At 39.4% G+C, this 288358-nt stretch overlaps 2 protein-coding genes, 1 non-coding gene and 2 pseudogenes across 7 annotated transcripts; 2 read left to right on the plus strand and 3 right to left on the minus strand.

The window, feature by feature from the left end:
- Nucleotides 1–84339: 84339 nt before the first annotated feature.
- MBNL3 (muscleblind like splicing regulator 3) lies at nt 84340–201702 on the minus strand. 4 transcript variants are annotated; one of them, XM_043896689.1, is made up of 10 exons: nt 201359–201702; nt 150613–151465; nt 117800–117964; nt 104000–104194; nt 102492–102728; nt 99170–99332; nt 97470–97505; nt 94564–94658; nt 93592–93665; nt 91711–91845 (listed from the first exon to the last, which is right to left on the minus strand). In XM_043896689.1, the coding sequence occupies exons 2-9, from the start codon at nt 150787–150789 to the stop codon at nt 93609–93611; spliced, it is 1125 nt and encodes a 374-aa protein (XP_043752624.1). In that variant the 5' UTR covers nt 150790–151465; nt 201359–201702; the 3' UTR covers nt 91711–91845; nt 93592–93608. The 4 variants fall into 4 exon arrangements, with proteins under 4 accessions (XP_043752627.1, XP_043752628.1, XP_043752624.1 ...); XM_043896691.1 differs by lacking the exon at nt 201359–201702 and adding an exon at nt 200462–200805; XM_043896692.1 differs by lacking the exon at nt 93592–93665 and having other exon boundaries at nt 84340–91845; nt 201359–201700.
- Nucleotides 143754–143856, plus strand: LOC122691032. Its single transcript, XR_006340282.1, has one exon. It is a non-coding gene; the product is annotated as a U6 spliceosomal RNA (small nuclear RNA).
- Nucleotides 201703–212757: 11055 nt separating the features above from the next.
- LOC122690315 (dihydropteridine reductase-like) lies at nt 212758–225215 on the plus strand. The gene is made up of 2 exons (XM_043897374.1): nt 212758–212763; nt 224338–225215. Exons 1-2 carry the CDS (start codon nt 212758–212760, stop codon nt 225100–225102), a joined length of 771 nt encoding a protein of 256 aa, XP_043753309.1. The 3' UTR covers nt 225103–225215.
- Nucleotides 225216–239201: 13986 nt separating this feature from the next.
- Nucleotides 239202–239511, minus strand: LOC122690316 (annotated as a pseudogene).
- Nucleotides 239512–277448: 37937 nt separating this feature from the next.
- On the minus strand, nt 277449–280111 carry LOC122689755 (annotated as a pseudogene). The gene has a single exon (XR_006339913.1). The product of XR_006339913.1 is annotated as an elongation factor 2-like (transcript).
- Between the last annotated feature and the right edge of the window lie 8247 nt (nt 280112–288358).

Raw genomic sequence — 288358 nt, forward strand, 5'->3', positions numbered from 1 at the left:
AAAATGTTACCTATCACGAACCCTTGCTCAGGTGGTGATGCTCATCCAAAATAAAAATGTAAACCAAGAAAGAGATTCACAAAACAGAATGCCATCCAGGGGAGAGGTGAAAGGGATTTATAAGATAACAGCTGTGCAGCAAGTTTAGAAAGAAAAGGGTTTAGATTGGAGCAGGGCAGAGGGCCCCAGGAGGGATATTTCTAGGGAGAAAAAGGCCTCAAAACCCAAACAAAACTAAACAACAATAACAAAACTGAGAGAGAATCTGAAAGCTCTGCTTTCCTAGTTAACTGTCTGGATCACCAGTAAATAACATTTGTGTACTCATGAGGCAAACTTTAAATTGTACTATAACTATCGCAAGAAGAGAGGAGGGGGGATTTGTAAAAAAAAAATGAATCCCCATCTATGACAATATGACTCCAATAGATTAATCTTAATGATTCAAAAGATAACAATGCATGCATGTTATTTAGCAATATGGAAGTAAATGTCAGGAAAGACAGTTAAAACATTGAAAGTGAGGTAGGGCAAGTTGGGAGGAAAGGAAGGAAGACAAAGTGGTGGGGTCTTGCTTTTTTTTTCTTTAGTAGTATAAGCCTTTAGACACAGTAGTATGCTATTGTAAATCAGCATATATTAGATAAAATAATGATTGATTTTAAAAAGAATCAATGGGGGCTAAACATAAGGACATCAGGTTTTTTAAACCTCCAGTCTCCAAATCCTCTTCCCACAGATAACCTGTGGTTTTTGTACTGTTCATTTTCAGAGAGGAAAACTTATAAACTGATAAACAGTCTGATAAACTCTTTCATGCTAACATCCTAGATGCTTAAGGGGCTGTCCTTGAGGGGGAGTGTCCTGGGGAGTGGGGTATATGTTTTTTAAATAGGAGTTTTGAGTAGGGCAATGCTAAGCAAGGAATAATTTCTGAATATGTATGCATGGGCATTAGCACAAGTCCTGACCAGTATGGGATTTGATCCCATGGGTTAGTGAGTGATATACTTTGTAGCGTGGAAGATTTCACTGTGTTCTCAAATAGAGTCATATAATGAAACCAAACATTTGTATTGCACTTATAAAAGGTTTTCACCTAGGTTGTTTTATTTGAGGCCCATAAAGTAGGAGTTTCCCTGGTGGCTCAGTGGGTAAAGAAACTGCCTGCAATGCAGGAGACGCGTGTTCAATTCCTCGGTTGTGAAAATCCCCTGGAGGAGGGCATAGCAACCTACTCCAGTATTCTTGCCTGGAGAATCCCATGGACAGAGGAGCCTGGAGGGCTACAGTCCATGGGGTTGCAGAGAGTCAGACAAGACTGAGCAACTAAGAACACATACATAAGATCAAGATGATCCAGCTAATACATGAATAAAGATGGAGCAGCAGTGAGCCTCGGTATGACTCGACCAAGGTGCTTTCATGTAAATATTCTGTGCCTTCCTCCTTCCTGCCCTTAAAAAACTCCTTGGCATTGAACTAATGCTGCACATGGCCCAGCTCTTCCAGAATGTCTCCACTAATCTGCCCTGGCCCCTTATCCTTTTGTTTCCAAGGTAAGCAAAGGCAAAGTAACAGCATCAGCAAAGAGAAGTCAGGCAGGTGAGGCTGAGTCGAGAAGCGGTTGGGGAGAAACAGGGCCCCAGTGTCCTTTCTGTTTGATGGCTGGAATTATAAACATGGCACCTCTATATACTCAATGCTCATATCATCTCTGTCTTAGTGACCAATCCAGATGGCTGTAGATCACAGATTACCCGCTCTGTCCATCTAGCAAAAACAATGAGATGAACAGACACTCATTCACATACAGATTCACAGACTTTAGCCCTTTCCAGCGCATAGTACTCAAGGCAGAAGATGGGCCTTTAGGGTCCTAGGTACTAAGAGAAAAACATGAACAAAGGCATAATTGATGCCCTTTGATCAGCAAACCTCCCAGAGTGCATGTGTAGCAATCTTCATAGAAAGTTTATCTGTCTTCCCAGCAAGGAACCAAAATGACATGCAAGGTCTGTCCCATCAGGGCTCCTCTGATTGCTCCAACCAGATACCTGGCAAGTTGGAGGCCATCCAGAGCAGTGTCCCAATCGGCACCTCAAGCAAACCTGCCAACCCTAGTCAAAAGCCTGGAGGGTTTCCCACTGTGGGAATATTGGGAGGCGCCAAGCTTGGGAAGTGAAAGAGAGACGCGATGAGAACTTTGCTCCAAAGTTCTTCAAGGTGTGGCCTCTGGGAATGCCCTTGCATCCACTATTTGGTCCAGTTTTGAGAATCTGATTCAGTTATCTGTTGACCCACTGGTGGTTGCATCTCCTCAGGCTGGCCTCCCTATGAAGCTAGGATAGAGGCTGATGGTGCCTGAGCAGTAAAGATGCCTCTGCCCCATTTCTTCCGTTTTCTGCTAGCTCCTTCTTCTCTGTCTTAGTGACCAATCCAGATGGTTATAGATCACAGATTACCCACTCTGTCCATCTAGCAAAAACAATGAGATGAACAGACACACATTCACAAACAGGTATTTGAGACTTCCCCTGGATGCTTTGCATTTTAACAGAGGAGACATGAGAGAGAGCAACTCTTGACATAGCCCTTCAGACATTCAAAAACACATGGAAGTTTACAACTAGCAGAACTCCTGGAAATCACCTGTCCACACCCTCCCTTTATGGAAGGGGAAACTGAAGCCCAGATAGAGGAAGGGACTTACTCATAGTGCTTATGGAGTTAGTGGAAGATAACCCAAGTTCTTCTATTTGTGGTTCCATCATCCCTTGAAATATTTTCCTTCTCTAAATAGTAAAACTGTTTCATCACTGCTATGTCTGTGGTTTTGGCCCTGGGAAGGGAGGAACAAAAAGGAAGTACAGGGTAAGTAATTTCCTCTTTTTTTATTTCTAGGATGGATTTTATTTAATCAAAATTGAAAAATAGTTGTGAACAATGTTGTGAACCATTTCATTTTAAGAAAATAACTCAGACATTGCAGGTATCACTTCCCTGCACATACTTAGTCATATGACCACACATAGCTGCAAGGGAGATTGGGAAATGTAGTCTTTATTCTGAGGAGCCAGGTTCATTGCTAAATCTCAGAGATTTATGTTACTAAAAGAAATAAAACAAGAAAATGGACAGTGGTAGGAACATTGCAGTCTCTAGAATGTGCTTATTTGCTTCCCTTGTATAGGAAAAGGCAATGTCTTTTTAGAGGGAAAGTGATTTGATGGTAGGCAAGGCCAACCAAAGAGTTAATAGTGCTTCAAGGTTGCTGGCTTGGGTAATAGGACAGCAAAAGTATGCTTACACATTTTGGATGGGCTACTCCCCCAAATTTAGCAGGATAAGGTGACACAATCCTGATCAGAATGTCCCCAGTAGAGTCACTGCTACCTTGAAACTGCATCACTCAGCCTTCCTTCTCAGTTTCACTTTGCCTGTTATGAAAATGTCAGGTCGGTCTCCTTGTCCGTTCATATTCCCTGACAAGGGCGTGTTCTCCCGATGGACAGAGAAGTCTGAGTAGGGGGATCCGAATATTTCGGGTCTGGTCCAGATCACTGATATCATTCTTTTAGGTTGCAATGTCAATTGCTGGGAGTCAGTAACATGGGACTGCTGTAGACTCATGGCAAAACAGAGGCAGAGATGGCTACATCAGTCCACTGAAATGAGATGTAAAGCAGGGACAGGCACATATTCAGGCAAACAATCAGCACTAAGAGGTCTGAGATGAAGGGGAAACGTAGCCCAACAGAGGAGTCCATGGAATAGAGTAGTCCGATCAGTGGACTGGAGTAGAGGAGTCCAAGAAACTGACAGCCATCTGTCCATGGGGAGCAAAGCCTCAGCCGCTGACAAGGGCCCTGAGATAGGGCTCTGCCCCCAAGCACTGGGACAGATGTGAGCGCTTCCGAGATTGCAGGAAATGAGTCAGATAGAGACCAAAGCAGATGCAGAGTTTTATGAGCTCTGGTGTTCAGGTAAGGAAGGAGGGATGGTGACTCAAGAAGCAAGTATCCCAGGGCTTAAACTTTGTCATACAGGCAGGAGAGAAAGGAGGTTATGCTTGCTTCTGAGAAGGCAACCCCCTCCCAGTCCATGTTGTCTATTATCCTCTAAGTTCAAATTAGAAAACTGGGTATCATCTTCAACTCTTCCTCATCATCTTAGCCTATCCTATTTATGATTAGCAAATCCTATGTATTCTATCTCCTGATGTTCTCTTGAAGCAATCCAATTATTTCCAGCCCTCTGCCATTGCTTAGTTCAACCTATAACAAAATCTCTCTCCTGAATTAATGCAGCAGCTTTCTCCCTGGCCTCCCTGACTCCCCTTTTGCTCCGCTACAATCCATTTGTTATGTGCTGAATTGTGTCACCCCACTAAAATTTGTATGTAGAGGTCCTAAGCCCCAGTAACTCAGAATGTGACCATATTTGGAAATAGGATCTTTAAAGAGGTCAGTCACTTCAGTCGCTCAGTTGTGTCTGACTCTTTGTGACCCCATGAATTGCAGCATGCCAGGCCTCCCTGTCCATCACCAACTCCTGGAGTTTACTCAAACTCATGCCCATTGAGTCGGTGATGCCATCCAGCCATCTCATCCTCTGTCGTCCCCTTCTCCTCCTGCCCCAACCCCTCCCAGCATCAGGGTCTTTTCCAATGAGTCAACTCTTCACATGAGGTGGCCAAAGTATTGGAGTTTCAGCTTCAGCATCAGTCCTTCCAATGAACAACCAGGACTGATCTCCTTTAGGATGGACTGGTTGGATCTCCTTGCAGTCCAAGGGACTCTCAAGAGTCTTCTCCAACACCACAGTTCAAAAGCATCAATTTTTCTGCGCTCAGCTTTCTTCAGAGTCCAACTCTCACATCCATACATGACTACTGGAAAAACCATAGCCTTGATCAGACGGACCTTTGTTGGCAAAGTAATGTCTCTTCTTTTTAATATGCTATCTAGGTTGGTCATAACTTTCCTTCCAAGGAGTAAGCATCTTTTAATTTCATGGCTGCAGTCACCATCTGCAGTGATTTTGGAGCCCAGAAAATTAAAGTCTGGCACTGTTTCCACTGTCTCCCCATCTATTTCCCATGAGGTGATGGGACCAGATGCCATGATCTTAGTTTTCTGAATGTTAAGCTTTAAGCCAATTTTTCACTCTCCTCTTTCACTTTCATCAAGAGGCTTTTTAGTTCCTCTTCACTTTCTGCCATAAGGGTGGTGTCATCTGCATATCTGAGGTTATTGATATTTGTCCCAGCAATCTTGATTCCAGCTTGTGCTTCCTCCAGCTCAGCGTTTCTCATGATGTACTCTGCATATAAGTTAAATAAGCAGGGTAACAATATACAGCCTTGACGTACTCCTTTTCCTATTTGGAGCCAGTCTGTTGTTCCATGTCCAGTTTTAACTGTTGCTTCCTGACCTGCATACAGATTTCTCAGGAGGCAGGTCAGGTGGTCTGGTATTCCCATCTCTTTCAGAATTTTCCACAGTTTATTGTGATCCACACAGTCAAAGGCTTTGGCACAGTCAATATAGCAGAAATAGATGTAATTAAGTGTAAATAAGGCCATTAGGCTGGGCCCTAATCCAATATTACTGGTGTCCTTATAAGAAGAGATCTAAGAAATAGGTACAGAAGGAAGACGAAGTGAAGGCACAGTGAGAAGATGGTGACCTACAAACTCAAGAGAGAGGTGCCAACACCTTGATCTTGGACTTCTAGCCTTCAGAATTGTGAGAAAATTAATTCTGCTGTTTAAGCCACTCAGTCACTGATCTTTTCTTGTGGCAACCCTGCCCAAACTAGTACACAATCCTCCATACTGCCTCCAGAGTGGCTTTTATTAAATGCAAAGTCCATCATGTTGGTTCTCTGTTTAAATCCCTCGTGCTTTCAGTTGCCAGTAGCAACTAGAGATGAAGCTAAAATTTAAACGTGTGTGCGTAAAGGCATTGGAAACTGGAAGCAATCAACATGGTGGGGGGCAAGATTTCAAAGAGTGTTGTGTGTGTATATACACATATATACACACACAATGAGATATTATTTCACACCTGTTAGAATGACTATTATCAGAAAGAAAAGAGATACCAATGTTAATGAGGATGTGGGGAAATTGGAACCCTCGTACAGCTTCTAAGCTGCCTTAGAAGTAGGGACAAAAGTAAAGTAGATGGGGTTTTCCAACATTGAACCTGGCTTTGATTCAGCTTAGTCATGAATTCAGCAAAGGTAATCTGCCCTTACCTGACCTACTTAACAGAGAAAAGAGTGCATCTTCTCTGAGGGAAATAACATCATCTGGATGATTACTATACACAATTGGTTAACACTCATTCAAAACTTTCTAGGAATTGTAAGAGACAAGGTCATATGACTGAAAACCTAGGAAGAAAATACAGACAGTAGACACAAACCCACAAGTGATCCAGATATTTAGGTTAGCAGATAAAGAATTTCTAATAACTATGTGTTCAAAGAATAGAGGGCATGGTGGAGAAATTATATGAAAAAAAAAAAACAAATTTAATCCAATTGTTGAAATCTATAAAGAATCAAATGGAAATCTGGCCTGCGACTGGCAATAACCAATAGAATGCAACAGAAGTGAAATGCCAGTTCTAGGCATATTCTTTAAGAAGACTGGCAATTTCCACTCCCTCTTTCTTAGAACACTCACTTTGGGGAGCCTTGTAGGAAGCCTGTCTCCTCTGCTGAAGGTACCATGTGGAGAGGAGAATCCTTGAGCTTTAGGAACAGAAGGCCAGACATCTCAGAGATGCAGCTTAGCCTCTGGATGACTCCAGTTGCCATCTGACTACAACTGCAGATTAGATCCTGAGTAATACTGGCAGAAGAACTGCCCAGTGGAGTCCAGTCAACCCACAGAACAGTGGGAGAAAATAGATGGATGATTTAGCCATTATATTTTGGGGGTAGTTTGTCAGGTGACAATAGGTAATAGATATACTGTTTTTCATAACTGCTCCATACCCCATACTATGAGCTAGGGTACTGGGGATCTGATATCTGATGCTTCCTCAGAACACAAGGCCAGTTTTCCTTGCTGGAAAACTGTTCAATTCTCCATGAAAAAGGCTTTGCCCCTAGATCATCCTCACTTCCATCTGAACCAAGCCTCAGTATAATTTCTTCCCAGAAGGTAGAAGGTATTATTCCAAGTCTCCTCTTGAGCTGTGCAAGAAAGACTTCAGTCCCAGACATTGGGATTTCTAGCATCAATCAGCAGGTGAGGAAGCTCACTGAATGATTCCTAATCCATCGCCCAATCGTCTCTTCCCTCTACTTGTTTGCCTGTCCAAAGGCTGATAATTGCCCAATGGTGGCTTCCCTGGTAGCTCAGATGGTAAAGAATCTGCCTGCAATGCAGAAGACCTGGGTTCTTCTGCAGGTCCCTGGGTTGGGAAGATCCCCTGGAGAAGGGTATGGCAACCCATTCCAGTATTCTTGCTTGGAGAATCTCCATGGACAGAGAAGTCTGGTGGGCTACAGTCCATGGAGTCACAAAGAGTTGGACACAACTGAGTGAGTAAGCACACTGCCTTTCTAGGGCACCATATCCATCCATGACCACTGCATACCCTTACAAGTGCTGGTTTCACTCAAAAATTCTCCCATATGAATGCCTGATGTCATCCTGAGTGAGGTTTAAATCAGACTGAGTTCAGAGGCATAATTCTGCTGCTTCTTTAGGAAAGACATATCTGATTTTCATTTCCCTAAGAGTTCTACTTCAACAGGTCCTGTGAAAACATTAATTTGCTACTGTGATAATTTCAGTGTATCTTCTTGAAATACCTGATAGGCGTATAATCCAAGAAGACCACTTGTATAAAGAAATCTTCCTTGCATTGTTTTATTTATTATGCACATCTTTATTTTGTTGATATAGCCAACTCGATTATCTAGGCTATGAAAGGGCTAAGTGGTGTAAATAATCCATAACATTGGAGAAAAGGTCATTTATATCTGCCTTAGGGATGTAATATAGTTCACAACCCTCAGCAGCAGCAGGTGTGCCTAATTGATTTTGCTTAGACTAATACTAGAATTAACTCACACACTCTGAGCACATTTATATAAAAACATTGGTAACTGAGCAGGGAGGGCTGATCCAAGATTCTTATGAAGCTGTTTGATGTACAGTTTCCCTACAAAATCTTGAATCCTCTTTGTAATGAACCTGTCGGATTCCCCATATGAACTGAGAGCTTGTCCTCATTTTGACAGGCTGCATACCAGTCCCAAAGATGCCATCATTTCTCATATTCTCAAAATCTTTCTTCATGATTTGCCTCCAAAACTTGCCCTCCTTTTCCCCTCTCAGTCATGAGATAATCCAGGCTGCTGTATTCCCTCATCCATTTTAATGTCTGTCCCTGATGGACTTTGGGGGCTAGATGAGAGGTTTGATAGGCAGGCAGGGAAGACCACATTGGGATCAACCATAAGCCTACATGGCTTCAGTCACCCTCTTTATCCTGATTACTGCTAAACTCCTGTACCTGGCTCAGACCTCTCTCCCGAAATCTTCTGGTGTGTGGATGTGCCTATTTATCTCCCCTGCATGTCCCACAAGACCTTCACCTGAATTTCTCTTCCTCAGTTCCTTCCAAATCTACTCCTCTGTACTTTTACATCAGTGGCTGGTACTACTGTCCATCTAGTCCTCAAACTAAGAACTTGGGAATCTTCTTGTCTTCTCCTCTTCATCTCTGTCCTTCTCTACCTGCCCCGGTTCTTGGTGATTTACCCCTTGATTATCACTTCTGTCTATCACTCTCTACCCTCTTTTCCCCTCAAACCAAGCCTCTATCACCTCTTGTCTGTTCAAAACAAACATTCCCTTAATTGACTTACTTACATCAAATCTTGCTCCTACCCCAATCCATCTTCCACACAGGAAAGACACAGAAGCACTGTTCTCTATTTTCTTCTTCTTTTTTTAAATGCAGTTAAAAAAAAAAACAAAACTGACCCTCCTTACTCTCCTTCAGCTTCTCAGGAATTCTGCCAGCTAGTGTACACTGTTCTTAGTAACTGAAGGTTTATTTTACTTTATTTATTTTTTAAAATTTTATTTATATAATATATATATATATATATTAACACTGAAAACATTTTGTATTGGTGTATAGCCGATTAGGGCGTCCCTGGGTGGTCAGACAGTAAAAGAAACTGCCTGCAAGGCGGGAGACCCAGGTTTAATCCCTGGGTCAGGAAGATCCCCTGTTAGAGGGCATGGCAACCCACTAAAGTATTCTTGCCTGGAGAATTGCATGGACAGAGGACCCTGGTGGGCTGCAGTCCATAGGGTCACAAAGAGTTGGACACAACTAAGCGACTCACACACACACACACACACACACACACACACAGTCAGTTAACAACGATGTGATAGTTTGAGGTGAACTGCGAAGGGACTTAACCATGTACCCATTGGAAATCATTGTTCTAATATACAATATCTCATCAGATCACTTGATGGCTTCCCATGGCCATCAGGACAAAGTTCAGAATCCTTGCTTCGCCTACAAAGGTCCTGCAAAAAGGTGACTCCTTGCTTCGCCTACAAAGGTCCTGCAAAAAGGTGACTCCTACCTAGCTTTATGTTATGTCTCTCTTCCCTTTGGTTTCTCCACTTCAGCTGTGCTTATTTTTTCTCAACCTCAGGACATGCCAGACTCTCTCATCTCTGAGCCTTTCTTGGAGTCTTTGTCTGGGGTACCTTTCCACTTTGCTCTTCATCTGGCTCTCTTCCTCCTTCGATCTGGATCCAAATGTCACTGACTCAGGACAATTTTCTCTGGTACTCTAGACTTTTAAGTATTCCTGTTTTATGCTCTCATGGCCACCCTGGATGTTTCCTTTGTAGCTCTCCTCATTTTGTGGGGGCCACAAGGTGACGGGACACGTACGTCTGTGTTCCCTGCTCAAGTTGTTAGCACAGTGGTTGGAACAGAAAAGGAGCTCAGTAAATACACTCTGAATGGCAATAGCCGCTTAACTGGTCTCCCTTCCTCCACAGGCTCCCCTTCCAGCCTGTCTTTTCCACTGCCCCCAGGGTGATCTCCTAGGCCTGGAATCTCCACTCAAATCACGTTTGAGGTAAAAAAAGAATTCTCCCCTTCTCCTTGAGAATGAAGTCCAAATGCTTTTGTATGATATGACGTCAAGATCTTCTGTAATCTGGTTTTAAACTTACGTGTTTAGAATAACAAATAACTTTGTCTCAGTTTCTGCTTGGACTAGCCTCCACTCCAGTCAGACGGACCTGTGCTGTTTTCCAGGCCCATGCCTTACTCTTTCTAACCTATGTGCCATTGCTTCTGGTGATACATCCACCTCACAAGCCCTCACCGTGTCCTGCCTGTTAAGTCCCATCTCGCTTTCATGAGCCGACTTAAAAGCCTGCTCTGAAGCTTTGGCAGAGCTCTCCCAGCTGGAAATGACCACTGCTTCCTCCCAACATCCCCAGCCCTTTTCACCTTCCCCTGTGGCACTGATCCCATTACACGCACACAAGGCGAATTCTGCACGAGGCCGTAAGCTATAGGACAGAGGGCCCCGGTCTTTTCTGTGTGGCTGACAAGACTCAGGAAACAGGAGAGGGGCAGGGCCTATTTGCAGGCCTAGCCTTTGCTTCAGAATCTCCCAAGTGTGGCCCAAACGAGAGCTGCTTCAGTATTACCTGGGGGCTCGTTAGTCACTCACCATCTTCGGTCTCCCAGGCTTCCCAAGTCAGAATCTGCATTTTAACAAGATCCTCAAGTGATCTCCATGTGCATTCGTGTTTAAGTAGTGGATTGTTTATTAGACAAGAGAACGTGCCTCCTCCAGATAGGACAAACACCACATCTTACAATTCGTTGCTCTCAGACCTGGGACCGGTTTACAGTTTAGCTGCGCCGTGTGTGTTGCTAGTTTCATTGGGCTTTTAGTTTGGGATCCTCCCCTTCTCCAGTGTCGTGGGAGGAAGCCTATTTTAGGCAAGGGAGACCTTGCTCCTGGTGGAGGGCTGTGGATGCCCAGAGCTGGCTCCAGTCAGCAGGGGAGCTGGGATTCTCCACAGCTTGCCTTAATCAGCGCAGCCTCCGGCCAAGCTGTGCGTCAGGCCTGGGGTCCTCTGTTAATCATCAGTGAAAGGAACGCCACAGAATGATGTCAAGTGAGCTCTGGGGCTAGCCACTCCTAGAAACATCTGGAGCTGGCAGCGGATCGTGACCATGAATACAGATGAGGGGGAACAATTGAGTTTAATCATGGTTGTTAGTGTCTTGTACAAAATGTATTTGGGTTTTGATCTAAAGAGGCAAGCTATTAAGCAATATTTGTGCTTCTTAGGTATTAGAAGAGAGGTCAAGACTCCATCAAAATAACTTTCTTTTCCTGAACTTTCTCCCCAGATGGTTTGAACAAGAACACCCTTGTCGTCTTCTCACTTAATTATCAGCACAGCCCCGGTGTTGTGCTCCCAACCCACGTTGTCTGCAGATGGTGATGGGTCATGCGGAGCAAGATTGTCTCACTTCTTTGCAGTTTTGGAAAGTGGCAAAACCTGCTGTTTTTGCCTCGGGCGTGTATTGGCTGATGAGTTCCTGCCCAAGAAAAACCTCCTCTCTCATTTGAGTTGCTTGGCTTCTCATCAAAACCACACCCAGGCTGAGTCAGGAGTGTCTTCAGACTAGCTTCTGTCTGTCACTGGGAAAGAAGGACAAAAATGTCCTTCTCCCACAGAGATGACAAAAAAATAAAAAATAAAAAGCAAGGCTTGCTGGCAACGGTGCTGTCACAGGCCCCTGAGTGTGTGCATTTAATCAGCACTGTCTGTTGTCACACAGGGTTTTGCCAGGCATAGAAACAACTGGTTTGAATAAGAAACTGGAAGATGAACAACAGACCGCTAAAGGAAGCTGATCTTTCCCCGAGAAAGCTGCTGCTGGACAAAATCGGGAAACAGACACACAGAACACTTTCTCTTCACCTATTTCCCTTTACAAGGTGGATCAGTCAAAGTTCTTGAGAGAAACAGAACCAATAGAAATATATCCATATATTCCTCTTGGTATGTATATGTATCTTTTTTTGAGGGAGAAAGAGAGAGGGAGCAAATAGAAATCTTCAGGAGTTGGCTCATGTGCTTGTGCGGGGCTGGCAAGTTAAAAATCCTTAGGGCAGGCCAGCTGGCTGCAAACTCAGGCAGGATTTCTGGGTTCCAGACTTGAGACAGATTTCCTCCTTCTCCAGTACCGTAAGGCAGTGCTGGCATTTCAACTTCATGTAGTAGAGGAGAGGCCATCTTTTGGTCCATATTTTAGCTAAACAAACTGCTAGACTGGGTGAGTGCCTGCTGCCCTTTCTGGTTATTCAAGGCTGTTGGTGTGCTTCACAGAGGAAATATGGTAAGGTTCCCTGGAGAACTTAGAAAGCCAGGAAGGGTAGACAGGGACATTTGTCTGATGTTCCCAGCATGTATCACAAGAATCTCTGGGGCTGTGTCAAGAGGGCCATACTCATGAGTTGTCACGTCTCTCAGGAGAGGTCCATGGTAGGCAGTGACTGGAGAGCTAGTCTAAGGCCGTCCTTTGCCTTTAAGTCACAATAGTTTAACCCTCCCTGTTCCATCCTGCCCAGTTCCACTAAGCCAGCCAATTCTTTTGAACTGAAAGAGTACTCACCAGTCTCTTCCAGTTCTCAGTGCTCCAAGGAGCCAGAGAGAAGATCTGATTGTGCCCAGCTGCTCCCAGGAGGAAATTGTTGTGACCTTGGGTTGGGTAGAGTTCTCAAATATAATACCCAAAGCACCACCTATAAAGTTACAAAGTGATAAATTGGACTTCATCCAAATAAAAATGTTTATGCTTCAAGAAAGGATGCCCTCAAGAATGTAAAAAAGACAACCCCCAGAGTCAGAGGTAATTTTTAGAAATCATTTATCAGATAAGGGTTTGTCAGAAGAAAGAACTCTTACAATTCAGTACTAAAAAGACAACCCAATGAAAATTTGGGCCAGGCTCTGAATAGAAAATTCTCCCCCCAAAAGATATAAAATGGCTAATAAGTACATGAAAGTATGCTCAACATCATTAGTCATAAGTAAGTGAAGTGAAGTAAAGTCGCTCAGTTGTGTCCGACTCTTTGCGACCCCACGGACTGTAGCCCAGCAGGCTTCTCCCATGGGATATTCCAGGCAAGAGTACTGGAGTGGATTGCCATTTCCTCTCCAGAGGATCTTCCCCACCCAGGGATTGAACCTGGGTCTCCCGCATTGTAGGCAGACGCTTTACTGTCTGAGGTACCAGGGAAGTCATTAGTCATAAGGGAAATGCAAATGAAAATGACGAGATACCGTGTCACACTTACTAGGATAGCTATAATCAAAAAGAAGTAGTATATGTTGGCAAGGATGTGGAGAAATTAGAATCTTCCTATATTGCTGGTGGGAATGTAAAATGACTATATCATTTGTAAAACAGTCTGGAAGCTCCTTAAAAAGTTACCACATCACTCAGAAATCCCACCTGTAGGTACACACCCAAAAGAAATGGAAATAAATATCCAGCGGTCGGTGTTGCTGCCCCTGTCCCGCATCCAGGTCATCATGACGAGCTCCCCCGAGGTGACCAGCATCAACCAGGAGGCGCTGGTGCTCACTGCCAAGGCCACGGAACTCTTTGTTAAATATGTCTGACTCTTTACAACCCCATGGACTGTAGCCCACCAGGCTCCTCTGTCCATGGGATTCTCCAGGCAAGAATGCTGAAGTTGGTTGCCATCCCCTTCTCCAGGGGATCTTCCCAACCTAGGGACCGAACCCGGGTCTTTACCATCTGAGTCAGCAGGGAAGCCCCTTTGTTCAATATGTCACCACCTATTCCTACAGACATGGCAGTGGAAAAGAAAAGGAGGCACTCACCTCCAGTGACTTATCAAATACTGCAGAGGAGTCAGAACTTTTCAGTTCGTTGCAGATATATTACCAAAGAAGATTTTAGCTAGTAAATATCTGAAAATGCTTAAGGAAAAGAGGGAAGAAGAAGAGGAGGAGAATGACAACAATGATGAGAGTGAGGTCGATGAAACGGAATTCTACCCCCCAAAAATCAGCCTGGTGAGGACCCTCCTGGATTAGCACCTTGACTCTGAAGCAGGCCTCAGTCTGCTTCACACCCCCCAGAGACTTCACGTACATTATGTTTTTTCCCGGCTGAGACGGAGCATAATGTACCTCTGCCATAAATAGCCAACAGGAAAGGAACGCAGACAACAGCCTCCCTTCCCCAGGCCCCCACCGCAGCTGGAGTGGTGGGGCCAGGACGGGCTGCCTACCAGCAGGGACAGTCAGTCTGCAGCTCTAAGCTGCAGAGGCAAAAACAACGTCACTTAACTTTCTAGTTTACAGATAGATTTGGAAGAACTTCCAAATACCGCTTGTATAGATTCACATATGTATATTTTGAAATTATTTCTTGTAAAGAGCTAGATCCTGTTTTAGCTAAATATGTAGTCTGTGAGTAGTGTGTTACATTTGAAATTTGGTATTTCAGAACAATCTGGCTTTGTATTAGCCCAAATACTGCATTTTTTAAAACTGTAAAATACATTTTTCTTTTTTATTAAAACAAACTTGCACAAAAAGTTCACAGCAGCATTATTTAGAATACAAGAGTGAAAAAGGATAAACAACCCAAATATCCATCAACCAATGAGCAGATAAATAAAAGGTGATGTATTCATACAATAGAATGTTATTTGGCCACAAAAAGGAATGAAGTAAATATACAAGCTACAACATGGATGAACCTTGAAAACATTATGCTAAGTGAAAGAAACCAGTCACATAAGACCACATATTACAATTCCATTTATATGAAATATCCAGAATAGGCAAACTTATAGATGCAAAAAGTAGATTAATGGTTGCCAGTGGCTAGAAAGTGGAAGGAAAGTGACTCCTCATTAGTTTCTCTGGTGGGTGATGAAAACATTCTGGAATTAGTGGTAATTGCTGCCCAACTTTGTGAATATACTAAAAACCATGAATTGTATACTTAGAGGATATCAATGTGAATGTATGGCACAAGAATTATATTTCAATACAGTTATTGCCAAAGAACTAAAAGGTCCATAGCTCTCTATTGCTGTTAGCATTAAGTCCAAGGTTCATTGCCTGGAACATGAGAGCCTTCACTACTCCATACATGTCTAATCCTTGTCATGCACTGTGCCACATCTAACCATGCTAGATCGCCTTTTCTCCGTTCTCCCAAAAGACTGTGCGTGACTACACAATTGTGCCTTTGCTCCTGTTTTTCCCTCTAATGTCTCCTCTGCCTTCTGTGTTTGGTCAATGGCTACTTATTTTTCAGAAAGCATCTCAAGCCTCTTCTCTCTCCCTGATCCCCACTCTCCCAGGCCAAGAAGGGTTCCCCTTCCCTCTTCTCTGCCACAACTGTTCACAGCACACACCTCCTGTCTCGCTGCTCTTCTTACATTGTGTGGCAGTTGTCTGTATTTACCTGTTTGCCTGTCTGCGTAACTAGATGATAAGTTCATTGTGGGCAGGAACCATGTTGGATTTACCTCTCTATACCCAGCAGCTCGCAGAAGGCCTGATAACACAGTAGGATTTAGGTACACGTTTATTGGTTGAAGGAGTGAATCTAAGTAGATTAGCAGTTACTCATAGCCTGTTGTCACTCCAGTTTATCAGAGGGATATCCAGTGACTTGTGAGCTGGCAATGAGATTTGAACTCATGGAAGAAGAGGGCAGACATATCTGGGGAGCATGGAAGGCAAGCCTGGCCAGAACACTGCAGTGCAGAACCCTGAGCAACCAGGAGGCCAACAAAAGCATGTGACTGGGGGGTAGAGTAAGATTCACCACCACCATAGTGGGCCTAGAAGCAGCCACCAATTCGGAAAGCATTAAAGCTCAGTGTGGAAGGGTCACGGGTGTTGAAAGAAGTAGATAGAAAGGGGAGGGAACATCAGTACTCAGGACTCCTCTTAATCCCACTTGCCTGGAATCATTGACTCACTGGGTAGGGATTGTGTCTGATTCCCTTCTGAAGCCCTATGCCTAGCACAGTGTGAGTCTCTCAGCCGTGTCTGACTCTTTGTGACCCCATGACCGCCAGGCTTCTCTGTCCATGAGATTCTTCCAGGCAAGAATACTGGAGTGGGTAGCCATTCCCTTCTCCAGGGGATCTTCTCAACCCAGGGATTGAACCTGGGTCTCATGTATTGCAGGCAGATTCTTTACCATCTGAACCACCAGGGAGGCCCTGGCATCAAATAGCTGTTTGATGAATGAAGGATCTTTGGTTGCCTCTCCAAGTCATAGCAAGTTTTCTTCTAGAAGTTTTAGAGTTTTAGCTCAGACATTTAGGTCTGTAATCCATTTTTAGTTAACTATTGTGCATGATGAACACTAAGAATCTGAATTCCTCTTTTTGCATGTGCACATCCAGTTGTCCCAGACCATTTTTCGAAAAGATTATCCTTTTCCAATTGACTTGCATTGCCATGTTTGACAAAAATTAATCAACCATAAATGGACTCTCAATTTTCTCCCACTGAATGTTTTTGCCCATCCTTGCCCCAGGATTAAACGTAATTGATTTGTTGCTGCTGTGCTGCGCTCAGTCATGTCTGATGTTTTGCGACCCCATAGACTGTTGCCCACCAGGCTCCTCTGTCCATGGGATTTCCCATGTCATTTCCTATTCCAGGGGAACCTTCCTGACCCAGTGATCAAATCTGCATCTCTTGTGTTTCCTGCATTGGCAGGTGGATTCTTTACCATTCTGCCACTGGGAAGCCCTTAACTGATGATTGTGGCATTATACTCAGCTTTGAAACCAGGTAGTTCTTCATTTTCAAAATTGTTAAAGCTATTCTAGGTCATTTGTATTTCTCTACAAATTTTGGGACCAGCTTGTCAATTTCTACGCAAAGCCCTGCTGTGATTTTGATAGAGTTTGGATTGGCACTGTACATCAATTTAGGGAGAATTGTCATCCTGACAATACCAAGAGTTTCAAATCCATGACCGTGGATTCTATCTGCATTATTAAGATCTTTATTGTTCTGTCACTATAATAATTTATAGTTTTCAGTACACTGATCTTTTTCACATCTTTGGTTACATTTATCCCTAAGTTCATAGTTTTGATGCTCTTGTAAATGATATTTTAAACATTTCACTTCTGATTTCTTATTGCTGAGATATAGAAATAAAATTGAATTTTGTATAATAACCTTTTATTCTCTGCCTTTTCTAAACCTTCTATTAGTTCTATATTTTTATGGATTCCCTGGAATTCCACAAATAGGATCAAGTCACCTGCAAATAAAAACAGTTTTACTTCTTAATTTTCAATCTGGATGCCTTTGATTTCATTTATTTATTTGTTTGTTTATTACAATGTCTAGAACTTCTGATTCAATGTTAAATAAAAGTGACAAAAGCATAGACTCTCACTTTGTTTCCCATCTTATGGAGAAGCATTCAATCTTTCAACATCAACTGTGATGCTAAGATGTGGTTTTGTTTTGTTTTTGAAGATGATACTTACTCATTTTGACCAAATCTTCTATTCCTAGTTTGTAGACAGCTTTTATCATTACAGGGTATTGGATTTTGGAAAATGCTTCTTTTTGCATCTATTGAGATGATTATAAGGCTTTTCCCCATTATTCTATTAATATAATGTATCTCATGAATTAATATTCAAATGTTTAATCAACTTAATGTAGCTGGAAAATTTTTCACTTGGTCATGGGCTATAATACATTTTATATGTTGCTGAATTTGAGTTGCTAATACTTTATTAAAGATTGTGTCTTGATAACGGGTGATGTTGATCTGTACTTTTGGGTTGTTTTGTGTATGATGTGTTTCTCTGGCTTGGAATCAGGGTAATTCTAACCCCATAGATTGAGTTGGGAAGTGTTTCCACCATTATTTCTTGAGTGAGATTATGAATAATAGATATTACTTCTATTTTAAATGTTTAGTATAATTCACCAGTGAATCCATCTGAGTCTGGGCTTTTCTTTGTGAGAAAATATTCAGTTGGTATATCAATTTCTTTACTTGGTATATGTTTCTTCAGACTTTCTATTTCTTCTTTGTCAGTTTTGATAATTCATGTCTTTTTAGAAACTTTTCCATTCTGGCTTTGTTGTCTAATTTTTGGTATGAAGTTTTTCATAGAATTTCATAATCTTTTAAACTTCTGTCATGTTGAAAGTGAAAGCTCTTCTTTAATTCCTAACATTGGCAATTCGTGTCTTCTTTTTTCTTGGTCAGTCTAGCTTATTATTTGTCAATTATGTGGATCTTTTTGAAGAACCAAGTTTTGATTTAATTGTTGTTCTAATTTTTTCCTATTTTACCAATTCAATTTCTACTCTGATTTTAATTATTTCCTTTCTTCATTTTGCTTTGAGCTTAGTTTGCTCTACTTTTATTGGTTTTGTAAAGTGGACACTTATGGATGAGACATTTCTGATAGGCATTGAAAACGAATTCTTTGCTAAGCTCTGTGTTCATTGCAATCCATAAATTTTCATGTGTTACATTTTCAATTTTCAGTTAAATATTTCTCATTTTTCTCATGTATTTCATGCTTTATTCTTTGACCTATGAGCTATTTAGAAGTGTATTATTTAATTTTTTTTAGTATTTGGAAGTTTACCAGATTTCTCTCTGTTGTCAACTTCTCATAACATTTTGTTATTAAACATACTTTGATTAATTTCCATCCTTTAAGATTTACTGAAGCTTTCTTTATTGCCTAGAATATGCTGTATACCAGAGAAATGTCATTGTGTTCTTTGGTTGTTGGGTGGAAGTTCTTGATTTCCAAAGCATTAAACTTATTGATTCTTGTTCAGTTGTATGGTGACTTATGTGGGAAGATTTGCCTGTCTCCTTACTCAGCCATAGGCATGTGGAAGGGCTGGAAACAAAGGAGTGACATGTAATGTTTTGCAAGGTAGAACGATCAGTCTAACCAAAATATGGATGAAAGCCTTTGTAGGACCTGTCTGAAAGCAGAGAGACCAGTTAAAGGCTGTTGAAGTAACACAAGTGAAAAATAATAGGATGCTGAATGGATTGTTGCCAGTAAGATGAAGAAAGGTAAAAGACTTGGACATTTATATTAAATGCTGAAACCATGGGTCGTTTTAGTGGCTCGGTTGAGAGGCTATAAGCCCAGAGCTAGGACAGTGTAAGTAGAAATGGAAAGTAAGAGACACTTCTTTGGAGGAGTTGCAAAGACCTGATGCCTGATGGGAGAATTGAAATGTGTAGAGGGGGAGAGAGGGGAGAGTTTGAGTCTGGATTACTGGTAGGATTAAAACATCAGACACTGAAGGGACAAAAATGGGGACTGGTTGTAGGGAGAAGAAAGGTAATTTTTAAAAAATTACTTTTGAAAAGCCATGAGGACATCTGAACAGAAATGCCTGGTAGGCATAGGAGATTTAGAGCTATAGCTCAGGAGCAAGGTGAGTCTGCAAATGTAACAGCACAGAAATTTTGACATTCATATTTGGGTACAGATGTCTCCAGAAATCAAGACATCTTTGGTGTTCCTGTTTTCAAAAACAAAATTTGGTCCTCCATACAGAATCTCTTTAAAAAAAAATTTTTTAAGACACATTCTATTACATCTAGAAGATAGGTGCCCACTCTTTCCTTTTCAAAGACAAGACAGTGAAGAGAGGTAAAAAGATTCTCCCAAAGTCAGAGCTGAGTATCAGAGCAAGGATTTGAACATTGGTGTTCTCATTCATTTCTATTAACCCAGGTTGCCACACCTTTAAAGTGAGAGTAATGATGATAGCTACCTCACCAGTGCATAATTTATTATAAATTCTTTTAAAGTATCCTCTTCAATGGATTGTTGTTAGAGAAAAGGTTGGAGCAGATCAAACAAAAAACTGCTGAGAAATTCTAGCAGGAAGGCAGTAGGCTTCAGTGATGAAGGTACACAGGTCAAGATTCTTAATTTCAAAGGATTCAAACTGACTCTGGCTGAGTGAATCAACAAGAAATTTGTTGGCTGGGCATTGAGTGGCTCCCAGACTTAGCAGGAAGGCTGGGGAGCCTGGTTTGGGCAATGGGCAGGAGCTAGGGAAGCTGAGTCGCCACGTTCACAGCCACAATCTCAATAATTTCTTATACTTACCTACAACCCCAAGAAGGGTTTTTGTCATTGTTTGGTATTTTTTGTTTTGTTTTTTTGGTTTGTTTGTTTTAAGGAAGTTGTCTAGATAGTGGCCATAGCAGGGAGGAACATATAAAGATTAGGTGAAAGAGTGAGAGAGGGAAGAAAATGAGGTCATATGCGAAAGGACGGACATAAGACATACTAGAAACTTCTGTCATCAATGTCCTAAGATTGTGATGTGAGAACCAGGCCAGAGAGTGACTGTGTTCATTCTCCACATCCCTCACTCCCCAATTTTCAATGAAAAGTTCACCTAGTTTCATGAACATTTGTGTCTATGTCTCACTCGCTTTGGCCTCATCTTTGTCTTTCTCGGTTTTTGTCTTTCTTAGTTTCTTTGTCAGGCTTTCCCTCAGGGGACTTTTTCATGCTTCATCAGCTCAATATTTCATCCTTGGGCTGGCCCATGTTTCTCTGAAAGGCTGGCAGCTCCATCTGAGAATGCAGGGGCCAGTTGACCCCGTGTACCTCTAAGCTCTGATACTTTGGCCGCCTGATACGAAGAGCCAATTCACTAGAAAAGACCTTGATGCTGGGAAGGATTGAGGGCAGGAGGAGAAGGAGGTGGCAGAGGATGAGATGGTTGGATACCATCACTGACTCAATGGACTTGAGTTTGAGCAAACTCTAGGAGATAGTGAAGGACAAGGAAGCCAGGCATTCTGCAGTTCATGAGGTCACAGAGTCTTAACGACCTAACAGCACCACCTCTGAATCACCACTAGATGGCAGCATCTGGGAAGTTTGCTAACCTGGCCTGGATCTTCACAAGTGCCTGACTGCTGAGTGGTGGCGCGTTTTACTCGGTTATTCTGCTTTTACACTCCTACAACCAGTGGCTAACAAAAGGCACCAGATCTAGTAGGATTCCTTTGTCCACACAGAAGAAAATTCATGTTTTTAAGACACTCAGGGCTGGAAAAGCCTGTTCCTTAAGCTGGTGTTTTCCCCCACCTCCATTCCCACACAGTTCCTACTGCAAACCTTCTGTAGATATCCTTTTTTAAAAAAAAAATATTTATTTGTAATTGATTGATGATTGGTTTACAATATTGGTTTGATTTCTGTCACACATCGACATGAATTGACTAAGGATGGTACTGATGAATCTTTTTGCAGAGCAGCGATGGAGACGCAGTCGTAGAAAAGAGGCTTATGGACAAGGGTTGGGGAGGAGAGGAAGGAGAGGGTGAGATGAATGGAGAAAATAGCATGGAAGCATATACACTACCATGTGTAAAATAGAGAGCCAATGGGAATTTGGTGTATGACTCAGGGAACGCAAACAGGACTCTGTAATAACCTAGAGGGGTTGGAATGGGTGGGAGGTGGGAGGGAGATTCAAGAGGGAGGAGGCATATGTACACCTAGATATCCTTTTTTTTTCCATTTATTTTTATTAGTTGGAGCCTAATTACATGTAAATCCATGGCTGATTCATGTCAATGTAGATATCCTTTTATTACCTCTTTAGCTGTTGTTTGCTGTTTGGTTTGGTTTTGTAGGCAGACTTATTTCCCCTTCCCTACCCAGCCTGATCATCAAGTTAGGTTAATCTCCTTTCCTCCCTTTGAGCATGGACTTGAGCATAGAATCTTGTTCTATCAAAGCCTTGAGGGCTCTTATAATTGAGTCTAAACCCACCATTTGAAAACAGGGAACCTGAGGCATATAAAGGAGCAGGAACTTGTTCAAGGTGATATAAAGAATTCAAGCAGTCATATGGGTCAGAGTCTCTTGACATACTTAAAAAAATCAATATAACAAACATAAATTCATTTTGATCCATAAATTGTGCCAGCACAGCTAGATGTCTGGAAAGAGGACAGAGGCAAGAGATGTAAGACGTGACATCTGTCCTCCAGGCACTTAGAATCTAGTCTGGAAGCCACACTGATATACAATAAAAAGGAGATATTGCTTTTGAGATAAGGTGGTATGAGAAAACTGCTAATGTGGGTGACTGGCTCAGGGATTCAGAGAAGAGAGAGCTCTAAGGGGAAACAAAGCCATGGGGGGAGGGGAAGGGGTGGAGAATTAGGTGAAGCTTGGAGATGAGAAATTCAACAACTATAATTATTCAGAAGTCAAGCCCTAGACTGACGTAAGCAGAAGGTGATGCTCAAAGAGAAGTGAGAGATAAGGCTAGTGGTGGGTTGGGATGGTACTGTTCGGACTTTTAAATGTCTAATTTGAAATTAGTAGGTTAATTTCCTACTGGGCTTCCCTGGCGGCTCAGAGGTAAAGATTCCGCCTGCCAGTGGAAGAGATGTGAGTTCGATCCATGGGTTAGGAAGATCCCCTGGAGAAGGAAATGACAACCCACTCCAATATTCTTGCCTTGGAAATCCCATGGGCAGAGGAGCCCGGTGGGCTACAGTCTATGGGGTGGCAAAAGACTCGGACATGACTTAGCAACTAAACAGCAACAATTTCCTGCTAATACTGAACAGGAACTTTGAAAGACTTTGAACCTTCAGATTTTCTAACTTCAGTGGGAACTTTCCCCTAGGTTTGAATCCCCAGAAGTAGCTTCTTCACTTTGCCCTGCTTTCCTGCACTAGTCTCGGTGTCTCAGTGATGAAGTTGAGCTGAAAAATTACTGGTGTTTGTTTCCATTATACCTGTTTCCTAGAGACATAAGCAAGAGTAATGTGGGCATTCTCTGGCTCTCAGCCCCATTTACTTCATTTCCATTCCCTACCCACTCATAGGAGTCTGAGCAACAAGCCTCCGTACAACACAGCTCCCTTTCTCACCAGGGGCCTTCTAGGAGAGCTGGAGAGCTCTTGACAGCTGAGCAACACCTAAAGGAAGTGAGCATGGTTTCATATTAATTCCAAAAGAGGCCTGCAAACAAAAAGGCTCTTTAAAAGCAATCTTAACATAGGAGCAATCAAAGAGCCCTCTGAGATTGTCAAGAATACATCAGGACCCAAGCAGTCTGACCAGCCACGTTTCAAAGCAAAATAAGCTTGCTCTCTCCCCTTCTGAACATTCCCTTCATATCCACAAATGGTTCCGAGTCTGTTTTTCTACCAAGATACAGTAGATATTCCTGTCCCAGCACCCTCCATCTAGTTTTACTCCTGCCATTTGCTGCCTCTCCTTCTCCCTCCCCAGAATGCTATGCCTTCCATCTTGGCTTGTGCTTGGTTCAGGGCCTGGAACATAGTAAGTGCTCAATAAATAGCATTCTCTTTCTTTGGATAGTTCTTACAGATTATCTAGGCACTGGACTCCATGGAGTCACTTCAGGGGTCATTGGGAAAATAGGCCACTTGGGGAACAGGCAGGCTGCAGGCCTCCATGGCTGAATCAACAAAGGGAACTCTATATTTATATGTTAAGTAATAGTTTGGACACTGGATAGGGATTTTGTTTTGGAAGGAAAGAGAATGTTCTCACTAATCTAATGTCTTCAGTTTCTAAATTAGGTCAGTGAGGCTCAGAAACACTTTGAGTAGAATCAGGAAAGCAATCCCACTTATAATTGCAATAAAAAGAATAAAATATTTAGGAATAAACTTAACCAAGGAAGTGAAAGACTGGTACACTATAAATTATAAGACACCAAGGAAGGAAATTAAAGAAGACAGAGAAAAATGAAAAGATATCCAATGTTCATTGATTAGATGACTTAATATTGCTCACACATCTGTACAGTCCTCAGTTATCTAGATTCTATGCAATCCCTAATGAAATCCCAATTGCATTTTTTGCACAAACAGAGAAAGTAAAAAAAAAAAATTTGTATTGAAACAGAGAAGACTCTGAATAGTTGAAGTGTCTTGGAAAAGGAGAATAAAGCTAGGGATATCACATTTCTTGATTTCTAAATATATTACAAAATAGTATGGTACTGTAATCAAAATAGTATGGTACTGGCATCAAAACAGACATATAGATCAAGGGAAGAGAATAGAGAGCCCAGAAATAAATCCCCACATTTATGGTCAACTGGTGTTTGACAAGGTGATGAGAACATACAATGAGGAAAGGAAGGTCTTTCCAATAAATGGTCTTGGGAAAACTGGATAAACACATAAAAAATCAAAATGAATTAAAGATTTAGACAGAAGACCTGAAAATGTAAAACTGCCAAAAGAATAACACAGGGGAAATGCTTCTTGACATTGATATTTGCAATGATTTTTTTAGATATGACACAAAAAGCAAAAGCAGCAAAAGCAAAAATAGACAAGTAGGACTGCATCAAACCTAAAAGCTTCTACACAGCAAAGGAGATAGTCGACAGAGTGAAAAGGCAGCCTATAGAATAAGAGACAGTATTCACTAACCATATATCTAATAAGTAGTTAATATACAAGATATATAAGGAACTACTACACCTCAATAGCAAAAACATAAATAATCCAATTTAAAAATGGATGAAGGAATTGAACAGACAGTTCTGTGATGAAGACATACAAATGGCCAACAGACATAGGAAAAGATTTGCAGCGTTACTTATTTATCAGAGAAATGCAAATCACAATGACAATGGAATATCACCTCACATCTGTTAAAATGAGTATTATCAAAAAGACAGAGAAAAAAAGAAAGAAAAAAAAAGACAGAGGATAGCAAGAGTCAGCAAGGATGTGAAGAAAGGAGAGTCCTTGTACACTTTTGGTGTGAATGTAAATTGGTATTCCCATACAGGAAACAATATGGAGATTACTCGAAAAACTAAAACCAGAGCTACCATATGACCCAGCAATCCCACTTCTGGGTATCAGTTCAGTTCAGTTCAATCGCTTAGTCATGTCCGTCTCCTTGTGACCCCATGGACTGCAGCACGCCAGGCCTCCCTGTCCATCACCAACTCCCAGAGTTTACTCAAACTCATGTCCATTGAGTCGGTGATGCCATCCAACCATCTCATCCTCTGTCGTCCCCTTCTCCTCCTGTCTTCAATCTTTCCCAGCATCAGGGTCTTTTCCAATGAGTCAGTTCTTCACATCAGGTGGCCAGAGTACTGGAGTTTCAGCTTGAGCATCAGTCCTTCCAATGAATATTCAGGACTGATTTCCTTTAGGATGGACTGGTTTGATCTCTTTGCAGTCCTAGGGACTCTCAAGAGTCTTCTCCAACACCACAGTTCAAAAGCATCAATTCTTCGGGACTTAGCTTTCTTTATAGTTCAACTCTCACATCCATACATGACTACTGGAAAAACCGTAGCCTTGACTAGATGGAGCTTTGTTGGCAAAGTAATGTCTCTGCTTTTTAATATGTTGTCTAGGGGGTTTGATTTTGGTCATACTTGAATGGTCTAGTGGTTTTCCCTACTTTCTTCAATTTAAGTCTGAATTTGGCAAAAAGGAGTTCATGGTCTGTACCACAGTCATCTCCCAGTCTTGTTTTTGCTGACTGTATAGAACTTCTCCATCTTTGGCTACAAAGAATATAGTCAATCTGTTTTCGGTATTGACCATCTAGTGATGTCCATGTGTAGAGTCTTCTCTTGTGTTGTTGGAAGAGGGTGTTTGCTATGACCAGCGTGTTCTCTTGGCAAAACTCTATTAGCCTTTATTCTCCTTCATTCTGTACTCCTAGGCCAAATTTGCCTGTTACTCCAGATGTTTCTTGATTCTTAATTTTGCATTCTAGTCCCCTATATGAAAAGGACATCTTTTTTGGGTGTTAGTTCTAGAAGGTCTTATAGGTCTTTGTAGAACCATTCAGCTTCAGCTTCTTCAGCATTACTGGCCGGGGCATAGACTTGGATTACTGTGATATTGAATGATTTGCCTTGGAAACGAATAGAGATCATTCTGTCGTTTTTTAGGTTGCATCCAAGTACTGCATTTCAAACTCTTTTGTTGACTATGATGGCTCCATTTCTTCTAAGGGATTCTTGCCCACAGTAGTAGATATAATGGTCATCTGAGTTAAATTCACCCATTCCAGTCCATTTTCATTCACTGTTTACTGAAATGTCGATGTTCACTCTTGCCATCTCCTGCTTGACCACTTCCAATTTGCCTTGATTCATGGACCTAACTTTCCAGATTCCTATGCAATATTGCTCTTTACAGCATTGGACTTTACTTCCATCACCAGTCACATCCACAACTGGGTATTGTTTTTGCTTTGGCTCCGTCTCTTCATTCTTTCTGGAGTTATTTCTCCACTGACCTCCAGTAGCATATTGGGCACCTACTGACCTGGGGAGTTCATCTTTCAATGTCCTATCTTTTTGCCTTTTCATACATGCAGAGAAATGAAATCTGTATCTCAAAGAGATACCTGCATCCTCATGTTCATTGCAGCATTTTTCACAAGATGTGGGAACAACCCAAATGTCTGTTAATAAGTGAATAAAGAAAATTTGATATAATTATACAATGGAAAATTATTCAGCCATAAAAATAAAGGAAGTTTCTGCTATTTGTGACAATGTGGGTAAAACTAGAGATACAACACTAAGTGAAGTAAGCCAGACACAGAAAGCCCAAAAGTGCATGATTTCATTTATATCTAGAATCTAAAAGAGTCAAACTCTTAGAAGCAGAAAGTAAAATGATAGTTGTCAGAGGCTAGGGGGAGATGAAAATGGTGAGATATTGGTCAAGGAGTACAGTTTCAGTTAGGCAAGATGGATTAGCTCTGGAGATCTTATGTACAGCAATGTGAATAGAGTTAATAATCCTCTATTGCGTACTTGAAATATACTAATTGGGTAGATCTTAAGTGTTCTCACCAAGATAAAAAGGAAGGGGGGAAATGGTAACTATGTGAGGTCATGTGTATGTTAGGTTGATTGTGGTGATCATTTAACAGAGTATACATATATGAAAATGTAAGTTGTACATCTTAAATGTATACAATTCATATTTATCAATTATGCCTCAAAAAAAGATTAAAAAAGAGGAATTCCAGAGAATCTCTATTTTGTTTTACCACTGGCTTTTAAACTAAGAGCCTAAGAGTTCTCTGGTGGCCTAGGGGTTGGGATTCTGGGCTTTCACTGCCAGGGCCAGGTTCAATCCCTGGTTTGGAAACTGAGATCCCAGACAATCCTTGCAGCATGGCCAAATAAATAAGTAAACCAAGTGAGAGACTTATAGTCCCCAGGGCTCAATGGAAATGCCTTAGGCCTCACCAAAAGAATGATTCTGTACTCTTCCTCTCCCTCCCATCCATACAGCTTCACTTTTGCCTGTTTTCTACAGTGTAATTCTGCATAGAGTTAATTTAAACAAAGGCTAAACCTGACTGCTGCTGCTAAGTCACTTCAGTCGTGTCCGACTCTGTGCAACCCCATAGACGGCAGCCCACCAGGCTCCCCCATCCCTGGGATTCTCCAGGCAAGGATACTGGAGTGGGTTGCCATTTCCTTCAATGCATGAAAGTGAAAAGTGAAAGTGAAGTTGCTCAGTCATGTCCGACTCTTAGCAACCCCATGGACTGCAGCCTACCAGGCTCCTCCGTCCATGGGATTTTCCAGGCAAGAGTACTGGAGTGGGGTGCCATTGCCTTCTCTGAAACCTGACTACTCCTGCCCATCAATCAACTTAGACCTAAATACCAAAGAGAGAAATATCTTGACATCAAAATGAAAAGTACATTTCCAAATCAGGGCGCAGACTCCAAGAGACCACCCCAGAGATGATTTCACAGACTGATTAACCAGTCCAATGGATCTGAGATAGGTGGCAGAAAAAAGGTTCAGCAACTAAAAATAAAGAAGTTATACTGGTGCCATGGCTTTATCTGGGAGGCAAATAGGATACAAATCTAAATGAGGAAGCAAGGGAAATGGGTAGAGGGATATTAAGCTAGTCGAGAATGACATTCTTGGGCCTGAGAAACTTGGGATAGCCTCTGTCTGAAAATAAGCCAACCGAGGCTGTCATGGGCAAGGTCACGGGTAGCAAGTTCACGATGCCCTTAATGTTCCTGCTTTGCATGTACTTGCTAGCACTCAACCCTTCCAGTCTTACCTTTCCTCCTCTTCTTTGTCAGTAAAATTCTCTACCCTGTTTGCCTCAGGAGATTGAGGGAGGCTCAGATAAGAGACTGGATATAAAAGAGCTAAGGATATTTTTGAAGGCTCTGCAAATGGTAACTACTATTATGGCTTCCCTCATAGCTCAGTTGGTAAAGAATCTGCCTGAAATGTGGGAGATCTGGGTTTGATCCCTGGGTTGGGAAGATCCACTGGAGAAGGGAAAGGCTGCCCACCGCAGTATTCTGGCCTGGAGAATTCCATGGACTGTATAGTCTATGGGGTCGCAGAGAGTCAGACATGACTGAACAACTTTCATTTTCACTTTCATTATGGTCCAAGTGTTCCGTTCTTCAGCTTGGTTTTTTTTGGGGGGGTGGGGTGGTGAGGATTGTTTGCTTTTTTTTCCCACTTGGTTTTAAAGTTGATGTATGGGTGTAACTTGAATGTCTGAGAAGCGTTGCCTGCTCTAGACCCATCATATCCCCCAGTCTGAAGTCCCTAATTGGGTCATTCATCAGCTGGTGTTAACACCATATTGTGAATGAGCTTAGCACACAGCTGGGTACTGGGAGGTGGCCCGGCTCAGCAGTGGGAGGAGATGCTGCCTAGAGAGATACCCTCTCTGGAGAATGTTTAAGATCTGGCATCAGGGACAGAATCACCAATGTTCTCAAACAAAGATATTTGTTTTATATATATATATATATATGTGTGTGTGTGTGTGTGTGTGTGTATACACACAAACACTTATAACAAAATAAGAAAGACAAAGGGCTTCCCAGATGGCTCAGTGGTAAATAAAGAGCTACCTGATAATGTAGGAGACACAAGAGATGCGGGTTTGATCCCTGGGTTGGGAAGATCCCTTGGAGAAGGAAATGGCCACCCACTCCAGTATTCTTGCCTAGAAAATCCTGTGAACAGAGGAACCTGGCAGGCTATGTCCCTGGGATAAATTGGTCACATGGTCGTAGCTGATATTTATAGCAACCTTCTACTATTCATTCTATATTATTTTTGCCTTCAGCAAGCTCTTCAGCTGGTCATTATCTTTACCTTATGGGGTGATCCAAATTCCTCATTCTTGAAGAGTCTAGGCCGTTATTAGTCCTGTCTGGATTGAGTATTGTAGTTTTGCATTGACTTTAACCACAGGTCACAGTGATATTACCAGAAACTCTAAGGAATCTCATATATTCCAGACACAATCTTCCTTGCCTCCATTGTGGAGGAGTAGTCCAATTTCCCCTGGGTAGTCAGGAACCCCAACGAGTTCAGTAACTCTCTTCTTTGCTTAGGAGTCAGAGGCACAAGGACCCCAGAGTGGCTATAGTGCTCCAGCTGTCCAGCTTGGGAATAGTGGTTGTAGATCATGCAGAACCATTTGTAACCCAGAAGGGCCTTTTATTCCCCTTGTCAACTGATGATAAGGAACTCCAATGAGGCCATAGGTATAGACTGTGAGAAGGAAGGTACTGAAAGCAGGATTGAGGACTGTGGGCATTTGGGCCACTTCTTTATGTAACTTACTTGTGCTTTCAGGGCCTGCTTGGGCCCGGTCATGAAGATGTCACTTCCATTTGATGATAGAGTGCCGTTGTGCATGCCCAACTTTATGGCTTGGTGGACCAGATCGCCTGGTCCATGATGGGCAACTCAGGTCACATGGTAACTTGGTGGCCATAGTTAAGCATTCAGTCTTTCCAAAGGCCCAATAGTGCCAAGAGCTGTTTCTCAGAAGGAGAGTGGTTATCTGCAGAAGACAGCAGGGCTTTGCTCCAGAATACCAAGGGTCTGTGCTGTCATTCACCTATGGTGGTTTGCCAAAGGCTCCAAACATCATCCCTTGTCTGCAGTGATGCTTCCAGCACCTTTGCATAAGCTGGATGCTCTGGCCCACGTGGCAGAGCAACTTGCATAGCAGCCTGGACCCGGTGCAGAGACTTCTCTTGTTCTGCTCTTCATTCAGAGCTAGCCGATTTTCAGGCCACTCAGTAAACAAGTTGCAGTAACACACCCAAATGAGGAATACGTTGCCTCCAAAATCTCAAGAGGCCCACCACCTGTTGGGCCTCTTTTTTGGTTGTGGGAGGGGCCAGATGCAACAGCTTAGCCTTCACTTTAGAAGGGATATCTTGACACCCTCCAAACCCCTGGAACCTTAGATATTTCACTGATATAGAAGACCCCAGAATTTTTGTTGGATTTTTTTTCCCCACTCTGTAACAAGATGTCACTCCACGGTCTTTCCACTCACATAGTGTCCAATCTGCTGCCATCTATTTCTTTGTTCTTCAACATAACATGCCTTTATTCTCTGGCTCCTTTTAAGATTTCCTCTTTATTACTGGTTTCGAGCAATTCAATTATGATGTGCCTCACTCTTGTTTTCTTCATACTTCATGTGCTTGGAGTTCATTGAGCTTCTTGGTTCTATGGGTTTACCATTGTCTTCAAATTTAGAAATGTTTCAACTGTTAGTTTTTGAAATATTTTTCTGCTCCCCACCTCCCCACCAAGGAGGGGAGATTACATTGTATATGAAGGCCACTTGCTGCAACCTCAACGTTGATGCTCTGTTAATAAATTTTTTCCCTCTCTCTGTGTTTCATTTTGAATAGCTTCTACTGTTAGGTATTCATGTTTGCTCATCTCTTCTGCATTGTATGTGCTTTGTACTTAGTTGCCCAGTTGTGTCAGACTCTTTGCAACCCTGTGGGCTGTAGCCCACCAGGCTCCTCTGTCCATACGATTCCCCAGGCAAGAGTACTAGAGTGGGTTGCCATTTCCTCCTCCAGGGGATCTTCCCAACCCAGGGATTGAACCTGTGTTTCTCACATCTCCTACATTGGTAGGCAGGTTCTTTACCACTAGCGTACTCTGCCATTAATCCCAAACCACTGTGTTTTTCATCTTGGACATTGTCATTTCCATTTTTAGAAGTGCAGTTTGGTTCTTTTTATATCTTCCATGTCTCTACTTATGAAACATAGTTATAATAACTATTTTAATGCCCTTTCCTGATAATTCTAACATAGTTATTCTCCTCACCATGGGTCATGTTTTCCTGCCTCTTTACATGTCTGGTAATCTTTGATTGGATGCCAGCCATTATGATTTCTACCTCATTGCATTCAAGGTAATTTTGCATTCTTATAGTATGGACTTTTGTTGTGGGATAAAGTTAAGTTATTTGGAAACAAGTTGCTCCTTTCACGGGCTAGCCTTTACGGTTTGTTAGGAGAGTCTAAAACAGTGTGTAGTCTTAGGGCTAATTGTTCCCCACAGTTGAGGCAAGGCCTTCCTGAGTGCTCTACCCAATGCCCTGGAATTTGGAGATTTTCCAATCTGACCGGTTGGGAACAGGTATTCTGCAGGCCCTGTGGGAGTGCTCAGCACTGTTACTCCGGATCCTTGTGGGGGCACTTTCCCCAGCATCAGCTAGTTGCCTCACATGCACTGTTCAGTATTCTGCTGAACACTGTTGAGAAACCCTTTGTAAATGTTGACCATTCACTCTCTGTGCAACCCTCTCTTCTCTGGTCCTCTGTTCTGAGAACCCTAGCCTCCTTGCTGTCCCCATATTATCAGCTCCATCTTCTTAACTCAGGGAGTCTATCACCCCTTCCTGTTACGTGGCCTGGAAGCTCTAACTAGTAAAATGGGGCAACCTTAGGGTTCACTTCATTTATTTCCGATAGCTCAGGGATTACTCTTCATTTCCTGATGTCCAGTGTCTTGAAGAGTGTTATTTCATATATTTTAATCTAATTGTTTTGGTAATTTAAGGTGAGCGGGTTCCTATTACTCATCATAACCAGAAGCAGAAGTCCATCTTCAAGGAAAAGTCTTTTAACCATCTCACAGCTCTTCATTCATGCTGCCGGTGATCTTCCTCTTGACTTTGTCCCAGATGTTTCATCTGGTTGCAGACCCCTCTGTATCCATGGGCTACATTCAGGACACACACAGAATAGAGGCCCCATGTCTCTTCACAAAAGGACATATTGTGCCTCTTCATCTCCACCCTGATGAAAACTGTCCTTGTCTCTTCAAATTGGTAAACTCACATCTCACTTGGCTATAGACTCTGACAGTTTTCTCAGAATGAAGTTTGGTGCATTCACGCCACTCCCCCTCCACCCCCACCCCACCAATTCCCTTGATTTTCCTAGTTTTCTTCCTTTAGATGTCAGGGGGATTCCATTAGATGCAGTCATGTCAGGGCTCCTAAAACTCTGCTCCAACACCACCCAATCCTGGGTGGGAAGGATGATGAAAGGGAAGTTGGTCTTAACTGACTCAATGTAAACTATTTTACTTTTGCAAATCTTACAGAAATATGACCAGTGCTAAGGCCATTCCCAGGGTCTTGGAAGGAATCTGCACACGAGGGGCCCTGAAGATTTAAGGTTTCTTAACTACATGGTAAATACATCTCTGCATGCATCAGCTTGACATTCTGCCTTAATTCATATGCTGGAATCTTCCTTTTAGGGCCCATCTCTGTCTCTCCACTGACTTCTTGCCAAGCAACTGATCTCTGCATTTGAACTTTGTCTTAGTAATTTATTTTGGCCACTCAACTACCTGCTTTCCAAAATACACAAATAAGGTCATCTGCTCTTGATTAAGTTTTGAAAAATAATATGTACAAATATGAGATGCCCTAAGATAATTTTCAAGGAGAGAGTGATACATGTCTATGAAAACTTTTGTCTCTACCTACCCATCCTCATGGTGGTTATGGTGGGCAAATATGGAACTTGGCTCTTGAGAGGATGATAGGATAAATTCAAGCAAAAAAGTCTTAGAAGTGAATACAAGACTAAAGAACAGAATAGACCAATGTGAATGGCATGACAAGGGTGATAAATGAAGGATAGAGTCCAGATTGAGGGATCAGGAAGAAACTGAATCTCAGTAGACACATATCAGGAGCAAGCACATTTTCTTGGACACCAGTCAGTGTTCATAGTTCATTTTTATGGGCCAATGGCTGTGTGGTAGCCTCTTGGGGTTATTCAGTCCATTAATATCAAGAACTAGTCAATTCATATAAACAAAACCCTACATATCCCAAATCTCCCCCATCCATGAGAAGTGAACATTATTACTCCTTGGCTCTACATTTTAATCACATCTGTAGAATGAACTTTAAGCAAAGTAAAAACAGGAACTCTTATTTCATCAGCAACTAGGAATGACTAGCACAGAGTAAAAGTTTAGTGACTATATGTTACTAAATTTATTACTCTGTATTATTCTGATCAGTACATTCCTATGTCTCCCAACTGACGGGGGCCATTCTTATTTATTTTTCTACCCTTGATGTCTAGCACTATGCCTGGAATTTTGTACATTCTTGATAAATGATTTCTGGATGAATGGGAAACCTTGAAAATGCAGTGCAATGCTTTGTGAATTACATCAGGTGACAACTGGTGAAGTGTTTAACGCTCCTCCAAGAAACTAACCTAAAAACGTCCCCTCTATCTCCTGAGAAGGTAGGCTTGGTTTAAGTAATAGGAGGGAGTATGGGATAAGCTGAACCAGAGTTTCAGGTTTACCTTCCTCACCATAGCTCATGTGCCCAAAGGGAGCGGAGCCTATCCTATAGTTAGCTGTTGTCACCTCCAAGTTCATTAATCTTTTCTTTTGCAGCGTATAGTCAGACATCAGGCCCATTCAGTGAACTTTTCACTTCAGATATTGTATTTTTTTCATTATGGAAATAGTTCTGGTTTTTCTTTATATCTTCCATTTCTCTCCTCTTTGAGTTCATGTTTTCCTTTTATTTTTTACAATGAAATGCATTTATAATGATAACGTTGATATTTATAATATCCTGTAAAAAGCCCTTGTCTCCTGATTCTATCATCCCTGAAAGTGCTGAATCTGTTTATATAGACTGATTTTTCTTCTGGATATGGGTCACATTTTTCTGCATTTTTTATGTTAGTAATTTCTTATTGATTCTTAGACATTGTGAATAATACATTGTTGAGGGTCTGGATTTTGTTGCACTCTTGGAGAGTGTTGAAACTTACCCTGGCAGGAAGTCAAGTTACTTGTGGATCATCTTGATCCTTTCAAGAATTTCTTTTAAGTTTTGTTCAGGTGAGTCTAGCATAACCTCTAAGCTAGAAGTAATTTAGCCCACTACAAAGGCATGGCCCTTCATTCTTTTTTTTTGCAGGGTAGTTAATTTACAATTTTGTGTTAATTTCTGGTATACAGCAAAATAATTCAGTTATATATTCTCTTTCACAGCCTTTTCCGTTATAGGTTATTATCAGATATTGAATATAGTTCCCTGTGCTATACAGTAAATCCTTGTTATTTATTTATTGCATATGTAGTAGTGTGTGTCTGTTAATCCCAAACTCCGATTTATCCCCCTGCCTTCCCCCTTTGGTAAGCATAAGTTTGGTTTCTGTGTCTGAGTCTGTTTCTGTTTTGTAAACAAGTACATTTGTATTATATTTTAGGTTCCACATATAAGTGATATTGTATATTTGTCTTGCTCTGACTTACTTCACTTAGGATGATAATCTCTATATATCACATCTTCTTTATCCAGTCATCTCTTGATGGGCACTTGGGTTGTTTCTATGTTTTGGCTGTTGTAAACAGTGCTGCTATGAACACTGGGGATGCATGTATCTTTTCTAATTAGAGTTTTCTCCAGATATATGCACAGGAGTGAGACTGTTGGGTCACATGGTAGCTCTATTTTTAATTTTTAAAGAAAACTCCATACAGTTCTCCATAGTGGCTATACCAATATTCCCACCAATAGTGTAGGAGGGTTCCTTTTTCTCTACACCCTCTCCAGTATTTATTGTTTGTAGATTTTTTGATGATGGCCATTCTGACTGGTGTGACACCTCATTGTAGTTTTGACTTACATTTCTCTAATAACTGGTGATGTTGAGCATCTTTTCATGTGCTTATTGGCCATCTGTATGTCCTCTTTGGAAAACTGTCTATATAAGTCTTCTGCCCATTTTTTGATTGGATTTTTTTCTTTTTATATATGCTGTATGCGTGTGCATGATCAGTCGCTCAGTCATGTCTGATTCTTTGAGACCCTATGGACTGTAGCCCACCAGGTTCCTCTGTCCATGGGATTTCTCGGGCAAGAATACTGGAGTGAGTTGCCATTCCCTTCCCCAGGCTGTATGAGGTGTTTGTATGTTTTGGAAATTAAGCTCTTGTAGGTCACATTGTTTTCAAATATTTTCTCCCAGTCTATAGATTGTGGTTTTGTTTTGTTGATGGTTTCCTTTGCTGTGCAAAAGCTTCTAAGTTCAATTAAGTACCATTTGTTTATTTGTGCTTTTATTTATGTTGCTTTGGGAGACTGACCTAAGAAAACATTGCTATGATTTATGTCAGAGGATGTTTTGCCAATGTTCTCTTCTAGGAGTTTTATGGTGTCACGTCTTGCATTTAAAGCTTTAAGCCATTTTGAGCTTCTTTTTGTGTGTGGTGTGAGGGACCCTTTCATTCTGCTCTGAGTGTTGAATATGGCTTCTCTACTTTGGTCAGAATTTAAATGTCCCCTAGCCAGTGTTAGTTTTGAGAATTATTCAGATTATAGATCCCCAGTAGTTTTTCTTTGCCTGGCCTTGTGGAATTTTACCATATGCATGTCAGCTTCATATTCGGCAAAAAGACTCAAGGGGATCCCAAGCAGTTTCCTGGGGTGTTTTGTCTGCACAGCTCCCTCTCCCCTGGTTTTCTGTTCCATAAATTCCAACTATTTCATCCTCAGTGAACTCTAATCTTTGTCTTCTTAGCTTAGCAAACAAGATTGCTGTGTTCTGCTTTGAGGTTCCCCTCCCTGAGCTAATCGTCTGGAAAGTACATCTAGTCAGAGGGCTGAGACAATCACCTGGCCTACCTTATTTATTTCTCACGTCTAAGGAATCTAGTTCTGTAATTTTTGTTGCCCAGTGTTGGACAACAGGTGTTTATATATTTTGTCCAGTTTTACAATTATTTATGCTGCTGCTAAGTCGCTTCAGTCGTGTCTGACTCTGTGCGACCCCATAGACAGCAGCCCACCAGGCTCCGCCGTCCCTGGGATTCTCCAGGCAAGAACACTGGAGTGGGTTGCCATTTCCTTCTCCAATGCATGAAAGTGAAAAGTGAAAGTGAAGTTGCTCAGTCGTGTCCGACTCTTCGTGACCCCGTGGGCTGCAGTCCACCAGGCGCCTCCGTCCATGGGATTTTCCAGGCAAGAGTACTGGAGTGGGTTGCCATTGCCTTCTCCGTATATAGTCACTAGCAGTCACAATTATTTATGCAGGTGGTCAAATCTACTGCCATTTACTCTGTCATGGCCAAAAGGATTTCTGTCACCTTCATAATCCATTGATCTACAGATGTATACTCCACATCTTCTGTATTCCAATCCTGTGTAAATTCCAACTTATATATAGAAGAGAAGTAAAACAGCATCCCTGACTTCAAGGAGCTTACAAATCAGCCAAAGGGAAAAGATAAACAGGTATGAAGTCACTGTTCCCTTTACTTGAAATGTCCTTGCGGTCTGCCTTTGTGCCTGGCCAGTTATCTACTCATCTAGCTCAAAGGCGGCTTCCTGAATGAGGCCATTCCTTGGGTAAAAACAACAGTGCTTTCCTTTGAACCTAACACTATCCTACAGGTATTGTATCTTTGCTCTTTAAAAACTTTCTTATATTTCTTTGTTTACATGTTTGTCTTTCTCACTAAACTGTGAACTCCTTTAAAACAAAGGCCATCCTGAGGATTGGGATGGGGAATACATGTAAATCCATGGCTAATTCATGTCAATGTATGACAAAAACCACTACAATATTGTAAAGTAATTAGCCTCCAACTAATAAAAATAAATGAAAAAAAAATAAAATAAGGGAAAACAAAAACAAAAACAAAGGCCATGTATTTTCCCCAGTACCCAGAAGAGGTGGAGCATGGAATAGACATGGAAAAGTGAAAGTTGCTCAGTAGTGTCTGACTGTTTGCAGTCCCATGAACTCTATAGTCCATGGAATTCTCTAGGCCAGAATACTGGAGTGGATAGCTGTTCCCTTCTCCAAGGGTTCTTCCCAACCCAGGGATCAAACCCAGGTCTCCCGCATTGCAGGTGGATTCTTTACCAGCTGAGCTATCAGGGAAGCCTGGAATAGATATGCAAGGCAATTGACGCTAGTTTAACATAGGAATTAGTGAGTGAATATTTGGATGTGATCTAATTAATTAATGCATAATATAATCATATTCTACTGCTAATTTAATTAATCTAATAATATTCTACTGCATAATCAGATGCTAAACAGAGTGGTACTCACTCTTAGGCAATAAAAATTGAACAAAAAGAGACCGCAAGGCATTAGGAAAATCAGGAAAGGCTTTGGAAATAAAATGATCTTGAGTTGGTGTGGTTGGCAGAATGGTGGTCTCTCCCAAAGAGGTCCATGACCTAATCCTCATAATCTGGGCAAAAAGGGCTCTGTGGATATGATTAAGTTAAGCACCTTGACACAATGAGATGATCCTGGATGACTGAAGTAGGTCCAATGCAATTATAAGAGTTCTGAAGAGTCACAGAAGGAGATGTGAAGAGGAAAGAAAACAACAACAGAGTCACACAGTATAACAAAAGACTGGATCTGCCACTGCTGGTGTTGAAGAAAGAGGAATAGAGCCACTAGTCGAGGAATTTCAGAAGGGAAGCTTCTGGAAGCTAGAAAAAACAAGAAGACTTTCTCCCTAGAGCCTCCAAAAGGAACAGTCCTGCTAGCACCTTGATTTTTGCTCAGCGTGACCCATTCGGTACTTCTGACCTCCAGAGCTGTAAGATAATAAATCTGTCTTGTAGAAGCACCAAGTGGTAATTTGTTAGAGAAGCAATAGGAAACTAATAAAATTAGACATACAGGGTTAAAATGAATTTATTTGGGCCTACAAAGGAATCTGGGCTGATGCAAGAATCAGAGACATTTGATGAAGATCCATGAGATTATCAGAGCAGAGGTTAGCAACTTAAACGGAAGGCTTCTGAACAACTGGAAATGAAAACATAGCTAGAACTGCTCTCCAAAAGTCATGCAGAAGTCAGGCATTTCCATCCACGTGCAGAGATTTCACAGATGGCAAGAATAACTATTTTATTTCACTCTCTCTTTGGGGGGAGTTTTCTGAATCCGTTTACAAAGATGGATTTCCTTGCAACCAGTCTTCTCAAAGAAGTGTGCCGATGGAATATTCATACATGGAATTGTTCATTTTCTGCCCAAATATTGATGAGCCACTAAATGGTTTCACTTTGGAGACATGGTCCCTGCCCTTTAGGAAACCATGTGTAGAGGAAAAGATAGTTAAGTTTAACATAAGTACAGTGAGGAAGGATTCTTTTGCTCCTTAGCTCTCATCATTTCTGCTCCTCTGTTCTAGTGGAGAAAGTGCTTTTAGTTATAATTTATAATGATGCATCAAAGTCTTGCCATTAAAGATAGTTCAGCATTGCAAGAAGAAAGATCTTATGGCTGTCATATGCTAAAGGCTTTGAAAGACCAAAGCCTGCCCCCTAAAGAGACTGTAAGGAGCCATTGGATGGAAGGATCCACTATCATGCCACCTCCTCAATTTAGAAAGTCCAGCCTCAACTACACTGGAAGCTTCAGACAGTATGAAAAACCTGCAATATACAGCTGGGAAGAGTTGGGGGGAGAAGAGGGAGATTGGGTCTCTCATCACAAATGGACTTTGACTGGACTGAAAGGAAAGCTCATGGATATCATCCTCTAGAATCAGAGTGTGTTTATGATGGGATACTATTTGGGAATGGGCTCCCCTTGCAAGTCATTCCAAGGTGTTGTTAATACATTAAGCAAAATGTGCCAAGTACTATCAGAGAGACAGTGTGACATGGGGATTTCACATCAATGTAATCAAAGAAGTTTCAACCATGATTTCCAACCCACCAAATGTCTCTCCACTAAGAGCTCAGAACCTGAAGTTCTGCCACTGATCCCTAACACATCTGTCTTGAACATTGCTTTCTTCCCACATTATCTATTGGAAAGAGCAAGTCCCCTCAGTCTTAAAGAGTTGGTGGAATGACAGATGAAACTGGTAGTAGGATGGAAGATGCGCCTCTTTGTTCTCATTTGAAAAGGCTCTGCTTTTCATCATGTGTAGCTAGCTCACTGTTTACTGCTGCTGATGTGGTCTTTGCCCTTTAAAATTCCCTGAATATGAAGTAAAATGCACATTAAAGTGGAATGCAACTGAATTGCTCTGTGCTAGATTCTGGTCAAGGGAGAGACTGCTGCTCAGGTTTTGGTTCCTTTGAAAGTAAATCTCATACCTTGGGTGACAGACCCTACTATTTTTTATCAAATAGTCAATATGCTTATTCCTCATTCTGTGTGTGGGGGGGTGCGTAATCTTTAAAAAATAGTTTTATCGAGGTATAATTTACATACCATAAAATTCACCACTTTTAAGGTTCAACTGTGAAGTCATCATCACAATCCAGTTTTAGATGGTTTCTTCTTTAAAGATTTTATTTTTTTAGACCCTACTTTTACAAATGCTACAAGATTTTCATTTTGTGTGCTTAGAAAACAGGTCACTGAATAAAGTCAGCTACTCAGAAAAAGTGTAGCCATGACAGGCACAAAATTGTTACATTACCAGAGCAGCTTTCATTGTCTACCAGGAATAGTGGTCTAGATGCTGGCAGTGGGGGGCTGCTTTTGATGCTTCTAGACTGAACTTTATTCAGATTTTCCCTTCAGATTCCCCTGTCATGTTAATGCACATCAAGTCCCACTTGCAAATTTCTCTTTCCCTCCTTCTCTTGAGGTGCATATCTTGGGTGGCTTCTCTGGTGGGGTCTATGCCTAAATGCCCCTCTGCACTATTCTTGGGCAGAAGCAGCACAGCAGGGAGTGTAGGAAGCAGCTCACAAGAGACTAGCAAGCGACCCTCAGGTGCCCCTACCCCCCAGGCTTCTTCCCCTTTCCACTCTCAGTCACATCAGTCCCAATAGAAGGGAATCAGGCCTGAATTACATGATTAGAACAGCCTGCCATTGGCCAAAGTTGGCACTATCCCTTAGTAACCAGGCAGAAGACAGCCAACAGCAGAGCAGTGGAACCACAGAGGCAAATTAAAGGTACAAAAGTACCTTCAGAAACCCATTGTTTCAGCCCTACTGACCCCAACTCCTCTGACTCAGAGCTTTCTTTGGGGTTAGAGACTTGAGGAGAGTCTTGAGAACAGTTGACGAGATTGGACGTCTATGATCCCAATGACTTCATTTCCTTCCTTTATGCAGTTCCTCTTTATTCCCAAATAGAACCCAAGAAGTAACATCATAAAGAGAAAAAAGCTTTTGTCTGCGATTCAGAAGACTGGGTTCTAATACCTAGGTGAGCCATTATTTAGTTCTGTGGCCTTGAAAGAATATCTTTCAATTCCTCTGCCTCAGTTTCTCCTGTAAAATGAGAAGTGTAGTCTACATTGCAAAGGACCTTGAAATCTCTGACATTCCCAAGAGTCAAAATAAAGCATAAACACATTCGCTCTACCCTGTGTATCTGATCTTGGGCAAATCATTTACCCTCTTTGTACCTCCTTTCTCCATCAAGAATGTGAAAGGCTGGACACTTAAAGCCCTGCCAATCCTGATATTCTATGCAACATTTCCTGAGGGAAGAGCCAGTGCTGACTATCTATGACAGGGAAGTCCTCATTAGGCATTTTGGGAGGAGAAAATTGTCTTGCATCCCAGTGCATATGCTCACGTGTCTGGCATAACTCACTAGGTGGGTCCAGTTTTACAACAGTTGCCTTTTTGCTGGTTTGATTTCTTGTCAGGACAAGCGGGCAATCCATCTGGGGAATGTAATTAAACAAGCAGCTAGAGATTCTAGAGATTCTGGTTCTCCCTGAAGGAGGAAATACTTTTGCTTTGAGAGCAGGGTCCCACCGAGTGCCTCCCAGGAGCTAGTGTTTGTCAGGCATGAGAATCAGCCTTGTGGGGAGGGGACCACCTACATGGTCGCCTCACTACCTCACTGTGAGGAGTGGGGGTCGGGGGTTTCCACTGCATAATACCATCTCCTTAAGTGCTTGTCATCATGCCTCCAAGGCTCCCATTAAAATCTACCCATTTCAGTATTTGCAGATTTCAGTGGGAGGTTGCATACTGGTGTCCTGGAGGCTAACTAGACCCAGCCAACAGAGCTTACTTGGCCAACACAAATTTAAGGAAGATTTGAATTTGAATACTTTTAGGCAGAGAAATGGTTCACCCATGGGCCATATCTTCACCATTCCTTTTTTTTTTTTACTTTTTATTTTATATTGGAGTAGAGCCAATTAACAATGTTGTGATGGTTTCAGGCGCACAGAGGAGGGACTCAACCACACATACACACACGTGTCCATTTTCCCTCAAACCCCGTCTTCCACTCAGGCGGCCACGTAACGTTGAGCAGAGTTCCCTGTGCAATACAGTAGGACCTTGCTTCACCATTCCTTTTGGTATTACAGAGATCTGATAGGTTCCAATCAATGCCTTCCTTGATTCCAAGGAGGATTTGATGTCCTGGAATAACCTGCTTACCTTGCCTCAGCCCTTCCAGAGCGTTTTCATCTGTACCTCTCAGGGCCTCGATGTGGAGCTCTCTGGCCTGGGAGACTGCTGGCTCCTACACCAAGACTCAAGAGGCCTCGGCCCAGCCCAGTCCTGACTGGAAGGGGAGCAGCTGGCAAAATGGCTCCCGGCCACAGGAGCATGTCCCAGGACTGGCCTTTGACTGGAGAGAGAGAGGAAGATGACAAAAAAACACTGGAGAAACATTCCATATTCTGTAGCATTTAAACATCTATTTAACTTCTCAGAACTTGGAAAGAAGCCTTTGGAAATGGCTTTTGGACATAAAGGTCAGATTTTCCTTGGAGTGAGGAGAACTCTTTCAGGTCACGTGCGAAAAGTTTCCTTTCAGTTTACCAATCACTTAACTGTTGAACTTGTTTTTCCAGCTCTGGACCTCCAAGTTCCCTCCAAGTCATCCTGGAGAGACTTGACAGGAGATAAACAGTATGTTATTTAGGCTTGAATCCCTTCCTAAATAAACCTGTAGCTCACGTCCCACTCTAGAGAGGAAGGTCCATGGGAGTATGCACCGGGGGTGAGACGGGGGCTAGTTGTAGGGAAGTTGCTAATGGAGGAAACATTCTGAGAGCAAAGTAAAATCCTCTCAGCATCAGAAGCTCAACCTCCAGGACCATCAGGGCAGCCCCTGCCCATCTATTTCACTGGCATTTCATCTTTTCCATGGATAAGGCTGAAGAAAACAATGCTATTCCCTAGTAGAGCAGGGCTGTAGAAACACCTGGAAATCTAAAAATGTCTGTCGCCAGGGTTTGGTAGCCATCTCTACCTTCTAGCCCTGCTGCTCTGTCACCAAATTTTCATCTCTAGTTCCCTTTGCTCACCAGAAAAAAATTCAGCGATGTTTAAAGGAGGGAGATAATTGCATAATTCATTGAATAAATTATAATTAAGCTGGTTTCAATTAAAAAGAAAAGTTTGGAGTCTTAAAGTACATCGCTAAACTACCCAGGTAACCTTTCACCGAATCCCTGAATATGTGTTCTCCAGGCTTCCACCTCCAGCCACATTTTCTTAGCACTCTTTGTACCTCAGATACCATATTTCCATAATTTTAAGATGCCATGAAATGTAAGACAACGAGTCAGTAACAGCTTTACAAAACTTCACTGTAAGATTCATGATTATTTCAGAAGTACTAAAAAGAAAAAGGTCTGCCAACAAAGGTCTGTATAGTCAAAGCTATGGTTTTTGCAGTAGTCGTGTACGGTTGTGAGTTGGACCAGAAAGAAGGCTGAGTGCTGAAAAATTGATGCTTTTGAACTGTGGTGTTGGAGAAGACTCTTTAGGGTCCCTTGGTCTGCAAGGACATCAAACCAGTCAATCCTAAAGGAGATCAGTCCTGAATATTCATTGGAAGGACTAATGCTGAAGCTGAAGCTTAAATATTTTGACCACCTGATGCGAAGAGCCAACTCATCAGAAAAGACCCTGATGCTGGGAAAGATTGAGGGCTTGAGGGGAAGGGAATGACAGAGGATGAGATGGTTGGATGGCATCACCGACTCAATGAACATGAGTTTGACCAAACTCTGGGAGATGGTGAGGAACAGGGGAGCCTGGGGTGCTGCAGTCCATGGAATCACAACGAGTTGGACATGATTTAGCAACTGAACAACAAAAAGAAAAAATGTTTTCTTCATATAAAGGACATATAGTATCACCTTTCTGTTGATACTCCTGAACTTTTTTTGTCTTCTTTTTCTTTTTTTTAATTGAAGTATAGTTGATTTACAATGTTGTATTAGTTTCAGATGTACAGCAAAGTGATTTGGTTATATATACATACACGTATATACACACACACACACACACACACACACATATATGTATATATTCTTTTTGTTGTATTTTTTAGATTTAGAGTTATATTTCTTTTAAAATACCTTCCATTTCTACTCTCATGATTTTCATATGTTTTCCTTTGTTTTTTTGATCATGTTTAAAGTAGCTATTTTCAAAGTTATTGTTTACTAATTCCACCAGCTCTGTCATTTTGGGCTTTATTTCCATTGACTGACTTTTCTCCTAGTTATTGGTTATATTTTCCTATCTCTTTGTAAGTTTAATAATTTTTGAGTTGAGAATAGTGTGTTGTTGAGTGTCTGGACCTGTCTTGTTTCAAAGAATGTTGGGCATTGTCTGGGAGGCAGTTATGTAACTGGCAGTTTATTGCCATACTTTTAAGTCTTGTTTTCACACTTTGTCATAGCAGATCTATTGTAGACTTTCCTCAAGGCTTATTTAGCCCTAATACAAAATATTACCCTTCTTGGGCCTCTACTGAATTCCCTGGGTGTTCAACAAGTTGTCCCTACCTGGTTGGAATTCAAATGTCTCCTATCCCTATGTGAACTCTGTGAATTTTTTAACTTACACACTCTGTTAGTTTCCCTTTGGCCTGTGTGATTTTACCATATGTGTGTGTGTGGCTTAGCATTCAACGATAGACTCTGGGGTACTGCTGTGCAGATTTCTGAATGTCTTTTCCTTAATGTCTCCTTCCTCTCCTGTACCTTGTCCAACAAATTCCATTCACTTCCTCTTTCCATAACGATAATCCCTGTCTCCTTGAACTCAATGTTTCTCCTGTATTCTGCTTCAATTCCCTCTCTTTATACTATGGATGAGAAAGTAGGGCTCAGTTTGATTTTTCTATTCTCTTATGGATCACATTCACCTCTTTTGTCCAGTTTTTTAGATGTTTATGGTGGGATAATTGATTTGATACCAGTTATTTCACCACTGCAGAAGCAAAAGTCCTCTTGAAGTACTCTTATTTTTCAGGGTATTAGGGCACATTTCTGACCAGGTTCTTTCTGGTCTCTGTGCCTTTGCTTATGTCCAAATCATATCCATCCTTCAAGACTTGATGTGTGCTATTTCCCTGATGCAGCCTTTCAGTTATCTCTCGGTCAGAAGCAATCTGTCTTTGCTTTATTCACCAAAGAACATCTACACATTCCTTCATTTACTTGGGGAAAAAATAAACAATCATAAAATGACCACTTTATTTATTCCTGGCTCATATTATGATCGTTTACTTTTGATGAACTCTGAGGATATAGAAATACAACTTCCATGCTCTTTAAAAACTTACATTTTACCATACACAAAAATAAACTCAAAATGGATTAAAGATCTAAATGTAAGACCAGAAACTATAAAACTCCTAGAGGAGAACATAGGCAAAACACTCTCCGACATAAATCACAGCAAGATCCTCTATGACCCACCTCCCAGAATATTGGAAATAAAAGCAAAAATAAACAAATGGGACCTAATGAAACTTAAAAGCTTTTGCACGACAAAGGAAACTATAAGTAAGGCGAAAAGACAGCCCTCAGATTGGGAGAAAATAATAGCAAATGAAGAAACAGACAAAGGATTAATCTCAAAAATATACAAGCAACTCCTGCAGCTCAATTCCAGAAAAATAAATGACCCAATCAAAAAATGGGCCAAAGAACTAAGCAGACATTTCTCCAAAGAAGACATACAGATGGCTAACAAACACATGAAAAGATGCTCAACATCACTCATTATTAGAGAAATGCAAATCAAAACCACAATGAGGTACCATTACACGCCAGTCAGGATGGCTGCTATCCAAAAGTCTACAAGCAATAAATGCTGGAGAGGGTGTGGAGAAAAGGGAACCCTCTTACACTGTTGGTGGGAATGCAAACTAGTACAGCCACTATGGAAAACAGTGTGGAGATTTCTTAAAAAACTGGAAATAGAACTGCCATATGACCCAGCAATCCCACTTCTGGGCATACACACTGAGGAAACCAGATCTGAAAGAGACACGTGCACCCCAATGTTCATCGCAGTACTGTTTATAATAGCCAGGACATGGAAGCAACCTAGATGCCCATCAGCAGACGAATGGATAAGGAAGCTGTGGTACATATACACCATGGAATATTACTCAGCCGTTAAAAAGAATTCATTTGAACCAGTTCTAATGAGATGGATGAAACTGGGGCCCATTATACAGAGTGAAGTAAGCCAGAAAGATAAAGAACATTACAGCATACTAACACATATATATGGAATTTAGAAAGATGGTAACGATAACCCTATATGCAAAACAGAAAAAGAGACACAGAAATACAGAACAGACTTTTGGACTCTGTGGGAGAAGGCGAGGGTGGGATGTTCCGAGAGAACAGCATGTATATTATCTATGGTGAAACAGACCACCAGCCCAGGTGGGATGCATGAGACAGATGCTCGGGCCTGGTGCACTGGGAGGACCCAGGGGAATCAGGTGGCGGGGGGAGGTGGGAGGGGGGATCAGGATGGGGAATACATGTAACTCCATGGCTGATTCATGTCAATGTATGACAAAACCCACTGCAATGTTGCGAAGTAATTAGCCTCCAACTAATAAAAATAATTGAAAAAAAAAACCTTACATTTTATTGAAAGTGGAAGACCATGTTGTGGAAATAATATGGCAGAAGGATGCTAACTGGACTGTGTGAGCCTAGTGGAGGGACACCAAGTCCAAAGGGAGAATCAAGATACAATTTCCTCAGAAGACTGGATGAGAGCTGAAAGATCTGGGAGCAAAGAATATTCCAGATAGAAGGCACAGCATATGCTCTTAGTACATTCTGCTTTGTATTCTTAATGTCTGTGCAAGTCTGACCCACACTATTACTTTTCACCTCCCAGTGCCTTTAAAGTTTTGGAGTCCAGGGATTGTGTTCTATTTATCACCTTCCTATCCCCAAAGTGCAAATATTAGTCACTCAGTCATGTCCAACTCATTGTGACCCCATGGACTGTAGCCTGCCAGGCTCCTCTGTCCTTGGAATTCTCCAGGCAAGAATACTAGAGTGGGTAACTATTCCCTTTTCCAGGAGATCTTCCTGACCCAGGGATCGAACCAGGTCTCCTACCATAATGGTTTATCTCTACTCTCTCTTGGCAACCACAAGTCTTCTCTCTATGTCTGTGGGTCTGTTTCTGTTTTGCAGATAGTTTCATTTGAGCCATATTTTAGTTTCTGCATATAAGTGATATTGTATGCTATTTGTCTTTCCTTTCTGACTTATTCACTTAGTATGATAATCTTTACTTGCATCCATGTTACTGCAAATGGCATTACTTTGTTCTTTTTTATGGCTGAGTAATATTCTGTTGTATATATACTACATCTTTATCTGTTCATCTGTCAGTGAACATTGAGGCTGTTTCTATGTGTTGGCTATTGTGAAGAATGCTTCTATGAACGTTGGGATGTATGAATCTATTTGAATTACAGTTTTGTCCAGATATATGAAGAGAGCATATCTTTTAAAATAGAATGTTCTTTTATCTGCTGAGCACCTTGAAGGAATTGACTAAGCAAGTATGAGAGGGGTGGAGCCAGTGTCATTTAAAATAAAATGATAGGAATTTGAGGTCCCCAAGGGGTCTCTGCAGGAGAGGGAAGAAGAAACTGAAAAGGACAGGCGGAAAAGGGAGTTAATTGTAGTTCAGAGTGTAGCTCCATCCCCATGATTACCAAATATACTATTCACAGAGATTTTGTGAAGAGCCCTGGTGGTGAATGTGCATGTGTGTGTGTGTGTGTGTGTGTGTGTGTGCATGTGTATGAACTGAACACAAACTGAATTTCACATGAGGGTTGCAGCTATGAGGACAGAGACCATGTGAGAGGAAGCTACAGGAATCACAAGAAATATGAGTTGAAGTCTTGCCTTCCAATGGTAGTGGATTTTGCAGTTTGAATCTTTTTTTTTTTTTTTTGCAGTTTGAATCTTACAGCCTCACAAGATTATATGAAAATGAGAGAGAATGTAAATAGCAGAGCACCTGAAACCAGGCCTGGCGTACATGCTACATTTTATAAGTGGTAACTATTCTTAAATGGAATAAAAGTGAAGTTTAGTTGGTGAAAATTTAATCAGAAACACTATTTTGTCCCTTTTTCCTCTTTGCAGCTCCCAGATGGCTCAAGTGGTAAAGAATCTGCCTGCCAATGTAGGAGACACAAAAGATGTGGGTTTGAGCCCTGGGTTGAGATGATCCCCTGGAGAAGGGCATGGCAACCCATTCCAGTATTCTTTCCTGGAAAGTCCCATGGACAGAGGAGCCTGGCGGGCTCCATTCCACGAGGTCCTAAAGAGTCAGACATGACTTAGCAACTAGGCCCAGAGCTCAAGTGCTATTCTACCCCACCTATTATATTAAAAATTCTTCCTTTAATTCCCACCTGCACCTGTTGTATTGACAGAAGGTTATCATTCTGTGATGTGACCTTTCAGTACTAAAAGAGTAATCTCAGAGACTCACTTTCTCTCTCCCTGATCTTGTTCCCCTTGCTTACCATGATGGCATTTCTTTGATGTGCACTTCCGGCTGGACATGTAAGAAATTATCCACTGTGTCTCTGCTCCTTCCCCAAGTCCCCAGACATCTGGAAGGATGACTGTTTAACCCATGTGCTCCACCATCAGTTACAGTCAGAAACCTTTGATCTGTCCTGTTCACTAGATCCTATATCATGACATATAAAACTCCTGACAACTACATTTTTATTAAATTTGCTTTCCTGGGTTTTAGTCATAGCACTAAAATTCAATCCCAACATACAATTATTTTTTAACATATTATCAGTGTCATTTTACAGTTACTATAGCAGTAAAATCTGTACTCAACAGCATTATTACAATTTTGCCTTACTTAGAGGATATATTTGGTTCGTGTTTTAAAGCCAAGGAGGGAAAGAAGTAAATTAAATGATTGCCATCAACACTCCTGCAAGCTTTTCTATCCTTAAAAGTCACCACCAATGATACATATAATAACAGATTGCCTGTAAACACGTACAAGCCCTTCTCGAAAAAGTAAGCTTTTGGTTTCCATCATAGTGAAACCCAGGTCCTTTGATATGATGACTGATGACAAAGAAGACAGGGAAGGGTGAGAAGACTACCTCTGTGCACTCCACACCAGCACCCTGTAGACACATGAGCATGAACAGTGGCCTGACCCTCTTAGCTTCCTGAGATCAAGTGACCTGGACTACAATTAGCTATTGATGGATGGAGCAGCCCTGGGCTCTGGCAGGAGCAAGTGGATGGTGGAATCTTGCCCACTCTTAATTAATCTTTCATTTTATAAAATGACCCTCTGGGCTGGAAGTTTAAGGGAATGGTAGATTGGGCCAACAGTTTTTATACCTGTGAGTTTCAGTTCCTATGACTACGGAGAAGCTGGGCATCGACCTCATCTGGTTCTCCTTTCTATCTACCTGCAGAAGAGTAGGGATTATCTGTAGGGAGATGGCTAGTTTAGAGACTGGTTTCTGGGTAATCCATGCTAAAATTGGGATCATCCATCTGAAGCAACATAGGGAGCGTTAGACAATGCAAACACTAATAAAAAAAAGTTCCAGAAGGCCAGTGGTAACATGAAGGCTGAGAGTGACAGCCAGCCAGTGGGTCCTGTTGGGTCTTTGCTCATAGCCTTGCATGTACGTGGATACATGGTGTGTGGGTTAATTGTGTTGGCTTGGCTTACAGCACCTGTGCATCTAAAGTCTTATTACTTCAATTCTGTATATCTGCGCTGTGCTTAGTCACTCAGTCATGTCTGACTCTTTATGACCCCATGGACTGTAGCCCGCCAGGCTCCTCTGTCCATGGGGATTCTCCAGGCAAGAATACTGGAGTGGGTTGCCATGCCCTCCTCCAGGGGATCTTTCCAACCCAGGGATTGAACCCAGGTCTCCCACATTGCAGGTAGATTCTTTACTGTCTGAGCCACACAGGGAAGCCCAAGAATACTGGAGTGGGTAGCCGATCCCTTCTTCAGGGGATCTTCCTGACCCAGGAATTGAACCAGGGAAAATATATCTATTGCCTAGCAAATATCCACTCACCAGACTCAACACTAGGACTCTTGCAGGAAGGCAAATGAGAGGCTCATTTTAATGGAGTCCCTTTTATTGTTTTCTTTCAATAATAAAACCCATGGCTCAATACCTTGGTTCTCAACTTCCCAGTTCCTGCCCCCCCACCCCTCAAACTTGTTTCAATTTCAGTATCCTAAAACAATAACTTTTTGATGAAGTAGTCCCTTATTTCAGAAGCCTCTATTACATTTAAACTCTTAAAATATGTCTTCCTACTAAATAGTCTTCTCAGAGCAAAAGTGAATAAAAAGGTGCTAAGCAGGAAAAATGAAAACTCCATTTCCCTTCTGTGCTGTTGGAGGCCCCTAAAACATGAATTTTAGAAGTCTTGCCACAGAACTTCCATAGAGTTGATTCTAGATAAAGTTTTCATTAAATCAGACTGACAAATACTGAAACCCAAAGCAGAAAATAGTGTTAAAAAATTTCAAATGTTGTATGCCAGAAAAATAATGCATAGATATGTGAATGATGTGACTTTATGTTGTGGAGGTGAACATATAATCTACAAATACAGGCTCATGTAAAGTTAATTAGTATAAGTAAGACATGCTTCTCCATGCAATCTAGACTCAGGAACAGTCAAAGGCTTTAAGACAAGCTCAGTGATATTTGCCTCTGAGCCCCACAACTTTTGGTTAATAAACTACAACCTTCTCCTTTATCTTATGCCTCTCATTTCTGCTTATAACCCAGGGAGCTCTTTCTTGGCATGACCTGGAACTCTGTAGTTGAGCTTTTGCTCTATTGGTCCACACCTCTGAGGTTCCACTTTCAAGGTTCTACTTCACCACTTTCAAAATTGGAGGTCAATCATTACCCTTCATTGATTTCAGATTTCTTGGTCAAATATACATTGTCTAGCATTCAGGAGACTACAGCTTTTAAGCTCCTTCTATCTACCCTCAACCCCCAAGAGTACCTTTCAACTTTATCGTCTTCTTTGAGGAACATCAGACAAGTTCACTTTGGACCATTTGTGGGAACATTTTAGTGATACCTCGTCATGCTGCCCTGGGAATATTCCTGTCACCCTCCCTGACCTGGAACTACAAAGAGGCTGTTTTGACTTTCTCACTCCATGGTGAGTGATCTGACTTCTATGGTTACCATTCCATCCTCCTTCCAGAGGTTTTGTTGAAAAGTCTTTTTGGTGGTTGTTCTTCAGTGCTTAAATCCCCTTCCCTATCTCTGCCAGGGGACCCCCTTGTAAACTGGAGTCCATCTGGTTGTTTCCTAATATTCTCAAGTTTCTAATATGTATTTCAAATTAGGTCCACACACAAGGATCTTGCAGTAGTCTCTTCCACCCAACCCATGACACTTTTACAGTCTCTGTAAAGCTTTAACATTCAGCCAATATCTCCCCTTTTAAATGTTGCCCTTGGAAATGTTTTTTTTTAACTTTAGTATCCACTCTGAACTCAGCACCTTGGCATAGATTAGGTACTCAGATACTTGCTGAATGAGTCAGTGATGAAATGATGGAAGGAAGGAATGATAGAAACAGATTTCCAAATCCCAAACAATATCGAATAGGCACTAGCAGTGAACCAAGACAAACGTTCACTTTGGGGTTCATCTTTCCCTATCTTTGTGGTTTTGTTTTTTAAAACCATGGTAGAGGGAGCACTAAAAGATTCCTAGTTTAGAGGTATTCTGTACCTTGCCAAGGTGGCAGTAGCTGTTTCTAAGTTGACAGTTTTTTTATAAATTAAAAAGTCTTTCTGAGTCAAATTATTAGCCACTCCATCAGTCTTAAATTTGGTCCCATAATCACCAATCCCTAATTTCAAGATATCCACAGACTGAGACCCACATGCTCCACCCCTGGCTTACAGTGCTGAGCCTAAGAGACCAAAATCCTACATTAAAAATATGGCAAAAGACAGTTATGGCAAAGTCAAGTTCACTCTATGTGCTGATCCCATACCCTGGTTCTCTTACCATCTCTTCATCAAAGCTATTGAGCTCAGACTGAAGAGAAACAAAGAGTTATAAATGGTCTCAACCTACTTTCCTGAGGGCCAGGGAGATGTGGACTTCACTCTTTTCTATTTTGACTTCTCCCAAACATACCATACATGCTGACTGATGATGATGCATCCAGCCAATAGGTAACAAGTATTATTATAATAACAACATAGCAGCATATTGTCCTCAGAATTACTTGCACTGTATATTTGGGTAATGCTTTTTCAATATCCATTTGCTCCTTAAAACAAAAAACAGAACTCTTTATTCAAAGGAGCTTGCCTTGCAACTTAGGAATAGCCATATTTCAGAGTTCAGCCAGTTAAGTGTAAACAGAAGTCTAATAGATAAGGCTACCAGGAAAGCTGTTTTCCTTCTAAGAAGATAGAGATTCAGCTATCATCCTTGTCTGGAGCAAGGATGCAGTGCTTGGAGCTACAATAGCTATCTTAAATGCACAGGGAAAAAAGACAAATAGCAAGAAAACAGAAAAGGAAGATTGGATCAGGACTGCTTTTAGGCAATTAAACCAATCCTGGGATGCGAACCACCAAACCCACTGTAAAAGGAGAAGGGGAAACCCCTTATTTGCAGCCAAACACTCCTAAGTGAAATCTCTCTCCAACTCTGAGAGCCAGTGGTCTCTTTCTCAGGGCACCTGTCTAGCATGACAAGTTCTCATCTTCGCTCACCACCAAGAAAGGCCCTGTTGAGAGTTTCTCTGACTGTCTCAGTTACTTTGGGTGTCCCTCTTTTCACCCCTCTTCTTCCATGGGTAGTTTTGTTTTCCATGGAAAGAGATTGAGAGGCACACATTCTCCTTCCACATGGGGAGCAGCTTCCACTGAAGTTGAGGGAACCCAACCTCAGCCGAATACACGGACTACCATTATCTATGGCAAAAGTAGAAAAATAGTGATTGAAGGGGAATATAATGCTGTAGAAATATTTTGTGTTGGCCTGCTCAGTGTTTTAAGGCATTCAAATCCATTGAATGAATCCATTGAATGAATCCATTGAATTGCAAATCAGAGAATTTTTCATAATTTCTGGATTTCCTGCATCTCATGAAAAATCCAAAGAAGTGACAAGACTGGGCCCTCATGGCAACAATCGGCTAAAGTAGCACCTTCTCGATATAGAAGAGAGTAGGCACTTTCCAGACGACCACAGTCCCTGGCCCTCTTCCACATGGCTCCCTCTCTGCAGACTGCAATCCAGACAGCTAGTGGCAGGATGTTGGGTGAGGGGTTGGAACATGACCACATCTCCAATGAGTGTACATATTTGTCAAAACTCATTGAACTATATACTTGAACTGTATGCATTCTACTTTTTTAAAGTTCTTTTTGGAAAAGGAAGGAATGTTGAACAGATTACATGGTAAGCATGTATGTCAACCTAAGTAAACATTTTATGTATAAAATATTAATCATGTTTAATTTATTGGCCTAAAAAGAGGACAAAAATAAAATATTGGACCAAACAGCCTGCTGTAGGCAGGAATGGGGGGAGGGTTGCTTTGAGTTGAAAGGTACTAACATGCATGGTTTTTTGGGGAGGGAGAGTAAGGTATTCTTTGTAACTTTAGACTGTGTCATGAAAGAAAGTGTACTAATAACTACCTAAAGAATATTACTTGAGGGACTTCCCTAGTGTTCCAGTGGTTAAGACTCCATGGTTCTACTGCAGGGGGCATGGTTTGATCCCTGGTCAATGAGTTAAGATCCTATATATCATATAATGTGGCCAAAAAATATATATTACTTGATGCATAAATTCCAAACTGTTACAAAAAGAGTGGAATATGACAAAGAATAAAATACAATAATTTTACCATAAAAATCATGAGATTTTTATCTCATGAGAGAGAAAGAATTAGAAGAATAGAAAAAGAATTTTGAATAGAAATGAAGCAGTAATATGGTGGCCCAGATGGTAAACGAGTCCACCTGCAATGCAGGAGACCCAGGCTTGATCCCTGGGTTGGGAAGATCCCCTGGAGAAGGGAATGGCTACCCACTCCAATATGCTTGCCTGGAGAATTCCATGTACAGAGGAGACTTGTAGGCTACAGTCCATGGGGTCTTAAAGAGTCAGACATGACTGTCAGTCAGTCAGTTCAGTCGCTCAGTCATGTCCAACTCTTTGCGACCCCTAGGACTGCAGCACGCCAGGCCTCCCTGTCCATCACCAACTCCCGGAGTTTACTCAAACTGTCCATTGAGTCAGTGATGCCATCCAACCATCTCATCGTCTCTTGTCCCCTTCTCCTCCCACCTTCAATCTTTCCCAGCATCAGGGTCTTTTCCAATGATCCATCTCTTCACATGAGGTGGCCAAAGTATTGGAGTTTCAGCTTCAACATCAGTCCTTCCAATGAATATTCAGGATTGATTTCCTTTAGGATTGACTGGTTGGATCTCCTTGCAGTCCAAGGGACTCTCAAGAGTCTTTTCCGACACCATAGTTCAAAAGCATCAATTCTTTGGTGCTCAGCTTTCTTTATAGTCCAACTCTCACATCCATACATGACTACTGGAAAAAACATAGCCTTGATTAGATGGACATTTGTTGGCAAAGTAATGTCTCTGTTTTTTAATATGCTGTCTAGGTTGGTCATAACTTTTCTTCCAGGGAGCAAGCACCTTTTAATTTCATGACTGCACTCACCATCTGCAGTGATTTTGGAGCCCAAAAAAATAAAGTTTGCCACTGTTTCCACTGTTTCCCCATCTATTTGCCATGAAGTGATGGGACCAGATGCCATGATCTTAGTTTTCTGAATGTTGAGCTTTAAGCCAACTTTTTCACTCTTCTCTCTCACTTTCATCAAAAGGCTCTTTAGTTCATCTTCACTTTGTGCCATAAGGGTGGTGTCATCTGCATATCTGAGGTTATTGATATTTCTCCCAGCAATCTTGATTTCTGCTTGTGTTTCATCCAGCCCAGCGTTTCTTATGATGTACTCTGCATATAAGTTAAATAAGCAGGGTGACAATATACAGCCTTGACGTACTCCTTTTCCTATTTGGAACCAATCTTTTGTTCCATGTCCAATTCTAACTGTTGCTTCCTGACCTGCATATAGGTTTCTTAAGAGGCAGGTCAGGTGGTCTGGTATTCCCATCTCTTGCAGAATTTTCCACAGTTTATTGTGATAAACTGTGACTGAGTGGCTAACAAATATATATAATCTCAATAAGAAAATATTTCTAGGAAGGGTTAAAATAGTAGATTATCAAAACATATACCAAGGGCAGAAAATACATGTACCAGGCAAAACAACAGAATAAAGAAAGCTATGATAGCACTATTACTAAATATAAAAAAAGACTAAGACAAAAAGCATTATTAAGGCTAGAGGTGGTCACCACAGAACAAAAGGCTGAATTCACCAGAAATTTGTAGTAATTCTAAAATGCAGCACATGTATATAGCTTTGAAAATTCAGCAATGTAGAAAGAGAGAAACAAGCAAAAGAAATGTATAGAAACAAATGGCTTACACAAAGTCCTACCTTATCAGTGATTATATTAATGTAGATAGATTAAACACTCCAAAGAAAAGGTAGAAATTAAAAGAATGGATTTTTAGAAGATGATCCAATTACATGGTCTCAACAAAACACATGGATTGAATTCAAGGGCACAAAGAGTAAAAGGAAAGATCAATGACCTAAATGTAAGATCTACAATTTTGTAAAACCCTTCAATGAAAACATAGGAATAAATCTTTGTGATCATAGGTTAGGCAATAGATTCTTAGAGATAACACCAAAAGTACAATGACAAAAGAAAGAAATAGTGAAATTGGAATTAATCAAATTAAAACCATTTCTGCTTCAAAAGATACTATCAATGAAGTGAAAGTTAACCCACACAGTGAGAGAAAATATTTGCAAAGTATATATTTGATAAGATTTATATCCAGATTATATTAACCATCCTTACAACTCAACATTAAAAGCAAATAAATAAGTGCTAAACTTTTGCTTTCTGGTTTCCCATGTAAGGAAATTAAAAGTCACCACCATATCCTAATAACAAGGAAAAAGCTGAACAGACTGAAAAATCAGCAACTCTTCTTGTACACATAATAGAGAGGCGAGGACTCAGGACAAACCACTGCCGGCAAGATTAGAGAGGCAGACAGGTAAATACGGGGAGTCGTGGCTTCCTAGAGCTGACTCAAAAGTGCAAAGTGGGGCCAAGGTGAAGAAGTGAAGTGAAGCGAAATCGCTCAGTAGTGTCTGACTCTTTGCGACCCCATGGACTGTAATCTACCAGGATCCTCAGTCCATGGGATTCTCCAGGCAAGAATACTGGAGTGGGTTGCCATTTCCTTCTCCAGGGGATCTTCCCGACCCAGGGATCGAACCCGGGTCCCCCACATTGTAGGCAGACACTTTACCGTCTGAGCTACCAGGGAAGCCCATGGTAGGAAAACCCAACCTGTAACTGAGAAATTGCTGGAGATTCAGCGTAGACAAGACTGAGAATTAAAAACTCCATGGGGGCCCAGTCATAGAAGGGACCCTATGCTTTTGTGAGTTTTACATCCAGGAACTCAACCAGGTTCTGACAGTAAATGTTGGACAAAATTTCTGTAAAATAAATAAATAAGAAATAAATAAGAAACCAAAACCTCCGTTAAATAGAGTTGGGAAACCAGAAGGGGGAGCTCTCGTGCCCTGCAAAGATAGCAGAGCTCAACAGGAAGAGCGATTTCTCTTCTTCCCTGGGGAAGACTCAGCCAATGAAAAGCCATAGACTCTTTCTTTATTATCACCCTCCCAACTTCCTTTTCCTCTGTGTAAAACTGTTCTCCTTCCCTTGCTGGGCAGGACTTGGTTTGCCATGATTGAAGACTTCTGAATTGCAATTTTCTGCTGATCTCCAATAAACCCATCTTTACTGGACAAATATCTGGCAATCTATTTGGGTCCAATTCCCTTGTTCTTCTGGCAAGGGGAGAGGAGAAGAAACCATTTTGCAATATGCCATACAGTGGAAATTAGTGAACAAGAGCTTAACCTGCTGGAGTGTTATCAGAGCCTAACTGACCTGAGAGAAGGGACATATTGAGCTACAGCCCCCTCTAGCCAACCTGTCCCACCTTCGTGGGAATAGGCGGGTATGGAGAAGCACTTGTGAAGTTCAGTCTTGAGGTACAGGTTCCCTTAAATAATGAGAACTAATCATAAGATTATAGAATGCTTCCCTTCCCCTCACATCTCACCACAATATTACTAAAGGCCTATTTACCATAGTTCCTCTTACCTGGTTCATCATGTCTGAATATAAATAAAATTACAAAGCCTACTAAAAATAAAAATATGTGATTTGAGGAGACAGAGCAAGCATAAGAACCAGACATGGCAGGGTGCTGAAATTATCAGATGAGGAATTTAAATAACAATAAACAATATGCTAAGGAGTCTAACAAAGTAGGCAGCATGCAAAAACAACTGAGTAATGTAAACAAAGAGATGGAACTCCTAAGAAAGAACCAAAAAGAACTACTAGAGATCTTTAAAAAATGATATAAAAAATGGATGGGCTTATTAGTAGACTGGACATTCCTGAGGAAGGAATCTCTGAGCTTGAGGGTATCTCTTCAGAAGAAACTTCCAAAATGCAAATCTAAGAGAACAAAGTCTGAAAAAAGAAGAGAATATCCAAGGACTGTGGGGCAACTACAATAGCTGTAACATACATGTAATGGGCATACCCTCTCCAGAGGGAGGAGAAAGAGAAAAAAGGATAGAAGAAATATTTGAAAGAATAACAAAAACTTCTCCAAATTAATATCAGATACCAAGCTTCATATCCAGGAAGCTTGGAGAACACTACGCAGGATGAATGCCCTTGAAAGACACCTACGCATATCATTTCAAACTACAGAAAATAAAACACAAACAAAAAATTGTGAAAGAAGCCGAGAGGAGGAACACCTTATAAAAGAGCAAAGATAAGAATTATATCTGATTTCTCTTCAGAAAACATGTAAGAAGAGAGTGATGAGAAATATTTAAAGTGATGACAAAAAAAGCCCCACCAACCTATAATTCTGCACCCTGTGAAATTATACTTCAAAAGTAAGGATAAATAAATACCTCCTCAGACAAAAATTGAGGGAATGTGTTACCAGTAGACCTGCTTTGCAAGAGATTTTTAAAGTTCTTTAAAGAAGGAGAATAATATAATCAATGTAAAATAATAGAAAACCCAGAAACAGAAACATGTATATATAAGATCTTGATATATGACCCCCTGGAGGAGGAAATGGCAACCCATTCCAGTATTCTTTGTCGGGATAATCCCATGGACAGAGGAGCCTGGCAGGCTACAGTCCATGGGGTCACGAAGAGTCGGACACGACTGAATGACTGAGCACCATATGACAAAGGCATTAAACTCACTGGGTAAGAAAGATTTAGTTGTTCAATAAGTGGAACTAGTGCAGTTGGTTATCCACATGGAAAATGAAATAAAACCACCACTTCACACCCTACAGCTAAATAAGTTCCATATGAATTAAGGACTGAAATGTGAAGCAACTCAGAGTGAAAAGGATGAAACAAAACTATTTTTTATTTACAATCCATATGATATTATTTATATAGAAAACCAAAAAGAATCTACGTGCAAGTTTTTACAAATAATACAGTTTCTTACATGGCTTACAGTATGATCAATATATAAATTTAATTGCATTTATATATTATAGCAAGAAAAAGAAAAACATAATTTCTTTAAAAAGCTATCATTTATGGGAGCTAGGAAACTATTAAGGTACTTAGGAATAAATATAATAAAAGATGAACAAGATATCTATGGAGACGTGTCTGAACCTACATTTAATCACATTACAAAAGACCTAAGTAAATGGAGATATATTGCATGTCTGTGAAATTCATGTTCATGTTCTAACACTTTTAGAAGAAACTATGGAAGAATATCTTTATGACCTCGTGGTGGTGGTGGTAAATCACTTCAGTCATGTCCAACTCTGCAACCCTATGGACTGCAGCTCGCCAGGCTTCTCTGTCCATGGGATTCTCCATGAATACTGGAGTGGGTTGCAATTTCCTTCTCCAGGGGGTCTTCCCAACCCAGGGATCGAACCTGAGTCTCTTACATCTCCTGCACTGGCAGGCAGGTTCTTTACCACTAGCGCCACCTTATGACCTCAGGCTAGGTTACACTGAAGACCAAAAAAAAAAAAAAAACCACAAAAACTCTACTATGGAGATTCCTTAAAAAACTGGAAATAGAACTGCCATATGACCCAGCAATCCCACTTCTGGGCATACACACTGAGGAAACCAGATCTGAAAGAGACACGTGCACCCCAATGTTCATCGCAGCACTGTTTATAATAGCCAGGACATGGAAGCAACCTAGATGCCCATCAGCAGATGAATGGATAAGGAAGCTGTGGTACATATACACCATGGAATATTACTCAGCCATTAAAAAGAATTCATTTGAACAAGTCCTAATGAGATGGATGAAGCTGGAGCCCATTATACAGAGTGAAGTAAGCCAGAAAGATAAAGAACATTACAGCATACTAACACATATATATGGAATTTAGAAAGGTGATAACGATAACCCTATATGCAAAACAGAAAAAGAGAAACAGAAATACAGAACAGACTTTTGAACTTTGTGGGAGAATGTGAGGGTGGGATATTTCAAAAGAACAGCATGTATACTATCTATGGTGAAACAGATCACCAGCCCAGGTGGGATGCATGAGACAAGTGCTCGGGCCTGGTGCACTGGGAAGACCCAGAGGAATCGGGTGGAGAGGGAGGTGGGAGGGGGGATCGGGATTGGGAATACATGTAAATCCATGGCTGATTCATATCAATGTATGACAAAACCCACTGGGAAAAAAAAAAAAACAAGTCAAAAAAAAACAAAAACAAAAAACTATAGTCCACCTAGAGGGATGGGATGGGGGAGGGGGAAGCTTCAGAGGCTTGGGATATATGTAGACATGTCTGATATATGTTGTACAGCCGAACTTAACATTGTAAAGCAATTATACTCCAATAAAAAAATACTTAAAAAAATAAATAAAAATACAAAGTTTGATAAATTTGATTACATTAAAATTAAAATATGTCTATGAAAATATACCATAAAGAAAGTGAAAAGATAAACTCTAGGTTGGGAAAGCATACTTGCAACATATATAATAGGCAAGATTTTGGTGTCTTAAATATAGAAAGCATTTCTTACAAATCAATAAAGAAAAACAAAAAATTCAGTGGATAAAAGCAGGGAGGGAGTGAAGAGAAAAAAATAGACATTTCATATTAGCAGAAACATGAATGACAGTATAAAAATAGGAAGTGAATAATCTGAAAAGTGAAAATGAAGACCTCAGTAAGGTACTATTTTACAAGTGATTGACAGTGATTAAATTATCTGACAATCCCAAGTATTAGACTGTAGATCAATGGGAATTCCTATAGAGTACTGCTGTTGGTATAAATTTGTACAATCTCATTGAAAATAATATTATTAAAAAATATTAATAAATTATTGAAAAATAATTTGACTTTATCATTAATGATGAAGAGTCACATAATCTTATTCCCAGAAATTCTGTTCCTAAGTCTTTACCTTATAGTGTACCTGCAAGCTCAGTTGCTCCATCTTGTCAGACTCTTTGTGACCCCATGGACTGTAGCCCACCAGGCTCCTCTGTCCGTGGAATTTTCCAGGCAAGAATACTGGAGCAGGTTGCCATTTCCTATTCCAGGGGATCTTCCCGACTCAGGGATCAAACTTGCGTCTCCTGCATTGGCAGGTGGATTCTTTACCCGTGTGCTACCTGGGAATCCCTTACCCTAGCAGCACATTCTGATAGAAATCTAGTATGATCCACAAATGAAGGCCGAATATGTCATTTTTAATATTCTTGGAGCTAAACAAAAAAGTGAAGAGAAACAGGTGATATTAATTTAACAATATATTTAATTTGAGAAATATATCCAGTATATCACCAATTCAACATGTAACCAAAATAAAACTATAAGTGAAATATTTTATATCTCTTTTTCTCACACTAAGTCTTTGAAATTCAGTGTATATTTTATACTGTTGGCATATTTCAATTCTTACTTGACCATTTTAAATGCTCAGGAGTGAAATGTAACTAGTGCATACCACATTGGACAGTGCAGCCCTAGAGAAAATCTTGTACATGAGCAACAGGAGATATGTACTGTTTATGTTTATAGTAGCATTGATTGTAGTAACAAAGATAAAAAATAATCTATATGCCCATCAGTAGAGAGGTGTCATCAGAAAGGTGTCAGTAGTAGTATCAATAATGAGCAGTCATATAGTGAAATGCATTTTTACAGCAGCAAAGATGAGAGAACTATAGCTATATAACAACATGGTTGAGTATTAGAATGATGAGTGAAAAATGCAATTCCATGAAGAATATATACAGTATGACTGCATTTTTATAAAGCTCAACATAAACAAAACTAAGCCAAGTAAATTTAGGGAAACATACATTATATGATCAAGCTATTTGTTAAAAGCCAGAGAAGCGGATTTAGAGAACAGTGATGGCTGCCTGATTCTAAATGTCCTCCATACCCTTCTCTCAAGAGCCCATAAAATCGACCTATTAAAGCATACATTACCCATACCTTCAGCATTTCTGGAAAATCAAGAACATGGCAACTTTAAAATTACCCCTAAATAGAGAAAATAATAATATGATAAATAACCAAATGGGCAGAGTTCTTGCTGCCTACTTGTTGCTGGAAGCTTGTGCATGCAGAAAATGGGAGAGGGATGGTTTAAGAAGCTTCTTGAAAAACAGTTGATGTAACCAGAGGACTTAGATGAAGCAGTGATAAAATTACCCCAAAATGTGAGCATTCAACATTAAATGACAAACAAATGTTTAGATATAACAGATATGAATCAGTGTTTTTACATATTATATAAAAGATACCCACATCATATATTTTAGCATATATATACACATATATTGAACAAAATATTGAGACAATATTGAACACAGGTTGGGGCTTGGCATTTCACAGTGCTGATTGCAAGCAGGGGCTTGAAAGATTGTGAGACCAGCAAGGCTGCCTCATATGCTTGTGTGGGAAAATCAGATACATAGAGTCGTGTCCGAGCCTACCAGGCTCCTTGTCCATGGGATTTTCCAGGCGAGAATACTGGAGTGGGTTGCTATTTCCTTCTCCAGGGGATCTTCCAAACCCAGGGATCGAACCCGGGTCTCCCACATTGTAGGCAGACGCTTTACCATCTGAGCCACCAGCAAAGCCACAGAGAGGTGTCAGTAAACTAGAAAAATGAGGCTGTGTAAGGAGAGAGGGGAAGATCAGGGTAAAATTAAAGATGTTGCAGAAAAGAAAGGAAAATAAGACAGATCAACCCCTCTCTCTCTCCCTTGCACCAATAGCGCTGTCCATAAAAGAAACTTAAAGGAAGAGGGTAGAATGGGCAACAGCATTCTCTAAGAATTCTGTCCATGAAAATAATAGAAAAAAAGTAGATCATATTCATACAAAGCTACTGTAAAAATAATCAGAACACACGAATCAAAGAATTTTTGGTTGTGAAAGTTATATCCAAAAAAAAAAAAAAGCCATGCAGTTAAGTAAAATTGAAAACAGTATTCCATACTGAATTTTATATATCCCCCAAAATCTTTTAGATATATTTTAAAATACCTTGAATCAGATATAAAAAAAAAACATAGATAGACAAAAAAAAAAACCCAGTAAAATATGAAATAAAAGTTGACTCAACTCAGGAAAAATCGGGGCTTCCCTGGTGGTCCAGTGGCTAAGACTCTGCCTTCCCAAAGCAGGGGCCCGGGTTCATTTCCTGCTCAGGAAACTAGATCCCACATGGCGCGACTAAGACCTGGTGCAGCCAAATAAATGAATAAATATAAATATTTTTTTTTAAACTCAGGAAAAATAGAAAAAAATTAAATTCATATAAAAATAAAGACAAAACAGCCCTTAAGAAAGTCATCAGTGACCTCCATGTCACCAACTCAAATGGACACATTTTCCTAAGGGCTGTTTTGTCAGAATGGTAGAGAACAAATCAGAGTGGGTTGATGAATGAGGAAATTAATAAATATAGAAAACATTTTAGAGAATTGTATTTGTGAATGGGAGGAGAGAGACAAGGAGGCCTCTGGAAAGGGCTGTATGATCTAGGGCAGGATTTTTTAAATTAGAAATGGACTTGACGAGTCATAGCTATTCATGAGGAAGGTCATAGTGAAAGAAAGAAATTGACTTTACAGGAGATAGGATTTGATGATTGCTGATAGTGTAGGTTTCTCTAGAAAGGAGGAAAGGGGAGAATTTAAGGACAGAAATAGATCAAGAGGGTGGAAATATATATATAGTTACGACTGATTCATTTTGTTGTACGGCAGAAACCACCACAACATTGTAAAAGCAACTAACCTCCAATTAAAAAAAAGAAAGAAAGAGGGATTGCCTTATATAGCAACAGGGACATTTTCTTTGTTATATTAAAGGAGGGTAGAGTTGCAAATTAAAAAAAAATCATAGCTTATATGATATTATCCTATGATTACTCCATGAACAAAAGACATGTGTCAATAGTTTAGTGGGCTGAAGTTGGAATCAGAAGATGGGAATAGTGATGACTTGAATATTTTATATTATGAAAGATTTTAACTAACATTGCTTAAGGGCTTATTGTATACCTATATTTACCACACCGTGCTGTATTGTGCTCAGTCACTTCAGCCGTGTCCAACTCTTTGCAACCCTATGAGCTGTAGCCCACCAGTCTCCTCTGTCCATGGGACTCTCCAAGCTGTGGGAGAAGACGAGGGTGGGATGTTCTGAGAGAATAGCATTGAAATAAGTATACTATCAAGGGTGAAACAGATCACCAGCCCAGGTTGGATGCATGAGACAGGGTGCTCAGGGCTGGTGCACTGGGAAGACCCAGAGGGATGGGATGGGGAGGGAGGTGGGAGGGGGGATCGGGATGGGGAACTCATGTAAATCCATGGCTGATTCATGTCAGTGTATGGGGAAAACCACTACAATATTGTAAAGTAATTAGCCTCCAACTAATAAAAATAAATGAAAAAAATTTAAAAAAAAAGAGTACTTGAGTAGATTGCCGTTCTCCTCTCTAAGAGATAATCCTGATCCAGGGATTGAACCCACATCTCTTATGTGTCCTGCATTGGCAGGCGGGTTCTTTACCACTAGCACCACCTGGAAAGCCCCATATTTACTATATGCCTTCCCTCATAGCTCAGTTGGTAAAGAATCCACCTGCAATGCAGGAGACCCCAGTTTGATTCCTGGGTTGGGAAGATCCTTTGGAGAAGGGATAGGCTACCCACTCCAGTATTCTTGGGCTTCTCTTGTGGCTCAGCTGGTAAAGAATCTGCCTGCAATGTGGGAGACTTGGGTTTGATCCCTAGATTAGGAAGATCCCCTGGAGAAGGGAAAGGGTACCCACTCCAGTATTCTGGCCTGGAGAATTCCGTGGACTGTATAGTCCATGGGGTCACAAAGAGTCAGACACGACTGAGTGATTTTCACTTCATTTCACTTTATCATAAGAACACAGGCAATGTTCTCAGCACTTTTGTACATTACCACATTTAATTTTCATAAATAACCCATGAAGTCAGTATTATCATGTTCCCTACTTTGCAGGGGAGGACACTGAAATTTGGAAAAGATCAGTATCTTACCAAGAATCACAAAATTAAAATGTGTTTGAGTAATATTGAAAGCTGAGGTCTATCTGATTTCAGAGACATGCTTTGCACCAAAATGCTACATTGAATTTCTATATATTTGTATCTTTTAAACAATGAACAGTTATTATTTTTGTAAGTAGAAAAATAACACATGTAAGGGTCAAGGTCTATAGTGAACATAATACCTCTTAGATTCAGCCCAACAGTACTTTGTTTTAGGAACTATCCCTCCCTAATTATCTTATGTACGTTGTCTTCACAAATGATACATTTCTCTCATGGACACAGAGATGGGTATGGTATCCAGAGTAGGCCGATCTTCGCACTGAATTCCCATAGACATAGCAATTTGTACAGAGAATACGTCAAGTGAAGCCTGACCTGAGATTTTCTATGAGTATTTTGGGGGAGGAAAGCTCTCTCTACCTTTTGAGTTATAAAAATAAAGCCTCAGAACTGCCACAAAATGCCTTTCATGCCAAATGGAGAGAACCCAGCAAAGAAATAATCAGCATATAGAGAGACACAGAGCTAGGAAATGAAAGGGGTCCCAGACTTCATTGTTGAGCAACTAGATCTAGCTCTGCCAGATCTCTGCTTGGACATGTGAGCCCATACACCTTTTTGTTGCTTAAGCTGTTTTAACATTGATTTCTGTTGCCGGTATCTGAAAGATTCCTGACTAAAGCACTGTTGGAAACAAAACCGATATCTAGAAAGTGACGGACCTCTTAACACGAAATTTGCTTCATTGACACGGAAAGTTGGACAAGAGATCCCTTCATCGCTGACTGGAAAGATGATGATCTTTACTATGAATTTGCACACCATCAAGTTAAGCTGGTTTTATTGATTCTTGCAGATAAGTTCATGTAACTATTGGTCTGAAGTTTGGAAAAGATGAAGATACTGAGGTGGTTGCTACTTTTTGTAGCTTTTTTAAGTGTCTGCATAGAGAGAAGTTTTAGTCCATGCTGGCCCATATGTAAGTGGAAAGGAAAGAGCACAAAATTTTCTTTAATGAGGCCATATCTTCCTACTGCCAAAAATGTTAGATGGCTGAGAGTCATTGTGTATGTTTAAGTATTTCCCATGTTAGAGAAAGAAAAAAGTAGGAAGTCTGGAAATATTGGTAAATCAGACTGGGACCAGGTGAGCCTTAAAATTGAGGGACACTTGATTCATTAGCTCCATCCCCAAAATACTTACATACATTCCCTTCCTGAAACAAGTTAGTAATTATCATCCTTTGGAATACAGCCTAGGAACAAGGAATAAATTATCCCTGTCTCTACTCCAGCTCATTTATCAGAGATGGAGACTGTTTCAAAGAAATCCTCAAGTGGGAGTTGGTCTGGATTTAAGGACCATGATTTAGTACTATCTCTTGCTTGGTTACTAGCCAGTTCATTCAAACTGTACATTCTCCAGCAGCTGTCTAAATACACATGTACTATATTATTAGGTATATTCATATTTAGTTGTACATATAACCACTGTTGAGTTGAGCTTTTTACAATTATAAAATTTTCTTATCTTGCATAATACTTCACTCCTTAAACTATAGTTGGCCTGATGCTAATATAGTCACACTTCTTTTGATTAGTGTTTGCATACTGCATCTTTTTCCTTAATTTTACTTTCAATCTATTTCTATCTTTACATTTAAAGTGTGTTTCCTGGGACTTCCCTGGTGGTCCAAGACTCTGTGCTTCCACTGCAGGGGGCATGAGTTAGATCCCTGGTTGGGGAAGTAAGATCCCACATGCCACACGGTATGGCCCAAAAGAAAAAAGTGCTTTTTGTAAATAGATATAGTTGAGGGCTCTATTTTCTAAAATCCAAGTCTGATAATTTAGTTATTTGCATTGGAGTGTTTTGTCTCTATTTAGTACTCTTGCCTGGAAAATCCCATGGACGGAGGAACCTGGTAGGCTGCAGTCCATGGGGTCGCTAAGAGTCGGACACGACTGAGTGACTTCACTTTTCCTTTTCACTTTCATGCATTGGAGAAGGAAATGACAACCCACTCCAGTGTTCTTGCCTGGAGAATCCCAGGGATGGGGGAGCCTGGTGGGCTGCCGTCTATGGGGTCGCACAGAATCGGACACGACTGAAGTGACTTAGCAGCAGCAGCAGCAGCAGCAGTGTAATTGCTGATAAGCGTGCATGCGTGCTAAGTTGCTTCAGTCATGTCTGACTCTTTGCAACCATATGGACTGTAGCCTGCAAAGCTCCTCTGTCCATGGAACACTCCAGGCAAGAATGCTAGAGTGGGTTGCCATGCTTTCCTTCATGGAATCTTCCCGATCCAGGGATTGAATCTGCATCTCTTATGTCTCCTGTACTGGCAAGTAGATTCAGTTGATCTTAAGTCTACCACCTTGTTCTTTATGTCTCATCTATTTTAATTTCTTTAGTCTTCCTTTTTCTACCTTCTTTATTTTAAAGAAATGTTTTTTATTATTCTATATTTTATCTCCTTTATTAGCCTTTTTCTTATGCCTTTCTGTATCATTCTTTTAGAAGTCACCCTAAAAAATTTTAAAAATCCATGTGTAACTTGTTACGGTCTGTCTTAAATTAGTATTTCTACCACATTCAGAAAAATACAAGAACCTTATAGAGTTTAGCTCTATCTACCCCTCCAATCTTTTAAATTGACACAGTATATTTTACATTTAACCCTACAAAACATTATCATTGTTGTTTTAAATAGTCTTTTATAATTGACAAAATATTTACTCTTTCCATTCCTGTTTATTCTTTCTTAGACTTCCATGCTTATATCTGGGAAAATTTCCTTTCAGTTTACAAGAACTTCCTTTAGTATATTTTCTACTTTAAGGTGGCTGTTAAAAAATCTTTCAGCCTTTCTTGATCTGAGGATGTCTCTTTTTCAGTGACCTTTTAAATATATTTTTATTAGGTATAGAATTCTAAGTTGGTCATATTTTTGTCTTCCCTTTATTCTTTCTGGAACGTTAAAGACGTTGTTTCATTGTCTTTTGCTTTCCATAGTTGCTGTTGATAAGGCAACTATTTCCTTGTATTGTTCTCCTAGGGAAACATGTTTCTTTTCCCTCTAGGCACTTTAAAGATTTTCACTTGAACTTTGGTTTGAGCAGCTTGACTATAATATACGTAATTGTGGAGTTTTTTTCCCCTGACGAATGCTACAGCAAGATGAACCTTGAGGACACTATGCTAAGTGAAATGAGTCAGTCATACTAAGACAAATATTTTATGATTTTACTCATATAAATTATAAAGAGTAGTCAAAGTCATAGAGAAATTTGCATGGTGGTTGTCAGGGGCTGAAGGGAGGGTCAAGTGGAGAATTTTTAAAGTTTTTTAATTGAAATATGGTTGATTTACAATGTTGTGTTAATTTCTGCTGTACAACAAAGTGATTTAGTTATACATATATATTATTTTAAAATATTCTTTTTCAGTATGGTCTATCTTAGAATACTGAATATATTATAGTTCTCTGTGCTATACAGTAGGAACTTGTTGTCTATGCTATATACAATAGCTTATATCTGTTAACCTTAGCTTTCCATCCCATCACTCCCCCAACCCTCTCCTCCTCCGCAACCATAAGTCTATTTTCTATGTCTGTGAGTCCATTTCTGTTTCATAGATAAGTTCATTTGTGTCATATTATAGATTCCACATGTAAGTGATAGCATATGGTATTTTTCTTTCTTTTTCTGAATGACTGCACTTAGTATGATAATCTTTAGGTTCATCCATGATGCTGCAAATGGCATTATTTTATTCTTTTTTATGGCTGAGTAGTATTCCATTGTAGATATGTACCACTTCTTTTTCCATTCATCTGTTGATGGACATTTCCATGTCTTGGCTATTGTGAATAGTGGTGCTATGGACATAGGAGTGCATGTATCTTTTTGAATTGGAGTATTGTCTGAATATATACCCAGGAGTGGGGTTGCTGGATCATATGGTAATTCTATTTTTAGATTTCTGACGAACCTTCATACTGTTTTCTATAGTGACTATAAATTCTCATCAACAGTGTAGGAGGATTCCCTTTTCTCCACATCCTTTCCATCATTTGCTATTTGTAGAGTTTTTAATGATGGTCATTCTAACCAGGGTGAGGTGGCACCTCATTGTCGTTTTGATGGATTGTTTTATTAATTGAAGCATAATTGTTTTACAATATTGTGTTAGTTTCAGTTGTACCAATGGGGAAAGTGGGGAGGAATGAATTTGGAATTTGAGATAAACAGATACACACTACCATATATAAAATAGACAACAAAGATTTACTACATAGCACTGGGAAGTATAATTAATATCATCTAATAACTTATAATGGGAGAGAATTGTTTTTTTAAAGCAAATTGTTTTATTTATTTTTTTAAACTTTTTATTTTGTATTGGAATATAGTTGGTTAACAATGTTGTAATACTTTCAGATATACAGCAAAGTGATTCAGTTATATATATACGTGCATGCTTCTATTCTTTTTCAAATTCTTTTCCCATTTAGATTGTTCCATAGTATTCAGCAGAGTTCCTTTCCCTCTGTTATACAGTAGGTCCTTGTTGGTTATCCACCTTAAAGATAGTAGTGTGTCCACGTCAATCCCAAACTCCCTAACTAGAGAACTGTTTTTTAATGAGTATAGAGTTTCAGTTTTGTAAGATGAAAGAGTTCTATAGATTATTTGCACAACAGTGTGAATATACTTAACACTACTGAGTGTACACTAAACAGTGGTTAAGATGGTAAATTTTATTTATGTTATGTGGGGGCAGATAAGGGGTGTGAGCTCTGCTACAACTCTACTGATTGAGTTAATAGGAGTTGAGATTTCCCCAAGGAAAATCAGGATTTTTTTTACTTAAAGAAGCAAAATAAGATGTTGGGCAGTTATAAACAGCAGTTGTTTATTTATAGTATCTTGGCAAAACACAGTCCTAGATTTGATTAACAAACTCTTTGGGAATAGAAGATTTGTGGAGCAATTTTCTTCTTCGTGCCTTCCTTCCCACCCTGGTCTATCAAAGAGGGATTCTGACCCCTGCATAAATATTAAATAGAGATTATGCTCTCTTTTCCTACCTCTCACTCACTGTTTCTGCCCAAGAGGAATGAGTTATGTGTTTGGTGAAACTGGGAAAAAAGATTATGTGTAGCTCAGACCTGCCTTCCCCCACTATGTGGCCATGTGGTAAATGCACTGAGTCTAGGCTTCTTTGTCTCGATAGCTAGTCAGTCCAGTTTGATTTTGGGAGGGGCAAAGTGACAGGTATTAGAATCCCATTTGTGGCCACAGATGCAGGCCACATTTTCCAATCAAACCTTAGTGGTAGGAAAGCTGATATTTTAGTCTCTGACTCCATATCTATTTTTCAAATGTTTCTAAATGTACATGGTCAAAGGGATATGACCACTTGAATTGGTGTGCAGTGATAGGAAGTATACCAAGTTGGAAATTAGGTGACCTAGGTCTCCAGACCAGCAGGTAGATCACATCTCTTCTCTAGGATTTAGCTTTCTCATTTATGAAACAAGTAAGGGAGCTTTGGAGAGCTCTAAGGGTATCTCCAAATGTATCATGCCATGGCTGTCATCAGGCTATAAAATAAGTCCTGAAGGGAATATATGATTCACATTTTTAAAGAAGGATGTGAAGAGTTGGGGAGAATCTAACAGGGATGAAAGCATCAAAAGAAGAGTTAGCGTGGTAAATATGAAAAATAGAAAGAAGCAGGGCTGATTATCCAGCCCAGGTGTTTGCAGAATGATTCACCTTGACAGCCATTAAAGTTTATGCACATAAAAGGATATAGATAATTTACATATAATCACATGTAGGAGGAGTTTCACTGATGCATGTCTTGAAAAATCTTCTACTCATCTGATGAGCTTTATGATCTGATCTTAATAAAGATTCTAAGCAGGAAGTTGAAAAAAAATCACTACATATACTTTTAAATCTCTATAATTCCTATCTTAAAGAACACAAAAGGATAGAATCATGGGTTAACCACTTGTGATTACTTTTTTTGCCTGGATTCTTTGTCTAATAAACATAGCACATTTTTTCCTTAGGCTCAGTTTCATGAGGTTAACATTCACTGTATCTGTCTTCTCTGATCTTGTCCTGTCTTTGATTTTGATTCTAGATCTAACATGTTACTGTTATCATTGGGCAATGATAAGAAAGAATACTAAAATATAGTATATATAGTTATATATAATATATATATCATATAATATATTAATGATATTCAGTTCAGTTCAGTCGCTCAGTTGTGTCTGACTCTGCGACCCCATGGACTGTAGCAAGCCAGGCTTCCCTGTCCCTCACCAACTCCCGGAGCTTACTCAAACTCATGTCCATTGAGTCAGTGATGGCATCCAACCATCTCATCCACTATTAATGATAGAAATATTAATTTAATAATATAAATGTAATATATTAAAATATGTATATAATATGACCACAGCTTCTTTTTCTTGCTTTGTTACTCAAGTCCTGCATATAATAGCTCTGAGGAGCCCATTAGGGTAGATCATACTCATGCCCCAGAAAAGCTTTGAAATGTGTTGACCATATCTTGTCCTATCTTCATATCTTCAGGCAAAAGCTCTGGCTTCCTAATCGAGAATTCTTCTGGCTGGTACCAGGTTATATTCAGAGACATCTTTTATATTCATCTTTAGTATTTTCGGGGCTTCCCTGATAGTTCAGTTGGTAAAGAATCCGCCTGCAATGCAGGAGACCCTAGTTCAATTCCTGGGTTAGGAAAATCCCCTGGAGAAGGGATAGGCTACCCACTCTAGTATTCTTGGGCTTCCCTTGTGACTCAGCTGGTAAAGAATCCACCTACAATGTGGGAGATCTGGGTTTGATCCCTGGGTTGGAAGATATCCTGGAGAAGGGAAAGGCTACCCAATCCAGTATTCTGGCCTGGAGAATTCCATGGACTGTATAGTCCATGGGGTTGCAAAGAGTCGGACACAACTGAGCGGCTTTCACTTCACTTAGTATTTTCATTGTTGATTTATTAGTTATCAGGAACTCTTATATGAGGCCATAGTCATCACTTGAAGGAAGAAGTGTTGCAAGGAGGCACTTGTTCACCACCAGAAAATATTATTAAGTTGGGAATTCAAAGATCTTGGACTTAACGTTGGGTGCTCTGATCATTGGGATACATGAATTTAGATTGACTCTCTGTTTAGAAGCCATGAGTACATTTTCATTTGTATGTGGAATAGTGGCGTTGTATTAGTTGAACATGTTTTGTGAATGATGTGGGCTATGAAGTTCATATGTAATTTTTGTCTGCTCAATATATATTCCCAATTGTTCTGGTTTTCCTTTAAGAAACCAGCTCTCTCTCTCTCAGTCCATAGGTTTGTGCAGAGATGTCCCATTCCCTGGTTCAAAGAGGAGGTGAATTAGGCCAGTGAACCAGCCCTTGGAATTACAGTGGAACTATTGGGAACAATGGACTGTCTTCTTCTGGATTGATAATCTAGTGAGGTGCAAATGTGGACCTTTCAGTGATAAACACAGTGCTTAAGTTCCAGCAAATAGCTGTGCCTGAAATGAAACCATGCATGGACCTTTCAACAATTTGACCTAGTACAACCTAATTCTTCCTTAAACCAGTTTATTTTTAATTCTGTCACTTATAACCAGAAGAATTCTGACAAATAGATACCTATATCCTATAATGCCCCCCACTGCCCACATTATACTTATGCTAAGAATAGTTTACTGATAGTAGCTTTGGTTTTTTCTCAGATCTATTGATATTTTTCCCTTTTACATTTATTCCTCCTTATCTGGTCTGCTTTTAAGCTACATGTGAGAAGCCAATTCCCACCCTGTTTGTTGATGCAGCTTGTTTTTAAGCATTGCCTTGTGCAAAGAACTATTCTGGATAGTCCTAAAGGGAGACGGAATAGAGGTGAAGGCTTGGAGTTGGAAAATACAGGAGAAGGCTAAATGGGAGAGAAGTTTGGGAAACTCCGTGGGAGACCTAAAAGACCAAATAGAAGGAAGGGCATTCAATTAGAAAGCAATTGCTATTTTGTTGCCCACCCTATATACCCTTTCAGTGCTCCAGGGAATATGGCAGAACCCCAGAAGGAGATGACTGGGTGGTACAATGAAGGAGATATAGTAATGGATAAGACATGTCTCCTGCATTGGCAGGCAGATTCTTTACCACTGAGCCACCTGGGAAGCCATATATACATACATACTTACACACACACATACATACAAACATGGTTTGTGTATGTATGTATGTATATGTATATCACCATGTATATATATATTGGAGTGGGTAGCCATTGCCTTCTCCAGGGGAACTTCCCAACTCAGGGATTGAACCCAGGTCTCCTGCATTGCAGGCAGATTCTTTACCGTCTAAGCCACCAGGGAAGTGCCTATATATATATGTATATACACATATATACACACATATATAACACATATGCACATATACACACACACACATATATACACACACACACACACATTCTACTTGCTATTTTTATGATTGCCTAACCTAGGTACCTCATATAAGCAGAATCGTAGTCTTTGTCCTTTTGTGACTGCCTTACTTTACTTATAATGGCCTCAAAATTCATCCATGTTGTAGCATGTGTCAGTATTTCCTTCCCTCCTAAAGTTGAGTTATATTTTGTTGTATGGATATATCACATTTTGTTTATCCATTCATCCATGATAACGCTATTTTACTTTTTGTCTGTATGTACTTGCCTATTCTAAGGCCGAAGAATTGATGCTTTTGAACTGTGGTGTTGGAGAAGACTTTTTTTTTTTTTGGAGAAGAGTCCTGAGAGTCCCTTGGACAGCAAGGAAATCAAATCAGTCCATCCTAAAGGAAATCAGTCCTGAGTATTCATTGGAAGAACTGATGCTGAAACTGAAACTCCAATACTTTGGCCACCTGATGTGAAGAACTGACCCGTTTGAAAAGACCCTGATGCTGGGAAAGATTGAGGGCAGGAGGAGAAGGGGACAACAGAGGATGAGATGGACATGAGTTTGAGTAAACTCGGGAGTTGGTGATGGACAGGGAGGCCTGGCCTGCTGCAGTCCATGGGGTCACAAAGAGTCGGACACAACTGAGAAACTGAACTGAGATGAAGACCTGATACAAGAGGGATCATCCAATATTTGCCTTTTGTGTCTGGCTTATTTCACTTAGCATAATGTCCTCAAGGTTCATCCATGTTGTAGCATGTGTCAGAATTTTGTTCCTTTTAATGGTGGGGTGTATTCCATTGCACATGTGTATCCCATCTTATTTATCCATTCATTTGTTGATGAATAATTGGATTGTTTTTCCCTTATAGCTATTATGAATAATGCTGCTAGGAACACTGGTGTGCAAGTATCTGAAACCATGTTTTCAATTCTTTGGGGTATAGACCCAGGTGTGGAATTGCTGATTCATATGGTAATTCTATGTTTTAATTTTTGAGAAACTGCCAAACTGTTTTCCAAAAAGGCTATACCATTTTACATGGCTACCAGCAATGCAGAAGTGTTCCAATTTCTCTACATCCTTAACAACACTAGTTATTCTCCATTTTAAAAATTATAGCCATCTTAGTGAATGTGATGGCATCTCATTGTAGTTTTGATTTGCATTTCCCTAAGATGATGGCACCTGGTCCCAATACTTCATGGCAAATAGATGGAGAAACAGTGGAAACAGTGGCTGACTTTATGTTTTGGGGGGCCAAAATCACTGCAGATGGTGATTGAAGCCATGAAATTAAAAGACGCTTACTCCTTGGAAGGAAAGTTATGACCAACCTAGACAGCATATTAAAAAGCAGAGACATTACTTTGTCAACAAAGGTCCATCTAGTCAAAACTATGGTTTTTCCAGTAGTCATGTATCGGATGTGAGAGTTGGACTATAAAGAAAGCTGAGCACCAAAGAATTGATGCTTTTGAACTGTGGTGTTGGAGAAGACTCTTGAGAGTCCCTTGGACTGCAAGGAGATCCAACCAGTCTATCCTAAAGGAAATCAGTCCTGGGTGTTCATTGGAAGGACTGATGTTGAAGCTGAAACTCCAATATTTTGGCCACCTGGTGTGAAGAGCTGACTCATTTGAAAAGACCTTGATGTTGTGATAGATTGAGGGCAGGAGGAGAAGGGGATGACAGAGGATGAGATATTTAGATGGCATCACCGACTCAATGGACATGGGTTTGGGTAAACTCCTAGAGTTGGTGATGGACAGGGAGGCCTGGCGTGCTGCGGTTCACGGGGTCACAAAGAGTCAGACATGACTGAGCTGAACTAACTAAGATGATGTTGAGCATCTATTCATGTGTTTATTGGCCATTTCTTTACCTTCTTTGGAGAAGTACCTGTTCAAGTCCTTCCTTTGTCCATTTTTTACTTATTTGGTTTTTTGTTGTTGAGCTGTATGATTCTACTTTTTAAATCACTATGTTAAATGCTGGAAATATAGTAATGGGTAAGACACAGACCCTGTCCTCAAGAAACTCACAAACTAGTGGGAGAAGCAGACAATATTCTAATGCAGTGTGGTGAACCCAGTGATAATTATATGCTCAAGGTATTATTAGAGTTTCAAAGAGGGGTATACTAGTGGAGGTGCGACACAGACATGGAAGTTTTCCTGGGTGGTATGGTACTTAGAATCTCAAAGGATGCTAGCCAGGCAAAAAAGGGAAAGGGGTTCATATTCCAGGCAGAAAGGAAATGATGAGCAATGGTTTGCAGACATAGAACAGCAGGGCATGTGTTGCAAACTTCAAGCATTTCCCTGCTGAAGGAATGGGAAGTCCAATGAAGGCAGGGACAAGAGATGAGGCTGGAGAGGTAGACAGGAATTGGATCATGTCAGATGTTATAAGCTGTTATAAGGTATATTTATGACTTATCCTGAGAGCTCTGGGGAGTCATTCAAGAATTTTAAGCAGAGGAGTTACATAGTGAAACTTGTGTGTTAGATCAAATCTTCCCAATCCTTTTTCATATTGTATCATGGTATACATAGCATGATGAGTTTTGTATGGCATTCTGAGGTAGGTATCCTTGAAGCTGCATGCTGCTGGAGATGACAGGCCCAGGCTTTAGTTGCCCCAGGTCCAACACAGCTGTCTCGAGAGCTAAGAGACAGCTGGGAAAGTGTTTTAGATAGATCATGGTGAAGATAGATCATGGTCATGTGAAGAACAGGTTGGAGGAAAACAGCACCAGAGGCAAAGTGTCAGCCAGGTATAGAAAGGATAGAGAATATAACTAGGAGATAGAACTGATGGGACTTGATAGATTAAAGATAAAGGATGGGGAAGAGGAGTCAAAAGTGACTCCCAGGTTTCCTCCTTGGACCACTGGATGGAGAAGCAACATATTTAAGAGGGAAGATCATGATTTAGGGCTGGATATAAAGATTTGATTTACTTCGATTTACTTTGATGGGCTGGATATGCCCAATAGATGGTCCTTATGTTCTTACAGGCTCTATTGGCTATGGAGAAAGGAACTGCATAGACCAAGAATCCAGTTCAGTGTGGAAATTTTTATGGGAATGACTCGACCAGAGATCCACCTGTGTTGAAAAGCTTCCCAGTCCACAGCCTCAAAAAAGACAACCTTTTCTGTATACCATGTGACTTCAAACTTTGTCCACAGCTGAATATTATAGGGATAAACATTTGGCCCACTACTGAAATGATCTCTCATGAGAATCAGACATTGGGGCCCCATGACTTTGTTTCATGGGGAACCGAACTTAAAGATCAGATAGATCCATCATTCTCAAATTGCATCCCCAGATAATCAGAATCATTTGAGAACTTGTTAGAAATGTAAAATCTCATACCTCTTCCCCTGGCTACTGAATCAGAGCCTGTTGAATGGGTCTCAGTAATATATGTTTTACAAACTTTCTTTCCGGTACAGGCTATCATTGATAGAGACTCTAAGGATAATACTACCATTCTGGGAGTAACCCTGATCAAGCACCCAAGTGCTGATAAGTAAGCAGAGAAAGCTGGTTTGCAGAGAGAAGCAGGAGGCTGAAGAGAGACAGGCAGGCAGGCAAAGAAACAAACAGAGGAAAAACAAGCTACCTAATAACTTCCCAGTTCCATGAGTCCCAGTTGTTCTTCCTGCAGTTGGAGTTTGTGAAATTTCTCTGCATCATTGCACAAATCCCTTTTGTTTGAATAAGGTTTTCTTCTTTACAATAAGATGCCTGATTTCTTAGTTTTCTATTTTTCCAAAAATCTATTGTGCATTTACTGTATGGCTACTGTACAAGACATTATAAAGGATAAGAAGATCAACTAGACCTACCTAGTTATTGCCCTTGAGAAGCTCCATTTAATGTGGGAGGAATGTTAGAAGCCCTGTAGGGGAAGTGGTTCCTGAACTTTGAGATTATCTGATAAAAACTAAACACAGATCTTCCGTCATTTACAATGGAATTACATCCCCATAAACCCATTGGAAGTTGAAAATGCATTTAAAACATCAAACGCACAGAACATTGAAGCTTAGCCTCAGTTCAGTTCAGTCACTCAGTCACGTCCGACTCTTTGCAACCTCATGGACTGCAGCACGCCAGGCTTCCCTGCCCATCACCAACTCCCAGAGCTCACTCAAACTCATGTCCACTGAGTCGGTGATGCCATCCAACCATCTCATCTTCTGTCGTCCCCTTCTCCTCCTGCCCTCAGTCTTTCCCAGCATCAGAGCCTTTTCAAATGAGTCAGTTCTTCGCATCAGGTGGCCAAAGTATTGGCGCTTCAGCTTCAGCATCAGTCCTTCCAATGAATATTCAGGACTGATTTCCTGTAGGATGGACTGATTGGACCTCTTTGCTATCCAAGGGACTCTCAAGAGTCTTTTCCAACACCACAGTTCAAAAGCATCAATTCTCCAGCCCTCAGCTTTCTTTATAGTCCAACTCTCACATCCATACATGACTACTGGAAAAACCATAGCTTTGACTAGATGGACCTTTGTTGGCAAAGTAATGTTTCTGTTTTTTAATATGCTGTCTGGGTTGGCAAAAAAAAAAAAAAAAAAAACCAAACTAGTGGAGGTGATGGAATTCCAGTTGAGCTATTTCAAATCCTAGAAGATGATGTTGTGAAAGTGCTGCAGTCAATATGCCAGTAAATTTGGAAAACTCAGCAGTGGCCACAGGACTGGAAAAGGTCAGTTTTCATTCCAATCCCTAAGAAAGGCAATCCCAAAGAATGCTCAAACTACTGCACTGTTGCACTCATCTCACACGCTAGTGGACTTCCCTGGTGGCTCAGATGGTAAAGCATCTGCCTACAATGCGGGAGACCTGGGTTAGATCCCTGGGTCACGAAGATCTCCTGGAGAAGGAAATGGCTACCCACTCCAGTATTCTTGCCTGGAAAATCCCATGGACAGAGGAGCCTGGTGGGCTACAGTCCATGGGGTCGCAAAGAGCTGGACATGACTGAGCGACTTCACTTTCACTTTCTTTCACATGCTAGTTAACTAATGCTCAAAATTCTCCAAGCCAGGCTTCAATAGTACGTGAACCATGAACTTCCATATGTTCAAGCTGGATTTAGAAAAGGCAGAGGAACCAGAGATCAAATTGCCAACATTCATTGGGTCATCAAAAAAGCAAGAGAGTTCCAGAAAAACATCTACTTCTGCTTTATTGACTAGGCTGAATCCTTTGACTGTGTGGATCACAACAAACTCTGGAAAATTCTGAAAGAGATGGGAATACCAGACCACCTGACTTGCCTCTTGAGAAGTCTGTATGTAGGTCAAGAAGCAACAGTTAGAACTGGACATGGAACAACAGTCTGGCTCCAAATAGGAAAAGGAGTACGTCAAGGCTGTATATTGTCACCCTGCTTATTTAACTTATATGCAGAGTACATCATGAGAAACGCTGGGCTGGAGGAAGCACAAGCTGGAATCAAGATCGCTGGGAGAAATATCAATAACCTCAGATATGCAGATGACACCACCCTTATGGCAGAAAGTGAAGAGGAACTAAAGAGCCTCTTGATGAAAGTGAAAGAGGAGAGTGAAAAAATTGGCTTAAAGCTCAACATTCAGAAAACTAAGATCATGGCATCTGGTCCCATCACTTCATGGCAAATAAATGGGGAAACAGTGGAAACAGTGGCAGACTTTATTTTTTTGGGCTCCAAAATCACTGCAGATGGTGAGTGCAGCCATGAAATTAAAAGGTGCTTGCTCCCTGGAAGAAAAGTTATGACCAACCTAGATAGCATATTAAAAAGTAGAAACATTACTTTGCCAACAAAGGTCCATCTAGTCAAAGCTATGGTTTTTCCAGTAGTCATGTATGGATGTGAGATTTGGACTATAAAGAAAGCTGAGTGGGAAGAATTGATGCTTTTGAACTGTGGTGTTGGAGAAGACTCTTGAGAGTCCCTTGGACTGCAAGGAGATCCAACCAGTCAACCCTACAGGAAATCAGTCCTGAATATTCATTGGAAGGACTGATGCTGAAGCTGAAGCTTCAATACTTTGGCCACCTGCTGCGAAGAGCTGACTCATTGGAAAAGACCCTGATGCTGGGAAAGATTGAAGGTGGGAAGGGAAGGGGACGACAAAAGATGAGATGGTTGGATGGCATCACCGACTCAATGGACATGAGTCTGAGTAAATTCAGGAGTTGGTGATGGACAGGGAGGCCTGGCATGCTGCAGTCCGTAGGGTTGCAGAGTCCGACATGACTGAGCGACTGAACTGAACTGAAAGGAACCGAGATTGGTAAATGTATTCAGAACAGTTATATTAGCCAGCAGTTGGGCCCATTTATCTAACACAAAACTTATTTTACAATAAAGTGTGAACTGTCTCATGTAATTTCTTGAATCCTGTGCTAAAGCTGAAAAACAGAATGGTCGTGTTTTGGATGTTTACTCTTGTGATCACCCAGCTGACTGGCATTGCAAAATCGAAAAACTGTAAGCCAGGGACCATCTGTAGTAGCATCTCAGTATCTAGCAAGGCCAAAGAAGTCATCAAGGAAGAGGCGATAGTTAATATATACCTTGAATAATGAGTGCAAAGAAGGGGAAGAAGAAGAGGGGAAGGTGTTTCAAATAGAAAAATAGCACAAAGATATGGGAACCGATGGGGTGCCTGTGTGAAACAGTGAGTGGTGTAAGGCAAATGCAGGTTAAAAATGAGACCCTTAATTCTCCTGGTTGAGAATAAGGGAGCAGACTTTCTCCCCACTTCTCCCATTTCTTTCCAAATTTCATTCCCTGTCCCTTTCAAATGAATGCAAATCTTTTAAATGGCTAAAGAAGCCTCTCAAAGGTCTCACAGCTCTGGAATGTTACCTGGAGGACCTGGGAACGATCTCTTTGAAATGCAAACATCAAGGGAAGTAGAGCCCCACCTCTCAGTTGCTCTAGGAGTTTAGGAGTCTAACTTCTCTGGGCATCTTGCTCCAATTTGCAAAACTACTTGCTGTGGTAAAGATATGTTAAATTTGTTTCTCCAACTGATACAGTCAACATAGGTAGTCTCCCCAGTAGATGAGAAAGCTAGGACGGAGTCTGAATGACCACAAGTGCTCTTAATTGAGAACTAGTTATGGTGTATCCTGAAAACACGTACGGAATGGGTTCTATCTGTTTGACCACAAAAGAGGGGCAAGATTCCTTTCTGTCTCTGCAGTCACATAGTGGGTTGCCTCTGATGCTCATTCCATTCTGCTTTAATGTTTATTCAATAATAAACATGTCTTCCTTCACGACTATTTTGGTGGAGAGGATGTGGGGGTTGGAAGATCTCATTTCTTTCAATTTCCCCACCAGGGGTCTGGGGATTCCTTGGTGGCTCAGCTGGTAAGTCTGCCTGCAATGTGGGAGACCTGGGTTTGATCCCTGGGTTGGGAGGATCCCCTGGAGAAGGAAATGGCAACTCACTCCAGTATTCTTGCCTGGAACATCCTATGGATGGAGGAGCCCGGTGGGTGCCATGGGGTCGCAAAGAGTAGGACACAACCAAGCGACTTCACTTTCACTTTTCACCAGGGGTTTGGCTTGTCTGGAGCGTACAGGTTACAGAAGGTGGGTGAGCCAGGAAGTGAGAGGGTGAGCCTAAGGCCAGAGCACAAGCGCGCTATGTGAGCAGATGAGTGTTATTCTACAGGCAGGAAGGAGCTATGGAAGAACTAATCCGGGAAATGGAGTAATGTTCTACCTTAGAAAAATGACTCTGGCAGTAGTGTATGTGGTGGGTTGGAAGGGAGAAGCATCTAGTGACATATCACTGCATGTGGACACAATCTTGGTGTGTATCACTCAAAGAGTATTCTTGGACTGACCTTTCCCTAAACCCCCTACCAATATCCACATTTGTGTATTTTAAGTTTTATCACAGTGACGTTTCTCCAGGATATAGAGTAGTGGACAATAGTGAATGTAGCTGCATGTCTGACGCTCCTTGGCTGTTTTTCCTCTCTGGTTTGGGAGCTCATCTGGCCCCACAGCCTCCACCCAGTGGCTCTTGAGGTCCCCAGTATCTTCAGATTCTAGACTATCTCTGGTGATTTCCATCGGGAGAAGGGACTTGCTTATATTGCAGGGATCTCTACCATTAGCTGGTGCTCAGTTTATGATAAACACTTGCTTGAGATTCAGGGAGGTCCTGTAAACCAGCCAAACTGAGGTGTGCTGGTTAGCTCAGATGCCTCATTTATTGGCAACCCCTACTGGGAAGCCCCTGATTGTGACCATTGATTCCTTGGATTCATGTGAGTTCAGGCTTTCCTATTAAAACAACCCATTAAATGGATTTCTTTCACCTGGGACTTTGTAAACAGAAATTGAGAAGAGTCAAAACACTGTGAATGAACTACATATACATTTATTAAATAGTTAACAAAGGCAAAGCAGTAACCACTTACTATATATATATATATATATATAATTAATACACATCTGATTCTCCCTTAACTACCAATTTCCCCAAGGAATTATTCACCTCTTCAGGTCACGAAGGCTAAAGGCAAAGACTCAATCCCCACCCTCTTCTTGATCCTCCATGGGTTGACCATCATTTCCTGTAGCCATAATGTCTCTAGAAGCATGCTGAATGCAGAGACACCTCAGGTTCCTTCTGCATTCTCGGGTCCAGCTCATGAACAGGCTATCTGCTTTAACAGGTGCTGTTACAACTGCTCACTGCTATGCATCCGGTTAGTCTATGATTTTTCACCAAATTTTCTCTTTGTACTCAGGCATACATGCTGGGCGGTGTGCTAAATCACTTATAGGGTGTTACCTCCCTCTTTCATCAGGAAAATCTTTGATTTTTCTTGCATCTGTTTTGCCCAGATGTCCTGCCTGCCTCTGCACTGCACTGTTAATATGAAAAAACAGAAAAGTGCTGGGCTGACCAGAACTTCCTTCTTATACAGGTTTCAGCATGCACTTTGGAATGGAGCATCTATTTGACAGGACAGAAATCAAATCTGTTCCTCTCACAAACCTCACCCTTTTGTCAGGGTGGCTATCTTTTTGATCAGTGGAGCTGTTGGCTTTTGTTCCCCAGACTCCTACTGTCCTCCTGTTGAAGGGAGAGTCCAGATGCTGAGAGCAAAATCTGGGAGGGCTCAGTTAAACGGACACTTCAGTACAGGAAAGCGTCAAGTAAAAAGGCCGAGTATGTGCATCCATCTGTTGGAGATGAACAAGTACAGGCGTGAGGCTACTCCAGAAATGTCATCACTTGTCAGGCCCATCACTGTTATGCTCTTTATACCAAAGTGGACCATGAGGGTGGATTCAGGTCTGTGGAATTTGGGGATATTCAGTATCAAGTCAGTATTTTAGGTTCATTATTATATCAGAACTTTCCTGACCGTGAGAAAATTACAGGAGTCTGCCTTTTTTGGCCTTCTTGAGGTAGTGAATGGCTGTACCGCCCATCCATAGGAATTTGGTTGCTGGTTAAACGTTGTGATTCAAGTGCCCAGTTTTGCTTCAGTAAAGCGTTTCTCCCTTATCTGTGCATGTGGCCTCTGATACTTGACCAGTGGAGTCATGCCTTTTAAAATATAAACACTCCCAGGAGAGGCCGCACATTAAGCTGCTAACACCTTAGTGTGATTTGTCTCTTAGATCTCAGAGATGAGCTGCTCTCCATAGCCTGAGATAACCAACAGGAAAGTTCTAATGGGAAAAAACCCACTATCTATCTGGGGAAGCAGGCCTGATAAGTTGCTGTCTTGGGGCTTCTGGAAGGCCAGGGGATGAGAATAGGAGGGACTTAACAGGATGTTGGGGAAATGGTTGACAAATGCCAAGGTAAACTCGGTTAACACCTGGTTTTGCCCCTGGGTCAACTTCCCTCTGCCCGGTAGAAACTCCATTTTGATGACGGTCGAGAATGCCTGCCCTGAATTCTTGCTGTTATCATTCAGCAGCTTCAAAGAGAGAGACATTAGCTGAATCACTTAGAGGCCAAAGACCTCTTGTAAATGTCTATATACTGAACTGGTTTTAGTGTAGAATTATCAGAGTCACAGAAACATATCAAACACATCAAAGGGCTCAAAGTCAGCTTATCAAGAAATGCCACAGTGGGAACCACACTTAGAAATAGTCTAGCAGGGCACAAGGGGCCAGGAAGCTAGTAGCTCTGTAGGACTCAGCTGATACTGGACAAGAACTCCACCTCCTTTCTGGCCCTTTTCATTGTCCTAGATATGTGGATAATACTTTGTTCTTCAGTTGTTCAGTTGTGTCTGACTCTTTGTGACCCCATGGACTATAGCATACCAGGCTTCCCTGTTCTCCACTATCTCCCACAGTTTGCTTAAGTTCATGTCCATTGAGTCAGTGATGCTATCTGACCATCTCATCCTCTGCCACCCCTTTCTCCTTTTGCCTTCAATCTTTCCCAGCATCAGGATCTTTTTCACTCTGTCACAACCTCTTATCCAAAGTCTCTTCATCTCAGTTTTCTATAAGCCAACTACTGGACAGTGGAGAAGTTCCTGATTAGTGTTTTAAGTATTTAGAAATCTGACTAAATAAAGTGTTACCAAGTTACATTTTGCTTTCCTTACAGAACAGAATAGATTATCCTTTCATTCCTGTGCCATTGGTTGGAGAAAACCAATTTGAAGTGAGAGAAAACATTTAAAAGGAAAGTCATGCATCCTGGTGTTGTGAAACCAGTGATGCCCATCTTGAAAAGAATAAAATGAATGACACTGGTTTCAAACGTTACACTCAAGATAAAGGATAGAAATCAATAACAGGAAAATACAAACTCTTAATAATAATGTATCTTAGAATATGCCTCAGAATTTCTGAAGCACAATAGAAACCAGTGAGCATTATCTCAAAATGTTTAGCATTCTTTTGCTAAAATATAAGTGTGTCTTTCTTGTGGTGGTGACCTCAATATTATAGGAATAATATATCTAATACACTGGATGTATTAGCTATATAATTCAAAATACTGAAAGTATATATTTAGAAATAAATTTATTCTATGTATGAAATATAGCATTAAACCAAATCAAATTTTATATTAGAATTACTAAATATTAAGATTAATATGCTAGAAGACAAATAGCTTTTAAGTGAACTCCTAATGTGTGAATATGGATTCATAAAAAAAGACAAAACCAGGAAATTTACACATTTTATTAAAAGAAAAAATAAACAACGTGGAAATAGCATAAAATGAATTGCATAATGCACACTTCTAAACACAAACAAGCAGTAGAGCATATAACTTGGAAAAACAAAAACAAAAAAAATCAAAGCATCTGACCTACTGATAGCAGTTGAGGAAATGAGCTGTTGCATTTTGGAGCCAAAATATTATGGGAACAGTTTATATTTATTAAGTATTATGATCATTATTTAAATCTATAATTGTTGCACAGGGCTAGTAATTTTCATATTGTATGTAAATCAGCATTTTTCTATCCAAAATATGTGCTTCCATTTTCTACATTATACCAGACTGTTGTTATATGAATGCACAGAGTTAGCTTCATAAAAAAGAATATATTTAGGAGCATCTTTTAAAAGTCTTATTTAAATTCTTGTAATTTTGGTGCATGTAACGAATGGTTCATTTTCTAATAATTAAAGCAACACCAATAATAAAAGGAAATTGATTTTGACAAGGGCAACCCTCAAATCCAATGATATAATAGTCATAATAATTCTCTCAACTGCTAGACACGAAAGACAGCAACAAAATAATTTGGTTTCCATCATTAACAAATAGCATCTGTATACAGAAATAAAGCTTTGCAATCATGCAGTTCTATGACAGATAAATGCTTAGGCTGTGTGAGGGAAAAGAGGACTGCTTAAAGTTGGGTTACTTTTATAGAGGTTTTTTCTTAAAAATAATTAAAGTAATATGATGTAGCTTGATTTATTTCACAGTGATACATTTCCTAAGTATGCTATAATAGAGGATGGTTAAAGAGAAAGATAAAATGCCTCTGGGATAATCCTGCTTTGGGGTATTGATGGGTAGTTCTCCTCCAGGGAAGAAGTGTAGGGCATGGAAACGGAATTAGTGAAACTAAATCCTTTTCTGGGTTTAATAGAGGTCCTTTCTTCCTCTAATTTTACTTACTTAAAAGACAGCACTGTGTTTAAGCTCTAAAGAGTATGACCCAGTGGCTGTCAGTACGCACAACGTGCCATCAGTGAACTGATTACCTTTTGTGATGCTTCTAGGTTCGTTCTTACTATTTTAGAGTTGATTCTGCCTAACATAAAATCTTACTATATTTCTACTGACCTTATGAAAATATATTTGTGTGGCTTATATTTTCACAAGGAAATATTAACATAAGAACATGGGTTAAGCTGGGAAAATACGTTGGTGGTAAGGTTAAAGTTGGAGTTCCTAACTACAAAATGAATGAATGCTTACATTTTACAACAATGGAAATGCTGATCAGATGGTCAGGCTGTTAGCTGTAAGTGATCATGTATTGAAGGGGGGAAAAAAAACAAATTTCTGACCAACTGGCCCTGAGCTATTGGACAACTGTAAGGCTTGGATTGCTTTCTGGCTTTGGTTTATTTTCATGTTTCTGTAAGTGAGAACTATCAAAATCGGTAACAATACTAACACCAATTCCGTCAACCCCAAGATGGGCTCCTTTTCCAGGGCAAGGACAACAGGTCTCAAGATGGGAAGGCCTCAAAGTCGGTACGGTGATCTATCCTTAAACCTTTCTAACCTTGACCTTTTTCTAAGCCTCATTGCCTGGAGGAAACAAAAAGATAAATGGTGATTTGTAGGTGACGTGGGAGCTGAAATCGACAGAGATGGTCTGACAGACATTCTTCTCTAGCTCCAATGTATTAATATGTAAGATTTTGGCTGGTTCTCTTCTGTTTGGTTAAAAGAGTAGGAGGCTGAAGTGGCACAGTGAAGCACTGTCTAATCTGCTAAAGGTAAGTCAGAAAATAGCTTCCACTGAACAGGCATAAAGTAAATATAAAATTGTGTCAGGACCATTTTTTCCCCTTTGTTGGAGGGGATGAAATGCCCTGTGCTGGCCATATTTAACTGTTAAATTATATCTTTCAATAGCTGCCAATTTGGTTTTGGCTTCTGGATCTTGAAGGGGAAATAGTGGCGAGGGTTAACAATTTGATTGTCACTTAAATATATATTTAAATATATATTTATTTGATATAACTGATATATCTCAATTGATCATTTTCTGTGAAAGATGAAATCTCATTGGATCAGAATGGGAATATCCATCTTGCAGCTTACAAGGTATTTCACTGCTTGTAACCATTGAAAAAAGAAGACCTTAGCACCAAAAACCTGCCTGGGGTTGTGTGTGTGTGTGTGTTTGAGGATTAATTCACAAAACAATCTTTGCTAGTGATCTTGCTAAAAGTTGAAGTACCTGAACTTTTGTTTAGTGCCATTGGCTGAAGCTGACCTGTTGCCTGCCACCAGTCTTGTCTTATGGTGAGCCGTAGCAAACCAGAAAGCCTCCACAACAGGAAAGCAACATCATGCTTTAGTTAAGTCTTGTAGGAAAAAAAAAAACCTTCTTCTCAAAGTCTTAGAAATAACTCTCTCTTACTAACTTTTCCACTATTATCACAGACTTCTTATATTAAAAAAAAAAAACAACTCCAAGGGTCACTTTCATGAACTATGTACATAAGTGCAAAAAAGGTGTGTCTCACACGTTCGCACCCTAACTGAGACCATCAGTTAACTGCAGCATATGTCTCTTCAACACTGTTATGGGCTCATTCCACAGTATCTGTATGAATGAGTTCACCAATGTGAATGAATGTAATCTGTGCTTTTGTCATTCTTAACCCTCCTTTGGATAGATTTGAGTAAGAAAATTTTTGTAGCTACAGCTATGCCACTTGAGTAATTTTGAATAAGTAAGGTTATAAAGAGAGATCAGGACGTATTATGAATACAATTGTGTCTAAATACTGTGGAATAACCCTATCCACACAACAAATTCTATCAGCTCTAAAGTCTGATTCTAGAATCCACATGTTGTAAACTTTTTGCTCAAAAAGTCACAGAAGGACGCAAATTCAGTTTTCAAAGGGAACTTTGGGATTAAAAAGAAAAGTCAATCATATCTATATCTGAGCTTTGAGCTGTATGTGCTACATGCCACACTGTCAAAAAACCACAGTTTTACAAGTAAAATTTTCACACACAAAAAAATGTCTAAAGGTAGCCATGTTGTAGGTTTGTTGCTGAAGCAACAACTAAATATTAGTTAAAAATTATTATTTGTATATAAAGTTAAGTTCTTAAATTGTGAACTGTAAGAAATAGTCATGAACTAGACTCTAAACCTTGCTTCAGTGTCAGTTGAGGATCTATCTAGGCGGGTTGAATACACGTAGTAAAATTTTAAAAAATTTTCTCTAACTCTCCTTCAAAGTTAAATTTGTGAACTACTTAAAGATATGAAAAAGGAACAAAATAAAAACCTTAAAAACAAGAAAAAGGAAAACATGGCACCAATTAGTGAGTTGGTGCTCAGAACCTTATTTGTAATTATATTTACAGTTGGATTAGGTACTATCAGTTAAACTTGCAAAAAAATAAAGTTGTTATACTCTGTTACCTAGTGTTTATTCTATTGCCTTTGCCAGGCACTGATAAAATAAAAAGTGAGGCCACCATCTTCCTAAATCTATTCAACAGAATTGGGAGATAGTATTTCCCTATTTCTATTTAAACATGTGAAATGTAGAAGAGATTCAAAGAAAGAAGATTCCAGTTTCTATTCATTCTATGCATCACAGCCTACCCTACAGACTGAAATAACCTGAAAACCTGTGGCTGCATTTCATCTAAGAGCATCCTCATAAACTCTCTAAAGGAGTAGTGGAAGGCTGAAATAACGTTCCAAGTAGCACATGGGCCTTCCCTATAGATTATTTAATAAAATTTAATGCCAATGTTGTCCTTAATTGGACATCACTGTGCTTCTTGGTCGTGCCATGAAAAAGAGATTCATGTTGTAATGATTCATTTTATTTGGTTCCTGCTGATGGTAGGGAGGAGGTACTTGCTTTGCCCAAATTGGAAAGCTGGTGAGCTGAGGCTGCCCATTAGTGAACACAGCCTAGTGGTGTAGGACAACACTTACGGCAAGATCAAAGTGCTTCAGTGTGTTCAGGAATGGATGGAGAAGATTGATGGGAGTAGGCAGAGGATGGCTTTACACACTGCAACTAACTACAAATTAAAGACTCTAGACAAGTGAAATGAAATGCAACAGCTAGGTGAGGAATCATGCTCCAACTGCAAAAGCAAATACTGTATTTTACATGGTGATTTTATGAATCCATTTAAACTTAATTTTAATCCCTCTTTAAAACATACTTATGTTACGGTCACATAGTGCTTTTAGAAATTTGACATTACTAAAACCCTCTTAAACATTTAGATTGTTTTCTCTGTATACATGATCTGTTTTTATCCAAGTTGCAGCACACTTGTGTATTTTTGAAAGAGACTGAGAAAAGAGGACAAAAACAATAATTTTGGATAAATAAAAAAGAGGCCCTTATAAACTACAAAGCTTATAAAATGTTAACTAAGAATCACAAGTGATTAGAATTTTACATATATACACTTAATCCAGTAAATTGTCGTTTAGAGTCACTGATTAGTTTTGTGACTTCTCTTTTTCACCAGAACTTTATAGTCTATGACTTGTCTTTTCTTGAATAAAGATCATTTGAATAAGTCATTGCACAACTAAAGAGTGCTATCTTAATATTGCATTTTTGTCAAAATTCTTTCACATCAGAACCTTAGTGCTTTGAGTTTTCTTTCTCTAAATTCACTCACAAAGCAACTTTTAAAATGCCAACAATATAAAAAAATTGTGGCACCAAAAATACCACTACCCTGAATATCTCTCACCGAACCTCTTACTCAAAAATACATCACTATCATGTCTTCCAGTGCTTAAGGCAACATGCAAACAGCTGTACTCTAGGCTCACTGTCCATGTACATCTTTGTCAGAAGTTTAAAAAGTAGACAGTATGCTGTATCAAAACGTCAAATGACCCAAAAAACTTCATTTCACACTGAAGATGTCTCTGTCTCTTTTAAGGAATACATCTAGAGGAGCTGAGGTACATCCTTCCTCGATCAAATCTGCCCTTCTGGAGAGGCCCCAGGACAGGTTTTATAAAACTCAGCTCCAAACACAAGTAACATTGCTAGAGTACAGAGTTAAGATTTTTGGAAACAGAAATTAAGTGGTTCAAAGGACCAGTAGGTAAAAGTCAACACGCCTCTTGTTCTCTAACTCCAGACAACGCTGTTAGCAGATGACAATGGTTCAATACAAGCAAGATCACTTAGAAATCACTGATGATCATGATTTGAATTGATAATTAAGATCAACAGGATATCAGCTACTGAAGAGCTATTTTTGCTCTTTTGTATTCTGAGCCAAAATGATCTGCTTTGGGCTGGATTCTCAAATGTTCTGAAGCACAGACAAGGTGAAATGGAGGAACAACCAGGAGTCAGGAGATGTTTCTGGGTCCAACTTCTACCAAGTAGCTAGGCAGTCCTGGACAAGTCACATGCCCTGGCGGTGAAAAGGTTTTTGCCAGTTCCATTGTTCTGTGCTTCAAATACTACTAGTTGGCTTGAGGTATCCAAAACCTGATTTTCCCTTGGCTTGTCATTTTCATGAAGGAGAATAATAAACTTGGGACATACAACAAATTTGATGACTTTATACTTTCCAGTGAGGGAACATATATTTAATGGAAAATACTAAATCTATCTAAACTGATGCAAATTATCACGTGGTTCTACCACTGATTAATAACAGTAACTTTAATAACTGAGTGGGGTGGAGGAGGTATGTGACATACCATAGGAATTAATTACTATTTTACTTGGCTATTCAATTATTTCGAAAGTATTAGTAGTGTGAATTCAGGTCAGTTCTGTGGAGTGCAGCCACTCCATTTCATCTAAAGGGTGTTACAAACTCTCTTACAATTTTCAAAACATATAAAAAAAAAAAAAGAAATCCCAAGAAACAAAAAAGAAGTTTGGTTGTGATACGAGAGATTCTGTTACTAATAAAGTTTGGGAAGGTGAAAATCTATCAGTAACATATATCCCAGGTGCTTGCGCCTTCACTGAAATGTTTTAACAAAATGGAAAACTCAGTTGAACTGAAACTAAAGACAACTGTGGCCATCCTTCCCTAGAAATTTTAAATGAATTGAAGAGTAATTTCAAGTGGCTCCCTCCCTCCTTCCCCAGCCCCGCCATTTCTTCCAACCTATACTCAGTCTCCAACTGTGATCAACAGAAAAGACTGTCCATTTGGGGAGGAAAGGCCTCACTTGGAACCAATTTTTCTTCACCCTGACTGACTGGTCCAGATTGCATCTTCCTTGTTATTCAGAGTAGTGTAAAGAGCATAAGCCATTTCCATTTGGAAAATGGCACTTGTATCAAAGGTTACATTGCAATGGTTTTTACACACTTCCTCCAAAACGTAAAAACTATCTCCATGCCCCTCCTCTCTCTGCTTAATTTATAACCTGTAATTAGAATACCTTTAAGCTCCCAAGAACAAATTTTTCAGCTGAAGATTACAAATCGCTCAGTTTTAGACACTCAACCTAGAAGACAGGATTCTTGAGCCACAAAAACTGTAATGGGCACTTTACACAATTTATAGTCTAAATGCTGAGAAAACCATTTAAAGGTAAATCCAGAATTTACTTTAAGTAGCTTTTGCAAGCTACTTAAGGATACTTAAGGAGTGAAATTCAGGTTAATGTTTTAAGAAATTCCCTGTTATTTTCAGGTAATTTTTCTCTCTCACAAAAAAATCTAGTAACGTTGACTGTACTATACAAGGTCAGATCTACAGGTACAAATTATATACATGCATGTTTATGAACAGGTTTTAGACATACTCAAAAGAGAGGCCTTTTAAATGTCTGCCTCAAGAAACCTACAGAAATATTCTAAAGAGAGAGCATATCAATATTAACCTGTCATCTTTTTCAAGCACATGTGTTTCTGTTTCCCATTGATAACATTTTAGTTAAAATCAAACACCACACATTACAGCAAAACACTATATACTATGTAAAAACCTAACACAATACACAACAATACAATATGATACAATAATGAAGAAAATGGTACTGGGTATATGTGTTACATTCTAAATCAGCCCAATAGACTACTGTGTAAACAAACTGGTACTGTTAACACTTCAAAACAGAGGAACATTTATCCACCAAGAATGCACAATAAGCCAAGAGTCCACTTTAGAGAGTCACTCAGCATAATAGTTACTGGGAAATCACAGAGAAACATGTGATAAATTATGAAACGTTATGCTGTTTTACATAATAATTCAAATAAGACAGATGGTAGTTATTCATTTTCCATTTATGTTTTAACATCTCCTTTGTTTAATGCCTTATTTTTTCTTTGAATTTGTTGGTTGGCATGTTTAATATATTGACTGCACCACGCTTATTGTTGTGTTGGTAGAAGAGGACATACGTGAATGAATATAGAAAGGCCACGTGGAGGTCCTCACAGAGAGATTCTGGTAATCTGTAACTCTGTTGTTCAGAATTTCAACTGAAATGGAAAAAAAAAAGAAAAGAGTGAGAAATAATGGATGATTACAGAGTTGGAGTCAGGATATTTGGTTTTTGTTCTAGTTCTGTGTGAACCATGTGCCAAGATATTCCCCGTCCTGAATTTCATAGTCTACCTCTGTGAAAACTGAACTGTTGGGAATGTTCACTAAGGAGTCACATACCATGACAGTCCATGGTTCTCGCTGAGTGCCAATGTAGACAGTTGCCCTTAAGTTATCAGAGAAGCACTCAACTATTTAAGGTATTATCTGCACAATGCCAAAACTTTTTGATGAACATCCACCTATCCATCCACTTCTTCCAACAAGCATATATTGAGAAAATATACTTGATTCCATTTTGAAATATGCAAGTATTAAACAAACTTTAATTTTTTTTATCTGAATGTTTTGGACCTATGCAGGAATGGCCTAAGTGTGAATTCTGGGTACATTTTTGCATTCTGGAAAAATGATCAACATCTGTTACATGTTGCAATGATTATGGTGTGCCAAATCTAACTTTTCTCATGGAATCAAGCAAAAAGGAATCACTACTCCCAAACATGTTCTGTTGGAATTTTAACTGTATTTGACCACTTTTGTTTACCTTGATGTGAAGCAGTCCATGAAAATCAGGCCAATGTTTATAAAATCTATTATTCTCACGTTTGGTGCTCTTCCCAAGTTGCCACTATAACAAATGATACCTCTGAAAGTGACTACAATATACAGCTACTTCAGTTATTCTGTATATGCAAAGATGTCTTTTTAGAACATTCTTTATGATTAAGGGGGCCTGTTTGTCTAATGTACAGTTGTCTATATGCTCTGTCCAGAACCATTAGTGTTCTGGGCCTGCATGTCCTCAGCAAGAAACAAATGCTAGTTCGCTTCTGGGGAACCAGTCCATCAAGAGAACGGCACTGTTGCCTCCTTCAACCAAGTCAGACACTCCCATGGTGAAAACTTCAAGCTTTCACTGACTAATGGGTGCAATTCAGAACCAGTGTATTTTTTTTTAGTAACTCCCTATAATCAATCAAGATGCCTCAGAGTCTTAAGTGACTTCCAAAGTCACATGTTCCAAGTGAATCACTGCTCAGTTTAAGTGTGTTGCTATTACAGGCTCTGGACCAGGCATAGGAAATCAAAGGTGAAGGGGGGAAACTCTGAAAACAGCAACAAAAATCACAAAGAAAGGTGTCATGATTTGAATGAAAATAATGATTAAATTACTAAATTAAGTCACTGAAAATTGAAAACAGCTGGAGCAAATCTGCTAGACTTACATGGGAAGCAATACAAAGTGGAAGAATGTGAAAGCACTCTTTAATGTCTTAGGAGAAGCATATTGCTTACTATCTTTAAGATAATCATTGTGACAAAATTACCTAGCTTTATTTCAATTAAAAAAAAACAAAGCTAGAAAAATGTTAAAAGATTAAAATTCAGAAGCGATCTGTGTCTTTGGCTAACCAGTCATACCCCTTTAATAATGGGAAAACATTTGGGAATTTATAAGCTCATTGGGAAAATACAATACCTGCTGTCATTTCCATATTAAAAAATCACATATTTGCTCTCTACAATTCGAGGTGGAAAATTTAGAATGCTTAAATTGAGCTCTAAAGTTATAAGCAATGTCTATTAATGAAAATATTAACCAAACTCTTTAGCAAATGCAACTGCGTAGATAAAAGATATAACCTACAAATATTACATTAATACTTAAAGAAACTTACTGTTCTATTGGGAACTTCTACATCTGTGTAACAAACATGCTGTTATTCAGTTCATCTATTGATAATGGGGGTATCTATAGTAGTAAAAAGATTTTAGATTAAAACAGTTTCTTGAGAGAATTCCATTTATTTTGTTCACTGCTTGGACATGGTAATCAAAAACCTTAATCAATTTCATAGAAAAATTTAGACATATTAACCATATGCAGTAATAGTTAATGTTGCAAAGCACAGGTTAGAATGTGGTTTGTTTCCCCCAATGAATTAATGCTCTGTGTCCTATAGGGTTATCCAACTTGTAATTAAAACAGCAGTGGACTTAAAGTCTTAAAGTGTGGTTACCATTTTAATAAGGTGAAATGCCCATCATATTACACAATAATTATTTTAAGTATCTCCTTACAATTTCAAGACTTCCCAAAATTCATAATTTGACTTGTGACTCTGCCTCTAAAAACCTCAAGCAAATGAAAATTAAAACAGCACAAACACATCTAATGTATAAGTAGGAATTTCTGATGTAATCACTGGGTAATGATAAGCGTATCTGTGCCTTGGAAAGAAATGTGTTATCTTTCTTTCCAGTAGACCTGAAGACAACGGTGATGATATTACTAAGCAAAAGTTCAAATGCAATAACTAAAAATGGTGGTAAAGTAAATTCTGTTCTCAACCAATGAGGAAACATTAAAAAAATTAGCATATGTATTTGAGGATTGGTGTAGTAGCAACAACTGTATATATAATCTAGCAAGAGTAACACCTGTAACCAATTAAAAGAGCCTATTCTGCTGATTCATCTCAAGATGAGTAGCAAAGCAGGAACATCTGTCCAGAATATGCAAAAAAATTCTAAATCTAAGAATGGCTTAAGAAAGACTAATAGCTCTCACCAACCTCCAAAGCATACACTGTGCCTTATCAACACACTGTAGTTAGCTAGGTCCAAACAGGTGAAATAAATGGCCAAACCTGATTGCCCGGAGCTGTTGCAACGAAGGGAATGCTGGTAGCAGGTGGTGGCGCTGCGGACATGGTGGTAGGTGTAGCACTGTGCATCATGGGCACTTTCAGCAGGAAATCATGGAAGCAGCGCACGAGAGGGTGGAGCAACCATGATACAAACGATGGAATGGGGCGTGGCAGGTATCGCAGCGACAAGCCATGTGACATCATCACGACGGATACACCAGGGTGCAACATGCAAACAGTCAGTGCAAAGCAACACAGCATGGGAGGGGGGGAAATTTAAAAAGAGAAAAGGGGAAAGCCAATTATAGTTACCATTAAGGAAAATGGAATCATTCTCAACATTTACCAACAGTTAAGTTTTTGAGCAGAATCACACTGTAGTTGACTTCAAGGGCTAAAGTTTCAGAAGGGGTTACAACGGGGGCCTAGGACAAATCTGTTTTTACCAAGGCTATCTCTATGAATGGCTAGGCAAGCAGAAAAGTAACTTGGTTGTGTATTCAAAATGGGAGTAGGGAACTGTAAATTGGTATTTGGGTTCAGTAATTCATGACAGACATGAGTGCTGTCACTAGATTTGTAGGTGCAAATGGACAGTTTTATATATAAATATACTTACCTGATCTGCATACAAAAAGATTAGAGTTTGGTGGAAATATGGTAGAGAGCATATAAAAAGAATACAGTGGACTGTGTGTGCAGGTTTTAAGCACATCTGTGGCAAACCCCTTGGAAACTTGGGCTACTTATGAAATTACTCAGGCTGCTTACTTATTGTTTCATAAATAGCCCAAGTTTCCAAGGGGAACTTCATAGTAAATATCCAATGAAATCTTGCCTTCACTGCAAATACTACAGCGACAGTGACTAGCAGCAGTAACAACTTTTTTCAGGCAGATTTCTCTTTGCCTTTTCTAGTTTCTGTGTCACTTTCAAAGCTTCTTGGATGCTCTTCTTTTTTTCTAACTCATTTTGGAAAGCCAACCAAGGAATTAATGTGTGAATGGCAAGCAGGCATATGTAATACTTTGCATCCACATCGATTGAATTCAGATTTTCTGAAAGTCAACAGAGAAAGTGAATGGCCTAGAGAGAGGAAAATCAACATATGCAATGTCATAGAAACCACAAATGTACCCCACGTGGTGATTAACAGAAACTCAGAAATAATTGCTCACGCCCACCTATCTCTAGTTATCCACTACCTATCGACACCCCTTATTGTGAAAAGTGAAGTGAAAGTGTTAGTCGTTCAGTTGTGTCTGACTCTTTGTGATCCCATGGACTGTAGCCTGCTAGGCTCCTCTGTCATTGGGGATTCTCCAGGCTAGAATACTGGAGTGAGTAGTCATACCCTCCTCCAGGGGATCTTCCCAACCCAGGGATTGAACCCAGGTCTCCTACATTGCAGGCAGATTCTTTACCATCTGAGCCATCAGGGAAGTCCATCCCTTATTGCGGCACATTTGAGTTCTAAAAACTCTTGTTTTCCCTTTAGGAGCACAGCAACTGCATAAGGAACAGTACCAGTTGGAGCATGCATGTGCATTCCTACACAGAATTCTTAGGTAAAAGGACCAGGGAGCGGAGCCACAAAATGGGAAGATGGAGACACATTTCACGAACTTGCAAAAGTCTGTTCTCTTAATCATATGCATATAATGTTTCCGCTAGTATCAGTGGAGATGCTTTTAATTCTGACAGGGCATCACTAATAACAGTGGCCTCACCTGTCAGTGAGTGCTTTATGTGGCTGTCATTTTGAGGTTTTTGCTTTATCGTGATAAACCCCTTAGTCCCTTTTGGACTCTGCAGCAGCTTTGGCTGACCAATGAGATGGAGGTCAAGCTGTTGCAAACTCTCCAAAAGGATAAAAGGAACTGGATTGATATGAGATGGCGGGGTGAGGTGGGGTAATTCTTCCCTGTATGGAACACAGCTATTTTCTCCTGGTCTGTTCCTGGTGCCCATGGAAATGACAGGAGCTGTGAACTCCCCTGGAGTTCTGAGGCAAACGAGTCGCTTTCCTTGTTTTCTTTCTAGGTGGCGCTAGTGGTAAAGAACCTGCCTGCCAAAGCAGGTAAGATGTAAGAGACATAGATTCGATCCCTGGGTGGGAAAGATCCCCTGGAAGAGGGCATGGCAACCCACTCCAGCATTTTTGCCTGGAGAATTCCCATGGACAGAGGAGCCTGGTGGGCGACAGTCTATGGGGTCACAGAGTTGGACATCACTGAAGTGACTTAGCACACATGCATGCACAAAATGGTTTTGAGATGGCTACCATATTGGATGGGTGGCTAATTAAAGGTTCTGTGTGTTACTGGCTATTAAAAATCACATACCCCCAAAGAGTCATTTTGAAATGATCCTGTGGTGCCTGATTTCTGTGCAGATGGCACTTCATCCTAGAACACTATAGAAAGCATTAGAAAACACTACAGAAGGCTCTAGTTTTGCTTTTTTGCAACATCTAAATATTGAATGATTTTGATCTTTTGGGTAACTTTTTTTGGGAGGAATGGTTTTGTTGTACTTTACAAATTCTACATTTGAAGTATTTTAAATATTTTACAATTTCTTAGTAACAGATGTAAACCAGAGAATAAAACTGCCCATTCTAGCTAGATAAGGAAATGTTTCAAAATATTTTAGCTACAATTTGTAGTGTGAAAATACAGAAATGGCAACGTCGGTATTCAACCACAGCAGCAATGAACTAGAACTTGAGAGTGTTGGACTGCTGTGATTTCACAAAAAACATGTAACAGACAGCACCATATTAAAGCTTAAATACTCAGAAAATGTTCAGCTATATCATTCAGTTGCTTGTTTCTTTCATAGTCACAATAAAAAACACTTTTTTTCAGATTAGAAAAAGTTGAGAATTTTTGTACAAAACCTACCAACACTTGAAGCGGGTGCCATGCACAGTATTGGCCCTGGACACCATGCAGAAAAGCGTGAAAAGTAAAGAAAAGAGATATTTCATTATTAAAGCTTTATTGATAGAAATAATTTTTAACTAGAATGATATTCTTAGCAATATTAATGAACCAGCACATGCATATCCAGTAATCTCCCATGCTCACAATTATAGCTTAAGACCCCAAACCCAGGTGATCAGAGTAATTCTTGGATTCTTAGGTATAAAAATGAATGTTAATTTTTTCTTTAAAGGCATTAGCTCAACTTAAATTAGTTATATATTTATTTTGGACGAATACATTCTAAGTGATTTTTATTATGAAAGGGAGAGTTTTAATTTATTACATATATTATTTTCAAAATATGCACCAAGATCTGGCAACTGGTGTCAGCAAGTTCTACTTAGAGCACTAATCTACTATCATGGCCTCCCCCACCTAGTGATCAAGGACTTGACTGTGAACATATGGCAAACATGATTTTCACCAAGGAGGGCTCTCAACCTGACAAGGTTTTATTTTGCCATAAATTAAGGGGAAAGGGATTCTTCTGACAGTTTTGCTTATGAATCTAGATTTTTAAATTAGCCAAATCCAGCTCAAAAAAGTCTAAAAATTGTGTTTTTAAATGGTATCATGAAGAACTATTATGGTTAGTAACCAGACAGAAGTTAAGATTTTTATGGCTTCTTTCAAAATTAATTAACTGATTAATATATCAGTGAATCAATGGGTTTCTTTAAGTCCAGGCATATAATACTATTATGTGCTTAATATGCTTATAATTAACAAGGTTTCTAAATTAATTTTTAAAGCATGCGATTTTCATTTAATAGTTTCCAAACTGGGGCATTTAAGATTCTGACCAAAAAAAGAAAAAAAAAAAGTCTACTGGACTCCCTGTGGTTAGAATTTTCAACTTATTCCTAAGAGATTATATGCTAATTCTTAAAGTACTAAACCACTGGAAGAAAAGTATTTTCCCCTCATATATGATGTTTATTTTAAAAGACTATGGCTTAAATTTTTCTTTTCAACTTTGTACAAAACTGTTATACTAGTAAATATAGTTGAATATAGGAGGTAATAAAATATGCTGCAAAGTGTTAGGAAAATGTGACAAACTTCCATATATTTTATATTAACTGATTTAAGAGTTAGAGGCTAAAACTCCCTGTTTTACATTGTATTATCTAAATACACACTGTATTATACTGTATATAGTATATATATATACTGTATTATTCTGTAATCTAAATTTCAAGGTAGTTTTATTATAACTATCTTTGGCATATCAAAGATATATAGACTACCTATTTTTGCAATGTTGCAGCTCCGAAACTTTTGTGAGAGCAGACCATTGCCTTTGAAAGTGATACCTAAGAGTCAAAGAATTAGTTTAAGACTGAAACAAGTGAATCAAACATGAAAAGCAAAAATTAAGAAATGCTCAAAAGAAAAATGCTGACAGCGTTTCCTAGTTTGATTTCAAAACCATTAATTTTCAGGAATCACAGGAAAACAGTTTGTTCTGTATGCACACAGACACATAATTGCGTTGTTTTATTTCTAATCAAAATACCCATTGACCATCCTCACATAAACGTTCTTTGAAAGCTGGGGTAAACTGTATTCATTGACAACACCACTCAACTTCCAGGGCCCAGCCCCACTCTCACCTGTAGGAATAAACTGCGGCTGCGGCTGCGGCTGCGGGATCGGCATGTTAGGCAGAGCCTGTTGGCAGTGGAACACGCTGGGATTAAAGACTGGGGGGGCACAATTGGCCTTGTCAAGTGCCGATCTCTTTGGTATCAGTTGAAGTGTACCAGGCTGAAGGCCCTGTGAGGGAAGGATAGATTAATAAACAGTACCAAGGAAAGTAAAATATGTACTCAGACCAAGCAAGCAGCAGTTCCATAAGGTCTGGCCTGGGAACCCTTTGCGAGGGTCACCATTGAGCAAGGTAACCAACTAAAAAGATGAAGTCGTTCACTACATGAGTACATACTCAGTCCAAAACAGAAAAGGAACATACCAGGGAGAAAGAAGTTTTTCAGCCTCACTAATTTAGACAAATGAGTGAAGTTGAAAAGGGATTCATCAGGTGGGCAAGATGTGACAGGATGCTGTTGACAGCAAATAATCATTTAAAATGAACATCAAAGGCTTCCCAGGTGGCTCAGTGGTGGAGAATCGTCCTACCAATGCAAGAGACACAGTTCCGATCCCTGATCCAACATGCTGGGGAGCAACAAACCCAAGCATCGCAACTACGAAGCCTGTGCTTTAGAGCCCAGGAACTGCGATCACTGAAGCCCGGGCACCCTAGCGCCTGTGCTCTGCCCCGACAGAAGCCACCGCAATGAGACGTCTGTGCACCACAACTAGAGAAAGCCTGCATGCAGCAACGAAGACCCTGTGCAACCAAAAATAAACAAACAAGTAAAAATGAAAAATAAATCAAATTAACATCTAAGGGATGCTCATCTATCCACCTATTAAAATGAGATTAGCAGAAGCAACTTATTAACAGGAAAGGGATTTTTACCAGTTAAAATTCTGATCTAAATCAAGGAGATAATGGCATTTGGGTGAAAAAAAAAGAAATGTCGGTAGATCTGAGTCTGATTCTGTAGCTCCAAAATCCAAAATTCAATTTATACAAGGATTTGGGGTCCAAACCCTATATTTGTGTATTTCCCAACTAATGTGTAAGGAAAAAGCAAATGAATTAATCGCCTGCACCTAGAAACCATAGTTAGCAAAATGTATGCAATTCTCATTTATTTATAGAGACCCGCTGTGCATTTCGGTTTGTACTGTTTGCTTTGTTAAGACCTTGTAAAGCTGAATTTAAGGTAAGAGGTTTTACTCTTACTGAGTTAAAATCTTCCTTTCATGTCTACAATTCTTTAAAATCCTACTGTGCTTATAATATTCAGTCAAACTTGCCCCTGGATCAGATTCACTGGAGAAATTGGATCTCACATTTTCCCCTCTACTAACCGCAGAGTACTTTAAAAACATGTCCTGGCGACAACTGGGTATGCTCCAAATTCTTAAGGAGATGGGCACATTTATGCTGAGTACCTAGCCTTCCATATGCCAATGAGGGCATGCCATGACCTCCTTATTCCTGTGGATAAAGAAGGCCTAACAGTATCCCTATTTTATTTGGGAACTTTATAGCGTCCCTTCAAGTCTTTTATATGCGTACAAGTTGCTTTAAGTGATTTCAATCTGAGCATGAACAAGAACAGGGTAAAAAAAAATCTCCCTTTCAAAAAGCATTTCAACTGTGAATCCTTACAATACAGAAAGTTTAAACTTCTTCATGCAGCCTCCTTTGTTTAATCTTATCTCACACAATTTCCTATGGGTAAATGCAACTTTTACCTTTAAGACTCTGCTCTGATGACTCAGAAAGGCATTTTATATTGATGTTCAAAAACACCAGTTGAAGGCCTATTATACAGTATACTTAACTCTTTATATGGAAATTTGGGGCTAACATATATATCTTACCAAACACACCAAAATCATCAGAAATAGGCACATACATATGAAAGTCCCATGACTGAGCATGGGACAGGATTACCAAAGCACAGGCAAGCCATTTCTCGTGCATCCCATGCATATGAGAACCTTTATTTTCAGGGGGCCAACTGTACTTCCTCTCTATGCCACCAACAGAAATAACTAACAATTGGAGGCTTAAATTCTGCATTGATATTCTGGATACCTTCCTATTTTCATAGCTAAAAATCCCCTCATTCAAAAGAATTTAAGACAAAAAATGTGATGAAGTCTTTTTTTTAACATTCATTCACAGATTCTGCTGTCCAGATCAAGGGAGAAAATAAGTGTGTTCTATGTTGGTACTCAGCTCTTTCACAAATTAGTGGGTTCAGTTCTGAGACAGCAGGGTTACTGAGGAGGAACAAGTCCAACATTGGTGCTATGGCCACAAAGCTGTCACCTGTGAGAAAAGTTTGGAGAAATTTGGGGTATTTGGCTTAGAGAAAAGACATGAGAATCAGGTTCCTATGAAACAGGGATAGACTTTTTTTGGTAATAAAATAAGTGTATGTTCCAGTTAAAGTGAGGTAGAGTTGAACTTAGTATGAGGAAAACCTTCTCAATAAATAGGGATGCCTGAAAATAAATGTATCTCTCTTATGAAAAGGAAAGATCTCTGTCATGGGCTTCAGCGTCACAGAGGTGATTTTTTCCCACAGTCAGGAAAAATGAGGTTTCCTCAGAATGTTGTCCCTTATTTGGGTTATACCCTATTACATGAGGAAAGGCCCAGGATGTAAAAGAAATGGATAGCTTACAGCCTATCAAAATAATTGACAACTATGACAAACCTAAGTAATCATAATTCCTGTTTTTCAGCCTATCACACAATAGTGTTATGCAAGTATTTTTCCTACCTCCTACCTTACATAGTTAAGTAGAACTAACTTTCTCAAAAATTTACTTACTATGCCAACTCAATAGTCAGGCCTTTTCTCCCAACCATATAGAAATTACCCCTCAAGCCTTGCCTGGCTGCTGCCTTGAAATCATCAACCTTTGGGAAATTAGAACTTAATTACCAACTCATCCTCCAAGTCCTCTGTTTTTAAAAGTTACTAAGGATATTACCAGCAAAGTGCCCATCTAGGTGGCTCACAGGACATTAAGGTTAGTTAGGCTGTAAAAATCACTCAAAAATAATTTACTGCTTAAGTTGTATAATTTACTCCTTCTTAAAAAATGGGAGAAAAAGCACAGTAAGAATCATTAGGAAAGCTTTTAAATAATTACCTTTAGAAACTTTTAGTGAATTAGAATAAATAGGTTCTCTCCTTTCCAGTTTATATCCTGAGAGATTCATTTTAAGGTCCACTCATGACTATCCAAGATTGTGATTCCAGGGTATTAGACAAATTGAGGCATATATGAATCATTTATCCCCAAACAGAGAGTCAACAAATCCTGACCTGTTCTTACCATTGCAGTGGCAGCTGAATGGTTCATCTGGTAATGAGCTGCTTTGAGTTTGGCTTGCAAGTGCGCAGGAGGATGAAAATACCTGCATTTCTCTCGGGAGCATCGACCTTTGATGTAATCCATGCAGATGGTCACAGTATTATCACTTGCCTCAATCATGGACACATCAGTAGGGTGAGCATAGCGGCAATCATTCTCACCACGGGTACAATTACCTCGCTGAAATTCACGGCAAACCTTAAAGAAAAAAAAAAATCACATTGACGCTTGGAAGGTTATTAGTTTTTATTTATTTTGCCAGTGAATGTAAGAGCAACAGTACACATTCTTTTGTCATCTATTTAGGAAAAATTTCAAAAGCTGAAGGATAATGTCAAGCCATAGTCACTATGAGACAGAAACATAAACAAAATTTCTCTTCCAAGAAAGATAACAATCCATTGTCCCCAAAGGAAGTCTGTCAGCTTTCCTTACATTGAAATGAAAGTATTCTTGAAAACTAGGCTTCCCTGGTGGCTCAGCAATAAAGAATCACCTGCCAATGCAGGAGATGCTCATTCAATCCCTGGGTTGGAAAGATCCCCTGGAGTAGGAAATGGCAGCCCACTCCAGTATTCTTGCCTGGAAAATCCCATGGACAGAGGAGCCTAGTGGGCTACAGTGTATGGGGTCATAAAAGAGTTGGATATGATTTAGCGACTAACCAACAACAACCAATTATTGAAAACCAGTTTTTAATCCTCCACTTGATATACAGCCTAAAGTGTAATTAGCTACATTTGCAAGAGGGGATTATGTTGTTAAGGGCCAAGATGTGTCTTTATCACACAACAATGTGGTTTTTACAAGCAGACTTGTGCACCATGACTAAAGGATATGTACAGATTCCAGCCCAATACATGGCCAAGCACTGGAGGAGTTGCCAATGGAGCTGACTTGGTAAGAAATTGACTAGTTAGTTATTTCAACTTATGAAAAAGGACATAGTTTGAAGGACTTCCATAAATCGAAAAGCTGTTTGCAATTTTCTTTTAGTTTCCTTTTCTTAGGCATAAGGATAGTTCTGATCTAGCACATCATTCTTAATATGGAGAAATAGGTTTAGACTCTATGAGACTCATTTACATTCTGCATTCATAGACAGCTAATGGGTCTTTTATTTTCAGTTTGATTATTCTAGCAAGTAGAGATCCACCAGTGAATACAGACTGTAATTCCAGACTGTAAAGCTGGAGCTGCCCACCAGACTTTCTGTGCCATAGCAGAGGAGATGCACAGTCTGCGGCCGGGCAAACCAGGACATTGTTTGACCTACGGTACAACCGTGTACTTCATAACAGGGTAAAATTGCAGTAGTAAAATGTCTAATACTTCTCTGAGGTAATATTCCAGAAGCTTAAAACCCAGATGTACTTATTTAAAGCATTCAAGACACCAGGTTCTGGAAATGTTTATGCATAAGGCTGATATCTACCCTTATAAGTATTCATAGATTTCTACACAAATACCTCCAGTTTATCTGAACGGATCGGTTTTGGACCAACAGCCCCTTGCAGTGGAAGAGGTGGGTTTCCAGAAATCAGAACAGGTCCATTTTGTACCAGTTCGGCGGGGACCAGTCCCATCCCAGGATGAGGAGGTAAGTAAGGATTGTAAGCCATGGCAGGATTAGCTGCAATTGCAGGATTCACAGGAAAAGAATTCTGTGTGTTTAAAAGAGGAAAAAAAAAGGTGTTAGAGGTCAATAGATTATTCCTATTATTACACAAAGAAGCAGTCTTTCAAAAAGCGTAAGCCATATAAAAATTTACCATTGTATCTTCTGATTTATTTTTAGTCTCATATTAATTCCCACACAAGAGTTCCTTTTAAACCAACAAATCTCTTTGAGTAACAAACTCACTGGTAAGCTGATAAACCAAGCCACATAATTTTAACAGTTATGAATTAGGTAAATCAAATCACACTGATGGAGTCTGTTCCAAACATGTTTTCCCTAACACTTCCACTTTTATCTAAAAACCTTGCCACCATCTAAAAACCTTGCCACCATCAATATCATATATGTGGGCAATCTGAAGGTCCCATTCATTTCACTATCCTCCTTTCTCTTCCTGGCAGTACTGGTTTGCTCCAAAGCTTGTGGTCCTACCATGGTTCCCACCTGCCCTACTGAACACTTGCTTTTCTTCCCGGCCCACTATCAATTATGAAGACAGGCAAGGAGGGAGGAAGAGAGGAGTAGATTTTAAAAGGTGAGAGCTTTAACTTCTTGCTGTCTACCTAAAAGCAGATTGCTATGGTCATTTTTTTTAAGAGGTCTTATTTTACAAACGAATCTGACTTGACTAGCCTTGTCTTTATCTAAGGGACCAGATGATATGCACAGTTTAAAAGAGGGCCCTAAATATCCTAAATAGGATTCCTACTAGGCAGGGAGAGTTAACAGGATTATAGGTACATACATACACTAGAGTATAACTGGTAAAAGTCTTGGAAATGCAAAAGGCTATTACTGGGTTTTTAAATTTTTTAACAGTCCTGATCTCAAAGTGTGTAATATATGTATTGCCTTTATTATTATCTGTGATGAAATAACTTATCACTTTACTCTGCTGTTTTCCAGTTTGTTCCACATGGGAGCGTCTTTTCTTCTCAATGTGGTCATCCCCTAGAGCACCCAATATACATAGTGAATGACTGATAAAATCAATGACATAATTTAAAAATAAATGTAAACATTTTAATGAATGAATAACAAATCCTGGTTAAATGTAGTATATTTCTAATAGTGACTTTATAAGGTAGGTGCACTGCTATCCAACTGGTGATGTCTCATGTATTACTAACAGCATGTGTTCTTGCTTTCTTTTTAATTTCTTTCACTAAAAACAAAAATCTGTTGCATTGTCAAGCTGTGCCCACATCTTGTGCTAGATCACAATAACAGGAACAGTTCTAAATGGAGGTAGAATAGGACTCTGTAGAGTATGAAGTGAGGGACAATCTATATTCATGCTGCCACCCTCTAGTTGGAGTTGAAATTTTCACCAGCATAGCCTTCTCCATGTAACCCGTGTTACAAACCACATTCACCTTGGAAGGAAGGGCTTCCCCATTAGCACTCTCCCTTAAGATGAGTTTGTTGTTTAGTCACTAAGTTGTGTCCAACTCTTTTGTAATCACATGGACTGTAGCCCTGCCAGGCTCCTCTGGTCTATGGAATTTTTCCAGGCAAGAATACTGGAGTGGGTTGCCATTTCCTACTCCAGAGGATCTTCCCCACCCAGAGATTGAACCTGTGGCTCCTGTGTCTCCTGAGCTGCAGGCAGACTCTTTACCATTGAGCCACTGGGGAAGCCTTAGATGAGTTTTGTTTGTTCAGTTGCTAAATTGTGTCCAACTCTTTGCAACCCCATGGACTGTAGCCCACTAGGCTCCTCTGTCCATGGGATTTTCCAGGCAAAAATACTGGAGTGGGTTGCTATTTCCTTCTCCATAGGTGAATTTATCATTAGCTAACTGGCAAATTAGGAACAACAGAAAGAGCATGTCCTGCTCCCTTCCAAACTGGTAAGACTCATCACGGTAAGTAGAGAAGGCACGGTGGCCAAGAGCTTTTAAGAGGAAAAAGGGGTGACCCCAGGTGGCAGGAAAGATGATGGGGCAGTCAGAGGAAGTGCTTTAAGGTTTGAGGACAAAAGCCACGGGCTGACCCAGACTAACTAGCACTGTGATATAACAGGTTATAGGAACATATCATGCTTCTCACAGAATGAAATATAAAGCTTCAGAAATTAACTGATGTGATATTATTTTATATAATGAGCTAAGACAGACCTTATTAATTTGATGATTCAGGCTGTCTCAAAATTAGCAAAAATCTCAAATGGTAAAACAGAACCCAGAAGAGCCATTATTATATTTTATTATATTTTCTAAAGCTACTGAATTAAAAGGAAAACTGGCAGATGAGTGAGTTTTCTAGATTACAAAATTATTAATCACTAATAAATACTGATCAATTAATAATATTTAGGAATAACGGACATGTAGCAATGCTTCCTATTATAATAGCTCCGAACTTCTGTATTTTTTTCCTTCCTTTTTGGGGGAAAATTTACTGGTTAACTTGGAATATATTTTAACCTTCTTAGGTTTGTTATATGTTCCAATCTCATGAAAGCAAGCTGTAAATTAATTGGAAGTGTATATAAATAGTGCAAGGGGCTTGCTGAAAAAGTTTAGGGTTTGTAAGATTATACTGTATCATATTTACATTTTAAAGTTAGCGTTGTAGATTTTATAAGCATTTCCTCTTTGGTATAAACTTGATTCTATAATGCTGTTTATTGAGAAGAAGCAGGGTTTTTTTTTCTTTTTAATTTTCAACCCCTTGGGCACAGCTGGAACTCCTGAGTTTCTTATTTATTTTCAAATGGACATTTCTGTTTTTCACCACCACCTCTGCTCCAGGGTAAGTATTCCATTTTCATGAATTTGAACATTCAAGGGCTTAGCTTTATTTAACAGCCACCTGTTATATCAGGCAGCCGCAAGTTCACACATTCAATTTTAATTAGCAAATTTAATCCTTCCTGTACCTGTCTTGCAGCCCTTGATGTAAGTTGAGCTAAACATGAACCAATCTGTGGGGTAGTCTTAATTTAAAAAAAAAAAAAAGGTACCTAACAGGTTGAATCTGATTTCTATATTCAGACCAAACTGACTGGGCACTTAAATATGTTTCAGATATTCACTCAAGCCTACAAATCATTTACTAAATATTTGAAAATATGAGAAAGTTTTTCTCTTAGAACAAAGGGTATGGATTTTCATCGTTCTTGAGTCTTATAAAACCAACAAGAATGATGGCAACAACTGACTATATGAATAAAAAAGATCACCTAGACAATTATTTACTCTCAATGTGTCTTGCAGTATTAGCTGCTAGGGTAGGAATTCCCACAAGTTACTGGTTACTTGCATGTGTGTGCGTGCTAGTCGCTTTAATCATGTCTGACTCTTTGTGACCCCATGGACTAATGTAGCCCACCAGGCTCCTCTGTCCATGGGATTCTCCAGGCAAGAATACTGGAGTGGGTTGCCATGCCCTCCTCCAGGGGATCTTTCCAACCCAGGGATCAAACCCATGTCTCTTCTGTCTCCTGGCATTGCCAGATGGGTTCTTGACCACTAGTGCCACCTGGTACCCCCAAGTACCTAGGAACAATCAGGGCCTTAGGAAATGCATTCTAAAATCTGGTGAATTGTCTCTAGAACAGTGGCACCTAATCTTTTTCAAGCCCTGAACTTCTCTGAGAGTCTGATGAGAGCTGTGGATCCTGCCCATGGAAAAATTAATATGGGTACAAATTGTGATCTCAAGAAGTTCAAGGACCTCATAAAGCTCACTCCTGGGTTATGGAGTACTTACTGTTCAAGAGCTTGTGTTCTAGGGTAATAGTTGGCAAACCATAGCCCCTGAACCAAATCCAGCCTGCCCTGTTTTTGTATGGCCAGAATGGTAAGAGTGGTTTCTCTATTTTTATTTTATTTGTAGTTGATATACAAAATTGCATTAGTTTCTGGTGTACAGCAAAGTGATTCAGTTTTATATATTATATGCATATACTTTTAAATATTATTTTCCATTTTGGTTTATCACAGGATATTTACTATAGTACCCTGTACTATACAGCAGGACCTTATTGTTTATCCATTCTAGATATAAAGCTTGCATATGCTAGTGCCAAACTTTCAACGCAACCCCCTCACCCATCCTCCTGGCAACCACAAGTCTGTTCTCTGTATCTGTGAGTCCGTCTCTGTTTCATAGATAAGTTCATTTGTGTCACATTTTACATTCCACATATAAATGATATCATATGGTATCTGTCTTTCTCTTTCTGACTTCCTTTACTTAGTATGATCATCTATTTGCTATAAATAGCATTTGCTATTTGCTGTAAATGGCATTGAAAAGTTCACTCCTTTTTATGGCTAAGATTACATTATATATATATTCCAATATATATAATTAGCTTATATATGTATATATAGGGTACTATACAATAGCACTGATATGAACATAGGGCTGTGTGTATCTTTTCAAAGTTTTATCTGGATCTGTGCTTAGGGGTGGTATTGATAGATCATATGCTATTGTTGTTGTTTAGTCACCAAGTCATGTCCAACTCTTTTTCGACCCCATGGACTGTAGCCTGCCAGGTTCCTGTGTGCATGGGATTTCCCAGGTAAGAACACTGGAGTGGGTTGCCATTTCCTGCTCCAGGAGATCTTCCAGACCCAAGGTTTGAACCTGCATCTCCTGCACTGGCAGGCAGATTCTTTACCATCTGAGCCACCTGGGAGGCCTGTGATAGATCATATGCCAACTCTACTTTTTAGATTTTTGAGGCACCTCCATACCATTCTCCGTAGTGGCTGCACCAATTTACAATCCCACCAACAGTATAGGAGGGTTCTCTTGTCCCACATCCTCTCCAGCATTTGTTATTCTCTACATTGTAATATCTCATAACACATGAAAATTATATGCAATTCATGTTTCAGTTTCCATAAATAAATTCCACTCTGCTCACTCGTAGACCGACATAATGAAAAGCATGGATATCTGTTTTTTCTCGTTACAGAAGAACCTATGTAATATCCTCAACTCTTGTCTCTTGTCCCACAAAGGCTGAACTATTTGTCAGCCATTTAGAGAAAATTTTGCTGACCCTCATTCTACAGGATTCAAAAATATAAAGCATTCAATTTCTGAAGTAAAGCACTAATTATATAAAAATCTATGGATGTGAATTTAATTACTTGTAGCAAGATTACACAAATTGAAGAAATTAGACTTTAGAAACAAATATTAAAGTGTTCACTAAAATGTTCTTTTACATAGTTACTAAAATTCACATTCTTAACTATTTATTTATAGAATAACTACTTGGTGACTAAGAATGGGGAGATAGATGGAATCCTGTAAAGGAAAAATTTTAGGAGCCACCGCATTTTGATCTTAAAGGATTCTGAAGCATCTTTGAATAATAATACAATTCAGTGAAAAACGATGCCTCAAATAAATATTTCTAGTTTACACAGACATCTTAGGAACACTGATTTATTACTTAAAATGAGTTATTCCTCAAGGTAGTATAAAGAAATAAAACCTAATAACAGCTTAGATCTCTTTGCAGTAACTTGAATAATATCCAGTGTCAGTCACAATTATTGTTGGATGATGCAAGATACTTAACTCACTTAGGCTAATCCTGGCCTGAAGTCAACATCATAATTGAGGCCTTCCCTCTAAGCTCCTGTCTAAAGGTGGACAACTAAACATTTCCTTTTATAGGATGGTAAACATTTGGTAACAATTTGTTGACTTGATTTTAATGCCAGAAATATAGCACTCTTAAATTTTAGCACTCATAATATCTTAATTTTATTACTCATTTACAAGCATTTATATAGTATAAAAAGCAGCCCCTTTCACCATCACCATGCATATTTCTATCCTTGGATAACCCCAAAGCACAATGAAATGTATCATTTTCATTTTCATCAGACTTTATTAGATGTTCACAAGGAGCACAACTGAATCATTTTGTTTCAGTTTTTCCTTGGTCATCTCCACACTCTTTGACTGGTGTTATGGGGGCACTGAAGGAGGCCCACATAATCTCCAGACTAGTTCATTGGTCCCTCAGTAATTGAGAGTGAACTTTATAAACAGATGCAAGCTGATAGTGGTGTTTATGTACTAATCATACTTGTTAATAAATAAGCCACTGTGGCTCAAAAGAGAGTGAAGAAAAATACTTTCAAGAATCAAAAGTGAATAGTTATCCTCAACTAAACCTGGCTTTTCTGACCTTATTAATCATGTCTCCAAATAAGGGGAAGCATTGAAGGGAGGAAGGTAGGTTGAAGGATTGATAGATTATCATGGGTATAATAGGTGTAAAGTCGAGCAAGCAAGAGGGAACAAGTTATGGTTTGGATCTTCCCTGTAGGTGGTAAGAAGCTGTAGAGCAAGCCACAAATTATAACCAACAGCATAATAGCAGGTGATTCCTAGAGAAGGATCTGGTAAAAGGGTAAATGACTTGTTTCTTAGTTGGGGGTGGGGGAGGGTGGATTTTAACTTTGTTCCTGAGACATGAACAAGAACTGCCCTAAAAATTATTTGTTGCTAAATCACTATATAATAACATTGGCAATTCAATTAACTTCAATATAGCACTAGGAAAGAAAAAGTATTTAAAAAATAAATGACTACTTAATTTTAACAACAGGCATGAGAAAAAGGGTTTGGGAGGAGGGGAAAATAACAAGAGCTGAGAAAAGCAAAAAAGCCACAGAAAGCCTGGAGACTAAAGACATCTCAATGCAAATCCATGATAAATGGATGCAAGGGGTTATAATTATCAGCGGTTTAACAGAGCACCACCACCACCAAAACAACGGCACAAAATAAAACCTTTCATGGCTCGTATAAAAAAATCACTCTACAGAGGAAAAAAAAAGCTCAAAGCTATAATAATACAAAGGATCAGGTAGAAATCAGAAACTAAGGGGATCACAAAAAAATTAATCCATCATCTTACTATTGCTAGATCATATATTCCTAGAGGATAGAGAATATTTCTAATTTACCTTTTTATCTGTTTCTTAACTCTTTTAAATGCCAGGCATGAGTAGACACTCAAGAAATATTTAGTGAATTGAGTCAAAATGGATTCCTAAGCCATTGATTACTTTTAGGTTTACCAGTTAGAAAAATCAAGATAAAAAACAAAACAAAACAAACACTCAGGGATCAAAAGCAGTGGTAGAGAATTCCATCTGTTTTGCTCTCTGGTGGGGAAAACTTTAAGCAAAGACCACTCCCAAACTGTCTTTTGATACAGATGTGAAATGCTACATAAACAGTATGAGAACCACGGGGTATTGTACACATACACATGCATGTGTGCGTGCACACACCCACACCCACACGTATGTATGCATGCAGTTTTTAACTGGAGTGGCTAAGTCATCAATATCAAAAGGTATTCAGTGAAGAGTTTTGAAAAAAATGGTTTAGTGATAATATAGACTGAAATATACAACTTATTACAAAAAGTGTGGTTCCAGGGGACAGGTGAATTGCTAATGTGATATTCACAGAATGGCTGAAGAGAGGAGACTAGGGGAAGGAGGGTTTCAAATAATATTTAGTTCATCTATAAAGATTGTTATGGCTTCCCAGGTGGCCCTAGTGGTAAATAATCTGCCTGCCAATGCAGGAGACATAAGACACACAGGTTCAGTCCCTGGTTCGAGAAGATTCCCTGCAAGAGGGCATGGTAGCCCAATCCAGTATTTCTGCTAGGAGAATCCCGTGGACAGAGGAGCCAGGCGGGCTAACGGTCCATAGGGTCACAAAGAGTCGGACATGACTGAAGTGATTTAGCACGTGCATAAAGATTATTATGGCAGATTAGGATTATTAGGGGGAAGGATTACTGGGTGGCGAGCGCAGCCATGTTTTTTCACACTAGGTCTCCTCATGGCCCTGTCACTGACAAACCACTGAATTTTGTTGATCTAGGCAAGAGGATGGTGATAAGAAGAAAAAAAAAAATCATCCTCTCTAGGGGAGGCTGCCAAGCACTGGGTTTGTTCTTGTTGCTGCTGTGATTTTCTTTATCCTCCGCCAGGGAAAATGAGTTTCACAGACCTTCCCAACTTCCTGCCTTCGTCTCAATGGTGATGAACGGCAAGCCATGCTGAGGGAGCTGCTGGAGCTTAGACGGTGACCGTGAGCAGGAAAGCTAATAGGCCCACATGGTCTCATTAGCACCCCGCTCTCACCAACTGAGCTAACCGGCCCCAGAGGAGAAAGACACAAAATGGGCTGAGAGACGATTACATTTTAATTTATCCCCTGGGAATATATGAGGGAGGATAAAGGGAGAGTGTTGAGATCGGTTCCTATCAAAGAAACTACACACTGTGAAAGACAGCATGTACAAATGCCCTCTGTTCGGTGGCAGAAGTGTAGCATTTTTGTTTCACTTTAAAAAAGAGATTTCACCTTGTGTATTAAACCGAGTTGGGGCAAGGCAGCAAAGCTCCCGCTGTTGCGATTTCTTTTGTTTTACTGCTAAAGGAGTTTTAAGCTGTGTGACATACACAGCCTCAGGAAGGGAACTGAATAACTACTCTACCTTGGCCCAGTAATTGCAATCAGGAATGAATCCAGGATCTGAGGGGCCTGCAGTTTAGGTTGTTGGATAGAGAAGGGGAGCCTTAAGAACAAAGAATATACAAATAATTTTGGCAAATTTTATAAACACATTGCTAGGCCTCCTCCTAGGGCCTTGGAAGGAGACCATGCAAATAAGGGGTCCAGAGCCTTCCTTCGCTAACCTCAAGGAAAGCTTGGGAACAATCTATAGAACAAATATGTCTCAGTTGCTATATCTGAAAGTAAAATCTTTTCTAATTTTTTAGAAAACTTAGTATAATCTTGATAAAATTTGGGGCTTGTAGCATGGTACCACTTCAAATACTCCTATGATATGATCTGATTAACCTCAAGTCAACGTGGATATTCACATGATAACAGCCATAAATATATTAAGAGCATATCAATCTTATAACTACATAATGCCTGTCGTCTACTGACTTGAACATTTCACAATAATCACTTTACAAAATACTGAATGTCACTACATTAAGATGAAAGAGATTAAATTTCATCATTTATTATTTCATGAGTAGGTAAACGGAGAAACTCATTGAAGAATCTTCATTAATATTCGCTGTAACTTCTGGACTGACCATGAGACTGGTAATCTAGAAAATTTTAATAATTTTTAACAGAAGAGCCCTGAAAACAGGGAGATAGCATAAATACTTCAGCCAATAGTTTATATGAAATAGAAAATCTATAACTCTGACATGACTATGCAAAATGTATAATGTATCGAGGTGAGGAAAGGATATTATCCTTTCATCTTTAACTATGAAATGATTTATCATTTTCAAAAATTAAAAAGTAAATAAATATTTTTCAATTTTACTTCTATTCATTTAAATCTGTCCTAGTCAGTCCAAAAGTACACAGAGTAACATAATATCTTAGAGCTCCTATTTAATTAAAGAAGAAAAACACTTGATACACTGGAGTCTAAAAATACTGATATTATTAATTAGTATATATCCCTTCCTCCTATCTACTGGAACTTCCTACTTATCCCTGTTTGGTCTTGAAGTGTCACCTCACCTTTATTCTTTACTACATTAATGTCAGATAGACATATAAGCTTGTTTCTTTTTTTTTCCATATAAGCTTGTTTCTGAGAAATGTATGTGGTAAATAGAATTGTAAAAATGATGTAAAAAGGTGGGGAGGGTCTAGACAACATCAGATGATTCTATCTGTGATAAAGAAAAAGGCTGAAGTCCTGTGTTTATAGACTGTGGTTTGGAATACTATGACTTGGCCACAGGAATGCAAGCCATGAAAAGCATACAGCAGACCAGAGGACTTGGCACACTGCTATGGCTGAGCCAATAACCTCTATATAAATCATCAGATGCATACACTCAACTGGGGCAAGTTTACCTTCATGTAAAGAACTGTCTCCATGTGAATCAACCTCATTCAAACAGAGAAAGGAAAGGTATTTACTAGATTATACAAAATGTCTGAGTCAAAATATTTTTATAGCCTATAACATATCCACCACCACACACACACATACATACATTACATCTAGCAGTGAGAATCCTTCCTTGGAAATTTCTTTCTATAATGAATATTCCAAGTTATGAAAAGATCTGAAATTCCAAACATTATCTGTGCTCAGAAGTTGGAACCCAGTGTATCTGCTTGCCCTAAAATTCTTCTCCAGTGCTGTTTGTCTCTTAATTATGCCAAGGGGAGTTCTTATATAATTTTGTATAATTTTTTTTTGCTGTGAACATCAGCAACTCTCTCTTAAACTGCACTGAAAAATACTAGGGAGTTGCACCCTTTGTGTCACTTACTAAACTTCCTCAATAAAGCTACCAAAAGCTTTCTGAGGTGGAATTTTATACTCGCAAATGTCAATTCAGATCTGTTAGATACAGTGAATAAACTTGCCTGCTACAGCAAGCATTCCACCCAAATTGACTAGGTGTGGCTTTTTTTTTTTCATTGTTCAGTCACACTGAACAGAATCTGTTCTCTGGCTACATCTAGGTTGTCATTCCCTTCATCTGCGGGCTTGTAATAAGCAAACTGTACTCAATTTTCCAAAAGCAGACGTGCTCTTCCGGTATCCTAGAAACAGACCAAAGTGTGGTTTGTGGGAAGACATAAGGTTCAAGGCAGTGATACCAATGGGCCTTAATATGCAGCCAGACAAACAATAGGACTGGAAATTTAAACATTAGCTTGAATATTTTAGGGAAAAGAATCAGATGGTCAGAGCAGGAGGGATATATGCAGTTAGAAGGGATAGACAGTTGTTTAGGGAGAGTAGGTACCAAAGAAACGAAGTAAAATTATATGTTACTTCCATAGTAAAATCAAGATGCATAATAAAGAACATTTCTTTCAAGTCAGACTGGTAAATGTCACTTAAAATTGCTCACACTAGCTCAATGACAATATGCCCACAAGGCAGCTTTCTAGACCACAAAAGAGGATCATATCAACCATCTCGAGGTTAGCTTTTTGTACACATAATAACTGCAGAAATTAATCTTTTATCAGGTTATCACATCATAACAGCTATTGTTAAATAATCTACAAGATAGAAAAGCAATTTCCAATTGTTCCCTGGGGTCTTTTAAGTAATGTCTCGTGTCTTGTGCTATGCTACAAAATAAATAGTACTCCTGTGAGTCATAACAGTCATATTCTGCAGCCTGAAATTACCCCCATTGAAGAAAAAAGGGAAATGTATTCTATTATAGAAAGCACGGAGAATCAAATTAGAAAGCACAAAAGGCTGAAAAACTCAATGAATCTCTCACTGGACTCCAAAAAAGTCACTCCCTGATCAATAATGCATGAAGGGTTGAGACTTGGCATGGAGGCACTCGACGGGAGGCTCAACAGAAGATGAATAGTCTGCCTTCTGTCTTTACCCCTATTTTACCCCAGGCCCTTGCTCTCTGATTCCCTGAAATAGGGCAGTTGATTGATGTCCCTTGACCTTTGAAAAAATATAGGCTCCAGCTGCATAGGAAATGCTGGGCTCAGGTGTGTGATAAAATCTGGCTCCTATTCTTTGCTCAGTCTGAAAATGGGACATCCCACAAGAGGCCGAGAGCGGTAACGGTGGGTAAAAGGCTCCCTTGCTTTACTCCCCATCTACTCACATTTTCTGGACTCACCAAGCATATTCATTTCTCTGTGGCTTTATTTATACTATTCTCAGTATCTAGAACACTTTCTCTTCCCTATCCCTTCAAAACCAAGAACAAACTGAAATACTTCAGTGTTTGAAAGCTAAGGATAGAGTTTGGAGGAGTTCAACCATATAAAGTATTACTAAAGGTCAAAGAGGAACTCCAGGGAGCTCACTGGTGACATTCTGGGAACGAATTTATCAACGTAATTAATCAGCACTGAGTTCCAAGGCAAGTATTTTTGGCAAAGGAGTAAACACATGAAATCTATTTATTTTACTTAAAATTTTCTAGACATTCTGGAAAGAGTATCATGGAACAAAATTTTAGTGACTTGTCAATGCCCCTAGGACCCGTTTTTTGCATTATTCATAAAGATGTACCAATTAAGGGGTGCCCTATCTACACAGATGTCCTTGAATTCTGAGAAACAACTTTGTAATGAGATAGGTTTTGCTGAGAGCAGGCTGACCTACTCCCACACTTTGCTTATATCTAAATATTACATACATCTTTCAGTTTTCAGTGTGTTCATTATATAGTAGCCACCAATGAAATGGGTTACAAATAAAGATAAAACAACCCTTTCCAAGTACTAGCCTGATAATGGTTTAAAGGAAGTAGGCCAGCTGGAATTAGAATGAGACACCATGGAACTAAATATGAGACCTGGAAGAACTCAGTAGACAGGGACAGTTTTCAATTCCACCTCAAACAGTCTAAGGCCAAACTGCAACTGTATATTTTAAGGTATTAAGACAAGATGAATTCTCTGTAGGACACTTAAATCACTTTTTAAGTGATCCATTTAAACTCAATGATCCAAACAAATACTAGACGTTGGTCTAGAATGACACCAAAATATTAATTTTACCAAAGGGAAACTTTGTGGCCAGGTTAAGTTAAAACCCCCATCAAACACCTGGCCAGTATCCCTCAAGACTGTTAAGGTCATGGGAAACAGAAAGACTGAAACAATCACAGACCAGAAGAGAGAGCACAGATAGGATTCAAATAAAATACACTGATACCCTGCACTGGCCACTGTAACAGAAAGAGCACACTAGTGAATAATCTGGTGAAGTCTGAAGAAAGTCTGGAGTTTAGTTCACAGTAATGTGTAGATGTCAGTTCCTTAGTTTTGACAAATAAACAATGCATATAAGATATTAAAAGTAGGAAAAACCAGGTGATGGGTAATATGGTAAGTCTCAGCACTATCTTTGCAACTTTCCTTTAAATCTAAAATTATTTTAAAGTGAAAAATCTAAAAGTAACAACAGAACTATCAAAGAGCAAGGAAATTTATCTGAATTAATATCCTAAATTAAAAGGTTTCTATGTCATAATAATCAAACCTCCTCTCTTCTTAAAATGTATATATATTATATATATTAATAATAAATTATTATAAATATATAATATTTATATATAAAAATAAAGATATAAATTAATAATAATAAATAAATTAAAAATAATAATACTTTTATTAGTATTCTTCTATGAATTACATTTTTTTGATTTATTAATTTGCTGCATTGGGTCTTAGTTGTGGCACTCAAGATCTTCAGTTGCAGCATGTAGGATCTAGTTCCCTGAACCAGGGATAGGACCCGGGCCCCCTGAATTGGGAGCGTGAAGTCCTAGCCACTAGAACATGAGGGAAGTCCCTATAAGCTACATTCTTGGTTCCTGCAACCCACTGTTTAAATCTAACACACCTGATTGCTCCCTTCACATGCATAACATCTTTGGAGTGTCAATTAACATATTAGCTCGCATCCTCAATCCTTCGGTGACAACTTCCCAAAGTCCTTGCCAGGTTATTCCAGTGTAGATATGCACCCTTAAAAAAGGACATACATACGCAATTTTGAAAAAGCAGAGCTGTGACTTACAACTGGTGGCATCTGAGCATTCTGGAACATAAACTGCATCTGCTGGGCGAACATAGCGGCGGCACTCTTTTGTTGAATCAGATTGTTCCGTCCATTAATTTCCAGCTGCGTTTTCAAATGTGGAGGAGGGTGAAGGTACTTGCAGTTCTCTCTGGCACACCGGCCCTAAAAATGAAGGATTTTATGAATTGACATTAATATATTAAAAAATCTGGTGTGGCTAAGAAAATAAGAAAAGTTTATTAATCTCTTAGCATGTGGGATGAACTGTTTAAGTACTTTATGTGAATTAACTTATTCAGTCTTGATACATGATACATGCCCCCTAAGACTGATAATCTCATCATTTTTATCTTCCAGATGAGGAGATAAAGAGGAGTTGCACAGCTAACAAGTGACAAAACCAGAACTAAAACCTAGTTAGTCTGACTCCAGAACTCATTCTGGTAGCCACCTTGTTCTGCCCCACTTTGGTATGCATCAACTTACATTTAAAATATAATACATCAGGGATAGTATATAATCATAACATTACAGATGTAAATAAAAATTTCCCAACATGAGACATAAAATCAAATATGATCTAGGATGTGGCTCTACATGTGTAATCAGGAAAAATAAGGGAAAATGTTAAATATATACACATAAAAGTATCTTCTAACTTTTAGATCCATTATTCTGGACAATTTTGGCTCTAAAGTTCTTTTTCCTGAATCCATATGATGTGAGAAACTTCTTGAAATCCACTGATCTTTTGTTAACTGAAGAATAAATCTCTTCTACCTCACAGTTATGCTGCTCTTTAGATCCTAGAGGGAATGGCCCTGAATCATTTGGATAACTGACACCCAAGTATATTTGGGAGTGGCAGGTTATTTGAATGTTTTAGAGATGGTTCAAGCACTTCCAGAAAGGATCATATGGCAGTGCTGTGGAACAAAACATGTTTTCGGTGTTACCTAAATGCTGATATGGCTGCTAATTATGGTGTTTAGTGTGGTAGCAAAGGATGTTAGTGACCAGGTATTTATCACATTGTCAAATGTGTTATGTTCTGTTTGTTTAACTCAAGTACTATACAAAGCAGCTAATAATGATGATCCAATTTGGGTTATTAAGTCTGCCATAATCCCTTTAAGATAAGCACAACTGCAAGCCATTCTTTTTTCCCACAGTTGCTAAGATGCTTTATAGCAGGAGCTTACTTGGAGGGAAGGGTGGAAAAAAAAAAAAGGCAACTTTTTTTGTACCCAAGAGTGCAAGTTGCTAGGTCACCTGAATTCCCAGGAGAAAATCAGTTAGTTCATCAAGTGTTTTCAACACATGCTATGAATTTTCTGTATTTATGATGCTTGAATGGACTATATTAATCAGTCCTTCATATTTAGTTATCTTGTTATTAAAGCACTCTTGTAATTTCACTGGGAACAAGGTGTGGCCCTGAAAATTAGAGAGTTACCTATAATGTTGGGCTTCCCTTGTGGCTCAGCTGGTAAAGAATCTGCCTGCAATGCAGGAGACCTGGGTTTGATCCCTGGGTTCAGAAGATCCCCTGGAGAAGGTAAAGGCCTGGAGAATTCCATGGACTGTATAGTCCACAGGGTCACAAAGAGTCAGATACTGACTGAGCGACTTTCACTTTCTATAATGCAAAACCAGAAGCATTGCAAATGCTCTTTTAAATATCAGGTCAATGGGATGAGGTGGCTCTTTTAGCTCCCCTGGCAGGGAACTGAGTATAAATTAGAACATAGCTTGATAAATCAAGGTAGCCACTATTAGTTTCCGTTAGGCTTCTCATTCTGTTTCTCCAATTTGATCAATTTATTTTTAATCAAATTATTTATAAAATCAAACAATATCTTAGTTTCAATGTACCTTAGAAAAGAAAGCATTTATTGGTAGAGTTGAGGGTGGTATGAACTATTAGTTTCCATTAGGCTTCTCATTCTGTTTCTCCAATTTGATCAATTTATTTTTAATCAAATTATTTATAAAATCAAACAATATCTTAGTTTCAATGTACCTTAGAAAAGAAAGCATTTATCGGTAGAGTTGAGGGTGGTATGAACCCAGTCCTCCTGAACTCATAAAGGTAGGAACAACCACATAATTTCAGCACATATAAGGACTATACGTGAAGTGGAAGTTGCTCAGTTGTGTCCGCCTCTTTGTGACCCCATGGACTACACAATCCAGGGAATTCTCCAGGCCAGAATACTGGAGTGGGTAGTCATTCCCTTCGCCACGGGATCTTCCTAGCCCAGGGATCGAACCCAGGTCTCTCATATTGCAGGCGGATTCTTTACCAGCTGAGCCGCCAGGGGATCCCCAAGGAAATCCTTATATGCACTAAAACTGGCGGTAATGGAAGTCCCCCCTCCTCTATTAACATGTCCCCCTAAGAGAAAATGTTAATTCTCTTTACATCTACTGCAAGGCAAAGACAGTCACAATGATTTCAGTCCCTAGATTCTTTACCCAGCATAACTGGGATTATCTGGGTCAAAATGAACAGCTCAGGAGAACTGGTGGCACTTGGAGCCTTCCACAGCCAAGCATGGCAGTTTTATACTTTCAGGGTTTCTCTTTCTCCTCCTACTTCCCCAAGGTAGAGTCCTAAATCCTCTGCTCCCCTCTTTAATCTCTCTCCCCTGGAGAAATGAAGTTCAGGTAAAGTTTCATCTCTCACTGCAATTGCTCAGATCTTAAATCTCGATCTCTATCTCTGACCTCTCTTCTGAATTTCAGGCCTTTTTTAAAATCACTAACTGCAGTTGCATTTAGAAATCCTGCCCCCTAACCACGTCTAAATAACATACTCCCGACCTTCCTTCTCCTTAGACTACCTTTCGTCTTCCTGCCTACTAGCATTTAGGACTATTGCTCCAGTTCCCAGGCTTTGGGATAGCTGCATAGCAGCGCTGAAAAAAGAAGCCAGGCTCTTGCTGAGCAGGACTGCCTTAGGATCACAAACCCGCCTTGATAGTTTTCCCTGACCAGTGGCAAACACAACCATAACCATTTAAACAGGACACAATCTGTAACCCACCCCCAATTAAATGAGGACTGTCTCTTATACTCAGGAATTCAAAACAATAGATCATTTTTTTTTAAACGAAAAGGAATACATTAAGTTTCTGCCATTTGTTAACAGTTTATAGAGTTTCAACATCAATTACATTGAATGTAATCAGAGGGGAGAGGAGGGCGGGAGAGAACATGCTATATTTGGCCCATTTCCTGCCAATGTACAGATAAAGGATTGCTACCCGCCTCTGTGCTTTTACATTACTGTCCTTTACAAATAATAAGTTTTCTTAAGCTTTTTTTTTCTTGGGAAACTAATGACATTTTTACAAAGCAAACACAGTACACAGAAATAGAAAAAAAAAAGAATTACACTTTAAAAATCACATGAAGCTAGGTTATAAAACTAAAGTATGGAATATGAGGCAGCCTAAGATTTAAAAAAAACTTACTCATCTTAGTTATGAGATTGTACTTGATTTATAAAGCATTCTTTTTTGAATGACAGAATCCATAATTTAATTCTATAACAATGCAAATGCACAACAACACTACCTTACAGAGATTGCTGCTTATGTTAATGCTTATAAAAGAGAAAAAAAAAAAACCCTGCATTTTCAATCAAAACAGTAGATGAGACCAAATAATTTAATATCAACGTTATCTGTGGAATATGATATTTCAAAAGAAAGCCAAGCCCCTTAAATTTTTTCAAAACAACTTTAGGACTCAGGGTAATATATTTATATGCATAACACTTGGTAGCAATAAATCTCCTCTGTAGTCATTCTTCAAGACGCCCAAACTTAATTATAGGGCAAAATACTTTTATTGGAGTTGGGGAGGGGGTGGCAAACTTTGTTCTTGACATTTGCTAACATTTGCTTTTAGTCCCTATAGGGGATTAAGGATTTCATAAGCACGTATGGATGAGATGGGGTGGAGGCAAAGGATGGATTTGCCCACCACAGTATGTAATCACTTATTGTTTTTCTGTCCTTTGGAAAACCAGTGACTATGAAGTTTCCAGAGGCCAGCTAAGCACTGTGAATGGGCCACAATACTTTATCACACCAGGTCTGTAACAGCCCAGAAACTATCTTGGTAGAAAAATATCACCTGTTGGGTTTCCCAAGCCAAGTCAGTGGTGTCCAAGCCCTCCTTCTAGACCCACAGGTTCAAGAGTTGCCATGTGCTCAGTGCAGACTCACAAAATTAAAGAAATTAGAGTGCAAGCTCATTTAGGCTTGCCTCAATTTCACGCCTTTTCCATTTCCTTTGGCCTTAAAAACAAATCATTCTCATCAGATCTTTCACTGTGATACTGAGTCAAGAAAATAGCAAAGTGATTTGATAAGAAAGTGATTCTCTGCTGAAATAAGTGTTACTATATCTATGCATCTCCCTGCTCCCCTATTCCATCTACTCTCTTTGAAAAAAGCACCCAAAAAGCAGCAGGGGGAGAAAATGACCAATGAAATTTCTGAAATACATCAAAAAGTTGATGACAGACAAAGGAAAAAGTTGCAGAGCATTCATAAAACCTCCAAAATTCAATCTATTTCCTTTTTCTTACCTTCAGGCTTTTCACAGTACAAAGCCTTCGACTGAAAGAGAAAAGTAGCATTGTAGAGATTCAAATCCCACCTAAGTCTCGGGAGTTTTGAGAATGAGTCTGTCAGAGACAAGACTTCCCAGGCACTTGGTGGTAGAAAACTCCTGTGAAATGTACTTTTTTATGTTCATGAGACAAAGCTCTACCATCCATCAGAATAAGAAAAGGACCCCAGGAAGCTGAAAATTACCCTTTGTCAGTCACCAGTATCTTAACAGGAACAGCTGTTTGCAGAATGACTTGCTTCTTCAAATACATTAGGAATTATGGGAGGGGGGAACCTCTCAAACACAATAATAACTGGATTACCTTTTCAAAGACATCTCATTGTTCTGCAACACTACCAAGAGTTAAATGTTAAATAAAGCCGACAAATAGGTGATTTGATTTCTATAAGAAAATTATTTCATTTTAATGATCATATATTAAATGAAAAAACCTCTTGATTATACTGCCCCACTAAAACATACTTACATGCATGGACATGGCTTCTCAGAGGAAGTAACAGTGATTTTAGAAAAACACATGATCCGTATTAGGTTGCCTGGTTCCTACAACCATCACGGACCTTTTAAAGGCTAGGAACAATCTGAAACAGCTAAAAGGCAACATCAACATAAACTGAGTATCAGCCAGATATCAACACACTAATGGCAATTTCCTTCTTTCTCTTAAGAGTTGTTTTTATAAAAATGTGTATCCTCCAGAATTGTACCATTTATGAATACTGAGATATAGGCACAAAAAGCATCCTTAAAATCTTGCATACAACTCAATTTAAACTTGGGATACAGACAAAAAAAAAAATCTTTCTTTAAAAAGCCTTTAATAAACCACTTCCTGAGTATACTGAAGGCAAAATTAATGAGGCTGACTGTCCCTCCACCATGGAGAGGGTAGGCAAGCACTCCTCCCACTGAAGTCAGCACTGCATCTCTGCTGAACTCTGCTTTCTTTTTTTTTATGTTATTGAAGTCTAGTTGATTTACAATGTTGTGTTAATTTCTGCCGTACAGCAAAGTGATTCAAGTTATATATATATATGTATGTGTGTGTGTATTCTTTTTCATATTCTTTTCCATGATGGTTTATCACAGGATATTGAATATAGTTCTCTGAGCTATACAGTAGGACCTTGTTGTTTATCCATTCTCTGTATAATATTTTGCATCTGCTCATCCCAAACTCATGAACTCTGCTTTCTTGACATCCCCTATACATATATAGAGGGCAATGACTTTGGTGCAAATGAGAGACCAAGTCCGAATAAGTAAGAAGCTGGGAGGAGAGCAGAAGAATTTTTCTTGCCTATCTGCCTCAAGAAAGCTTTCGAATGGTGACCTCCAAAAGATGAAGGGAGGAGGAGCTCAACAATCACACTGTTGTTCTCTGCAACAGCCCATGAGATAACCTGATTACCAGAACTGAAACATGTAGGGCTGAACCGGATTTTAAGGAACATCTCCTGCACCTTTATCTTACAGAGAAAGTGAAGGCCAAATTGATGATGTGGCTTGTCCTAATTAACAAGCAGCTCAGTAAAGACAGAAGCCAAGTTTCCAGACTCTCACTACCCAATATGGATTTTCAGTTCAAATGACTCTTTCTCTATAAAGATTGTCCTGAAGCCATGTTCCCACCCCCACTCCCCCACTCCCTTTTATCTCTCCCTCGTTTGTGCTTCCAGCTGCATCTTGTACTCGGGTTTATCATAGCACTTATCACTGTGTACATTGATAAATTGTTTGCATGCCTATCTCCCCATTCGACTTTGAGTTTGTTTAAAGGCAAGACTGTATCTTCCTCATCTTTGAACCTCCAGGGCTGTTTCTGTGCCTGGTGAATAGTGACTACTCTATAAAAGTTTGCTGAGTGGATAAACTTGGTGGGAATAATTTTATAGGGTATCACACTAAGTCTGCCTTAGAAGCCTAATTGCTTCTCTTGCTATTTCCTTCCCTAAGTTCCTTCTTCTTCCTCCAAGAAGAGGACAATAGCTGACACATGACTGAGGCTGTTCCTGGTTTTCTGATTCAAATGAACCGTTATTTTGTTCAGGTATAGTAAATAGCTCATTTGTTACTGCTTTTTTTTTTTAAATGAATATATACTCTGACATGTATGTGACCATCATGGCTGAAAATTCCTGGTCATTCAGTATACACTGAATCAGAAATGTTACGAACCTGAGGCACGCAGACACAAACCCTAGTATAATTCCCAGAGGTCTGTGGTCACAAGAACCCCCAGAATATAAAGCCCCTACAAAACTAAATAAAGGAACCTGCAGCAGATTCATATTTAATCAGCACCTGGGCCTGCCCCAAGGGGAGCAACGCTTTTCGAGGGTCAGTTTAGAATAAAGTGCCTCCTCCAACTGCTCCATCCTCACTCTTCATTTCTCTAACCAGCTGCAAGTCAAATTCCCTGAAGCTACTTAGACAAAGGTGGAATATAAGGCTTTAGGATAATCACATCGGGTGAGGCCTTCCTGTGCATCTCTACTGACCTCTTACAACAAAAATGTTTCTGCTGTGCTTAAGACCCATATTCAGCTGTATTCACATTAAACATTGATTCTCAAATAATCATGAGCTTGAACTTTTTCTGAAGAACAAATAACACCAAAAATCATAGTTGCCGTTCATAGTGAAACCAAGCCTGCCTCCCCAATACCCCAGGTCTGCTCCCTGCCCACTTCCCAATTTGCCCCCTCTGTGGTCTAACACCTTCAGTTGCTTGAAAAAATTTGATATCTGTTCAATATGTTCCTCAGGAATGTATCATCTCTGTTTACAAAACAGACAACCAGAATCAAATTAAAACCCCCAAACAACTGAATCACACCGGTACCGAGTTACCAAAAGTTAGAGGCGTTTCTGATGCTAAGTATTCATGGAAGCTGTCTTTAAAGCAGTTGATGGCTGCCAACATAAAATGTCATTAAAACACAGAAAAAGAGGAAAGAATGAAAAGAATGGCATTGAATTTGTTACTCCAAGAAATAAAATACACAGAAAATCATGCAACTTCTAGAAGCTGCTTACTACATAGGCTTCCTTAGGAAGCAACATAAAGGGGTGTCTCCCTCCACCCTTAGGCAGTCAAATCTCTGGCTCTCAGCATTGCCTCGGCTCCCTTTTCTAGACACCCGTCCAGTCACTACAGCGACTCAGAACCAGGACAGAATGGACACTGGCTGCGTGCACTCTTTCTTCCCGGCTAGGGCTTCCATCTGGGCTCACATCTAGGGTTGCCAGATTTATCAAATGAAAACACAGGACTCCCAATTAAATTTCAATTTCCCATAAACAAGGGCTCATTTTTTTTTTTTTTAGGATAAGTATGCCCCATACGAAATATTATCTGGCAACCCTCTCCCTATCTATTCGTCCACTCCAGTGCGTTAAGCTAAATAAAGTCAAATCCTCAAAAACCCATTTACCTCCCTTTACCTTAAGGTCACAAGCAGCCCCCTCCATTGGAAACAGCCCAGGGTCTACTAGGCCTTCAGCTCCCCCAGAGCAAAGCAGAAGGCCCTCTCAGTCCCAGCTTACCTGACCAGCTGCAAGGAATTTAAGGAAGTTGACTGTTGGAGAAAGCAATTTTTTACTCCCTGGCTCCTCCCACCAAAAGCTTCACACGGCTCCCTACCCAGCCAGCCACTCCACTTTCCCAACCACTGTGGCGCAACAACTGTGTATTCAAATGACTTTGATGCCTGCCTGCCAGAGCTCCTCCTTTAGACTAGGATGGGGGGAGGGCGTGGTGAGTGACCACTGTGCCGATCTCCTGACTCTTTATTTAAGTCTATATAAATTTTCTTGAACATGTGAATTATTACAGGAAGACGAGGCTTTTATGTTTTAAAGTTGTTGCTTTTTTTTTTTTTTAAGCAGGGGGAGGGAGAGGAGAGCAGATTAACTTTCATTTCTTCAGTCCTGTCGGTGGCATACTCAAATTCAAGCAAAAGTCATCCAGTGAAGCCCAGGAAAACATCTGCTTAAGCATCATGTTTCTCCAAGCACACATAAGATGGACGCAGATACATATTCACAACATGCAAAAAATGGCATGAATAGCCATTATTTGCATAGATGTCTTTTACAGTCAAGCCTAGATTACTCATATTAAAACAGAGGCTGATACAGAGGAGCATGGTTAATTCTAACGAACAAAATAATATATTCAGGAAAAATGGCGATTCATAACAGCCCCACATGACAGACCAGATATAATACAAAAGTGGCAGTGGTGAACATTCAGGAATCAGTTACAAGACATAGTTCTGAATTTTTTTTATTAAGATTTCAGGCTCTTTTGTTGAGATTATCAAAGAGTCAGAATTAGTAAGATCAGAGAGAAGGAGATTGTACTTCACTGGGGAAGCTTCAATGTTTATAGACAACATGTCGTAAAAACATTAAATGGTAAAGCTGGAAAGGCTCTTAGAAATCAGTCTGTGTAATATTCCTAAGAGAGGAGCCTTAGAAACTGAGCTTCCTGGTGAAATACTTGTAAGGAAAGGCACACTCCGTTCCCCTCTTGGAGATGAACAGTCCACCAGAGCAGAGCAAAGGTTCCCTCTCACATGTCCGAAAGAAAGAAATCGGCCAGTTTTTAACGAAGAAACACAGCTCAGTCGCAGAAACCATTCCCTCATTTGTTTTTTTTCTTTTCTCATAAGATACCCTGTAACAAATCTCATTAGAGAATCCTTATGAAAATACTAATTTAATTCAACTCCCTCCTTTCAAAGCTCAAAGCAAGCCCCATGGCATACGGTGAACTCCAAGGAACTGGATGGCCCGTTAAAATGACATTGAACATTTCTGTCCATGCTTGATCTCCACCCAGCTAACAAGATGGAGATTTTCCTGTGACGGCTACAGAGATCCCACAGCCAGCTTCCCAGCACCCCTGGCCAAAGTTGTAAGTTCTGCCCGAGCTTTCCAAATGGCTGCTGTGCCTTCTTCTTTTGTTTGAATGCTTCACTCAGGCAACTTTGGAAATCACAACTTCAAGCCTTCTCTGTCTAACTGGCTTTCCTTCGCTGTGACTCCTAACCCTTGAAACCATGCCAGTTACCTTAGGTTTTCCATGACTTAAGGGTCTCTAGTGAGTTCTAACGGCACTAAAGCTTGGGAAGTAAGAAGGTATTTGGCAATCCCTTCAATTCCTAAGGGTCTTAGTTGTGCACTAAACTTAAACCTTGCGGTTTCCACTTGGCAAAATTAAATTTCCTGTCTCGAAGTAAAAAGAAAGTTTCAAAGAAGAATTAAATGTAGACAAGTATCTTGCAAACTGAAGGGGAGTAAAAGGTGAGAAAGGTGCCGATTATTGTTTAGATTTAAACAATTTATCTTCGTAGAGCTCAGTATGCTGCTGAGAATAAATTAAATAATTACATCTCTAGAGCCAGCCACCACCCCTCCACCTAGAGGTTATATAAAGGACAAATATAGTTATTGATTTACCTCTGTATTTTTGAAATTAGAGGCACAGAGATGAAAATCAGTCCCCCTCTCTGCTGTTTTGTTTCCCCCTAAACGTAAGTTTTCTTTCAGACAAAGAAATTTAAAAGCATACTAAATGGCTGTTTACAGGGTCTTTCATAAGTAGAAATATTTCAAACAACAAATAGAGCCAAATGTATGCACTTTAAAATAAGCATTTTTCACACGCTCCTACCCAACTACCTAATTAGTACCAAATATGAAGCTTCCAAGCAGAAAGGTTTACTTGGTGACATGGACTGCCATGAGAATACTTTGAGGCTTGGATGAAGCCTACATTTTGTTAATGATAATATATTTTTATCACCAAAAGTCCTGCTGGAATGTCCCTTTACATTAACTTGTTATTAAAACTGTAGGCATTTAAGAGTATCAGACAATCTCCAAAGAAAGCTCCAAATTCCAAATGCAGTGTGTACTTAAATAAAGTGGCTTTTTTTGGGCCAAGTGATTCTTTATTAGGCCAAGTTGCTGTTTTTGTTCTGACATAAAAACAAGCAATTTATTGATATAAATTCCTTCTCTTTAAAAAAAAAAAAGATCTATTCTGCCTGGCCTGAATATCTACCAAATATACTGTTTCATCCAAAATGTATTTCAGAGATGTGAACAGAATTAGAAAAGTTCTCGATGAAACTACTGAAACTACTTTTTTAAAAGAAATGTTTTATAATGATCTTCTCTCAGTTTCACTTCGTAAATATGGCAATCTTGTTAAACTCACCTTCTGCTTTCAGTGAGCAGTTAATATTTGATGATGATGAAACTGTTCCTGGTATTTAAAGAACTAAACAAGGCCATCCGCAAACAATGTAACTAGAAATGGGCTTGTTTAAAGAAGATTAAATGATAAGTGGAAGTTTTATGTTTTAAAATAAATCAATCCCTCAACCATAAAAGTCTCATAGCTTTACAGAGAAGTTGAAATAAGACCTCTGCCAGAGAATGCCTATCTCCACATCTAAAACAAAGTGAAGCAAAGGACAGCGAAAGTTAATTAGTTTTAAAAAATCTATTAATTGTACTCTACAAGTCAGTTTAAGCAGTTAGAACAAGAATTATGGGGAGAACGGAACGCTTCTAAGGATGCAGTGTTTCTTAAAAACATAAACCGTCTAGAGCACAACAAGGTTTCTGAGGTCTAGTCACTGCCTTTTAATTAGCAGAATCCTTATTCTGGTGAGGGAAAAATATAATCTACTCTAGCTTCATTGTGCCTTTCCTGAAAATCAAAATGAAATTAGAAAACGTGTCTTGCCAAAAAAGAAAGAGTCCAGTTTATGTGTCTCTTATACAAGGTAAACCAGATTTCATTCTAGAAGAATATTTGATCAAGTGATACAACGAAATAAACTAGGCCATGTAAAAAAAATATATCAGTGTGCTAATATTTTACACTTATTTTTCTCCTGAAGATAACTGGAGCATTTAACGTTGTTTTATGTTTTACATTCATTTTATATACTAGACTCCAACATATAAGGTCAAATGACCCTTCAGATGTGAACTAATTCTGACCTTTTATGAGTGGGCTACAGAGTAATGGTATCTACAGGTTTAGCTCATGTTCCTTGGCATGTGATGATTATTGACATACATTTAGAGACCAGGTTGGGGCCCTTATAAAATTATGTTTTCTATTAATTTCATGAAAGTAGTCATAATAGCACAACTCATTTGCGGGCTTTATTGAACGCTGTTTGGGTTTGCATCTTTTTCACACCATGTCCACTTGAATAACAGCTGACTTTGTAGTATATTTACCATATATCAGACACTGTTCAAAGTGCTTCATGTGCATTACCTCATGTAATCTTCACAATATAACCCTAGGAAGTCAGTGCTCTACTGAAGAACTGAGGCACAGGGAGGTGGAGGAACACGCACAAGGTAACAGAACTAAGGTAGCAGAGCTGGGAAGACCCAGAGGGATCGGGTGGGGAGGGCGGTGGGAGGGGGGATCGGGATGGGAAATACATGTAAATCCATGGCTGATTCATGTCAGTGTATGGCAAAAACCACTACAATATTGTAAAGTAATTAGCCTCCAACTAATAAAAATAAATGGAAAAAAAAAGAAAAAAAAAAGAGCTGGAATTTGAACAAGTACACTAACGTGTCACATCAGCTAGGTGTGCTAAACTGAAGAATGAGCTTGTTCAAATATTTCCAATGTTTGGGTCACTATTTTCCCCTCTAAGATTATAATAAAGATTACATACCAACTGGCTGTTAGCTATGTCCAGAAACTATTCAATAGGTAAATGTATGCCAACTGGCCTGTTTTGTTAAGTGCCTGGAGATCTTGGATGACTTGAGAATGAATAAGACAAGGTAACTGAATGTCCAGTGTTTTTTTACACCGCATCCACCAGAATAACTTTATTGTGTACTTACCATGTGCTGGGCACTGTTCAAACTGCTTTAAACGCATTATTAAGTCTTTTCTCCTAGCCAAAGCAGAACAATTAGTACAGATATCTCATCTCTTAGCACAGCTTTTTAGTAAATGCACAATAGGAATGTTGCCAGTTGATCTGGAAGAAGCAGTGTCCTGGAATCAGGAGCTGGGTTATGAAAACTTAAGCACAAAATGACCATGGCCTGACAAAAGTAACAGTAACAAAAGTAACCTGAAAACCCTATGGACATAGAGAATGGATAGAAGTGGGGCTCGGTGAAAGATCTGTTTGTGTGCCTTTGGGGACTATTATTACTGCCACCCTAAAAGAAGAATTAAAAACAAAAACACGAGAGAACAGCATTGAAACATGTATATTATCAAGTATGAAACAGATCACCAGCCCAGGTTGGATGCATGAGACAAGTGCTCAGGGCTGGGGCACTGGGAAGACCCAGAGGGATGGGATGCAGAGGGAGGTGGAAGGGAGGATCGGGATGGGGAACACATGTAAATCCATGGCTGATTCATGTCAGTGTATGGCAAAAACCACTACAATACTGTAAAGTAATCAGCCTCCAACTAATAAAAATAAATGAAAAAATAAAAATAAAATAAAAATAAAAACAAAAACACGGCAGAGCCATTTAGAAGCAGGTTTACTCAGACTATACAGGAGTGCTGAGTGCTGTAGGTTCAACACTGTGACAAAGCAGAGAAAATCCCAAACAATGACAGAAGATTCAATTTATTGCAAAGAAGTACGAAGTGTTCTTCTGAAGCATTTCATTCCACAAAGAACACAGACAGATAGGAATTCACACACACCCCACAAAAGACATGCCACCAAAGGCTCAGTTTTAATGGGGACTTGACTTTAATGACCAGAGAAAGTATAAACTTCGAGATGGTGCTACATGGGGTGATGATATGTGAACCTGGGAACTAGGATTTGATGTTTTCAGTACTTCCACTCTGCCTGTTAGCAAGAGTTATGTTCATTTTCTTTTCTATATGGTTAATTTATTTTTGGTTAAGTAAACATTATTCACAAAATAAGACTGAAGACTTCAAATGCAAATTAACATGGGGATGCATCAGGTAAACATATAAATATGATGTGAACATATCAATTCTATTCAATCTAACTTATCATTTAGGTTTTTCCACAGCTTTTTTTTTCATTTATTTTTATTAGTTGGAAGCTAAAGGTTTTTCCACAGCTTTTAAAAGTCAAAATGTTCTAGATATTTGCTGATGATACATATAGTAGGGAATCTAGATCTTATAATAAGTGACTACACAATTGAACATGTAGAGTCCAATAGGGTATTTATACTTTCAAAGACAATTTGACGGGGAAAATAATCATGATAAATAAAACCAATGGTGAAATGAATCTACTGTTTGGAATCAGGTCACCGGCAGTTCACATTCTGACTTCTAATGCATTTATTCCAAGACAAAGCAGGAATAAACCTAAATTTTTAATATGAATGTAGTATTTTACTAAGTATGAATATAGTATTTTATTAGGAAGAGGGCTAAACTGGGATTTAAGTGTCCTGGATTCTAATTACCTTTAGATCACAACTAAATTATTTTCTAAATCTGTTAATTAGTTTTTCTAGGAATAATTTCTGCTCCTACACACTTCATAACTACTTTGAAAGAACAAAGGGAAAAAGTGAAGTTTAGTATGCTTTGGATGTCAAATCAGTAAAAAAAAAAGATTATATTTATTTTCTTCAATAGTTCATTACAACAGAGCTAAAATTGTTGCTGTGAATTTTTTCAAATTTGATAGATTACAAACTGTTTTACCATTTTACTTCCCCACAAAAGATAATGCATCATTATATGATGAATCCTTGATTTTGTAATACAACTTGTCATGTGCCTAGGGAGGGAATTTATATTTAGTGTTAAAAAACCAAGGACATTTCTCCTCTTAGAACTGGAGACTGTTCTGTAGTTGCTGTCCCCCAGCTCACTGGTAATGGTAGGTGAAGAGCAGAGGGTAAAGAAGCAGATCCAGGCTTTAATCTTATCCTTGGAAATAACTGAAAAGAGAAAGGAATTATTGCTCCCTTTACAACTGGCAATAAGCCAGTGCCTACTTAGAAGACAAGTTTATCTAGTCAAGAGGCACTTTTCTACTATTACAAGCTTCTTACTTTGGGATCTCACATAACACAAATTCACTATAGAATTATAGTGAATAAAACATTCAAAGTAATTTCTATCACATGAAAAAGTTTGGAATGTCACTGTTTTTGGTTGGTACTAGGGCTTCCCTTACAGCTCAGTCGGTAAAGAATCTGCCTGCAATGCAGGAGACCCGGGTTTGATTCCTGGGTGGGGAAGATCCCCTGGAGAAGAAAATGGCAACCCACTCCAGTATTCTTGCCTGGAGAATCCCATGGACAGAGGAGCCTGGCCGGCTACAGTCCATGGGGCCTCAAGAGTCGGACACGACTTAGTGACTTAACTTTTATATTTTATTTATGCAATGGCACCCCACTCCAGTACTCTTGACTGGAAAATCCCATGGACAGAGGAGCCTGGTAGGCTGCAGTCCAAGGGGTCGCTAAGAGTCAGACACGACTGAGCGACTTCGTTTTGCTAAGTTGCTTCAGTCGTGTCCGACTCTTGGCGACCCCATGGACTGTCGTCCACAAGGCTCCTCTGTCCATGACGATTCTCCAGGCAAGAATACTGGAGTGGGTTGCCATTTCCTCTTCCAGGGGATCTTCCTGACCCAGGGGTTGAACCCATGTCTTCCGTGGCTCCTGCATTGCAGGCAGATTCTTTGCCACTGAGCCATTGGAGCCATCTATATTTTATTTATAACACATATTAAAATAATAAAAAGAAATCAGGCAAGTCATTTTTTCCTAGAAAGTTAGGAGGATAAAGCAAAACGAATAATAGGCTATAAAAGATATTAATGGTGCTTAAAATACTAACACTTAATTATCACAAAGGGATTTTGAATATGATTCATCTAAGTTGGTAAAATAATAACAATGAATCTCGTTATAAAACTGTTTCTAAATATTTGAACTAGTTTTTCATTTTTCTTGTTTTTCTTCTCAATAGGCCAACTGCTTAGAAGCCAAGAGCAACTCACATAAATGTGAAACACATTTGAACATATTTATTCATTTATTGAATATTCTCATTATACTGAATACTATATTGAATATATTTCTATTATAAAGAACAATAAATATTATATACAAATGCATATTATGTATACCATATACAAATCTAGACCCTTTTTGTCCCCACACTTGCTGCATATAAAATTTTGAAAGTCTACTGTGGCAGCTAGCAACACCTACATTACAGCTTTTGGAGTATAAAAAAGTCACTAATCCTTCCAAAGGGTTACAATAGACAAATGATTAAAAGAATCTTTTTCTTTTCAGTTTCATACATTTACATACCAATGTTATTCTTGCCCAACTACCTGTGATGAGATGTTCCACGGAAAGTTTCCATGTGCTCCACAAAAAGAGGGTTCTGTGGTGAAATATTTTTTGAGAAATGCTGAGTGTAACAGAGTCGGACACAACTGAGCGACTGAACAGCAACAAAAGTAAACTGCTCTTTCGTGCAGTACGTCTCATGCAGTATGTCTTATCTCAGCTAATAAGCATTGTGGTGCTCCCTGGGGAGAATAATATAACTTTCCCAAAGATATATGTCTTCCAAGAACATATGTCATTTTCTTTCCACCAGATCTGAATATAAACAATAAGCCAAGGATGAGGCCATTTGAAAAAAAAGTGGAAAAAAAGAAAAAGCATTGAAGGAATAAGTGCTGAGAATTCTGAAACTGAGATACATTATTCTTAGTTGATACTCTCCTGGATTGTTAGACAGTGAAAGTGAAAGCTAGTCACACAGTCGTGTCCTACTTTTTGCAATCCCATGGGCTGTAGCCTGCCCAGCTCCCCTGTCCATGGAATTCTCCAGGTAAGAATACTGGAGTGGGTTGTCATTTCCTTCTCCAGGGGATCTTCCTGACCCAGGGATCGAACCCAGGTCTATGGCATTACAGGCAGATTCTTTACCAACTGAACCACTGGTTTCTCTAAAACCAATGGTCCTCAAACTTGAGTATCCAGGAGGGCCTTTTAAAACAGACTGTCAGATTCACCTTCAAAGTTTGTGATTCAGCAGTTCTGGGTGGGGCCCAAGAATTTACATTTCTACCAAGCCCACTTTTCACCAAGTTCCCAGGTGAAACTGGTGCTGCCAGTCAGCCAACAACACTCTCCCAACACTGGGAACACAGCTGTCTTATCCAACAATATATTGAGTCATTTACTGAGCATTTTCTTATGTCGCTGATAATTCAGTTTCTAAAAGGTCATTATCAAAGGGCTTTTGATATCTTAATTCCACATCTCTGACCTCAGTAATGATGCTAGCAGTCGCATAAAAGAAGGCCAGTCCAGGTCATGCAAAAACAAGGATTGGATTTCTCAAAATTCTATTGTACTAATAACACATTCATTTTCTGTTTACAAACGTAGTGCAATTAGCTATGGAGATAAGTATATAAGAGCTCTGCACTACATTGCCTACATTAGCTCTACAAATCTCCCCAGGGTGTGCTTTTGAAATGTTTGCTAGGTACCCAAATTTAAGCAGATAGAAGATTTTCTAGTAAATTTTCCTTGGCTCTCCAATAAAATAATACTTTTACTACACTGCAGAAACCATACTCATATGAAAACACTACCTCTTTTCTTCACTCCTAGAAAAAGTATTTGGAAAAAAAAAGATAAGCTCAAGGGAAGGAAATACTTTTCACATCAAACAAGCAAACAACCCAATGTTGACCGCACCATTTCAACATGGATAACCAAAAGGTGAAGTATTGATAGACTCCCAAACCTCAACGCAAGCACCAGAGTTCATCTGTTGTACCCTGCAGTGATTCAGTAAGGAAACGGACATCCCAGAGGACACGCTCTTCTTTTCATTGTGAAGAAAATAAATACCTTGCTAAGGAGTTCCAAGTATTCACTATTCTTTCCCTTCTGATTAAGAGTAGTCTCAGCCTCACGCAGTTTACTTCTGAGTATCACTGGCAGCTTATTTAAACTGAAGCCCCCAGTTTGCAATACCGTAATGCTTGCATCACCTCATGGTAAATAGATGGGGAGACAGTGGAAACAGTGTCAGACTTTATTTTTTGGGGCTCCAAAATCACTGCAGATGGTGACTGCAGCCATGAAATTAAAAGACGCTTACTCCTTGGAAGGAAAGTTATGACCAACCTAGACAGCATATTAAAAAGCAGAGACATTACTTTGCCAACAAAGGTCTGTCTAGTCAAGGCTATGGTTTTCCAGTTGTCATGTATGGATGTGAGAGTTGGACTGTGAAGAAAGCTGAGCACTGAAGAATTGATGCTTTTGAACTGTGGTGTTGGAGAAGACTCTTGAGAGTCCCTTGGACTGCAAGGAGATCCAACCAGTCCATCCTAAAGGAGATCAGTCCTGGGTGTTCATTGGAAGGACTGATGCTGAAACTGAAACTCCAGTACTTTGGCCACCTCATGTGAAGAGTTGATTCATTGGAAAAGACCCTGATGCTTGGAGGGCTTGGGGGCAGGAGGAGAAGGGGACGACAGAGGATGAGATGGCTGGATGGCATCACTGACTCTATGGGCATGAGCTTGAGTAAACTCCGCGAGTTGGTGATGGACAGGGAGGCCTGGCGTGCTGCGATTCATGGGGTCGCAAAGAGTCGGACACAACTGAGCGACTGAACTGAACTGAACTGAACTGAACTGAATGCTTGTAATACATTGACATGTCAAAAATAAAAAAAAAAACACTCAAACAGCTTAATAAGCTACAAACAAGAAATTCGGAAATAGAATTAACCTCTTCCCTTGCCCTCTCACTAGTTACACAACTACATTCTCCCCAAAAGGCTTGGAAATAACTTATAAGAAGGACACATTTCCAAAAACACCATTATCATGGGCCTAAAGAATCAGAGTGATATAATGGGGAAGGTGGTGGCAATTACATCAAAAACTTCAAAAAGCTAGATAAGGTTAATCGCTTCAGCTGGGCCCTAAATGTAGCTCTGAGCTTTCTGATAACTACTGTAAAGAGGAAAATGTATTGAACTGCATTGTTCTTATTGCTCGATAAAAGAAAGTACACTGGTTAATAAGCACCTCTCTGTGAAAAGACTGCTGGATACTATGGAAGACACGAAGAGTAAGGCAGGGAACCTGCCTACAAGGAGTTTATATATCTTATCTCTCCTGCAATTGCAGGGGCCTGGGACTGTTGCTGAGAGGGGCTCTAGCACTTGACAATATGGGATAGAAATCAAAGGTGGCTAAAATAGGGGTCTAGAGACGCTATTGAGGAGGAGGAGAAATCTGATGGGGAGAACGAGATGTCTCTGAGCCGTAATTAATCAGAGTTCTTCATTTTTGCTTCAAGGAAAGCCAAGGAGTTGATAATAGAGTTTATAATCTGTGATAAAAATGGCACAAATAATTCTCTCTCTGGGGAAGTCTCCCTTTCTCTATCACCCCCTCTTTCATTAGCATGTTATTCATTACACTTTCATTCTGGTTTTGTTTCAAATACATTATTATTGGAGCTGAAGTATTTCAGAATGAAAAGCCTCTCTCAATAGATGAAAGTAATGAAAGAAAAGAAGAAAGTAAAGTCGCTCAGTCATGTCCGACTCTTTGTGACCCCCTAGCCTACCAGGCTCCTCAGTCCATGGAAATTTTCCAGGCAAGAGTACTGGAGTGGGTTGCCATTTCCTTCTCCAGGGTATCTTCCTGACCCAGGGATCAAACCCAGGTCTCAAGCATTGCAGGCAGACGCTTTACCATCTGAGCCACCAGGGAAGTGATAGATAGATGTCTCCAAATTTCTTTCTCTCTTTTTTCTCTACAATCTCTGGCTAGGAAGTAATGTTATTTTTTTTTTTTCTTATGTGTTTCTCTAGTGGGAGAATAGGTGATTTGGGGGAGGAACAGTGAAATGTGATGATTAAATTTTATCATGAATATTTCAGAGATAGAGTAAATGTCATGTGCCACCACAGTGACACCTTTAGAAGTTGGGAAGAGTGAAAGAGAGTCTTGGCTTCATCTTAGCTGTCAGCTGCTTATCCAAATATGCGAGTTACAATTATGAACATTATTATAAACTATTAACGACATCAGCTGAATGCTGCTAAATACTTAAAACCATCTTAAGTTTTCTTCTTTGTTGAAACATTTTTCTAATAATGTCCCAGGTACTTTTCTTATTTTTGAACTAGAGTCAGTTGCCTAACTGAATCATGTGTTGATTCACCCAAGGCCTCAGGATGTCTGCCCTGAAACACTGAAATCACTATGTGAAATGGAGATGAAGATGGAGATGGTATAAGAGATTGAACTGACCATACAAATACCAAGGTTCAGTGCACAAGCCTAGAAATCCCTTTTTGAAATTCCATCTCGAAATTACTTTCACATTTCTTATTATTTCCCCATTTCTTTGAAAAAGCAGACTGCTAGGTACATTTATTTTAGAATGTCAGTGCATGGGCTCTCTAAGAATTTTTCTTTGCCTTTCCATGCTCAAACTCTTTGGACTTTTGAAAGATCACTGTACATTCGGAACAGTTGTTATTGATTAAAGTTTAAATATATAGTTTTATTGGAATAGGCAGTTACCTTTTACACAAAACACTTTTCTGCAGATTTTGACCTTGTACTTGACTCAGAATGACCTTATTAGCGCTAATTGTGTTTCCAAGAATGCCTTTACTTGCAAGCTAGTCATTTACTGTGAAATTAAATTTCAAACATTTAAAGGCAAAAAATGATGCTTGAATATTACTAGCTTATCACACTAATTACTTTAAGATATTAATATGTTACAGTGCTTAGTTGCTCAACCGTGTCCAACTCTTTGCAACCCCATGGACTGTAACCCGCCAGGCTCCTCTGCCCATGGGATTCTCCAGGCAAGAATACTGGAGTGTGTTGCCATTTCCTTCTCCAGGGGATCTTCCCGACCCAGGGATCGAACCCAGGTCTCCTGCACTACAGGCAGCTTCTTTACTGTCTAAGCCACCAGGGAAACCCAATATGTTACAGTGGCCACTCAGCAATTTTTTAAAAAAATCCACATAGAGGGTAAAAACACTCAAAATGCAACATTTGGAGAGCATCCAAGGTGCTTGGCCAAGGAACATTTCTATAATGCTAAGGGACAGAAATTCACAAAAATCAGCAATCTGGAGGCCATCAAATCTAGGTTAAAATGTGGCTGAGGGAGCAATGTTGACACATGGGTGTACACAATTTTCATTCATATTCAGGTAAAAACTGAACTGGGAGCAGAAGTATAGACACACGTGGAGAGATGACTTGGCACCTTGCAGGGAAGCCCATATTGCTTCTTCCTCTGTCAAACTGATGCAACAAAGTGGGAATGTTTCATTCAATGAACACTTTTGAAGCTCCTAATATGTATGTACTATGTGTGCTAGGCACAAAAGCGGTGGTGGTAAATGACATCATCTAATGTGAAACCCCCCAAAAAAGTCTGAGACATCTTCATTTCAAATGTGATGAAATTGGACATTGAGGTGAACACAACAGCAGTAGGCAGAAGTAAAATTTCACCCCACTCTTACTTAACCATGTTGATTGAACAACATCTCAAACCCATCAGTGACTTTTCCTTCTCGCTAATTCAAGTTCTTATCATTTCATTTCATCAATATGAAGCTTTCTAAGCTTCAATAGGAGCTTTCTAAGTGGTTCCCCTGTTGCCAGTCTCTTTGGCTCTATCCACTCATCTTACATAGGCTGATGATGCCATTTCTCTACTTAAAAATTGTCAGATTCCTCAGAGCTACAAAATCAAGTTCAAACTCCTCACTTCCTTTTAAGGCTACTCCTCTGCCAACATAAGATCTACACTTCAGAGGTTGACTTAACACTCAACTCCCCAAAGCCATGCTACAGTTTTTCCTCCATCTTTGCTGAGGTTATCCTTTCTGCCTGGAATCTCTTCCTATCCCTCCTTCCAAGAATATCTCACATGGTACCACTTTTATGACTATTTCTTTAACCACCATAGCTGGGTGTAATTCCAGCCCCCCGCCTCCCCCCTTGGATTCTTTTCATGATTAGTTTGTACCTGGCTTATGGCACATAACACAAGCAGCTTCCTACTAGGAAGTCAGGCAGGGACCACATCTTCCACAACTTTGTATTCAGTGCAGTCCTTGCCTAACAAGTAGGTTTTAATAAATATTTGCTGAGTGAATAATTTCTTTGAGGAATTGGGTGTATATAGAACTCTTAATGGATTTAACAGGACTTTCAGCATCAAATGATCCCTAACATTTAAAATCCTTATAGTAAACCATAATCAATAATCCTGCAAATTGAGTGCTACTCCATGCTCTTGGATGAAGAGAAACAGAGGTAGTAGGATTCTCATGACTTGCTCAAGGCCACACAAGGAGTCCTTTTCAGAGCTGTTATTATAAGGCAGCATTTTCTATGTTTATTCCATTGCTGATACCATGCTTCACATAAAAGATTTCCATGGTTACATCTGTGGTTCACTGAAGAAAGAGGTGTTTATGAAGACTACCTCTAAGGCATCTTTGAAAGACAAGACAATATTCCAAACCATATACAATGGAATATTATTCAGCCATGATAAAGAAGGAAATCCTTTTTTGGCAACATGCATGTACCTTGACAACTAGACACAGAAAGACAAATACTGTATAATTTCATTGACATGAGGAATCTGAAAAAAGCCAAACCCATAGAAATAGAGTAGAAGGAAGGTTACCAGGGACAGGGGAGTGGGGAAAATAGGAAGATATGATCTAAGGGTACAAACTTCCAGTTATAAGATGAATATGTTCCGTGGAAATAATGTACAGCATCATGACTATAGTGAACAGAGAGAGTGTTAGTCGCTCAGTCATGTCTGACTCTTTTGTGACCCCATGGACTATAGTCCGCCAGGCTCCTCTGACCATGGGATTCTCCAGGCAAAAATACTGGAGTGAGTTGCCATTTCCTCCTGAGGAGATCTTCCCAACCCAGGGATCAAACCCAGGTCTCCTGAATTGTAGGCAGATTCTTTACCATCTGAGCCACCAGGGAAGCCAATAGTGAACAAAACTGTATTATATACTTGATAGTTGCTGAGAGAGTAAGTCTTGAAATGTTCTACAAATAAAGTAATTATATGAGGTGACAGAGGTGTTAACTAAGCATACTGTGGTAATCATTTCCCAGTATATAGTTGTATCAAATCATCACATTTTATACCTTAAACTTACCCAATGTTATAGGTCAATTATATCTCAATAAAGCTGGAAAAATCCTTTCTTTGTTGAAGTGCTAGCAGAATAAAATTAACAGAAAGGTTTTTTCATTTGCTTGGAAGTTAAAATTGAATTTGCGTCCATATAGAACGCTTTTCTGGCTAAGAGAAAAAGTGAAATAACCAGGAAATTGCCAAAAAAAAAAAAAAACCCTCTAGAGATTATGTTTTTACAAACGGTAAAAGATTTAAGTTCGTTTACCAAAGCATATGATAAGTATTAGGACTTCCCTGGTGGCTCAGACGGTAAAGCGTCTGCTTACAATGCGGGAAACCTGGGTTCGATCCCTGGGTTGGGAAGATCCTCTGGAGAAGGAAATGGCAACCCAGTCCAGTACTCTTGCCTGGCAACTTCCCTGGATGGAGGAGCCTAGTAGGCTTCAGTCCATGGGGTCGCAAAGAGTCAGACACGACTGAGTGACTTCACTTTCACTATGATAAGTATAAACATTAACAACAGAAAAACAACTTCTGGGATAGGTATTTAGCAAATGTTTTCAAATCACATAAGAGTTTTTAAATATTCAAACTTCTCAAATGGTTACTTCAGGGTTACTATTTTTTTTTCATAAATAGGATGAACAAAAATTTTAAGACAGTATGACAGTGTGATCTTAAAACAATGTCATCTTAAAAATATAATCTCCAAAATGTATTTGGAATGGAATAAGAGATGATCGATACTACAATGCTGCCTACACAGTGTACCCAGACACATATAAAAGATGGGTGAAGTTTAAAGTCACAGAGAAAAAAGGTTTTCTGTTTGCATTTCTGCATGCTAAAGACAGAAACCAGAACCTTAGTTTTAACTAGTTAGCAGGCAAATCATGCCTAACACACAGGTTCTGTCTTAGTTAAGGAAATGTGTTATATCACTGTGGACTCTATGTTTTCAAGCCACTGGATGGTTTTCAGTGTGGAAACTGCCTTCACTGTCTACTGTGTACCCACAAGAACATGGGCAGGAGCAAAAGGCTAATATCTATTTTCTACCAATTCCCACTGTGTAAATAAAAATTTGAGTTTCAACTACAATCAAATGTCCACTTACAATAGAAAAAAATCCAACTGAAAGCATATATTGACATGCTTATGAACCAGTAACAGCTGCAAAAATTGACGGATCCTATTGTCACATCTACTTCACTAAACAGAGTAGGCATGACACAGCCCTGGTGGCTCAGACAATAAAGAATCTGCCCGCAAATGCAGGAGACCCGGGTTTGATCCCCGGGTCAGCAAGATTCCCTGGAGAAGGGAACAGCAATCCACTCCAGTATTCTTGCCTGGAGAATTCTACAGACAGAGGAGCCTGGCGAGCTACAGTCTATGGGGTTGCAAAAGAGGTGGACATGACTTAGCAACTAAACAACACTAAGCCATGTTATAGAAACGCATCATGAATAATACTGGAAAAACCATTTACTTGAACTCTAAACAACATGGTTAATCTAAATGGTGGAGATTATTTACAAAATAAAAGGTTGTAGAACAAATGGAACTGTTTACTGACTTTTAAGAAAACAGTATCAAGAAAGATAGGAAAAAGCATGAGTTAAACTTCTCATTACGTCTAGCAGTAAAACTGGACCCTGAGCTGATAACTGAATGCACAGTAATAAAAACACTGAAAACCTACGCAGGGCTGCAAATCTGGATTGGACAGGAACAGGAACAAAAAACATAAATTTAAGAAACCAAAGACTTATTATACAGTGGAGGAAATACAGGAAAAAAAATGAAAAGATTATTTAGAGATAATGAGGAAAGAACAGACAGCTAAAATTCCTCTGGAATATATAACCCTGTAGGTCAACAATCAAGTGGCAGGCTGAGACAGAGGAAAACAAGGCAACCTTGGGGATGTTACAATCAGAAAACTAATCTGTAAGGGCAAAAACAGCAGTGAGTAAATGATGTTATATGAGAAAAGTCATGTTCCTAGAAGAACTAATTGCTATTTCCAGATGCACAAAAGTATCTTGGATTCACATTTCACAAAAACGTGAAGTAGAGAAAAAGTATTTGTAACGATTATACAGCTATGTGACATGAGAGAAGTATTAAATGATAAAGTAAAATCAGACATCTATGTCCCTAACATATAAAGAGCTTCTTCCACACACGAGTTGACATACAGTAGACAGTGCTCAAACTTCAGATCGCTCATACTAAATGGGGTTCCTGTGACAAAAGGTCCATCTTAATGGTATCAAATTGTGGTTGAAAAATACCTCCCCTGGCTATATCACAACTCCTTTCTTACTATGCAGCCAACTGCAGCCTTGGCTGCAAGGGGTAGTGAGAAATGATCTTGAGCTATGCTTCCATAAAACAACATTTTAAATTCATTGGATTAGATTCTGTGTTCCTTTACAAAACTGTATTTGACCCATAACAAGGCTGACCTGCTACTGCAATATTTTCAGCTGATCTGTGACAGGTACCTCCCTAGCTGGCCAGGACTTTGTACTAATGAGTATATCTATAACGGCATCAGACATCAGAGTTTCTTGCAGTGAAGCTATACATGATCCACAGCCCATTACAATCCCCGATTCTGGCTAGCTAACTCAGTGGTGCAGGGTTTGGAGGGAAGGATGGGTGAGGGAGTAGAGACAGCTCAGTGTTCTGACTCTCAGTGATTTAAAAAAGCACAGTATCACTACGTTAGAGAACTTGCTCTAAAAATAAAACACCCTGGCCCCTCTTCCTTCTTGTTTTCAAAATTAACAGCCAAAATGATTGTCAAAGAAATAAATAAAAGAACTTTAAAGTCTTCATCTAAACACAATATTGTGAAACAACAAATGAGGGGGATATTAGGAAAGGGAAAGATGACTTTTCCCCCTTTCTAAAGTAGCAAAAAGTAAAGGAGAACCACACAACGTCGAAAGCAGGGCATCCCAATGTCACATGGGACAGCCTGACCATAAGCGCTGGATGCTTTTGGTTTAGTAAAACAATAGCCCAATGCTTGCTTTGACAGCACATAGTCTAAAATTGGAAAGATACAGAGACGATTACCATGGCTCCCGCACAAGGATGACATGAAAATTTGTGAAGCGTTCCATATTCTTGAGCAGTGTGTTTCTATGTTTCCCCTCAGAATTAAATGAATGCTGCAAAGGTCAAAAACAGAAAAAAAACACAATAATCCCAAATGATGTTTTCTCTTATCACCTTCTTCTCCATGGGAAAAAAGACTGAAATGACTGGAAGAACACTGCAGTTTTCTGGTTCTTTTGATTACTGCTTATGTGACCCTGGGCAAAGGACTCTCCCCCTCACTGGATCTCTAGTTTCCTATCTGTAAATTGTAACAATCTCAACTGAATATTCTGCATTTGCACTTTTTGATTTGCTAGGTTTGTGAAGCGCTGTTATGGGTATGAGAGCTCTCGTTAACTATTTCAGTTATCCGACTCATCTAGCTAGTTGAGGTGAGTTTCAGGATCAGCCATTGCATGGATTTCAGAGCTTTCTCATTACCACACCCAGAGTTTAAAAGAAGAAGAAAGAAAAATGAAAAAAAAACTAATACTCCACTGTATTTCTGAGCACCAAAAGACAGAAGGTGCATGTGCAAGACTAAGAAAATTCTTTTTAAAACATTTAACTTTGAAATAATTTTAGATTTACACAGAAATTGCAAAAATAGTACAGAGTGCCACTGGAGACCCTTAACTCAGATTCCTGTAATGTCAACGACTTATACACCCATCATACATACCATAGTTATCAAAACCAGGAAATTAACTTTACTGTAATTCTATTAAGTATAACTAGAGACCTTATTTGAATTCCACCAATTTTCCCTCGAATGTGCTTTCTCTGCTCCAGGATCCAATCCAGGATCCCATATCGTGTTTATTTGTCTGGTTTATTTAATCTCCAATCTCTGACAGTTTCTCAGTCTTTCCTCGTCTTCCATGAGCTTGACACTTTGCTCACTGGGTGCTTCTTCAAGTTGGCTCCAGTGTCCTGCTATCAGGCCCCTTCCTTTTCCAAGCACTTCCTTACTTTCTGGAAGCACAAGATGTCGCACTCATATTTTTCCTCCCTCAGTCCAGCATCAGTCATTACTCCCAGGATTCCCTGGTTCCTTTAATGGAGAATGGAATTTATTTGGTGAAAAGACATGTCTGGAATGCTTGTGGTGTGCCAGGTTCTATTACAAGTGCCTTACGTGGATCATCATATTTGAATGCTTAGTAACTCAGGTGTTAGTCACACAGCTGTGTCTGACTCTTTGCAATCCCATGGACTGTGGCCCGCCAGGCTCTTCTGTCTATGGGATTCTCCAGGCAATACTGGAGTGGGTAGCCATTCCGTTCTCCAGGGAATCCTCCCCAACCCAGGGATCGAACTGCATGGGCAGGCGAATTCTTTACCGTCTGAGCCACCACCGCATCTGAACGCTCAGGAACTCAGGAGGTGGGTGCTAATAGGAACATTGTTTTCACAGGGGAGGAAATTTAGGAACAGGCAGGGTGGGTACTTATCCAAGACCACACAGCTGGTGAAACCTGACCCATCAGTGGGAAAGCCTACACAGGGTTAAGGAAAAGAGTTGGCACGTGAAGTTTCTGGAACATAGTAGTCAATAGAAGGTAGAGTTTATTACTATTATTATTATTACATGGTTCTCATAAACATTATTTCTGATGGCCTCATAGAATTTGAAAAATAATATATTTTAATTTAAGTGTATTTATAAAATACCATTCCTTCCTAAGTTTTAAAAGCCTTTTGCATTGCATGGAACAAGTGAAACTTTTTTTTTTTTTAAAAAGAAACAGCTCTTATTAAATATTGAAAGGACAGATACCATCTTGGGAAGGGTTTCACTGGGTAATGAAATTACAGGTTAGGTTTCATAAAAATTTTTGTCTCTACATTACAGTTTTCTAGAAAGCATATGCTTTTATTTTCTGATCAGAAAAAAATAACCATGATAATTGGTATATTTTTAAAAAGTCTATGATGGGAGAAGATCAGGCAGTATTTAGATATTTTTTGATACTCTGGGAAAAATCTGGAGCTGACAGGAAAGATAAAGGGAGGGAGAGGTTGACTTTGCAGGATCAGCAAGTGGGAGTGAGAGAGGGAGAGAGGTCTATAAGAAGGCAGAAGGTAAGGCAAGGTTTATGCAGCATACATACAATTCGAGAAAGAGTGAAAGGAAATGCATGATGTTGGCAGTGGTACTGGAGATGACATTTCATTACAGTTTATTACATTTTCTTTTTATCTTCTTGTGTACGATTTTTAAAATTTCTTTTGTATTTTCCCTTCCCTTCATAAAGATGAGTAACTTTCTAAATCGGGGGGAAATGTTATTTATCATGAAAACAAAAGGCAGAAAGTCTGTTTCCTAATGCAGAAGTTAGAGGTGCTGGGGGGGTGGGGGTGGCGCTGACTCCAGCACAGGGGCCACCCCATAGGAGCAGGTGACAAGGACAAGCACATCACAAAATTTCTTGGGCTTTCCATTCTCCAGGGTTCTGTCTTTCTGGTGGCCAGTTGCTGCTGTTTCTCTCTTATGGTCCATTTTCTCCTCCCTATCTTTCTTGATTGACTGTAAGTAGAGACGTCTAAGATGGATACTTTTCCACAGTTTGACAGCTTGGATACTGGGTGACCCTTCAATCAATGGTATGTTGAGGAGATGTTGAATAAATGAAGATATTTATCGATTTTCACAAAAGGAGAACTGATCACTTTACAGCAGAAAAGCCAGCAGACACCATCTTTAGCAGGTGATAAAGGTTACCATGAGAGAGGAGATAGATCTGCTGCTGCTGCTGCTGCTAAGTCACTTCAGTCATGTCCGACTCTGTGTGACCCCATGGACGGTAGCCCACCAGGCTCCCCCATCCCTGGGATTCTCCAGGCAAGAATACTGGAGTGGGTTGCCATTTCCTTCTCCAATGCATGAAAGTGAAAAGTGAAAGTGAAGTCACTCAGTCGTGTCTGACTCTTAGTGACCCCCTGGACTGCAGCCTACCAGGCTCCTCCGTCCATGGGATTTTCCAGGCCAGAGTACTGGAGTGGGGTGCCATTGCCTTCTCCGGGAGATACATCAAGTACAATCAAATATGATATGCACATCATTTCTATGGTTTTCTTGCCAAAAAATGCATGACCTCAATCAAATCATGACACTGCATTCGACAAACCCAAATTGAGAAGCATTCTAGAAGATGAGTGACCAGTATTCAGCCAAAGTGCCAAGGTCATGAAAGATGTGGAAAGACTGAGGAACTGTCACAGATTGGAGACGACTAAGGAGACATGATCACCAAACAGAATGTGGGGTCCTGGATTGAATTCTGGAGCCCAGAAAGGTCATTAGGAGGGAAATTTGTGAAATTCAAATAACGTCTCTAATGTACTTAATAGTATCGAACTAGAGTTATTTCCTGGCTTTGATAACTGTGCTATGTATGGTATGTAAGTTGTTGACATTACAGGAAGCCGGGTGAAGGGTATGCAGGAACTCCTTATACTATTTTTGAAACTTTTCTGTAAGCCTAAAATTACTTCAAAATAAAACCTTTAAAGTGAGGCTGAGCCATCGATCTGTATTTACTTGGATGCTGACTGTAATTCCATTTTTCTTTCAAGAGACATTTTTGAAATGTCCAAAACAGCACTGACTTTTACTGGTCAAAGATACTTCCTTTTTAACGTCAGTAATGTAAGAAGATCCTTAAGTAAAATGTTACTTTCCTTGAGTCTCGGGATGATAGGCGGTATCTATGTGTTCTTTCCAGTGCGGGCAGACCTCTCTGATCAGGCTCATAAATGGTTCTAAAACTTGCATAATCCAGAAACCCTTGGGATTATGTTGCTAGGAGTCTTCTGCTCCTGCTAAGTCTTCCCTGTGCGAACAAGGATGAGGTAAATATTCAGTCAAAAATAATCAAATTTTAAACTGATGGAAACTGCTGTGACTAGTGGTAGTCGCACAGAATATACTGGTAACTCAGGACAAAGTTAACTCAGGACCTACAAGGATATTCACATCCATATACCTATACAACTGGTTTCACTTGCCAAAATATTATTATTATGCTTGTGATCATATGCAATACTTGAAGACAGTGTGGCACTATTTTCTGTTTTTCCTTGCTCAGTTCCCATCTTCTAGGAATGTATATAGGTTGACATGGCTGTCCTGTGACTATACCAGCTGCTAAGGCCCCTGCCAGGAAATTTTTGTTAAAAAACTACACAAGGTGGTAAGTGGGGTGGGCAGATGTGATGGATGTTGACCTTTCATAATTAGATTATGACAGCATTTATATCCTTCCTGGATAACAAGTGGCAGATATCACACTGCTTCAAGTATGGAGGAAGATAACACAGGCTATGAAAACAATTACAGATTTTGGGTTGGTATTTTCAGTGACAATCTTTTGTTAAAGTCAAGGGACAGTCACTAAAAATACTAACCTAGATTAATTGTGAACTGTAATATCAAGAATTTGGCACAGAATGGGTTAAGCAATACTTTCTGAAATCAATTGTGCCAAGCAGACTAGGCAACTGAGTTATAAAAGTTTCATGTCAACATGAAATGAGACTCTTTTATGTAGCTGGAAATTAATCTATGGGCTGTGATGTCTAGATCTCTAACTGAAGATGGTGCAAGCTTCATCACTGAATACTCAACATTCATAGAGTGATAGGCCCAGCACTTCAGCACAATTAGCCATCAAGCTTAACCTCCTTAATTTCCTAATATTCCTTCATTATGAGATGAGTATAGGATATTGTTAACTACTATGCCTATTATGAAGGCAAAGAACCATCATCATCTGGTAGAGTACTTAGTGCTAATAGAATCCTTATAAAAACCAAAAACCAAAAGCAGGCACCCAAAACTCATCAAGTGATTGCTTCAGTTATTTAACCACTCATAGATGAAGAAACAGTACACAGATACATTTCAAAAGGGTTTCAATCACAGAAACTCAAAGTGGGTAGTGAATGCTGCAGTAACCATCGAGGTATGTTATTTGTATATTGTCGATATGGTAGTAGTACAACCGACTTAGGTCAACTGTTTTCATGCATCGTTTTCATGCATACCATGGTATGGTTTTTGTGTATATCATGGATAAGGAATAATATAACAGGGCTACAAAGTTTTTGTGCAGATATGGAACTGTGATGCATGTGCTATCTAAACGGCAAATTAATTTTTTTAAAGGCATTGTATATTTGTACTAGGGACTGAATCTGGGGCCATGACATGAAAGCACCAGGTCCTAACCACTGGACTGTCAGGGAAGTCCTTAGTTCATTTTTATAGTGATACATGGTTTTTCATTTATGTCATCTTATTGGAATCTCAGCAATAATCATGGAAGTTAGGGAGAGAAGAATTATCCATGCATTAGAAATGAAGCAACTCAAGCTTTGTCAGAAACAGTAGTGGGGCTGGAACTTCTGAAACAAGATATGTAAAGTGCCTAGTGCAGTGGTGGACCCTCTATATGGACTGGCTAAAAGACATTTCCTTCCCTCCTACCCCCAAACTAGTCCAGTGCTCTTTTCTATTCAAGGTACTGCCCAGTCCTTGATTTAAATAATACATAAAATAATTATAGATGAAACTTGAATGAAAATGAAATGAAGAAAACAGAATAAGCCCTTTAGTCAGAATATCTGCTACAAAAAAGAGCAGTTCAGACATTTTCAGTGTTAGGAGTTGCCATTATCTTTATAACTAGTGCCCATTCTTGAACTGGAATGGTTTGAAACAAAAACTAGCAACTACAACATAAGCAAAAGTAACTACTTAAATAGGATATCATGATAAAATGTTTTCCGAATAAGTGATCATACAAAAGAATACATCTCTATTAGCCAATGCAGCCATAAATAAAAATGTTAATGAGATAACATTGGTCTTGGTGAAGTAAAACAGCATTAAGAAATTGAAAAGATTCTTATTAATATTAAGCTTAATTCATTTTAACATATTTTGAAAAAATCTCAAATGCATCATAGAAAATCTTATTAGTTAAACCAGGTATCTATTACCATTTTTAACTCCTATGCTTTAATATGTACATGTTTACCCTTAATTTAAGGATAACCATGAATAAAATGGAAATCAGTATATTTTTTGTTCTGCAATCATATATGTTCTATTCTATATAATATCTCATCCTCCCTCACATTTTGTTTGTACTCTACTACATAATATTCAGGTTTGATAACCTTGGCAATAAAACTTTCCTTATAAAATGTGCTCACAAATCTGAAATTGGTCAATCAGCTGTTTAGGAAGAAAATGATATGAGCCTAGTATTGTAGCAGTAAGTTCAAGTTAAAGGTTCAAAATAGACTTTGACTAAGAAAATTCAAAATGCCATCATTTTCCTCCTGGATGATGAGATTTTCACATTTTACTCTCTCCATCTGACTTTATTTACCCTCTGATTGGTCCCTGCCAAGTATCTTTCGGTAACATAGATAATGAGCTATATTTCAGTAAGGACTTCTCTCGTTAATCTGAGGATTATGATCACTGCATTGAAAACCTAAATAACATACACAGAAGTAAAGTAAAGCAAAGCAAGGCTCCTACAAAAATTCTTGAACTTTTTTCTCTGTCTTGGTCAGTGAGCTTTGATGGGTGTGCTTTAGTCTGGCTTAGTTCTACAAATACAAAGTCTCCATCCTGCCTTAAAAAACAAACAAACTTATCACTTTCATACTATTATTAACTTGACTAATTTCAGAGTACAACATATTTCAAAAAGCCCAGCAATCAACAAGTGTCGATTTTAAATGATGTGCATTTAGATGAGACTCACCTTTAGAGAATCAAAACAAGCCACCACACGACCATTTTCCACATGGCAAACTCTTGGTGGATGGGCAAACTTGCAATCTGCATCAGCTCGAGAGCAGGTTCCTCTCTGAAATTCTCTACACACTTCCAAAGTCAGCCACTTGGCATCACGAACCAGGGCAATACTGACGGCTGTCATATTGAAATCAAACTGAAAATCAAGTAGACCCTCTCTAGAGCACTATTAGTGCTGCTGTTGAAAGGCTAAAAATAAATTCCAGCTAAATGTGAAGAGCTAACAGGTTGCTTTGGTGAAATGCTTCTTTGTTAGCACTTAGGGTTGAATTTAAGTCAAATTCGGTCTGAGTGGTCAAACAAAAAGTCCACTGTAAAATAAAAATTGTATCAGAGCAACTAAAAATCAAATTAGAGACCAACTCCTAAGAAGGCAACTGTCAACGTTAAGATATTGAGTGTTTTGTTTTTCCTCTGCCAAAGTTACTTCAAATAACTGGCAGAATTTCAAAAGGATTCTGTGCTCTCCAGTTGATGTTCTCAATTATTCTTACAAAAGAGCAAATGCTGCTGGCTGCCCGTCAATTTGTGGAATGGTCTCAGATCAAGGGGAGAAATGGTTTTCTCCCTATCTCTTGGATTTAAAGATTAGGATTGGTAAGATGTTACAATTGCAAAATTTTTCTTTTGGTTGCAAAATCAGGAGGAGAGAAAATGACTATGAAAATTGAGAAAATTTGAGAGGGGTGCAGAGTGGGGAGAGGTGGCAGTGATGGTGGTAGGGAGAGGGGTTTAGAAAGAGACAGCTCTGAGGTGGAATCCAAGCTGCAGCGTTTTCAGAAAAGGCACTTTCCAGAAACCTGCAAAAATAAAATAAATTCAAATTAGCTAATATAACGCAATGCTTTTGTTTTAAACTCTAGATTTGGAAAAGCAGTAACATAATCTCTTTAAAACAGGAAGCATCTAGATACCGGGGCTTCCCCAGTCACTCAGAAGTAAAGAAACTGCCGGTAATGCAGGAGCCACAGGAGATGCAGGTTCAATCCCTGGGTCAGGAAGATCACCTGGAGGAGGAAATGGTAACCCACTTCAGTATTACTGTCTGGAGAATCCCATGGATAAAGGAGCCTGGTGGGCTACAGTCCATAGGGTCGCAAAGAGTCAGACATGACTGAGCACACACGCATTCATCGACATATTGACGGTGCAACGCAGCACAGTCGGCGTTGTCAATAAGAAGGCCATTTCCCAGTGTAGAATCCTACAGAGTAAAAGAAAGCCACCTCTTCGACTTACTGTTGAAATATAAGACTTGGCAACAGCCCAATTAAAAAGAAAAAAAGACTGTTGCATTTTGATCTGTTTGGGGGCGGAAATTCATTTGGGGTTCCACTGCACAGAAAATGCCAGACCCTGACGTGATCCAGTCATGATCCACCTGTGTGGATCCAGCTTTGAGAGGCTACCAAAGGCCTACCATGAAACTGGCTTTACTATGGTCTGGGTGAAGGCTTGTTCTGCTCTCAGAATCCAGAAAACAGAAAGAGGACACTGTGTACTTGAAATGTAATTGTTGATGATCACATAAAACAGTAATGGTATAACTAGCTGGAGACCCACTGCAAATGAGGCAGGGGAAAGACTGTGAAATCTCAAATGTGCTTCAGTTCAAGAAAGAAACCCTTGAAATGATGCTGGATTTATTTTTTTTCGGTGTATGCTCTATTAGTTCTCAGTCTTTATGAAGGGACATTGAGAAACACTGAAGGAAGTTTCAGCGTGGACTAATAAGTGAGGCAGAATGTACTGTTCATACACTGGTCATACATTAAATACTGTGCAGTTTTAGGGTTTGCACTTCAACCCACTGTCAACCAGCAACAATTTCCAGGAACTCAGCTGAGAAGATAAATGTTAATTTACCAGCATTCTGCCATGAACATGTACCAAAATTAACTGGGATCTTCTAAAGCCAAAGTAAGCTCTGAGTAGCAGATAAATCAAGTAATTGTTTACCCATCAAAAAAGCAGTATTAAAGTTCTTGAAAACATTTCACTTACTCTTTTAAACAGTTTCTTCAGTAATTTTACAGAATCTGAATTTTCGGTTTATCTTTTCTACATTCACCTGATTTTTCAGATACCATTAGGAAATTAAGTATATGGAAAACCCAAGCTTATTCATTTAAGAGCTAAATGTGTTTCGCTAAGTCATTCTTCATGGAAATATTTCCAAAATGTATTATATGTAGCTTTGTCTTTTTAAAAAGTACTGAGCATAATTTGACCTCTGGTTGAAGACTTGGGGTTATAAATGTCCTGGGAAGTATTATAGTTCTCTTTCAGTAGCAGATTATTAATTGTCATTTCTACTGTAATTTCCCTTCTTGCCACAGTATCTGCCGTGGTGGACTGTCCTGCTCCTTTCTGGGCTACATAATCGTGAATGTTAAATAAGAGTTAGTTATTCACTATATGAGATGTCTGGGGACAAAGTACCAGGCTTTCATGCAGAAGGTGTGTGGTGTGTGACTACTCTTACAGATTTGGAAACCCTTTTGCAATATGTTCCATGCAATATGTTCTGCAGGGTTAACGTTGTCAGGCGAATGACCTCTAGAAAAACATTTAAAGTATATTCTTTAATTTAAATAGCCAGATTGGGAAATACAAATGAAAACCACAAAGGGATACCACTTTATATCCATTAGGATGGCTACAATAAAAAGGAGAGAAAAATTGGAGAAACTGGGGCTGTTGAACATTGGTGATGGGAATGTAAAATAGTATAGCTGCTGTGGCAAACGGTCTGATGGTTCCTCAAAATGTTAAACAGTTACCATATGACTGAGCACTTCTATGCCTAGGTATAGACACAAAAGAATTGAAAGCAGGGTCTTGAAGACATATTTGTACACTCATGTTCATAGCAGCACTATTCACAATAGCCAAGAGGTGGATACATTCCAAGTGTCCATCAGCAGATGGGTGGATATACAAAATGTGATATATCCACACAATGAAATATTATTCTATCCTAAAAAGGAACAAAGTATTGACACATGCCACAACATGAATAAACCTTGAAAAAATGATGCTAAGTGGAAGAAGCCAGTCATGATGGCCACATGCTGTATGGTTCCATTTATATTAAATCCTGAGTCAGAAAGCAAATTAATGGTTGTGAGAGCTTGGAGAAGAGAAGAAAGTGGAATGACTATTGAATGTGTATAGGGTCTCCTTTGAGGGCAATGAAAATATTCTGGAATTAGATAGTGATGATGGCTGCACAAATTTCAAATATACTAAAAGCCCACTCACTAAACTGTATACTTTAAATGAGTGAACTGGATAGTATGTGAATTATATATTGATAAAGCTATTTATTAAGTCTAAAGAGACACCACAACAACAGCAAAAATGTCTCATGATGGAACTGGCTACCCCACTCTTTTCTTTCTTAGATTCTACTTAGACACAAATTCTTCGAAGTAGTATTCCTAAGTTGAACTTCAAGAGTAAATTCATTTCCACATTTGTATTATAGAAAGTACTTCTAAAAGAGTATGTTCTGTGAGTTTGTAAGTTTATATTTAAAGACGTAGTCAAATTTAGTCCTATAACTAAATCATATAGGTTACCTAAATATATTTGAAAGAAAAAGTAACAAAAAAGAATATATATCTATATAATATTTTTTTTCTCAGCGCATAAGACAGTGAGTGAGGTTCTGGAGGCAGATTTTTTCTATCGGTCTATCAAGTACAGAAACAATAATAAATAATAAATTTGAACTTTAAACTTTGACAAAGGAAAAATACAAACAGGAATTGAACTCTGGCCATGCATTTTATATAAGACAGAGGGAATGGGAGAAGGAATTTTCTTCATTTTTAAAATTGGCCTGTAACCTCTGATGGGCCCCTGGCCAGTTCCTCAAAACATTTCCAGCCAGAACTTGTCTGCATGTCTTCCTTCAGACTGGAACTATTTTCGGAGCTGGCGCAGAACCAGTTAGGTGCAACAGCTAAAAAGAGCTGGTGTGACAGTGCAGACATTCCCTCACGCAGCTTTGCTCATCTGTGTATAAAAGCTGGGAGTAAGGGGGTCCATTTAAAAAATCAACGTCGTTTGGGAGACAACACAACTTTATCTTCACTACTTTAGACTTGAGTAATAGAAATGCAGGTTTGCTTTTCATGATTCTAAGGAAGAACTTAAAAAGTTACCATTTCTTAGTACCATTTGTACTTGTATAGTATTTGCAGCTCACAAGTGTTTTTATCTCATTGATCTTTGGAGCCCTAAAAAATACTCTACAGCATGGGAGATAACCCAAAAAAGACCAGTGAAAGAAATGAAGTTCAAGGAGGTTAAATTATCTGAAGTTACAAAGCTTCTAGTGGTAGAAGCACAGCTCCTGGCAAGATTCTGACTCTAAATCTCATGCTTAGATCCTGGTAGAGAAACGTAGCAGTTTCCTATTTCTTATCTCTCTTCAGAATCTTAAACAAGGAAAATCAAGCATTTCTGTGTAGTACTTATGATTCCTTCTCAAAGTTATGTTCACATATATTGTAGTGCCATCTTCATAAGATCTCCAAGTTGTGCTATACCAACATTTACCCATGTCTACTATATGCCAAGCACTGTTCTAGATGTGGAACAAGACAGATAAGGGCCCTGCTGTGAATCTTCCTATGTTCATTTAAATAGAGAAGAAACCAAAGGCCTAGTGAAGCAGAATGATTATGAGAGTTTATGAAGGGCTGGAAACAGACTCTAGGTATTCTAACATGGGCCTCTAATTCACCCATGAATGGTACACCAAGCACTGTAACTTAACGACACTCTTAAACACACACTCAAACATTATTGAATAGAAACAAGTCACTAAAAGCAGTATCCCAGAAATTTCCCACACCAAGTTTTACTGCCTTCCAGATTCCTCTTGAAGAGAGTACTACTGTTCCCACTTTATAGATGGGGAAACAGAGGTGGGGAAGGGTTGAGTCTTGCACAACTTCATGCAGCTACCATCAAGACATGGTTCAAACCCACCAGTCTTAGACCAGAGCCCACCTTCTTAATCATGTCACAATATTGTATCTTGCTTATGGTACAGATCACACATTTATTATAGGCTCTTAACTTTTCTCCCTTATTAGATTGTAAATTCCATAAAAATAGAGACCATGTCTTACTTAGTTTTTCTCATTTCAAGTTAGAGCATTTAAGCATTTCTTGGGATTCTTACTGTGAAAGGTCAAAGATTAAATGGTAACGAACCCTTTCAAGCAAGTTTTGTCAGTTGAGCACCTTCTAGGCTGACTGAGTTTTGGCCACCTCTGTCAGTTTCATATCTATCAGACATCTATCTATATCTATCTATCATAAAGTTGAGTATTTTCTCATAATTCTAGCTTTCAAATTGAAGTATTAATATCTGCAATTCTTGATATATATGGCACTCAGTTTCCAAAAGGAATGGTCTATTACTGCTCTTTTGATAGCAACAAGATCTTATCTTGGAGTTTTTTTAAATGTCATGATTATTTTGATAGGGACTGCATTAAATTTTTAGATTTCTTTGGGTAGTATGGCCAATTTTTCCAATACAAGAGCATGGGATATCTTTCTATTTCTTTAAATCATCTTCAATTCCCTTTATCAATGTTTTATAGTTCTCAGAATATAAGTCTTTTATTTCCTTGGTCAGGTTTATTCCTAAGTATTTTTTCATGTGATTTTTAAAGGGGATTTTTTTTTTTTTATAGAACTGGAACAAATAATCCTAAAATTAATATAGAACCAAAAAAGATCCCAAATTGCCAAAGCAATCTTGAAGAAAGAAAAAAGCTGGAGGTATCATGCTCCCTGACTTTAGGCTATACTATAAAGCTACAGTAATCAAAACAGTGTGGTACTGACACAGAAACAGACACATCTATCAATGGAACAGAATAGAGAGAAAGAAAGTAAACTGACACACCTATAGTCAATTAATTTTCAACAAAGGAGGCAAGAAGATATGATGGAAAAGACAGTTTCACTGCAGCACTATTTACAATAGCCAAGATAAGGAAAAAGTCCAAGTGCCCATCAACAGATGACTGGATAAAGAAAATGTGGTGTGTATATATATGTGTGTATGTATGTGTGTGCATGCTTAGTCACTTAGCCACGTCAGACTCTTTGCAACCCCGTGGACTGTAGGCTGCCAGGCTGCTCTGTCCAAGGGGATTCTCCAGGCAAGAATACTGGAGTGGGTTGCCATACCCTCCTCCAGGGGATCTTCCCAACCCAGGGATCGAACCCAGGTCTCCTGCATTGCAGGTGGATTCTTTACCATCTGAGCCACCAGGGAAGCATATATATATGTACATATACATATATATACACACACATGGCATACTACTGAGCCATAAAAAATGAAATATTGCCATTTTCAGCAACATGGATAGACCTAGAGAGTAGCATATTAAGTGAAAAAAATCAGACAGAGAAAGACAAATATCATATATCATTTATATGTGGAATTTAATATATGATATAAATGAACTTATTTATAAAACAGAAACAGACTCACAGACATAGAAAACAAACTTACAGTTACAAAAGGGGAAAGGGACAGGAAGAGAGAAATCAGGAGTTTAGGACTAGCAGATACAAACTCCTATACATAAACAGATAAACAACAAGGTCCTACTGTATAGCATAGGGAATCATATTCAACATCTTATAATAAGCTATAATGGAAAAGAATATGAAAAAAAATATATATATATATATTACATATATTTAAGGGTTCACACATTTTTCTCATGGAATTTTTCTTGATGGTAAAACAAACTAAATATTTTCAACTGATACAATGGAAATAGTACCTTGCTCCAGAGTGGCTTGCAAGGTCACTGCCAGCAGCTACTTTCGCCCTCACTTTTTGCTACATTTTCCTCAACTCCTCCTTTCTTTTGCCTTCCCTTCACAAGTCAGCACATAACACAGAAACATTGCCAATATCTGGTCCAGAAGATCACAAAGATGTTCTCTGGCACCTAAAGCAATATCTCAAGAGGCATTTCTTTAAATGCATTTATCAGCCTCCTGAATAAACAATGAAAACAATGTTTTCTTTCTTTCCATTTTAAGCTTTCCTTACATCTGTATTACCTCGGAATTCCTTGTGGCCATTTATTTTGGCTCTACGAATATACGACATGCCTGCCACACACTGCTTGAATTGGCAGGCTGACAAAGTTTAAAAGCTTTCAAGTTTTAGAATTTGCTTCAAGTTCTATTTCCCTCATGTGTTTTGCTTAGTGGTCCACCAATCTATGTTCTTTAAGCATATGAGAGGTCCTCAGATCTACAGATGGAAACCATGATTTCACAAGCATCCGATGGAAAACTGAGTTTTCTATCTGAACAAAAAAATAAGTCTCTGAAAATAAGGATATTTCACCTATGTGCAGAACTTTTTCATTAAGCCTTCTTTAAAAAAAAAAAAACCCTCATTGGATTTTTTTCACAATATTCTCAGGTTAATGACTTTATCTTTTACAAAAATCAGGTAAGTCAAATTATTCTATTTCATAAAGCAATTAAAAGACCCACCTCAGTTCATACACTGGTCATAAAAGGGAAAAAAAAACAGGTGCTACAGTGTCTCTTTCAAATATACCTCTGGCAACATATGTGATTGGTTTTGTTGGTCAGAGGAGTTCATCTTTTTTTTTTTTTAAAAAAAGATATATCTCTTTAAAAATAATATATTAAATTATGAGAATTTGCTAATAAATGCCATGTAAATATTTAAAACTAATCCAGTTTAACATAAAAACAACTTAAAACTGGATCCTAAACACAGTTGTTATTTAAAAGCACTGGTTAATTGCTTATGTCCATGGGACAGAAATCCCAGAGCCACTAAAAGATAACCAAAAAAATGAATTTAAAATTGAAGACAACAGAAACTTAATATATTTGGCAATTTAAGTCCTATAATGTTCAAGCATTTGAGATGAAAGAAATATAAAATGTCACAAGATTGATTGCATTTAACATGTGCAGGGTGATTTTGCTGAAGATTCATTCAACAAATATTTATTGGGCATCCAATTGACCTAGACACTGATCCAGGTGCTGGGGATGCAAAGGTGAACAAGATTAAATCCTGGTCCTGAGAATTGTACATTCAATTGGTTGGCCACGAATGGGGATGGGAGGGTGGCAAAAATTAAAAATCATACCATCATTCATTTTATCTATTTAAAAAATACCTATTATGATTCCCTAAAGTTCAAACAAATGAGGTCTTTAAAAACGTTCATATGGAATAATAAATGTTGGTGAAGATATGGAGAAAAGGGAACCCTTGTACCTTGTCAGTGGAAGTGAAAATTGGTGCAGCCACTGTGGAGAACAGTATGGAGGTTCCTCAAACTAAAAACAGAACTGCCATGCTGCTGCTGCTAAATCACTTCAGTCGTGTCCGACTCTGTGCGACCCCATAGACGGCAGCCCACCAGGCTCCCCCGTCCCTGGGATTCTCCAGGCAAGAACACTGGAGTGGGTTGCCATTTCCTTCTCCAATGCATGAAAGTGAAAAGTGAAAGTGAAGTCGCTCAGTCGTGTCCGACTCTTAGCAACCCCATGGACCGCAGCCTACCAGGCTTCTCCGTCCATGGGATTTTCCAGGCCAGAGTACTGGAGTGGGGTGCCATTGCCTTCTCAAAGAACTGCCATATGATCCAGCAAATCCTGGGTATATATCCCAAGAAACTGAAAACACTAGTTTGAAAATGTACATGCGCCCCCAGTACTCAAAGGAGTATTATTTACAACAGTCAAGATATGGAAGCAACCTAAGTGTCCATCGACAGATGAATGTATAAAGAAAACATGGAACACATATAAATGGAATACAACTCAGCCATAAAAAGGAATGAAATGTTACCATTTGCAACGACATGGATGGACTTAGAGGGTATTAAGCTTCGTGAAATGAGTTAGAGAAATACTGTATGTTACCACTTGTATATGGAATAAAAACATTAAATCAGTGTATGTATCAAAAAAGCAGACTCACATAGAACAAACGAGTGGTTTCCAGTGGGGAGAGGGAAGGGAAGGGGGCAATTTAGGGGTAGGGGGGTTAAGAGCTACAAACTATTATGCATAAAATAAGCTACAAGAATATATTGTAGAACACAGGGAATATAGGCAATATTTTATAACAGCTATAAACGGAGTACAATCTTGCAAAAATTGTGAATCACTATGTTGTATACCTGAACTTTTATATTAATAATATCATAAATCAACTATATCTCAATAAATAAATTTAAAAAATATTCATGTGGGAAAATATCAGTTAATCAACAAACATTCATTATGTCCACCAACTATAGGCACAGACTTATGTCACACGCATCGGGGGAACCAGATGAGTTTAAAACTGTATTTAAGAAACCTCTATTGAGTTTGGGAGATATGAACAACATGATATGAAATAAAAGCAAACAATGTAGACAACTGGGGCTTCCCAGGTGGCTCAGTGGTAGAGAATCCACCTGCCAAGCAGGAGACCCAGGAAACACTGGGTCAGTCTCTGAGTGGGAAGGATCCCCTGGAGAAGGGAATGGCAAACCACTACAGTATTCTTGCCTGGGACATCCCATGGACAAAGGAGCCTGGTGGGCTATATGGTTCTTGGAGTCACAAAGAGTCGGACACAGCGACTAAACAACAGCAGCAGTAATGTAGACAATTAACGGCAAAATTCAATGACATTAACAACAAATGGGATGAGAGTTCTGAGAAAAGGATATCACTCAGGCCTGAAGTTGTCAAGGGAGTTTTCTAAGAAGAGAAAGTGGAGCTGGACCTTAAAGAATGAGAAGGACCTAGGTGAGGGTAGGACCTAGGTGAGGGTAGAGATCAGAGAGATTTCCTGGAAAGAGGAACAGCACAGATGAGGATGAGATTTTGTAGGATGGTGTGCAGATGTGGGCTGGCTAGGATGACAGGTTCATACTGTGGTAGAGAAATCATGTGTAGGTAGTTTCTGAAGATTCTTAAAAATGGCTACAGGAGTGTGTGCTTACTATAGAAATAGGAGCCTTTCTCAAATATTTTAAGCAGAGTAGAAACTCGGTGGCCATAAACACAGTATGGTTAACAATGATCCGCCCTTGAAAAATTGTTTTATTTAAAGAGCCCACAACACTATCACAGCAAAGCTTACACATCTGACACACTCTGGAAGAAGAAAAGATGAGAGAGAAGTGGGTGGAAGCCAGAGTGTTTCTCACTAGTTCACAGGCTTTGGGAGGATAGCACAGGCAATGATTCGAGTTAGGCTGGCATGAAAAGTAGATAAAGAAACAAATGGAAAGTGCAGCTTCCTGCTTTCATTTTAATTACACATTTATCAATGACCCCCATCATTAAGGTCACATAACTATTCCAATTTTATGAAGTAGCTCAAATGCTTTTCAATCTCAATCTTTTAAATTCCTTTTAAAAACATAGTTGACATTTCAACAAGGACTTTTTTTTCCCAGATTTTGTTACAGAACAAGCTCAAGCCAGGAGTTAAATTTAGATAGCAATTTTTTGGCTGTAATGGCATCCTGTAAATTCTTGCTACAGGACTTTAACCAGCACCTCAGTGACTGGAAAATGTTCACACTCTTCCCAAAGTACATACAGAATTGAACTCAATTGAATTTTCATGGCCAATTTACTCCCTGATAAGATTTGGTCGAACACTGACTATTCACCGGCACACACACACACACACACGCACAAATTGCAAAACAATCATCAGAAGCTATCACAAAATGTTTAATTATCCTTTAAATACTTACAAACAGCTCAAGGAACTCTTTAGTCAAACTTGTGAGTCACATAAGAACGACTATTTGTCAGAGAGGTAAACTAAAGTAGCATCTAAGTGATTTGATCATGTAAAGGGATTCATCACTATCTAGTAGGCATCCTTACCAGTGACTTCATCACTGGTATTGTGTCCAATACATTCAGACTCTCAATCTCAGTACAAAACCTCCAATCGTTATTAGGAGCACTTATAAGACTAGTGAAAGGATAGAGGAAAAAAGCTTTATGGCTAGAAAAGCTAGAAGAGAAGCAAACACACCCTGATTTCAAGGATCAAGTAATTTACTACATCAATGCCCAAAGTTCTAGTAGACTTGAAGGGAGTTTTCTGGGAAAGTAAACTTCCTGAGCAAGAATACACGAGTTCTATCCTCTATCTTTGAAGTTATTGTTGCTAGAGGCATTATTTCACATTCACATTATACACAAGACTGTAATGTATATCTGTAAGCTAACTGCCTAGAGTTAATTGGAAAGCTGGCTACTTTAGTAAAGAGTTATTCAACAAGAAAAAAAAGGGAAAGGACTCAAAATTAGAAATAAAAGGAGATATTACAACTGATATCATAGAAATACAAAGGATTATAAGAGACTACTATGAGGAATTGTACACTAGCAAATTGGACAACCTAGAAATACTGGATAAATTCCTAGAAACACACTACTCACTAAGTCCAAATCATGATGAAACAGAAAACTAGAACAGACCAATAACAAACAAGGTGATTGAATTAGTAATCAAAAACCTCCCAACAAACAAAAGTCCAGGACCAGATGACGTCACTGGTGAATTCTATCAAACATTCAAAGAAAAATTAGTATCAATCCATCTCAAACTCTTCCAAAAAACAGAAGAGAATGGTTCTTTTCCAAACTCATTTTACAAGGCCAGCCTTACCCTGATATCAAAATCAGCCAAAACTGCCACAAGAAAAGAAAATTACAGGTCAATATCCCTGATGCACATAGATACAAAAATCCTCAATAAAATATTAGCAAATTGAATTCAATAATACATTAAAAAGATCATACATAATATACAAATACCAAATCAGTATGCAATATATATAAAAGTAATATAATGCATGTCAATTATACCTCAATAAAATTTATTTTATTTTTAAAATTTTTGTTTATTTTACTTAATTTTTTTTGTTTTGTTTTTACAGAAGCTTTATTCATAATTGCACAAACTTGGAAGATGCCAAAATGTTCCTTTCTTCAGGTGAATGGATAAATAAACTGTAGTATATCCAGAAAATGGAATACTATTCAGCACTAAAATAAATGAGATATCAAGCTTTGAAAAGACATGGAGGAAACTTAAATACATATTACTAAGTGAAAGAAGCCAATCTGAAAGTACTACATACTGTATGATTCTTAATCTATGACATTCTGAAAAAGGTAAGACTGTGGAGATGGTAAAAAAAAATCAGTCAATGGTTGCCAGGGGTTGAGAGATGGGATGAACAGGATTTTAAAAATCCTGGTCAAGTGGGATTTATTCCAGGGACAGAAGGTTGGTTTAACATCTACACAACATTAACAAAATGAAGGATAAAAATCATATAATAATCTCAACAAATGCAGAAAAATCATTTGACAAAATTCAGCACCCATTTATGATAAAAACTCTCAACAAAGGGTATAGAGGAACATAATAAAAGCCATACACAACAAGCCCATAGCTAATATCATACTCAATGATTAAAAGCTTAAAGCTTTTCTGCTAATATCAGGAACCACACAAGTGATATTTTCAGACACCTTTTATTCAATTCATACTGAAAATCCTATCCAGAGCAATTAGGCAAGAAAAAGAAACAAAAAGAAATCCAAGCTGAATGGGAAAAACTAAAACTCTTTGCAGATGATGTGATATTATATATAGAAAACTCTAGAAACTCTATTAGAAAACTTTTGGAACTAGTAAGTGAATTCAAGCAAGTTGTAGGATACAAAATCAATACAAAAAAGCTTGCTGTGTTTCTATACACTAATAATGAACTACTGGAAAGAGAAAGTGAGGAAACAACCCTATTTACAATTGCATCAAAAAGAAGAAAATACATAGGAATAAATTTAACCGAGGAGGTAAAAGACCTATATATTGAAAACTACAAGACATTATGAAAGAAATTTAAAAGACAGAAATAAATGAAAAGATATTCTGTGCACATGCATTGAAATAATTAATATTGTTAAAACATCCATACCACCCAAAGCAATGAAGTGAAGTGAAGTGAAGTCGCCCAGTCGTGTCCAACTCTTTGCGACCCCATGAACTGTAGCCTAACAGGATCCTCCGTCCATGGGATTTTCCAGGCAAGAATACTGGAGTGGGTTGCCATTTCCTTCTCCATATCCAGGTTCAATACAAGCTCCATCAAAATTCCAATGAGACTGTTTACAAAAATAGAGGATCAATCCTAAAATTTGTATGGAACTATAAAAGACCCCAAAGAGCCAAAGCAATCTTGAGAAAGAACAAAGCTGGAGGCATCACTCCATGGTCTTTGATTTCAAACTATATTACAGAGCTATAGTAATTACAGTATTCCATAAAAACAGACACGCAGTTCAATGGAAAAGAATAGAAAGCCCATCAATAAACCCACTCATACATGGTCAATTAATTTATAACAAAAGAAGCCAAGAACGCACAATGAGGAAAGGATAGTGTCTTCAATAAACAGTGTTGGGAGAATTGGATAGCCACATGCAAAAGAATCAAAGTAAACCATTATCTTATACCACACACAAAGATTCACTCAAAATGGATTAAAGATTAAATATAAGACCTGAAACCACTAAACTCCTGGAAGAAAACATAGGTGGTAACCTGCTTGACAAAGGTCTTGGCAATGATTTTTTTAATCTGACACCAAAAATAAAAGCAACAAAATAAAAAATAAGTGGGACCACACTGAAATAAAAAGCTTCTTCACAACAAAGGAAACCAACAGAATAAAAAGGCAACCTACTGAGTAGGAGAAAATATTTGCAAATCATATATCTGATAAAGGGCTAACATCCAAAATACATAAAGAACTCCTATAACTCAACAGCAAAAAAAAAAAAAAAAAAAGCCAAGGAACCTGATTTTAGAGTGTGCAGAAGATGTGAATAGACATTTTTCCAAAGAGGATATACAGGTGGCCAACTCATACCTGAAAAGATGCTCTACACTGTTAATCATCAGAGAAACCACAATGAGCTATCACCTCACACCTGTTAGAAAGGCTATTATCAAAAAGACTGGAAATAACAAATGTTGGTTTGGATGTGAAGAAAAAGGAAAATTAGTGCACTCCTGGCAGGAATGTAAATTGGTACAGACACAATGAAAAGCAGTATGGAGGTTCCTCAAAAAATTAAAAATAGAACTACCATATGATACAGCAATCCCACTTCTGGGTATTTATTTGAAGAAAACAAAAACACTAAATTGAAGATATACATGCACCTCCATGTTCAACGCAGCATTATTTACATTAGCCAAAGTATAGAAACAGCCCAAGGGTACATGAATGGATAAAGAAACGGTGATTTCTATGTATATATGATGGAATATTATTCAGCCATAAAAATGAATGAAATCCTGCCATTTGTGACAACATGAATGGACCGTGAGGGCCTTATGCTAAGTGAAATAAGTCAGAGAAAGACAAATACCATATGATCTCTTACATATGGAAAAAAATACATACACACACATATATGAAACCAAAGTGTTCATACAGAAAACAGATTGGTGGCTTCCAGGGGTGAGGGTGGCAGAAATGGATGAATGTTTTTATTTGTTTGCTTAAATAAACTGAAATTTTTAAAAGAATTAGAAGTGAAGAGTTTGGAGAACAGACAGGACAGAATCTTAAGTTCTCTATTTCCCAAACTTTATACTGTCCTGATAATATCCTTAATGGCCTCTATAATAAGAATTCCATTTCTCTCTTGATATTTCAGAGTGATTTATACTGGATTGGAAATTATGAGTGTTTCTTTATAGAAAAATTTAGAGAAAATGTAAAATAGGCTGTCCTTTTAACGTCTTTTAACCGAATTTTGGACAAGTAGTAAATGGCATTGCTAACACTAAAGAAAGATGTGTAACTATAATACTATCATTATGTAGTTGTCTTCCTGGCCCAGGTAAAATAGTTCTCTTCTATCTTTCAAGGTCAGTGTCAACAAGTCTCAAAGGAAAGATTACAAAACCCCCAAAGTTGAAACAAATTGGAAAAAAGATCACTTTAATTGTACCCTGAGAATGGAAAGCAACACCTAAACCCTGAAATATAATACTCATCTTCTATAAGAACAATTCTGAAATCTATCAACTTCAATTCTAGCTTGCCTCAATAAATGAGAAAATAACTTATGTTTCTACTTCTGTAAGGTGTAGAGTTTAAATCCAGATTTCAGATTTTAAAAAGAAAGGCATAGAAAAATCAAGCCCACATCAAATATGAGAACAACCCCAAATAACTGTAAATGTGTTTACAGCAGAATTATCAAAGCCAGTAAGGAGCAAAGTAAACTATCGATTACTTCAGCCTTGAACAGAGGCCCGGAATGGTTCATCTTCTTGGCTAAAATGTCTGAAATTGTTAGTTTACACATGAAGAGTACATAGTATGATTTCATCATATCTCATATCTTGTGGTCAGATGGGTGGGCAGATTCCAAACATTTAACCCAACTGTCCTGATTCATTTAGTTCCTTTCACTGACATCACGTTTCCATGTTTGAGCTTAATTCCTGGCTATGGGTGAATTTCCCACTTCTGAAAACCAGAAGGGTGCTCTCTGAAGCTTTGAATCCCTGGGGAAAGGTAGTCCCTTGGCACTAATATTATAAGGACATTGACCCTAGTGGGCCTGTGTCTTCCATTAATTTCAATGCGACTGCCTCAACACCCTCTCTCAGTTTCAGAGACCACCACCTTCTTTGCACACATGATTTTGTCTAAACTGCCTCTCTACTGTAGACAAACTTTAGACTCTACTTTTCTACTATGGTCTACCTGGTCTTCTTTAATTTCTATAACCTTTTTAGAATCAGACTGAGCTCACATGCTTATAACCATCTGACCCTCCTGGCCACAGCCTATTGCTAGCCAAAACATACAATCTGGGATATTCCTCCTGCTAACCCAATGTTTGGTTTTGGTTTCTCTTTTCCTACTTCTATGAGTCCATTTCTCCTTCTGTCCTCTGTGGTCAGAATAAATATACCAACTATTCTATTAAAAATATTCTCTATATCAATTTCAAATCAATTGAGATACTGGAAAATTTATTGAGTAAAAAATTCCAAGAGTATGTTTAGGGTTCACAAAATAACCACTAAAACACAATGAGAAGGATAAATGTTTCGCTGAGCACACTTTATGATGTATTCTAAAGTGGTATCTTAGTTATTAAACAACTGGTATTTCTAGATGTTAATAATAGTTAACACTTATGGAGCTTTATTTTGTGCCAGACACTGTGTTAAGAGTTTTATATTCATTATCTCATTCAATCATCCCAATATTCTATGAAGTAGATAATATTAAGGAGCAATGTTAAAGTCTAATTTCAAAACAAAATCTGTCACAAATCTCAGTTCCAGACTTGTCACCAAATAGTGGTGCTGAGTTTTTCAATATTTAAGGTTCTCAGATGTCACAGTAATAGAGTCATGGACGCTAATCTAAAAATCACCAGTTTCTCAATTTTCTTCCCAGCTTCCTGTAATTACAATATGAAAGCTCATTACTGCCTATCCATGGAAGCCAGAGGATCCTGCATTGCTTAAAATTTTTTTAATACATCTTTTCATGCATGTCCGGCAAATAAGTTAGAAAATGCTCAACACATTGGGTTTAAAATCACCCATTCTAATGAACATGTGGTCCAGAAACCTGGCATCCAGCTGGCAGAAGGGAAGCATAAAAGCCTTTGGGCATACCAAATCCCTCCCCTAATAATAAAATTCTCTATAAAAAAATGGCTATCTGAATCAAAGTGAAAACTCTGAACCAAGATGAAGAAATTATGAAAAAACTGTGAAGCTATAATACTACAGCAAAGTAGCCAGCACCTTTTAAATCTCCTCTGTTGATAATTTGTAAATGTGCTATATCAAAACGGGGAGGATGTAAATCAAAAGGAGAATGCAAAATAAAAATGATGTTTTCTCTATGAAGATTTCAGGACATGATTTGAGTAAGAGCCTGAAAAGAAAGCAGGATTTGAAAATAAAACTTAGGAAAATGGTGAAATCAAACCAACTAGGAACTCTGTTCACTAAGGTAAGCACCAACATATATGGAAAATAAGAAACTATTAATACCTATAGATAAGAATCATTCAAAAATCAACTCAGTAAAAAAAAAAAAATCAACTCAGTTTAAATGGCCAAGCAAAAAAGGAGGAGGAGGAAGAGAGGGAGTAATGGCTTAAACATTGAATTAAAGAGAGTATTTACATTTATACTCAAGTGAATGGAACCTCATTAAAACGAATAAAATTCTATACTGCAGTTACCATGTTGTGTTCATCAACTTAAAATCATGTGAGCATACCTTATATGAATGATAAGGAAATTAGGTTAACATGATATCATCTATATCACCAAGTACTGAATGACTAAAATGACTAAATTGAACTGCCATATAATTCAATATATCAATGAAGGAAATCAAAATGCCTCGATTCTATTTTAAATAGCAGTACTTGCCTGTAATGCAGGAGACTGGGGTTCGATCCCTGGGTCAGGAAGATCCCCTGGAGAAGGAAATGGCAACCCACTCCAGTATTCTTGCCTGGATAACTCCACAGACAGACGAGCCTGGCGGGCTATAGTCCATGGGGGTTGCAAAGAGTCAGACACGACTGAGCGACTTACACACATATGTCACAAAAGATCATAAAGGTTCTCAGCATAATAGAAACTTCTTCAATTTACACTGACATAAAACTGAGCTTAAATTCCCAGTGTCCAAATATGGATGATATCATCACTTGTATTTGTTCCACTAAAATCATTCAAGCCTCAAGGAAGAAAACAATTTTCCAATAAGTAATCACCAAAACAATACAACTTGGGTTATTAGTTTTGTCAAAAGTCAAATAAGATTCTTTCACCAAGGGATAAAGACTTTAAGAATTCTGGAGTTGCAAGTAATCTTGAAAGATCAAGTCTAGCTTCAGGCAAGTAAATGAAGGACTCTAAGCCATTGAGGGTAGATGGCTCATGTCCAATTACTGAATACATATTGATTGTAGTTCACCATAATCTCTCTCATAAATACATTCTCCACACATTTATTATTTTATTTTTGGCTGTGCTGGGTCTTTGTTGCTGGGCATGGACTTTCTCTAGTTGTGGTGAGGGGGGCTACTCTTTGTTGCAATATATGGGCTTCTCATTGCAGTGACTTCTCTTGTTGCAGAGCATGGGCTCTAGGCACACGGCCTTCGGTAGTTAAGGCAATTATGAGCTGAGGCTCAAGGGCTCTAGAACACAGACTCAGTAGTTGTGGAGCATGGGCTTAGTTGTTCCTCGGCACGTGTGATCTTCCCAGACCAGGGATTGAACCTGTGTCCCCTGAAAGTGGTGGGGGTCTTCCCATCCATTGTGCCACCAGGGAAATCCCAAACATTTATTAAGGATTAACTTTGGTTATAGATAACTAGATGTCAAGGGTAAGTCACAGCTCCTCATGTTTGCATTTTATTTTCAAATTTAAACAAATTTGGAAAATATAATCTTAATGAATAGATGACATGACTTTAGGAATTCAGATGTTACATACCTTTCTTTGAAAATAACTTATGACTTGTGTTAAGGCCCACAAGGTTACTGACAGGCCAAACTATAATATCCTTAGGAATTCACTCACTCCATGTGTGACCATGTTCCTCAGGCATTTTCCCACAAATATCCATGTGACTTTTCTACAGTTCAGCTCTATGTTTGTCTCAAGAAGACTTCCTAAGCCTTCATTGCTATGATATCTTCCAACTGACACTTCCTCTTCCTCACTCCCAGTCATTCTTGCCCTCACTACAAGATGATTTCCATTTCCACCATTCTATTAAAACTGTTCTAGATTCTATAACTGCACTCAAGAATAAAAGAATAATGCTAACACTGCCAGAAATGTAAGTATGTTTAATGTTACCTCCCCTAGCACAGTACTTGGAGCAACTAGGTTCTCAATAAATGCTAAGTTGAAAACTACATAAATAATAAAGGTGGCAATATGCAAAACATAGTGCTCATTTAAAAAAATCTTTGAATTGTCCATTGTGTGCAAGAATGCATATATTTACAAAAATTATTTTTTCCCTTCATTTATCCTCGAAATATGTTTTAGGTACTATCTACAAGGCATTGGATAGGGTTCCTCTTCTTTTGGGCTTTTTTATGTTTCATTTTAAATTTTTTACTGGAGTGTAATTGCTTCGCAATATTGTGTTAGTTTCTACTGTATAACAAAATGAATTGGCTATATGAATACAAATACCCCCTCTCTCTTAAACCTCCCTCCCCCCCATCCCACCCATCTAGGTTATCACAGAGGGAGGTGAACTCCCTCTCATGGACTTTAATAGTCTAACAAACTACAATTGTGATGTCACACACTTAATAAGCCTGTTTATAGAAAGAAGGGTACAATGTGATTTTATTAATGGATATATTTTAAGGCAGAATAGAATTGTAGAATGTGCTTCCATAGAAATGGAGAAATCTCACTTGTTTCTCAGGGGTCAGCTTCTCACCTACACCAAGCAGAAGGCATCAAACAGTTCTCAAACAGAACTCCTCGTCATGAGCCTATTATATCATAGCTGTGCAACTATTTCTGTGAACCACTTTTGCACAGGACCTAGCCTGGTACAAGGACCTAGATGGAAAAAAAAGTAAAGAGCTCCCCTAGGGGCAGAAAACAGAGCTGATGTAACAGTACCCTTAGAGACTGAAGTAGAACTTAACTAGATATTAGCACATCAGTTAATTAAAAAGGAAAAAGTTTTATATGATCAAAATAAAGGTATAGTGCTTCAAGGTGGCAAAAACGAACAGAATAAATGGAAGCAGAATTTTTCCAGATCTTTAAGCAGTACCTTTTTCAGACCTTATAAAGAAAACGTGAATAAAGTCTCATGAAAAATTGGAAAACTTTAAACAACTAGGTACTTACTTATGAGAACAAAAAAGAGAAAAAAATGAAATGACTCAGCTTAAAAAATTAAAAAATAAAACCTACCACAGCATAGTGGTTGACATAGAATTTTGAAACAAGAATTCCTTGTTCACAGTCTCACCTCTTGCCTCCCAGCTGAAAGACCTTGGGCAACTTATCTAAGTCATCTGTACTTCAGGTTCCCCAACCATAAAATGGTGCTAATGACTATCAATCTCACAGGGTTGGTTTGCAGATTAAAATGTGTTAATATTAATATTTACAAAGCACTCTGGACAGTGCTTGGCACTAAAAAGTGCTTCTGAAATAAATCATCAGACTTGTCTTGTTCAATATGGAAATAGGAATCTGACAAACCTCAACCCATGACTACAACGACTAAAAAAAAACTTTTAGTGTTTTGCTGTGAATTTACTCTGAAGCCATCAACTTCCTTATACAAACACTTACAAAATGAGGAACTCTGCAGATAAACAAGCAAATATAAAGGCAAGAAGCTGACTTGTTTTCTTTTTTCCAGATGGATCTAGAGGTGAAAATAGAGAGTGTGGAGATGCACATGTTAGCTCAACACAGTGAAGAGCCAGCTCAGAGCCTGGGCTGTGCAACAGTGCATTGACCTGCTTCACTAGGTAATGCACTTGCTCCTCTGCGCTGGGTTTCTATCACACTGCATTGGATGTTGCACCAGAAAAATCAAAATCGCTGTCCTAAGCTAAGATGCCATTAAGCAAGTAACTTTTTATCAGATAGGAAGTACATTGCTAACTTGTAGGCTATATGCATAGCACTACATTTGGTCTTTGAGTAACAAAAAATACATTTAAGATAGATTCCCTTCCCTCAAGTAGTTTATAATCTATTTGGGGAGATAACCTTACCTCTCCAAATTATTAGAGGTGGCATACGATTAAGTTCTGAATGTCCTTTGTTTTATAACCACAAACTCCTAGAAATACAGAGACAAGCTGTGTCCTCTTAGAATACTCTCTCTTATCCAAAGGTAATATTTCTTCTAAATCAGAATGACTGTGTCTATGTGAATGAAAGAAATAAGCACTCCAGGGTTCCTGTTTTCCTTTAGTGTGAATATGAAAGTGTTATATCTACCAATATCTCCCAAATGCGAAGCACTGCCTTGATAGCAGCAGGTCCAGGAAATAAAGGAAAGGAAAGGAGAAAGAGTGAACCTATACATCTTCACTATAAAAATGAAGACACATAAAATAAGACACATAAAAATCTCTGCCTTATATTGGTAGTTGAGTTGTTTAGTCATGAACTCAAGCAAATCTGAAGCTAAGTTACATTCCTCACATTTTTGCTTTAATATGAGCACAAGTCACAGACTCACAGTGTGGGCATGATGATCTACAGGCCAATTCCCTCATTTTCCTGATAACAGGACTATAAATGATAAATCACTTGGTGACAGTTACAAGAAAGTTAGTGACACAGCGAGCACAAGAGCTCAGTTCTAACAATCAGAATTGAATACTTTGTTCTACATCTTGGAGAAGTTTTAATATCTTTCTTTCTTTCTCGGTCTCTGTGTCTGTGTGTATGTGTATCTGAGTCTCCCCTCCTTCTCTTCCTCTATCAGTGTCATTTTTTCTGTCCTTTCTCTTCATATTTAAACTCTTGATTTTCATACATATGATACATATGATCAGAAGAACTGAAGCCACTATGTCTCTACTTAATACCATTCTTTTTATTGAAAGGGAAGTTGAAATAAATGCTTTCAAAAGTTCAAAAGAAACAGAGTACTGCCCTCTTTCTACAAAGCAGACTATAAAACTGCCAGGAACCTGCTACGGAAGTTAATAGATAATCTTTACTATTCGATGCAAATTAGCTTTCAAAACAATCCAAGCATCAAAGTCCAAAGGAAAGCAGGAATTAGAATTCATGACAGTGGCTGGCAGTTGGCTGGTGGAAAAGAGACCACCACAGGATTTTCAGAGACCCAAAGAAGATACAGCCACTTATCTACATGTGTATATTATACTGCTGGAAACCAGTGCATGAAGAGAGGGAAAGGTGCACGCACTTGGGCTGTGTGTATGTGTGTGTGTGTTATTGGGGTAAGGCATAGAATGTTATAACTGCTGGCTGTAAAGGAGCTAAACCTAGTGAGTAATTGTACTGAATACATGACATGCTTCTTTTCTATATAAGAAATGCCAAGAAATAATACTTCACGTGACCTAAAGAAACCAGACTTAGTCATTTAGAGTAATTAGAACTAGCAGCAAAAGCAATTAACTAGGTCAGCAGAAGAGACAGCTATAGCAGAAAGCCTACAAGAAGCTGTATAAAGGCGTATAGCCTAAAGCTTCTTAAAACACAAAGTTAAAAAGAAGAGAAAAATTCTCCCTGAAGGAAAAAAAAAGAAAGCATATGGGGTTATTAATAATAAAATCTGATGGGATAAAGGTACTCATAATTATGTACTTTCATTTATTTAAATATTATTTAAAGTGGTGTATCGACCTGTCTATAATTAGTGACTGATTGAATATTTATATTGAACAATTTCATAACTAATTAATTTTCATTGAAAAAATTTATTCCACATGTATACTATAAACTCACGGTTATTGTTATTCATGCACTGGAAGCCTAGAAGATTGAATTTACAAACAGGCACCACCTAGTGGCAGAAAACAGAATTGCAAGCATAGTGGCTTGCCTTCATTATGCTAGCAGTACAAGCATAAATGCCACCAAACAACTTAGGCCATGCCTTTACAATGACTGCTTTTCTCACTTTTGTGGTATTTAAAATATATTCATATTATTGCAGCTGAATTAACTGTACATCAGTTTCTATCAATGGATAAGATTTAGAAAATTAGTAGATTTTTCATTCATAAACAAATATGCTCGGTATAGATAGTAAATTAAACAAAGGCCCAGCTATTACTGTACCTAAAAAGAGGTTGGGTAAAAATTTTTTTTAATGGATAAAAGGAGAATAATGTGGCAGTAGATTATGAACATATGAAATGAATGAATGAGAAGAAATAGCTTATCTTCATCAGTTTTATGAAGAGATAAAGCATGTTATTTTACAAAATCTATAGTTCATATAAAACAGATTCAATTAATAAAAACACTGGGTGACGCTTTTTAAAAGTCATGGTTACTAGTAACCACTTTAGTAAAAATCTTTTCAATATATGTCCTTTTTCTTTCTTTTGGTCTTAATAAACAACATACAGTTCAGTTCAGTCGCTCAGTCATGTCTGACTCTTTGTGACCCCATGAACTGCAGCACGCCAGGCCTCCCTGTCCATCACCAACTCCTGGAGTTTACTCAAACTCATGTCCATCAAGTCGGTGATGCCACCCAACCATCTCATCCTCTGTTGTCCCCTTCTCCTCCTGCCTTCAATATTTCCCAGCATCAGGGTCTTTTCAAATGAGTCAGCTCTTCGCATCAGGTGGTCAGTATTGGAGTTTCAGTTTCAATATCAGTCCTTCCAATGAACACCCAGGAAAGTAAACCTAATTAAATCTTTCTCTTATTACTAGAGATACTATAATGGCTTAAGGGCAGCATTCCTATGCATCAATTTTTATTAAGGATAATAGAAGTTGTTGGGGTTTGGCTTCAATATGAATTGACCTTAGGCTACAACATAGGTAATTTTCCTTATAATCTCTGGTAAATTCGTGTTTTATCTCTCCTAATAACCAAATGCAGATAAAATTCTTATTGATTGTGGGTTTTGGACCATTGGGTTCCATTTAGCAGCTCACTGTATTTGAAAAAAATGTATAAACAACCCTCAGTAAAAGGAAAAATATGATCTCACAATGTAAATTCAAAATTAAATATATCTTGTGTGTGTGTGTGTGTGTGTGTGTGTGTGTGTGTGTGTACTAAGACTTTTCAGTTGCGTCTGACTCTTTGCAACCTTATGGACTGTAGCGTGCTGATTGGGGCTCCTCTGTCCATGGGATTCTCCAGGCAAGAATACTGGAGTGTGTTTCCATGCCCTTCTCCAAGGGATCTTCTTCCTGACCCAGGGATCAAACCTCCATCTTTTACATCTCCTGTACTGGCAGGCGGGTTCTTTACCACTAGTGCCACCTGAGAATTGGTGAGACAAAGAATGCTAGCTAAAAATCAAGAAACTTCACTCTTCACAATTGCAAAGGTTGATATAATAATGTAAAGAATGGAAGAACATTCAATTTTTACATCTAGTAGGAATCAGAAATGAGACTTAAAACCCAAGAAAAACATTCATTCCATATTCCATTCCTTCACCACGTTATTCATACCAACAGAAACGATTAGTAATTAAGTAGAATAGTGCTGTACCTGCTAAAGATGTTTCTGTGTTTGCTATCCAAATACACTGGTTATACTCAGCAGAGGTAAGAAGAGCCTGCTTTTAAAACTACCTGATGCAACAGAAATGCCATTTTGTAAAACCACATGTAAGCTGAAATGATAAAACAGAATTTAAAAGGAAAAGGAAAAGGAGTAATGAAGAAAGGGAGCTAAAACAGACTTTTTAGTGCTGAGTGCATAGTGTGTGTGTGTGTATGCTCTGTCGTGTCCCATTCTTTGAGATGGGACCCCACAGATTGTAGCCCATCAGGCTCCTCTGTTTATGGAATTTCCCAGGCAAGAAAACTGAAATGGGTTGCCATTTCCTTCTCCAGGGGATCTTCCTGACCCAGGGATCGTACCTGCGTCTCTTGTGCCTCCGGCATTGGCAGGCGATTCTTTACCATTGCACCACCTGGAAAGCCCAGGAATGCACAGTAGGTTTTCACAAATACATGTTAGCATAAATATCAATTCTAACATAGAGCCAATCAAAAAACCTCCCTCAAATAAATTGAGTATATATATTCGCACTTAGAAAACTCTATGGTACATCTTGTAAGCTAGTATGTATTTATTTTGTTATGATACCAGGAACTTAGTAAAAATAAATTAGAATAGTTGTTGTTCATTACAGTGTGAATGAAACAAAGCTGAACTTAACTTTCAAGGTTCTGCTTCTGAAGAAAATGCATGTGGTTTTTCTTTAAGCACACACAAGTGACATTTCCATCTGTATGGTACTCTCTTTAGGAGATTACTACCTCCAACACAGGATAGATGAAAATTCCATCCACATGGCATTTGCAGGATAAGCAAAGTGTTACTGTCATTTGAAAAAACTTCCACTGGCAAACTGAAACTCAAAAAATCATTTTAAAGTATTTATTCTATTTTAGCCCACACTTCTATTTCTTAATTAATGAAGAAATATTTTGGGGTATGTTATGATATTAATGAAAGAAATATTTTTTCCTCCAGATACAAATGCATATTTACAAGAAAAAAAGGTGCACATGCAAAAATTCAATAGTGACACCAGTTTTAGCCTTTTTCATCAGGCTCCCTTAAACTATTATTAGTGAGAAAATAATTCTTCAATTATATTTCATTGAAAAAGAGGACACAGAAGATTAATATTCTGTATTCTTTCCCCCCAACAAATAAACTCTATGAATTTGGAAGTGCTTTTAATGAAAGCAGTAACCTCTTTATACTAATGATTCTGGTCCCATATAATTTCTATGACAAATCATTTTTATTAATATTGCTGGCCCATCAGATAATACAAAAGTGCATAAGTTCACATTAAGGTCTTATTCCAGTTACACCTCATTTATTGGAATGCTATCAGGCAAGGAGGTGTTCAACAAAAATTGATATTTCAAAAAAACAAAATTCTAAAACATGAATATTTGTCTTTTATCATTGATCTGGAAACAAATCTTTCTGAAATGCTTTTTTAAAATTTTGTTGCTTCCTTAGACATAGGATAGTAAAAAAAAAAAGTTAGGCTTTTTCTGATAATTCTAGATTATTATTACAAAGAAACACTGGTCATGCCTTGAAGAAAATGTTCTACACTTTCTAAATGTCCCAAACACCTACATGCTTGGAATTCGTGTGCTTATTAGCCATGACTTCAAGAGTACAACTGCCTCTGTCATCTCCCCTACAAATACACTGATTAAATCCTCTGCTTTACAAAACCAGATTCAAACAAAGAAAACATCGCAACAACTGCTCTGTGTAAGGTGTGAACTTAGACACAAATGACGTGGTTTCTGGAATGCTCTCGCGGAGGGCTTGGGGGCTTCTCCATGAGGACAGTTCAAATGCTTTAGGATCTGGCTTTCATAAGATCTCAAGTGTCTGTTTAGAAGCTGAGGTCTGGGAGTAGCACCCCATCTTTTTATGGGACATGACTCTTCTCGCAGAATGCTGGTTAGCATTTACGATGCAACCAGGGAGAAACAGTCCATGAAAAGACTGGAGGTCTCAGAGCTCCAATTGCATGGGTGGTGGAAAGGGGACAGATCTCACAGTTGGCTATGAGCCAGGAATGATATCCGAAATATTAAACATACATCCAAGTCAAGCAGGACTGATCATGGGGGTGACCAGTGGAAAGGGTGCTCTGGTCAGTGTCTACTTACCAACCAATAAGGAATTATTCCAATAAATATTTCAGAAAAATATGGCTATACAGCCATATACTGCTGGACTATCAGATAGTTTGTGCTAGGTGCTTGCTAATGCAGGCCATATACTCAGGTCCCTTGACATTATGTGCACAATATAAAGGGATGCAAAAGAGCTTGCTTGAACTTAAGTTGTTGAGCAAGAGGGAGGCTTAGATTTTCCAGGAAGCCAACTAAGAGAAAGCATAGTTTGGATTCCTAGGGAGAGACAGAGCCTGCCTTAAATCTAAAATATGACCAAAAGGCATGCCAATGATTAGGAAATACAAGGGAACTGGTTATTGCTGCTTCTGTTTATTTACCTTAGTACAAGCTCTAGATTATTAGTCACTGAACAAGTGATGATTTCTAGAGATAATTACAGTACGTTATAAAGATTGTGGGTGTGTGCTCAGTCACTCAGTTGTGTCCAACTCTTTTTGACCCCATGGACTGTAGCCCACCAGGCTCCTCTGTCCATGGGGATTCTCTAGGCAAGAATACTGGAGTGGGTTGCCATTTCCTTCTTTAGGGGATCTTCCCGACCCAGGGATTGAACCCACATCTCCTGCATTGGCAGGCGGATTCTATTTGTTAGTAAATATTTAAGCCCAACTTAACTGTTTACATATTTTATCTAAGGGAACTTCAGAATAAAAGTTGATAATGACCATATATGTGAACGCTATAATGAACTGCTACTGAGAAAGCTTTCTTAGTGGGCACAATATAAATATGTTTGCATTTAATGACAAAGATAAAATTGTAATCTAAGTATATGATGAGGACATTGCAACAACTTGGTCCATAAAGGTTAAAAGAACAAAGTGGATTTCCCCGGGACCCTGGACTGAGCTGCACTTACTTTAGTGTCTAGTTCCTCCAGTCTTCTGTCTTCTGTACCAGACTGGCTCCCTCTCTCCTTCCTGTCGTTCTCAGCATTTTCTCATGTGCTTAAACCTGAAAATGACTATATCATCATTGTACTAGAAATAATGTGACACAATATAGAAAGAAGAAAGGCTAATGATACTGTAAATTAAGGCAAAAACAGTAATCTCAATGTTAATTTATTATTATTCTAAATGACTGTATCTGTCAATTGTTTTAACCAACTAAAAACCTTTACCAGCAGTAGGAGACTGAAAGTCACCACTAAATCATGGCTCCTAGATAGCATACTGGCCAATGATGCTAGTGGCTGACTAAAAAAATGCCCATGTAAACCTGGCCAACAGAATGGCATCAATGCAGTCAAGAAATGTAAATCCAGCTCTGTGGTATGATCTATTTCTTGTAGATTATAAACTACACATCAAACATTCTAAAAGCACTGATCTCTTAGCACGAGATAGTGTGTGAGCTATGGAAATTTTATCAAGATAGCTGATAGACAGCCATGTAATTTACTGTAAAATTCTGTGGCCTTGTGAAAGGAGCAAAAAGGAATGTCAAAGTTGACCTCTCATTTCCAAGTACAGATAATGGAGAATCTACTTGGCTTTTGGGGTGAAAAGAGTCAAAGGACTATAGAGAAAACTTCACATCAACCTCCAATGATTTAAATTTCATTTAAAGGTGAGTGTGTATGATTTATGAAAAACAGAATAATAAAGCATGAAATTTCAGATGAATTGAAAATATAACAACAGGAAATATGCACACTGTGTTCACTAATCTTAGCCTGGCACTAATTTAGCATTTTCATGTACATCAATTCATTTACTGCTCGTAACAATCCTATGAGGTAGATACCAGCATTTTCCCAGTTTTACAAATGGGGGAACTGAGGTACTGAAAGACTAAGTAACTTGCTCCAAGGTCACACAGTGGATTAGTGGAAAAGCCCTGGTCAATTTTGGGCATGCTCTAGAATGCTTGCTGCAATCACTAGTCTGTACTGCCTCCCACGGGCACAAAAGTACACAAACATAACCTAAAATTTATAGGCTTATTCCTAGATATTTGGGCACAGAATGAATCCCAGTACTTTTAAGTTCTACTAGGATATGATTTCTGGAGGTGCCAAGCAACACCAACAACAGTGCTACTTAAGTTTTATTTATAAATGAAGTATGTAATTGCACTGTATTCATAGATTTAATGTCAAAATACATGGCATTTGGTAGATGAGAAAAATGCAGTTAAACTTCACTGTGTTGCTAAAAGGTGAAAGCCTCCTGATTATGTGCATGTGTGCTTAGTCGCTCAGTCGTGTCCGACTCTTTGTGACCCCAAGGACTGCAGCCTGCAAGGCTCCTCTGTCCATGGGGATTCTCTAGGCAAGAACACTGGAGTGGGTTGCCATGCCCTCCTCCAGGGGATCTTCCCGACCCAGGAATTGAACTCGGGTCTCCTGCATCGCAGGCAGATTCTTTAACAGCTGAGCTACCAGGGAAGCCTTCTCACTGGATGTGTTGAAATGTAGAGGAGAATGCCTCTGCTTTCATATGCATATCAGATGAGTGGATGAATGAGATCCAGATACAGAACTATATTCAGGATTTCCGCATCCCCATCAAACATGTCTGCCCATCTCTATCTCAACAGTTGTCATACTATAGTGGAATCCTTGCTTATCTGTCTGCTCAACTGTGAGCTCCTCAAGGGCATGTGTTATTCATCTTCAGTGTTTGGCTCAATACCTCATATGTACTGAGTTACTAACAAAGTTAGTTACTAAGTTCCTAACACTTCCTAAACCAACCTAAGCAATGAGTATCTGCTAAATGGAAAACACTCTGCTGGTGGGGGAAAAAAAGATCTGTTCCACATGCAGGGTAGCATGGCAAAGTGGGACCAATAATGGCAGCACCCCAGATAACAGAAAAGGTCAGCATGAATCTTTCTGTAAGAAATCAACTTTCCCCATAAAGGTTATAGAATGAGTGGGAATCCCAACATGTCCCAATCCACTGCTTCTCTTTAAAAGAAGATCAACGACCCCCTCCATTTAGCTGTTGCTTAACTTTTATAATTCTTAAAATGGGAATAATATAACTGTCATCATACATAAGTCAATATAATTTTTAATAACAGCTTTATTGAGATATAATTCACATACCATGACACTCAGCCTTTAAAATGTACGATTCAGTGGTTTTAGTATATCCACAGATATGAGCAAAATCATCACAATTTTAGAATATTTTGGTCCCCTAGCCAAAGAATTTCTGTACCCCTTAGCTATGCCCCTACCCTTCCATTTCCAAGCAACCACTAATCTACATTCTGTCTCTATGGATTTGCCTATTCTGGACATCTTATATAAAAGGAATCATACAGTATGTAGCCTTTTGTGTCTGGCTTATTTCCCTAAGAATAAAATTTTAAATGTTCGTCCACGTTGTTGAATATACATATTGGTACTCTATTCCTTTTTATTCCTAAATAGCATTCCATTGTGTGAGTATACCACATATGTTTACCTATTCATCAGCTGATGTACATTTGGATTGTTTCCTATTTTGGGCTATTATGAATAAGTCAGTACAATTTTAAAACAACATGATTAGGCTAAAGAAGGAGATCCAAGGCATTATGGATAATGATGCTTTGTGATGCTCAAGTTATTAAAAAAAAAACTATCTTTATCTTAATACTACAAAATAAATAAATAAATTAATTAATTAATTAAAAAGAATACTTTTCTCAGAGTAAAACCTCAGCACCAAGAAATATGGCTGATTCATGGGATGTGTTCAATAAAGATATGCTGAATGAATAACCAACGCAGAAAAAAAAAAGGAAGAAAGAGAGCTGAAAGTGGGATAGAAAGCAGAGTGAAACAGAAAAAGTCCTGGAAGTCAAGTATCAGGGAAAAGTCAACCTGAGATTTAAAATGTGTGTGATAACTACATGCATTCAACACAACTGACATGAAAATCTCCTAAACAAACAATTCCTATAAAAATACCAGGCACTACCACCATTAAATAATAGTGTATGTTATTTACAAAACAGACTCACAGACTTAGGAAACAAACTTATGGTTACCAGAGGGAAAAGGTGGGGAGACAGGTAAATTAGAAGGTTGGGATTAACATATATACTCTATATAAAACCACGAACAAAGTCCTATTGTATAGGACAGGGAACTAAGCTCAACACTGTAATAACCTAATCAGGAATTAATCCAAAAAAGAATAAATGTATACATATGTATAACCAAATCACTTCTCCATACACTGAAACTAACACAACATTGTAAATCAACTATACTCTAATAGAAAATAAAAATAAATAAATAATATTATATCCCACCATAATATGACTTTTGAAAAGTCTGACTGCTGTTACTGACAATATTGTGCCAAGCAGACTTATTCTGCACAAAGGTATTGTTAACTGAGTGAGGCTTTCTCCCTCCCACTTCTAGCAGTTTATAGGTCTATAACTTAGAAGTGTATTGCAAAGTTTACAGCATCTGGTCATGTCATATCTTTACTTCCTTCAAGCAGCACTGCTTTATCCAGTGCTCAATCCCAGATCACATAGTGAAAGCGACAGGCCACCAACTCAGGTTCTCAATGAAACCTTTTTTATATTTACACAATATAAACACAGACTATGGAGTCCCAGTTAACTTCAAGTTTGGACGCTGCCGTTTACTAGTAGCGTGTCTTTGGGCATGCTACCTAATCTCTTTGAGCCTCAGGTTCACCATCTGTAAAGAGGAGATAATAACAGCGACCTCACAAGGTTGCAATGAGGGTTAGATGAGATAATACATGGACAGTGCTTATCACAGGGCCTGGCACAAAGTCAGCAGCTGTTCCATTAGAAAACAGTACAAAATTGCATCACCTCTTCCTATCACTTCTTCATATAGTCTTAATATTAGTTTCATTTTCCTCTTTTCTTCCTAGTAAATTGTTCTAGGGTTAGGCCTTCTCTGATACTAAAAACCTGGTTATCAGTTAATGTTATGTTTAAAGAAAAAAGGATGATTGTTTTATTTTAGGTCAGATATTGCATAGGAAGGTACGCTTGAAAAAGATCCACAGATACTACATATCTATAACATAAGTTAAAACTGTTAAAACTGTTCCTGTGTATGTTTGTGTGAATATGTGTTGTGGAGCGGGGTGCGGGAACGGTGCCCGGGTTGATATGCTGTAGAAAATCAACTGCACAAATCACACATAGCTGGTATACCTAATTTTTCTCCATGTATGTTTTGCAGATTTGCTTTTTTTCCATATGACCTTGTTTAGCTTGTTGACTGCAATCAGATAAATTGCCCCTTCCCCCTTCTCTTTGTCAACTGCTCTGCACATCTAAGACCATGGTTTTCAATTTGAATATTGGAAGAATCAAATTCCTGCCAAGAAAAGAAACTACAGACCGCTGGATGTCAACATGGATATTGAGGAACATTAGTGTTGTTCCAGGAACTGAGGCTAAAGGGCCAAATGCAAGGTCACCTTTGGAGATAAGAGGGAGCTCCAGTGATGAACAGACACAAGAGAAATCGAATAGAAGTGGAATCTGAAGAAAAGAGTAACTACCTCTCAAAGACAGATGGCAAGTCCTTTCAAAAAAAAAGACAGCAATTTTGACAAAACCAGACTTCCTTAGCTTTGAAAAAGACAACTTACTTGGCATTCTAAAGTAAATTAAATGTTTCTTGCAACTTAATGCAGCTGGGCAGAAGTGGACACAAAGACTTTTACTAAAGAGCCATTTTAAGAGAGGTTTGTTTGGAAATACTCTCTCATCACTCACTTTTGTCTTCCTTGCTGGAATTTCTCCACTCAAAGCTCGACAAACAAGTTGTCATTTCTTAGGTATTTATTACAGTATTAATCATACATGTGAACATACATACAAAAATAATGCATTAAAGACTTTGGGAAAAATACATTTTCTATATACATTTCTAATTATTTTAACCACTGATTGTGAAAAATTCAAATGAGTATCAATAATTTTGATTATTTAATTTGACTGTGTAAACATCATTGTTAAAAAATATAGTTTTACCGAGGTTGTTATTATAGATACTATAATCCCCAAAGGGTTCATTTGCAAATTCAATGTCTTTACTGAATCCAATAAATAACTGTAATAGTAATAAACCAGAGAGCAGACTCTGGAGGAGGGGCTCAGATGCCTGTGAGGTGTTGCTAACTGGTAACACGGAACACGGCCTTTAAAGAGATATCAGATTAAATTAACTTGTTAAGAGATGCACAGAGTTCACAACTTGATTATCAAGCTGTCTGATTCCCTCAAAACAATATCCTCAATTTAAACCAACCATATAAACTTGTCTTCATTTGCAGTTCTTCCAATTATCAAGCGAAGAGTTGAAAATTGTTGATCACAGATTTAATCAGCCCATTCAGGCTATTATTTCAAGTTTGGATCTGCTGCCTGTTTTTACCAGAGCAAAGTAAAAAGATACTCTCAGTAACTTAAATGTGAAACCATTTAGTTTGCTTCATTTAGGATAGTATATAAATACTATTTTCTCCAGGATAAAATGGTAAGGAAGAAGCTGAAACTAGAAATCATAAATAAGAAATTAAAGGTAAATTCTTTATAGTCATTTTAGAATTATACTTAACAAACATTTCCCTTGCATTGGGGGGGCATCTTTTAATCTAAGTTACTGCTGACTTTGTAGAGTGTGTCTTCTTGGCAGGAATATATTATTAAACCATTTTGATTTCTGTTGATGGAGTATTCTTAAATTCTTCTCAACAAGTCATGTTTGCACAGCAATTTATAATGTAGCATTAAAAAAAGCTGAAAAAATTATTTACACATACATACCCACTCATATGTATGTATATATGCATCTATACATATATGTGTGTACATACATATGTATGTGCATATACATATATGGGGCTTCCCTGGTGGCTCAGATGGTAAAGAAACTGCCTGCAATGTGGGAGACCTGGGTTCAATCCCTGGGTTGGGAAGATCCCCTGGAGGAGGGCATGGCAACCCACTCCAGTATTCTTGCCTGGAGAATTCCATGGACAAAGGAGTCTAGTGGGATACAGTCCATGGGGTTGCAAAGAGTCAGACATGACGGAGCGACTTAGCATGCATACATACATATATAGTTTGGGCGGGGGGAAAGGGATGGTAGCTTTAGTATAATTTAATCCTCAGAATATGGTATTCATTTTAACCATCAATTCCCAGGCATTCCACTTAAGAAAATATGGCAAAATAAACACAGTTTGGCAAATGCTGATTTAGTTAATCAGTACCTTTACAGTAACTTCAAAGATTTAAGTTTTTCAACATGTCACAAAATTTGCATCATTTTGTCTTCTCTCCAGAGTAAAAAGCATTTTCAGAATCTCAAAGTAACAACCATTTCTTTTTGTCTAGAATCAAACATCACCCTAGACATTAAATATAAGGCTTACATTAGAGATATTTGTACCAATTATCATCAGCTTCTAAGAAAGAAAGAACAAAATGCATCCTAGAAGAGAAAACTGGGAGAGTGATTAAAATGAGGGGAATTGAATCTGGACCCAAAGTTTGTTTTTTTAATTACATGTTAAAATATTAATATAAAATCCACAAAAAACAAAAGTTGCCAGATACAACTTAGGGAAGCTGTTTCCCATGTTAAAATTTCTAACTTGATGAAGGACTGACACTGAATCTGAGTCTAAAGGGAAATCACAGAGTAAAAGTCCATCCTTGGCAGTTATATTGGAATCATTATTTTTTATAGCTTTTACCACCTTCTCTTTCATTTTCATTGAGGCCTGGCCTATACAAAGATGTCAGTCACATTTTCACTAATTCAGTAGCACTGACTTGTCTCTAAAGCTACTTAAAAACAACCCTATCTATTATTTTGGCTGAATTCCACTGTCTTTTTTTTGTCCAAACCTATCCCAGTTCTTTTATGACAGGCTTAATCCTGTACAAAGAGAATAAACACCAGAGCCCTTCATAGATTACTCAATCAGATTGCACATATAATACTGTGCATATTAACCGAGACTCAGGGCAAGTAGGGTAGGCACTCAATATATATTTGGTGACTTACAGACATTTCTTATATTCTACATTTGATGAGTAAAAGTAGGATGAAAGAGCTCTCCACCTCTGCCTCCCTGCAGCCAGTAAGCACATTTAAGCCACTCCTACACTAAAAACAACAAAAACTCTTCCTTCCCTTGATCCTATTTCCTTGTTAAGTTCCAATATTCTTCATTCTTAATCATCAAGTGTCTCAAAAAAGCAATCATTACCACTTTCATTTCCCAAGTTTTCATTAACTCCTCAACACTCTGCAAACTGGTTTCTGGTCTTTAAAAAGTCACCCATAACATTTAAAATACCAAAACCAGTGGCCTCAACTTACATAATTCCTTTGATATTGGTTGATATCCCACTCTCCTAAAAACTTTCTACTTTGCTTCTGTGGCACAAAGCGATTCCTCCTCTGATGCTCTCCTTGGGCTGTGCTGGACCACTCCTAGGGGTAAGAGACTGACTCCCAAGGCCTTACTCTACTATTCTCTGCATTTTAAACAAGTTTAATCCAATTTTGTTCTAGGCTTTTCTATGTAGCTGTTTCAGCAGCACTTTCACTCAACATCATTTCACACTCCTGACTCCTTATGCTTCATCCTCTGTTATTTCCCACCCTACTGTAGAATTTGAAACTCAATATTAAAAAACACTAAGATCATGGTATCCAGTCTCATTCACTTCATGTCAAATAGAAGAGTAAAAAAGTGGAAATAGTGACAGATTTTATTTTCTTGGGCTCTGAAATCACTGTGGACAATGACTGCATCCATGACATTAAAGGACGTTTGCTCCTTGGAAGGAAAACTATGACAAACCTAGACAGTGTATTAAAAAGCAGAGACATCACTTTGCTGACAAAGGTCCATCTAGTCAAAGCTATGGTTTTTCTGTTAGTCATGTATGGATAGGAGAATTGAACCATAAGGAAGGCTGAGTGCCAAAGAACTGATGCTTTTGAATTGTGGTGCTGGAGAAGACTCTTGAAAGTCCCTTGGACAGCAAGGAGATCAAACCAGTCAGTCCCAAAGGATATCAACCCTGAATGGTCATTGGAAGGACTGATGCTAAAGCTGAAGCTCCAATACTTTGGCCACCTGATGTCAAGAGCTGACTCACTGGAAAAGACCCTGATGCTGGGAAAGATTGAGGGCAGGAGGAGAAGGGAATGACAGAGGATGAGATGGTTAGGTAGCATCACTGACTCAATTGACACGAGTTTGAGCAAACTCTGGGAGCTAGTGAAGGGCAGGGGAGCCTGATGTGCTACAGTCCATGGAGTCACAAAGAGACAGACATGACTTAGCAACTCAACAACAACAACATCTGTAGCACCATCCACCAGTCATTTGTTCTATCAAGATGATTGAGAGATTAATGTTGGCTTGACTGAAAAGGAAATAAATTTCTTCCCTGATGGAAGAGGCAGGCCATAGGTCATGAGATGGTCCTCAAATAATGAAGAGAATACGACTGGACAATGAAGAAATTATTTTGTGTTTGTGAGGGTGGTGTGGGGTTGTATTAAAAAGTGAGCAAAGAGCTGAAGGTACAATCTTTAGCCCAATATCTACTGGTGTGAAAGAGCATGCTTGCTTAGCTAGAACCAACTGCATTTCGTAGCTAGAGGAAATGTCATAACAATAATGAAAGTACTAGCAGGGCTCAGAGCATCTGGCTTCAGTAACTGTTCGATAAATGTCAGTTGATGCTAAATAAACACCTATTATAGGACCTTTTTATTGGCTGTGAAAATGGGGGTTCAAATTTTATTCCTATATATAAACTCCTGCCTACAGATATTAAGATAGATTTAAAAGTATAATACATTACTGGAGGTGAAGCTGGTAGTAAGCACTGCCACCCAAGAACTCCAAGAGCCAAGGTCACCCTGTCTGGGCCTGCCGACATAAGGTGTCAAGGGAAGTTGCAGGCCTCTGACATCTCACGTGCTAAAGTTTTATACCCAGCAAATCAGAAAGGGACCCTTCATGACACAAAAGCAATGGCTGTTGATTTAACTTTCTGCCTTCGTACTGCCTCAGTTCTGTTCTGCTCTAGGATGCTGAAAGTTTGACGACTCCAAAATCTGGATGTGTCCTCCGCAACACTGCCTCTACAGGAATTCAAGGAAACCAGCTTATTTTCACTTAAGAACAAACCAACCAATCAACCTCTCATTTCAAGAGGGGTTTGCTTTGTTTTGTTTGAATTATTACCGACATGAAGAACAACAGGAACCAGAGCTCCTCTCCTGAAACTGAGAGGACCAAGCTTTTGTTTTTCCTATGTCCAATTGTTGCAGGCTTCCCAAAAGTACTAATGGTGGCAATTCTTAGAACCAAGGAGCTTTCCTCACTTAGGAAAAATTCTGCCAATAGGAATACCAACATCTTAATTTTTTGGCCGTTTTTCTGATCCCACAGAAATGAGGAATAAGTTATAGGGAATTACAAAAGCAAAAGACTAGTAAATATAGCATCTCTTTCTTTCTTTCAATCTTCCTTCTTCATTCTAGAAGACAGTATGCCCTCACAGTCTCACTGCCTTCTAAGGGAAATAGTCATTCACAATAAACAAACTCACCAATTGAGGGTCTTATGTTCCATGTATACCTTGAGGTTTTAAATGAAATTTGACAGATGTGTTACACAAGAGATCATTATATTTCTCAGACTGAGAAAAGCTAGGATGATGTGTGAAATGAATGACAGCTTGGGGTTTAGGTGGATGTAGCACACCTTCTTCCACAGCTTCTTTTTATTACTATTAATTTGCCAAGTATTCACAAAAAACCCCACGGGGCTAAAGTGAAAGAGGTAGCTAAGTGTCCATCAATATATGAAAAGATAAAGAGGATGTGATACACACACACACATACACACAACGGAATACTATTCAGCCATAAAAAGAATGAAATAATGCCATTTGCAGCAACATGGATGGCCCTAGAGATTATCACACTAAGTCAGACATAGAAAGACAAGTATCATACAATATCACTTAAATGTGGAATCTAAAAATAATGATACAAATATACTTATTTACAAAACACAAACAGACTCACAGACTTCAAAAACAAACTACTGGTTACCAAAGAGGAAAGGTGGGAGTGAGGGATAGATTAGGACTTTGGGATTAATATGTACACACTACTATGTATAGAATGGACCAATATATAGTAGGTATATATATAGATATCATATATAGATCATATATATATATATATATCACTTTGCTGTACACCGAAAACTAACATACTATAAATCAACTATACTTTAATCAAATTTAAAAATAAAAATAAATACATATACTGAAATACTACTCAGCAATGAACAAAGAATGAAATTTTGCCACTTGCAACAACATGAATGGACTTGGAAGGCATTATGCTGGACATCATGCTAAGTGAAACAAATCAGACAGAGAAAAATAAGTTTTGCATAATATCACTTATGTGTGGAAAATAAACTAGTTAATATAACAAAAAAGAGGCAGACTCACAGATAGAAACTAGTCGTTACCAGAGCGGGGAGGAGCAACAGAGGAGTGAGGGAATGGGAGGCACAAAATATCAGGTATAAGAAAGACGAAAGGATGTACCGTACAACATAAGGAATATAGGCAATATTTTATAGTAACTATAAATGGAGTAGAACCTTTAAAATTGTATAAAAAATTTTAAAGTAGCTGACATCCCAAACCAATGGCAAATTTTGTTTGCCCCAAACACACAAAACTATCACATCCTTGTTGCAGCCGAAAATCCTGAATAACTCACATTTAAATGGCCCACATCTTATTTTAACTACTCTAGCTACTAAAATGTTTATGATGAAACAGATCCTATAGGCAAAGTTATCCTGTGGCCTAAAAACATACATATTAGTGCTCTCTAAACAGCTTTAATGAACAGAACAAGAAATAGTTAAAACCTGTCACTCCAAAGATAAGGAAATGTATGCAGATTCATTCATCATTTTTTAGTTTTTATCATCATGAATAGAGTAATCCATGGAACATTTCTGTCAGTGATGGTATAACACTTTATTACGGTGCTTAATTTGTTTTACATCCCATTTAATGAATTGATTGCTAATTACACAACCATTAGATGTGTAAGCCTTTCTCTATTCTTAAGTTTTAAATATGGTATGTCTGAAGAGGGAGATAAAACTCATTTACAGTGACAGAGTTTAGATATCAACTCATTAGAACTGAGATTGTATTTTATTTCCAGAGCAGTAACTTAAATTTAACATTTAAATGTCTGATGAAAAGCCTAGTTTCATTTCATATTGTCAGTGTGGAGAAAACAGCAGGGCTTAACGGCTCTGAAAGATGTCCACAGTAAAAGACCTTTGGGAATGAAGTCAACATGTCCAGTCATAAAAGAGGTTTCATGGCACTGGGAGAGAACTGGGGATGGGGCGGGGCAGATCCTTATGATCCTACTGGAGACACAACAGTACCCTAGAAGGCTATATTGTACTCTCCCTAACAATGATTTAATTCAAAGGAATATGCACAAATTATCCAGATTTTTAAAGCTGTTTCCAACCTCTTAATGGATTATACTCAGTACCTTATGTGAGTAAATCCTTTCTTTCCTAGTTCTGGGCTTAATTCTTTTCTTTGGGGGGGGGGGCTTAATTCTTATCAGTGAAAAGTAAAAGTGAAAGTCGCTCAGTCGTGTCTGACTCTTTGAGACCCCATGGACTATACAGCCCATGGAATTCTCCAGGCTAGAATATTGGAGTGGGTAGCCTTTCCCTGCTCCAGGGGATCTTCCAACCCAGGGATTGAACCCAGGTCTTCCGCATTGCAGGTGGATTCTTTACCAGCTGAGCCACAAGAGAAGCCCAAAAAAGTAATTAGAAAGGCTATGTGACAACTGTCATCTTTATTTGTGTAATCATTCCCATCAACAGGACTTTCCTGGTAGCTCAGTTGGTAAAGAGTCAGACGCGACTGAGCGACTTTCACTTTCACTTTCTCATTAACATCCTAGGTATATTTAACTTTCAGCTTATGCCTCCCATTCACAATTTTACAATTCATTTTAAAGTGTGCCTTTGTTCACTGCAGGAAAAAAATAGCCACCCACAGGTTTTCTTCCAACATATGGTAAATGTGTACATTTACAACTTATTTAAAAATCAGTTTTCTTCTTTCTTAATATGACCATTTTAGATTTGTAAAAGCCAATTTTTAAATTCTTTACACTTACATTAAATTCATCCTATAACAATGTGAGCTTTTTTTCTATACATAAATTTTTTGACCACTCTTTTGCTGCTAGAAGCACCTCACATCCAGCCATCTCAAGATTTTTAGTTATTGTTGTTGTTTTTCTAAGATGTCCTCTTTTGGCTTCTGCTCATAGGTAACCTTGTTTCCTGTGTCTCATGGTCTATCAACACCACTTGGTAAAGACATAATACTTACATAAAGTCCATACCCTCTGGACTGCAACAGTATCATAGATGTTAAATCTTACAGCATTCCTACAGCATTATGTCTCACTTCTTAGTTTGAAAAACAGACACACACCTGTCAGGGTACTTAAACAACATCATTCAATATGTCAGCAACCAAGTCCCCGGTATCTCTTGACTACCTTCCCTTCAAAAAAAGAGGAAAAATCATTTTTGACCTGGTTTGAAATAACATCTACTAAAACACTGACTTTTAAACTTTTCAACAGGAACAAATAATAAGAAACACAGTTTAACATCCTAAGTATATATGTGTATAGATCTGAAATAACAATCTCATCAAAAATATTTAAATGTATTACATGATCTATTTTGATGTTTTCTTGCTATATATTCTATTCAATTTTGTTTAAAAGAAATGCTAGTCATAACTTCCTAGGTGGATTTCATTATGCACTAATGACTTGCTGCCTACTACTTGATGACTGCAGTGATAGAAAAATTAAGACTTACCACATGCCACAAGGTAATGGGATTAGTTCTGCTAATAGTAGGGTAAATCTTCATTAATTATGAGGCCACTAGTACAGACTACAGTAACTGAATCCGAACCAGCATGAAATATATTTGGGGATAACCTACAAAGAAAGGGTTTGCTAAACAAAACATGATGTCAAGAAGATGGAAGGGGTATTTAACCTCTTAGAACAAGATATCTCTAAGGTTTCTGGATCATTATTTAAATGCATCTGTGCTGCTAATTATAAATGCATGTTAATATTCAGGTCAATGGGACATCTACTCAGAAGAACCTTGTTTGTTCTTAATCCAAAACATTTTGTAAATCAGAATATTATATTGAATCTGAGCTTGAAAAATTTGAGTGCATCTTAACATTCAAATGCAAGAATTCTCAACAATAAAATCACTTTGGAACTGTTTTGTTTAGTTCATCCAAGTCACTTTTTTTTATAAATGTGTTTCAGGTATCATCTACTAATAACAACAGTAACTGGTATACAGTTCATGTGTAGAGTGTTTTAAACTTCAGAAAACTCTTTTAATTTTGAAGATGCTGATGACCAGCAATCTTTGGATTACTGAATATTTAACAAGCTTATAATGACATTTTCCAGACCCAAAAATGAAACTTAATATTTGGTGTGCTCTGCCTGTGACAGATGACTCAATCCCATGAAGAAATCCAGGTGCCTGGCCTATTACGATTGCCTGTTTTTCAGAGGTCGGGTCCACCCCTGCCATTCCCCTACCAAATTTGGAAGATATGAAAGAAAACTTCAAGGTAAAAGACTAAGTCAAGTTCTGAAGTGGGGGTGTCCCAGAACCCCCTTATGTGGAGGTATCTATTAAACAACTTAGAGCAGATGTTTATCCTTTATAAACATTTAACATTTTTGCAAATTGAAGGCTTAAGAAGCTAAGGGAGTAAAGGACAGGCCAGGAAGTCAGGGATTCCTGGATGTGAACCTAATCTTGGTCCTATTCTGCTTTTGCTCTAAATCAATGCCAAATGCTTCACACCTCAGCTGCTTTATAGCAGGCAAGAATTATACTGCAGACGAAACCGTTTCCTGAGAATGTCTTAGGTTAAATGGTTAATATTACAGCCCTCAAAGATACTTCCTTTCACAAGAGGTGAAGCATTCTTCATACATATTATTTACCTTCTTTACATTAGGAAATTGAAACAGAATATTGGTGTCCTGCTTAACTGACCTTGAAAAGAGATCATTCTTTCCATCCCTAAATTCTTGTCCACTTCACAATGAATTGGTTATCCAACCAGTTAGGAAATTCAATCCTGTGATCTTAAAGGTTTTTAAGGGCGCTGTAACACCTGTGAGTTGACCATTTAGGCAGCTAATACTGGGCCAGCTCAGGACCATCATCTTTCTCTGTCCTCTCTCCATGGGTCATCAACCTGAAGGAAATGCCCTCCTCATCCACGTCTTGATTGAGTACCCTCTTGGGAAAGTCAGTTGGTCCTGGTCATGAGAAGAAGGTCCATTTTTCACACCACAAAGCAGCACCTCCATATCTGGCCCTGCTTTGGGCTCTTCAAAAGGCAGACTGTGTTTTCACTTTCTCCCCACCACTTCATGATAAAAGCATCCTGGTCCCTTCGTGGCATTTAATGAATGGTCCTCTCTCCCTGGATTTGGACCGTTGGCCTTTCCGACCAGTCATTAACTGGCAGGAAATGCCCTTCTCAGCAATCACTATTGTGTAAATAGAGCTATAAACTTTCGAATGCCCCTGCAACCCCAGACCCTAAAGCTGCACGTGTGTGGGGGGGTGTGTGTGGGCAGATCTTTATTGTAAAAGTACTGCCTTCCAAATTAAACTCAAACCGCATGATACAGTTCATAAAATAAACAAAATATGCAGTCCAGTGACAGATTTACCGTGGCCCTACAGAATAAAGCCAAAAACAAAAATTCATCTCTATACGGAAAACACTGCTACTTTTGACCCAAATAGCCCCCAAACAGGAAGTGAAAAGCAAATAGGCAGCTGTGGCCTCACTAAGTTATGAAGGAGACCAGGGCAAACGGCATTTCCTGTCATTGCTTGTCACCATTTCTCAATGCCTCTGTCGGAACTGTTTTCATAGATGGCTAAAAATATTATGGAAATTTCTTTGGGGATAAGATGGAAGGCAATGAAGGGAGCTGTTAGATGACCTAGACTTGAAAGTGAAACATGCAACTTTTACCAAAAACTTTCCTTAGGACTAGTCACACAACCAGTCACTTGAACTTCTGCATTTTAATGAATACAGGAATAACAGACCATATGAGCAAAAGTAAAAAGTAAAAGTGCTCAGGATCAGACATTAGATAACCTAGAGGTTTCCTGTTAATTTCAGGTCAGTTTTCAGAACAATTTGCATGCACCTGATGAGTAAGGAGAGAACTGCAGACTATAATATCCCAGAGAAGAGGAACTAGCATCTTCAGTTTGGTTTCTCTCTCCCTCTGTCTCTCACCAGCCCACAATATGACCTGTATAACCTCAAAGTATGTGCAGGTATGAGAGGTCTCTAAGGGAATCACATTTTAGATCCTTCACTATTGTCAACACACTCTTCACGCCATATGGAGGGATTCCTGTCTTTTTTCCAGAACTGTGAAATGCCAAGCCCTGTGTCGCATTTCTGTAGTCTCTCAACTTCTCAATCACCAAAGATCCTTGGAGGGGAAGTTTCAGCTGGAAAGTACAAGCGTTTTGCCCTCATGTTATTGCTACACTGAAGCTCTCGGGATGTCCAGATGAATCCCCCAGGAAAACCAGGTTTATCAAAGAAAGAGGATTACTAAACAGTAGCAGGGCAGCTAGTTGGCCAAAGTTCTGCCAAACTTTCTCCGAAAAGAAAGGCCTTCCCTTGGGGAGACTGTGAGTGTGATCCCAGCCCAGACCCTGGCTTCAGAAAGCCGGCAGAACACTTATAGACCAGTCCCTTCCTGTGGCTGTGGCCACTGCTACAGGCATTTATAAAATAGATCAGACTACCCAGCACCTCCTCGACCCGCATGGTTTTCTACATTTTGAAGCTCTTAGACATAAAAAGTGACCCTATAATCTATATATTTTTCACCTCATACTTCTGGACGAGCTAAGAAGGTTTTCTTCATGCTATCCAATCACTCAGGAAAGATGCTGACATCAACAACCTGAGAGTTTAAATTTTGCTCAAAATCACCTCTGAAAAGAATCCACTCTTCTTCTCTAGGAGGTTCACTGATAATAGATAGCAAGGTGGGGTGGGGGGACACATCAATGTGTTCGTTCTTTAACAAAAAAAAAAAATTGGGCCATTTATGGAGTGACTGCATTTCAGTGGACAAGAGCAAACTCCAGTAGGGTGCTGAGAAGGAATGTGATCTCTGCCAGTGTGCCACGCATCTGGTTGAGTGTGTTTCTATATATTTTAAATAGAACTTGGAAAAACCACTACTGAGTACATGGATCCAATCATAATAAAGCAACCACCCTAACATTATGTGACAATCTCATTTTCTCAGTTTGTAAAGCAAAAAAAAAAAAAAAGTGAGAAATTATACTATGAGATATATGTCCAAATTAATATTATACATGGTACTTTTGTTCTGCTTTGTTTTCCTGTGTGAAGACTGAAGACTAAAAACAAAAGTTGAAATGCAAGCTCTCTGGTTCTTCCACTCTCTTGTTCTTTGCTAACAGGCCAATTGCCCCCCGCCAAATAAAAACACAGCCCCTTGTTTGGTTTCTTCACGCTGCTATATAAGGAGAGACTCCAAAAGCTGTACCTAAAGCCTCATGGTCCTCTGGGCACAAAAGATGATTGTGGTGGATCTGAAATGGCAGCTCATCTCTTCCACAGGGTGGACTTTGCTTTCTGGATACAGTAAAAAGAGGCGCTATTCACACCTGTATCTTGGTAAATAAAAACCTATGCAAATTCACCCTCTAAATGGGCAATCAGGTTTTGAGTGAAAATGAGACAGCTCTCAGTGTCCTTTTGGGGTTTTGTCTGACTTCATCACTTTCTAAACTATACATGACACAAGGCATCTGAGTCATGGTATTTCTGATTTTGTTCCTTTTTTTTTTTTTTTTAACCTGGTAAAAAGGTTTGAAGGACTGTTTCTACATAATTTCTGGTTGCGGACTGATTTCTCTGGGATGTGCTCTGGGGATACACTAAATGCAATGACAGGTGACAGGAAAAGAGCATCTGGCTTTCAGGCTACTCCTGGAGGTCTCAGCCCAAAGGCTGCCATTGCCTGCTTTTCCCTGGACTTGGGGCAGAGCTGCTACCATGGCGTCAAGCAGGATATTCTGTTTGTTGTTGTTGATAATTTTTTTTGTCAATAAAAAAATAGATAACGCTACCTGAAATCACAGGAAGGCCGTTCATAAAATACAACAACAAGTTAGAAAGAATATCTTCCCATTTACTTAACCAAGTTTTACTGAGAACCCTCCCTGTAGCTCAAATGATAAAGAATCTGCCTGCAACTCAGGAGACCTGGGTTCGATCCCTGGGTTGGGAAGATCTCCTAGAGAAGGGAATGGCAACCCACTCCAGTATCCTTGCCTGGAGAATCCCATGGACGGGGGAGCCTGGCAAGCTACAGTCTGTGGCCGCAAAGAGTTGGACACGACTGAATGATTAACACTACTACCAACTACTGTGTACCAGGCACTGGGGATATAAAGGAGACCCAGGAACTTGCCTAATAAGGAGTTACTCGTACATTCAAGGAAACCTGAATAAGCCTTAAGAAACTAGTCTCAAATTTCCACGCCAGTTGCAGGCGATGCCAAGGAGCTCGAGATTCAAAAAAACTGGTGGGGACAATTTTAAGTTAATTTGAGTAATCCACATTGGAAAATAAGATCAAGCAAACTGTCGGTCTCTAGGATGCTCCCATGGCCTTAAGGAGATCACACAGCCTGTCAGAAGCCTAGTGCCAATCTCCTGCAATTCTGCCCAGACTGCCTTTCTCAGTTGGAGGCCCTTTCCTTCTGGGCCCTTCAAGGTCATCCACTGTGTGGTCAGAAAACTAACCTCTGCCTAATGTTAGAAACAAATCACTCCTTCTACTCATGAGCCAATGTAATGCTGATAGAAGAAGGCCCTAAGAGTAGACATAATATCTTAAATAGCATGCCTAATTGATTTCTAAATCTCTATTAATCAGTCTCTTTTATTTCACTTAACACTTTGGTCTCCCGGCTATCATGAAGAGTTCTGGGGTTACTATGCTTGAGCTTCTTGAAAAGGATTATACACATATAGAAGGAGAAAAAAATATGTATGTGTGTGGCATGTAGATGAATATATAACATACATGTTATATATACTGTACATGTTATATACATTTACATATATATTCACTTACATGTATACACCTCTACACACACACATACTTAAATCAAGCTTTCTTTCATTTCTGCTTCCTCTTGAGTTCTAATCAACATATTCTAATTAACTTATTGGAGTTCAACATACAGAGCCTCGGAGAGACATAGTGTAATGCAAACATTTACTATAGTTTATTGTGAAGTGTTTTTCTTTCATTCTTAGAATTGGGGGAGTGCTGTAAAAATAGGTATTTTTCTATAATCATCTGGGAATAAATCAATGCAGGGTTGTATAAATTGTCCTAAGATGAAGACTAATTTATATATTGTGCACATGCGTGTGCTTCCATGCACCCAGACAACTTGGGAGTGCCTTTATTTCTCAAATAAAAATAAGGTCCTTCTTCCCAGCTGCATTATTTTACCATCACTCTTTTAAAAACACAGTCGCTCAAAAAATAAAAAATAAAAATAAAAACACAGTCGCTCAACTTAATACCAAGGAGAAGTAAATTATGGTTTTATATTGTGTATTTATTAGAATGATCTGGGAAAAAAAACTTTTCTGACTCCTTTTAGGTCAAACGGACAGCATTAACACCTGATAATGTAATTGATACCTTATTTATCCTAATGCTCAGAGTTGTCTTTCCAACACTGTCATTTGGCTGTCTTGAAGCAATATATAACCATTCAGGAAGAGCAGGATGCTTCAGAACCGGATTCCTTAAGATCTAAAAGCTTACATTAATATGGCTCTATCTGCTTTCTTTTGGGTCATAATTTGTGTTTGTTTTGGGTTGATCAGCAATTAAAGGTACTTCCTCCCAAACAGTTTATTCTCTTAGAGGGAAAGGGCCCACGTCATTTCATCTGAGGACAGGTTTCCTTTTATTTATTTATTTATTTTTTGAATCGAGAGCTCTGGCACATGGAGCAAGGGACAGGACCCCCCTCCCCCAAAGAAACAAAACTTCTGATTTCTACTCTCCTGACATCACATACATTTATAAAAGAGGAAAAATCCATCTGGTGACCCTACCACACTGTCATAAGACAACTTAACTGCATGGAGCACCTTGACGAAGTCAAGGTGTGCACAGCCTGCATGCTTTTTCAGACACTTGATAGCTGTAACATGTCAGTGACCATTATCTAACTTTAATTATGGGATCAAATTACTTGTCAAACATGGACTGTAAATTATTCTTGTCTGCTAGGCCCCAATCTCTGTTTGTAATCCTATCAGACAGTTTGATTTATTTTAAAACAGAACAATTCTGCCACCTTCCTGAAAGGACTGTGCTAATAATAAGCAGGATAAGTTTACAGTTTTGGGAAGGAAAATCTTCATCACATTAGGGGTTTTTTACTCTTTTCTTCCTTTCCCTTCCCTCTCACATATAAAGACATCTGGGGGGAGAACAAAACTGTACTTCCGACTACACTGTGAGCATCCGCACGGCAGCCCAGACACGGCCACTGTTCCAGCACGTGCACCACTGTACCGCCTCCAAAGGCAAGACCTTTCTTCCCCCAGGCTGCTGTGATGACTTTTTCATAGGGCAGAGCTGGGCAGATAATAATACACCTACCGGTCAGAAAGATGAACTACACAAGAGCCTAGCAGTGCAGTGAGAAGCGAGGGAACCCATTTGAGGCAAATACAATGCAGGCAATGAAGGGAAAGAATGTCCTAAATGACTTCAAATGTTGAGGTTCTAGCCAGTGCACAAAAAGCAAACTATCTTCTGTTTAAAAGCTGAGCACAAAATCTGCTCCTCTGTGAGTTTACCAACTACTCATTTTTTTTTTTTTTAACTCAACATGTACTAAGCACCTAATTTGTGCAAAGCATTGCTTAGGTAAAGGGTAGGTGCAGGAGATTACCAAAGAGAATTCGGATACCAGTTCGGAATCATAGGTTTTATCCCCCATAAAAGGCACCTGTTGTGAAATGCCTGGACTGGACAGTTGAGGGGAATCATTAAGGCAGCAAAGGAAATTAGAGAAATGAAGCGCCTCTTAGAAACAGAGTGAAACATGCAGTCACCACCTCTAGCCCAGCACCATATCAATTCTCTCTCAAAATATATTTTTTTTCTGACAAACTCCTTTGCTTATGTTTTCATACAAGGTCTCCAATCTCATCAGTCTAGGAAGCCACTGAATGTTTAACTGGCAAAATGTCTTCATAATGTCTCTGACACGTGTTCAGCTTATCTATTCTGGCCCCAAGGTTTAGCCCCCCCACCCCACTCTTTTAAGGATGCATTTGCCCAAAGTCATTCAGCAACAAGGCAGCACGTGAGGAAGCAAAGCTTCATGAACTGGAGTCTAAGGATGTAATCACTAAAAACTGGAGAAGGTCCTTTGTGACATCCCTGCTCTCTTGCACAAATGCAGCTTATCTATTTCTCTACCTGCAAGAGGAACTCTCCTTTCGGATGTGAAGTAATGAACTTCCCTAAACACTTCTGCCACCAATAATCTGAAAAATGGATTATACAGTAAATTCCACTGCAAACAGTTCAGTTCTTTCTAGGCACACCACAGCACCTGGACAGGAAAACTGCAGCATTCCGAACAGGTGCAAAACAATCTCTTTACCCCCACCACTCCTCGGGAGCTAGTTGATTTTAATAACAGGAGAATCTGCCAGCCAAGTTGCTCCTATTGCTTTGGGAGAAGTCAAAAGTGGACAGAGGTAGAATAATATCACCTGGGTTATGGGTAGAAGCCCTTTTAGGCTATGTTCAGGGAAGTTTCAATAAATATGAAAGCATCTCCCTGAAGTATTACATATTGAGAAACATTTTAAAAACAATGTTTAAAAGTATTTAAACATTAAGGACTAGATTTCTCGTAGGAAAAATGGAAAAATGTGAATATAACTAGAAAAATCCGAGGGCGCTGGTAAGCTCCATGGTCAATATGCCTTTCATCAGAGGGAAAAAAAAAAAACCTCAGGTGAACTGTATTAAACACTGACGTCTAGTCATTAGTACAGCTATTCAACAGTCCACTTTCCAACCATTATACCAGTAACTACCCAAAGACTTATTAAACCAAGGTGTCAACATAGTGAAAAATTAGCAATCATTTCAAAATTAAATCTTGCAAGTTTCGTTTTAATTGGTGCTTTCCCGTCAATTAACCTGTGGCATTATGCTGTGAGGATTCATACCCAATTCAAAAACACCAGCAATTTAGGAACATCTCAAAAAAAGAACTTTTGGAAAACACGCTATCCTAATTACAGCATCAATAAATTCACCCTCACTGTTGTATTAATCTATATAAACTAATGGTCAGCAGACAGAAAAAAACACAGTAGGTCTACTAACGATAAACCTACACAACTGAATCACTGAATGTTAACTTGGGTTGCTGGTCTTGATTTAATTTCATTGTCTAACCATAAAAGCTTATCGTGTGAACGCTAAAAATGAAAGTTCTCTTTTCAAGAGTCTCCTGAAATCTACCTTCAGGCCCTTTCGGATGCCGATAGTAAAAGCAAGCTGCCTAAATGTGTTGCTCCGCAGCGGGAAGTGAGACCAGACCGCGCAGCAGGAAAGCTGGGGCACTGCCCACGTTAGCGCACCGCCCCTGGGACGTGAGCGCCTAGAAGCACTTGCGGATGGTATGCCGTACACGAAGTTCCTTTCAATGACAAAACACGCATCATATATGCCATACAGACATATAAAGGAAGGAGAAAGAGGGAAGCAGAAAAAGAAGAAAGATGAAAGCCCCTAACGTTAACAAAGTTGCAGGATGACTTTTCCTTCTACTTGCCATTTTGAAAAATAAAGTTTAAAAGGCGTTCGATTTCGCTGGCGCCCTAGAAAGGCAGCCACGCTCGGCAGCCCCAACTCCTGGCCGGCCTTACCTTCTGCTGCTAGCGCGAACCCAGGGGCTAAGGGGTCCCGCTCTCAGCGGCGGCGGTGGCGGGGGCAGCGGCACGCGCCATCTGTTAGCAGCAGAAGCAGAAGCCGCGCTGCGCGAGGTGGCCCCGGTGCGGGGAGAGCCTCTAGCACGGGTGACTACCCAATGCCGCCATTTTAAAGCGAGGCTCCCGAAATCATTAGATATAAGCAAATTAAAGCCCGCCCCACCTACAGAACTTCGGGGCTGGGACGAGCAACCCGGCTTCGAGTCGGCCGCGGTGGGGTAGAAAATGTCAAGTGAGAGACGCGTACAGGACAGCCGGCCGCAGGCGACATCCCTCCGACCCCCTCCCCGCCCCCGCCACCCCCCGGGCTCGGGCGAGCCTCTTTGCGGGTCCAGAGACCGGAGGATTTTCTTGTCCTCCACTGTTCCGGGACCCTTCGCTGGGGCCCGCCGGCGGGCTGGGGGACAGTGGGGGACTGGGGCCGGCCCTCCCCGCGCCTCCCTAGCGCTTGGTTCAGTCCACTTGGAGCACACCTCGCGCTCCCCGGCTCCCCGGCGGCGGGCGGGCGGGCGCGGGGCTCCGGGCCCGGCGATCGGCTGCCATGGCAACCCGGGACCAAACCCCGCCCGGCCGCAGCCAAAGGCGTGCCCTCCGCCGGCCGGCCGGCTGTCCGGCCGGTCCTGGGCAGCGCCCGGCCACCCGGCGGCCCTCGCGGGGCCCCGCGCCCGGCACACGCGCGGCGCGCCGAGGGCGCGGCGCCGGCAAGGGGACTCCCGGCGCCCCAGCGGCAACTCCCGCCCAACTCCGGCGGGCTGGGAAGCGGCGCGCGGCCCCGCCCGGCCAGGTAGCGCGGCGCGCCCCGCACCGGCCCCGCACCGGCCTCGCCGACCTCACCTGGCCCGGCGCCCGTGGCTCCCAGCTCCAGACGCGGCGGGAATGCAGCGGCGTGCGGCCCCCCACTTCGCGCCCAGCCCGGGACTCTCTGTCCTCCGCCTCCCTCGCTGCTCCGGGAGAGCGCCAAAAAGTCGCGCTCCAGATCCCGCTCGCTCCGAGGGCTGGCACACTCTTTCTGTAGCACTCTGTATATCGGTGGAGTCTTTCTTCAGCTCACGGGTCTCGTGGAGCCGAGCGCGGGCTTTATTCTCAGGGGGTGTGGCGCCCCTTCCCCCAGCCGGCCGGCCCAGCCCCCACTGCAAGGGCTTTTTGCCATTTCATTATTAAGGGAAGGGGCTGGGGCAGCAAATCATAACGCGCAGGTTTTACAAAAGCGGGAACAAACAGAACTTGCACACTGTCCCAGAGGGGAAGGCGGTGGGGGTGGGGGTGGGGGAGGGGGAGGGGGAGGGAGGCAGCAAAGTTTGTGAGCTGCACGAGCTGAGCTGCCAATGAGCAGTGCAGTGCGGTTCAAAGCTGGACGCTTCCAGACACTCTGGCTATGAGATTAAATAGGTAATTCCAAAAATGACCGCAGTCAATAAATACGTCGGCCCACGGAAGGCAAAATACATATTTATTTATATACTCACCAACACTTATCAGCTGCCTTCCTGAGTCCTCTCTTTTCTGCAAATCCTTTATTTCCCTTTAAAACCTTGATCTCAGAAAGGGCAATGTTGGTCTGTACGAATAGTCCCCCTCTTTAACGGAGTTTGAAGGGTAGGAGGACCCCTAAGGTAGAGTTCCAGGTACTTTTGAATGACAAGTGGACAAAGCAAATGCAATTATATATTTGGATTTTTTCAAAAAATGTACATATGGATAGCTAAATTACAAGTTTCTTTTTAATGCAAGTGTGATAGGAACACCAGCTGTTCCTTAACTGGAGCCCAACGGTAATCAACACATGCTTTTATTTAATCTTAGGAGGACAATTGTAGTCTGAAACATACGTATATGCAGGATCCTCCGTGACAAGCTCATAGCAATTCATGGGCTGCTCTCCTGCCATGAACTGCTTCACCCCAGTAACAGAGTTCCACATGCCCTGCAGAAAGTGCAGAAACGTCACAGGAGGTATTCAAGCAGCAGTTAAATCGAAGAGTGGGGTGAATTCTCAGGCTAATTACATTTTTAAAAATTCTACCGGACTGATCCAAATAGAACTCTCCAGCTAATATTAGGCAAGAAATCAATCTCTGTTAAATGTGAGATAATAGGAGCAGGATCATAATGGTTGGAAGAACACTGGCACAAACTGCCCTTTAAATAATAGAGAAAAACCCTCTGTGGCATTTGACAAGCATTGGGAAAATTATCAGGACAACGTGCAGGGTGGTGTCTGATAGGTTTGTAATACCGAGTAGAATCCTAAGCATGAGTCAAACAAAAGGCAGGAGTTTCTAGTTATTTGAAAGGAAGGGGGGGCGAGAGACTTTAATTCCTAGCCACCTTTCCCCACCTCCCTTCCAACTTACCAAATGACCTGCCCTACTCTAAAAGTCAAATTTGGCTGATGTATAGGAAGTGGCTTTTGCAGTCCAGAGACTAAAAGTAGGAGGTGTTGGCTACCGCAGTAGGCAGGAGAGAAGGGCAAGGCTGAATTATATAACTCTATACCCAATGATCTAACAAATGAGGAACTGTTATCACAGCGAGTCAACAAAGGACTCTTTATACTAAAGGTAACTTGGGTCAATACCAGTTCCCTTACCTCTGCCCACCATTGCAAACCACATCTCCTATGGGACACTTTGGCTTTCCCTAATTCCACACAAGCTGGCTTGATTTTATTGTTACTGCATGGCTGAAATAATTGTTTTATCATAAATTTCAGGTCACATAGGACAGCTTGGTGGTTCTCTGGGTAGCACAGCTTCAACACCGTCTCTTGCTGGACATTTTTGACTGTTGAAAGTTGCAAATGAGACTATTATTCTCTCTTCTCCACACTGAAGGGAAGAAAAACCTTATAAGCAAATTTGAGCCTGGTAAACTGTCCTCCTTGTATCCAGGATGGTGTGACAAATGAAGGTAGGCAAATTTCCATGCTACTGGTTCATTAGGGAGTGTTTTCGAAGGCCGTAGGAAATTGCTGTCCCCTCCCCTCAGCATTTTAAAAGGATCCATTTACTCTCAGGGGTAGACTCACCTTGGAATTACTTTCCAATTTAGTAGAGTGGGTAGAGCTAGACAACCTTTTCTTTTCCTTAGGCATGATTGGGGGCATGACCCAGGAAAAATTAAGTTGTATACTCACTGATCCACTAGATGAGTTCTTAATGTATGTACATTATAGTCTCTGAATACTTAACACTTCTTTTCCCCCTGCATTTTGGGCTAGCCTCAGAACCACTAGTCCTGATGGATCTTCACTTTCCCCCCGTCAGTCAAATAGAGGTGGGTAACCAAACATTTAAACACACTTAGGGAACATACTGTCCGTATTGTCACAATGCCTTAACAGTACACATACAGATGTAAAAGCTAAGACTGGAGGTAAGGATGTAGAAGCCTCTCAAGTGGCATGTTCTTCCAATAAATCTAATTAACTTTGACTGATACAGGAAAGAATTCTAAAAGTTATGTAATGGTTTAGTAACAAAAGGATTATTGTAATCCACCGCTGAACAAATGTTGCTGTATTTTTTTAAAGATGCTGAATAGGTGAAAAGTTAAACTCTCTCATATATCAGTGCACCATGCTTCTGAGGGATTTTTGAACTCTCAATTTATTCTATCAGAATTATGCTTTTACCCCTTTGCTAAGTCACATAACTCATTATTCTTTTTAAAAGATGGTCAGCTGATACTGCTAGACATGCGGGCAGGGTCATGCTATGCACAGAAATGTGAAACATCACCTTCCTCTTTTGAACTTGTGTAATAGTCACCTGTTATTATTAGCAAATAGTACTGTTTGCTGCTGCTGTGTTCCAGCGACAGCTCCACAGCCTACAGCCCACAACACTATTTGCAGTGACTCCATACAGAAGTCTCTGGCTATTTAAGGGTGACTGAAGGGCTACAGGCACTCCTGTCTATCAGATCTAATCCCTTGAATCTGTTTGTTAGATAGACAAAGTGCCTGAAGAACTATGGACAGGAGGTGGTGATCAAAACCATCCCCAAGAAAGAGAAATGCAAAAAGGCATAATGGTTGTCTGAGCAGTCCTTACAAATAGCTGAGAAAAGAAGAGAAGCGAAAGGCAAAGGACAAAAGGAGATATATCTGTCTGAATGCAGAGTTCCAAAGAATAGCAAGGGGAGATAACAAAGCCTTCCTAAGTGACCAATGCAAAAAAAAATAGAGGAAAACGGTAGAATGGGAAAGACTAGAAATCTCTTCAAGAAAATTAGAGATACCAAGGTATCATTTCATGCAAAGATGGGCACAATAAAGGACAGAAACAGTATGGACCTAACACAAGTGGAAGATACTAAGAAGAGGTGGCAAGACTACACAGAAGAATTATACAAAAAAGATCTTCATGGCCCAGATAACCACGAGGTGTGATCACTCACCTAGAGCCAGACATCCTGGAATGTGAAGTCAAGTGGGCTTTAGGAAGCATCACTATGAACAAAGCTAGTGGAGGTGATGGAATTCCAGCTTAGCTATTTCAAATCCTAAAAGATGACACTTTGAAAGTGCTGTCCTCAACGTGCCATCCAATTTGGAAAACTTGGCAGTGGCCACAGGACTGGAAAAAGTCCGTTTTCATTCCAAGCCCAAAGAAAGGCAATGACAAAGAATCTTCAAACTACCACACAATTGCACTCATTTCACATGCTAGCAAAGTAATGCTCAAAATTCTGCAAGCTAGGCTTCAACAGTACATGAACCAAGAACTACCAGATGTTCAAGATGGAGTTAGAAAAGGCAGAGGAACAAGAGATCAAATTGCAAACATCCACTGGATCATAGAAAAAGCAAGAGAGTTCCAGAAAAACATCTACTTCTGCTTTATTGACTATGCCAAAGTCTTTGACTGTGTGGATCACAACAAACTGGAAAAGTCTTAGATGGGAATACCAGACCACCTGACCTGCCTCCTGAGAAATCTGTATGCAGGTCAAGAAGCAACAGTTAGAACTGGACATGAAACAACAGACTGGTTCCAAATAGGAAAAGGGGTATGTCAAAGCTGTATATTGTCACCCTGCTTATTTAACTTATATGCAGAGTACATCATGTGAAATGCTGGTCTGGATGAAGCACAAGCTGGAATCAAGATTGCTGGGAGAAATATCAATAACTTCAGATATGCAGATGACACCACCCTTATGGCAGAAAGCGAAGAGGAACTAAAGAGCCCTTTGATGAAAGTGAAAGAAGAGAGTGAAAAAGCTGACTTAAAACTCAACATTCAAAAAACAAAGATCATGGCATCTGGTCCCATCACTTCATGGCAAATAGATGGGGAAACAATGGAAACAGAGACTTTATTTTTGGGGGCTCCAAAATCATTGCCGATGGTGACTGCAGCCATGAAATTAAAAGACGCTTGTTCCTTGGAAGGAAAGTTATGACCAACTTAGACAGCATATTAAAAAGCAGAGACATTACTTTGCCGACAAAGGTCTGTCTTGTCAAAGCTGTGGTTTTTCCAGTAGTCATGTATGGGTGTGAGGATTGGGCAATAAAGAAAGCTGAGCTCCGAAGAATTGATGCTTTTGAACTGTGGTGTTGGAGAAGACTTGAGAGTCCCTAGGACTGCAAGGAGATCAGGCCAGTCAATCCTAAAGGAAATCAACCCTGAATACTCATTTGAAGGACTGATGCTAAAGCTGATGCTTCAATACTTTGGTCACTTGATGTGAATAACTGACTCATTGAAAAGACTCTGATGCTGGGAAAGATTGAAGGCAGGAGGAGATGGGGACGCCAGAGGATGAGATAGTCAGATGGCATCACCAACTCGATGGACATGAGTTTGAGCAGGCTCTGGGAGTTGGCGATGGACAGGGAAGCCTGGAGTGCTGCAGTCCATGAGATCGCAAAGAGCCAACTGAACTGAACTGAAGGGCTACAGACACTAATTTTTCATCCATTTCTGAAAAGTCTTTTCCATTTTCCATTCGTAGTTAGGAATTGAGAGATTCACACAAAGTTCTGATTAGATAAACAGGAAAATAAAACCCATCAGAGTCTAGTTGTTAAAAAGGTTTAGACAATCAAATAAATGTCAGCTTCCAAGGTAACCCCTTTGTAAAGTGATGAAGACTGTATTTCTTACAGAAGGAGTGATAAGTTGCATTCTGAAATCATTGCAAAGATAGATAAGTAGATCAACAGTTCTCAGGTTGGAAAGAAAATTTCTGAAATTCAGGTTTTTTTCACTTTGACAAGATTGTCAGAATTACCTGAATATATTCTCATAAACAGAGAAGAAACCAGAAAATTTTTTTCCATTTATTTTTATTAGTTGGAGGCTAATTACTTTACATTATTGTAGTGGCTTTTGCCATACATTGACATGAATCAGCCGTGAATTTACATGTATTCCCCATCCCGATCCCCCCTCCCACCTCCCTCTCTACCCGATCCCTCTGGGTCTTCCCAGTGCACCAACCCCGAGCACTTGTCTCATGCATCCAACCTGAGCTGGTGATCTGTTTCACCCTTGATAATATACATGAGAAACCAGAAATTTAATGAATCACTCTCTTTGAAACAAACCCAGGCCAAATGGATTTATAAGGTAATTTCTTCCCCAAGCCTTTGAAAGATAATGTTATACAAATTATCCGTGAGTTTTGAAATGTACAGTATATTTCTTAAAATTATCTTCAGAGGGGAATATAGTAAGAATGATACAGATAAAAATGATGCACAAATATAAGAATAAATTCAAAAGATAAACTGATATGAAAAACATGGGTTATTATCACTTAGGAATATGATCTTTAAAATGAAAGTGAAAGTGTTAGTGGCTCAGTCATGTCTGACTCTTTGCAACCCCATGGACTGTAGCCCGCCAGGCTCCTCTGTCCATGGAATTCTCCAGGCAAGAACACTGGAGTGGGTTGCCATTCTCGTCTCCAGGGGATCTTCCCGACACAGGGATCAAACTCAGGCCTCCTGCATTGCAGATTCTTTACAGTCTGAGCTACCAGGGAAGCCCCAATCTTCATAATAGCAGCCATCTAATATGGAAACACTCCGTGCCAGGCACTGTGCTAAGCATTTTTCACAAGTTAGTTCATTTGATCCTCACAACAATCTCTATAAGGTAAATATTATCACGTCCCCAAGTTAAGAACAGGAAAGTGAGGCTAATCCAAAGTAAGAAACTAGCAAAGCTATTAGGTGGCAGAACCAGGATCTAAAATTAGTTGTCTCAGCCGATAGGGCCCATGCTTTTAATTACAACCCAGTGCTGAATTAAGGAAATGGCAACCCACTCCAGTATTCTTGCCTGGAAAATCCCATGGATGGAAGAACCTGGTAGGTCACAGTCCATGGGGTCGCAAAGAGTCGGACATGACTGAGCGACTTCACTTTCACTGAATTAAGCAGTTGTGGGGTCCAGTTAGATTTGAATTCAGTCACTTGCTATGCCATACTGCCTCTCGCTGATGTGGGCATTATCAAAATGATGCCAGTAAATTATAGAATCGTACTAAAATAATTTTAAGCCTTGGTCACATATTGTTTATCTCAGAAATGTAAAGATTTTAGTAAAAAATATCAATATTATTGACAAATGTGTGGACATCTCAGTAAATGCCAAAAGGGCATTTGGTAAAATCTACAGTCCTGGGTGTTCATTGGTAGGACTGATGCTGAAGCTGAAACTCCAATACTTTGGCCACCTCATGCGAAGAGTTGACTCATTGGATGCATGAGACAAGTACTCGGGCCTGGTGCACTGGGAAGACCCAGAGGAATCGGGCAGAGAGGGAGGTGAGAGGGGGGATGGGGATGGAGAATACATGTAAATCCATGGCTGATTCATGTCAATGTATGGCAAAAACCACTACAATATTGTAAAGTAATTAGCCTCCAACTAATAAAAATAAATGGAAAAAAATTTTAAAAAAAGAGTTGACTCATTGGAAAAGACCCTGATGCTGGGAGGGATTGGGGGCAGGATAAGGGGATGACAGAGGATGAGATGGCTGGATGGCATAACCAACTCGATGGACATGAGTTTGAGTAAATTCCAGGAGGTGGTGATGGACAGGGAGGCCTGGAGTGCTGCGATTCATGGGATCGCAAAGAGTCGGACACGACTGGGCGACTGAACTAAACTGAACTGAACTGAACTCCTTCCTATAGTTAACATCTTTCAAATATAGGAATAGTGAGCTACCTCTTTAATATAATAAAGGATGTGTATTTAAAAAACAAAGAATTAGTCTCCTGCCTATTAGAAAAACAAAGTCATTTCCTAGAAACTGCACCTAAACAAGAGAGCTTTTATTCATGTATAAGTTTGATGTTTCTGGAAATTCTTGTTTGGGTAATAAGGTATGAAAATAAATTAGAAGTACTGGAAAGGAAGAAATTAAAAATAGATAATTTTTAGATAACATTAGTAAATACCTGGAAAAGCCACAGAATTGACTTCAAGTGATTAGACGAAACTAGAGTTCAGCACATCAAAATACCTATCACTAAGTCAGAAAAGTAACACATTTCCAATAAAGCAAAAAAAAAAAAACTAAGGTAATTGGAAATAAGTCAATATATTCAAGAGTGTTAGAAAAAGAAATAATGTGAAATCTTAATGGCAGAGATAAATAAAATATGAATAAATGTAAAGTCATGCTACGTCTCTGAATGGTAAGACCAATGGTGTAAGCTAATACTTCACAAATTGATTTATAGAGGCAGACTATTCAAATGAAGCTCTCTCTTATTCCAAAAAAGATACCACATTCATTTGTAGTATTAACTGTGCATCACCATCCTAGGGAATCAAAAGTCTAAAAGAATTATCAAATATTAGAATGTGTTATAAATTGACACTAGTTGAAACGGCAGAATTCAGATGAAAATCAGAAGTATTGGTCAGTAAACACAAAAGTGAAACCTCGAAAAAGGCTCTAATAAATGTAAGAATAGAATGTGTGATGAATAAAGTGTAACAAAACAATGGGAAAATACCTATTATTAAGTAAATTCACCTGGGGTAACTGGTCATGAGTATGGAGAGGAATCAACAGAAGGCTTTATCTTACCAGATATAGTGATTCTTCCTACATGAAATAAAAAATTAAATAAACTTTCTTTAATTTAAAAAATTTTTCTTTAAAAGAAAATTTAAAAAATAGGAATAAACTAGAGTATTTAACTTAACTATAGGAATTTTTCTTATACTTTTTTTATGACTTCCCTAATAGCTCAGTTGGTAAAGAACCCCCCTGCAATGCAGGAGACCCTGGTTCAATTCCTGGGTCAGGAAGATCCCCTGGAGAAGGGATAGGCTACCCACTCTAGTATTCTTGGGCTTCCCTTGTGGCTCAGCTGGTAAAGAATCTGCCTGCAATGTGGGAGACCTGGGTTTGATCCCTGGGTTAGGAAGATCCCCTGGAGAAGGGAAAGGCTACCGCATCCAGCGTTCTGGCCTGGAGAACTTGGGGTCACAAAGAGACATGTGCAACTTTCACTTTCATAGGAATTTTTAAAGTTTTGAAGTAATAGTGAAAGTAGAAGTCACTCAGTCATGTCCGACTCTTTTCGACCCCATGGACTATACAGTCCATGGAATTCTCCAGGCCAGAATACTGGAGGGGGTAGTCTTTCCCTTCTCCAGGGGTTCTTCCCAAGCCAGGGATCATACCCAGGTCTCCCACATTGCAGGGGGGATTCTTTACCAGCTGAGCCACCAGGGAAGCCCTTGAAGTAATAGAAAACATAGTAAAGGAAAAACTTGTTGGAGAGTACAACATAATAAAACAATGTAAAACCATTTTCAAAACTAAGATTAAATGGTGGAAATGCTAGGAAGAGGGGCTTCCTAGGTGACTCAGTGGTAAAGAATACACCTGCCAATGCAGGAGACATAAGACACTAGGGTTAGATCCCAGGATTGGTAAGATCCCCTGGAGAAGGAAATGGCAACCCATTCCAGTATTCCTGCCTGGAGAATCCCATGGACAGAGGAGCCTGGCGAGCTGCAGTCCACAAGGTCGCAAAGAGTCGGACACTACTGAGCCCAGAGCATGCTAGGAAGATCGTAGATGTAGAACTAGCGTCTAAACTGTAGACAGAGGTACTAAGTCTGTACAAGACAACTACCAGATCCTCAAGGGACAAGTGGTCAAAGAATATTATCACCTTAGAAGAATTGTATATTGTTCTAACTAGGAGGCACCATTTGATATTTAATTTAATTGCCCAAAATAGCAATATAGAACTCAATACTCTACAGGCTTTGGAAAAACAGACTCATTCAAGTTGCCGATGGCATTGCTAACTGGGTCAACAATCATAGAAATGTTCATAGTCCTCAAACTAGGAATCCCAACCCTGGGAAATGATCCTAAACTAATAATTCAAAAGAAAGGGAAAAAAGAGCAGCTTATTTTGAATATCAAAAAACCTTGAAACAACCTAAATATCCAACAATAGGGGAATGATTGAGCTATTTACTATATATTAATACAATGAAATAATTTAAGCACTGTGGAAAAGCAGAAAATTGTACAAGAAATAACATTGATTAAAGGTTACACTGCAAGATTAGATTTTTCACTTTAAATGCATCCATGAGTATTCATAAGGATAATGATCAGGAAAACCTACAGATTTATATCTAGGTTTTTTAATAAACCTAATATATACTGGACATTTAAAATTTTTTTTATTATTTTGGCAATCTGTCCAATAAAACACTATTAAATTCAAGAAATATTTGACCTCTATATCAAATAAACTGCTTTTATTTCTCTCACCTTCTGCCTTTTCTTTCTGCCTTCCCCTGCATTTCTCAACGTCTGTTCTTTTACCTTTTATGTATATTTCTCTGGCCCTCTGCCTCTTTCTTCATTTCTCTGTATTTCAACTCTTTTTCTCTTCTATCACCCACTTTGTGTGTGAGTTGCTCAGTCATGTCCAACTCTTTGAGACCCCATGGACTGTAGCCCACCAGGTCCCTCTGTCCATGGTATTCTCCAGGTAAGAATACTGGAGTGGGGTGCCATTTTCTCCTCCAGAGGATCTTCCCAACCCAGGGATCAAACCCACGTCTCTTGAGTCTCCTGCATGGGTAAATGGATTCTTTACCACTAGCGCCACCTGGGAAGCCCATCACCTGTTTTACTCCACATTTGTTTTTTCCTTTTTATGCTCCTTAGCTTTTTTCTTCTACCTCTGCTCTTGGAATGGTTAAAATATGAGACAGAAATGTATTCTTTTAAAGTGTTGATGTAAACATGGGTTTTGTTCATTTTTGAAATTAGTTTACTTTTGGCTGTGCTGGGTCTTCCTTGCTGCGAGCATGCTTTCTCTAGCTGCAGCAAGCAGGGGCTCCTCTCTAGCTGCAGAGCTCAGGCTTCATGTTGTTATGGCTTCTCTCATTGCAGAGCTCAGGTTCTAGGGCATGCAGGCTTCAGTGGTTGTGGCACACAGCTTTAGTTGCACTGTGGCATATGGAATCCTCCTGGATCAGGGATCAAACCCATGTTCTGGGCATTGGCAGGTGGATTCTTAACCACTGGACCACCAGGGAAGTCCTCCTGTTTTTGTTCATTTTGAAAGTGCATGAACATTGGTATAGCACAGGGAACTCTATTTAATGTACTGTGTTGACTTGACTGGGAAGGAAGTCCAAAAGGGAGGCAATGTATGTATACGTATGGCTGATTCGTTTTGCTGCACAGTAAAAACTCACAATATTGTAAAGCAACTATTTTTAAAAATGAGAGACAAATTGATTGGATTTGAGTTCTTTTTTTAGAAGGCACCCAAGTTGAATTGTCTTTTAACAATCTGTGCCTGACCAAGGCCAAATCAGATACTTCTGCAAGGCTTTAAACGATGTGAAGTGATAAACACTCCATATCATAATTTCATTAGATTTGTCACCACACAAAAAACAGTAAACATAAAAGATTTACATTTGCATGTATAGGAAATCCTTCCTATTTCAATTTCCGAGGGTTTTTTATTTTTTATTTTTATTTTTAATTTTTTTCCCATTTATTTTTATTAGTTGGAGGCTAATTACTTTACAATATTGTAGTGGTTTTTGCCGTACATTGACATGAATCAGCCAAATATCTAACTTTTACTCATGTTAAAACATGCTCTAACCTCCATGCAACACGTTGGTACAATAATTATGATCTCTGAAAAAATAATTATGATCTCATCACATTTTTACTTTCATGATATTATTAATATAATGTCGGTATGAACCAGTACCCTTAATCATGGAACCTGAGATGATACTGAATGGTAATGAACAAAGGCAGAAAATGAGCAAGAAGCTAAAAAATATCTATTGGTAATATAGTGACCTCGGACAATATTTAATCTCTCTCAATTTCCTCATGAATGAAATCCAGAAAATTCTAGAACCTTCCTTGTAGCATATATTATAGTGTTATATATGATGAAGGTTTGAAAGCACCTACAGGGCCTGGAACATAGTAGGTGCTCCACTGGTGAGAGTAGGTGGAGGCCATTGCAGATTTGGAAGGCCTGCCTGTGACAGAGACAAGACTGACTTGTCTATAGTCATACTGGAGGCATAATTTGGCACATCTTCCTTTTACTTTTAGAAAATAGGATTAGTCACACTTGAATGGCTCCTTACCAAACCTTCAGAGTAACTACTGGGGTTTAAGCATGCCTTCCCTTTTTGGTGTGGACTGGAGAAGGGACAGCTTGAGGGCCAGTTCCTTGTCAATCTTGTGCAACACAGAAAAGAACAAGGTGATATCAGCTCCAGAGTAACTCCTACTAGCTCCTACCAGCAAGGTCAGAGTGCCAGATGAGAGATCTGTCTCTGGCCTGCAAACCGGGGGCGTGGCATGAGAATGTGTGCCTCAACGGCGAGTCGCTGTGAGCCAGTAACTATGTCTGGTCCATCTGCTGTTGTTATTCAAGAAGGGAAACTTAAATTTGAGATGTTGATTGATACAATGTGATGATTAAAGGTACAGATCCTACAGCCCCATTCCCTGTGCTCACTTACTAAGAGTGTGACCTTGAACAAGTTACTCTCTTTGTGCCTCGATTTGTTTTTTTAAACTAGAAACAAAGATAGCACCTGTGTCATGGTGTTTGTGGTGAGAATTAAATAATAACATAGGTAAAGCACTTACAATTCTGCCTACCAGATCAAGAGTGCTAATTTCATCCATGGACAAATAGCCCATTTCTCAGCTCCTCTTGCAATCAGGAGAATTTTCTTCCTGGGTCCAGAGAGATTGTTGTTCAGTTGCTAAGTCGTGTCTGCCTTTTTTGCAACCCCGTGGACTGCAGCCCATCAGGCTCCTCTGTTAATGGGATTCTCCAGGTAAGAATACTGGAGTGAGTTGCTATTTCCTTCTCCAGGAAATCTTCCCAACCCGGGGACTGAACCCAAGTCTCCTACACTGCAGGCAGATTCTTTACCTCTGATCACATGCATCCCAAATACAAAAGAAGAGGACCATGAGTTTTTCCCTTTGAATCACACTTGGGTGGGGCATATTAAAAGACATCAGACAGTCGCATTGGCACCAGAGAGATTTTGAAAATGACCACAGAGATCAGACGAAGGCTAATCCTGAAAGCCTAGGTTGGAGGAGGGCATTCTCTTCCTCTTCAGGCTGCAAAGAGATGTGAAATTTCCTGCCATCATGCCATAATGTCTTCAAAAAACCCTTCTCTAAATGAACAAATTACCCAGGAAGAATAGCACATTAACTTGTTAGCTAGATGAACACTTTTAGCACAGGTTACTTTTATCAGATTATTTAGATCTTGGAAGCTGGTGCCTCAACCCAACAGATGAAGGATGGCTAAATGGTGCTGGGGGGTGGGGTAGGAAGAGAGAAAAGGAATCTGGAAGCAGGCTGAGGGCTACTAAGGACTAAAGCTGGACTAATCCAATTTCCATTGCCCCTGGATGAAGGATAGAGCTCTTTGGCCCTTATTGTCTTCCCTACTCCCTTTATCCTGTTTTGTATTCCTTTTCTTTTTTCTATTTGTTTTGTATACCGTGTATCACATAGCACAGAGCCAGGCACACAATCAACAGATATTTATGAAGTACCTGCTGAGTACATAAGTGCCTATAGTAGACACAAGTCTCCAATTGCTTCCGGGATGGTTCTATAACTACTGACCAGGAGGACTTATATTCTGGAGGTTTACTTACTCCATATAGTGAGGTAGGCACTTGAGGCTGGGGACATAATATGTACTAAGAGGGCACTCAAAAAACAAATGGACTATAGTGATGGGCTCAAGAATCAAGCAGGGGTAGAAGATCCAAGTGGAAAGGTATTTTGGAAAATACCAAGTCAGGGTTCCTTCTAAGAACCAGGAAAAGGCTGAGTTTCCAAGAGAGGAAATTAAGAAAAGCAGCAGCTTTTCATGGAGTGCCTTCCTTGTGCCAGGCACTTTCGCTGAATGTCTAATCTTTCCTCACAATTGGACCAAAAGGAATTATTTTCTGTATTTTTTAAATGGGAAAACTGATCTCAGAAAAGTTCAGCAAACTGTAGCATACTGTAGTGGCTAAGTGCATTGACTTGGATCTAAACTGTTTGGATTTGAATCCTGGTTCTGCCACTGATTAGCTGGGTGGTTTTGGGCAAGTAACTTAATCTCTCTGTTCCTCAGTTTCCTCTTCAGTAAAAATGAGAGTAATGATAGTGCCTACTTCATAGAATGATGACAAATGAATTACAAAGCACTTACAAGTGTGCCTACCACATATGGAATGTTAGATGAGTGCTATTGTTGTTCAGTTGCTCAGTCATGTCTGACTCTTTGCAACCCCATGGACTGCAGCACACCAGACTTGCCTGTCCTTCACCATCTCCCAGAGCTTGTTCACGTTCATGTCCATCGAGTTGGTGATACCATCCAACCATCTCGTCCTCTGTCGGCCCCTTCTTCTCCTGCCTTCTATCTTTCCCAGCATCATGGTCTTTTCCAATGATTCAGCTCTTAACATCAGGTGCCCAAAGTAGTGGAGCTTCAGCTTCGGCATCGGTCCTTCCAATGAACACCCAGGACTGATCTCCTTTAGGATGGACTGGTTGGATCTCCTTGCAGTCTAAGGGACTCTCAAGAGTCTTCTCCAACACCACAGTTCAAAAGCATCAGTTTTTCAGCACTCAGCCTTCTTTATGGTCCAACTCTTACATCTATACATGACTGCCAGAAAAACCATAGCTTTGAGTATACAGACCTTTGTTGGCAAAGTTATGTCTCTGCATTTGAATACACTGTCTGGGTTTCAGTCCTAGCACAATTCTTGACTCCTCCAAGGAACCCAAATCTTACTTTTCTGCAAGGACTCCTTGAAGTCTTCAATCTCCCAGAAAACTTGTCCCTAACCATTCCCTACTTTGATTCACAGCTTAATACTCAGTCACAGACTGCTTGCCTAATGATTTGGTGGTTTTTTTTTCCTCTGCATGTTATCTCATTTCCCAAACTAGCTTATACAGCTCTCCTTAAGGATTTGACTTACCTCTTTTTATGCCACCACGTGCCTAGCATCCCTGTTTGTTTTGGATTGACATCTTGCCCACAGCCCTTCAGAGGAGTTGTGGTCTTACCAAATTTTCAGTGAGACAAGGGAATTGCAGGTTATCATGGTTTAGGATCCTTTGGTGTATACAGCGCACATTTTTCACATCTGCCCATTCATTTGCACAGTTTTGGTTTCATTCCAACCAATGAATGAAGAAATGATACTATGGTTTCTAACTCGTTTTGATATAAAGTTTTAACATGTCTTTTCTATGGATTTTTAAAATGATTTTCTCAGTTGTTATCATCTTAGAGCATTTTCTGAAGAGCAGTTAGTAAGAGATAGAGACAGAGAAATAGAAGCAATATGGTACCACCATAGTTCCCGTAAAAACATAATATTCTATGTTACCCCTTTCCAGCATATGGCACTGAGTCATAAGAAATAATAGCAATGGAAAATGGTCAAATGCATATTGGTGTACTTGAGATAAGTACAAAAGGAGATATAGAGTTATTTTTAAGATACAGTCTGTTTCTAAAGTGCTTTCTGAGCCTTAAATATATTGTACAGTCAGATCTCTGAAGGAAAAGAGAAATGTACCTAAGTTCTTAAAACACTGGCTGACACAGTAAATGAATGCACTCAATTTCCCTGATTAGAAACCTTCATTCCAGTTTGACCCAAGCCATGAATGAAACGACTTGACTGATTAAAAGCCAGTCCCCCATGAACATTTGTTTACATCTGAAAGCCACTACACATAATTGCTGTCTCCTCTCAGGGGAGGCCCCACTGGGATTACAAGAAATGTTGCAAGGTTCTACTGAGGTGTGATCACCAGTTACGGCATGAACCCAGCACGGCATGTCCACACTGTCTGTCTTGGCAGCTGGATCCATTGGTCTCCCTCTTTCACACAAGTAAAATTAGCCAATAAGACAGTCTAAGTCTTGGGTAAGAGAACATAGAGCATAAAATAGCATTCAGCTTTGGCATGTCGTGATACAGGGACCCCAAGCCATCTTTGCTCCTGAGATATAGTCTGTAATTACACGGTAGTCACCATATTTATTCTTTCAAAAAAGCAAGTGATAGTACATTTTCATTGTCAAAGAGAAGAGCTTGGAGACAAGTCAAGATCAAGAACATACCATAAATATTGACTTCCCAGAAAAATTAAAATTGGTAATTTTTCTTAATCATCTTTTTTGTCTTTTATTATTGTGAAAGCAGTACAGGTTTTTTTTTTTTAAAAAATAAAAGTTTATTGGTTACAAAATAAGCTGGACATATTTAATGTATACAAATAAATGAGCTCGGGGATAAATATATATCCATGAAACCACCACCACTATCAAGGCCATAGAAGTATGCATCACTTCCTTAAGTTTCCTCGTTATTTTATTGTTGTCATTTGTTTGGTAGTAAGAACACTTACTATAAGATCTACTTTCTTATCAAAATGTAAGTGTATAGTACTGTTAGCCACTGGTGCTATGTATGTATATAGTATGTATATAGCAGATCTCCAGAACTTTCCTCACAAACCTTTTAGCTAACACGTTCCCATTTCCCTCTCCGAACAGCCCCTGGGAACCACCATTCTACTCTCTGCTTCAATGAGATTCAGTGTTTTAGATTCCATACATAAGTGAGAGCATACAGTATTTGTCTTTCTCTGTCTGACTTATTTCACTCAGCATAGTTCCCTCAAGTTTCATCTATGTTGTAGCAAATGGTAGGATTTCCTTCTTTCTCATGACTTTTTTTCTTAGTTTAGTTGAAGATTTGACAATTTTGCTTACCTTCTGGAAAAAAAAAACAAACAACCTTTTCACTTCATTGATGTTTTCTAATGTTCTTCTGAACTCTGCTTCATTTATTTTTGCTCTATAATTGCCATCTCCTCTCTTCTGCTAACTTTGGGCTTAGTTTGTTCTTTTTCTAGTTCTTTGAGGTGTGAGGTTAAGCTGTTAATTTTAGACCTTTTTTGTTTCTACATATAGGCATTTATCACTATAAACTTCCCTCATGGAACTCCTTGTGCTGCATCCCATAAGCTTCAGTATATTGTGCCTTCATTTTTATTTGTGTCATGGTTTTCTTTTAACTTCTTTTGTTTCCTCTTTGACCCTTTGGTTTTTCAGTGTGTGTTGCTTAATTTCTACATATTTATGAATCTAACAATTTTTATTGGAAAAACTTAGTCTATTCCATTTGAATGTGGAATGATCATGGGAGGTTAATATGTAGCTGTTTCTTTTTTTTTTTTTTTTGTAGCTGTTTCTTTATTAACAAATTTGAATTTAAAAACTTGTTTAGTATCTGTTATTTGGGGATATAATATTCTATACTTCAAGGGTAGTTCTGAGGATCAAATGAGTTTATAACTTTTAGAAGTTGTAGAACCCTGTAAGCACACAGAAAGTTTTACATAAATTCTTGCCATATACGTACAAAACTAAAATCTGAGAAGAAACAACTAATAGACACCATAATCTTTTATTTTTCACAGCTGGCATTCCCATTTAAATGACAATATGTGAAAAAGGATTTTTTTTTTACACATTTATTTTGGTACAACAGTCCTGTAATTGCTGAGCTATAAAATACAGGGGCAGGACACATATTCACTTCCATATTTTACACATGTGCTTTATTTTCTAATTGGAATGTGACCCAAAAGAAGTCAAGTCCTGCCTTGAGAGTCTGTGTCGTTGACTCTAGCCCTACTGATTTATGATATATTCCATATTCTTAGAGAAATCATCCAGCGTCTTATTCCCTCTGATATACGTTGTTGCTGTTGTTTTAGTTGCTTAGTTGTGTCCGACTCTTTTGTGACCCTATGTACTGCAGTCCACCAGGCTCCTCTGTCCATGGGATTTTCCAGGCAAGGATACTGGAGTGAGTTGCCATTTCCTACTCCAGAGGATCTTCCCAACCCAGGGATGAAACCCAGGTCTGCTGCATTGGCAGGCGGGTTCTTTACCACTAAGCCACCTGGGAAGCCCTCTGATATACATATCTTATCTCTAAAAGGGATATGGGCCTATTTCACAAATATGCGACAGAAAGAAGTGAGCTAATTATTCCTTAACTTTGTCTTTATTATTAACAAGTAATGATAAAAACAGCTTACCAGATTACCAGATTGTGTCTGCTGTTGCTGTTATTTTTCTTAATGTTCAAACCTTGTGAAGCAAAACGCTCAGATGAAGGCTTAATAAAGGAGCCCCTTGAATTCAGTATTGTAAGTGACTCGAGTAACGTTTCCAGAGGGTGGCATCGTGGGGGAATGAGGTGTTTAGATTAATGTGAGAGAAGGGAAGACTGTTTTCCTTTCATGCAGTAAAACTTCTCTCTACTGATGCTGCCCCAGCAGAGTGGACGCCTTGTTACTCCCAGATGAGGGTGACATGTGCACTCATTGGTCTAAGCTCTCAGCTATGGATGTTTAGAAATACAATCTTTTACCAACTCTAAGACTTCACTCTTACAAATACACCGTGAACCTTGGTGATAGCTTATTTAGAAAAAGACTTATGAAGCCCCAAGTTTAGGCTATCTTGGGTAGCTCTGACTGAGCAGAATAATCCTGGGGAGAGGTAAAAGAAAGAAGAGGTAAAAGGAGAGGAAGTATTGAATCTTTCCCTCTAATCATTCTCTCTGGCATCCTGTGTTCCACAGGAGAATATAATTTTGTTTGTGTTGTTCTTTGAGTGAATGGTTCAGGTGTCCTCACTAATGTATAGGAATAAGGCTAAAACTTACTATTACTGTGCTGAGGTGTGACATCAATGACAATGGTAAGGTGATGTCACAGTCTGCCTCCCGCAAGACTTTAGGCAACTCACCTCCCTTCTCTGTGCTTCGTTTTCTTCATCAGTAATGGTGTCACCTGCTCTTTGGATTATTATCATTATTTAAACTTCCTTTGGAAAAAGTAATCATTCTCCCTTTTGTGCCCCCACTGTACTTTGGACACAACTCAATCCCTTCCCTTTCTATTATTACATCTCTGCCTCTCCCACTAGGCTGTGAACGCTTTCTGAGCAGGGACTATGCCTTATCTATATTTGTATCACTTTCACCTTGAATGGAGTGAGTGTTTTTAAATGTTTGGTAAATAAATGAAGGAAAGAACACATGAAAGAACAAAAGAATAATGAAAAGGGCTGGACTAGATATCTTCTGAGAGGTCCCCATGACAAGCTGAATCAGTACTTCCCTACACTGATGAAAACCAAATTTTGTATAGGTCCAAGAATAGAGAACAGAATGATTCAGAAGAATGTAGGAAATTAGAGATGAATGTGTTAAATCTCTCATATTCCTTTTGCTGCCTCCCCCAGTACCCTCCATCGTTGTCCACTTCATCCTAAGGGCTAAGATTTGCTTTTCTATTTCATAAGGCAAAGAGAGAAAGAAATTGACATTTGCACTTCTCCGCTGGTCTGTGTCACTGTTTACTCTAAAAAAAAGAAAAAAAGAAACCCACTTTCTAGCACCTTAAAGACAATCCTTGTATGGAGCAATATTTCTTTGGTAAACGCAACCCTTTTTATACCACCCTGAACCCTTTGCCCCAGATGCACACAAACCAATAATGTGTCACAATCAGCAGATGAAAGTCACAGAATCCCTTCTCTTCCAAAACCATTGATGGCTGCAATTAGCACATGTAATCTATTTCTAAGTAACTTCAGTGTTTCCCATGTGTGGGAAGACTTAGACAGCCAGCTTTGGAATGCAGGCTTCCTGGGCAGTGCTTCCCCAGATTTTACCTGCAATGGAAACTTTTGCCATTTGCTTGAAGGTTCTGGTTGCCTCGGTGACAATTAAGTGGGAGGGTGATTATGATACTGTTTAGATCTTTACATTTTACATAAGGTCAGAGGAAAAGTTAACGTTTAAAATGGCATGTGCTTAAATAGTACATTTATTAAAGTTTTTTTCTTACATACTTTTGGTATTATGTGAAATTTAAAAGGTTCACACACTCAGGTACAAATGGAAGACTTCATAATGCAGGTGATTTTGAGAGAGAGAGGTCAGTAAGAGGTGGAGAAAGAAGGAAATATGGAGATATCGAAGGGCTGTTGGCTTCTCTTCATACTGTTTCTAAGAAACAATTCCTTTAATGGGCCTAGAAAGACCAAGGAGGATAGTATGAGGAAAGGCAGTGGAATTTAAATCGACGGTTTATAATAATGTGTAATGAATGACTAAGGCTTAGATCAAAGCCAGAAGGAAAAGAGTAGTCCAACTTTAGCTGTAAAAGTCACTTGTCAAAGCATACATTAGTGGTAGCCCTCTCTGGCCAGTACCATCCCTCTGAAGGGCTCTTTCTCTTTTAAGGAAACATATGCCACAGAACAAACTTGAATGACTAGTGGACATTCTTAAAGGAGTACCTGTGTGCTCCTTTACTGCATAATGGTTCAAGAACTGAGCACCTTGATTGTGTCATTGCATAATATAATAGAAAACCCCAAAGCTGGCAACCCTGGGTTTGTAGCTTCTAAGAACTCCAGCAAGGCTAATTTCTATATGCTTGTACTTTGCAGACAAAGCATTAGAAGGAGAGGCATCAGGGTTTCTTCAAAGGAATAGGAAAATCTAGTGACCCTCAGGAAAGGCACTGTGCCATGACTGCATGCCCTGCACGAAGCGTTGGCTACATTTCAGTGGCAAAGAAGAAAGATGCCACAGAGCTGTGACTGCTCCTAACTGCTTCTGAGTGTGATTTCTCCTGAATCCCATTATTTATTTTCCAGCATGTTTCTGTCACTGGACCCTTAATGTGCTTTTTCACACTGTGGCCACCCAGGATTAAAAGGATGTTGAATGTTGCCTATTACATTTGTTGCTCAGTCCTGAACTGAGTTCTACTAGGGCTCAGTCCTACTAGCACTCTAGTCCTAGAACTCAGTCCTACTAGCACGGTATAAATCTACATGCAACCAGTTCTTTATGTTTGGGAGGTTTGGAGTAAGTTACCTAACTTTTAAGATTCCTCAATCCAATTAACAGAGGCACTTCTCTTCATTAAGGTATTTCCTACAGCAGCAGGACATTCAATCCACTCTTCATTTTGATCCAGCGCTTACTAAGGAGATTGAAGAGGTTATGTGTTATTTAAGTAGGCAAAGCCTGGAGTTTTCAAAATAAGTGACTCCTACTGAGTGGTTGGAGCCTTTGTTCTATAGAAGGTGTGGTCAGTGAAGGTAAAATTATACTTGAATCATCACAGAACAGGCTGGTCCCCTATCCTGTAATGACCACTGCCTGTCTAAAAAGCAAAGAGCCTACTTTGTTTCAATAAAATTCTCAGTATTTAAAACAAGTGACTTTTGTCTTTCAAAATTAACCTCTTCAGTACCAGTACTTCACATTTTGGAGCACCTTTGGGAAAATGCCTTTAGAGCCTGTATCTGAATCATACAAGAAAAGCACACTCATTCCTTCAGATTCACACCTTATCAATGAACAAAAACAGCATTACCCAGTTTGATCCCCTCCCAGTTGCTCATCAGGCTTGGCTTTTGGAGACAGTATATCCTTTCCAAAAATTAAATCCACTCTCAAAAGATCAAATTTTTATACCACCGAGAGTCTTAAGAATAAGTCCTGAAGTCAGTTCCCAAAAGTGTGGGTCAAAATGGTGGGAACCTCAGAATCCCACTGTAATAAATAAATGCATAGCCCCCAAAGGGACAACACTTATTTCTATGTTTAAAAAATATAGAATATATTTAAATAGTGAGGAAAGGGTAAGAAACTTAATTTAAGATGGATTAAGAAAATCTAGGCTCCCTTATTTCTAAAGACAAAAACTGGGGTTAAAAGCACTGATTTCAAAGGGCTTTTGTGATAAATAAATGAGATAGGTGGATACATTTTATAGACCCCAAAGCAGACATTCAAGAATAAGATGTATGTGTATATAGATAAGTAGGCATAAGTATTTATACATATTTACACACTACATAAAACCAATGCTATTGTATTCCTGTCATATCTATAAGGGAACACATAAGGAAGAGTTGAAGAGAATGGAAATGAAAGGAATGAACATTTGAATTTAGACAGATTAAAAGAGTAGAAAGGTGAATGTCAATTTAAAAGTAGAATAAGGAGGCTTGAGATTTACTAGTGATTCACTTTTCCTATGTTAATGCCAAATGGTGCTATTAAAAAGAGGTTAAAACCCTTGAAGAGAGGACTACATTTAAATATAATTAAAGAAGAATTCTCAGTAACTGATAATGGTGCCTAAATTACTCCCAAATTGACTTAAGATCTTTTATTCTTCTTCTACTGGTATTTCAACACAAAACACATTTAACCAAAGGAAGCTAAATGAATGGAGAAGCTTAATTTTAGTTCATTTGAAGAAAACTTTACTGAATGAATTTCTTCGTCAGAAGTATAATACTTAATGCTGCTCAAGACCCTTAAAGAATCGAATACAGAATTTATCACAGGTCTTTGAGTGAGTGATAAGTGTTAATACTTTTCCTTTGCAAATAATATACTCAAAGAATCATGAGGCTATTTCTCAAGTTAAACTCAACTCTCAGTTATTGGTGGTAGGTAAAAACTCAATTCATTGGAACTCAACCAATCAGAACTTTCAAGTTACTGGAATCTTGCTGTTATTAACTTTTACACAGAAAGAAGCAAATAACAAAAAAACAGATGGAAGTCAGCCAATTTCGTTAACAAATACCCCCCAAATCTTCTGGAAGGAAGGATATCCTAGTCTTACATTGAGCACAGTTTTCTACAATTTTCCTATGATTTCTATATAAGGAAATAGGGAAAGCAATAAAGGTTTATGAAACACTTTCCGTGTGCCCATCTCTGTGATCTGGCCCTGGCTAACATTTTACATTTATTTCTTCACATATCCTCTCTTCCAGTCATTCTGAACATCTGCCATTTTGTTTAATCTTGACAATAACTCTGTTTTTAAAAAGTCACATATTTTAATTCTGTAGATGAGAAAACTGAGGCTTAGTGATGTTAAGTCACTTGTCCAAGGCCATGAAGTTAGGTCACTTGTCCAAGTTCACATAGTTAGTAGTAACAGACCTGGTATTTGAATCCAGGTCTGTTACACACCATAGCACATGTTTGAATGATAACCCTTGAACATTGCAAAATCTTCAATCAGCATAAAATTATTGTGTTGATATTCATTAATATCTGTCCTGAGTGGTCCATGAAAGTAAATTTATATACTTAAGAAAAAGTTTCAGCAAAAAATGAAATTAGCGGAAGCCGAGCGCAGCGGAGGGGCGGCGGCGGCAGCAGCAGCGGGCGAAGCGCGCCGGGTGCTGGTGTACGGCGGCCGGCGGCCGGGGCGCGCTGGGCTCGCGATGCGTGCAGGCCTTCCGGGCCTGCAACTGGTGGGTCGCCAGCATCGACGTGCAGGAGAACGAAGAGGCCAGTGCCAACGTCGTGGTTAAAATGACAGACTCGTTCACGGAGCAGGCCGACCAGGTGACTGCTGAGGTGGGAAAGCTCCTGGGTACAGAGAAGGTGGATGCGATCCTTTGTGTGGCTGGAGGATGGGCTGGGGGCAATGCCAAGTCCAAGTCGCTCTTTAAAAACTGTGACTTGATGTGGAAGCAGATCATGTGGACATCCACCATCTCCAGCCACCTGGCCACCAAGCACCTCAAGGAAGGAGGCCTCCTGACCTTGGCGGGGGCCAGGGCCGCCCTGGACTGGACGCCCGGGATGATCGGCTACAGCATGGCCAAGGCCATGGTTCACCAGCTCTGCTGGAGCCTGGCCAGGAAGAACAGCGGCCTGCCGCCCGGGGCTGCGGCCGTTGCCCTGTTCCCGGTCACCCTGGACACCCCAGTGAACAGGAAGTCGATGCCCGAGGCCGACTTCAGCTCCTGGATGCCCTTGGAGTTCCTGGTCGAAACCTTCCATGACTGGATCACAGAGAAAAACCGACCAAGCTCAGGAAGCCTAATCCAGGTGGTGACCGCGGAGGGGAAGACGGAGCTTACCACAGCATATCTATAAGCCTCGTTTCACCGTCTGTCAGAAAAGTCAGCAGTCCATCCGTGTGGCCGATGTGGCCCTCGTTTTCTGTAATCCTGATTGTGGGACGTGATTCTAAGTCCTGTTTTCCTCTTGCCTAATGTGCATTTGTTCTCCTAGGACAGTGTCCAAGTTTGTGTGAAATAAAAGCATGTGAGGCTTATACACAGCACCCTGGGTCAGTGTTAACCATGTGATTTGGCGAGGTCTCAGGACGACCCCCTCTGCATCAGTGTTGTATTGAATTGCTTTTGAGACTCTGCGTCTGAGTCCCTGATAGAAGCTGTCGACCGAGTTGTTCAGAGATTTGTTGGGAACAGGGACATTTGGAGCCTAAGTCATTTCTGAATGTTGTGCCTGTATCACAGATGTAGTTTTTGTGGCCTCGAATTCATCTGCCTTAAAACTCCTTCTATGTTATCAGCAAAATCCTGTGAACTCTATCAAGGTGTCTTTTTCCTGTGAAATTGCTAAGTGCCCAAGGGAACTACTTGTAATGGTGTGGCATTTATCTTCCTAATAAATGCACTTCATTTATGGTAAAAAAAAAAAATGAAATTAAAGTGGGCTTCCATTTAAACTTCAGTTAAATATGGATTTTTCTAATTCTTAAATTCCAGGTTAAAGCAAAAACTTCCATCAATTAACAAAATAAAGTTATTCATATGGAGTAAGTTTCCAGATCACAACACAATAATATTAGACATTAATACCAAAATTATTCCAAAACTTGATACTTAGGAAAATATTTAAATGTCCTTATAGAATGAATCAAGAAGTGACATCAGCAAAAATGACAAAGTGGGGACCTCTGAAATTTCTTTCCTAAAAGCAATGAAAAAACTGGAAAAACTTTCAGAAACAACTTTTGCTGAACTCTGGGTAGCTGAAAGTCTTCGTTAATTTCCAGAGTTCTGTAAAATGATATACCATACAAATGATTACAGAGAGCTAGAATGGCTATGCAAAATGGACTTTAAGACAAAAACTGTTAATGGAGAAAAAGAGGAACATTTTATAATGATACATGAGTTGATCATTCAAGAAGACATAGTAATTATAAATATATAGATACCTAACAACAGAAGACACCTAACAGTCCTAAGATACATAAAACAAAACTGACAGAAATGAAGAGAGAAATTGGTCAATAATAACAGAGAATTCAATGCCCCACTTGCAATCATGGATATAACAATTACAGTAGATCAATAGAACAATAATGGATAGATCAACAAGGAAATAGAGAAACTGAACAACTAGTAAACCAACTAGACCTAACATCCATCTATAGAACATGCTGCACAACTGCAGCAGAATAAATATTCTTCTCAAGAATTCAGGGAATATTCCCCAGTATAGACCATGTGGTAGACCATAAAACAAGTCTCAATAAATTCAAAAGGACTGAAATCACACAAAGTACATCTTTCAACAACAATTGAGTAAAAGTAGAAATCAGTAACAGAAGAGAATCTAGGAAAGCCACATATATGTAAACATTAAACAACACACTGTATAAACAAGGCTTCCCTGGTGCTTCGGACGGTGAAGAATCTGCCTGCAATGCAGGAGACCTATGTTTGAGCCCTGGGTTGGGATGATCCCCGGGAGAAGGGAATGGCTACCGATTCCAGTATTCTTGCCTGGAGTATTCCATAGACAGAGGAGCCTGGCAGACTACAGCCCATGTAGTCACAATGAGTCAGACACAACTGAGAGACTAACACATTATCAAATACACACACACTGTATAAACAACAGGTCAAAGAAGAAAACAAGAGAGAAAATATGTTACTATGAATGTAAATGAAAACACAGCAAACAAAAACTTACAGAATGCAGCAAAAGCTAAGCTTGAAGGGTAATTTATAGCTGTAAATACCTTTATTAAAAAACAAGAAAGATCTAAAACAAATAGCCTAAACTTCTAACCTAAGAAACTAGAAAGAGAAGAGCCAACTAAACCTAAAGTGTGCAAAATGAATGTAATACCGAAGATTAGAGCAGAAATGAGTGAAATGGAGAATAGGAAAAAAAATGGAGAAAATTGACTAAACCAAAATTTGTTTTTTGCAATGACAGAGAAAGCTGGCAAAAGTTTAGCTAGATTGACCAAGAAAAAAAGAGAGAAAACTAAAATTACTAAACTTGTGGTTAAATGAGAGATATTACTACCAATGTTACAGAAATAAAAAAGATTATTATACAAGTATATTATTAACAATTGGGCTTCCCTGGTGGCTCAGTGGTAAAGAAACCGCCTGCCAAGCAGAAAACAAGGGTTTGATCCCTGGGTGGGAAAGATCCCCTGGAGAAGAAAAATGGCAACCCACTCCAGTATTCTTGCTTGGGAAACCCCATGGACAGGGAAGCCTGGCGGGCTACAGTTCATGGGGTTGCAGAAGAGTTGGACAGGACTTAGTGACTAAATAACAAATTATTAACAATTGCAGGACAATAAACTAACATAGGAAAGGACACCAACTACAGAAAGTGACTTAAGAAGAATTAGAGAATTTGAATAGTGAAGTGAAAGTCACTCAGTTGTGCCCAACTCTTTGCAACCCCATGGACTACATAGTCCATGAAATTCTCCAGGCCAGAATACTAGAGTGGGTAGCCTTTCCCTTCTCCAGGGGATCTTCCCAACCCAGGGATGGAAACCAGGTCTCCCATATTGCTGGCAGATTCTTTACCAGCTGAGCTACCAGGGAAGCCCAAGAGTACTGCAGTGGGTAGCCTATCCCTTCTCCAGCAGATCTTCCTGACCCAGGAATCAAACTGGATTCTTGACCAATTGAGCTATCAGGGTAGAGAATCTGAGTAGATCTATATCAAACAAACAGATTGAAATCGTAATTTTAAAAATACCATAAAGAAAAGCCCAGTTCCAAAGAGCTTCACTGGTAAAATCTCCCAAATGTTTAAATCAGGTTAACTCCAATACTTCATATAGTTTTCTAAAATACCATAGAAGACAGTGCACTTCTCAACTCATTTTATGAAGCCGGTTATTACTCTGCTAACAAACCAGACAAGGATATTGTGAGAAAAGAAAACTATAAAGCAGTACCTCAAAAGTTTTGTTTCCATTTAAGAAAGAAAGAGAGAAAGAAAAATGAGAAAACAGCACTCTTTTATGCAAAGGACAAGTACCATACTGGACCACTCACCTATTTACTCCATGCTCAGGTGACTTCTGTGATTTAAAATGACAGCGTTATTCAGATAAACTTCTGTGTATTGAACATGAAATATGAACCAGGCCTAGAGTTACAAGAATGAATACAGCAGTTCCTGGCCTCTAGGAACTCATAGTTTGGTGAGGGTTTAAGGCACAATAATGAGTAATTACCCAACAATGGAATTAGGGCTTTAATAGATGTGTGAACAAAGGGTTATAGGTTGGAGTCAGAACGCACGGGGACTTAACTGTATCACAAAGCATGTGTGCTTTGTCCAGTAGTGAGTCCTTGATGCTTTGTAAGCAGGGAAGTGACAACAAGGTCAAGTAAAAGTTTTTAAAAATCTGGTGACTTTGTGTAGTAAGGACAAACATGTGGGAGAAATTATAGGAAAGAAAATACTTGGGAGACTAATTCTGATATTTTATAAGAAGGATTTGAACTAGATAATGATGGTAGTAACTGAAATAAAAGAACATACAGAGGTGTTTGTTATTTCTATTAATCAGTAGGACTTGGTGGCTGAGCAGTTGAGAAAGACAAGACAAGAATGGTTTTGTGTCTATATAACTCACAGCGTGGTGGGTAGAAATGGCAAGTTTATGACAGGAGAATACTTTGAAGTAAGGAGGCAACTGAGCATCTTAATCTCAATTTCCAGCACATAGCTGGACATAGGCTTAAGCATAGAAGCAAAATGTTTATGAATACATCCATGTATAGTGTAATGTAATAGTATACACTGCAATTACACATACTAAGCTCTAGAGAAGTGAAGAGGGAAAGTTGGAGAGTGTAACATTTTCAGTAATATTTTATGCTTTAAGAAGAGAGTTTCAAAGCAAATATGACAAGATCTTGATTCTTAAGTCTAGCTAGCGGATACATAGGTGGTTATATTATTTTCTGTACTTTCTGTATTGAAATTTTTTCATATTTAACTCCGTGAGGAGCTACCCCTCGCCCAAGGTCAGTGGTGGCGACCGAGAGCGCCAGGCTGCGATAGCGCAGGAGCGGCACAGAGGAGCTTCCCCACGTCCGAGGTCAGGGGCGGTGGCCGAGAGGAGCTTCCCCACGTCTGAGGTCAAGGGCTGCGCAGAGGAGCTTCCCCACGTCCGAGGTCAGGGGCGGCGGCTGAGGAGCTTCCCCACGTCTGAGGTCAAGGGCAGCGGCCGAGAGGAGCTTTCACACGTCCGACGTCAGGGGCGGCAGCCGAGAGGAGCTACCCCACCTCCAAGGATGGCGGCTGCGCCGGCCCAAGAGGGCCAAGAGGAGCTTCTCCAGGTTCAAAGTCAGGAGAGGTGGCCGTGAGAAGATACCCCTCGTCCAAGGTAAGGAGCAGCGGCTGCACTTTGCTGGAGCAGCCGTGAAGAGATACCCCACACCCAAGGTAAGAGAAACCCAAGTAAGACGGTAGGTATTGGGAGAGGGCATCAGAGGGCAGACACACTAAAACCATAATCACAGAAAACTAGCCGATCTGATCACAGGACCACAGTCTTGTCTAACTCAATGAAACAAAGCCATGCCGTGTAGGGCCACCCAAGACCATCGGGTCATGGTGGAGAGGTCTGACAGAATGTGGTCCACTGGAGAAGGGAATGGCAAACCACTTCAGTATTCTTGCCTTGAGAACCCCATGAACAGTATGAGAAGGCAAAATGATAGGATACTGAAAGAGGAACTCCCCAGGTCGGTAGGTGCCCAATATGATACTGTAGATCAGTGGAGAAATAACTCCAGAAAGAATGAAGGGATGGAGCTAAAGCAAAAACAATACCCAGTTGTGGATGTGACTGGTGAGAGAAGCAAGGTCCGATGCTATAAGAGCAATATTGCATAGGAACCTGGAATGTTAGGTCCATGAATCAAGGCCAATTGGAAGTGGTCAAACAGGAGATGGCAAGAGTGAATGCCATCACTCTAGGAATCAGCGAACTAAAGTGGACTGGAATGGGTGAATTTAACTCAGGTGACCATTATATCTACTACTGTGGGCAGGAATCCCTTAGAAGAAACGGAGTAGCCATCATGGTCAACAAAAGAGTCCAAAATGCAGTACTTGGATGCAATCTCAAAAATGTCAGCATGATCTCTGTTCATTTCCAAGGGAAACCATTCAATATCACGGTAATCCAAGCCTATGGCCCCAACCAGTAAAGCTGAAAAAGCTGAACGGTTCTATGAAGACCTACAAGACCTTTTAGAACTAACACCCTAAAAAGATGTCCTTTTCATTATAGGGGACTGGAATGCAAAAGTAGGAAGTCCAGAAACACTTGGAGTAACATGGAAATTTGGCCTTGGAGTACAGAATGAAGCAGGGCAAAGACTAATAGAGTTTTGCCAAGAGAACGCACTGCTCATAGCAAACACCCTCTTCCAACAACACAAGAGAAGACTCTACACATGGACATCACCAGATGGTCAACACTGAACAGACTGATTATATTCTTTGCAGCCAAAGATGGAGAAGCTCTATACAGTCAGCAAAAACAAGACCGGGAGCTGACTGTGGCTCAGATCATGAACTCCTTGTTGCCAAATTCAGACTTAAATTGAAGAAAGTAGGGAAAACCACTAGACCATTCAAGTATGTCCTAAATCAAATCCCTTATGACTATACAGTGGAAGTGAGAATTCGATTTAAGGGACTAGATCTGATAGACAGAGAGCCTGATGAACTATGGACAGAGGTTGGTGACACTGTACAGGAGACAGGGATCAAGACCATCCCCATGGAAAAGAAATGCAAAAAGTCAAAATGGTTGTCAGAGTCCTTACAAATAGCTGTGAAAAGAAGAGAAGCAAAGGAGAAAAGGAAAGATATACCCATTTGAATGCAGAGTTCCAAAGAATAGCCAGGAGAGAGAAGAAAGACTTCCTCAGCGATCAATGCAAAGAAATAGAGGAAAACAACAGAATGGGAAAGACTAGAAATCTCTTCAAGAAAATTAGAGATACCAAGGGAATATTTCATGCAAAGATGGGTTCGATAAAGGACAGAAATGGTATGGACCTAACAGAAGCAGAAGATATTAAGAAGAGGTGGCAAGAATACACAGAAGAACTGTACAAAAAAGATCTTCACGACCCAGATAATCATGATGGTGTGATCACTCACCTAGAGCCAGACATCCTGGAATGTGAAGTCAAGTGGGCCTTAGAAAGCATCACTATGAACAAAGCTAGTGGATGTGATGGAATTCCAGCTTAGCTATTTCAAATCCTAAAAGATGATGCTGTGAAAGTGCTGCCCTCAATATGCCACCAAATTTGGAAAACTCAGCAGTGGCCACAGGACTGGAAAAGGTCAGTTTTCATTCCAGTCCCTAAGAAAGACAATCCCAAAGAATGCTCAAACTATCGCACAATTGCACTCATATCACATGCTAGTAGAGTAATGCTCAAAATTCTCCAAGCCAGGCTTCAGCAATACGTGAACCGTGAACTTCCATATGTTCAAGCTGGTTTTAGAAAAGGCAGAGGAACCAGAGATCAAATTGCCAATATCCGCTGGATCATCAAAAAAGCAAGAGAGTTCCAGAAAAACATCTATTTCTGCTTTATTGACTATGCCAAAGCCTTTGACTGTGTGGATCACAATAAACTGTGGAAAATTCTGAAAGAGATGGGAATACCAGACCACCTGACCTGACTCTTGAGAAACCTGTATGCAGGTCAGGAAGCAACAGTTAGAACTGGACATGGAACATATTGTCACCATGCTTATTTAACTTATATGCAGAGTACATCATGAGAAACGCTGGGCTGGAAGAAGCACAAGCTGGAATCAAGATTGCCGGGAGAAATATCAATAACCTCAGCTATGCAGATAACACCAGCCTTGTGGCAGAAAGCAAAGAACTAAAGAGCCTCTTGATGAAAGTGAAAGAGGAGAGTGAAAAAGTTGGCTTAAAGCTTAACATTCAGAAAACTAAGATCATGGCATCTGGTCCCATCACTTCATGGGAAATAGGTGGGGAGACAGTGGAAACAGTGTCAGACTTTAATTTTTTGGGCTCCAAAATCACTGCAGATGGTGACTGCAGCGATGAAATTAAAAGACACTTACTCCTTGTTATCACCTTTCTAGGAAAGTTATGCCCAAACTAGAAAGCATATTAAAAAGCAGAGACATTAATTTGCTAACAAAGGTCCGTCTGGTCAAGGCTATGGTTTTTCCAGTGGTCATGTATGGATGTGAGAGTTGGACTGTGAGGAAAGCTGAGCGCTGAAAAATTGATGCTTTTGAACTATGGTGTTGGAGAAGACTCCTGAGAGTCCCTTGGACTGCAAGGAGATCCAACCAGTCCATCCTAAAGGAGATCAGTCCTAGGTGTTCATTGGAAGGACTGATGCTGAACCTGAAACTCCAGTACTTTGGCCACCTCATGTGAAGAATTGACTCATTGGAAAAGACCCTGATGCTGGGAGGGATTGGGGTCAGGAGGAGAAGGGGCCGACAGAGGATGAGATGGTTGGATGGCATCACCGACCCAATGAACATGAGTTTGAGTAAACTCCGGGAGTTGGTGATGGACAGGGAGGCCTGGTGTGCTGTGATTTATGGGGTCGCAAAGAGTCGGACACGACTGAGCGACTGAACTGAACTGAAATAAAATAAAACTGAAAATTCTTTTAATCAGAATGTACACCCCTCAAATTTCAGCCTAAAAAGGCAATCTAATCCTTTGATTGTCAAATTGAACAACTAATCTAAGAAGTTATTGTAGTCAATCTGTATTCATTTCCTATTGCCTCTAACAAACTACCACACATTTAGTGACTTATTTATTTTCTTACAATTCAGGTTATCAGAAGTCTGAAATGAGTCTGTGCTAAAATCAGTATGTGGGCAGGACTGGTTCCATATGAAGGCTCTAGGGGAGAATCCCTTTCCTGCCTTTTCTAGTTTCTTGAGGCCACCTGAATTCTTTGGCTCTTGGCTCTTTTCTTTCATTTTCAAAGCCAGCTTCCAATCTCTCCCTTTCTCTCTCTCTCTCTCTCTGCTTTCATAGTCACGTTGCCTTTCTGCTTGTGAAGACCTCTGTGATTGAGCCTACATAGATAATTCAGGATAATTTCCCAGTCACAAGATCCAGAACTTAATCTTAACTTTGAAGTTTTTTTCATGTGAGGTAACATATCCACCAGTTTTGAGGAATAGGATGTGGAGATATCTGGGGCGGGTGGGAGGGGAGTGCTTATTTTGACTACTATTTTAAAGCTTAACACAATATAATTAATAGCAGTTAATAAAAACAATAGGAAGATTTTTTTAGTATAAAGGTTTTTTGTAAGTTATAATATTCACTCATTATAACATCAACCAATGGAAATAATGAAGTTTCTCTTATTAACAAAAAATTAAATTGAGAATCTTATATTTGCTTCAACCTGTAATTTTAGTTTTTCTTTTAATTTTGTTTACACAAAATGAACTAAATTCTTTTTACAGCTTTCTTGAGATAATTTACATGAGATTGTGTAAGTTAAAGTGTACAGTGTATTGATTTGATATACATATGTTACAATATGATGACCACCACAATTAGTCAATACCTCCATCACCTTACCTAATTACCATTTCTCTTTTGTGGTGAAAATATTTATTTTTAAAATTTATTTATTTTAGTTGGAGGCTAATTACTTTACAATATTGTAGTGGTTTTGGCCATACATTGACATTAATCAGCCATAGGTGTACATGTGTTCCCCATCCTGAAACCCCCTCCCACCTCCCTCCCCATCCCATCCCTCAGGGTCATCCTAGTGCACAAGCCCTGAGCACCCTGTCTCATGCATCAAACCTGGACTGGCGATCTGGTTCACATATGATAATATACATGTTTCAATGCTATTCTCTCAGATCATCTCACCCTCACCTTCTCCCACAGAGTCCAAAAGACTGTTCTATACATCTGTGTCTCTTTTGCTGTCTTGCATATAGGGTTATCATTACCATCTTTCTAAATTCCATATATATGTGTTGCTGCTGCTGCTAAGTCACCTCAGTCGTGTCCAACTCTGTGCGACCTCATAGACGGCAGCCCACCAGGCTCCCGTCCCTGGGATTCTCCAGGCAAGAATACTGAAGTGGGTTGTCATTTCCTTCTCCAGTGCATGAAAGTGAAAAGTGAAAGTGAAGTCACTCAGTCGTGTCTGACTCTTTGCGACCCCATGGACTTTAGTTTACCAAGCTCCTCCATCCATGGGATTTCCCAGGCAAGAGTACTGGAGTGGGTTGCTGTTGCCTTCTCCATATATATGTGTTAGTATACTGTATTGGTGTTTTTCTTTCTGGCTTACTTCACTCTGTATAACAGGCTCCAGTTTCATCCACCTCATTAGAACTGATTTAAATGTATTCCTTTTAATGGCTGAGTAATATTCCATGGTGTATATGTAGCACAGCTTTCTTATCCATTCATCTGCCAGTGGACATCTAGGTTGCTTCCATGTCCTGACTATTGTAAACAGTGCTGCGATGAACATTGGGGTACACGTGTCTCTTTCAGTTCTGGTTTCCTTGGTGTGTATGCCCAGCAGTGGGATTGCTGGGTCATATGGCAGTTCTAGTTCCAGTTTTTTAAGGCATCTCCATACTGTGCTCCGTAGTGGCTATACTAGTTTGCATGTGGTGAGAATATTTAAGACCTACTCTCTTAGAAATTTTCAAGATTATAATAGAGTATTGTTAACTATACTCACCATGTTATGCATTAGATGCTAGAACTTATTTATTTTCCAATAAATTTAGATTAACTTTTTGAAATTTAGAAATTTAGATTAACTTTTTGACCAACTTCTGCCTATTTTCCTTATCCTTCAGCCCCCAGTAATCACCATTCTACTTCCTGTTTCTAAGAGTATGACTTTTGGAGACTCCACATTTAAGTAATATCATTTAGTATTTGTCTTTCTCTGTTTTTCTTATCTCATTTTGCATAAAGCGCTCAAGGCCCTTCCATGTGGTCACAATGTCAGGATTTCCTTCTTTCCCGAGTCTGAATAATATTCCTCCGTGTGTGTGTGTAGGGGTGTGCAACATTTTCTTTATTTAGTCATCCATTAATGGATACTTAGGTTGTTTTCATATCTTGGCTATTGTAAATAATGTGATAAACATAGGAGTGTAGATATCTCTTCAATATTCTGTTTTCATTTCCTTTGGATATATAACCAGAAGTGAGATTGCTAGATCATATGGTAGTTCTATTTTTAATTTTTTGAGGAACCTTCATGCTGTTTTCATAGTGGCTGCACCAATTTACATTCCCACCAACAGGGGCACAAGGTTCCTATCTCTCCACATCCTTGCTAACATTTGTTATTAATCTCTTGTCTTTTTGATAATTTTTATTTACTTATTTATTATTTTTGACTGTGCTGGGTCTTCATTGCCATGTGGGCTTTTTTCTAGCTACAGTGAGCCGGCGCTGCCCTCTGGTTGCGGTGTGTGGGCTTCTCCTTGCGGTGGCTTCTCTTGCTGAGGAGCGCAGGGTACAGGCACATGGGCTTCAGTAGCTGCGGCACCTGGGTTCTGTAGTTACAACTCCCAGGCTCTAGAGCACATGCTTAGTTGCACACGGGCTTAGATGCTCTGTAGCATGAGGGATCTTTCAGGGCCAGGGATGGAACCCATGTGTCCTGCACTGGCAGGCAGATTCTTTACTACTGAGCCACCAGGAAAGCCTGCAGTTATCGTTTTAATAAACCATGAGGTGTCAAAGATGAACACAACTGTCTGGGTATACTATTTCATACTTGAAGCTAATAAAGATCTTATAGATTAAGCATCTTAAGTTTGTCCGCTTATCACTGTAGACCTCAACTCAAATTACCATAGCTAGAATGGTAGGGGATGAGGAACAGTTTGCCAAAGCAAAGCCCTTTGTTGCTCTGGACTTCACTACATTAATTGATAAGTGAATCTGTCTACCACTTTCCATCTCTATTGCCATCATGCTGGTGCAAACTACCAGCAACTCTCTCCTGGAATTCTGCAACAGGCTCATATTTGGTCTCCCAGTTCTTGATTCATTCTTCAGACAGTTGCCAGCTCTGATTATTCAAAAACATAAATGAGAGCTCACTACTTAGGTTCATAAAACTATTACAGAAATTTCCCATGGCACTTGTAGTCCCATCAAAATCCTCACCAAGGATTTGCCAACATTTCCATCATTTCGTACACTCTTCCCATACTTATCATTTTCCAGATACGTTCTCCTTGTATGGGCCAATTTTCCTCTTGCCTCAGGGTCTTAGCATTTGCTGTTACCCCTACTTGGGCCGTTTTTTCCCCAAATATTCACATAGCAGTAGCCCTCCTACCCTTCAGGTCTTCAGCATCCCCTCAGAGAGAGCTGTCTGATTATATTTTCTTACCTATGTAGCATTGGGTAAGTCATTCACTTTTCTAAGCCTCAGTGTCCTTATCAAGGCAAAGACGGTAGAGTTCTTATCAAGAAAGATGGAGATTTTAATAAATGATTCTGAGAAAACTAGTTAGCCATTTGGAAAAAGAATACAACTAGATCCATACTCTACATTAAATGCAAGGATTAATTTTATATGGATCAGAGATCTAAATGGAAAAAATGAAAGCAAACAAATCCTAGAAAAAAAAAGCATGGGTGAATTCCTCTTTAACCTAGATGTGGGAAAAGGCTTGCTAAGTATGACTTAAAATGAAGAGGAAATAAAAGAAAAGGTGGATAAATTTGATTACATCAAAACTGATGCATGTAAACCACACACTCCCGTCACAATCAAGATCAAAAATAGCTGAGGGGGCACTTCCCTGGAGATCCAGTGGTTAGGAGTCTACCTTCCAATGCAGGGGACGAGGGTTCCATCCCTGGTCAGGGAACTAGGATCTCACATGCTGAGGGGCAACTAAGCCCACCAGCTACAACTAGAAAGAAGCCCGTGCACCACGACGAAGGTCACACGTGCCGCAGCTAAGACCTGACACGGCCAAAAAATAAAAATAAATAAAGATCAAAAAACAAAACAAAAACAACTAAGAGAAACTGGGGGAAAATATTTGCTACATATATCATAAACAAAGGGCTGATATCTCTACCATATTTTTAAAAATTCTTAAAAAAGTGAAAGAAAAGGCTGAAAATCTGTTAGAAAATGGGCAAATGACATGAAAAGAAAATTACCCACACCCAATTTTTAAAATGGTCCTTAAACATATAAAGAGATAGTCAATTTCCCTCATAATGAGTCATGCAAAGTCAAACTACACTGGAATACCATTTCTCATATACCAGGTTTTCAAAAACTAAAAAGTATAAAGAAAGACTGTGTTGGTGAAGCTGTGAGTAAAAGGGCATTCTCATGCTTTGCTGGTTAAAATGCAAATTGGTACAGCTCTTATGGAGGGGAATTTGGAAATAGTTAACAAAGCTGCGAGTGCATTTGCTTTCTGACCTAGGAAGCCCACTCTACCTTGAAGATTCACTTCCACCAATCCAAAAATAGACATGCACAAAGTTATTCATTGCAGCCTTATTTATAGCTGGAAAATATTATAAGTGGTTGACTAAGCTATGGTGCCTCCATACAGTGGAGTACTATGCAGTTTCATAAAATAAAAATTTTCAGAAAATAATGAAGAAGATCTCTATGAACTGACGTGGGGTGATTTCCAGGAGATAGTGTTAGGTTAAAAAAAGCAAAGTGTAAAACGGCTTTGCAATATGCTACATTTTATTTGAGAAATAAGGGGAAATAAGAAATTGTACATGCATCTGGTCATTTATGCAAAACGCACAAGAAGAATAAACTAGAAACTAAGAGATCTGTTTCCTCTAGGGTGGGTGGGAACATGGTGGAAAAGGTAGAGAGGAATGGAGTAAATGTGACAGTTCTCTGAGGATTCCTTTGTGAACATTTCTAACTTTTGGAACCATGCTAATGTTGCACACACTCAGAAACAGAGAATCAATAAAATCAACAAGGACTGGGAAAAACCCTACAATGGGACATGAATAGTAACAGATGTAGTAGATTTTATTTTTAATGAATAACATAACTACACTAATTCAAATAACTTTTTTATTAATTTGTTAATATTTATAGTTTTGTTGGTTGTTTTGAAGATCAGTATGCAGATATGATAAACAATTTGTTCAAATTTTGATGAATGCACCAAAAATATACAAAGCCATGTACTTGTAATTTTTTTCTGAATAGTTATTTAAGTGATTTTCAGCTTAAAATTTGGAGGCAAATTTTCCTTAAAAGGGTGTCAAGTACCAATACCTTCAAAAGTTTGGTAAGCTGCTGCACTGTGTCTCACTGGTTCAAAATTTAATATCATACACACTACATACATGAATTTTTATCTTTCATAGCATATAACTAAGTTATTCGGAAAACCAAACTATCACAACCAAAAATACATTACAAAGTGCACACAATTCTGACAGGGAAAGCCAAGGTTAAGGAGTGCTTTTCTTTAAGAAGCAATTCTATTAAAAACAAAATGGGGTAGAAATTATTAAAATGATGAAGATGTTAAATGCATGACTGTGGTTCCAAATTGCCATTTTACATACTTTGTATTATAGGATATAAAATCTACCTCCTCTCAATCTATAAAATATTAGATGTATACCTAAGATAGTCAAACCCACCCATAATTCAACATTCCACCATTTTGTTTGTACCAAAACAAAAACCAAAGCAAATCAAAACCAAAAAACCCACACAGCAAATGATTTCACTTTTTGAATAAAAACATTTGCACTTAACAAATGGGATGGAGAGGCATTCCCTTCTTAAGAAGGTTTCTAAGGCTATTTAAAAAAAAGCTTGCATTTTCAAAATAGTTGAGAAAAATAGTCCTATGACAGTGCAGAGATACAAGTTTCATTCATAGGACTCATTATCCGACTTGGCTTCTTTCTCTCCTGCTTCATGAGAGGCCAGATTCTGCTCGGTCTCTGTTCTTTTCTGGCAGGTCAGTCTTTAGCTCCTTAGTTAGTCTCTTCAACCTGTTTGCCATTTGTTTCCCTTTTCCCTTTTGTTTGCGCTTCCTTGCCTGAGGATTTAGCCTTTCCTGCTGCCTTCTGGGGATTCATTTTCACATTTGCAGGAACAGGTTTAACTCACAACCTCGCACATCTCTGGGCTCTTTCTTCACTGCACTTTGGACTGAACTGACCCTCCTCTGGGGCATCTTGGCGTGTGCCCGGAGCCTACAGGCTGCTTAGTGCAGAGATACTTTGGGAAGCGGCGATGCCAGTCTGTCCCTCCTTCCGCCCTCCAGTAACTTTTGAACACAATATTTGGACAATGACCTCAGGGTGAAGATGGAGAGAATCCTAAAAAAAATATTAAACTCTAGTTTGTAGGCTGCTTTTACTCAGAGGCATGGGTTTGCCATACTGAATTACTTTCTGTGTATTCTAGGATTGACCAAATACATAGATATATTGTAGACAAAGTCAGCCAGGTTTCTCGTTGTTGGAGAAGGAAGTTACAAATGGCAGAAGATGGGGAAGATAGAATGAACCATGTATTGTTGGATCAGATTTAGAGTGACCTAATGTATGCTAATACATAGATATGTAAATAGATATAGATGTATATGGGTGAATATATGTGTCTACTTTCTAGCTTTGCTCACAGAGGGGGCCTAGAAGGAATAACACCCAAGAAACATTGTGCACATCTAATGCCCAGTATTTCCAAATGCTCAAAGGAACCCAAAGTCATTGAATGGCTGATTTCAAGGCTGGGCAGGAAAAAAAAGCAAGATGAGTCTGTGATACCTTGGTGTGCCAGAAAGTAGGAAACTGTCAAAAGCATGAAGGGTATATGTCAAAAGGAAACAGGAACCATTTGTTAGGGACTTCCACCAACCAGATGAAGGATAATTCAAGTTTCTAAATAAGTGACAGTAAAGGATTTTATTTCATTAAATAAAATAAGAATCCATGAGTCCATATTAATATAATAAATAAGAAAAGGAGAAGGGGAAGATCCTTCTTAGAATAGGAAGTCAACTAATAAATGTAGAAGCCAGAAGGAAGACAAATATCATATGATATCACTTATATGTAGAATCTAAACTATGACATGCATACTTCTGTGCTAAATCGCTTCAGTCCTGTCCAACTCTTTGAGACCCCATGGACTGCAGCCTGCCAGGCTCCTCTTTCCATGGGATTCTCCAGGCAAGAATACTGGAGTGGGTTGCCGAGCCCTCCTCTAGGGGATCTTCCCGATCCAGGGATGGAACCCAGGTGTCCTGCATTGCAGGCAGATAGTTTACCATCAGGTAAATAATTCTTTATCTACTTCCTTCGTCCCACCAGGGAAGCCCCTAAACTGTGACACAAACAAACTTATCTATGAAATAGAAATTGGCTCATAGACATACAGAATAGACCTGTGGTTGCCAGCAGGGAGGAGAGATGGAGGAAAGATGAAGTAGGAGTTCGGAGTTGATAGATGCAAACTATTATATATAGAATGGATAAACAACAAGGTCCTACTGTATAGCACAGGGAACTATATTCAATATCCTATGATATGTATTCCCCATCCCGATCCCCCCTCCCACCTCCCTCTCCATCCGATTCCTCTGGGTCTTCCCGGTGCACCAGGCCCGAGCACTTGTCTCATGCATCCCACCTGGGCTTTGTAACTCCATGGCTGATTCATGTCAGTGTATGACAAAACCCACTGCAATGTTGTGAAGTAATTAGCCTCCAACTAATAAAAATAATTGAAAAAAATATCCTATGATAAACCATAATGGTAAATAATATAAAAAATAATTTATAAATGTATATAACTGAATCACTTTGCTGTACAGCAGAAATCAACACAACAATGCAAATCAACTATACTTCACTAAAAAGTAAATTTAAAAAGTTAACATAACCACTAATGGCACTGATCAACATCATGTGTCCCCTGATAAGATGCACGAAGAACCCAACTTCGCTTCAGAGTTATTCCTGCCCAAAATGCTAATCTGAATATAAATAGGAGTCAGCTGGTAAAGAATCTGCCTGCAATGCAAGAGACCTTGGTTTGATTGCTGGGTTGGGAAGATCCCCTGGGGAAGGGAAAGGCTACCCACTCCAATATTCTGGCCTGGAGAATTCCATGGACTGTAAAGTCCATTGGGGTCGCAAAAAGTCGGACACAACTGAGCAGCTTTCATCAAACCTCAGATAAGCACAAACTGAGGGATATTCTATCTAGTCAGTGCTGTTAAAAAGTCTTAAAACATAAAAGATTGTGTTTCAGGTTAAAGGAGATTGAATAGACATGACAACTGAATGAATGCACCATGTGTTTCTATGTTTTTTTGTTTCTAAAAAGAACATTATTGAGACAAGTAGCAAAATCTGAACTAGCTCTGTAGTTGTTCAGTCGCCCAGTCATGTCCAACTCTTTGCTACCCCATGGATTGCAGCATGCCAGCCCTCCCTGTTGCTCACCATCTCCCAAAGTTTGCACAAGTTCATATCCATTGCATTGGTGATGCAATCCAGCTATCTCATCTTCTGACACCCTCTTTTCCTTCCGCCCTCAATCTTTCCCAGCATCAGGGACTTTTCTAATGAGGTCTATAGACAGGTAAAAAATAGTGTCAATGTTAATTTTCTGATTTTGGTCATAGTGCTGTTGTTTTGTCAGATACTGTCTTTGCTTTTAGGAAATTATGTGGTGGTTTAGTCTCTAAGTCGTGTCCAATTCTTGTGACCCCATGGACTGTAGCCCATCAGGCTCCTCTGTCTGTGGGGTTTCCCAAGCAAGAATATTGGAGTTGGTTGCCATTTCCTTCTCCAGGGTATCTTCCCAACCCAGGGATTGAACCCATGTCTCCTATATTGGCAGGTAGATTCTTTACCACTGGGCCACTCGGGAAACCCCTAGGAAATTTACATTTAAGTATTTAGGGATAAAGGGCCATTATGTCTATGAATTATTCTCAAATAACTTGGACAAATAATATGCATATAAAATAATGTCTTTGTGCATATATGATATGTATATATGTAATACGATGTGTATGAAAGAAAGAAAGTGGAAGTGAAGTCGCTCAGTCGTGTCCGACTCTTTGCGAACCCATGGACTGTAGCCTACCAGGCTCCTCTGTACATGGAATTTTCCAGGCAAGAGTACTGGAGTGGGTTGCCATATCCTTCTCCAGGGATCTTCCCCACCCAGGGATCGAATCCAGGTCTCCCGCATTGCAGGCAGATGCTTTACCGTCTGAGCCACCACAACATACATATATGTTACATATACATATGTAGGAAAGTCCTTACCTTGTAGAGACATTTTAAGGATTAAAGAGAAAGCCACAGGAGACTTACTTCACTTAGTATGATAATCTCTAGTTGCATTATTTGCCTTCATTTTAATACCTGTGTTTAGAATGATAAAGTTTTAGGCATGACCATATTTTGATGTCACCTGCCAAAGCAGGAGAGCCAGAGATGTGGTTTTGATCCTGGGTCAGGAAGATTCCTGGGAGGAGAAAATGGCAATCCATTCTGGTATTCTTGCCTGGAGAATCCCATGGAGAGATGTTGGAGGGCTATGGTCTATGGGGTCACAAAGAGTTGAACACGACTGAGCAACTGAGCACACACTCAAGTGTAAAGGGATTGCTACTGTGCTTGGTACACGATAGATACTGTATATATGTTAGTGATTGTTGTCATTATTGGCACTTTGTTTCTTCACCTCTAAAATGGGATTATTTACACATACCCCAGAGGGGAGGGTATTAACCAAGATAATATTTGTAGAAGTGATACGTGAACCCTAATGTTCTCTGAAAAAATAAAGTCATCATTATTAAAACTATTTTTTTAATTCTTTGAGTACTTCCATAGAGCTTACTGGAGCTTCCCTGGTAGCTCAGATGGTAAAGAAACGCCTGCAATGCAAGAGACCCAGGTTCAATCCCTGGATTGGGAAGATCCCCTGGAGAAGGGAATGACTACTCACTCCAGTATTCTGGCCTGGAGAATTCCATGGACAGAGGAGCCTGATGTCTACAGTCCATAGGGTCACAGAGTCAGAAACAGCTGAGTGATGAACACTACACTTATAGAGCCTATTTTTTATAGCAGTATTGACTCTTCTAATCTTCATAACAAAGAATATTTGTAGATATTATTGTCACTCCATTTCACAGAGAGGGTAAGTAACTTGCCCAAGGTCATACACCTAGTAAGTTGTCCATACAAGCTTTGAAACCAGGCAGAATGACTTCAGTTTGTATTCTTAACCTCTATTCTATGCTGATTGTCATTTCTTTTACTACTTCATTTTAATTTCATGTATCCTAACACCTTCTCCAGGTTCTAGAATGAGATATTAAGGCTTCCCTGGTGGCTCAGATGGTAAAGAATCCGCCTGCAATGCAGGAGACCCAGGTTCAATCCGTGTGTTGGGAAGATCCCCTGGAGGAGGGTATGGCAACCCACTCCAGTATTCTTGCCTGGAGAATCCTATGGACAGAGGAGCCTGGTGGGCTATAGTCCATGGGGTCGCAAAGAGTTGGACACGACTGAGTGACTAAGCACATAAGGCACAGCACATTAGACTGCTAATACTCCAGGATTTGGTGACAATCCCGTGGTGGGTGGCCCTCTATACAACACAGTGCCATTTTAAGTTTCATATATTTTTTTACACTCTCCTTTGCTTTTCATATTGAAGGCACCTTTTCTCTTTGGTATGTCATTCTGCTACTCTCCCTTACATAAAATTATGAGCAAACTTTCTCATTTCACGCTCCTGTTTTGAATCTTCCCCAGACCTGCACATAGTGGTCTATGTGTGACAGAATTATAATTTTATAGAAGGAATGGAGCATAATGTTTTCCATTTTGTTTCCAGTCCCATTTCTGAAAATGACCAGTCCTTGGTCAGTAATTTGAGAGGATGAGCTGTTAGGTAACCTGGCTTCAACAAAACTGGTACTCTTAAACCTGTCTCTGGGTAAACTGTTAAAATAGGACTCTGAAAGTGACTTAGGGGAGGAGTCTAGAAATAATTTGCTTCTCTCATGCCTTACCTTTTGTTTTTTTGGTTAGAGATAATTATTCTAATTATTCAGTTTTATATGTTTAAACACAATAAATAATTTCTAGAAAGGTGACAATAAATACATAACAGCTATTAAAATTTGTAAGAGATAACTGCAACAATTAAATTTCTGCTTACCTAAAATTCTGAAATATGAATTAAATTTTGGCATATTTGTTCCCAAATGCTAGCTTTAGAAATCTACAACATAGCTCTACTCCCAAGGGGACTGCTCCTTCAGTTCACAAATTGGCAAATATATGAGGCAATCATTGCTACAAGTAACAAACAAATCAACTCTCGTCCTTTTAAGCCTGTCATGAAACAGTTGTGTTTTAACTATTTCTCTTATAGGAAATTAGGAAGCATGACTGTTTGTATATTTTCATCCTCAGTCTTAAGGAAATAACCAGCATTAAGTGAAAGCAGTAGGGAGATGATTAAAAACAACAGCAGTAGTATGGTGTACTAAATGATGCTCCACACTTCTCTGAAGGTCTGTTCAACTTTCTTCATTCAAAAATTCTGTTCTTCAATTTGCATGTTGGGGTCTGAATGTTTGTGTCCCCACAAAATTCACATGTTGGAATCCTAATACATCAAATGATAATCTTAGGAAGCAGAGATGTTGGGGTGATTAGGTCATGAGGATGGAACCCTCATGGACAGGGTTTGTGCCCTTATAAAAAGTGCCCTGGAGAGTTCTCTCACTCTTTCCACCTTTTGAATGAGAGCTTTGGAGCTCTTCACCCTCATAGTTTGCCTTTCCCTCTGGAAAGAATCCCTATGCCACTACATTGAAGCAGAGGCCAGGCAAATATTCCCAGGTGGACATCCTCACCCTATGAGATTGATACTTAGCAGTTGTGGCAACTTCTGATCTTCTTCATTTGCCTCTCTAGGCTCAAAACATTCATCCTGTGAGCAAGCTGGGGTGATTCAGGTCAGTATCCTTGGCTTGCTGTACCTGGGGTAGAGCTTCCACCCTACAAGTGGGGACTTGGTGGGGGGAAGAAGAAGCCAGTTCTTTTGGCCACACTGGAACAGAGTTTTACAACATGATGCCAGGGAGATGAGAAACACCAGCATCCTGACCCTCCCTGGTCAAGCCCCACACTGGAAACTGTGGATATAGGGAGCTCCTGTCTTCCTGGTGGCATGTACTCAAATTAGAGCTTCTGTAACAGAACTGTGAGGGGGTGAGCAAGGCTTTTGCTGTTCTTGCAGACCTTTCTTCAGTGAATGTTTTTCTACTTGCTGTGTACTGGTAGGACTGATTTTGAAGCTGAAACTCCAATACTTTGGCCACCTGATACGAAGAGCTGGCTCATTTGAAAAGACCCTGATGCTGGGAAAGATTGAGGGCAGGAGGAGAAGGGGATGACAGAGGATGAGATGGTTGGATGGCATCACCAACTCAATGGACATGGGTTTGGGTGGACTCCGGAAGTTGGTGATGGACAGGGAGGCCTGGCGTGCTGCAGTTCATGGGGTCGCAAAGAGTCGGACATGACTGAGTGACTGAATTGAACTGAACTGAAGACAATATCCCAAGATTTTAAATGATTATTCTATATAAATTTCAACATTTTGCTATTTTGCTGGAGAGGGTTAACTGAGTTCTTTGCTCCATCATTCCAGAAATCCTAATCCCCCTACCTTCTTTTTAACAGGATGAAGCTGAAGTCCAGAGAAACTGTGAATTGCTTCCACAGTGATGGGGCTGAGACCAGAATCCAAATTCAACATTTTTTTCCCACTACTCAAGGTGCTTCAGGTGGGTAAAATGGCCATTTCTGTTGGGTCATAGTTGAGCAAATGTGATCCAAGTAAAGGGTCAAAGACACAGAGAGATCCAGTAATCCAAGTTCAAAACTGCTTCACTGAGGTTATGTGTTGTCAAGTGACCCATTCTTTTGATTCTTAATGCTTTTCTTTTGATTCCTCTGTGTTTCATTGATCTCCCCTCTCTCTACTTTATCTGCCACCTCACCCTTTGCATATACTACACAGGGTCCTTGGGCAGTGGTGAAATTGCTAGACAATTATTCTACTGAGAAGGCATAGGTAGCTTTGAGTCTTTCTGGTGGATATTGGTTTTATCAAACATAAATATTGAACTTGTGGGCTGATGTAGTAAATACACGTTTTGATACCAAGCTCAGTTTTTTTTAGATGGGGATGGAAAGTTTACTAAGCTGGTAAAGGATATATCAAAAACTTGCAATGTACCTCATAATTTATGAAGAAACCTTAAGAGGCATTCCCTTTAGAAAAAAATATCAGGGACAATATCACTGTTAGTATTAAACAAAGTATGAGGTATCCTCTACTAGCTTTGTTCATAGTGATGCTTCCTAAGGCCCACTTGACTTCACACTCCAGGATGTCTGGCTCTAGGTGAGTGATCACACCATCATGGTTGTCTGGGTCATGAAGATCTTTTCTGTATAGTTCTTCTGTGTATTCTTGCCACCCCTTCTTAATATCTTCTGCTTCAGTTAGGTCCATACCATTTCTGTCCTTTATCATTGTGTGAAATGGTTGCTTGAAATTTCTAATTTTCTTGAACAGATCTCTAGTCTTTCCCATTCTATTGTTTTCCTCTATTTCTTTGCACTGATCACTGAGGAAGAATTTCTTATCTCTCCTTGCTATTCTTTGGGACTCTGCATTCAAATGGGTATATCTTTCCTTTTCTCCTTTGTCTTTCGCTTCTCTTCTTTTCTGAGCTATTTGTAAGGCTTCCTCAGACAACCACTTTGCCTTTTTTGCATTTCTTTTTCTTGGGGATGGTCTTGATCACTGCCTTCTATACAATGTAATGAACCTCTGTCCATAGTTCCTCAGGCACGCTGTCTATGTCAAGATCTAATCCCTTGGTTCTATTTGTCACTTCTGCTGTATAATCGTAAGGGTTTTGATTTAGGTCATACCTGAATGGTCTAGTGGTTTTCCCTACTTTCTTCAATTTAAGTCTTTGGTTCAGTTCAGTTGCTCAGTTGTGTCTGACTCGTTGTGATGCCATGGACTGCAGGACTTCAGGCCTCCCTGTCCATCACCAACTCCTGGAGTTTACTCAAACTCATGTCCATTGAGTCGGTGATGCCATCCAACCATCTCATCCTCTGTCATTCCCTTCTCCTCCCGCCTTCAATCTTTCCCAGCATCAGGGTCTTTTCAAATGAGTCAATTCTTCACATCAGGTGGCCAAAGTATTGGAGTTTCAGCTTCAGCATCAGTCCTCCCAATGAATATTCAGGATTGATCTCCTTTCAGATGGACTGGTTGGAACTCCTTGCAGTCCAAGGGACTCTCAAGAGTCTTCTCCAACACCACAGTTCAAAAGCATCAATTCTTTTGTGCTCAGCTTTCTTTATGGTCCAACTCTCACATCCATACATGATTACTGGAAAAACCATAGCTTTGACTAGATGGAACTTTTTTGACAAAGTAATGTCTCTGCTTTTTAATATTCTGTCTAGGTTGGTCATAGCTTTTCTTCCAAGGAGCAAGCATCTTTTAATTTCATGGCTGCAGTCACCATCTGCAGTGATTTTGGAGCCCCCAAAAATAAAGTCAGCCACTGTTTCCCCATGTGTTTGCCATGAAGTGTTGAGACCAGATGCCATGATCTTAGTTTTCTGAATGTTGAGTTTTAAGCCAACTTTTTCACTCACTACTTTCACTTTCATCAAGGGATTCTTTAGTTCTTTTTCACTTTCTGCCATAAGGGTGGTGTCATCTGCATAGCTGAAGTTATTGATATTTCTCCTGGCAATCTTGATTCCAGCTTGTGCTTCCTAGAGCCCAGCATTTCGCATGATGTACTCGGCATATAAGTTAAATAAGCTGGGTGACAAAATACAGCCTTGACATACTCCTTTTCCTATTTGGAACCAGTCTGTTGTTCCTTGTCCAGTTCTAACAGTTGCTTCTTGACCTGCATACAGATTTCTCAAGAGGCAGGTCAGATGGCCTGGTATTCCCATCTCTGAGAGTTTTCCACAGTTTGTGGTGATCCACACAGTCAAAGGCTTTGGCATAGTCAATAAAACAGAAATAGATGTTTTTCTGGAACTCTCTTTTTTGATAATATAACAGATGTTGGCAATTTGATCTCTGGTTCCTCTGCCTTTTCTAAATTCAACTTAAACATTTGGAAGTTCATGGTTCACATACTGTTGAAGCCTGGCTTGGAGAATTTTGAGCATTATTTTGCTAGCGTGTGAGATGAGTGCAATTGTGCAGTAGTTTGAGCATTCTTTGGCATTGCCTTTCTTAGGGACTGGGATGAAAACTGACCTTTTCCAGTCCTGTGGCCACTGCTGAGTTTTCCAAATTTGCTGACATATTGAGTGCAGCACTTTCACAGCATTATATTTTAGGATTTGAAATAGCTGAGCTGGAATTCCATCACCTCCACCAGCTTTGTTCATAGTGATGCTTCCTAAGGCCCACTTGATTTCACACTCCAGGAAGTCTGGCACTAGGTGAGTGATCATACCATCGTGATTATCTGGGTCGTGAAGATCCTTTTTGTATAGTTCTTCTGTGTATTCTTGCCACCTCTTCTTAATATCTTCTCCTTCTGTTAGGTCCAATTTAAGTCTGAATTTGCCAATAAGGAGTTCATGATCTGAGTCACAGTCAGCCCCCGGTCTTGTCTTTGCTGACTGTATACAGCTTCTCTGTCTTTGGCTGCAAGGAATATAATCAGTCTGATTTTGCTATTCAACATCTTGTGATGTCCATGTGTAGAGTCTTCTCTTGTGCTGTTGGAAGAGGGTGTTTGCTATGACCAGTGTATTCTTTGGGCAAAACTCCGTTAGCCTTTGACCTGTTTTGTACTCCAAGGCTAAATTTGCCTGTTACTCCAGATATCTCTTGACTTCCTACTTTTGCGTTTCAGTCCACTATAATGAAAAGGACATCTTTTTTGGGTGTTAGTTCTAGAAAGTCTTGTAGGTCTTTACAGAACCGTTCAACTTCCACTTCTTCAGCATTACTGGTCAGGGCATAGACTTAGATTACTTTGATATTGAATGGTTTGCCTTGGAAACGAACAGAGATTATTCTGTCGTTTTTGAGATTGCATCCAAGTACTGCACCTGACCTGCCTCCTGAGAAATCTGTATGCAGGTCAAGAAGCAACAGTTATAATCAGGCATCGAACAACAGACTGGTTCTAAATCGGGAAAGGAGTACGTCAAGGCTTTATTTTGTCACATGGCTTATTTAACTTATATGTAGAGTACATCATGTGAAATGCTGGGCTGGATGAAGCACAAGCCAGAATCAAGATTGCCAGGAGAAATATCAATAACCTCAATATGCAGATGACACCACCTTTATGGCAGAAAGTGAAAAAGAACTAAAGAATCCCTTGATGAAAGTGAAAGAGGAGAGTGAAAAAATTGGCTTAATACTCAACACTCAGTAAACTAAAATCATGGCATCTGGTCCCATCACTTCATGGCAAATAGATGGGGGAACAATGGAAACAGTGACAGGCCATTTTGGGGGACTCCAAAATCACTGCAGATGGTGACTGCAGCCATGAAATTAAAAGATGCTTGCTCCTTGGAAGAAAAGCTATGACCAACCTAGACAGAATATTAAAAAGCAGAGACATTACTTTGTCAAAAAAGTTCCATCTAGTCAAAGCTATGGTTTTTCCAGTAATCATGTATGGATGTGAGAGTTGGACCATAAAGAAAGCTGAGCACAAAAGAATTGATGCTTTTGAACTGTGGTGTTGGAGAAGACTCTTGAGAGTCCCTTGGACTGCAAGGAGTTCCAACCAGTCCATCTGAAAGGAGATCAATCCTGAATATTCATTGGGAGGACTGATGCTGAAGCTGAAACTCCAATACTTTGGCCACCTGATGTGAAGAATTGACTCATTTGAAAAGACCCTGATGCTGGGAAAGATTGAAGGCGGGAGGAGAAGGGGACGACAGAAGATGAGGTGGTTGGATGGCATCACCGACTCAATGGACATGAGTTTGAGTAGGCTCCCAGAAGCAGTAGTGGACAGGGAAGCCGGGTGTGCTGTAGTCTATGGATTCGTAAAGAGTCAGACATGACTGAGTGGCTGAAGTGGACTGATGAGGTATCTGCCCAATGCTATAAAGGAATAAAAAGAAAAAAGTGTCTTGATTGGGGGAAAAGAGAGAGAAAAAAAACCAGCATTATTTGCAAATAATATAATCCTCTAGCTAGTAAAAAGGCACAATCAGAAAATAATCATAATCAGTAAGATAATGCAAGGGCTTCCCTGGTGGCTCAGCAGTAACAAATTTGCCTACCAATGCCTGCCAGGGCAGGAGAGGTAAGAGATGAAGAATCAATCCCTGATTTGGGAAAATTCCCTGGAGAAGAAAATGGCAACCCACTCCAGTATTTTTGCCTGGAATATCCCGTGAGCAGAGGAGCCAGGAGGGCTACTGTCCATGGGGCCACAAAGAGTCGGACACGACTTAACAACAATTATTAAACCAAGATAAGTTTGTTTTCACAAGTTTGTCAGTAAGGTCAACTTACAAAAAATGAAAGCACTTCTTTTTTCTCACCAACAGTAACCAATCATAAAGTGTTTTTAGAAAACCAAGATTATCTTTTGGATTACAAGCTCAGTTTTAGACCACTGTTCACCCACTTTCTGGCTGGGGGTTCTCTGGCATGTTGGACAATCTTTCACAAGCTCAATTTCCTGCATCTGAAAAATGGCAATAATAATACCGTACAGAATGTTGTGAGGAAATGGTGTGGTCAGGTGTGTATAGAATTTAGCCTGAAATAGATATTCAGTCTGTGGCAGCTCCTTTTTGTCCTCAGTGTCTTGCTGTAAGGAGAAGTTGGTTGTCTGGGTTTCACTCACTGCTCCTTTTTTGCAGATTGTTGCTCAGTTTTCTGTTCCTGATGTTATCTCTTTTGGATATTATGCTGTTCAATTGACGCACATCCTTAGTGCTTTACCTCATATTAAATTCAGCACTTTACATAATATAAAAAAGGACAGAACTAACTTGGAGATAGAGTCTGAATTTCTGGTCATTTTGTCCTAGATTGTGAATTTGCCTTTCCTACTTCGATCCAGCCTCTTGTCTGTTTGTGTGGCTGTCTCATTAACCTCAGTTATCAGAGCATCTAGAAATAGTGAAGTAACTCACTAAATTAGTAGTCTGTAGTTCAAAGGGCAATTGTTTTATGTAAGTGTTTTAAAAGATTCATATCCTCCCAAACGTAAGCAAATCAGTAAATCTGTCCAGTCTAAGTGTGTTATGATTAGGCTGGATTAACCTCCTTCCATTAAAAGAAAAATGCAGAACTTTGTCCTGCAGCCAAAGGGAACTGGTTAATGTCCATCAGGGATTGACAAAGTAGTTGTTTGGTCCTAGGCTGACATTTCATTTTCCAACCTTGGGGTTTGTTCATGAAATCAATGTGAGCCTTAGAGTCTGCTGAGAGTGCACAAAGGATGTGTGTGTGTGTGTGTGTGTGTGTGTGTGTGTGTGTGTGTTTGCTTCAGTAGGAGGGGTCTGTCTGTGACCTTGAAAGTTCATAGAGAGGTCATGACAAGTAACCAAGGATCATAATAATAATTAAGAATTACAATGTGTTTATAATGCTGAGGCCTTATTCTAAGTGCTTCCTAAGTCTTCATTCATTTAATGCTCACAACAATCCTGTCAGGTAGCTATGATTATTGTTACCATTTTATTTATTTTTTAACTTATTTTATATTGCTGGATAGTTGATTAACAATGTTGTGTTAGCTTCAGGTGTACAGCAAAGTGATTCATTTACTGACATCCATACCTATTCTTTTTCAGTATTCCCATTTTATAGATGAGGATCCTGAGGCCCAGAGAAGTAACTTGCCCATGGTCAGAGTTGGCGTAGAAACTAAGATGGCCAGCTTCAAAACTGATACCATTAACTATTATGCTGCCTCTTGCATAATGATGTGGGCTCTGAAGCATTCAAATGGCTTTTCGTTAACTCTAAAGCTGAATTCTTGCATTTTTTTTCAATTTTTTTGTGGTAAAACACATATACTATAAAATTTACCATATTAACATTTTTTTTTCTTTTCTTTTTTTTTTTTTATTAGTTGGAGGCTAATTACTTCACAACATTTCAGTGGGTTTTGTCATACATTGATATGAATCAGCCATAGATTTACACTTATTCCCCATCCCGATCCCCCCTCCCATCTCCCTCTCCACCCGATTCCTCTGGGTCTTCCCAGTGCACCAGGCCCAAGCACTTGTCTCATGCATCCCACCTGGGCTGGTGATCTGTTTCACCATAGATAGTATACATGCTGTTCTTTTGAAACATCCCACCCTCACCTTCTCCCACAGAGTTCAAAAGTCTGTTCTGTATTTCTGTGTCTCTTTTTCTGTTTTGCATATAGGGTTATCGTTACCATCTTTCTAAATTCCATATATATGTGTTAGTATGCTGTAATGTTCTTTATCTTTCTGGCTTACTTCACTCTGTATAAGGGGCTCCAGTTTCATCCATCTCATTAGGACTGGTTCAAATGAATTCTTTTTGACGGCTGAGTAAAATTCCATGGTGTATATGTACCACAGCTTCCTTATCCATTCATCTGCTGATGGGCATCTAGGTTGCTTCCATGTCCTGGCTATTATAAACAGTGCTGCGATGAACATTGGGGTGCATGTGTCTCTTTCAGATCTGGTTTCCTCAGTGTGTATGCCCAGAAGTGGGATTGCTGGGTCATATGGCAGTTCTATTTCCAGTTTTTTAAGGAATCTCCACACTGTTTTCCATAGTGGCTGTACTAGTTTGCATTCCCACCAACAGTGTAAGAGGGTTCCCTTTTCTCCACACCCTCTCCAGCATTTATTGCTTGTAGACTTTTGGATAGCAGCCATCCTGACTGGTGTGTAATGGTACCTCATTGTGGTTTTGATTTGCATTTCTCTAATAATGAGTGATGTTGAGCACCTTTTCATGTGTTTGTTAGCCATCTGTATGTCTTCTTTGGAGAAATGTCTGTTTAGTTCTCTGGCCCATTTTTTGATTGGGTCATTTATTTTTCTGGAATTGAGCTGCAGGAGTTGCTTGTATATTTTTGAGATTAATCCTTTGTCTGTTTCTTCATTTGCTATTATTTTCTCCCAATCTGAGGGCTGTCTTTTCACCTTCCTTATAGTTTCTTTTGTAGTGCAAAAGCTTTTAAGTTTCATTAGATCCCATTTGTTTAGTTTTGCTTTTATTTCCAATATTCTGGGAGGTGGGTCATAGAGGATCTTGCTGTGATTTATGTCGGAGAGTGTTTTGCCTATGTTCTCCTCTAGGAGTTTTATAGTTTCTGGTCTTACATTTAGATCTTTAATCCATTTTGAGTTTATTTTTGTGTATGGTGTTAGAAAGTGTTCTAGTTTCATTCTTTTGCAAGTGGTTGACCAGTTTTCCCAGCACCACTTGTTAAAGAGGTTGTCTTTTTTCCATTGTATATCCTTGCCTCCTTTGTCAAAGATAAGGTGTCCATAGGTTCGTGGATTTATCTCTGGGCTTTCTATTCTGTTCCATTGATCTATATTTCTGTCTTTGTGCCAGTACCACACTGTCTTGATGACTGTGGCTTTGTAGTAGAGTCTGAAGTCAGGCAGGTTGATTCCTCCAGTTCCATTCTTCTTTCTCAAGATTACTTTGGCTATTCGAGGTTTTTTGTATTTCCATACAAATTGTGAAATTCTTTGGTCTAGTTCTGTGAAAAATACCGTTGGTAGCTTGATAGGGATTGCATTGAATCTATAGATTGCTTTGGGTAGAATAGCCATTTTGACAATATTGATTCTTCCAATCCATGAACACGGTATGTTTCTCCATCTGTTTGTGTCCTCTTTGATTTCTTTCATCAGTGTTTTATAGTTTTCTATGTATAGGTCTTTTGTTTCTTTAGGTAGATATACTCCTAAGTATTTTATTCTTTTTGTTGCAATGGTGAATGGTATTGTTTCCTTAATTTCTCTTTCTGTTTTTTCATTGTTAGTATATAGGAATGCAAGGGATTTCTGTGTGTTAATTTTATATCCTGCAACTTTACTATATTCATTGATTAGTTCTAGTAATTTTCTAAAATTTACCATATTAACATTTTAAGTGTATAGTTCAGTGGTATAAAATACTACTTTTCTTTTTAAATTTATTTTTTCTCCTCCAGAGCTTTACTGAGCTTTGGCTGACAAACAAAAATCGAATATACATATTTAAAGTGTACATTCTTCACCCAAGTAGCATAGGTAAAGGTTGCCAGCAAGGAGACACCAAGGTATACTCCTCCACAAACTTGCCACTGACAGAGGCAACCTGGCTCAACAGGGATGTCTCCTAGTCAAGCCTGGGGGGGCGGGTTCTGCTTTCAATCCCAGCAGAATACGTGTTTGACCCCAGGACCTCACACCATCAGCCCTAGATATTGGAGCAGAGGCCACTGTGATTGAGGCTAGCAGTGGCAGTTGTAGCAGACAGAGGTTGGCTCTTGAAAACTGCCTGGGGTGCTTCTGTGTGAATTTTTTAGGGCAAGCAGAGTTCAAGCTGATAATTCAGAAGTGTCCCAGAACAAAGCTGAAGTGACATCCATGCAGTGGGGAACAGGATTAACAGAGAAAGCAGAGAAGTCCAGGGCCCAACCCCCAGGACGGCTCTGCGGCAGGTCAGTGTGAAAGCAGTTATCTCTCTGAAGAGAAACTGAGACGCTATTACAGTGAAAGCAGCCACTTTGAGAGCAGCCTACTGACAAGGAGCTCAGCTGGGAAGCTAGGGCAGTGCTTCTGGGCACCCGAGATGCTGGGGCACGACTTCCATCTAAACTGGACCTTAGGGAGGAGCCGCATGCCAAGAGCTATCCTGACTCTGAATCGTCTATTGGACTGGTCCCTGTGTCTTCCAATACCCAAGATATGGCTGCTGACATCATTAGCTGCTGTTTGCTGATTTAAATGGTGTCGGTAAGCATAGCATGCATTCTATTTGTGTTGAATCTTTTATTCCTGAGGCTAGTTGCTTGCTTCTTACTTTGCAGAGTATTTCTTTGATGTGATGCAGGCCCCGAAAGAAGGTAGCTAAATAAACCATTGACTACAAAACTCAGACTCCACACAAGTACTCTGTGATAACTTGCTGACCACCAGTAAAAGATTTTTATCTGCCATTGGCCCTATTGAGGGAGGGCTGGAGGGGAAAATACCTCTGAAAATCCATCCTAAATTGAGCAATCAGTAATTGTACCAAAGCAAATGCTGGAGGAGTACATTTTGCCCTGATCTTCAATTGCACGAAAGACCTTTGCTTTCTTGCCTCCTCATTAGAAAGTGTCTTTACTGACAGGACATTGTATCTTATGCCTTGAAGAGGGAAGGAGAAAAAGTATGTCATAAACTAGAGTTACACATGTCTGGGGTGTCATTCTCAATTGTTAATTCAATTTAATTTAATTGTTAATTAAAGCTATTAATTCAAATTAATAGCTTTTTGTCTAATGGAATGAAGGCATCTTATAGCTTGTCTATATTCAAATGGATTTCTTTTTACCAAATAACAAATGCAAATGACTGCTCAACATGGATTGATTGATACCATACCCAAAAGCCACTGACTCTGAAGATCCCAGCTGTTGAGAATCTCAAAAAGATTTTGGCCCATTGGCCCACAGTGGAATCCCAGTGGGAAGGTGGGGAGCAACTCCCACCCTACAGAAAGGAAATAGACTCCATTAGTGCTCTGACAGCTGCTGTTGTTTAGTTGCTAAGTCATGTCCATCTCTTTTGCAACCCCACAGACTGTAGCCCACCAGGCTCCTTGGTCCATGGGATTTCCCAGGCAAGAATACCAGAGTGGGTTGCCATTTCCTTCTCCAGGGGCTTTTCCTGACCCAGGGATGGAAACTGAGTCTCCTCTTGGCAGGCAGATTCTTTACTGCTGAGCCACCTGGGAAGCCCCCTGAAAGGTGTTCCTGGGACCCAAATGAACCCTGTGCTGATGGGGCTTTCTGTTCTCTCCCTTCCTTTGCTGACATCCTCTCCTCTTAAGCCATCCATCTCCTTCTCTTCTCTCTCTTGTCTTTACCTTTCCTCCACTGGCCCCTTTGCTCTTCTCAATTTCTTCTTTTCCCTTGCCTTTTCTTTTTTTTTTTTTTTTAATTTTTTTATTAGTTGGAGGCTAATTACTTCACAACATTTCAGTGGGTTTTGTCATACATTGATATGAATCAGCCATAGATTTACACTTATTCCCCATCCCGATCCCCCCTCCCACCTCCCTCTCCACCCGATTCCTCTGGGTCTTCCCAGTGCACCAGGCCCGAGCACTTGTCTCATGCATCCCACCTGGGCTGGTGATCTGTTTCACCATAGATAGTATACATGCTGTTCTTTTGAAACATCCCACCCTCACCTTCTCCCACAGAGTTCAAAAGTCTGTTCTGTATTTCTGTGTCTCTTTTTCTGTTTTGCATATAGGGTTATCGTTACCATCTTTCTTTTCCTATTGTCATGACAGAGTTTAATTTGAATTTACCTAATAATAATCATGTTCAACGTATTTGCATGGTTTATTTGCCATCCTTATATTTTCTTTGCCATCTTTTAAAATTAGGTTGTTTGCTTTCTTATCTAGAGTTTCTCTTTCTGTCTCTGTCTCTTTCTATCTATAGATACATCTATAGATAGACATACATATATGTAGATATATACAGATATATCTATAAACAGATAGATAGATATAGACACACACTGGATCCGAGTTCCTTAGCAAATATTTTATTACAATTATTTCCTCCAATTCTGTGCTTTATATTTTCATTTTTTTAAACATTTACCTTTGAACAATAGAAGTTTTAAATTTTGATGAAATCGGATTTGACATAAAAGCATGACCCATAAGAGGCTATAAATAAATAAACTGGACTTCATAAAAGTTAAAAATTGCTGGTCTTTGAAAGTCTTTATTAAAAAAGAAAGTAATAAAGAAAGGAGGGGCTAACCACATATTGGGAGGAAATATTTGCAAAACATGTATGATAAAGGATTTGTATTCAGGAAACATAAAACACTCTTGCTATCAATAGTTGGAAGATAAGCAATTAAATTTTTAAATGAAAGAATATTTTAGTAGACATTAACCAAAGAAAATACATGGATGATCAATAAGTACATGAAAAGATGCTCAATGTCTTTAGTTATTAAGGAGATACAAATTAAAACTACCATGAGATACCACTACACACCTACTGCAATGACTAATATCTAAAACAAGACAAAAACTTACCTATGGTAGTAAGCAGGGAACCCTCATACATTTTTGGTGGCAAAGCAAAGTAATAAGCCATTAAAAAACAATTTGACAATTTCTTATTAAGCATACACTTATGATACACACACACACATACATATATATGCATGTCTCCTATTAATCCAATTCTTAGTTAATCACCCAAGAGAAATTCAGAACAAAGATCTGTATGCAAATGTTCACAAAAGCTTTATTTGTAAAAGCCAAAAATTTAGAACAAATCAAATGTCTGTCATTTGGGAACTGATAAACAAATTGCAGTACAGTTGCACAATGGATTGCTACTCAGCGATAAGAAAGAGAATGAACTACTAACACAACATTGGAGGGTATCAAAAGCCTGATGATTAAAATAACTCAGATATGAAAGACTACATATTATATGTTTCCCTTTATATGGTATTCTAGAAAAGGCAAAGCCACAGAGACAGAAAACAGATCAGGGTGTGAGAGGGGACTGACTTCAAAGGGGCACAAATGAACTCTTTGATGTGGTGAAAAGAGTTTGGATCTTGACTAGGATTTGTAGTTACATGACTGTTTATGTTTCTCAAAACTCACTAACATGTGTACTTTAAAAGAGTAAATTTTACCTTATGTAAATTATTTCTCAAAAATCTAATTGAAAAAATTATAAAGCACACAGTTGTGCTTTGGGATCCTGCTGCCCATTTGGGGCCTCTGCCAGCCCGTCCGCCCGTTGTTCCTGACTGTCCACGGCTTACTCTCTGCACCTCCCAGCACCATGGTTCCCAGACCTGTCCTGCTGAAGTTCTCTGACCTTCCCTCTACCAACCTCAATCAAATTTACTTCTCCATTTTGCCTTCCCATAACATGCAGTTTTCAGCTAGGTTACAAAAGTGAAAATTTTCAGCCCTATTTTTAAAAAAAAAAAAATCCTCTTTTTAGCCCTTGTTGTTGGCCATTTCCTATAGTTGCTTCTTCCACATTAAGGGAGCTCAGTGGGCCCTTCTGAAGAATACATGTTCGGAGCAGGTATCAGCTCTGATATTGGCAAAAAAGTTAGTTGTGGGGTGGTTTCAGGACTCCTTTGACTATATCATGCCCAAGACAAAACTCTAGGTATAAAATGGTCTCTGACTACAGATATGGAAAGTACTATAATACGTTAGGAACACCTGAGAATGGGCTACATGTGGAATTTAGTTTTCCACTTTAAATATAAACAAGCTCTTAGTTTTAATACTTTTCACCTAATGATGACTGCACTTTTATCCTTGTAAACTCCTGCAACCAGTATGTCTCTCTTAAATTCCCAACTCTGCTACTTCCACACTTCTCTTTGTTCATGTTCCAAGGTCCTCTTATTCTGGGAGAGAAAACGCTAACCCTTATGCTAAAAGTAAAAGTACATCTCTAGCAAATTGCCACCTCTGTAACAAAACCTCTATAACAAAAAATTTCAAAGCTCCAGGTTTTATGTATATGCTGCAATTAGATTTCTAGGACTTACCCATCTTGCATAACTGAAACTTGTACACTTTGACTAATAGCTCTCCATCTCTTCTTTCCAGACCCCCTGGCAACCAACATTTTAATTTCTGTTTCTATAAGTTTGATTGTTTTAGATAGCTAATAGTACTTAAAAATTGCCAAAAAGGGTGAACTTTATGTTAGGTGTCCTTATCATATTAAACAAACAAATAAGGTGGGAGAGAACTTTTGGAGATAATAAGTAGGTTTGAGGTGTTGATTGTAGTGATGGTTTCAATGAATATATACTTACCTCCAAACCCATCAAGTTATATATATTACATATGCAAGCTTTTTATTTGTTAATCATATCTCAGCAAAGCAATTTTTAAAGAAAAAGTGTGCAGTTTATAGCTTACTTATTCCAAGCAACTGTGGACAATAAAAGGACTAGACCCTCTGATTTCATTATTACTGAATTTGACCTATGTGTTTTCAGGGTTGCTCTGAGAGAAAAGAGAGTGTTCCTGAATAGATTATTATATTTGTCTATAATTAAAAGAAAAATCTTAAAGGAGATATCTATTTTATCTCACAAATTTAGATTTTCAATGAGTAATTTTATGCTGAAAATATCAAGGAATGTTATTTTAAGTTAAAAATATGTACATATACCACTTAAAAATATGTGTATATATAACATATATACTGTATATAATGTGTGTGTGCTAGTAGCTCAGTCGTGTCTGACTCTTTGCAACCTCATGGACTGTAGCTCACCAGGCTCTTCTGTCCATGGAATTCTCCAGGAAAGAATACTGGAGTGGGTTGCCATTTCCTTCTCCAGGGGATCTTTCCAAATCAGGGATTGAACCTGGGTCTTCCACATTGCAGGCAGACTCTTTACCACCTGAGCCACCTATATCTATAGTCTATATTAACAACTATGCATATAGACATTAGATTAACATTAACTTATTAGAAAGTGAAACATAAAATCAGGTTGCATAACATACCTTAATATTAGGCATTAGGCACATAATGTGCAGTGAACATAATAAAGAGGATATTTATGTCTCATTTTATTTTCTGTCATCCTATTTACATTATTCTTTGATATGTTCATAGGCTATAGATTACCTTCAAACCTTCTTGTCAATGACATTTTCTAAAGAGACACCAACATCCTAGGAAATCAATATTGTGCTTGGAGTTACAAGAATGTTTTAATCTGTTATGGCTGTTCACCTCTTATCAAAAACTCTATATCTTATTGAGCCAGACTCTGAAGATTCTTCTTCTGCCAATGTTTAATTTGCAGAACTTTCCAGCCATAAAAAGTAAATTACTTCTTTAATGAGAATGAATAAACATGCATCTTTGCTTAACTAACTTAGCAGTTCTGTAATTAGCTGAGACATATTCCATTCATAATTTTACAACCTTATCAATATTCAACAAATATTTGAATATTTTTCAATTACTTACTGTGTGAAAAGCCCTGTACTAGGTGCTAAAATGGTGTTACAGTGGTGCATATGACATCATCCCTGGAATCAAAGATACTTGTAGGGTTAGAAAGCATGTATGCAAATAACTGTAATAAAAGCACTTAATTGTATATGTGACTCCAGTCAAGTACTGCTGAAGTTCAGAGAAGGAATAAAGAAATGCATAATGTACCATATGCCATTGGTTCATGGAATGGCAATAGCCATTGAGGCTGAAATGAAGGTTGTGCGAAGATGAATACATTGTCATCAGGCTAGAAATTTAGGTTGGCATCAACTATGAAAAATCTTGGATATTGCAATAGAAAATCTGACAAATAAATTAGATGTTTTCTAGTACACAAGATATTCAGTCCCTTCTGCTTCCATTGACCATGTTCCCTCATTCACTAGGCACTTTGACTCACAGCCTTCGCCTTTTCAGACCCAACACCTTCATCCTTGGTTACACCAATGTCCAAAATGGACAACTTTTCTAATACACTGGCCTCTGTTCCTTTCAGTTTCAGTTCAGCCATTCAGTCATGTCCGACTCTTTGGGACCCCATGGACTGCAGCACGCCAGGCCTCCCTGTCCATCACCAACTCCTGGAGTTTACACAAACTCGTGCCCATTGAGTCAGTGATGCCATCCAACCATCTCATCCTCTTTCGTCCCCTTCTTCTCCCATCTTCAATCTTTCCCAGCATCAGGGTCTTTTCCAATGAGTCAGTTCTTTGCATCAGGTGGCCAAACTATTGGAGTTTCAGCTTCAGCATCAGTCCTTCCAATGAACACTCAGGACTGATTTCCTTTAGGATGGACTGGTTGGATCTCCTTGCAGTCCGAAGGACTCTCAAGAGTCTTCTCCAACATCATTATTCCTTAATCTTTGTTAACTCCCCACTTCCATGGCAGAATTCTGTACTTTGTCATTACCAAAAATTGCTTTATATTTGACATCTTAAATTACTATTTCCCACTCTATCAATAGACACTCATTTTTCCAGTTCTTTCATTCTGTTACTCTTATTACACCTGTACTTTGATGGTACCAAGATGTCTATTGGTCCCCTCTCATTACTCCCTTTTCTATGTAGCCTGGATCCTATGGTCTGTAATGTCCATATTCTTATTGGTATCTTCCCTTACTTGAAACATAATTTTGTATTCATACCTCCTGGCGAAAAATCAACTTCTGGATCAGTCAATCGATTTGCTTCCTCTACATCAATTCCAAGGTTGCTGGGGAAACAAATTCTGCAATACACAGAAAATGTCATGATACCTTCCTAATTTGCTTGCTGTCTCAACTGGGTCTTCCACATTACTTGCCGAATTTCTGTATCTCCCTGGTCTGCTGCTTTTTTCCATTCCCAACCTATGCTCTCATTTTCAGAATATAATTTCAACTCCTGCTTCACAGAGATATCAGAAGCCGTCTTAAGGAAAATTTCTCATTTCCTTGTCTTCCAGCTACTAACTTACCATTCTCCACATCCAGTATATAGTTGGTAACTGAAGCCATGAGAAAGATTAGCATTATCTAGGAGATAGTGTGTACATAGTACATTGATTTTCAGTATTTAAGGTATAATCTGGATCACCTAGGATGCTGAATTAAAATGCAGATGTTGGGATGTTGTGAGATTCTGAAATGATAAGTGTTAGTCTCTCAGTCATGTCCAACTCTTTGCAACACCATGGACTGTATGGACTGTATCCTGTCAGGCCCCTCTGTCCATGAGATTCTCCAGGTAAGAATATTGGAGTGGGTTGCCATTTCTCTCTCTAGGGGATCTTCCCAACCTAGGGATCGAAGCTGGGTGTCCTGCATTACGGGTAGATTCTTTACCATCTGAGCCACCAGGGAAGTCATAAGGGGCGATTAATTAAATTTACATTTGTACTGAGCACCTTAGGGCATGATGACCCAAGTGATCTCAGAATCACACTTAAAAAATAATGATATAGAGTGAGCATAGAAGGGAGATAAGAGCAGAACCTTGAGGCATACCACTATTTAAGAGGAAATCGTATGAGTGATCCAGTAGGGAAAGTTAGAGAGGAAAACCAGAAGAGCATTATGCTATAAAAAGTGGGGTGGGTATTATAAACACATGGAAGCAACCTAGATGCCCATCAGCAGACAAATGGATAAGGAAGCTGTGGTACATATACACCATGGAATATTACTCAGCCATTAAAAAGAATACATTTGAATCAGTTCTAATGAGATGGATGAAACTGGAGCCCATTATACAGAGTGAAGTAAGCCAGAAAGATAAACATTACAGCATACTAACACATATATATGGGATTTAGGAAGATGGTAATGATAACCCTATATGCAAAACAGAAAAAGAGACACAGATGTACAGAACAGACTTTTGGACTCTGTGGGAGAAGGCAAGGGTGGGATGTTTCGAGAGAACAGCATCGAAACATGTATATTATCTAGGGTGAAGCAGATCACCAGCCCAGGTTGGATGCATGAGACAAGTGCTCGGGCCTGGTGCACTGGGAAGACCCAGAGGGAGCGGGTAGAGAGGGAGGTGGGAGGGGGGATCGGGATGGGGAATACGTGTAAATCCATGGCTGATTCATGTCAATGTATGACAAAACCCACTACAATATTGTAAAGTAATTAGCCTCCAACTAATAAAAATAAATGAAAAAACAAACAAAAAAAAAAGTGGGGTGGGAAAGGGAATTTCAAGTAGGCAGATGAGGTCAATAATGCCAAATACTCCAGAGATGTTAAGAAATAAGACTAACCAGTTCTGTTTAGTTTATACTAAAAAGGTGGGAGAAGTAGTTAATGGTTTGCTAAAAAGGATTTCACTATGAGGAAAAAAAACCACTGCAGTGGTTTATGGAGAAAATTGGAGATAAGGCAGTGTGTGCAATGAATACAGACTTTTCAAGAAGTGTAACTACAAAGGTGGAAAGATTAGGGCAGCAGTTGGAAAAGATCATGAGATTCTAGACTGAAGACTCCTGAAAGGCAGGGACTGTGTTTGGTTTGGCCCCTAGGACCCAGTCCAGTCCCACTGCATGTTTGCTAAATGAAATAACTCCTTCAGCTGTGTGTATTTACATGTTTCTCTCTGTGATACCAGTTTGATTGCAATAGTCCTCAAAGACTCTTAGTGGCAAAGTCTGAGGAGGCAAATAATTGATGACCCCCAAAATGCCTAAAGTCACTAGTGACTGAGAAAGGAGGAAGGGGAGCATTTCATTTACAACAGTTTAGGAACTAGCTCAGGGGCCCCTACTGCCTTTCTTTTTTTCTTTTTGGTTCAATTAATGATGGAGTCAGAAAATATGTGAAAAAAAGTAGGAAGAAATAAGTGTAGAAATGTGGGTGGGGCCAGATCACAGAGAACTTGGAATTCCAGGTAAGATATCTGTTATGCCAGACAAAGGTTTTTGAGCAGAGAAGAGACAAAATCTATAGGTTAAGTGGATGTTTCAAACTTCAATGTCTTAGACCCTACCTGCCTCATGGGAACTATACCTCTTTCTTTCTGCTCATAGCATCTCTAGCCACGTTGTGAGAGCCAGTGGAATGGACTAGTCAAAAACAGGGGCCTGAGAGTCAGATAGACTTCCTTTCTTGCATATCTGGCTCTGCCTTTTACTCATCGGGTATCTTAGTGAGTCTTCATTTCTTCATCTTTAAAGTCAGGTTGGGATTCAGGAGATAACGTGTACAAAGTATTTGACATAGATTAAGCACAAAATACAAGTTGGCCACCATTAGTGTTATTATGGAGAATTATGGGGAAGTCCTTCTGGTGTGCCCTCTCTCCAGAGAGCACCTACTTCTCAGCCAGAAGCAACAATTTTCTTTTCTCAGAGCTTCACATTTTTCAAGATGGCAATAGCACAGATCCTTTTAACCATTAGACTAAATGCATCTTAAGCATATCACATGATACCCCATATGTATAATTAGGGTGAAGATTAAAAGCAACTGTTGCTAAAGCTTGACTACTACTTTGTCACTTCACAAAATGGAGTTGCAATGCTTGCATTCTAAACCCCTTTTTAATGTTTCTATTTCCAGAAAGCTTGTAAGAGACTCAGGCAATGTTGGCCAATGGCATTTTCCTATCTCAGCTGACACAGACATGCTCAAATTGAGAAAGTTAGAATATAATCCAATATGGAGTAGTTTTTTGATGGTTGAATAAAAAACATATTCTTCTATAGATGGTCTGTCCACCGGACAGCTGAGATTGCAATGTGAGACTCCCCAGTGCCTTGCTTCCAAATTAGCGACAGGAAAAGAGGATGGATCTATCTTTGCATTTAGTAGGGCATTAAAGAGTCTGCTAGTTATCCATCACCCATCACCAAATTTTATGTATTTTTCAAAGGATTGAGCTATAAAATGCCTTTTGTGGGCACATGGCGCTTAAAGTGAGCATGTTGTTAATGATTTGTTTAGCTGATTGCCTTTAGCTAAGATACAATTACCCATCAGGCTCTGCTTCAAGTCCTTGGACATCAAATGGGGATTTTTAAAGCAATTAGAAGGCATCACCTCTTGCTTTTGAGATCCCTGAAGCAATAAGCTGATGTTTAAAGTATTTATAATTCAGTAGTGACTGAAAGGACAATTTGTCATGCATTTCTTGTAATACAACCACATCGGGTTGTTTTTCTTTAGAAACTTTTTAATTGTGCTAGGAAGACTTCAACAATTTTCACTTCAGGTATGGATTCTAAATCCGCAGTATTACTTCATGAAAGGATTGATAACATCTTTGGTTAAAACTCCATTTTGAGTACCAAAAATATTAGAAACTGAATTTAGTGGTAGGAATCATAAATATACAGCATATTCATCTTTTAAGAAAACTAACAGTAAGGGAATGGGGAGATATCAGAATAAGATATTTAATCTGGGATAACTTTCCTAGTAGATGAACTAGTAGCTTCAAGAACTGTTACAGAAACTAGAACATAAAAATAATGACCACTTCCTAATACTTCTGTTTTAAGTAGGCCATGTTTTTCCCCTTTGGGTTTTTTCCCATCTTCAAAAATTCCTTGATTATGAGCTTGTCAGCTACGTAACTTGTGGAACTGGGTGCAAATTGAAGATGTGAGGTACCTTGTTCAAAAACTATTAAGAGTTTCAAGATGGCAACAGGAGAGCATTAAATCAAGTGCAGGGCCTTTCAAAATGTGAAACCCTGTGTGACTGCACAAGTCACACACTCATAAAGCCAGCTCTGTTCCTAGCTTTTTAGAATCCCAGTCCAGGAATCTTTGCAGAAAAATGTCACGTTTTAAGTGAGTTAACAGTCCAATGAGCTTCAACATTCTGCAATGACTAGGACTTCTATTATCACTTTCATCTCCTGTCCTTTTCTTAATGTTTCTTATGCTATATCTTGAAATAGAGCAATGTGTTTATTTTGGTATTGTAAGAATTTTCTATGTTTTGCTTCCTTTCAGATTTTTGTCTTTGATGCTTGTGTTTAAAAAATCTTGCAAAATCCTTGGGTGTGCACTGAACTTTGATGATAAAGCCCCCAGTCAGTAAGTGTTTACTGTCATTGGGACTTCTCTTCCTTCTAGTTGGAAGGTCTGTGCTAACCAACTTGATGTTGAAGAGTGCATGCGTGCTTTTTGTTTCTATTTGCTTTTCTAATCAAGAAACATACACAGCTCTTCCTTCATTTGTGATTATGAGTTTTTAAACTTGAATTTAGAGCTCCTTCTCCCACTTTGAATCTAGGAGCTCCCTTTTTGATGCTAATCCTGTCTCTACACATAGCTTTATTTGCTTGAGTTCTTACAGCTTAAAGCTCAGATTTTTATCAATATTCCTTAATTTGATTTTCATATAATTAATGCTAAACTTTTCATATAACAGCTTGGCTTAGTTAAATGTCTTTTCCAGGTTGTGTTAATGCTGTCATTAGGAGCTCTTAATGGAGGTTTGTCAGCATTGATATATACATTTGGAGACTGACTGCATTGTTCAAAGAGAAAATAGGAGCATTCTTGATATCCCTGGTAATGTGTTTTCTTCCTTGGCCTTTTCTTTTATAAAATCGTTTGTTTAGAACTTCATTTTATTTATTACTTTTACGTACTTTCACTATCTCCACAAACCCTGCCCTACCGTGTATCTCAGTATCCCTGAAGCTTTCTTTAAAAAGTAAGTCATGTTTTGCCTAGTACAAAATGACACCTGTAGAGAGTTATCTGGAAAGAGTTCTTTTAAGGTGTGTTAAATGCAGTGATGCTGTCAAGAAAGACCTTCCATGGGGACACTAATGATGAGAAAAAAAAATGACTTTTCTTGTCCTTCCTTAACTTCCTATCGAAGAACCCAGACTCCACCTTTGCTGCAAGTCTGAGACCAGACTTTGTAGGTAGTGAAGAGTTAATCATTACTCCCAAGTAGAATCTACTAACTCATCATCAGCATTTTTGACATGAACTCCATCATTTTCACTTCCCCAGCACCACTTTCCCCCTTACCAACAGGAGAAACTCACTTGTGGTAGAGCTCAGGTTGCTGGTCACAAGTGTGGAATATGAAGCACAGTAGAAGTGGTGAAGTTCACAGATAAATTAACCTGGGGTTTGGGCTCTCTGTGAATGATACATAGCCATATTATTTGCTTATCATACTCTTACAGGGCACTCAAGGTCTTTTACTTCTTGGCTGGCTGTCAATTCAGCTCAGATTCTCCAAGGTTCGCCATACTTTCATAAAGCAAGTTGATAACAACATATTGTAGTTGCAAGTTTGACACTCTTACAAGACTCAGTGTATATTTGGTAGAAGCAATATATTTGTGTTATATAACATAAAAAAAGAAAACCAAGGACTTTAAGCTGCCCTCTGAAGGTGGTTCCCCCCTACTGTCTTGCTATCCCCCACCTGCTAACCTCATGGCTTGGGGTGGACTCTGGGTGGAGATCAATTACAGAGGAATTCCATCCATCTCATTGGATAGCAAGGACAGTCACTGAAGGTCAGGGAATTGTAAATAGGTTTGGGAAATTCTGGGAACTGTTGACTACTCTGCTTTCAGGCAAAGCTACTGTAAGATGTCTGATTCCTCTGACACTGAGATGTGGCATTTATGGTTTTACCTAATGCAATTTGTGTGATAAACAGTCTGAGAGGGCTCCCAAGCTTGGCTCAACAGCTGTTACTGATCATCCAGTGGAGCAGAGATGTATCCATGGTGATCTTCTCGTTTCAGCCAGAATAGGGATTCCCATAGGGCTTAATGGCCTGACATATTTCTAGCATCCTTAGTAAATAAAATACTGCATCACACAGGGGGAAATCTGAACCATCCTTTCAGAGAGAGAGTGAAGGTAGTGATATTTGTTATATTATGTCAGCAGGGGGTAGATAGTAAGAAGAGATTCAAATTGGAGGTTATTAAAACACCTCTATTCTTTGAAGTGTCTCATTTTCTCCATTCTTTAATCATGTAAATGACCAATGAACAACCTTCCCAGGGGTATGCGATTGATTGCACATTACAAATGATGAGAAGGATGCTATGTTGAGGGAGACAAATAGTAAAATAAGCAAATTTTATGGGGAGGCATTTTCTCATTTAATGTCCTGTTAGTTTGGGAACATTTAAGGGAGGGGGGGAAATGACATACTTGTGACAATTTTGAAAACATCTGTAGCTGGGCATGGGTGAGTGTAGGCCAGGGATTTGATTATTTCAAGCATAATGAGAAAGAGATTAAATCTTTCTTTCCCTCCCCCTTTCTCATCTCTTCTAAAATATATATTTCCCAGATGAGGCAACAAAAATGGTACTGGCTTTGAGAGAGAGAGAAAGATAACCTGTAAAGTAAAAGGCATGGTCATTGGAAGCCTCTACAAAAGGAACATGTCACTTGGGAACAGTGGAGCAACCTATTGGTACCTCTCAATGAATAATTTAACAGTTTGACTAAATGCCACTTTGGAAATCACAGAGGTTCTGATCCAGACATAGGAACAGAGGACATTGTATTGGGGGTAGTAACATGAAAAATCAAGGGTGGTTGTATAGAGCAATGGGGATTGGGCATGGAAGTGGATGCCCATAATGATAGAGTGCTGACAGGGTAGACACAACTGAAATCATTTAGAGCCACGGAGAAATAAAATGGCTATATTCATTTCTGATGAAAAAGAAGCCTCTGATAAAGAAGAAGCCAGAGGCTTCTTCATCTTCTCCTTTTCTTTTTCTTGTTGTCGTTGTGTTAGTTTCAAGTTTACAGCAAAGTGATTTAAGTATAATACACATGTATCTATTATTTTTCAAATTCTTTTCCTATTTAGGTTATTGCAGAGTATTGAGCAGAGTTCTCTGTGAAACTAGAGGCTTCTTGAAAGGGCTTTAGATTCCATGATAACAAAGGAGGATGACTTGGTGACCACATGATCCATTCTAGTCAGAGTCTGTGGATCAAACTGAAGCATTGGCTCTCAACCTGAGTTTTTTATTTAGTAACTATGAATGGAAATAAAGAAAACAGATTTTTAAGGTCTTCAGGAGATTCTGATACATGGCCAGGCTTGACAACCACTGTTCTAGAAGGAAGTAAATGCAAAAACGACCTGAATTCTATCTAGGCTATATTATCCAACTGTTTTTTTCTAAAGAGTTATATAATAAACAAAGAATTTGCAGATGATTTCTGCTTGTAAATCTGTGATATTTGAGCTAAAATTCCCTTCTATTTTCAAGACAAAGTGTAACTTCAAGATGGTATAGTTTAATAAGCACCCAGTGGATCTATCAGAGAAGGCAATGGCACCCCACTCCAGTACTCTTGCCTGGAAAATCCCATGGACGGAGGAGCCTGGTAGGCTGCAGTCCATGGGGTCGCGAAGGGTTGGACACAACTGAGCGACTTCACTTTCATTCTCCACTTTCATGCTTTGGAGCAGGAAATGGCAACCCACTCCAGTGTTCTTGCCTGGAGAATCCCAGGGATGGGGGAGCCTGGTAGGCTGAAGTCCATGGGGTCGCAGAGTCGGACACGACTGAAGCGACTTAGCAGCAGCATCAGCAGCAGCAGTGGATCTATTGCTGTTTGGTGACAGACTACTCAGATATTCAGCAGTTTTATTTATTTGTTTGTTGCTTGTTTGCTTCTTTTGGCTATTGGTGGTAGGATTTTTTTGAATTTTTGGCTTGTTTTCTAAAGATGGGAAAAGACCAGTTTTGAACAGTTAATCCTCTATCCCTTGTGTTGGAGGGAATAGCAAACATTATATGCGTTCATCCCTGGGTCAGGAAGATCCCCTGAAGGAGGAAATGGCAATGCACTCCAGTATTCTTTCCTGGAAAATTCCGTGGACAGAGAAGCCTGATGGGCTACAGTCCATGGGGTTGCAAAGAGTCGGACCTGACTGAGGAACGAAGCACAAGCATGCATATGTGTTCATATAAATGGATTAAACCTCAGATGACAAATACAAGTAAAAGATATTGGCAGTCTCTATTCACAATAGCTAAGAGGTGGAAGCAGTCCACGTGTTCATCTATAGATGAACTGATAAACAAAACATGGTATGTACCTACAGTGGAACAGTGCATGCATGTGTGTGTGCTCAGTCGTGTCCATCATGCGCCTCTGTCCATGGGATTCTCCAGGCAAGAATACTGGAGTGGGTTGCCATTTCCTCCTCCAGGGGATCTTCTCAGCCCAGAGATCAAACCCACATCTCCTGCATTAGCAGGCAAATTCTTTACCACTAAGCCACCTGAGAAGCCCCCACAATGAAACAGTATGTGGCCTCAAAATGAAAGAAGATCCTGACACATGCTACAACATGGGTAAAGCTTGAGGGCATCATCCTAACCAAAATAAAGCAGTTACAGAAAGACAAATATGGTATGACTCCACTTATATGAAGTATCTAAAAGTAGTCAAATTAATAGAAACAGAAAGTATAACGGTGGTTGCCAGGAGCTGGGGGGAGGAGGAAATGGGGAGTAACTGTTAATAGGTATAGAGTTTCAGATTTGCAAGATGAAAAAGTTTTGGGAGATCTGTTTCACAACCACGTGAATATACTTAACACTAGGGAACTGTACACTTAAAACTGGTTAAGTTGGTAAATATTATGTTATGTGGTTAAAACACAATTAAAAAATAACATTGGCAGTTTCTCACAGCCCAGCGAGCCATACAGGACTTTCTTTTCCAAGCACATGATAATTTTTGAACTCTGGCATACATTTGTCCTCCAACAAGTTGTTTTAAAATAGTCTTTAGACATCTTGTAAGTTATTGAGTGTATAAACTCTTCAGTTTTCTCCTTGAAATCCACAGCTTTTCTATGGTTCCCCTTTCAAAATATTGAATGCACAATGGATTTATTTCTTAACTTTTCTATTCTGAATTTTACTGTGTCATGATCACTGTGAAACAGGAAGTACCAGTGGGAAATGCAAACTTCCTGTTCTTCCTTACTTTAACCCCAGATAGCCTACTTTAGCTCCTATGCACCAAAATAACACTTCTATATTCTTGGCACTTACATCTCCCAGGTAATCATGATGCTCTCACCCCCTCACTGTTTATCTCGCTGCTGGTGCTTATTCAAACTCATGTCCACTTCAATTATTTTTTATAAGAAGTCTCTGTAATCGATCTTTTATTTACTCATGGCACTGCACTTTTCAGAACTCTCTCCAATTTGTTCTGCCTTTTTTGGACCTGAAGATCCCTGAACAATGTCTTTGCTATTTCAGGGATGAAAGTGGGTTATGTAAAAGTATACAGAAATTCATTTCTGAGTGAGAAAATTTTCTTTTGCAATTATCAATAATTAGGAAATAAGGAAATAAATTAGAAAATAAATAATTATCAAAAATAAGGAAATTTTGATAATTGTATAGTCTAAAGGCTTTGTCTTTTGGAATATGAGCGTAAGAAAAGTTGTGGACTTTTGCTATCTGTTGAATGAGAAAATGCATAATGACCAAAAAAATCCCCTATGAATTCAGTACAATTGTCTTATCTTATAGTAGCATTCAGATACATTTGAAGAATAAGAAGATATGTATGTGAAAGGTTTATCATTTATTCAATCTCTCTATAACATTTATTGGATATATAACTCTAGGCAACTTCTCCAGCACCATCCCACTCACTACTCTCCAAGAGCTCTGTGATCCAAAGTCTAGAGAACCATTGTATAAACCAGTCTATATAGGTACATATCACTTAAGTAACTCCAGAGAGAAGGTTATATAATCTATCCTAGAACACCTCCAGCAAAGGGGATTCCACTGGCTTGCACTTCTCATTCCACAAGCTAATGTAGCAGCACTTAATAACTCCTCTGTTTTAGGCTCCCTGCCAGCCTCAGACATCTGTGTCAGTGAAACTCAGGGCAGTTTTTCATTTCTCCAAGCTTCTGTTTCTCCCCGAGCTGATATATTCAGTCATTTCTGGGGATGGCCTATATGCCCTACCCTCATGTTGCAGAGGTGAACAACAGGTCACCAGTTATAGGGATAAGGATTTAGAGACACCAGGTGTCACATCAAATGCATCAAATGCTACATCTGCAGAAGATGAAAACTCTTAATTCAAAAAGATAGCATTCACCCCAATGTTCATTGCAGCACTCTTTACCGTAACCAAGACATGGAAGCAACCTAAATGTCCATCAGCAGATGAAGGAATAAAGAAGATGTGATACTTATATAGAGTGGAATCCTACTCCACCATAAAAGAGAATGAAATAATGCCATTTGAAGCAACCTGGATGGGCCTAGAGATTATTACACTAAGTGAAGAAAGTGAGGCAGAGAAAGACAAATATTATACAATATTACTTATATGTGGAATCTAAAAAATAGTACAAATGAATCTGTTATGTACAAAACAGAAACACAGACATAGAAAACAAACTTATGTTTACCAAGGGGGAAGGAGGGAGGGATAAACTGGGAGAATGGGATTAAAAGATACACATCACTGTATGAAAATGAACAAGGATTTACTATATAGCACAGGGGACTATATTCAATATCTTGTAATAAACTATAATGGAAAAGAATCAAAAAAGAATATACATATATATTTGTATATATAACTGAATCACTTTGTTGTACACCTGAAACTAACACAATATTGTAGATCAACTCTACTTTGATTTTAAAAAAATCCAGTGCTGTTTATTGTCATTACATGCATTGATCTTAGACAAGTTACTTAAGCTCCCTGAGTTTCAGTAACTTTGTCTGGTAAATGGAGGCAAAAGCAGTGGACAGGCCAGTATAGAGCTTAGATAATTAAGATTCTAGCTCTGGACTTACGTTTTCTAAAAGCTGCAAAGCTGATGAATAGCTGCCCTCCTCTTTGAAATCGTTAATAAAGTTGTTAAAGAAATTGTGCTTAATGCTGACCCCCGGGTGGAGAGTTTCACCCAAACTAGAACCAAAGTATTAACTATTAACTATTCTTAGAGTCCTTGTAGAACCTTAAAATTCACAGGAATTTCCTTTATTCAAGTATTTTGATTTAAAAATATTGTATGATTACCATTTCTTAATTTTTTGGTGAAAGAAAATGTAGATGTAAATGTAGTGTCATGAAAATAGCACTGGATAAAAATCAGATGATAGCTTCTATTGGCTGATTTTATGACCTTAGATAACACTCTTATCTTGTCTGAGACTCAGTTTCTTCATTTTTATTTTATTTTATTTTTTTTTTTTAGTTTCTTCATTTTTAAAATGAGGTGATGGAATAGCTGATCACCAAGGCATCTTGCAGCTCTGTTTTCTCAAATTCTGTTCTCAGATTTGCATTGCAGTCAACAGACTAATGGCATTACCTTAGAAAACAAATGTTTAAGATATAATTTAGAGTAAAAGTGATACAATCATATTAGGCCAGTAATTCTCCAAACAGCTGTTTAGCACTATTTCACTATGTAGACTTACACTTATAAACTAATGATTTGCAAGGTAATAAATACTGGAAATCTGAGCCAAGATCTTGGTCTCTAACATCAGTCTCCACCTACGGGAATTAACAGAGAGAAATGACTGCTTTGGGGGTGAGGACAGAGAAGGTACAAGATGAGCCTGGGACATTTTGTCATAACAGAAAGCAATGAAGTACTCAAAAAATAAAGGGAATGTGTCACAAGGACACAGAAGCTGACTCGGATGAGCTCCCACTGGCCAAATCTGGGACAATCTGAGCATGATGATAATTAAGTAATAATTATAAACCATTGTGGAAAAAGTAGGAAATGATGAGGTCCTATCAATAATAAATAACCAGGGAGAAGGGATAGTTGTTGCCAAGAGTTGAATACTAAATGCTATCTGGTAAATGTGGACAAGGTGCTGGAGTTGAAAAGTTAGTATTTTGTCAGCATCATAATGAATATTAGATAAAATGAAAATCAATGGAAGGTAAATCTAGGTGGAAATTTTGGTGAGGAGCAGGATATTTGCATGGAATTAGAATGTCTTTGTACCGACTGCTTACTAGTTGCAAGGGGGAAAGTAGTAATTATATAGTGAGGAAACTGGACAACTATTTGGTAAGGTGATGAACATTAACTTCACTATTGATGGACAGATGAACATTGTGTGCCTTCAATGTGATGCCCTGAGAAGATTACAACACTGATGTAGTATTCAAGCCTAGAATGCACAGCATGAATCTAATTATGGATCAGACAAAATCTCCCCCAGAAAGAAATACTGAAAATGTCAATGTCATATAAAATCAAGACAGCCTGTGGAATGTTCCAGATTAAAAGAGGCTAAAAATCATGACAACCATTTACAATACCTGATCCTAGACTGAATTCTGCCCTGGAGGAAGGGAAATACTATAAAGTGTGTTATGAAGTAAGCCAAAAATAGTGCAAAATAGATATATGGATGTTAGATTAGATAAAAGTAGCATATCAATGGAAATTCATGAAGTTGGTGACTTCCCTATAGAGTCATACACTCTATTTAGTGTATGAAGTATTTAGTGGTAAAGAGACATGATGTATGTAAGTTACTTTCAAGAGGTTTAGGAAGAATGGATAGGAAGAGAGAGACAGACAGAGACAGAAATAGAGAGAGGAGGGAGGGAAGGAGCGGGAGAGAGAGGAGGGACAAATGAGATAAAACGTCAAAAAGAGGTGAAGGTAGATACAGGTTATATATGTATACTCTATGCTATCTGGCTTTTGCAACATTTTTGTATGTTCGAACTTTTTTCTAAGTGAAGAGAGGAAAAAAAAAACTTTTAGTAGTAAAACTTTTCTTAGATACAATCCCCAAAACACACCTATAAAAATATTGGTAAATTTAACTTCATCAAACATAAAAACTTCTGCTTTTGAAAGACACTGTGAAGAGAGTGAAAAGACAAGCCATATATTAGGAGGAAAGAGTTGTAAAACATATGAGACTTGTATCCAAATAAAAGACTTGGATCCAAAATCCATAATAATTTGCAAGATGGTAAACACTGGAAATTTTTAAAAAGCTGAGCCTGGACCTTGGTCTCTAACACCATTCTCTACATAAAGGAACTAGGGCAATGCAGAGAATGGCAGAAAATACAGAATGCTAAAAGTACAGTAAAGAACTCTCAACACCAAATAATAAAACAAAGCAAACAAAAAAAACTAATGAAAATGGTAAAACTATTTGAACAGACACATCATCAAAGAGGATATACCCACAACAAACAAGCACATGGAAAGGTGACAAATCTCATTGGTCAGTAGAGAAAGGTAAATTAAAACTACCATTTACTTCTTCACACTCACTAAAATTGCAATTTTATTTTACAATTTTAGTGGGAATTTAAAAAGCAGTGCAACCACTTTGGGAAATATTTTGAGATTTCTTTAAAAAAATCGAACTCGAACTTAGGATCTAGCCACTCCACTGCTTTAACCCAAGAGAAGTTAAAGCATATTTCCACACAAAGGCCTGTATAAAAGTGTTCATAGCAGCTTTATTTGTATAGCCAATACTTGGAAACTGTTCAAATACCCATCACCAGCTGAATGGGTAAACAAAATGTGATGGGAAACTACTTAGCACTAAAAAGGAATTAGCTATCGATACATACAACAAGTTAGATAATCTCAAAATATTTATACTGAGTGAAAGAAACCAGACAAATGAAAGCACATACTGCATGATTCCATTTATAGAAAATTCTAGAAAACGGAAACTAATCAGTAGTGACACAGAGCAGAAGAATGATTGCCTGGAGCAGGAGAAGAAGAGGGGAGGGAGGAGGGGGACAGAGTCAAAGGTTCATGAAGAAACTTTGGGGAGTGAATGGTAATGAATATTATCTTGATTGTGGAGATGGTTTCATGAGTGTGTAAAGATGCCAAAATTTATCAAAATGGACACTTTAATTATGACCTGTTTATTCTGTGTCAATTATATCTCTATAATTTTTTTTTAAAGTGGCTAAGGACTTCCTTGGTGGTCCAGGGGTTTAGACTCTGCACTTATAACGCAGGGGACAAGGGTTCGATCCCTAGTCAGGGAAATAAGATCCCACATGCTGTGTAGTGCAGCCAAAAAATAAAAATAAAATAAAAAGCCACACAGTTATAAAATATTTTATTTATTTATTTATTTGGAGGCTAATTACTTTACAATATTGTATTGGTTTAGCCATACATTGACATGAATCTGCCACGGGTGTACATGTGTTCCCCATCCCTCTGGGTCATCCCAGTGCACCAGCCCTGAGCACCCTGTCTCATGCATCGAACCTGGACTGGTGATCCGTTTCACATATGATAATATACATGTTTCAATGCCATTCTCCCAAACCATCCCACCCTCGCCCTCTTCCACAGAGTCCAAAAGACCTGTTCTATACATCTATGTCTCTTTTGGTGTCTCGCATACAGGGTTATCATTACCATCTTTCTAAATTCCATATATATGTGTTACTATACTGTATTGGTGTTTTTCTTTCTGGCTCACTTCACTCTGTATAATGAGCTTGTTTCATCCATCTCATTAGAGCTGATTCAAATGAATTCTTTTTAATGGCTGAGTAATATTCCATGGTGTATATGTACCACAGCTTTCTTATCCATTCGTCTGCTGATGGGCATCTAGGTTGCTTCCATGTCCTGGCTATTATAAACAATGCTGCAATGAACATTGGGGTGCATGTGTCTCTTTCAATTCTGGTTTCCTCGGTGTGTATACCCAGGAGTGGGATTGCTGGGTCATATGGCAGTTCTATTTCCAGTTTTTTTTTTCTCCACCATGTCAAGTTTATTATTCCAATGGCACTAATACAGCTGGAGGTGCTCAGTGACACTGTGTGGGAGGGGTTTCCTGCCTTCTAGCTTCTGTCCAAAGAGAACATCTACCCGCTTGTTTCTTTCCCCTTTCTGGAGGAAAATCCACTATGGGCCATTTACCCAAATAAACCTCTTAATGCGTTTATTTTTAGCTTTTTTTTGACATTATGTTTCCCTCCCAACAAAAAAGTATTGGTTGTCCCATCCCCTCCCCCATCCCCACCGGCCAGATAAGTCCCTGCTGCAAGGGCACTTCTGTTGCCCCTGAAATCTGGAAATAAATATCGAAAGAAATGGCATCAAGTGTTCATGTTGAGCGATGGCACGAAGTGGGCCCCAGAAACCTGTCAGGCAGAGCATTACTGGGTCTGGACAGCCTCGAGGTGTCATGGAGAATGTGGGGGCTTGTTGCTGTGGTCACTGTCCCTGGGCGCGAGGGCTGCGCCAAGTCCCACCCGATGGCGGGCTGAGCGGAGGCCACCTACAACTTGTCCAGGAAGTTGTCCAGGGCTGGGATGCCCTCTTTCAGGCCTTTGCGCTTGCGCGTCTCCACCACCACTTAACTGGGGCGGCTGGTGTTGTCAAAAGGGTCACCGGGCAGGATCTGCCAGTGGTCAAACACACACTGGGGGAAGGCCTGGCCACCCGTGTTGGACCTCAGGTCAGCAGTGAAGCCGAAGGACTCATTGACAGGAAGGTAGGCCTTCACAACAAACATAGGGGTGCCGGCCACCTGGGTCTCCTCAAAGATGTGACCCCACTTCCTGTTCAAGACACCGTAGATGCCACCAACCACTTGTTCCGGACACTGGATCTCCACAAGATAGATGGGCTCCATGAGCCGGGGCTGGACAGTCAGCACACTGGCATACAGGCAGCGCCGAGCCGTGGGGATGATCTGGCCACCCCCACGGTGGATAGCATCAGCGTGCAGTGTCACATCAAGGACATCAAAGCGCACACCCCGCATGTTCTCCTCACACAGCGCCCCCTCCTTGGTGGCCCACTGGAAGCCAGCCACCACACTGTCCTTGATCTCATTGAGGTACTGCATACCCTTGGTGATGTCTCTGCAGATGTTGGGGCCCGTGCCATCAGGGCCGAAGCACCAGATCTTACGGGCCTCGGCCACGTCCCACTCGTACTTCTCAGCCAGGTAGTGGGCCCGCTGCTTGAGCTCCTGGTGGGCGGACACCTCGCCCTTGTCGATGTCCTCAGCCAGGCCATCAGGGAAGGGTCGTGCCTTCATGTAAAGCCTATTGTGCTTGTTGGGGGACTTAGACAGGCAGAGCACGTTCGACTCCTCACTGGCAGTCTCCCGGTATGAGACAACTGGGTCAGATTTCTTGATGGGGATGCAGGCGTGATCCTCCTGCAGGTCCTTGAGGCAGATCTCCAAATGCAGATCCCCAGCCCCTGCAATGATGTGCTCCCCAGACTCCTTGATGATGCACTGCACCATGGGGTCCGACTTGGCCAGCCGCTTCAGACCTTCCACCAGCTTGGGCAGGTTGGCTGGGTTCTTGGCCTCCACAGCGACCCTGACAACAGGGTTCACACTGAACTTCATCACTCACATGTTGTGGGCATGCTCAAAGGTGGTGATGGTGCCAGTCTTCACCAGGAACTGGTCCACGCCCACAAGGCCCACAGTGTTGCCACAAGGCACATCCTCGATGGGCTCCACGTAACGGCCCATCATCAGGATTGTCCCCTGGATCAGCTTCAGGTACAGGTCCTCCTTCTTCCCAGGAGTATAGTTGGGTCCCATGATGCGGACCTTCAGTCCAGTGGACACCAGCCCTGAGAAGACCCGGCCGAAAGCATAGAACCGACCTTTGTCAGAGGTCGGCACCATTTTGGAAATGTACATCATGAGAGGGCCTTTGGGATCACAGCTTTTAATGCCCTTGGCTGCCTCATCGTCTGGGGGCCCCTCGTACAGGAGCTCACAGCGGTACTTCTGGGCCGTCACAGGGGAAGGCAGGTGGATGGTGATCATCTGCAGCAGGGCATCCCCAGCAGGCAGTCAGCAGCGCATCACAGCCTTCAGAAGTGGTTTGCCCTCCTTGTCCTTATCTTCACTGTCCAACTTGATGTCCAGTTTTTCAATTAGTTTTGCCATCTCCTCTTTCTTGAAGTTCATGATTGCATCAAACACCTTGAAGATTGGGTCCAGGATGAGCTGGCAGAACGTCCGTGGCAGCTTCTTGCCATCAGGGCTGTTGGCTGACTTGCTGAACTTGCCAGTGGCTGGATCAAAGTATCGGTCTCCCCAGAGCTTTTTCATCATGTCCTCCACCTTCTTGGCCTGCTCAGCAGGCCCTAGCTGCCCCTCGCCCTTGGCGGCAAACTTGACCACATACATCTCTGCAAACTGCTTCAGGGTAAAGGCCCAACCATGGAGACCAGACCCGAAGTCAACGGTACCAAGGACAGGGTCGATCATGATGTTGCCCATGGGGACACTCTTGCCCTCGCCATAGGTGGAGATAATGACATTGACGTTCTCCCCGACGCACTGGAAGGTTTGGTAGAGCTCCCCAGGCTCCAGCTACAGCTCAAGCAGGGCCTGGTCCATCTTGTTCATCATCAGCACCGGCTTGATGCGCTCAGCGATGGCTGGCACAGCACCATCTCTGTCTGCACACACACACCTGACACGCAGTCCACCACCACCAAGGCACCATCAGTGACATGGAGTGTGGTTGTCACCTCTGAGGAAAAGTCAACATGCCCAGGGGAGTTGATGAGGTTGATGAGGAAGCCAGAGCCATCCTTGCTCTGCTTGATGAAATTCAAGTCGTTCTCTGAAAGCTCGTAGAAAAGGGAGATGGCCGTTGACTTGATGGTGATGCAACGCTCCTGCTCATCCTTCCGGGTGTCAGTGGAGCAGGTCTCCCCAGCCCGGGCAGAGGCGATGATACCCACCTTGCACACCAGGGAGTCCATCAGAGTGGACTTGCCATGATCCACGTGGGCAATGACAGACACGTTCTGGATGTTGGCCTTCTTGTCCATGATGGCCCAGATCTGGTCTACTGTGAAGTTCACCATGGGGGCAGATGGCAGTGGATTCTCCCAGGCAGATCCAAGGAAGCTAGGTCGCGCCAAGGATGGCGGCGATGACGGCGGAAGAGCTATTTCCAGTTTTTTAAGGAATCTCCACACTGTTCTCCATAGTGGCTCTACTAGTTTGCATTCCCACCAACAGTGTAAGAGGGTTCGCTTTTCTCCACACCCTCTCCAGCATTTATTGCTTGTAGACTTGGATAGCAGCCATTCTGACTGGTGCAAAATGGTACCTCATTGTGGTTTTGATTTACATTTCTCTAATAATGAGTGATGTTGAGCATCTTTTCATGTGTTTGTTAGTCATCTGTATATCTTCTTTGGCAAAATGTCTGTTTAGTTCTTTGACCCATTTTTTGATTGGGTCATTTATTTTTCTGGAATTGAGCTGCAGGAGTTGCTTGTATATTTTTGAGATTAATTCTTTGTCAGTTGCTTCATTTGCTATTATTTTCTCCTATTCTGAAAGCTGTCTTTTCACCTTGCTTAGAGTTTCCTTTGTTGTGAAAAAGCTCTTAAGTTTAATTAGGTCCCATTTGTTTATTTTTGCTTTCATTTCCAATATTCTGGGAGGTGGGTCATAGAAGATCCTGCTGTGATTTAAGTCGGACAGTGTTTTGCCTGTGTTTTTCTCTAGGAGTTTTATAGTTTCTGGCCTTATGTTTAGATCTTTAATCCATTTTGAGTTTATTTTTGTGTATGGTGTTAGAAAGTGTTCTAGTTTCATTCTTTTACAAGTGGTTGACCAGTTTTCCCAGCACCACTTGTTAAAGAGGTTGTCTTTTTTCCATTGTATATGCTTGCCTCCTTTGTCAAAGATAAGGTGTCCATAGGTACGTGGATTTATCTCTGGGCTTTCTATTCTGTTCCATTGATCTATATTTCTGTCTTTGTGCGAGTACCAAACTGTCTTGATGACTGTGGCTTTGTATATAGTCTGAAGTCAGGCAGGTTGATTCCTCCAGTTCCATTCTTCTTTCTCAAGATTGCTTTGGCTATTCGAGGTTTTTTGTATTTCCATACAAATTGTGAAATTATTTGTTCTAGTTCTGTGAAGAATACCGTTGGTAGCTTGATAGGGATTGCATTGAATCTACAGATTGCTTTGGGTAGTATAGTCATTTTGACGATACTGATTCTTCCAATCCATGAACATGGCATATTTCTCCATCTGTTTGTGTCCTCTTTGATTTCTTTCACCAGTGTTTTATAGTTTTCTATGTATAGGTCTTTTGTTTCTTTAGGTAGATTTATTCCTAAGTATTTCATTCTTTTCGTTGCAATGGTGAATGGAATTGTTTCCTTAATTTCTCTTTCTGTTTTCTCATTGTTAGTGTATAGGAATGCAAGGGATTTCTGTGTGTTGATTTTATATCCTGCAACTTTACTATATTCATTGATTAGCTCTAGTAATTTTCTGGTGGAGTCTTTTTTCTATGTAGAGGATCATGTCATCTGCAAACAGTGAGAGTTTCACTTCTTCTTTTCCAATCTGGATTCCTTTTACTTCTTTTTCTGCTCTGATTGCTGTGGCCAACACTTCCAAAACTATGTTGAATAGTAGTGGTGAGAGTGGGCACCCTTGTCTTGTTCCTGATGTCAGGGGAAATGCTTTCAATTTTTCACCATTGAGGATAATGTTTGCTGTGGGTTTGTCGTATATAGCTTTTATTATGTTGAGGTATGTTCCTTCTAATCCTGCTTTCTGGAGGGTTTTTATCATAAATGAATGTTGAATTTTGTCAAAGGCTTTCTCTTCATCTATTAAAATAATCATATGGTTGTTATTTTTCAATTTGTTAATGTAGTGTACTACATTGATTGATTTGTGGATATTGAAGAATCCTTGCATCCCTGGGATAAAGCCCACTTGGTCATGATGATCTTTTTTTTTTTTTTTAACAAGAAGATTTCTAAGGGATTTTATTTTTATTTTTTTGTCATTAAAGTTATCTCTATGATTTTTTTTTTTATTAGTTGGAGGCTAATTACTTCACAACATTTCAGTGGGTTTTGTCATACATTGATATGAATCAGCCATAGATTTACACGTATTCCCCATCCCAATCCCCCCTCCCACCTCCCTCTCCACCCGATTCCTCTGGGTCTTCCCAGTGCACCAGGCCCGAGCACTTGTCTCATGCATCCCACCTGGGCTGGTGATCTGTTTCACCATAGATAGTATACATGCTGTTCTTTTGAAATATCCCACCCTCACGATGATCTTTTTAATATGTTGTTGGATTCTGTTTGCTAGAATTTTGTTAAGAATTTTTGCATCTATGTTCATCAGTGATATTGGCCTGTAGTTTTCTTTTTTTGTGGCATCTTTGTCAGGTTTTGGTATTAGGGTGATTGATGGTGGCCTCATAGCTATGAGTTTGGAAGTTTACCTTCCTCTGCAATTTTCTGGAAGAGTTTGAGTAAGATAGGTGTTAGCTCTTCTCTAAATTTTTGGTAGAATTCAGCTGTGAAGCTGTCTGGTCCTGGGCTTTTGTTTGCTGGAAGATTTCTGATTATAGTTTCAATTTCCGTGCTTGTGATGGGTCTGTTAAAATTTTTCATTTCTTCCTGGTTCAGTTTTGGAAAGTTGTACTTTTCTAAGAATTTGTCCATTTCTTCCAAGTTGTCCATTTTATTGGCATAGAGCTGCTGGTAGTAGTCTCTTATGATCTTTTGTATTTCTGTGTTGTCTGTTGTGATCTTTCCATTTTCATTTCTAATTTTGCTGATTTGATTTTTCTCCCTTTGTTCCTTGATGAGTCTGGTTAATGGTTTGTCAATTTTATTTAACTTCTCAAAGAACCAGCTTTTGGCTTTGCTGATTTTTCTATCATCTCTTTTGTTACTTTTGCAATTGTTTCTGCCCTAATTTTAAAGATTTCTTTCCTTCTACTAACCCTGGGGTTCTTCATTTCTTCCTTTTCTAGTTGCTTTAGGTATAGAGTTAGGTTATTTATTTGACTTTTTTCTTGTTTCTTGAGGTAAGCTTGTATTCCTATGAACCTTCCCCTTAGCACTGCTTTTACAGTGTCCCATAGGTTTTGGGTTGTTGTGTTTTTATTTTCATTCATTTCTATGCATAGTTTGATTTCTTTTTTGATTTCTTCTGTGATTTGTTGGTTATTCAGCAGCGTGTTGTTCAGCCTCCATATGTTGGAATTTTTAATAGTTTTTCTCCTGTAATTGACATCTAATCTTACTGCATTGTGGTCAGAAAAAATGCTTGGAATGATTTCAATTTTTTTGAATTTACCAAGGCTAGATTTATGGCCCAGGATGTGATCTATCCTGGAGAAGGTTCCATGTGCACTTGAGAAAAAGGTGAAATTCATTGTTTGGGAGTGAAATGTCCTATAGATATCAATTAGGTCTAACTGGTCTATTGTATCATTTAAAGTTTGTGTTTCCTTGTTAATTTTCTGTTTAATTGATCTATCCATGGGTGTGAATGGGGTATTAAAGTCTCCCACTATTATTGTGTTATTATTAATTTCCCCTTTCATACTTGTTAGCATTTGTCTTACATATTGCAGTGCTCCTATGTTGGGTGCATATATATTTATAATTGTTATATCTTCTTCTTGGATTGATCCTTTGATCATTATGTAGTGTCCTTCTTTGTCTCTTTTCACAGCCTTTGTTTTAAAGTCTATTTTATCTGATATGAGTATTGCTACTCCTGCTTTCTTTTGGTCTCTATTTGCGTGGAATATCTTTTCCAGCCCTTCACTTTCAGTCTGTATGTGTCCCTTGTTTCGAGGTGGGTCTCTTGTAGACAACATATATAGGGGTCTTGTTTTTGTATCCATTCAGCCAGTCTTTGTCTTTTGGTTGGGGCATTCAACCCATTTACTTTTAAGGTAATTATTGATAAGTATGATCCCGTTGCCATTTACTTTATTGTTTTGGGTTCAAGTTTATACACCCTTTCTGTGTTTCCTTTCTAGAGAAGATCCTTTAGCATTTGTTGGAGAGCTGGTTTGGTGGTGCTGAATTCTCTCAGCTTTTGCTTGTCTGTAAAGCTTTTGATTTCTCCTTCATATTTGAATGAGATCCTTGCTGGGTACAGTAATCTGGGCTGTAGGTTATTTTCTTTCACCACTTTAAGTATGTCTTGCCGTTCCCTTCTAGCCTGAAGAGTTTCTATTGACAGATCAGCTGTTATCCTTATGGGAATCCCCTTGTGTGTTATTTGTTTTTCCCTTGCTGCTTTTAATATTTGTTCTTTGTGTTTGATCTTTGTTAATTTGATTAATATGTGTCTTGGGGTGTTTCACCTTGGGTTTATCCTGTTTGGGACTCTCTGCGTTTCTTGGACTTGTGTTACTATTTCCTTCCCCATTTTAGGGAAGTTTTCACCTATTATCTCCTCGAGTAATTTCTCATGGCCTTTCTTTTTGTCTTCTTCTTCTGAGACTCCTATGATTCGAATGTTGGGGCGTTTAACATTGTCCCAGAGGTCTCTGAGGTTGTCCTCATTTCTTTTAATTTTTTTTCTTTTTTCCTCTCTGTTTCATTTATTTCTACCATTCTATCTTCTACCTCACTAATCCTATCTTCTGCTTCCGTTATTCTACTCTTGGCTCCTTCCAGAGTGTTTTTGATCTCATTTATTGCATTATTCATTATATATTGACTCTTTTTTATTTCTTCTAGGTCCTTATTAAACATTTCTTGCATCTTCTCAATCTTTGTCTCCAGGCTATTTATCTGTAACTCCATTTTGTTTTCAAGATTTTGGATCATCTTCACTATCATTATTCAGAATTCTTTATCAGGTAGATTCCCTATCTCTTCCTCTTTTGTTTGGTTTGATGGGCATTTATCCTGTTCCTTTAACTGCTGGTTATTTCTCTGCCTCTTCGTCTTGTTTATATTGCTGTGTTTGGGGTGGCCTTTCCATATTCTGGCAGTTTGTGGTTCCTCTTTATTGTGGAGGTTCCTCGCTGTGGCTGGGGTTGGATGTGTGGCTTGTTTAAGGTTTCCTGGTTAGGGAAGCTTGTGTCGGTGTTCTGGTGGGTGGAGCTGGATTTCTTCTCTCTGGAGTGCACTCCTTTTGAAGAGAGTGGGCTGCCTTTCTGGGTGCCTGATGTCCTCTGCCAGCATTCAGAAGTTGTTTTCTGGAATTTGCTCAGCGTTCAAATGTTCTTTTGATGAACTTGTGGGGGAGAAAGTGGTCTCCCCATCCTATTCCTCCGCCATCTTAGGACCGCCCCCTAAAATATTGTTTTAAAAGTGGCTAGCAGAGTGACTGGTACATGACTGGCATTTACTACATTTAAGTTGTCATCTATTTCCTCTAGTAACTACTCCTCCCCATTTACTATCTACTTAGTAGTGGCAAAAATACTAATATTTGTTACACTTTTTTTTTCCAGAAATTTTTAAAGACAAAAACAAAAACATACACAAAAGCTGAGGATTAATTAATTCTGTTCACAAAAAGGGGGCTGTCAATTGTTTGTTTTCCTAGATTCTAAGGTAGATAAATGATAGATTCCCTCTCCTGCTCCATCTCTCTCCTCCTCTTCCTCCTTCTTCTCCTTCTCCTTCTTTTGACAACTAGGATTTGCAAAGATTTAATATAAACAACAGCCACTATCTTGGGATAGAACTTTCCAGGTTAATTTATGGGCAAAACAAAATTTCAGATTTCATCTCAGAGCACCTGCAGCTCAAAAATTTATGGGAATATAGGCAGCTCCATGTCTACTAACAACAACAATAAATTGAAAAGGGCTAATTGTTTCCTGTTCTTCTTGACAAAGGTGGAGATTCAGGGCAGCAGAAAATTATTTTATCCTTCCTCTGGGGATATACTCTTACTTGAAGAATGAAGTGGTGTTGGGTAGCAGGGGTTTGAGGTAGAGATCAGAAAATGATTCCTCCTATAGTGGAAGAGAATTTTTTTAAAAAAATACATATATAGCTGAATCACTTTATTATGCACCTGAAATTAACACAACAATGTAAATCAACTTTATTTCAATAAAGATTTTTAAAAAGAAAGGAGTTCCTCTTCATGTTTTGATTTGAAATGAAAATAATGTCCTTTCTCTAAGACTTAGAAATTATCTTTAAGGCAAAGGCATTTATGATGCTCACATTAGGTTTTAGGCTAAGTAAAGTATATGTTGTTTAGTCGCTCAGTCATGTCCAACTCTTTTCCAATCTCAAGAACTACCAAGCTCCTCTGTCCTTGGGATTTTCCAGGCAAGAATACTGGAATGGGTGGCCATTTCCTTCTCCAGGAGTTCTTCCCGATACAGGGATCTAATCTGGGTCTCCTGCATTGGCAGGTGGATTCTTTACCACTGAGCCACCTAGGAAGCTGCAAATGAAATATTTATTTTCTGCAAATGTTGGCTCTCTTCTGAGTAGAAACTGACATTAATATTAAGGAACAGTTCCTCTCTGCACAGATTCATCAGGTACCCCTGAGAGGATCCAAAGATAGATTATTGTCAATATTTATTGTAACCCCTTAGATGAGTCATAGAAGTTGTCCTAGAAGTGTATATTAATGAGCAGCAGAATAAAGGTTAAGGATTGAAAGCCAAATGAGCAAAAACTTGCAAGAGAAACATTAAATCCAATATTTAACTTAGCATCATCCAACTACTGGGGCAAGTACCAATAGGCAGAATGATATATGTTCATTGTGAAGATATTAATTAGAAACTATGGTTTAAATATTTTAGTGTATTCCAATAATTTAAAGGTTTTGAAAATAAAATTAAAAGGATAAGCTCCTTTATGACTTAGATGCTTTCTGGTAAAAGTGATAAGCTTAAAATTTTTAATGTAGTGCAGCCCAGTAAACCAAACCTTTCTCTAAAACTCCCTGTAACTCTTTGGATATTGAATGAAGTTAAGAGGGAACATTATGGCAGCCTAAAATCATATAATCAGGATGGTGTGATCACTCACCTAGAGCCAGACATCCTGGAATGTGAAGTCAAGTGGGCCTTAGGAAGCATCACTGCAAACAAAGCTAGTGAATGTGATGGAATTCCAGTTGAGCTCTTTCAAATCCTGAAAGATGATGCTGTGAAAGTGCTGCACTCAATATGCCAGTAAATTTGGAAAACTCAGCAGTGGCCACAGGACTGGAAAAGGTCAGTTTTCATTCCAATCCCAAAGAAAGGCAATGCCAAAGAATGCCGAAACTACCACACAATTGCATTCATTTTACATGCTAGTAAAGTAATGCTCAAAATTCTCCAAGCCAGGCTTCAACAATACGTGAATTGTGAAATTCCAGATGTTCAAGCTGGTTTTAGAAAAGGCAGAGGAACCAGAGATCAAATTGCCAACATCTGTTATATTATCAAAAAAGCAAGAGAGTTCAAGAAAAACATCTATTTCTGCTTCATTGACTATGCCAAAGCCTTTGACTGTGTGGATCTCAACAAACTGTGGAAAATTCTGAAAGAGATGGAAATACCAGACCACCTGACCTGCCTCTTGAGAAACCTGTATGCAGGTCAGGAAGCAACAGTTAGAACTGGACATGGAACAACAGACTGGTTCCAAATAGGAAAAGGAGTACATCAAGGCTGTATATTGTCATCTGCTTATTTAACTTATATGAAGAGTACATCATGCGAAATGCTGGCTGGATGAAGCACAAACTGGAATCAAGATTGCCAGGAGAAATATCAATAACCTCAGATATGCAGATGACACCACCCTTATGGCAGAAAGTAAAGAAGAACTAAAGAGCCTCTTGATGAAAGTGAAAGAGGAGAGTGAAAAGGTTGGCTTAAAGCTCAGCATTCAGAAAACTAAGATCATGGCCTCTGGTCCCATCACTTCATGGCAAATAGATGGGGAAACAGTGGAAACAGTGGCTGACTTTATTTTTCTGGGCTCCAAAATCACTGCACATGGTGATTTCAGCCATGAAATTAAAAGATGCTTACTCCTTGGAAGGAAAGTTATGACCAACCTAGACAACATATTAAAAAGCAGAGACATTACTTGGTCAACGAATGTCAGTCTAGTCAAGGCTATGGTTTTTCCAGTGGTCATGTATGGATGTGAGTGTTGGACCAGAAAGAAAGCTGAGCGCAGAAGAATTGGTGCTTTTGAACTGTGGTGTTGGAGAAGACTCTTGAGAGTCCCCTGGACTGCAAGGAGATCTAACCAGTTCATCCTAAAGGAGATCAGTCCTAGGTGTTCACTGGAAGGACTGATGTTGAAGCTGAAACTCCAATACTTTGGCCACTTGATGCGAAGAGCTGACTCATTGGAAAAGACCCTGACGCTGGGAATGATTGAGGGCACAAGGAGAAGGGG

Source organism: Cervus elaphus, chromosome X, assembly GCF_910594005.1.
Source record: "Cervus elaphus chromosome X, mCerEla1.1, whole genome shotgun sequence".
Lineage (NCBI taxonomy): Eukaryota > Metazoa > Chordata > Mammalia > Artiodactyla > Cervidae > Cervus > Cervus elaphus.

Coding starts and splice junctions, on each gene's coding strand:
- MBNL3 (XM_043896689.1), bottom strand. CDS start 150,789: ATGACAGCCGTCAGTATTGCCCTGGTTCGTGATGCCAAGTGGCTGACT. Junction 104,195..117,799: donor ATGCTCAGATGCCACCAGTT/GTAAGTCACAGC, acceptor TTAAACACACAG/AATTCTTTTCCTGTGAATCC. Junction 99,333..102,491: donor ATTCAGCTGCCACTGCAATG/GTAAGAACAGGT, acceptor CTTCCCTCACAG/GGCCTTCAGCCTGGTACACT.